The 223,011-nt window shown below is 39.3% G+C and overlaps 4 protein-coding genes across 12 annotated transcripts; all 4 read right to left on the reverse strand.

The window, feature by feature from the left end:
* Positions 1-3,761: 3,761 nt before the first annotated feature.
* Positions 3,762-56,320, reverse strand: LOC121891835 (aryl hydrocarbon receptor-like). Of its 8 annotated transcripts, XR_006094183.1 has the most exons (15): positions 55,953-56,320; positions 55,396-55,583; positions 54,299-54,504; positions 46,711-46,826; positions 43,608-43,697; positions 41,947-42,073; positions 40,698-40,834; positions 37,779-37,993; positions 37,569-37,678; positions 35,043-35,184; positions 33,440-34,958; positions 28,286-28,489; positions 23,968-24,107; positions 8,974-9,064; positions 3,762-3,872 (listed from the first exon to the last, which is right to left on the reverse strand). XR_006094183.1 is itself a non-coding variant. In XM_042404454.1 (11 exons), exons 1-11 carry the CDS (start codon positions 55,434-55,436, stop codon positions 28,331-28,333), a joined length of 2,862 nt encoding a protein of 953 aa, XP_042260388.1. In that variant the 5' UTR covers positions 55,437-56,320; the 3' UTR covers positions 24,193-28,330. The 8 variants fall into 8 exon arrangements, 1 of the variants encoding a protein (XP_042260388.1); XR_006094184.1 differs by having other exon boundaries at positions 54,299-54,486; positions 55,396-56,320; XR_006094178.1 differs by having other exon boundaries at positions 55,396-56,320.
* Positions 56,321-64,223: 7,903 nt separating this feature from the next.
* Positions 64,224-145,148, reverse strand: ahr2 (aryl hydrocarbon receptor 2). 2 transcript variants are annotated; one of them, XM_042404444.1, is made up of 12 exons: positions 145,029-145,148; positions 144,667-144,918; positions 130,861-131,048; positions 78,629-78,798; positions 78,443-78,532; positions 71,928-72,054; positions 71,642-71,781; positions 70,377-70,579; positions 69,771-69,880; positions 69,535-69,676; positions 66,745-68,563; positions 64,224-64,727 (listed from the first exon to the last, which is right to left on the reverse strand). In XM_042404444.1, exons 2-12 carry the CDS (start codon positions 144,723-144,725, stop codon positions 64,641-64,643), a joined length of 3,135 nt encoding a protein of 1,044 aa, XP_042260378.1. In that variant the 5' UTR covers positions 144,726-144,918; positions 145,029-145,148; the 3' UTR covers positions 64,224-64,640. The 2 variants fall into 2 exon arrangements, with proteins under 2 accessions (XP_042260378.1, XP_042260379.1); XM_042404445.1 differs by having other exon boundaries at positions 144,667-145,148.
* Positions 145,149-181,376: 36,228 nt separating this feature from the next.
* On the reverse strand, positions 181,377-195,402 carry LOC121891872 (glycophorin-C-like). The gene is made up of 5 exons (XM_042404525.1): positions 195,260-195,402; positions 192,034-192,297; positions 189,516-189,633; positions 183,382-183,423; positions 181,377-182,571 (listed from the first exon to the last, which is right to left on the reverse strand). Exons 3-5 carry the CDS (start codon positions 189,619-189,621, stop codon positions 182,372-182,374), a joined length of 348 nt encoding a protein of 115 aa, XP_042260459.1. The 5' UTR covers positions 189,622-189,633; positions 192,034-192,297; positions 195,260-195,402; the 3' UTR covers positions 181,377-182,371.
* A 586-nt stretch (positions 195,403-195,988) lies between these two features.
* Positions 195,989-199,201, reverse strand: s100b (S100 calcium binding protein, beta (neural)). Its single transcript, XM_042404527.1, has 3 exons — positions 199,175-199,201; positions 198,457-198,615; positions 195,989-197,509 (listed from the first exon to the last, which is right to left on the reverse strand). Exons 2-3 carry the CDS (start codon positions 198,598-198,600, stop codon positions 197,363-197,365), a joined length of 291 nt encoding a protein of 96 aa, XP_042260461.1. The 5' UTR covers positions 198,601-198,615; positions 199,175-199,201; the 3' UTR covers positions 195,989-197,362.
* Between the last annotated feature and the right edge of the window lie 23,810 nt (positions 199,202-223,011).

Consider the following 223,011-nt stretch of genomic DNA (forward strand, 5'->3'; position numbering starts at 1 on the left):
TAATTTTGTTTAAAAGTGTCTTTTCTTTTCTTTTTTCCACAGTATTTATGTCATTTTGCGCCAGAAACAGATCAAACAACTTAAAGAATGTAACAAAAAAGAGATGTAAAGTAGTTTTTATGTCTTCTTATATAACAGAGTTAAAGAGAAAATGTAGCAACAGCTGCAGACAATAAAAACACATAAAAATATGAAAAACTTTGTTGTTAAATCTTGTTTTTTTGGCTGTGTTGCATCTGCATCTCACAGTTTGAGTATATTTCCCTCTATTTAGTCCAAACAGACACCTGCAGCTGATTTAATTTAATTTCTGTGGAGCCAGATGGGCGAGGATTTAAAAAAAAAAAAAGGACAATGACAGCTACTGGAGAGCGTCATAAAGCTAAATTACCAGGACATAACAAACCCCACCCGTCTGCTGCTTTGAGAAAATTAAATCAAACGCCATAAATGCTTTCCACTGTAATAAACGTTTCCACCTGCAGAGGGCGCCGCAGGCTTCAGTTCTCTACTCGACTACCGGCTGATTGTTTTTGTGTTGTTTTAAAACATAAAAATGTGGGCAAAAGTTTGTCTTAAATGAGAAAATTATGAGACATTTTAATGTCACAACATCCCATTTAATGTTTTCCAGAAGTTGGATTCACATCAGGAACATTAAACAACACACGGCTTTAATTTCATCACATCCATTCACATAAAAAAGTGATTCATCATTCAAACGTTTTTGGTTGAGAAAATAAACCTTTCTCTTAAATGTAGCGGCTGCATGTGAGACACAAAACTCTGTAAATATACTTCATTACAAGTGTTTCTGTTGTGAAGCAGATGTTTTTAGAGTAATTCCATGTACGGTTTGTGATTAAGCGACTGCTTTTCAAGGCTTTTTGGTATGAAGCAGATGGGAAAATCCGACAAAATGAACCGCAGGATCCAAAATCTCTTTCCAGACGTGCAGATGTTCGTGTGGGATTTAAGCAACGAAGAAGAGGCCTGAAAGTCAATATGCTGTGTTTAAGTAAAGGATATTAAAAAGATAAAAGAACTGTGATAAATTTCACACAGAAACAGAAGAAGAAAACAGATGTTTCAGTAGTCCGACTCGTCCGAAAGCTCTCCCTGCTGCGTCCAGTGCTTCCCCTTCTCCTGCTTCTTCCTCTTCCTCTCCCCCATCAGCATGGCGGCCAGCACGGTGATCACCACGGTGACGGTGATGATGAGCACGGTGACCGTCTCGGCGATGCACAGCTCCGTGTCCACCTCCATCAGCCGGTAGCCCTGCAGGACGGGCGGCTCCTTGCAGGTCAGGTTGTAGTAGTCGTCCAGGAAGAGACGCTGGATGCTGCGCAGCTTCCGGAAAACTCTCTGCAGGTCGCAGTCGCAGTTCCAGGGGTTCTCCTCCAGCAGGATGTGCGTGCTGTAGGTGTGGATGCCGAGGAACGTCTTGAAGTAGATGGTGGACATCTGGTTGTTGGCCAGGTTCAGTAGCGTCATGCTGGTGAGCGGCTTGAAGACGCCCATCTCCGTCTCGCTGATGTGGTTGTCGGCCAGGTTGAGGACCTCCAGCGAGCGCAGCATGGAGAAGATGCCGCTCCTCAGAGACGTCAGCTGATTGTCCTCCAGGTGCAGCTGCCTCAGGGAGCTCATGGAGGCGAACGACCTCACCTGGATGGTGTGGATGGCGTTGCTGCTTAGGTTTAACCTCTGCAGGCCGTCCAGGTGCAGGAAGCTCCTGCTGTCCAGGCTGGTCAGGCGGTTGTGTGCGAGCTGCAGCTCCCGCAGGAACGCCAGACCCGCGGAGAAACCCTCGCTCAGGGTGGAGATCCGGTTCCAGCTCAGGTCCAGCTTCTGCAGGAACTCCAGCTGCGAGAAGCCGCCGTCCTCCACCGAGCTGATGTTGTTGTTCTGCAGCAGCAGAACGCGCAGCTTGCGGTTTTTGCCGAAGGAGCGTTCGGGGATGACGGCGATGTGGTTGTCGGACAGGTCGAGGAGCTCGGTGGTGGCGGGGACTCTGCCGGGCAGCTGGGTGAAGAGGGCCTGAGAGCAGATGGTGAACTTCAGATCCCCCCGACAGTCACAGCCCGGCTCACAGCTGCTGTGAGACCTGGAGGACGCCTCCGTCACCACCAACAGGACGAACAGGAACTCCTTCATGGCGGCGGAGCTCTCTGAAACAACCAGAGAGGATTCTGACTCAGAACATCTGCAGTGATTTGTACTATTTAATAAAAACCTTTTCACCAGTGCTAGACTCACAATTTCACTATTTTATCACTTGTTAAATCACTATAAATAACTCAGAATACCTGGAAACACTCACTTAAAAGTAACTTGCTGTTTTCATCAATCATCTAAGAAGTTTTAGGTGATGAAACAGTTACTGAAAACTTGTAAAAACCTCCAAAACTCTGCAAACGACGACCTGAAAGGAGCTTTTTGACTTCTCAGGATGATTAAAGTCGCTTCACCTGTGATGCATAAATAATCTTTACAGTGATTGATTTCTGTTGCCAGACATGTGACTACATCTCCTCGAGCTGGTTGACATCATAACAGGCGTTTTTTTATTTTTTTTAACCATTTTCTGACCGTTCACAGACTAAACATTTACTCAATTAATCTAGAAAATAATCTGCAGATTAAGTGACGCTAAAAATAATCGTTATTGTTCCGGCGCTCCTGCGTCATTACATCATTTCCCTCAAAATTCAGCCTCTTTGTAAACTTTGAACTACAAAAAAGGTTAAATTAAATTAATTAAGTGTCTTTTCTTTTATTTTTTTTTCACGGCATTGATGTCATTTTGTAGCAGAAACAGATTGAACTAAAAAAAAAATGCAACAAAAAAGAGATGTGAAGTTTTATCTCTTCTTATACAACAGAGAATGTAACAACAGCTGCAGACAATAAGAACAGATATAAATATGAAAAACCTTGTTGTGAAATCTTAGTTTTTGGGGATTTCTGTGTGTGAAAATCTTGAATAACGAGGCTTGATATCACTATAAATCAGTCAATATAACTAACTCACTACACCTGGAAATAATCACTTAAAAGTAACTAAAAATTAAACGTCTTTACGACCAAACAGTCGACTGAAAACTCTGAAATACTTCCTGACATAAAACCTCCAAAACTCAACAACAAAGACTCAAAGTTTCCACATCTCAGTCTGATGGTTAAAGTCGCTCCGTGGGTTCGATTCCAACTGCGTTTCATAAATAGTCTTTGCAAAACGTTACAAAATCCAAAAACTGATTGATCTGAATTGTTTTCGCAGTCCCGAGGAAGTAAAAAAAAAAAAATGAGAGAAAAGCCAGAAAAAATAAACATAACTCGGTTTCACAGAAATATTTTCTTTCTTATTTTCCTCTGATGTCTCTAAAGACGAGTCGCGGAGGTCGAGGAACACGAGGAAGCTTTTAAAAAACGCTTCTGATGAGAATACAAGAATAATATCCTGACCTGAAAAGAATGTAAAAGCTGCAAAAGTTCAAGTTTAAGGAACAATTAAGTTCATCTGGAGGAAGAAAAGAAAAGAAATGTTCCTCTTTAGACAGAACAAAGAAAAGAAAAGTAATTTAAAAGTCTTTTTTTTACTCTGGAATATTGATGGTTTTTAATATAAACGTAAGATCTTCATGAAACGTCATAAAAATGTCTGTTTAAGGCTTTTGAACAAAATCTGCTGTATAGAAAATGATAAAAAGCTGCTATTTCTCTGCATTATTTCCTGGAAACAGTTGTTATAACGTCTTACCGGCTGCTGCTCCTCTCGTTTCCGTGCGTTTACCTGCTGACGGTCGTCAACATCCAGCAGCAGGCAGCAGCAGGTGGAAACTGGACATGATGGAGGTCGAGTTTGTCACGGCCTGGAAAACACCACAAAGACAACGAGATGGAAAGAGACACACACACACACAGAGAGGAGAGGAAGGGGAGGAAGGGGAGGAAGGGGAGGGAGAGCTCGTCAATTATTCACCACGCAGCTCTGTGGTCGTGTTATGTCGTGTTGTGGGAGGGGGGTTACGAGAGCCGAGGGGAGGTTTAAGAGATTGAAGCCAAACTGGGCCACAGAGCCGAGAATTAGAAGGTCTGGATGGATTTGATTGATTGCAGACGGGGTGTTTATCTCCAGGTTGTTCCTGATTATTTATAGATTTATTTATTTATAACAAAAAAAAAAGAGTGTTAATAAGTTGTTTTTACAGTTCGTTCTACTTTTCATTTAGATTTGTGTCAATTGCAAGAAGAAATATTCAAATTTTAAGATGTGAAAAATGAAAAAAAGCTTTTTAAGACTGTTAATAATTGTTTTGAAGTCAAAGATTATGATGTAAATAACTGAAAAATACCATGTCAGTATCATTTTCTGCACTTCCTGTATTTAACGTAATAAAACCATTAAATATTAAGGTGCTTGAAATGAATTTTAATGTTTAATTAGCAACATGTTTGATAAACAGAAGCGTCATTAAAACCATCAAATACAAACATTTAGCACCATTTAGCTCATCAGTTATATTTGTGTTTATAATCTTAATTTTTCATAATTTAATCAACTTCCAGGAAAAAAATTATGGACATACTGTATAAAAAAAGAGATTTATTTACTTTATTTTCTATTTTATTTACACATTTCTCCAAGAAAGAGATCCACAGCCTCTCTAGTCAGTTTGTTTATTATGAAAAGAGGTCGTACGGTGGCCCAGAGGGCTCAATGCACTACAACTCCAAGGATAATTTAAGTGTTGTCATCAAATCCCATGAAAAGACCAGAAATACTCACTCAAGCACTAATATATATTGTTAAATTATTCATTTATTATTTATCTGTTATATAAACTGATGAGCTCAAACATGATTTTTCCATTAATTGTGTTTTCTTGAGTTGGGATTATTTTAAAAGAAAAGAAACTTAAGCAAAACTTCCCACTAAAAGTGAAACACATTTAAACTGTATTTGTACATTTTTAGCCTTAAATCGACGCCTACAGGACGAAAAACTTAGTAACAGCGAGATGGTTTAAGCTCCAGTTCCTCGACATTCAAACATGACAAGCGACCAAAATGAAAGAGGTCAAAGGTCAGGGTGTGCTCTTTCCTTTGCCTTGTGATGTTGGATTAAGTTGAGGAAACACAGCAGGGACTTTAAAAGGTATCAATAAATAAGACAGTGTCAGGAGAGTAAACTCTTTGTGACTCTTCTTCACCGACAGATACGAGTCGAGCTGCAGCCCCCAGATGTGACATTTATCATCTGTAGGATGACGCCGGACGTATCGGATAGATGATGAGCGGACCTGTTGGTCGCAGAGAGACAAGATTACACTAATACCGTCCAAATCCAGGGCTCAGATAAACCTCTCTCTGCCGTCCGTCCCTTTATTCCACCTCCATTCATTCAGGAATCAGAGCGTGAAGTCCTGTTTTCTTTCTTTTTTTTTTTTTTTTAACCCAATTTCAGTTCAGCTTTCAGCTTTCACAACATTTCAGGCAAGAGAGGTTTGTGTTTTCATGTCTCGCTGACATTTAACCCCCAAAACTTGGAGAATATTCAAGATATTAAATCATTTTTTGTTGTTTATTTACTTGTTGATGTGAAACATGGCTTGAAATGTCACGTCTAAATAATAAAGACCAGATTTCTGAGAAATTATTTAAAATTTTTTAGATAAATTTGAACTTAAAGAGCATTAATCTAACTTTAAACAGCGACATTAATGATTTTCCTTCATCTATTTGTTAAAAGCTGAAACTGAACATGACATAATGTTCACCTGTTGGTCCGACACAAAGACCTCCGCTGACATCATCAAATATTAACAAACCTTCAGGAGAAAAGACTCAACAACAACAACAAACAACACATATTTAATGGATAATGTTTTACGAAATACTTAAGAAACGATGCGTCAAAATCTGGAAGCTGAAATGATTATTTAAAGGTTCCTTCAAGCAGAAATTAAAAACACAATAGAAAAGTGAGTATTTTGGTTATTTCTTTGCAAAAAAAGGGTTTTATTAAGCTTCTGTTGGATATAATTTACTCAACAATATAAAGAGGAAGAAGCTACTTATAAAGTTTATTTCTTCACTGTTTTTTCTGATGTTTTGTTTTTCTGTTCATTTTCTTCACTTTACAATCGCTGAGCTTGTTTTTTGTGCTCTGGATTGTTTCTCTGGAGGTTTTTTCAGACGTTGGCGGTGCAGACTGTCCAGACGGTGTCGGTGATGGTACACTAGTGTTTCCTCTCACAGATATCTGGTGTCTGCAGGTGATCCAGTTTCACTGCAGCCTTTGACTTGACCTGAATAATTGTGCTGCATAATAACACGCAGCTAAAAACGACTTCAGTTACCTTCCTGCTGTTCACTTCACTTGATTATTGGAGGAGGTTTGACTGACAACCAGGACGCTTTTACCTCGAAATCTTCCAACTGCACAGTTTATGTTTTTTTAGAGGAAAGAAACAGACTTGACTTTGAGTTGAGAAGGTTAAAGGCCGAACTCACTACAAAACGGTTCTTATAAAATACCTCAAAGTATCTACAACTCAAATGAAATAAGCTACACATACATGTTGACCATGTTGACGCAGTACAACAGACGACTGGTGTCAGTGGAGATTAAACTGTAACGTCTTCAACTGAGGATGAACAGAAAACATCTTAAACCAAGTTTTACTGGACAGAATGAAATTAAATCTGATTATGTACAATTTATAATATACATATTTTATATATTTAGTATTAAACCACCAGTCTGATCTTCTGCAGCTTCAGTTTACTGTGTTTGGATCCAGATTTAAATTTTTAACAAAATACAAACTGTAAAATCAGAAATATGAGCAAAATGTGAATATGAATCTATATCTATATATATAACTATCTACTACTAGTACTACAACTTCTCCACCTCTAGTACTACTCAAACTTTTACTACTCTGCAGCTACTACTACTCTATACATCCACTATATCATATACTACCACCTGTAGTAGAGGTACTACTACTAATACTACTACAACTACTACTGTACTGTTACTCTTACACCAATCACTGGTACTTCTTATCTATCTCCTCTTGTACTTGTACTACTACCTTTTCTACCACTACTACTACTGGTACTTTTTTATCTATATCCTCTTGTACTTGTACTACTACCACCTGTAGGAGAGGTACTAATAGTACTACAACTACTACTGTACTGTTACTCTTACACCTAACACTGGTACTTCTTGTCTATCTACTCTTGTACTTGTACTACTACCTTTTCTACTACTACCACTACTGGTACTTTTTATCTATATCCTCTTGTACTTGTACTACTACCTTTTCTACCACTACTACTACTGGTACTTTTTATCTATATCCTCTTGTACTTGTACTTACTACCACCTGTGGGAGTGTGTAGGAGTGGTACTAATAGTACTTCAACTGCTGCTGTACTGTTACTCTTACACCAACTACTGGTACTCCCTATCTGTCTCCTATTGTACTTATACTACTACCACCTGTAGGAGCGGTACTAGTAGTACTACAACTGCTGCTACTGTACTGCTACTTTTACACTTACCACTGTTACTACATTTCTCTGTCTTGTTATATTTATACTACTCCATTTACTACTACTACTGCTACTACAACTGTTACCTCTGGTGCAACAATTACTACTATTACTGCCTGTTTTGCTTCTTCTACTCTAACACTGATACTACTTTTACTTCTCATACTGCTAGTTTTTCAACTGCTATCACTACTTCTGCTGTTTATTTCTAGTACTTCTACTTCTAATACTTGTATTGTCTTGATAAATTTGATAATATATGTGATAAATCAAGAAAATAACAGACTTAACAGTTAATGATTACTGATCATCTACCAACACATAGTATTTATTTGTGTATCTGTCAAATACCAACATACACAGTATCCGTACGCAGTATTTACAGTACACAGATACTGTGTGTGTGTGTTTGTGTGTGTGACGCTCTCGTCTCTGTGTTTTATGTTATTACCCTGCAGACTGTCATAGAGCTGCAGGATTACAGTAAGACAGAAGCGCTGAGAGAAGCTCATGAAAGCTGCTCGAGTCTCGATGAAGACGCTAATCGTTAATCCCTGCGGACGAGGATTACCTCCATGTTCTACCGCCGCTGAGAAGGGACATTAAGGTCTGACTTCATCTTTATTTACATCACTTTCATTGGGTGGTTTACATTCATAATGTCTTATTGCTTATTTTTCGTACTTTTTACACTTGGAATTTTTATTTCTACAGTATTTAATATATTTAGAGCATAAAATCATCATTATATTACATTAATTTAGCAGACATGTTTGTTCAAAGCAATATGAGAGCAATAAGAGAAATATCGCAAAAAACAAAAAAAAAGTAGAACATGTTAATACAAAATGTATTTTTGCTAAAAAGTTTCACCTTGAAACCTAAAACTTAAGAAACTTGGAGAAAAAGAAAAACAGAAAATAATTTTATTTACATGTTTCTTTCAGTTTTTTCTTCTATATTTTCTTCATCATTTCTTTATTTCTTTCTCTGAGAGAGATGGGTGTGAAATTGCATCAGGTTTTTAATAATTCATATGTTGTTTGAATTTTAAGTTACAATAAATGATGATAAAAAATTGTGAAAAATGTCAAAAACAGATTTTAGCAATGACTAAAAAGCTGCAGGGTGAAGTTTATGAAGTTTCACATTACAGAAACTTAATTTATGAACAAACTACACAGTTACAAGAATGATATTAATATTTTTGGCTTCAATCTGTTGATATTTTCATATTCAATGTCTTTAAATTATACTTTTTCACGCTGTAGTAACACAAACATCTAAAACACCGGTTTTTTGTACTCTCATATTAAATCTCTCACTGATCTAAATGTCTTCTATCAATCACTCAATTCAATCAATAAAACGTCGTCACTGACCTCATATTTCAGTGTGTCTCACCCGTCTGAGAGCAGGTGAGGTTGCCGTGATGTCATCAGTGTTGTATTGAAACTGCAGGTTGTACTGGTGACCAGCAGAGGGAGAAACAGACCTGTTAGAAATAAAAAGAGGCTTCATTCCTCCACTGAGTAAATAGTAGAGCTTATAGTAATAGTACTAGTAGTAATAACAACAGTAGTAGCATCAGTTGTAGCAGTGGTGGAAGGTGATTTACTGAACTTACATTGTCTTATATTCTGCTACTTTATGCTTCTACTCCACTTAATATCTGAATCAATTCTTACACTTTAACTACATCTATCAGACAGTTCATTCTTACTTCTGCAAATTAGCATTAATGAATAAAATATGATGCTGTGTTAAAGATACAGATGTAGAAACTACCAACAGTGTATAAAGTAGTTAAAATTATTCACCATATCCAACTACAATATCAATATACATCAATATAATCCAACAATCCAACAGTCATATGAGTATTTACTACAATAGAATGGAATTATTGGCCCAGATACTGTTATGCACATTTTATTGGTCAAATTTGATCAGGCTGTTTGTGATCAAAATGTAAATTTTGAGGTCCAAGAGGAATCCGTCCTGCTTTTACCAGACTCCAACTTTTTTTGCTGTTGTTGCTCGTTGATTCTTGAACAGATTCTGAGAAACTTTATCGGTGCACATCTTTAAAAAAAAAAACATCTTTGTTGTCTTTGGCTTTTACACTTTGGGCCTTCTCTGTCTCTTCTATCTTCCTCGTTCCCTTTTTCTTCTTCATCTGTTTTAAAAAGGTGCTGTATAAATAAAGTTTCCTTGCTTGCTAGTTTTACTATTTTAACTTAAAGATCTAAATATTTCTCCCACCACTGAGTAACTGTAGAAATACCAGTTGTAGTAACATTACTATCTTGTACCAGTATTGGAAGTACTGGTCGTAGTAGTGGTAGCAGTGTAGTACTGAAACTCACACACTGACACACCTTGTTACACTGAGCTGTCAATCACCCCAAAACTGTCACTCACACCTCTTTCCAATAAAGTCAATTCAAATTTATTTACAAAAGCACTTTGAACAAAACCAGGGTTGACGTCCAGCTGCTTCACAGAGCAGTACAGTCAGTAGGTGTGTGTATAAACTTGTACTGTACGTGTGAATGTGTGTGTGTGTGTGTGTGTGACAGGTGGAGGTGTTAATGAATACGACAGTGGTGGTGCAGCATGGCGGCTCGTTCGCGCCCTGCATCAGATCCAACATGGCAGCTCTGACTTGGTGACAGGAAGAGCCAGGAAGAGAGGTCAAGAGGTCGGAAAAACAAGGAGCGAGACAGCTGGAACAGATTGTCCCTGCCGCTGTCAGGTCTTCAATCAGGTCCTCAGATCTGACTGACAGGGTGTTGTTAGCGCTAACGAGTTTTACATGTGACATTTAATTACTGCTGCTATTAACAGCCAGACTGTGTGAGGGAGTGACGAGGATTAATTACTAAAAAATTTATTTTTAAATGCATTTATGTCAACTTTTTACATCCGTCTCTCACATATTAATTGAATCTAATGTAATTTAATAGTCATGATGCACAATTTCATAGTTCAGTTCAAGTACAGTTTACAAATATACTTGTATAATTATGTCTTTAATCTGTAGTTGACTGTATCAGCAGCTACAAGATTTAAATCTTTACACCTGTTGCTGCACCTGCTGTGCTTATATTTCATTTAAGAATATGTTTAACATTTTATAATTTGTCTTAAAATGAAATAATCTAAGACGTGTTCAGCTCTCATACATGTGTTCTTAAGTGCATTTAAATATGTTTAGCATTTTACATTTTTTAAATGAACTAAAAGATTCTTTAAAACATTAATAAATATGCAGCATTTTTATGAATTTGTCTTCAAATATATCTGTAAATGTGTTTAACTTATAAATTTGTAAATATACAACACTTTTACAAATGTGACTTAAAATCCATACAATTACATTTTTATTAGCATATAAACATAAATATACTTATTGTTACAAATCTGTAGCATTTTTTAAATAATTTATCTTAAAATACATTTGTAACTATGAACTTTTATTACATTTCTCTTAAAATTTACGTTAAAAAAATGTATGAGTTTGTCATAAAACGCATTCATAAGTATTCAGAAAATTACAAAAAATTTTCCCTTAAAAAGTGTAAATATAGTAGACTTCTCTAGTTAAATTACTTTTTATTATAAATATATTAAAATACAAATAATAACTAAATATATATAAAAACTCTAGCACTTAAATAGATTTGGTGGAAAATACCTATGAAATTTTTTTTTAAAATTTGTTTTAAAATGCATTTTAAACATGTTGAACTTTTTTTCTAAAATACACATAAAATTTAAGTATGTAACAAATGTGTCATCTAAACATCTAATTTATATTAAATAAGACCAATCAAGACATCTGAAAATAAACAACCCTTTGTGATTGGTTGTTGGCTGTGATGTAAGATTTACCCAGGTGTGTGATACAGTATTTATATTTGAAGGTTTATTTTATTTTAGATAAGTTTAGTTTTAGTTCTTTCTAATGTTTTTTTCTTCAGATCCACTTTGTCAGTCCTTCACTTTGCAGCAGTTTAATGGTTTCAGCGCTACAGTTGAGAATATTTATCTGAGCCTGTTACAGCAGGTGTGTGCTGCTGGGTAAACAGAGGAGGGCCTGCGAGCTGTTTGTGCAAACATGATCGAATGTGTCCAGGTTAAGTGGATTATCACAACACAATAGACGCCTTTCAGAGCGAGCAGGCAGGAATTTCCTCCGGCTCGCATCTTCAATCCGACGTCTTTGCACGGAGCTGCTGTGTTTTTTTAAAGACGTTTAAGACGTTTCCGTTTCATGACAGACTGTGATCCTACAATAACAGTCTACATGAACGCTGGCAAAGATTTATGTTTTTAAAAAAGTATTTTTGGTAGGAACGACTAAACGCTTCCACCAGTCGACAACATACCGTCATGTCTAAAGGCTGAGTTTTGTTCTGGTGAAAACAAAATCTCACATAAATACAACAGACACCCTACAAAACAGCAGGTTACCTCTACAAACTTTGCACATTTTCCCCAATTTGAGGTTAACACATTCTTCCTGTTAGCCTCATTACCTCCCAATCAGCCGCTCAAAAACGAGTCTGTTAAAATGGTAAATTAATAATAAAATCTTAATTCGTGTAGAGACACAAACTGATGACGTTACAGGAGAATGAAAATGGAAAAACTAACTTTAAATCTAAACTGTCACAGCTTTGTGTCTAAAAGGTAAGAAAAATACTCAGATTCCTCTTAATAAAACTCCTATTTGGAGTATTTTGAACATTATTTTCTTTCTTTATTGACAGTGAATGTGGTAGAAGAAAGAAAAATATGCGAGAGTTTCCAAACATCTCATGTAGTTTTAACATAAGACGTAAAGCTTTGACTCCCAATCTGCTCCAGTCCAAACTGTCTCCAGTGAATGAGATCACACACGTCCATCATGTAATTACATTAAACACTCTGATATCGACTCCTCGCTGAGTGTGATCCCATTCCTCTGAATAAACGTCATCGCTGCTGTCATTATCATCATCGTCGTCGTCACCGTGACTGTCAGCGCTGTCAGCCTGAGTGTCATCATCTCCATCATCACCATCGTCAACGTTTTATCTTATTTTTAATCGATGTTGAGCTCAAGTTTACAGAATGAAGCATAAAAACAGAGAGACTCAAATTAATGGCTGTTGATCAATAGCCAGTTAAGGCTGCTGTGCTGCTGTAGCAACATTTACTGTGCATTCAGGAGTTTCAGGAGTTTATGTCAAATAGGCCACGACTAAAAAAATGTGGCAACAGGAAGGAAATATGAAAAACAAAACATTTTTAAGGCTGCGCCAAAGTGTGTTTTCCCGTATGTGTGTGTGTGTGTGTGTGTGTGTGTGTGTGTGTGTGTGTGTGTGTGTGTGTGTGTATGTGTGTGTGTGTGTGTGTCTGTGTGTGTGTGTGTGTGTGTGTGTGTGTAGAGAAGTCTCTGGGGGTAGAGAAGGGTGAAAAGGTCAGTGAGTTTCTGATTCATATACAAATATTTACATTAGTTCAGCTGGAGGTGAAGAAATGACTCAGAGGAGGGAGGCGGGGATGTAACACTCACGGTAGAAAGACCAGTACTACAACTACTACTACTATTAGTAGTACACCTTTTACTACATGTACTACTACTACTGAAAATATATTTGGATGTACTGTTGCTACTACTAAAACTACTAATACTACTACTATGACTACTGGTACTAATATTACTACTACAAAATCTGCATGCACACTACAATTACTGCCCCTACTGATATTAGTACTAGTAGTAGTACACCTTTTACTACATGTACTACTACTACTACAACAATTACATAACTACTACTAAAACTCCTCTTTCCACTACCACACCCAGCCCTTACTGACACCACTACTACTACATGTACTACTACAAATACCATAACTATTACTGAAACTCCTGCTACTGCTATTACTACAACTACTACCAACCCCAGTACAGCCCCTACTGATATTAATACTACTATCACGTGTACTACCACAAATACATAACTACTACTGAAACTCCTTCTACTATAACACTCAGTACAGCCCTTACTGACACAACTACACGTACTACTACAAATACAAAACTATTACTGAAACTCGTGCTACTGCTATTACTACAACCACTACCACACCTAGTACAGCCCCTACTGATATTAATACTACCATGTGTACTACCACAAATACCATAACTACTACTGAAACTGCTGCTGCACTGTGACCTTTCACACTCTGATGGATCTGAAACCTGCCATCTGTACCAGAGAAATATTTCTAGTGTGACCTCTGACCTCTGGTGTGTGTGTGTGTGTGTGTGTGTGTGTGTTTCCAGACAAACCCACAGTCGATAAAGAAAACACCTCCAGGGAAACACACACACACACACACACACACACACACACACACACAGAGTCTCCAGCGGTCTCTGGTTGTCAGTGTGGATCCATCAGATCAACAGGAGGGAGGCCGTGACCTCCAACCAACACTCCTCCACTCTTTTCAAATTTATCCCTCCGTTTCCTCTCTTCCTTCTTCTCTTTTTGACTTGTCTGTTCTCCTTCTTCCTCTCTTCTATCCTGTCATCTCCTCTTGTCGTCTTTCTCTCCTGTACTTTTCTCTTCCGGGATTTCTCTCTTACAACCTTTTTTCCCTCCTTGTTTCCATCTTTGCTTCCCTTTTATTTCCCTCATTTATTCTCCCTCCTTCTATTTTTCCTCTCCATCTCTTCCTCTTTTCATTATATCTCCTCCATTCCTCATGTTCTCCTCTGTCATCCCCTCCTCTCCTGTTGTCATTTTTCCTCTTTCTACTTGTCTTTTTCTGCCATCTTTGTCCTCCCCCTCATTTCTTTAATTTTTAATCTTTTCTTTTGTTCCCCTCTGTCCTGCATTTTTGTCTTTCTCCTCCTCTTCCATGTCTCTCTCTCTTTCCTCCTCTTTTGCTACAACCTCTCCTAACTTTTTCTCCTCTCTCATTTCTTCTTTTCTCCCTCTTGTTTCACATTTCTCTCCTCCTCTCTTCCTCACATCTCCCTCGTTTTCTGCCATCTTTGTTTTCCTTCCCTCCTCTTCCTTCACTTCTCCCCCTCTCTTCCTCGTGTCTCCTCCTCTTCTCCTTGAACCCTCCTCTGCTTGTTTTTTCAGTATCTAGGTCAAGGTTGTGTTTCTGCTGTCTAGTCTGGACGAGTGATGCACTGACACACACACACACACACACACACACACACACACACACACACAAACACACACACTCGTAGTATTTTTGGCAGCTCAGTGTGTGATCGCCCCTTGAGATGTCAGAGCTTTTAGGTCAGGCTGATCTGTGAGCTTCGGCAGCTTCCTGGAAAAAAAAAAAAAAAAAAAAAAAAAGCAGCAGGAGGCCGAAAATACTCTGAATTATTCAACATCATCATATCAAAGTCAGCACAACATACAACGAGACGTTTAAAAAGCTGTCAAATGAGCATAAAAAGGATGAAAGGATTACGGGTCATCAGCACGTTCACCTGTTGGTCCGATGCTGCAGGTGTTCGGTTAAAGATGCAACTTTGTTTTATACCATAACGACAAATGCTGCTTTCTGATTGGCTGACAGGTGTCTGTCTGGATGACTCGTCTCTTGTTGTCAATTATGAATTTGAGTCGTGAAGCTTCAGGATTAACATGTCAATGACAGCTTTTTATTCACTGGATATTGTATATTTTTTAATTTTGGATTCTTTAAAGTTTAAATATCTTGATTTTTATGCAAATTACACTAAAATTTGATATTGGATAATTACAAATGTTTCACTGAACTCGTCTTCAGTTTGCATCGCTCACAGCAAATAAAATAGGCGTTTAGTTTGAGTTGTATGTTAAAAATACAGAATGCAGTTTTTACATTTATTTACAGTAAAATGTACACATCAGGATAAACCTGGAAATGGTAATTATTCAGTGTTTATATGGACAATACACTATAAATGCCTGGTTTCCACTTAAATGGAAATGCTTTTATTTTGAAGGTTTCCAGGAAATCATCTGGCCTGTTGTTGTCGCTAGCTTGAAAGAAGGAAAAGGTGTACGTTCGAGATGTCGGGCGCGAGCTTCGTTGTTTTCCGCGTTTTATAAGCTGCAGCATGTTAGAGGATAATAAATATGCTCGTTTTGAAAGATACTACACAACAGCCTGTTAGTGTCCACTCACGCCTTTTTTTAAAAAAATGCAATCACGCCGCTTCTACAATTTGCTTTGTATTCTTTGTCTAATGACACATGAACATGTCGTCTCAAGTCCTGAAGTTTAAGACTTTTATTTCCTGAGACTAGTTTCAACGGTTGATTTAGTTTTTATTAATTCTGCAGGGAAACACATTTTATAACAAGGAGAAAATTATTTGTATTTCATGACCTTGTGATTATTACCTGACAGGGAAGTTAACTTGATATAATAAAAGATTCTACATTGTTAATTTCAACCAAAAAATAAATTGAATATGAATTAAATATGAATTAAACGTGACTGAAATCTTTATAATTATTTTTTGGCAGGTTTTTGAGGACAGTTACTGATTATTGATGGTTTTGACCTCCAAGGACGGTTGAATCAAGGGCATGTGGTCTTGGTTGAAGATAATTGACTATGACTGGTGGGGAGTCCCGTGTTTTTAACCTCTGTGGGGTCATTATCAAGGTCATTGATACCACTCGGTTCATTAGTGCTCCTAGTTGTTGTAACGACAGTCGATAGAGTCGTTGGAGTCACGTGAGGCCAAGTGTGAATGGTGGTTAAGTCTCCTGGGAGTGGGGGGTAAGTGGTGCGGTAGACCTCTTCCTCTGGTGAGAGATGGTTTCTCTACTTTAATGTAGATGGCCGCCTTCACTCCATCTGTCCTCCCAATCAAAATATGTACGTTGTTGTCCTGGAAAGGGTGTCGCTTATCTTTCAGGTGAAGGTAACCCTCCTTCCCCAAAATACAAGTCTGTTGTTACAACAGCCAGGGGCACTAACAGACCAAGTAATGAACTATGACCTTGATAACAACCCCATAGAGGTTAGACACCTGGGAATTGAAGAAGCCCATTGGATGAGAGGTGTAACGTCTTCAGTCCAGTTGCCTGTGTTTCAACTCTCCTTGGATAACCATGACCTGGATGACTGAGAATCTTCAGACCTGGTTTTGACCTACTTTCACCAACTAATTCCCAGATTTTTTAAAGGGAGCAGATAGATTTTAACAGATCTTAACCCGGGTTTCATTGTTATTGTGTTTCCTGCTGCAAGTATACAGAGTTCACCATAGTTTAAAGTAAACAACAGACTTTTGTGACAATGACAAGCTCCTAAAATCTTAGAGAAAGTGTTTGAGTTGCAGAAAGCGACAACAAAAATGCAAATGAGATGCTTAATATGCACCAGAAAGTCGCTAATAAAGAAATAGTAAAATTACAAAGTGGTGACTGACAGATACAGTTATAGTTAAAGTGAATTAAACAGATAAAGTTGTTTTGAATATTGAATTTTCTGTTTTCCTCTGAGGGGAGCAGTTGTGTGTTTTTCAGCTTCTGGCATCAATATTTGACAATCTCTCCACCTGCCTCGTCTGCTGGGGTTGACAAAACAAACGCGCTGATCCAACCCGTTTTGGCATATTGACACAGAGGACGAGGTAATAGTAGCCGCATCGCCCATGACAACACACACGACCGGTGGGGAGTGTGATGTGTGTGTGTGTGTGGGGGGGTTAAAGGTCAAACCGTGTGGGAGAAGGTGCTCAGTGGAGCGTCACACGGAGGGAAAACAGAGAAACATTTTCATGTCAAACAAAATCAAAACAGAAAGTAAACAGAGTCCCTTCAGTCTCCATGGTGACATATTTACAGCCAACATAAACAAATAACATATTGTCTTTTTCATATCATATCCATTGACAGGAAGGTTTTGATTTCTTTTCACATCACATTTTATTCAATTTTTGGGTTAAGATTAGCTTAACTAGTTTCAGTTATAATTAACGGATTGTTTTTGTCCACTTGGGGGCAGCAGAAACAAGCTGCAGCACCGACATATCGTCAGCTTTTAAGTTAATACATCCAGAGACAAATCAAGTTACTGCATCAACAACAATTCGTATTGAGACCCAAACATCCTACTGAGACTACAAACTGCCAGCTAACTGAAACATGAGAAGGTTTTTTGGTCGCAGGTCGTGCTGTGGGAGCAGTCGTTTTAGACTTAAAAAACATCTTCGACATGGGGATACCACAGGGGTCTGTTCTAGGTCCATTGCTATTTATTACAACCTACCTGCGAGATGTCCTGGCTGTTAAATGTATGCCGATGATATGGTGATTTATTAATATGTAGTTTAGTATATAGAATATTTAATTATCATGTAAATATTTGTCCAAAACTTTATGAAACTGGATCAAAAATAAAATATTTTCTGAGTCTTTATAGCAGCTTACATGTGTCAGGAGTCCTTAAGTGACGGATAAAATGTTAATGAAGTGTGATATTGCAGCTTTAGTGAAGATCACAGTTTGGTGTGTGTGTGTGTCAGTGAGCTGTCAGTCAAACGTCTGGTCGACACAGTAACTCTGTGGTGGTTTGACCCGAGCGTCACGCTGAGGTCGAAGCCTGCAGGCCGAACACTGACACTCAGTAAAGGTCAGGACATTCAACTGCAGCGTCCTGCAGTTACACACACAAACACACACACACACACACCAAGTCCTCTGGAGGTTTTGTGACCTTTTAGCTTTGACCACCTACAACTACCCACCAAAATTTCTAGGAAATCTGGGCTGATATTATTCTGTTATTGAATTTGACTCAGTCTGATCTGATTGATGTGATGCAGTTTGATTATCGATAGAAGAACTCATGAGTCCTGTTCTGTTTGGTCTTTAGAAAGCACAAAAACAGTCTTGTTCTCATGGTGCAGCTGAAAACGTTATCAAAAGTCGTATTTATTTACCAAAATCTAAACATACCGTGACAAGTGAAATTCATCCTTTATAATTCTACATATATAAAGTCTGAAATATCAAAGCTACAACTAAATGAGTTGTGCTGATTTGTTTTGCTCATTGTGAATCTTTACTTGCACAATACTGGAAAAAATCCCATGCACTTTTACAAATATTTTACAGACTTTCATATGTGTGACTTAATTTATAAATACTGTATTTTTCTCTTTTTGTCACTGGTGAAACTTAGTAAATTAATCGCCAGTTATTTTGATAATCAATTAGTTGTTTTGAGTCTTTTTTTTAAGAGAAAATGCAAAAGTTCTCTGGTTCCAGCTTCTCAAATGTGAATATTTTCTGGTTTCTTTAGTCTCTATGACAGTAAACTGAATATCTTTGAGACATTTGAGGACGTCATCTTGGACTTTGGGAAACACTGATCGACATTTTTCACCATTTTCTGACATTTTATAGACCAACTAATATATTAATCGAGAAAATAATCTACAGATGAATCGATAACGATAAGGTTGCAGCCGTATTGGTTGATTCTTTGGCTGCAAAATACATTTTCATAGCCAATAACATCCATCAGCCTAATGCTGACCTCTAAACTTCCCTGCTGGTAAAAGACCTTTTCTATATAAACAACATGACTCACCTCATAGTGACCTGCAAAGAAAAATCAACTGAAACCATCTCACATGATTTGTCTAAAAAATAGTCTCAAATTTCTAATATTTGGTCTTAAAATGAAGGAAATTTACTTCTCTGATACCTGAAATCTCTGTAGGAAGAACACAGAAATAAAATCATAACTACTTTTTTAGTTTTGGGGGGATTAAGTTCAAGTTCAGGCTAAATTGTTTTGGTTTAAATAGGGACGGTTAGGGTTAGATAATGAGATGTTTGTTACTGTGATTGTAGCTCTGATGTTATTTGTTCTTTTTACTGGCTGAATTAGAAACTTCTGGTGGTTTTGTGAGAAGACGACAGCTTTAATGCAACAAATAAAAAGCAGAATTTCTTCTTCAAAGGTAAATATGAGCTGAATCTGTCTTTAATTAAAGCTGTCTGAGTGTTTGAGGAGCTTGCAGGGAGTCAGAGCTCAGATCTGGGTTACAGCGATGGGAGGTGGAGGTGGATGTGGATGTGTGTGTGTGGGGGGGGGTGTTTCTTCCCTAAAAGCCTCCCTGCCTGTTAACACCGGCCATTAGCTCTATGTTTAAACCTTTATGACAGCTTACACTGCGCTCTGCTCGGCCGTCTGGACGTTTCTGTGTCACTCAGCTGCAAAGACATTCAGATTTCAGAGCGGCAGAGATGAAACGATAAATTAAAGGAAATCAGGCGGGTTTTTTTTCCTTGGGCACAGTCACGCTGAGGTCACCTCTAAAGACCTTTCAGATCAAAAACCTTTTTGTCTTTAATTCTTATTCTGATCCTCTAAACCTCAGTTTATTTATTCATGTTTTATTGTGTGTAAAACACTTTGTGTTTGTTATTGTAAAGTGCTACCACAAATAAAGTCTGTGTTCATTATTTATTGTTGCCTCTCACGGAGCTTTTTCCTGTTTTTTTGTGTTTTTTTAGATCAGTGAGGAGTGTGTTTTACCTCCGTACAGGAAGCAGAGCAGAGGAAGTGCAGGAGTATCTGTTTGTTGGGCTGGAGGTAATGTACATTGACAGCCCGATGGGTGCAGTGAGAGAGAGAGAGAGATCGGTGTTTCCTGCTGCAGCTCTGCATATGGACGAATAAAAAGAAAAAAAAAGAAAAAAATAACAGAAACAGACTTGGATGGAAAAATCAATCTGCCAACGATCGATCGGCGCTCCAGTGGCTCCGGGAGAAAAGTGGAAAATCACATTTACAGAACAGAACTAGAGTACCTGTGAATTCGGCTCGATTTTAGCAGCTTTTAGCATGAAAAAAAAAATCATTTTGAAAATCAGATTTTGGGCTGCGAGTTTGACCGTGTTTGGAGTGTCGTCCTGTAAGCGGGTCAGCGGCTCTGCACTCGCTCGCAGAAACAGCACAGTGTCCATATTTTCCATCAGGCAAAAGGCCTGAGTGGTTATAGATGGTCATTAAATATTTTATATCTTTTCTATGCAGCAGAGAGAACCAGAGAGACTCCTGATCAAGGTGTTAAATATCTGACAGAGTAAATATACGGTACGCTGCTGTGCTCAGAATGGCTTTAAATATGATATGTTGTCAGTATGAGTTTAAACATTTTGGCAAAGCAGTCAAACATTTGACCTCAACAATGAAACCAGGGGAACAAAGAAGAGATGTTTTTGTGGCGAGGAAATTCAATGGTCGGGAAAATAATGACTAATGTTGCTGAGGAGGTTTTTGATGTTTTAGCACTGCAAAAAGCTGCAAAAAGCTTCAAAAAGCTTCAAAAGGTCTGGGAGGACTTGGACACCCGAAACTGTGGTCTGAACCGTCTCCTACAACAGTCAGCGTTGGTTTCTCTGAACTATGACCACAATCTTTCTCTAACAACTAGTTTTAGTTTCCTAAAACAGAAAACAGTCACACTGTACGACTCGTTTTCTTTGTAACAAAGTTGTAAGTCTCTGAAAAACAATGTTGTTCTGCTGATATTCAAATAGTAAATCAAACAAACTTATAATTAAGTCTGACTATCGTACTGAAAATATCAGCTTTGGTCTATTCGTGCGTACCACTGATTTGTGGTTTGTGTTCCTTCCTTCGTTTTGGCGTTTTAAAAACAGGCACTGACACGAAGCGCATTGCGTTTACTTAAAAATAAAATTGTTTTGCCTTTTCTTTAAGGAGGAACCACAAGTTTTACTTAATCTGGGAACGTCTAACTTCGCTTACCTGACCAATGTCAACCTTTATTTTAACCAGGCGAGTCCCAATGAGGCCGAAAACCTCTTTTGAAAGGAAGATCTGATGAAAAACGTTCAGTATCGATTAATAATTAAACCAGAGAAAACACACCAGTGCGGTAGGTGTCAGTGCAGACCAGGAAGTGTTTCCCCGTCAGCTGTTCTAGAGGTTGGGGAGGCGTCTTCGGGGAGAAAAGTACAAAAAAAATACTCGCAAACGCAACAGGAAAAGAGCAGAAACTGATAAAAATGTCTGCGAGTCCTTCCAGGAGCGGTTACAATGCAGTGAATTATCTCAATGACCAACATAACAATAACATCTTTGCTCTCAGCTGCCGCTCCGTCGGCCTCCGTGAGTTCTGAGCTCTCCCAGCGGGCCACGCCGGCAGGCTGTGGCGGGCGGGCCGTGTGACGCAGCGGGCCCAGGGAAGCTAAAGTGGGACACACAACATCTTGCTTGGATGATTGATCACGTCACAAGCAGGCAAAGTTAATCGGCTGAAGACTGCGGGAGAAGAAAAACTCTCATAAATGATTCTGGGAGAGTCATTAAAGATGTAAAGTCAGCAGCAGACAGCGTTCTGCACTCGGGGAGAGGAGGCTTTATGTGCAGCTTCAGAGCTGCTGCTTCTGTTTTTTAAAAAGTATTATTATACTCTTTTATTCTATTATTATTTCTCTTATGTAATGACTGAATGGCTGATTTAAGGGCGTCTGGGTCATCTCAGGATAAAACCTTTCCTTTAAACAGTCAGATTTTTAGTTTTTAAATCATTTTCTGGATCGTCATGATGCATAAATCTGACTTGAAAGGTGAAATTTTGTTATATTTGAAGCAGAAATCAGTTCAGATTTGGGAGAAAAAGGAGCTGAATGGGTTCAATGCTCCAGGAAAACACAATTGATCCAGTTTGACCTCTTTTCCTCTCAGCCCTGGAGTGATGAGGGAGGTTTGATTTTTAACTCTGTGACAACTGTTCCTGTTATGCTGTGAAATTTCTGTATTCTGAACTAAAATCTGGAGATGAAAACGTGGTTTTAAGGCTTTGGTCCAGTTTTTTTTCATGACTGCGTCTCTGCTGTCTGTCAGTAATAGTTGTTTTAGTCTCCGGCAGATCGCCTCTGGTATCAGTGTGTGTTTGTTTGCTTTTGGCCGGGTGCAATTTCACACATTTTCTGGTGCAAAAAGCGTAAGAGTGAGCGGAGGGGTGGAAATGGACCGTGGTGGTGGTGGTGATGTGTGTGTGTGTGTGTGTGTGTGTTGGGGGAAGGTTCAGTGACAGCAGCTAAAAGCATCTTCAGGTTGTCGGTGGCGTGCGTCACTTCAGTGTTTAAACTCTCTGAGGTCTCGTACGCTGCTCGGCTCGCTGCTTATTTTTCTGGACACACCTGAAGTCAGCTGAGACTTCAAGACGAGTGCGTTTAAATTTCTCATATTTTTTTTCACTCTTGTTGCTTTTGATTGAATTTTAATTGATTAATTGCGGTATTCTATCAACCTTGTTCCCCCATTTTATTCTTTACTGACAATAAATTTCACTGTTTGCTTGTTTCTCTTGTTATTTACAAACATAAATAAACTATAAATGCTTTAATTACTATTATTATTAGAGCCTGACAGCGACATTGAGTCGATTTTATCTTATCAAACATATATTATATCACTATTTACTGTATGTTAGCTGCTATATCTAAATGAAATGTTAAAAAAATCACACATCATATACTGAGATGTTTCTCTCTCTGTCTACCCATCATTTCCTGTCTGCCTCCACTGTGTCAACGACTGAAAAAGAAAAGAAAGACAGATAAAAGAATTGATCTATATATTGTTATCTGATTTGTTTTTGGTATATGCTAAAGAATTAAGCATTTAATTTTTATTATCATTATTAAAAATAAGGATTTATTTATCAAGACCAGAGTTAAATTTGTCATTTAGTTTGTTTTTTGAGGAATATTTGTGAACTTACTCATGAAACCGATTTGTGAAACGCAACACACATCAGAATATAACATCCTTTATCCTTAGAGCCTGGATTAGGATAAGGAAGAAAATCCCCCCAAAAAAATATAAAGGAAGGAAAAAAAACCTCCAGAAAACCTCCAGAAGAGCAACAAAGGAGGGATCCATCTTCCAGGAAATAGATCGAGCCAAATAAACAAGTGAAATGTTAGTATTTTGTCCTCCTTGACCAGGAAATTTGATATGTGCTATCTTTATTTATATTTTGGGAACATGTCTACTTGATTTTGGGTTTAGCACTCTGCTGAGAATCCTATTGTTGAGGTGCAACCTCCTTCTCCACTTCAGGAAATAGACCACCAGAACAGACCAGATAGTAAACATTACAGATTGGAAAAACAGGATGATCAAATTATAAATTGATAACATTTATGAAGAATGTGATCAAGCGTGACTAATCCTGCAGGTCAATGTGCTAAAAATTGCTGCTTTTTTTTTGAGAGTTGATGATGTTGATCTTTGGTTTACACAGAAATCAACAGGTGCAGGTGTGTTGCTGTTCATTTCACTAACTTTGACATGTTTTTAATCTTGTCTGTTTCTTACCTAACTTTCCTGTAGTGTCAGACTGAGGAGGAGGGTTTGGCTGGCTGGCTACTCTGTACACCTGCCTGAGGGGCTGATGAGGGGACGGGGAACAGCTGGGGGAACAGCTGGGGGAACAGGTGACGACTGGTGGGCAGGTTCTGGAAAGACAGGAGACGTTAGCGCAAACAAACACAGGTTAATCACATAAAGTAGAGGAAAAAAACCCAGAAAGAGACGATTGCGTGTGATTGCACAAAATCCTTTATTTCCAGGATCCAAGAGCACATTTCAACACACGGCTCAAAGACAAACTGCATTTTAAAAAATTTAGTTTACATACAACTACAACCTTTTAGTGATAAAAGTAGCAAAATAAAGTCTGTGTGCCTTTAAAAAAAAAAAAAAAAAAAAAAGAACCACAACAAGACAGCTTATGGAGAGTTTGGTTCAGATTGTCAACGGCTGATAACACAAATATAAAACAATTAACAGTCACTTTTAAAGGTTATCTGGTGGACAGAGTGGGTTTTAAAGATACTAAAAGATGGAAAAAAAAATGTTCTTTTATGTAAAGTGTTTTGAAATATACTGTATCTCTTTACTGAATGATGGTAAGACCTGGCTTACCTGTATGGCACCATATTGTTTTGAGCTAAAGTGACAAACTGTCTTCAAATATGACATAAAGATAAAACACACGACTCTCGAGAACAATATTCATACAACATGGAGTCATAAAATGCTTCTTTTTTTTGTTTTTTTTGTTCTACAAGACTACTTTCAGTGCTGGAGAAAGAGTTTATAGGGCAGTGATTTTAAAGTAGTGCTTGCAACAACGCTGTTAAAAAAAACACAGTTATATACACACACAACCATTATTTTTTCTTTTTTTTTTCTTCTTTTTTTTAAAGCGTCTTGGAAAATGATTGTCATTTTATACTTTTTATCTTTCATACAGCATTTGATCTCACAACTGGTTTAAATAATCTGTTTTATACGAAAAGTCAGTTTACAAAAAAAAAAAAAAAAAAAATTGCAAAAAACAAACAAAGAGGCAAACCTGTAAATGCATTTCGTCGTTTGTTATCTACCGTTATCGACTTTTAAGCACCTTTTTTTTTTTTTTTTTTTTAGTAGTAGTGAAATAAAAGCTTCATGTTTCAAACGCCTTTACAGTTTACACAAGACATTCAACGATGGAGCAACTGCAGACACACGTGTGTTCACATGTTTCTCATTTGGTTTTTTTTTGAGTCGGTGCTAAATGCTAAATGCTGTCTGGTCCGCCGTCGTCCAGCTTCGGGCTTCTGTGAGTGAAGCCGCTTTTTTTTTTTACGCACTTTTTCCTTTTTGAAGTATTTCAAAATGTGATTTATGCTGCCGTCACGTTAAATCAGAACAACAGAAACTGGACGTTTTCTAATCTCGCGCTGCCAATTCGGACGTTGGCGATTAACAGCTGGATTTTCTGTGATGCATTAAAAACATGTTGTGAATTTGAAGCTCTATTTTTGGGCAGATGGTGGTGTTATATACTGTAGGTTTATATATGAAAAGATGTTATTCTCTGCTATGTTTTGACCTGTATGACCCTGTAAAACTTCCTCTTTACTGTTTGCTACCTTTAAAAAAGACTCCAAACATCTCTATTTCCCCGTAATAATAACTTCCAGCAAGAAACTGCAGCTCTTATTTACAGTTAATCTGACATGACATGAACGCAGCATGAGTATTCATAGAGTGAAAACCAGGTTTTGCTATTTCTGAGCTTTCACAAGATAAGATTAAGCATCTGATGAGTAGTTTGTTTGACTGTGTAACATTCAAACAAAAGCAACAAAGACACCAAACTGTCTGCAGGTCGGCTGTGTTTAAGTCTCAGGAGTGTGTTGTCTGTCACAGTGTCTTTATCGATACTACGACCAAAGTAGGACGTTTTCAAACCTTATTTACAGTACTGTATAGCGGCTTTAATAAAAGTTTAAATGTCTCCTTTCAGAGCATTTCTCCCTTGAAGTTAAGACAAAAAAGAAGCCGACGCTTTAAAGCGAGACTCCTATTTGTTTGGACGACGAGGACAGCTGCTATCCGTTAGCTCAGATTAGTTTGATTTGAGTCGTCTAATACTGTTGATCAAAGGAACGAACCCGTCAGTACTTTAAAAAACCTAACATTTAGCAACAGTTCTGAAGTGTTCACATGTTCACGTTGCTTTAGATTTTTTTTCCTTTTCTGACAGTTTGGTTTTCACACATGCACGTCGTGGGTTTTTATAGCAAATCAAACACAAAACTTGGGTCTGTGTTTGCACCACTTGAAATCCTACAGGAACACAAAACTTGAGAAGTACTTACATGCACTTCCTCTTCCGCCTTCAGTTGTCATCTATTATTTACAATTGGTCCTTAATGGATTACTGTGTGCATGTAAGTGCACTCAGTGTTTCCTACATGACACGACTGCAGGATAAAGTCAGTGGGAGTCGGGCCGGCCGAGCCAGCTGAGACAAGGCATTAACGGGAGATTTTCACAATGTCTCCAGTCAGGAGACTAAAAATGCTTTTTAATGTTTGATTTCAGTGCCACTGATTGACATATCAGATCTGCTCTGATTATGCCTGTAATATACATGTAAGTGCACAACATTGTTGTAAACCTCAAATAGGCTAAAATGCAGCATTATGATAAATGTCGGGAGGCCACCGGCCACAGGAAAGCAACGTGGTTTTTCTGTGGCAGCGACGAATCAATCAAAATCTTTCAACTACTCTTCCTCTCCGATTTTATCCTTCATTTTATCCCATTTAGAAATCTCAGTTTAAATCTCATCTAAACAACATCAACAATAAGAATGAAATGCTGTTTTGTTGACATGTAAAGTACCAAGACAAACGACATCGACTAACCCTAAAGGTCAACTACATCTAAAGTGACACATGACGAACGAACATTTAAATAATCTGTTGGTGTGTTTAGTCCAAATCTCACAGCTGTTTGTATAAATGTCTTCTAACAAATGTTCCCTCTTCTGAGCGATTAGTACACCAGTGAAAGCAGCTTGTTCTTCAACTCCTGTAACTTTTATCTTGGTATAAAGTTGTTGTTATTAGTGTTATTTCCACAAATATTCTCATTTAAACTACTGTAGATTGTAGAGACATCTAAAAGCTCCACTGCTGTTTTTGCACGTTTCGGCCCATTAACTGCAAATCACTTCTCTCATATAACTGCGGACCACTTTGCATTTAGAAAACTACACATTTTTCAGGCAGCTATTGGTTTAAGTTCACTAGTGTTTGAATGAAATGAGCAATAAAAGCTCAATTAATGGAAATGCGACATTTGAGACTATGAGACGTATGAAAATTCTCACTATTGGTATGTTGGAGGCCAACTCCAAGAAATCATCATCATCATCATCATCAAGGAGGCATTTCGGGAATGGTATGTTTACAGCTATATTGCTAAAATCTGACAAAAAAATTAAACTAATAGTTTACTTTGATGGATTAAGTCTCTGAATTTCATATCAGACTGATATGAACTTAAACCAACAGCTGGCGGCAAAGTAGGACAAGAACCCTAAAACTTACAGTATGCTTTAGGAAATGGTATTAATGTGATGTATGGGTGTAAATAATAACATTAAAAAACTGAACACCAGTAAGATTCATTATGAAAGTGGAATAGTCCAGCACTGAAACTCATTAATGGCACTAAAACCTTTTACAGGAAGGTGATATAATGAGTAAAAATTGATTATCTGAGCTAAGATTGATCTCTGAGTTGGTTTTAAGTTTAACATTTTGTAGTGATCAACTTTCTGTTTGAGTATCAACATCCAGATGAAGTGTTACCACTTGTGATAGTAACCGTTCTTTCTGTTTGAGTGTCACAGTGTCTTCTTCTTCTCTCCTCTTCGGTACTTTCACAGTGTATTTACAGATCAGAGGGTGATGCGTTTTGGTACATGAACATGTTCCAGTAAGTCAGTCTAACTGGAAACGTTTGACTGACGGTAAAGGACACAAATATGAAAACAAAACTTTTAGTGAGCGCACGACTAGTAATATTACAACACGCAGTGTGACAGATAAAAACTTTCTCTTTCCTTATCGTACCTTTCTGTAGGTTTATAACTCAGGTTCTCGGAGTAGCATGAGTGAGACGTCTCTAAGGGACATCAAAACAAATGCTATGAAGGAAAACCTGATATAAAGTCTTTCTGGTTTAAAATCTGTTTCCTTTCTTTCTTCCTAATAATTTCATGAAATTATAATGGGTCATATCTGGTAGAGAACATTTACTTTTTCCTCTTTCTTTGCTCCTTCTGTACCTTCTCTTCTTTTCTAGCTTCCTCTGATACTCTGCCATCGTCCCCTCAGAGGAAAAATCCAGATTTCTGGGGGTCCTGAAGGGCGGGGAGTCCGTCGGAGCACGAGACAGGGATGTCGCCCGTCGCCACTCCGTCTCCGTTGGACATTAGACAAGTCCTGATGTACGCGGCGTTGGTGGCACTGAGGAGGCAGCCGTTCTCCAACTGAAAGCACACATAGAAGAGGTCACATTTAAAGGAAAACACTAGCATGATTTTATCTTTTAAGCTTATGTTTTATCACCATTTCTGTTTGTTTCAGCAGTGAAACTCAGACAAGCAGTGCTGCCTTAAAAAACCACAGAACAATTTTAAGGTAAAAGAGGATCAATTTTTCCAACCAGCAAATATTTTTCCAACCATGGCCTTGGTGGTGGTGAGAAGACTTTTGATTGATGACAAGGTTGCTACAGTAGTTTTTAGATAGGACAATAACCAAATTATTAATTTTATTAATCAATAAGACCAGTGCTAGCCAGTAAATATTGTCTGGTTAAGAGTGTGATTTCCTGTTTGTCATTTGAGTTTATTTATATAGTAAAAAACAGATTACAAAGTGCTTTGCAAGGACAAAATGAAAAAGAAATGGAAAAATACATAAATACACACATGCAGACAAATTTAAAAACTGATTAAGGAAATAAAGTAAAAATACATTTTCAGAAGTGATTTAAAAGAAGATACAGAAGTCATTTATTCTTACACCTCGACATGGGAACCGCCAACAAGTTCCTGTTTGTCTACAACAACAGACACTATTCTCTGTTATTTGCTCTGTGCAGTAGTCACTGTTGACCTTAATCACATGAAGCAGGTCAGGTCAGGCAGTGAGCAGCAGCAGATGTTTAGTGGGGCAGACCTGGACAGAAGGGAGGGAGAGGAGGAACGATGGAGGGAAGAAGAAGTGTAGAAAGAAGAAAGAAGGGAGGAGTTTCCTATAGTAGGAGGCATCACAGAGACTGTAATCCCCTTCAGTGAGACTAAACAGATCCTCTTACTGAAGTAGAACCGCTTCACAACAACCTGGATTTCTTCTTTAAGCCATTTAGTTGATGCTCTCGTATGAAGTGACCGATGATGCAAACCTCAATTTATTAACACTTAAACCTTTATAAAGCTAATTTTTTTCATATTAAGACTTTGTTCACCATGCTACACCATCTACAACAGGGCACTTTTTTAATTTTTCAAAAAAATATCAGCACTACATTTAAATTTGTCTCAGAAGCTGCGACAAGCAATCAAAAAAAAAAGTGAAATCACAAACACAAGACACAATTATCCGGTCAATAACTGATGAAATATATCAATTACATGAAATGAGCATTTAAAACACAACAGAAACATTTACATAAACAAGGTTTCTGTTGTATTCAGGGGAAGACATGAGCTCAACTTGTACACACTTTTCCATCATTCAGGAGACCGCAGAATGTGTCCGCTATATCTGCTGACGTAACTGATGAAGCAAATGATTTTCAGTACAAGCAGTTTCTTTGTTCGGCTGATGTAAGACAACAAAACACTGAGCCACTGTGCATTTGTGGCTTTGTTACTATCCTATGATTAGTAAAGCATGCTGTTAATCTACTCCGAGTGGCATTAGTCATATAAAGTGTCTGAGTAATTAGTCATGTTTCCAGTGTCAGTGTGTTTCTCTTCTTAGTCAGTCGCACAGACGTCACCTCCCTGTTCTCTGGCTTCATTCACTTCTGCTGTTGTCTGCCTCAGTCTTGTATCTTACTGGTGAAACTGGCTGCTGATACAAGTACTGTATGGATTACCATTTGCCAAATATTATAGTTTAAACTGCAGGCTTTCCTTGCATATTTTAATATATTTTCAGCTTTTTGTTTTGGTATGTACATATATCTTTTTACTGCACTGTATTCATTTTATATGAGCAAACAAAGGTTATTGATTGTTTTTATACCCTCTATCACACAGAAACATTTCATTTCAGCTCTATTTTTTTGCTGGAGCGACTCATTAACTTGATCTGTTGCTAGCAAATTGTTGAATATTGCAAAACCTTACATATTTTAGTATATTTTCAATACAAATTCCAGTGTCCTCTGTGTTATACTAGTACAAAAAGCCTTGCAAGGATAGTTGCTGCTTTTGTATGTGTCAGTGTGAAATAAAAACATCATTATGTTATGCTTTCCTTTAGTCTTTGCTGAAGTTTTTCAGGAGACTATTTTTACTTAAAGACACATTGAATAAAATGAAAGTCAATCAAACTACAGTAGAGCCCGTCTTCTATCCGAGCTGAGAATAGTCTCTCGGTGCATCGCCCGCCTCCCCCTCCGTCCTGCGTTCACAGCATTAGGTAATGATGACAGTCAAATTGTAGGTCAGCGCTGCTCATGCTTGACTGGCCAGCCTGCCAGTATTTTTCTTTCAGCGACAGTCACTGACCCTGAAGAATAACAGTGGAGGCTGAATGGGGCGGGGATGAATGGATGCCTGCCGGGGTCGGCCATCTCTGGGCCCGTCCCGACCTTATTCTATTCATTATTGTACTCTTTCTCACTACTGCCTATTTGCTTTTCTTTCTCTCATTTTTCATTATATGTCCATTGTTATCTCCCGAGTTTGTTTTTCACCCTGAACACCGGCGATGGTCTTCATGCTTGAAAACACACAACGCAACGCAGCAATAACACTGAAACATACTGTAGATGGTGGAGAGTCCAGAGATGAAGTCCAATAATTTGTTATAAATATGTGACAATGTGTGAAACAAATATTAACAAAGCAAAGGTGAGACTTAAACTTTCATGTTGTGGAGGTTTTACTTTGCTTGTTTAACCAACAGGTCTTTGTTTTAAAGTGTGTTTTATGTTCACTGCTAAGTTAACAATGCAGCCTTGTTCTAGAAAAATAAACCAAAAGTGTCATTTGTGGGGAGACATTCCTGGTTTAAATCCTGCCTCAAACTTTATATTTGGCAACACTAATTAGCGAGGTCTCATTACCTTGTTATGTTTTACGATGGGAATTTCTGTAGACCTCCTGCTACGTGTTTTTATGTTCTCTAACTGATCACAGTTTTTAAGGATGATGTTCCCCAGCCTTTACTGGAATAAGGTTTTTGTTGGACTTAAAAGACGAATTCCTGCTTCTTCTGAGCGTTAAACGGTCTCATTAAACAACCCAAATAATGTGATGGCTCAGCTGCTGTGAGTCCGACAGTTAACACAGATCTCTACAATTAGTTGTGCACATTAGCATAAACTGTTAAAGTCCTTTTCAAAATGTTTTCTAATGTAAGTATCCTTGTCTGGAGCTCTCAGCTACCAGCCAACTGAAGATATAAATCCTGAAAAACAGCTCAGAACTTTATAGTTTCAGTTTCAACAGCAAATGTTACTCAAACAGGAGGAGATAGAGTGTTTTGTTGGGGACTATTTTCAATGGCGGATGAATCCACTTTCGGTGCGCTAGTGGGTATTTCTGGCAGTGGGACGGTGTGTGTGTTGGACTGAGTCAAATTGAACATGATGTGTGTGTTCATGGTGGTGAAGGGAGGAGGTTTACAGCACAGAGGAATAAGATGTATCAGACTGTTTGATAGTAGATCAATTCATTGTTGCTTTTGGTCTTGACTATAAGATAATCCTCATAACTTGATGTGTGATATTAAACAGAAACAAAATCAAGGGACACTAGATGTTTCTTTGGAGTCAGACGGCACTTATTAATAGCTCAATTAATAGTTAATTTTGGTCTTTTCATAAGATTTGTTGAATAATGTAAAATATCACCAGACTTATCCATTAATCATTCAGTAATCTCCAATTAAATCTTAATCTGTTCTGTTCTGTTTATTTCGCTCGGTGTTACAGTTAAACTGATCATAATAAAAATCAAACAATCCATTTGTAAAAGTTACTTAGTGAACGTTTGGCTCACACTCTGCTGCCTGGTGTAGAAGCTGTAATCCGCCTAAACACTGAACACTGCAGAAGCACTTGATATAAAACATAAAAACCCCCACCGGACGTCTCCTGAGCATCTAAGAAAACCCTCGTTACTTACGCTGACTCTACTGCTATAGATTCTACTCAACTCTATTTTCAGACTGTGTTGCTCTCCCCCCTTTGTCTTATTTACATGGCATGTCTGGTCGCATCATCACAGTTTACGCTGAGCTCCAAACCAGCCCGAGGCTTCTGTGTGCTGACTCGGAAAAAAAAAAAAAAAAAAAAAATCCATTTTCATGACGGTGAAAGAGAACAGCGCAGGGTTGAAGGGTTGGGGTTGTAGATTCTCAGTTTGTTGATATTCGAAGGCAGCGCCGACTTCAGGTCTCGTCAATGGGCTCGAATCAAGAATCTGGCTCCGAGACCAAACAGTTTTGAGGAGAGTTGGCAGCTTAAGTCGTTTTGAGACGGTAAGAGTGGAGAGAGAGAAAGACAGAAAAGGACTGACACGAGACAGAAGGTCTTAGCGGGATTCATTTTCGGGACGACTGTTAAGGGAGGAGGAAACATTACTCATCTACATTCGTGCATAAACCCTTTTTTCATGGGACTAGCATTAGTGGAGACGTCACCGCTAACATGTTTCATTAAAACTGGTGTCACTGGATATTTAGATAATCTCTAGAAATCACTGTTGGCTGCAGGTTTAACACTTAACAATTCAGTTTATTTTAATATAACTAATCAAAAATTGATGTTTGCGTCTGAGTCGATTCTTCATGACAGAAAGATGTGTAGAAGAAAGGAATCGTGCTGCCAACATAGATTGAGTAAAGTTGCAGTTGGATTCACATTAAAACTAAAATTATAACCACAAACATTACATACAGGGAGGATTAAGATCACTTTAACAATTTGTACAAGTCACTGATGATATTAATCCTCTGTAGCCAGTTACTGTCCAAACAGCAAAGCCCTCTCTGTATGAGATCACTATTACTGACAGAAATCATCATCGTCATTTAGCGCTGCTGTGTTAATAAGCCAAACGATTCTTTATTTTTACAGAAAAGTATATGTTCCATGTGTTTAAGACTCTCAGACTAGACCTGTTTGACCATGTTTATTATCTACTATTACTGTACACAATAATTAACAATCTGCATCCTATTTCCTGGTGTCTTACCTTGCTGTGAGCCGTATCCTGTGTGGCGGTGTTGAACATGCTGTAGGCCTCTAATGACGGCAGGCTGTGCTGCGGCTGGGACAGAGCCAGTAACTGCTCCAGGTCCAGTGTAGAGCTCTGGGTGGGACACTGGGGCAAACAAGACGGTGCGACCTGAGTCTGCTGCTGCAACATCTGCTGCTGCTGGTGTTTCTGGTGACCCTGCAGCTGGTAGGGCCGGGTGGTGGCCACCAAACTCTGGTAGTGACAAACGTCCGGGATGGTCACACCGTTTAGTGCGGAGCCACCTGCATGTGGCGTGTTGGAGATATTGTAATTTGCGTGGCTGACCTCCATGTTTTGTGGAAAGGCGGCGTTTCCGTTTGGGATGTAGGCTCCGTTTGTCTGGTTCTGGAAACTCGGCAACAAAGCGGTCTGGCTGCTTACCTGCTGACGGGACTGGAGCTGATGCTGCTGATGCTGCTGCTGGAGCTGCCACTGCTGACTCGACTCCAGAAGTGAGTTCAGGTGTTTATGTTCCCCGTTCACCTGAGATGCCTTGGCTACAGTCTGTGGGTGGTGATGGGTGTGGTTGTTGGGGTGACGGATGTTCTCCGTGGTGACCACCCAGTGACCGTTAGGAAACCCAGACAGGATGTTGGTGTCCACAGTTCCAGGCTGGGAGACAGACGGTTGAGCTTTCACCCGCTCACCTGCGCTGATGTGTTGCTGCATCTGTTGCGACAGCTGCACGATGGGCTGCCTGCTGCTGGGAGGAGCTGCGGGGACGGCAGGCGTCGGGCACGCCTGGGACTGCTGGCTGGCACTTTGGGCTGAGACTGGGTTTGGCGCATGGGTCGAAGGTCCGAACCCATTTGTGTCCCCTTGCTCCTCTCCCTTGGTCCCACCTTCCAGTGAGTCGTGGATGTAGGAGAGGATTTCGTTGTTGGTGAGAAGGTCGCTAAGCGTTGGGATGTGGTTGCTGTCAAGCTCCACCTGGATCATCCTCTCGTCCAGCAGCAAAAGCTCCAGATCTTCAGCGTTCAGACCCAGGTTCTCCAGGGCGCTGAAGAGCTCGCTGTTAGAGCACGTCTCGTCTCCATCCAACGACAGAGAGTCCAAGGTGGCCAACAGCGGATCATAGCTGGACGTTTTGCTGTTGCATCTCCCCGTCTCCCCGTTAGATATGATATGCCAGCTGTCGCCACTTAACAAGCCACCGAAACCACCGCTCTCACCTTGCTGCTCACTGAAAAGGCTGCTGTGGTAGGACATCTTAGGCTCCGTGTCCGGCTGGCAGACGTACACCGACTCATCTTGGCTCATCAGCGCTCCCAGCAGGGACTTTGGATCCAGGTCATCAGAGGAGCTCTTGTCTAGTTTGCCCTTCTTGGATTTGCTGCCTTTGGCTTTCCCCTGGAAGGAATCAGGGAAGCCATGAAGAGGATAACCTGTCTGGTAGAGAAGCGCCTCTCCAGTGGTGAAGGTAAAGGGAAGGTGCATAGATCTCTTCCTCAGGTGTTCCCCTCCTTCCTCGTCCCTGTGGAAACAGATGTTGGAGAGAGAAAATTAACAGATAATTAAGGTAAAACTTTAAATCAAGCTGGACTCGTCGTCCACTTACACCAGCGGCCTCTGTGTGGCGATGATGTAGTCCGGTTTGCCGTTCTTGTAGACGAGCCGGGCGTTGGCTTGGACCCATTTCCACCGGTTGTCCTTGGTGAGCAGCCTGAAGACGGTGAGGCCGCTCTCGCCCGTCTTTATCACTAAAATAACATCAGACGAGACATAGGAGGCTCCGTGTCACTGCTGTTTACGTTCTGTACGCCCTGCAGTGTGCTCACTCTCACACTGCATTTGCTCGGTCAGGCGTGCCGCTGCGACGGAGGCTACACGCTGATGTTCACTTTGGCTACATGCACATGTTACAAGTACTGTTTGCACACACGTCTGCATCCCAACACACATGCATAGACCCATCCAAACCTCTCTTTCCCCTTAATCCCTCATCTCCAGGGCTCAGTGTTGTGTCTGCCGGTGAGAGTGAAATGTGGTGCGAGCTCATGTTTCTGTGTTTTCTAGTTCCTGAAGAATTTTTAAAGTGAATCACGGTCTCAGGTGCTTTAATAGAAAGACTGTAGGTCTGACTAATACACCAGATGGCAAAGTTACAATCAGCTGGTAAATATTGTCTAATTTTATGAAAGAATTTCATTATTCTTGCAGTCAAAGAAGAGTTTTAGTGTCCCAACATAGTTCAGATGTTTTTTTCAGAGGCTTTAAAATATGGTATCAAACATGTTGTTGTTATATTATTATTTTGGGTTTAAACTTAAAAAATTTCCAACGATGTTCCAATTTAGAGGCTTTCACACCCTGTCAAGGAAAAAAAACTCTGAGTAAAAGATGATGAAATTGTCTGTTTTAGACTCATAAATAACATCTACTATGACATAACTATCCGTGCACATCATTGCTAGTCCAACCTCCAACAGGAACATCATGTTGTTCATGTTTTGTATCTTCAGAATCATCACTGCATATTTTTGGAAGAACTTTAGCAGGAACTGTAATATCTACGTGGGCTACAGCTGAGTTCAAAGCTTCTGTGACCTGTAAAGTTGCTGTTTCTGTTCGTTTTTATCCTGCAGCTCCAACTCAGACAGACGAATGATGAGCATTTAGTTTTGCCTACAGTCGCCTTTCCACAAGTTTTTGCTTGTGATCTGAAGCATAACAGGAGAAAATGTTTGTATTCTCCACATGGGCCGATCATCTCTACTGAGCCCACATATGAATTATTATCATTTTTACTGAATATATGATTGAATATGTGTTGTACAAATCATCAAGTCAATCTACTCCTTTGTCTTAGTGCATTACTGTAAGTCATATATACAGTTATCGAATTAGTCTGTGTATGATTTACTCAAATTTCTTTCTTTCTCCTTTTTCTAGATTCTCTTTGTTTAAATAAATCATTTCCTCCAAATTAACAAAGAGGAAATCATCCGAGCGTCTACAGAAGACATAATTATTAGTAGTTTTATTAATGTAATTATTAATATTACACCTCTGCTCATAATGTTTAAGAGAGAAAACGACATCATATGATATTATTGTCTGGATTTATTGTGAGTGTTTGTGTATTTATGTGTAATATGGAACCTGTCGTCCCATCTGTGTGAGTGCATTAGAGCTGAACATGTATGTATCTCTGTGTTACATGTTTCCAAATGCATATTCATGTATTTCCCTTTCTGTATGCATGACTACAAGCATACTGCGTCTGTGTGTGTGTGTGTGTGTGTGTGTGTTTGTGTGTGTGTGTGTTTGTGTTTGTGTTTGAGCGTGTCTGATCGCAGTGATGCGGGCGTTCAGGGCGCCATGGTTACGACTAACCGGGTCATCCGGTACACAAGCTAAGTAGGACACTCTCGCTCGGAGATTTCCTCCATCAACACACACACACACACACAGAGTGTTTGTTTGTTTGTTTGTTTGTTGCATGTGTCACAGATGTAACGTTGTGCAAACATGAGACAGGGGTCAGTACACTTTTACTCTAAATATATACTAATCCTAGATGGGTTTAAAGCTGCAAAAGTGACATTTTGTTAAGATGAAAAGACCAATAAATCAGCCTGATGTGATAAACATCACTCTGTGTCCAGGCCTAAAATAGACGTTGGGTCATGTTTGCCTAAAATAGACTCGCTATTGATCTTTTAGATGTTTGCTGTGTCAACATTTTCCCCTAAACATGCTGTTTGACAGGCCAGCAGTGATAAAACAGTGCATCAATGAACAAAGAAATATATATGTTAAAAACTAAGAGAGGAAGAGTTTTAATCAAGTGCTCGTTGTCCTTTTTTAATATATATTTACTGAACTTGCTACAAACATTTGTGTCTTTTTGTCTTCGTCACATTCTCATCTGTACTTGTTTCCACTAAATAAAGTTGTTCTAGTCTTTAAGCAGCTGATTATCGATGGACAGACCTTTTCAGCTTCCCTCACACGTACGTTTTAATTCCAGTTGCTCCAGTGATTTGCACCAGTAACCTTCCAGTCTCAGTCGTGCTTCGTTAACGATGATGTGAACTGTGAACTACAACATGTATGTAGACTGCTGACAGCTGCGACTTACTTCGGACGTGGTTTTCAGCGCAGTACAGCATGTCGGCGGCGTGGATGAACTGGTATCCAGAACCTCGGACTCTCAGCTCCGCCTCGGTGTATCCCAGCACGATCTTCCCCCTGAAAACCCGAAAAACACACAACAGACACGCGCAAAAAATTACCGCCACAAGTACAAGTTTTAACAAAATATATAAACAATATTTCTGACGCGGCGTACTTTGCGTCGCAGGACATCGGAGTGAAGTCAAGCTTGTGTTTGGTCCTGAAGATCATGTTCCTCGTCCTGATCTCCAGGATGGCCGGAGGCTGGAGCGGCGTTGCGATGGCGAACAGGGCGAGCTGAGGAGGGGTACTACGCTGCTCGCCGTCACACTGCTGCTGCTGGCGGCTCTGACCGTGGAGGAACTTCAGCCGACCCTGGATGTTCAACGTCTGAGAGGAGAGGACAGCGGGACAGATTTAAAAACCGTTAACAAATACGACGAAAAAGCTCTGAATCGTTTTTTTAAATTCTATTTCTCTGCATCTGATTCTGAAGCTTCCAGCGGACGAGAGAGAGAGAGAGAGAGAGAGAGAGAGAGAGAGAGAGAGAGAGAGAGAGAGAGAGAGAGAGAGAGAGAGAGAGAGAGAGAGAGAGAGCTGTTTCTTTTCTCCCTGTCGAGCACCATTAATCTTATTTATCCTGCTGGGTAATGTAGAGAGCGCTACCACTTCACTATACGCTGTAAACATCGGTGTCTCTTACTGGAAAGCCAGCAACACTCCCTCTGGTCACATGGCTCACTGTACACCATTTAAATACACTATTATACTATATAACACTTGACACGATTGTTGTTGGGAATCTGTGTTTACTCAAGTTTGTTTAGGAGAAAATATGATCCATTATCATCCAAAATGAGGCTGACGGGACTATTTTTAGAGGAATCAATGGCGTCATTTACAACAGTTTCTAGTTTCTAATAATTATCTCCTTCATGCAGCTTATTGAGGAAACATTATCCAAAGAAACAAAGGCAGTAATTTGATTGGATGTGATTTGAATACGGCCAATAAAAGTGAGCACATCCATAAACATTTGCAGGTGCTGAGAAATAAAAAAAAATGCGTTGAATTGTTCTTAAATCTTGTTTAATTCCACATGGACGTGACGATGTTTCAACCACTACGGTTCTTCAGGTTAATATGTTTAAGTATAAATAAGAATCTTTTATTATAGAGACTTTTTCTAAGCAGATCTTATGCTGTGACCAACATGTATAAAACATTTATTAGATTCAGTTTGTAAAATCATTAATATTTCATGTACATTAATAGTCTCAGGGTAAGATTTTAGTGACCTTAAAGCATCATCAAGCTAAACTTCCTCTCACTGATCATGTCTGGATTTACATGAAACGTATTTGCAGACTCATTGGTGGTAAAAATACAATGTTTTGTGCTGCAAGAAACCTACAAATTTAGGTGAAAATTCCCACTGATGATGAAGAAAAACTAGTTTATTATTTCCAACGTATTCCAGAAACCAGTACGGCAAGAAGATAAACCTCGAGCATCACAAACATGTCGCTCTACAGGTCTTAAAATCAACAAAACACATTTTAAATATCATCATCAAGACATTAGAGGAGGTGGAAATAACAACTCCGTCAGCTTCAACATTCAACTGATTTGTTTCCACTTGGATTTATTGCTCCATGTTTCTCCTTCAAAATGTGTCCGACGGTGAAAAATCCTTTCGTGAAAGCGACAGAAACCTTAAAGTCGAGCTAGTTTTCATGTTTCGGATCAACGACGGGGGAGGTTTTAACAGCTGGAGGGGAAAAAAAAACAACCTGAAAACACTTTATCCTGTCTGCCGTCCTCCTCTCACCCCGTGGCATCTCGTGTGAAGACCCTACCTCTTCCTCCTCCTCCTCCTCCTCCTCCTCCTCGTCCTCAGTTAGCTCCGGTTAATTGACCTTGGTGGGTTTAAGGGCCTGCAGCCGTGATGTCAGGAATCTAACCCTGAATAGCAGGAGGGATTACGAAAAACAAAGCCATAGCGACCGGTAGACACAAGCAGAAACCTGGCTTACCGCTCACGCAAACGCACTGGGAGGGAGACGCGGGTTCGAACCCCCCCCCCCCCCCCCCCCCCCCACTCTCCCTCCCCCTCCCACGAGACCTGCCCATCATTCACATACAGCTGCGGGGCTTGACCTTTGACCTCTCTGTACAAGCTCTGCTTAAAAAACAAAGACCGAAAGCTAATCATTATTTTTCTTTCCAACTTTCTTTCTTTCTTTCAAACTACATTGATCATTTAACTTAATAAGATATAAAACATGAAATGTTCTCTGATCTAAAGTGAGTTTCTTTGGGAAATGATTGGCATTAATAAGATTTGTGTGTAATAAGATTTGTAGTTAATGAGCTACGACATGTAAGGCTGCAACTAACAATTACTCAGGATTATCTTTCATTCTGTAAAAGGTCAGAAAAAGCAGCTAAACAGTTAAAAACAAAGATATTATTACGTTCACAGCGACAGAAAACAGAGAAGCTTCATATTTGAGAAACATTTTTGCTTCGTTAATGATAGTTGCTGCTTCTGTTCTGGTGATTGACTAATCGTTTCTACGCTACGGCTATTAAGTGCTTTGCTCGTGGGCAGCCCCTCCCTGCCCCAGTTTTCCCAGCAGGTTTAAAGGATCTGATCCCTGCGCCGCCATTGAACCACAGCTTGTTTTTCTCAATCTGCAGCTAATTGTCTTAGTGGGAGCAGCAGCAGCAGCAGCAGCAGCAGCAGCAGCAGCAGCAGCAGCAGCAGCAGCGGGGCCGGTGTAGAGCTACCAACCCTGACTAAGCAAGTTCCCCCCCTCTGCTCTCGTCCCCTCTGGGTGGTGGGAGGATTAAGGCCCTTTTCCCCACGACCCTGAGGCTCTCTTAAGGCGGATTACAGGAGTAAATGGTGGCTTCTGATCCCTGAGGGACTCTGAGGTGGCACGCCATACTGCCTGCACCGCTCACGGCCTGGAAACACTGCAAGCCTCTGATATAGTTTCATTTTATCACGTAATAATGTCTCTAAACAACTTCCAAACTGTCATTATACGCTTAAAAACACTTGTAATGAAGCAGATCCAGGTCTCACCAAGAAGCCGGAGGAGTTGTCCAACAAACAGCGGAAGCGGCAGATGAAGCCTCGCTCCAGGAAGGACGAGTTCTCAGGAGGAAGCTGGTCGGGGTTGTAGCTCACCAGGCAGGAAGAGGTCGACACAGACTCGCCGTCTGAGGACGTTAAAAAAGTCTTTTTATTACTATTTTATTATGATGTATGTAAATATTATTAAGACAACTTGTGATCGCTGTGTGTTTGTGTGACTGCTCACCTCATTGAAAATGACAGGTGTGTATTTGGATGTACAGTAAGAGTGTGTGTGTGTGTGTGTGTGTGTGTGTACTGTAACATTTAGACATCTCAGGAGGTTTTATTTAAAGGTCGCCTCTTCTCGCCTTTTTACGACCTCGGCTCAGATTCAGAGAGACAAAAAAAATGTCCACAAGGTTTTTTTGTCTGAAACATCTAAGAATCTGTTTACAGTGTTACAGTTTCTGTCTGTCGGACGTGAGCTGGGAAATTTTACAGAAATAAGACATTCATGGGACACTAAAAACTAAAAACTACTGGATGATAATAACATATTTACCTGCCAGCTGCAGTTCAACAGTTCTCATAACGTTTACACACAATATGCTTTGTCTTAATGTCTTATCATATGTTCCAAATTTTACACTGATCAGAGAAACAGTCAGACAGTTTTGTGTCTAATGATTATTTTTGTTGTGGATTAATCTGCCAGTTATTTTCTTAATGAATCGCTTAGTCTATGATATGTCAAATCCATCCACCCAAGTTTCTCCAAGTCCCAGTAACTTCTTCACATGTCTAGTTTTGTCTGACAAACAGTAAAATCCAAACATATTCAATTTGCAATGATATAAAACAGAGAAAAGCTGAAAATCTTCACATTTGAGAAGCTCTCCAACACATTTTTGCTTGAAAAATGACTTAAACGATTAACTGTTTATTAAAATACTATTAATCAATCGTTGCAGCTCTACATTCATCCTTCTTCTGATCATGTTTTCATTCCAAGCAGCTGCTGATTAGCATGCTAGCAAACCTGCGCTAATGACGGCCAATTGGAGAGGTGAATTGTGACTCAGGCGGTGACATTTCCCCCCGTCTTGGCTTGATATTAATAAGAGCAGCTGTGAGATTAACACACTTCTGTTTTGTGTAACGAAATTCAAACAACCCAGATTGTTTTAGTCTCAGAGTAACAGTGAAAACATCACATCACCAGACACAGCACGGGTCGTGTCCTCAGGCAACAGACCTGCGGTGGGGTCCGCTGGGGCTCCGAGGCTGGCGGGGGGGTTGAGGGCCCAGTGCAGGTTCCTCCTGAACTCCTGCTGGTCTTCAGTGTGGATCAGCTCGAACACACTCTGGTGCATCACGTCAGTCTGGCAGGAAAGGACAGTTCTAGTTTAGTGAGTCCTCATTTATGAATATGTGTGTTTAGGTGGGTGTTTTGCTGCAGCGTGGACCGTCAGCAGGTACCCCGAGGGGCGCGTTTGATTCCGTTTGCCTTGAAGTGGAGCCAAAAGAAATCAAGTGTCGTCGAATGTTTAATTCAAATAGCTGAAACCGAGCCAGAGACTCACTGTGACCCTGATATCTGTGATCCAAACCCAGCATGACCTGGCTGAGCACCAGAGTGGAACCACCCGCCCGGCGTGGGAGGGGTCAAACTCAGGTCACCCAAGAGGAATTTTGACAGGTAGAAGTGGTGCTTGAAATGACAAAGAAGGGGGAGAGGAGGGAGGGGAGGGGGGTGTTTTTCCTCAACAACCGTATTTGTGCTCGACTAGCTGGTGGCTAAGCTGACAAACCTCCTGGAAAGGATGGTGTGGTGCTTAGCTTAGCTTAGCCTAGCTTAGCACAAGACAATTATACAATTAATTAACCACTGTTGTAGAGCCGTACAGTATCGGACTGTGTCTGTGACCAACAATACTTTTTCTTCTTCTCCTGTCCTGACTGTATCTTCTCTACCTGTGTGTTTCTGTCTCATTTCACAGGTGTCACAACAGTGTTTTGTTATTTTTTTAGTTTATAGGGTTGCTATAGGCGTTACCACCTCTACCGCCCCTCAGGTTCCTGTTGTGTCATATTGTTTCCAAACACTTCACGCGGGCGGCGATAACAGCTTCAGCACCGATTTACGTTTGTTCTGTAGAGCAGCGGTGACGCGCCTCAGGCGGAGGAGGAACGAGAGGCGAGAGGTGATGTTCGCAGCTCGTCCAGAGGGGGGGGGGAGTGTTTGTATGGAGCGCGTTAAATAAGTCTGCATTTAGATTTAGACTTCACCTATGTACGGTACATGACAGACAAGACAAGACAAGACAGACTCTGGATAATTTGATAATCACATTCTCCAAAATGAGATTAGACTGGAGGCGACGGCGCTTCGTTGTGACGGCCAATTGGATTAAAGCTCTGGCTCCATATGTGCGTTTCTTTCAATCCAATCCCAGGCTCTGAGGACAAAGCCTTCGCTCGCTCGCTCCTTAGCTCCACCTCTCTGAAGCCTGAAAGCTACTTCCTCCTCTTTATATTTATATTACAGGTGTTAAGATACATAAAACACTGTAAACAATTAACAAACAATCAAAGCATCAAGGTGTCCGAAGCATATGAGTTAACAGAGTGGAGAAAACTGGATTATTGGAGGTTTTTTTTATCTGCACCAAAGCGCATTTTTGTAGTTTAATCTTCTTTGCTTCACATTAACCAATTACAATCTAACTAAGCATCATCACATGAATCAGAAGAAGCTCAATCACTGGACGGTGTTTTAGTCATTTTGAAGTGTCTCGGTGATGTTTAGGAGGAACGTCGTGTAGTAAATCTCACCTCCATCAAAACAAACCAAAGCAGCGTCCAAAGAGTCACATTGTTCTTAAGCGACAGGTGAGATGCAGACGCAGCGTTTACCTGATGGAAGCCCAGGTAATCCTGGATGGTACGAGAGCAGAAGAAGATGATTCCCTCGGCTGTCACCACCAGGACGAAGCCGTTCAGAGCCTGCAGAGAGAACACACGCTATTCACTTCCTGTTTCGTGTTTTTACGGTACGGAGTTTATGATGATATAGTGTTGAATGTGGAGCCTGACGTACCAACTATCTACTACAGATGCATTTAAGGTGGATTTTCCTGTTGAATCCCAAAATATTTCACAAGACAAACAAGCTCCTGCTGCTGTGACATTAATTAAACATCATTCAGCGTCCTCAGCAGGAAGTCTGTGTTTTAATGTATTTAATGTTTGAATGAGAACAAAAGCTGTGACTCAAGGAGGGAAACAGGAATATAAGAGATGATAGGATACAAAAACATGGATGAGACTTCTCCCCCCTCAGGCACAGAGAGAGAGGAGGTGGACGAGGATGAGGAGGAGACGTCAGTTCAAAGAGAAGTCATGGAGAGGAGGAGCGAGGAGTAAGGAGGTCACTACTGGATGACTAACACCTCCATCATCGCTCCTCCTCTCCCCCTGCTCGTCTTCCTGCCTCGGGGCTCGACGAGGAGGTGATGACACCATGTCCCTCTCTCTCTCTCTCTCTCTCCAGCATCCTCCTTACACCTCCTCACTGATGAAGACGACGATACGCTCCTCCTCGTCTCCGCGTCTGTAGCTCAGATTCACGTCGGCTGCTGTCGGGTTAAAACTTTCCTTTCAAAAGCCATTAAATGATGTCAAAAATGCATTACAGTCAGGCCTGAAACAAGACAGTCTTTCTTCGCTGATGAATAATTGACATTTTGGAGACAAGACGGTCTCGCTCGAAAAAAGCGAAACTCTGATTTCTTTTCATAAAACCACTGTTGTCTAGTGTACTGCTGTAACATCTGTGCTTTAATCAGGGGTTGAATATTAACCGATAACCATGAGATAACCGCACAAGCACCGCACCTACAGATACAAAAACTCACCTCAGCTCCTCCTACAGAACTATTTAAAGAATCTATCGCTCATAATCAATAACAATAACTTCAATAACAGCGGTTCTAAAAGGAAAACGGCAAACGCAGGTGAATTTTCTGTCAATCAGCTCTATAAAACGAATTATTTATTAAAGATTTGAGCTTTAAAGTCCGTGCGGCCACACCCAGCGCCGCCCGTAACAACATACATACATACATGACCACACGGAGCGGAGAGAGAGGAGCACAGACGCTGTGTATAAATATTTACTGTAGATTCATCCGTCTCTCTCGCTCGCATGTTTAGTCAACCTCTCTCTCTCTCTCTCTCTCTAGAGACGGCGAGAAAGAGACAGAGACAGAGAGAGAAGGAAGACTCTCTCTCTCTCTCCGTCTCTGTGTTTTACTAGAAAAGAAAAATATTCCCCCCCGAAACGTTTCCCGTTCCACGCTTTCGTAAAGGTCACCACGTTTCAGTTTGACCTTGTGATCGAGTGCTTAAAATAAATCTGACTCGACCGTCCTTCCTCTCTCTCTCTCTCTCTCTCTCTCTACACACACACACACACTCAGCATCAACTCACTAGTCTATAAGTGGATGATATGAAAACATGAGGGGCTTGTTTAAGATTTGGTGATGTACACAAAAGCATCCAAGAATACTTGAAATGCTTTTAGTTGAGTCCACACACACACACACACACACACACACACACACACACACACACACACACACACACACACACACACCCACCCCTTTCACTTCAATAATAGATGTGTTCACCGGCTCTGTATAATTCATGGGCCGGTGTCTGTAATGGCACAGAGCAGCTGAAGGCAGGAAGCTGCTGCTGCGTCCACGCCGACACATCCTCCGTTTCTTCACGGCTGCGGTGACCCACTTACTCCTCCGGGATCAATAAGTCGATTTAGTTTGGAGGGATCTGTGTTTACCTCTCGTCTGTGTGTCTGTAGAAACCTTACAACAATAAAACAAGCCGCTGCTTTTAATTATGACACCGTCCAGCTGTGTTTATGTTTCTCCAGACTGCATCACACAAAGCTGCCAGATTGTTTGGAGCATCTTTAGCGTCTCTACTGTGACGCACAAAAGACGTGATTAGAGAAATGATTCAATTAGACCTCAACGACACTCTAAAGACGCTGCGCCGAGTGAGGTTTACACGACGACGGCTGTGATTAACCGGTCGGCCGAAGTCGCCGAGTTGAAGATGAATCATCAAACACATGAGACGCTGGATTAGAACTGGGTCACTGTGTGTTTCTTTAAAGTTCCCTTTAGATGGATTTTTTCCACTTCCTGACGTATCTGGAACACATTATGTGGCATCAAAGGGTCGAATTCAATAAACAGTATGAAACGCACGGCGCTAATGTTGACTACTACTGTTTATAGTCAGTCCGTTACGTAGTCGTATCTATGACATGCATATTGACACATTCCTGATTTGGGATAAATATGATGACGCAGGCCTGAGCTGTTGCCAGGTTACAGCTGCCGTTAGCAACAGATGAGAGTTTTAACCATGTAGTGAATTAAACCCAGTCAGAGACACTTGAGCATCTATAACAAATAGTTAAAAGGAAGTTAATTAACACATACATGAACTTTAAATCTTGGTAATAATAGCGTGAGATGTTCTTATCTCTCTCTCAGCTAGAAGCAAAGAGAGAGAGAGAGAGAGAGACGTCTCTGCTGTAAAGTCCAAGAAAACGAGCCGTTCGTCCTCCTGTCCAGCTGTGCGGAGCGGCCTCTCCTCCATCAGCTGACTTTAAACAGCTCAGGTCGTGTTGTTGTGTTCAGACTCTCCGCACGATGCAGGAAAAAAAAAAAAAACCCCACAGAGTGAGTCAGAGCCTCAGAGCCTCAGAGTCGGGCTAATTGGTGGTTGGATGATAACTATGTGTTGATAGCTTTATAAACACATCCAGGATGTATTGAAAGACACTGACAAGACACACTGGATCCAGATGTTTCCACATACCTTCAAATACACATCAGCTGTTTTTAATCATAATAATACAAACTAATTCCCTGATTAATCGAGGCGTTGAGCATGAAGGATGACTCGCCGTTAACCTTTATTTACCTGCAGCAGCAGTTCCCCCTCGGATACGCGGCTCTCCGCCGATCCTGACGTCTTGCCGTCGTCATGGTGATCGCTAGTCTTGGTCACGCCGTTGGACAGCTGGTTTTTCAAAGCCACTTCGGAGAAAGAGGAAGAGAAGATCGATATTTAGTAAAAAAAAAAAAATCACTCTAAAAAAAAAAAATTCCCTCAATAAACTAAATAAAGTAAACGATGCAAATAATCATCAGTTTCAACTCTGACTGAGAAATATTTGAATCCTCTTTGATTACAGATAATTATACAGAATATTAAAGTAGCTGTTGATCTCATATTTATAGCTTACATGTGTGTTTTGGCCTCTGGATTGTATTTTAATATTAACTTTAACTGCAAAAGTAAAAACTGTATTGGTTTGAATAATAATAATATTTTATGTGGTTGATTGTTACGTGCTCACAAGATCAGATATTCTTTCTGAATACTACAGAGAGTGATGCATTATGGGTTGTTTGTAGCATTAATGCTGCTAGCCTGTTAGCATTAAAGCTCAGTTTAAGTTTCTAAAGGCTCGTTTAACCTGTTTTTCAGCCACGGAGGAAATAAATTGAATAAAACGTCTCCAAATGTCTTTACTGAAGACGGAGAAAATAATTCTGAGACACAAACGTGATGTTTACATTCTGCTTTCATGGAAATATTTCACTGTATCTGTGTGGAAACGAACAGCTGATTGAAATCTGATACAGACATCCAGTCAGTCGTTTTCACCGAGTAATAAACTGCAATATTATTTTGACTTGATCCTCTGTAGTTGCATCATGTGGCAGCTTCTAACAGTTCCAGGCAAAGAAGCACATTTGAACCGGACTGAACCGCAGATTGAGACAGGAGGAGGGAGGAGGGGGGAGGAGGGGGGGGGGGATTTTAAGGTCAGCTGTTATGTAAAAGGAAAAAACCTGAGGGAGTAACACGTTTACAGAGCGAGAGGGGATTTAAGGCAACAAGATGGAGGGAGTAACACCTAAAAAAAAAAAAAAAAGGAGGGCGAGAAGAGGTTTTCCGGTCGTCTTTTCATCGCGTTTATTGACAGATATTGTGACTAAAACATTTCCTGTACAGTCAGGCAGACAAAACCAACCAAAGGGCTTCTCCGTGACCTTCGACCCTCTCAGACAAAAACATTGAGGCCAGCTCCGTGCCTTTGACCCCGCGGGGATAAAATCAGTTTGAGTGGGTCGAGTCTGAAGGAAACAAAGAGCCTTTCTGAAGCAGCGGTGGAGACGTTAATAGAAGAGGAAGTCTTTCAGGGGCTGCAGACAATACAGAGGCCGAAGGTTCGACTAGCTTAAAAACGCTTCTTCTGACCCCACATCTATTTATTATCATGAATCAAGTCTTTGTTTCCACCAGCCTGGGATGTAATCGCATGGGACACAAACAAACCACAGAGCCTGATATGGTGTCAAGACTTACCAGAGTTAAGATTTGTGATAAAAAAACAACACAAATCTTATTAAAAGCTGCTCGTACATCATTTTGGTTTAATTATGAGGAGGATGAAGCTACAAATCTCAATGTTATGACCCAGCTGACTAGTTTTTTCAGTATATATGTATGTTTTTATGTATTTCTGAGATGTACTTTATGACTCACTACTGATCCTGGGCACTTCTGTTGGCATGGAAACCATTTTTTGTTTAAATTTGGACCAGATGAAGGTTAGAAATGTAAATAAATGTGGTTTGGAGTCAGTACAGGTGTTACTTTCCCCATTAATGACCTGAATGACAACTAATTAACGAGTTTTTAAAGCAGTTTCTGCTCACAGCTGGAAGACTTTAAAACATTAAATGAAGCGTTCACTGATAGATTACTCATCTCAAGCAAGTTTCAACTCTACGCAAGTTGATTTTTGGAGAGCAGAGGAGTAAAAAAGGAAGAAAAAATGCAAAAATCTCTCTCTAGAACTAGTGTTTGTCCATTCTGGGCTACCGTAGAAACATGGCGGGCTTCGTGGAAGAAACAAGGGCTCGTACTAAGGTAACGAAAACACAACGAGTCTTATTTTCAGGTGATTATACGCTAATTAACACTGAGTATTATATTCCGTTTCCGCCATGTTTGGACGCCACTAAATTCTTCACACTGCACCTTTAAAATACGTCTCCTGTAGCCCGACTTCAACCGAAATGACCTTTTCTCAAGAACCAACTCCTCGTACAAAAATAAATCCTCAACCTTTGTCTGAGTCAGATGGCGGCAGAGCTCAGCGTAGTGGAAGCTCACGAGGCCCCAAAAAAGAGAGAGAGAGAGAGAGAGAGAGAGAGAGAGAGAGCCGAAAAAGCATGTCGACTATCAATAATTAAGAGCTGGAAAAGGGGTTGAGGGGTATTTTGTGCCCTGACGTCATGAACGGGAGCCGTCGGCATGAAAAAACACCCCGAGGCGACCGGGAGGAGGAGGAGGAGGAGGAGGAGGAGGAGGAGGAGGAGGATGTGGAGGAGGGGATTTCTGTTGGCACAACGGAGGGCGACGAGGACAACAACAGTCGATAAAAACATCACAACAGACGATCTTCAGTCTGACTCAGTGCACACAGGAAACATAGAAGAAAAGATGGAAGGTTTTATTGATTAATAGCCTCATATACTGAAAAACACACACATACAACTGCATTAAAAAGTGTGTCATACATATAGATCTACAGCCTGATTAACTCATTTACTTTATGAAGATATTTCAACATCAGATCAACCTGCAGCAACACCAGCGACGGACAGTCTGGAGGGAAGGTGACACAAACAATGACCCGTCTAATCTCAACCTCTCACCCCCCCCTCCCCCCCCTCCTTCACCGTCCCGCGTTCACGAGGTCTCTCTGGCCGAAATTAATTTTTCAAAGGTTCAACCGAGTGCAGGCGGCAGAGTCGACGGGACGAGAGGAACCTCCCAAACAACGACGGCGGCGGCGATGGCGACGTGTCCGTGGGTGTTGGACACAAAGAGGTTTGTGTTAAATATTCATGAATAACCTCAAACCTAATCTATATCTATCTAGATATATATCTATATCTAATCTATATGTCTATTTATACTCTCAAATTGTGTTTTAATAGCTGAATTTAATGTAACACCGCTCTTATTTTGAAGGAAAGAAACAGATTGAGCTCAAAATATCAGATTAATGGCATGATATGGATCTATAGTGATTCATATTTCACACACACACACTTTGTTTCTCTACGGATGAGAACAACAAGGAATCAGCATGTGACAGAGGTAGAAAATTATAGAAAATACAATGCTGTTGTATTACATAAGTAAGCGTTAATCTGCTCTAAGCGCTCGGCAGATGGCTTCACATGGAGACAGATGTGGGCTAACACACACACACACACACACACACACACACACACACACACACACACACACACACACACACACACACACACACACACACACACACACACACTTAGAGACTGGACTCTCCAGATATATGAATAAAGGTCGTCCGGTGCAGGTGAGTCATGCAGCATATATAAATATATATTAATATATGTTTGATTTCTGCTTCGTGAGGTGGAAGAAAGTCAATCTGAGATCTGAAGTTTCAAAAAAAAAGCCTGTTGACATCCGACCGACTGATCCCTGACACATATCAAAGGCTTCAAAAAGGAAGCATGATTCATTCTTTTTAATTACAAGACTTCAAATCAAATTAAACTACAATTACAAAGACAGTTTCTCCTTTTTTCTGCTTCATTAAAATAACTCACAACCACAGATTGTGGAAAATATTCCCAGAAACTCTTTCAAAACACAGAATCAAACGAGCTCGGCTCAGTTTATCGTTGTGAAATTAATCTCAGCAAAGTTTCTGGGTGGTTAATGTTAGTTTCAGTCTCCAGGAAATGAATGTAAGTCTATGTAACGTCCCCAAAAGTGACCTAGGACAACGTGTGTGTGTGTGCGTGCGTGCGTGATTAAATCCGAATTCGGAGTAAAACGACCGTGTTTTTGAGTCCTGTGACCTTCGACCTGAGGAACCAGCCGGCTTCTCTCGTCCGACAGCTGAGACCTTCCATCCAAACATTAAAAACCCTGCAGCACTAAACTGTGGTTTTTACTAAATTTAGTAAATGCGACAACTGACTGAACATGTCGTTACTTTTCTAGCAGATGAAACATAAATGATATTATATATAAATATATATAACTGAGTACGTATACATCAGATAATTGGACTTGTCAGGGCAGGAAGCTGTGATTAATAACGTGTCTCCAGTCACAGCAGCTTTACTGTTCATGTTATGACAAGTCAAAAAGGTCAATATCATTGTGTTTATACATGGAACCAACCACACTGTAAAAGATATTATAAATGTGTTTAGAGTCATGTGACGTCATCATCTGACCAGTTAAAGACCCGACGCTCCTCCACAGCTGTTGATTAGACCTCAATCTGAAGGTTATGAAGAGTTATGATGGGAACTGTTTGACGTCATCAGAGTCTACGTACCAATAAGAGTGATGAAGGTGTAACAAAGCTACCGACAGAGAGATGAAGATGTGACACGGCAGCACATAAAGAAGCTGTTTAAACTCAGTTTTAAAACGCGTTGCGGTGATCCGAACTCAAGCGGACAGTCGAGACACGTCGCCGTTCACACCTGTGTCTATCAGGTGTCTCCGAGGTGTCCAGCTGACCACTTGTGTTCAGGTTTTGTTGCTGCCTACGTCACTTCCGCTGGAAGGTTGAAGGTTATTACATCAGTCTGTCGTTTACAGGCTGTTCCAGCTGTTGACACCGGCAGGAGAATAATTTGGCGTTGGTGCGCCGTCACCAAAACAGCAACTGAGTCCTGCATTGATGACGTATTTACCTGTTACGTCTTTGTCGGGGAGACATCAGGACGCATTAGCGTTTACACTATAAAAGATATGTGGTCAAATACGTCCCAGACCACCATCACAACGCGTCTTGGTGGCCGTTTACACTTGTATTTAGTGTTGTCCACTTGTGAAACGCATTTTACAAGGACGTGTAAACAGATTCAAAGTCAAAAGTGAACAAAAACAAGACACCTGTTCACTCTGGGCGGCAAGAATGACGTCAAAGATGAATTTGCACGAGTTGAAAATGTTTAAACTTGAGCAGAACGTGTTTTCTTATCTCAGACTTCATGAAGCTGAGTGGTGAAAAATTCAATTTCATGATATAAACTGATTATACTTTGACAGAAGAGTTAATTAACGTCAACTACAGTAATAACTGGAAACTCTGTTCTCTGATTTTATTAACGAGCAACACAATAATAAAGCAGAAATGAAGACAACTAGAAGATACACAGCTACACACATTCATTTTCACACATTTCATAGTAAAATCTTCACTTTTCCAGCTTCAGTCCACATTTCAACATCTTCTGTCTTTGCTACGTGTTTTCTGCCTGTTCTGAATATATAACATCCATCCACCATGACAGAGACCAGACCAGTGTCTCTGATAAAACATCAGGGTTCCCCCAACAAACAGCCAGCAGCTTACTGGAAGCTTAACAAATCCAAACCCTACACCTATCATAGCATCACCTAACCTAATCCTATTCCTCCCTGTCGCTGCAGAGGAGATCAGCATGTTAGTTAAACACATGAAGAGCTCAAAACAGGCGCCTCTCTGAGGTTGCGGGAGTCAAAAGTTGAAAAGTGGGCCCCCGTCTCCCCCCTTCTCTCTTCAAAAGGTCTGTAAACCGGCCGTGAGTGGATTATCCCGCCGTGTTTTTATTCTCCAAGGCTTTCATCTCCTCCTCCTCCTCCTCCTCCTCCTCCTCGCTCGCTGCAGCGCTGCCGTCTCTTCAGACCGACATTACTGCGAGGCTGAGACTTCGGGACAAGGGTCGTCTCATGGCCACGGGCGAGAGGAGCTGACCTACAAGACGTTACGATGAGACGAGGTTCGTCCGGAGTTCATGCACTTAGACGTGTGTTATTGAAGAAGATGAAGAAGCCGGTCCGCTGGCCTGTTTCTGCAGGGTCGGCATGTGACACTGATGGTCTGATGTGGTTTTTAATCACAGAGTCGCGGGTTGAAGCTTGTGCTGTGCAGTGAATGTAACGGTGATGAAGGTGTGGGAAGAGTCACAACGCTGATCAGAGATGCAAACGTCAGATATTCCAAACGTCCGCAGTGATTTGAGGATTTTTCAGGCTGAGCAGATTTCTGAAGGTTGTTGTTTGTTGTTTTTTGGACAGATTTACAATCTGCCAAATCTGTGAACACATTCAAGACAGCCAAACACACACACACACACACACACACACACACACACACACACACACACACACACACACACCTACATCTGTTATGCCTGTAAGCCTGCTAACTCCTGGACGAAGCCAACCTTCTGCACTTTAAGACTTCAGAATCACAGACAGCACAGACACAGAGGTCACGACCTCTAACATCATGTTGTTACAGTCAACCATTTAAAAAATATATCAAAAAAGATGATTTCCAATCTAAAAACAAACACCTGGCTGGGTCATTTTGTCAGATTTATGAATGATCCTGTGTTTAACTGTCCGCTGTTATGAGAAGCTGTGTTGAATTAACAGCATATAAATATATTTCATCAGCAATATGGAGATAAACATCAACAGAGAGAAACATCCAACAGGGATAAAAACAGCAAAGATTAAATATTTGTTGTGTGATATCGATCAGTAAAACAAGTAAAATATGATCCACTAACAGTCGCTGTCTGTGTACAGACATTACAGAGAGCTGACATGTGTAACTATGCTAATAACTAAAAATCCAACCACAGAGTTTTCAGAAAAACCATCTAATATCGTTGTTTAGTTGATATTTATGATATTTGCAGCCTTTAACGAACTTCATTTCCCATAAGCCCTAGATGTTTGCAGGCTAAACGTCATGAGAGCAGCACAGATTACAGCTAGAGAGTTGAGAAATAACTTTAGAGGAAAGCGTTGAGGAGTTTTAGAAACGTGGATGAAACCAAAACACGCTGCTGCACTTGTAGTTTTCTCATGGGAGCTGTAGTTTTTAGAGTTGACTTAGAATATGGAGAGTAAACTCCAGGGAAACGCTTCATTGTTTCAGAGAGATCAATAAAAGAAAGGCTGGATGAGAGATTTAGAGCGACTACCTGCAACACATGAGTTAGATCCATGTTACAAACATCTTTACAGATCTGGGTTTTCAACTTCATTTCCCCAACTCAACCTTTTCTTGCACCTGACTCTCCACATCCACCTGAAACCTTCCTGTCCAACTCGGCCTCCAGAAAACTCTCTCTGACCTTATTTCTCTCTTCTTGAAACCAGTTCCACCTCTTTCTGTTTCTGCATGTTTTCTACCTCTGTGTCCGCAGGTCCTGCCAGGTGTGAAAAGCCATTTCACTATTTCAGTAGGCGAGGAAGGAGCAGCGCCAGCAGCTGTTTCAAGACTACAGACTGACATTCACCAGCTCACTGTCACCACTTTTAAACTGTTGCTGATGCTGCTGCAGTACTTTACAATCTGCAATATTAACTGGAATGGTGACTTAAGCATCTGTAGTAAAAAAGCAGCGTTTCCTACCTGAGAAGAAGCTCTTGGTGCGGAGGTAGCTGACGCTGAGCCTCAGGATGGACAGTTTGTCCAGGCTGGAGATGACGTCTTCGGGGAAGGGCAGCAGGCTGGCGAGCCGATCCAGCTCCGAGTTGAGACGGTCGCGGTGGCGTTTGGACGGGTTGGACTTGGCGCCTTCAGCCGGGGTCGGTTTGACTCTGGATGTGAGAGGAACGCTGTGATATAAAACCTTTAGTGTTACATCAGGAGTGTCAGAAAGTGAGTCATAACAAGGGTTAGATGTGGGCCAATATCGAGTCATGTTGAATTAAGATCAGATATATCTTGTTACAGTAGCTATAGGCTGATAAATAATACGATATTGATACCATACTGATCTATTGTCATGCTGAAATGATTAGTAGAGCAACAAGAAATCAATTATTTTGATAAGTGAGTCATTGTTTAAGTCATTTTTCAAGCTTAACAGGCAAAAATAGCAAATCCAAGCCTTTCAAATGTGACTATTTGCTTTTTTATATCATAGTAATTTGAATATCTTTGAGTTTTGGGCTGTTGTTTGAACAGAAGAAGCTGTGATTGGCATTTTTCATTATTTATTTATAACAGAGTGAATAAATAATCAATAAAGTGGAAAAAAATGTATTGCACAGATTGACAGACAATGAAAACAATCTTATCTGCACAAGTAATCTAGAATGGCACAATTATTTCCATCAGCTTGGTTGTCTAATGTGGTTTTGCATAAAAATATACACAAATACAACAACTGAAGCTGCATTTAATCTCAATTTTTCCACAAAACATGACTGAGTGACATGTTTTCCTGCACTAAAATTGAATAATTCACATATTTATGACCTTAGCATGCTACTTGTGTGCTTGTGTGGTGTTAAGAATGGGTTGTTTTCTCTGTTAATGTCATTTTGGGGGGATAAATATGTAAAAATACAGATATACATGCCAAACCTGCAAGATGCTCATAACACATAGCTGTTTATCAGGCCGTAATGATTCAACAGACAGTAAAATGTGTCTTAAATGACTAGAATCAGTGTCAGTAGTTGATAAAATAAATAAATAAGCATCAATCTTCCATCTCTTACCCCTTTTGAGCCGGTTTTCTTCTTTTCCGTCCAGCATACATGTTGGGACCAGTTTACTCACAGTGAAGCAGGAGGAAATCCATTAACACACTTAACTTTAAATATAAAAAATGCCCCAAAAAGACCAGTAGAATCCAGTAGAAAGCGTCCAATAGAAAGCAGTAGCTGTCCGATAGAAAGCAGTAGAGCTGGCAGGGATCAGAGACATGACAAACAGCTTTAAGATCGCGTTAAATGTCAAATATCCCGTTACCGTTAGCCGAATAACGCCTGGAAAAACCGTTTAAACAAGCTCCTGGTGTGATTTTAAACTACAAGAGTATGACAGGAGATAAAATAGATGTAATAACTAAAGATGTATTATGTCACTATGTGGTTTCACTACAGAACAGACGCACTAAAGCTCCCAGTTGAAGTATTACGGGGATGTAACAGGAGGACTATCCGGTTATCCCGTCCACGGTGCGTCAAATCCCGCCGACGCTCCGGACTAAAAAGCCCCGTTTAAACTTCACATCCTGGGGGTGAAGCTCAGACAAAAAAAACACAAAAATTACCCGGTTAAAGTTCAGTTTTCTGCATCCTTCTCCGGTCCCGCTCCGCTCTCCTCCCGGAGCTCTCTGCTGCTCTGCTCTCATCAGTCTCCCCGTCAGTCCACAGCAGCGCGGCGCGCGCTTCCCTGGCAACGGCTCGGGAGCGCGCAGCGATTCAAAGGTGACGTCAGGAAAAAATAACGGTCGAAATTACGGAGGTACTGCTCAATAAAACGTGTTTTTTGAGCTGTAACTTGAATTATATGAGTGTACTTTAATGAAACATATCAATGTTGGTGTTAATATTTACACTCACATCAATTTTATTTAAAAATAAAGATTTCATGAGTTGAAATATTGACTGAATATAAATATGGACGACGCGCCTCCACCAAGCCCCCAGGAACAGCGCCGGGCTGTGAAGCCAATTTGACATAGCCGCCAACCCGTGTAATTACAACGTCACGTGACGCTATTAGGCCCAAAAAGACTATCCCTAGGGAAAGAGACGTCTGTAAATCAGTGGATAATTTTTTTGAGCATCACAACCCCCCGCGAAATGACTCGTCTCACTATCAGAATTTGATCCGTTCAGTCCGATCACATTTCGAAAGTCGAGAAGAGCCGCACCACTTAATTGTTTTATCCCCATTCAAGTTAGCCGGAGGGCTAAACCGAAAGTAGCTGGCTCGTCGGTGAAAGTCACTAGTGCGCACGCACTGTGGGCCCAAAAGATGCGGAAGAAGTTGAACTTTTTTGGCTTCATGCGCCACTGAGCAACTTTCATAGGAATGAACGGGGCCCCCTCCAATTATGGATGTATAATACAGCCATGCCTCCAATGCTGTTTACATCCATGTCTCCACCACGGATGTATAATAAGAGCTGGATAGGGCGCCGTCGCTCAGCCTTGCAGCCAATTTTTCCCAGTGGTCACTCGCGGTATTGCAGCGAAAAATCCCCCTGCGGCCCAAAAAGCATTTTCCCCATAGACCACCACTGTAAAACAACTGTTGACAGGACACCTCGAACTGCAAACAAAGTCAATTATGACTTTTTCTATTATGAACGTTTTATATATTCAGTGGGCCGCACAACGCGGAAGCAAACCCGGAAGCTCGAAACTTTTTTTTGGCATATGCGCCAGCCGAGCAACTCTTACTGAACTGAATGGGCGCCATTTTTAGTCCGGTATCCAGCTCTTATAATATATCCAAGGTCTCCACTTCCTGCTTCCTGCCGCTATGCAAAAGTGAAGCCAAAATATCTCCTTTCTGGGAGCTGCCATCTTGCTTGTGTTATGTCATTTGGCGCTAGAGTCTGCGCAGTAGAGTTGGGCAGTGGGATGACGGCCCACGGAACACGCCCCCTCAGCCTATCCGCGGCCTGACGGAGGTTTGAGAGAGGCTGTCACAGCTGTCAATCATGACATCACCCCTTTCTATATTGTCAAATAACCAATTAAAACAAACTTATCCGAAAAATTAGTACTTGTATAAACATCAGCATGATAAGAACTACCTAAAATGACAGAAACCATCTTTGAGAAAAAATTATTTGACGTGTAGTTTGATTTTTTAGTTTGGCTATGGCCCATCCACAAACATGAAGGGGGCGGGATTTATGACATATACTGCAGCCAGCCACCAGGGGGCGCTGTCATGACGTCCATATTTATATATTTATATATATTGTTTCAGCAACCAGGCTCCTGTGTATTATTTTGTTTCTATTGAACTTAAAAAGCTTCTTGCGCAATCCCCTTACTCAATGATTTAAAAAAAAAAAAAAAAGATTATATATCATAATTGAATTCCCTGGCACTTTGTTTCCTCTTTTTGTTGTTGTTTATGTGTTAGTTTCTTGAATTTGACTGTTTTCAATACAGTTGAGAGAAAAAAAATATTCTCCGTAGACATATTTAACTATATATAACATAGTCACTGCTGTTTAATTATTTTTAAATATATTTTTTAAAGACTTCTAGATTTTGTTTAATGTTTTAATAATATCCCTCCATAATGTATTATACAGTGAAGGTAGGTATACAGTATTAGCTTCATTGTGGCTAATGATAGCTAGCTTATCAAACACGGTGAAGTGAAAAATACATTTTCCCAGTTCTAATCCTCCTGTGTCCCAGTGTGTTCATTTTTTTATCTCTTATATGCCAAATATGTGTAAATATAAATTCTTTTGAGTATTTTTACATCAAAACCCCCATCTTTTCTCCTCCTATAGATGACAGATGTTGCAGCTGTCACTAATTAATAAATATGTATCATTTCATTTAAAAACCACTTAATTTCAGAGTGAAATATTGTATTTTTTTCCTCCACATTAACAGCTACAGTGACTTAAAAACATATAGTCAACTTTTAAGTTAAGATCCATTGCTATATACTACTGACAGTAAAAAAATAACTTAATTTAGGGAATATGTGAGCACAATATAAACTACAAAAAGTCTTAAAACTAAAAAACAACCTCTGTCAAAACCAATAAATAAGCCCTATTAATGATCCAGCCATGAATAATATAACATATAATTATAACACTATTAAAGTAGTCATTCTGCATAATTTTGATATTTTAAGTACATTTTGCTCCAATATTTAAGTTTTGATTGCAGTATTTTTCTGTGGTTGTGCTGCTTTAACCCAAGTAAAGGACCTGAAAACTTCTTCCACTGCTGATTTTAAAGGCTTTTTATGACTTTATAGGAGTTAAAAAATCTTTTCTTTCCATCAAAGTTTGAGCACATTTAAGTTAACTTCTCAATAACCATCCAAGACTGTGTTTGAAAACCATTATAGGCTTAACTGGGAGCAGATTGTGACATGGGAACAGATGAATAACAGCCAAAAAAAAGAAGCTCTACAGTGTCATCTAGTGGACACTGGAGACCATTACATCCATTAAAACTACAGCATAAACTACAATAATAATTCTAAATAAATTAATATATGTATCATAAATGTTTGCCAATTTTCATAGTTCATAAACTCATATTTTATGACAATTTTCCTCATATTTTTACCAACTTTTAAACGAGATTTCTTGACTTATGGCTCAAATACAACAAAAAATTGACTATAAAATGTAAAATATGTTCAGTTTTCTTATTATCTCCTGTTAAAGCCAAGCTTATTAAATCACACCATTTGTTTTACTTAAATTTTAACCATCAAACTTCTTGCAATAAAATAAACCTTTATTCGCAGCGCAGGCAACAGAGCAAACAGACGTTGAAACGCTGCAGTCAGTGTGTGATCACATCACCTTTAATACGGTGAACATGAAAAGATTGACTCAAACTCTCATACACTGTTAGAGGCAAATATTGAATGCAAATCCACAAGATATAATAAGTTGAAACGTTACAAAAAAAAAAAACAACAACATCATAACAGGAGGTTACATATGTATATGCTGTGCAGAAAATGTACAAAAAAAAACAATAAGCGTGTGTCAGGTTAAGGCAATACGACATTAAAATGCACAATATATGACAATACGTATTTTGAAAAAACAAAAAAAAAAGACAAATATATATATTTATATACAGGTACACAAAGATACTGCATTTTGGAGCCTTGGCCTCCAGGGGTTTGAAAAATAAATGTATAAGTACAAAGCCTTTTTTTTATTTGTTTGTTTTATCTAAGCAAGCAACAATATATATTTATATTTCTGTATCTACGAAGAATACTTTGTGAGGAAAAGGCTCTGATTGAAAGCACTCTGGATTCAAAAGAGGAGAAAAGACGTTAAAAAAAAAAAAAAAAAAAAATCACACACCTCCGAGCAAAGTGCTTCATTTTGTACTGAGTCTTAAGAATTCAACCATCTGTGATGTTGGTTTTTTTGGGTGTTTTTGGTCTATTTTTGGTAAAAATCTGCTTTTATCTCACTGATGATGTTTCAAAACTTAAGCTGAAGTTCACAAAAACATCCACAAGAAGAAATGTGAGAATTTAATTTTTACAGTATTTTACAATTTCTTTGGCTGAATTTTCCCAGTTTCTTACCTTTAAATGCAAAATGCTGGTTGTTAAAATCAAATAATCATTTCTAAAGCAAATATTTTGACAAATTTGACTTTTAGCTTTTCAAATTTCTTTGTCATATATGACAATTAACTGAATATCTTTGTGTTTTTGGACTGTTGTTGTTGTGATGAATTGAGTTTCTGTTGCTGTAGTATAAACTGTGTTTTACTGTTTTCCAAAATATTTAATATTATGAGTCAAACATACAGTGAAAATCATCATTTTGTCTTGTATGATTGTGATTTACAGCAGTGAAAAGTCAGATTTAGACTATATCATCTACAGTTATATATATTTACACAGTTATCTATAGTAATACAGTATATTCAGTATTTAGGAATTCTTTCTGCACGTCATTTCAAACACTGACTTCTGGGAATTTTTTGGGATAATTGCTATTTGCAGTAAATAATCAAACAATTTTGCGAGAATTAGTTTTTGTTTGACAAAATTTATTAAGAGTAGAGAGTTTTGTGTTGAGTTGTTCACATTAAACTCCTAAAAACTGAGCCAAAGTCATCGTAAAATACTGTAACTGAACTTGTCTCCTCTACTACTGCAGTTAGTGGTTTACTACATATCCCAGAATGCCTTTAGCAGCCCTCAGAAGGGGCAGGCACCTGATGCTAATGTAGCGTTCGTGAAATATGGGAATTAAAGACTTGTAATTACAATTCAGACTCACATTTTCATGAAATCTGATGTTTTTTACTACTTGCTGTTAATAATAATAATAATAATAATAATACGGAAGTGCCTCAAAAATTGATGATGGTGTAATGTTGCGTTTATGTCGTGAGACTCTCATGTTTAAAACTTGTGAGAGGTCATCAGACAACTTAAGACAATTGTTTGATCACAGAGTTGATGTGAATTGAAAATACAGCATTAAATCCATTAAATGTGAGTTACACAGTGGACTTTGTCCCGTGTATTAAGCGCAAATTAAAAGCTTTCAGAAAACCAGTTTCCCGGTTAAACTACGACACGGATGTTGATCTGTTTACAAGTCTGAAACTGGTAATTACAACTCTCCCATAAGACCTGAATGCAACATGATTCTAGTTAATCGATATTGAAGAAAAACTACAATCAGTCCGGTCAGTTTCTTGCTGTTTTATGTGTAGAAATCTGTGTGTTTCCATTTTTTGGTGGAAAATCTGTCCACAGAAACTGGATTTTCCAACAGTCTGTCTTGTATTCTGTCTCGTCCCTTTGGTATCCTCGGACATAAAGCATCACAGATGGCTTTACTGACTTTTTTTTTTTTTGGTATTTAAGTCAAGTTTTCATGATCCTTGTCGCTGCTTTTGTCTTGTGCAGGTTTTAAAATACCCTGCAAATTAAACAAAAAGTTCACAAGTGCTGAAAACAACATTTTTTTTGTCGTCTTGTGGACAAAAAGCAGATTTCACGGCTCAGTACGGGATGAAGCGACTTTCTGAGGCTTCCTCAATCCACCGTGAGGCTTTCAGCGTTTCTTTTAAGTGCTGAACTGTGTTTTTTTTTTTAAGATCAACAGACAATCAAAAGGGTTCAATTAAAAAGGCACTTAAGGTTTCCACCCCCCTTTTTTATTTAACGTGTGAAGTGTTCCTTTTTTTTCCCATTTATTTCCTCATGTATAATATACAATAGCTGCCTTTACTGTTTTACTTCTGTGTTTCGCTGCCGGACGGGTCGCGCCGCGCCGTCTTTACTCCCGGTCCGAGCAAGAGCGTCGATAAATTAACCACAAGATAGAAACAGGAAAGAGGAAGAGGACGGAAAATTTGTTTGCGAAAATATAAATCAGCATCTTACAAAGAGAGAATTTTCAGGTTTAGTTTTATGATTGAATTAAAAAAAATTAGATGCAGAGAATAAATCTGCTCTTTTTTTTTAATTAAAATATGCGATAAATCCATTTTGAGGAGTTTATAATCCAACATCTATAAAATCTAGAGGATCTAGTCCGTTAAAAGCGTAATTTCTTTATGAAACAAGTACTAAAATCATCTTAATTTGTGCTTATTTTGTTATAAAACACTTCTTATTCTATAATAAAACTATCTTTTTGGGGCTGGGAATTGTTTTTTCTCTTCTCTATGCTTTGGCAAGTCAAACACTTTTGAAGAAATAGTGCAATAAATCTTATAAATTGGCTTGTTGAAGTTAAGGCGAGGGTAAGTTTTTAACTTTGGTTTCAATTTTCCCACTACATCTTTTTTTGCTAATATTCCTGATGGAAATGTTTTTAAAAATCAACAGACTGTCCCTTTAAAGTTTCAAACAGTTCTGTCAGTTTATAAGGCACCATCTGTATCCCCCCCCCTCCCCCCCAATACAACAGGAAAAACAACACAGAAATATTAAAGAAAAGAAAAGAAAAAAGACAAATAAAACTGGCTCAGTGACAAAAAAAAAAAAAAGCTCTGACCGAATGCTTTTAAAATATATAAAAGATGCACTAACGAGCAGCTGTTTCCACTGAATCATCTCGTGTTAAAATCTGTTTGTGTGTTTGTCGGATGATGTTTCTGTTGTGCGTTTCTTTATTTTCTTTTTTTTTTTTTTTGTTTTATACCCTGTCTGCAACGCAAATCTCCCTCAATGGGACAATAAAGATTTGAAATGAACATTTTCAAAAGGACAAAAAAAAAAAAAAAAAGAAACAACAACAACAACAACAACAACAACAACAACAACAAAAAAAAAGTAGATATATTTTATCCTTCTGAGCGCTTTCAGGGAGTAGGTCGGCGTGTTTGTTCGTCAGAGAGACGGCAGAGGATCGACAGGCGTTCTTTCGTTTCACTTTCTTTCAGGTCGGTCAGTGTTGTAGCGACGTTTGAGACTCTGTGTGCTGCTTTTTATCGGAGGCGGGGGACGTTAACCAGACGCACATTTGCCCAAAACAACTAGTTACTCCTCAACCTTGAAGTATTTTCTCTTGTAAAACTGAAATATACGGATTAAAAACGCTTACTACGAAGCATAAATGTCACTTTTCTGCAGGAAGAGACTCGCTGATGCAGCTTGTGGCTGATGTTCAACCGTTCGTTAGTGAGAATTAGTTGATTAATTGATTAAAATTATCGGTTTCTGCCTTTAAATGTGATGATTTCATGTTTTTCTTTGTCACACGTGACAGTTAACTGAATATCTTTTGGGTTTAGACTGTTGGTCGGACAAAACTACACATTTAAAGACGCAATCTTTGACTCGGGGGAATTATAAGTAATTTTTCACTATTTTCTGACATTTTACAGACAAAACGATTCATCAATAATGGAAATAATTGTAAGTTGCAGCCCTACATGTTGTACATTTTAACCTTCATTAATGTACATTTTATTTTCATACACTACAATGACGATGAAATTTACATCCTGTTTTATCGACAGTTTGGTTTTTGCTGAATCAATTATAAAAGCTTTAATACTGGATTTAATTTAACGACTTTGCAGCCGTCAGAAAGTCTCGGACTTACAACTAAGATGCTGACTAACAATTATTATCATTACTGACTAATCTGCTGAGTGTTTTCTGGATTAATCAATGAATTGTTTAGTCAAAAAAAAGTCAGAAAAGAGTAAAAAAGTCCATCAAAGTAGAGCAGAAGCCAGCAAATTTCTTGATTAGTCAAAAACTTGCTCAAAAATATTCAAATATTTATAGTATCAGACCAAAGAAAGGAGAAATTTCTCACATTTGAGAATCTAAAACTGTCAAATGTTTGGTAAATTTGCTTGAAAATAACGACTTAAATGATTAGTTAGTAAATTAGCTGCAGATTAATTGTCTTTTAAACAACAAATCAGCTAATTATCGCAGCTCTGCTAACATGCAGCGTATAATTAGGGTCATTACTCATAAATATAACAGAACAAGCCACACAAATGAGAGATTTATGGTTCATCTGAGGTGTTTTTAAACAATACGTTTTGGTTTTACAAGAGAAAAACTTCACAGATGACGACTGACTGGTTGGTTTGGTAAATCTGGTGAACTTTCCCGCCTCTAACAGTCTCGCTCGAGTGTTTTTGTTTCCTCAAACATCTAAATATTCTTATAAACAGACGACAGGAGACATTCAGCGTTACTGAGGCGATGGAACGAGTGGAAGAATGCAGCTCATCCATCAACGTGGTAGAAAAAAAAAAACAAAAAACCGTCAGACGTCCTGAAACTTGCTTCAAATTTCTCAAACTTGATCATGATTGCACAACAGAAATCGTTGATACAGGACGTCCGTTATCTCTTTTGTTGGGGTTTTTTTTTTTTTTTGGTATAATCCAACCAGCTCCGAGGAGGAATTCATACTTTTTTTCTTTGAATGACGTCCAGGTTTGAGAAAACAAACAAACAAAAAAAAAAAAAACAGACCAGCTTTCTCTTTCCTCCTGTTGTGATTTCTCTTCCAGCCATCCTGAACCGAAGACTTGAACTCATAAAGCTTTCATCACTGTTTCCTAATAAGAAAAAGAAGAAGAAGAAGAAGAAGAAGAGAGTAACAAGGCGTCCTGGTTTGTCTCCTCGTCCTTCTCGGGCACTTTTCTGTTCTTCAGTCTACTCCGCTTTCATGTTTAGAGACAGGAGTCTTTTAAGTTTCCTTTTAACTGCCCTTTCAGTCCAAGCGTGGGATCCTCTGCCGTCCAGGAGTCACAGCGGCTGATTCCTATTTGTTCTCTGAGTAGTATGCGTTTCCGTTGGACAGCGAGGAGAAGTGGAAACCTCCGTTCCCTACGACTGGACGGCTGTTGATCTGTGAAATGAGAGAAGGGCGGTTAGATTTTATGAGGCATCACTTACATTATGTTTTTGAAATTTGGGGTTAAAAAGCCAAAAAAATATGAGCTTCTACCTTTATATCATTGTAAATTGAATATTTTGGGCTGTTGGTTGGATTAAACAAGACGTTTGAAAAAGAAATAATCAATCAATCAATGGGAAGACTCTTGAAACGTCCTTAAATTGTTTAATCCAAAACAGTCTGTAATCAAGTCTGTTTTATTATTATTATCTGGAGTTTCATTGCAAAGCCTGATATATCTTATTGTTGTCCAAAAACTATTAAAAACACATCAATGAGCCAGAAATACTCACTAGAGCACCAAACGTGTATCAATCCGCTGCAGAAAATAGTCCCCAAACAAATACACCATTTCTTCCTGTTTGTTTGTTTGTTTTAAAGAATACAGAGATCAGCTGTTTTAGGAAGTAACTCAGCCTCTTTTTTGAAAAATGAAACTATATATTTGAGAGCTATTTGAGAGTACGTATGTAGGGAAGTATTTGGTCTTTTCATGCGATCTGTTAATGAGAAAAATAAAGAGTAACACCAGCTTCATCTGTTAAAGTAAAGATATTTAAGTTTGGGTTTCCTGGACCACCCCATTAGAATCCCACAGGATCCAAAGTATCTGCCAAATCCCTGATCCAGCAGTGATGGAAAATAACAAAACACATTTACTCAAGTACTGCACTTAAGTACAGTTTTGAGGTACTTGAGTATTTCCATGTGATGCTACTTTCTACATTTCAGAGGGAAATATTGTACTTTCTACTCCACTACATTTATTTGACAGCTTTAGTTACTTTTCAGATGAAGATTTGACACAATGGATAATATAACAAGCTTTTAAAATACAACACATTGTTAAAGATGAAACCAGTGGTTTCCAACCTTTTTGTCTTTTGACGTCTTACAAAAAGCAGTGTGTAGTCGGGGTCACATTTCACATGTCTATGAGTTGTTAACAGCTCCACCAAATAGTGATTTTTCCCTCTAAACTTCTCACATGCTTTCATTTCAATAAATGTTCAAATGATCCAATATTTCAGCTAAATCAAAGATTAGAGAAAAAGTCCAAAAACTGAAAACAGATTTGTGTATCAGAACTTTGTTTTTTCTTCTTTCCTCTCCCATTAATCATCTCACGACCCCTCAGATTTATCTGCTGACCCTTTGGAGGGGCCCGACCCCTAGGTTGGGAACCACTGGACTAAACTAGCTAACTGTATATAAAGTAGTGTAAACTAGCTCCACCTCCAGCAGCTACAACAGTAACATGCTGCTCTAACACTGATGCTTCACTATTAATAATCTAATGATGTCATATATAATAATATATCAGTCAGAGGGACCAAACCACTACTTTTACTGCAATACTTTAACTACATCAAGCTCATAATACTTATGTACTTTTACTGCAATACTTTAACTACATCAAGCTAATAATACTTATGTACTTTTACTGCAATACTTTAACTACATCAAGCTCATAATACTTATGTACTTTTACTGCAATACTTTAACTACATCAAGCTCATAATACTTATGTACTTTTACTGCAATACTTTAACTACATCAAGCTAATAATACTTATGTACTTTTACTGCAATACTTTAACTACATCAAGCTCATAATACTTATGTACTTTTACTGCAATACTTTAACTACATCAAGCTCATAATACTTATGTACTTTTACTGCAATACTTTAACTACATCAAGCTCATAATACTTATGTACTTTTACTGCAATACTTTAACTACATCAAGCTCATAATACTTATGTACTTTTACTGCAATACTTTAACTACATCAACCTCATAATACTTATGTACTTTTACTGTAGTAGGATTTGTAACTGACTATTTTTACACTGCTGTATTAGTACTTTCTGAATACTTCTTCCGCTACTGTCCAACACAAACCCAACACAGAACGGACTCAAACTCTAAAGTTGTCTAATCTCAGTACTTTACCACCAGTTTTTACCTGTGTCTGTTCACTGAAATTAAGATACTGCTGCGGTTGCACCAGCAGGCTGTCTGGGTCAAGACCAGGGGTCATTTGGCAGGACAACTGTGCCGTATCAGGATTTGGGATAGCGGTCATCCCTGGCACTGCCCCACCTCCGGGAAGACCCTGATAGAAACAGGAGGATTTGGAGGAGATCTGGTTGCTGGCGGGGTTCAGTCTCTGGCAGGAGGGCGCCTGACTGAGGTGCACTCCATTTACGGGCACAGGAGGGGCGGCATTTCTGAACATACAACTGCTAGGAGGTGCCATAGGAGGCGGTTCAATGCCCTGCTGGACAGGAAACTGAACATTTGAAGTCTCTGCAGTCCTGAACATGGGTGTGCAGTTGACAGCGTTCTGCGTTGCGGCAACCCCAGGAAGAGGATTCCTTTGAAATCCTGACATTTGGTTGATGCAGGCGCCCATTTGTTGGTGTCCATTTGAGATCAGCTGCTGTTGCTGCTGCTGCTGCTGCTGCTGCTCCAGCGGCCAAGACTGTCTCTGATTCTCACTGTTTTGTTTCTGAAGTGCAAAGTGGTTCTGTAAGCAGCTAGACGGGGAAGGATCTGCCGTGAAACCGGGCGCGTTTGAAATATTTTGGGTGTACGTTTCAAAGGTGTCGGCTTGGTTTGAGTTGGGGACAGAGGCGTTCCACTGGTTGCCCTGGAAGTTGAACACAGGGTTTAACTGTATTGAAGCGCTTTGGTCCTGGAGGCCGATGGGTAGGTTGGGCGTCCTCAGCTGGTGGTTCTGCATTTGGTTGGAGTGAAGCTGATTGGTTTGGATTGGAGTCTGCCTGAGCGAGAAAACTCCGTGGTTGTTGTCCTTGGCGGTGACTTGTAAGGTCCTCAGTTGATTCTGTGTCTGAGCGCAAGAGTCCGAAAACGAAGGGTTGAAGGTCATTGGAGCGCCGAGGTTGCCTGTGGTACCCAGATCAGCGTGAAGACCGACAGAAGGGGTGAGGGTTTGCTGTGAGGCGATCTGTTGAAGCGTTGGACCGTTCAAACCGGTAGAGTTCAGCTGAGGAAGATCGGCGTGGGTCAGTTTCATCGTCCCCGGAACTGGAATCTGTTGTCCAGCCATCATCGGCCCTCCGTTGGGTATCAGCTGGTTTGGAGGCTCCAGAGGCCAGCCAAAGTTCTGCTCCACACCTTGGTCAGGACCCTGGTTCTGGAGGTCCAATGTGGAGAGGCAGGCTGGTACGTCATCCAGGTTATCCAGCAATTTGAGCCCGCCCTCCTTCTGGAGCTGCTCTTCTACGTATGACAGGATGTCTTGGCTGAGAATGTCGTTCAGGTCTTCGCTCACCTCGCAGTTGTTGGAGCTCATCTTCAGCAGAGTGGTCTCCCAGCTCTTCAGCTCCTCGGGTTCCACGTCCAGGGCATTGGCGAGGTCGTTTTCCTCCAGGATCTGCTGCAGGGTCTCCATCATGTCCTGCACCGTGGCCTCGGACTTCACCAGGCTTCCGACAACAGGTTTGGGTGAGGAGTTTTGCCAGATGTCTCCGGGAACATTGACCGTAGCGTGGGTGTCCTTGAAGGCGGCGTCGTTGAGGGAGTTCAGGGCGTTGGCGTTGTTGTGTTCACAGTAGATGGACTGGTCCTGACTCAGCATGCAGCCCAGGATGGAGTCACGGCTGACGGAGAAACTGTCGATCTTCCTCTGCTTCGGGGCGGAGCACGAGTCGGGGACGTCGACGGTCGGAGCCAGATCGTACAGCAACGCCTCTCCGGTGGCGAAGTTGAACGGCAGCTGTAGCCGACGGAGACGCAGTTGTTCTTCCCCTTCTTCATTTCTGTGGCAAACAAGACAAGAGTCAGTCGCTGGTTTGGATGAAAATAAAGCAAAAATACTAAATATTGTCTGGTTCTAGCTTCTCAAATATCATAATGTGTCCTTTCTCTGTTTTATATCATTGTTAACTGTATATATTTTGATTTTAGACTGTTGGTCAGACAAAACAAGACATTCAGGAATCTGAAATTTTACAAACTAAATGGTTAATCGTGTAATCAAAAATGTAATCAACTGTTGCTCTAATGATAATTTACCTTAGTGACTAAACTACTAATCATTTTAAATAAATAAACTAATCATTTATGCTCTAAAATGTCAAAATAAATGACAAATGCCTGATCTGAAGTCTTCAAATTCCTGATTTGTTTTGACCAACAGTCAATCCCTGAGGTCCAATTTTTCATTTTAAGTGAAGAAAAGCAGCAAATCCTCATATTCATAGAACACAAACGAACAAAAGTTTGACTGTTTACTGAATAAATGACTTACATTGACAAACAATCATTTATTCATTTATAGCACTATTTTTAGTACTAGTACAAGCATTACAAGTACTATACTAATAGTACTAATAGTAGCAGAATTGCTAGTAGTAAGAGCCAAAGTTTGTAGTATTAGTTTAATTTCATTCAAACACTGTAAGGAAACTAGAGCTCAGCGATTAGTCAATTAATTGATAGTTAAATGCTGAACATTTGTGAGGCTTTGCTGCTTCTTCTTCTTCTTCTCTTTTGTGATTGTAAATCCAAATATTTTGGACTGTTGTTGAGGCAACTTAATGACATCAACTTAGCATTTAGGAACATTTTTCTTACATTTTATACACAATATATATTTATTTATAAAACAATAAATCAGCGGAATAATCGAAAGCAAACCTCTCATGTTTTCCTGATGTGAACCATCACAAAGAAACACTAAACTAAACCCTTCAGCTCTTGTCTTGTTGTCAACTTTAGGGAGACTTACGTCAAAGCTCTCTGCCGGGCCACGATGAAGTCTGGTTTTCCTCCTTTAAACACCAGTCTGGCGCTGGCCTGGACCCAGATCCATGACCCAGTTTTGGCCAGTAGCCTGAAGACGGTGAAACCGCTGTCTCCTGTTTTCATCACTGGATACGACACAGAAAAGAGTCAGCCATATCTATCTATAAACCTGTCCATCCACTTATCCATCAGCCTATAATTTCAGACTATCAGACTTACTTCTCAGGTGGTTGTCGGCGCAGTACATCATGTCTGCGGCGTGGATGAAGTGGTAGCCGGTGCCTCTCGTGCAGAGCTCTGCTTCACTGTAACCCAGAACCACCTTCCCTCTGGAGAAATAATCACATTAAGTGTCTGAATCAAACGGTCTATATATCAATTGATGTGATTATAAAGATAAGGAGGGTTTGTCTAACTGTATGGACACTTGTGTTGGAGATTTAAAAGCATGTTTCTATGACTTGTAATTGTTTTTATGTGTTGTTCTTGTGTGTATGAAGATGAATGTTTCTTGTTCTCGTGTCTCTTCTAAAACATACATTTAAATATCAATGAAACTACATAATTAAATCAAGTTAAATGAATAAAGTCTTGGTGTTTTTTTATGGTTTTCTTGCTCTATGGAAGCAGGATAGTTGCCGATCTGTTGTGTTTGACTGTCGTGACTTTTTAAAGACCAATTTCACAATTTTACTTGTAAGATTTTGGAATAAACGTCAGATTTTTGCTCATGTTTATGTTGAAATGTCTCTACATTAAGACCAGCAGTTTGCTTATGCAGATCTCTTTACTGGTTTCACTCCCGCCCTGGGTTTGTGTGTCTACCTGGCGTCGATGCCCATGGGCGTGAAGTCCAGCTTGTGTTTTGTCTGGAAGATGAGCGTCTTGGTGCGGATCTCCAGGATGGACGGCGGCTGCAGCGGCATGGCGATGGCGAACAGAGCGAGCTGCGGCGGAACCAACGTCCCGTCCTCCGACAGCCGGTTCTGACCGTGGAGGAACTTCAGGCGGCCGCGGAAGTTCAGGGCCTGGAGACGAAACACACGAGGACACACAGAGACTGAAGCAGGAATGGAGATTTGAATGTATCTACGTCAATCTCTGGCCTCACTTTTTAAAAAACATGTAGGTCACTAAATTCTCATGACCCCGGCACTTCGTTTGGTTTACTTTTAGAGTCTATTTATACGAGCATGGAGGACGGAGGAGGCTTCAAGTGCACTAAATGACACAGATATCGAGTCTAAAATCATTTTCTTGAACTGAAACTATCAATTATTGGTTGTAAAACAAAAACAAACCAACAACAAGCAGTTTAAAAATACTTTATGTTTTTTGTCATAAATATAAAATTGATTGTTTAAGTAAGGAATAATTAGTTAGATGTGAAATTACATCGTTTGAAGAGGAGGTCTGACTCGCTCTAAATATTTAAGATCCATAGTTGGACAAAGATCTGCTGTGTTTAGGTTGAGGAGAGTGATAACAAACCAGACAATTGAATTTTAAGCAATTAGATGTTTTTAGGAAGTAATTAAGATAAATGGTAAAATAGAGCCACATAACATCACATCAGAAAGACGGTGATTGTGTGACACTAGTTCATAATGCTGAGAATAAAAGATAACATCTTTCTGTTCAGGAACTTTTTCATGTTGCAGCTTTTTCTTAATAATTAACGCTCACAAAACAGTGAAAACAGCCTCTGAAATCATCAGTATTGTAAATTAAAGGACCATTTCACCAATTTTCCACCTTATCTCTTGCTATACGAATTACATCTGCAGTCATTGTGTCTCTGGGGCGCAGCTGCAAAATCTGTTGTTCTTGTGGCATCAGCGCCGTCATGTGACGTGACGTAGTCGGTGGGCTATTTCAGCTTGGATTTCAAAATACATTTTTAACACCAACAGTTTATCTTCTTTACTCGCTTACAGTCTCTCTCTCATATTTATCTGGGGTATAATTTTAAATGCTCACTTTCCCAGCCCAGATAACAGATCATGTGGTTATTATTGAGAACCTATAATCTATAACACAATCTTTACTGGTGTGTATTCTGGTGATGTGTGTGTGTGTGTGTGTGTTACCAGGAAGCCGGAGGAGTTGTCGAGCAAGCAGCGGAAACGACAGCAGAAGTTTCTCTCCAGGAAGGACGAGTTTTCTGGGGGGATGACCTGCGGGTCGTACGTCATCAAGTTGCTGTTGACCTCGCTGCTGCTCTGCTCACCTGCGGCGATAAAGAAACCGCCGCTGTCACACTTTACTAACGCAAACACACTCAAAATCCTAGCGTTTAGCTGAATTCGTCTACATCATCAATAAGTCTTATTTATCCCAACATACAGTACAGGATGTGCAGCGTTGTGGACTTACTGGGACTCTCTGTGCCGCCGTCGTGCTGGTTCTTATGTGTGTTGAGGGCGAAGTGAAGCTGCCGTCTGAACAGAGCTCGGTCGTCCGTGTGGATCAACTCGAACACGCTCTGATGGACGACGTCCGACTGAAACAGAGAAACACGAGATCACAATTTACTGCAAACTGACAGTTATTAATACAATGTTCATTAAATGAGAGATTGAAACTAGAGCTGCAACAATAAGATGAGTCGATTCTGGGCTTTCAAATGTGAGAATTTGCTGCTTTTCTTGGTCTTACATTATAATAAATTAAATATTTTTGGGGTTTTGGACTGTTGGTTGGACAAAAAGACATCTGTTGACGTCACCTTGTGCTCTAGCATATTGTGATATGATGATTTAAAGACCAGAAAACAATGTGCAAATTAATCAATAATGAAAACAGGAGGAGAGTAGAGGTGAACGGGAGGTGTTGGAGCTGCTTTGTGTGTATTTTATGTTGTATTTTAGTGAAACTAATAAGCTGCAGCTATTTTAATTTCGGTTATGATCACACATGATTAGTCTTTTAGTGAAAAAGTGCATCAAATTTCTGTAAATAAAGTGACCACTGACTCATTTCATTCATTATATCTGAATAATAAGAGTAAAAACTACACACAGGACTTTGCTTTTGTCTCCTACAACAAAATGAAAATGATATTTTCTCTGTTGAAAACGCAGAAATAAAGAATTATAGAAAGACACAAAATATCACGGAAACTAGACACTAATAAAAAAGTGTCAGAGATCTAAATATATATATATATATATATACACTGTACATAATAAAATAACAACAGTAGTAATAAATGCTGCCCACTGTAAGTCTGGAAAGATTAATATTTATTAACAAACCTCCCTATTTAAAGAGAGTAAAAGTGAATAATGAGGACGAGCTGCTTTCCAAACCGTTGACTCATTCGGTCCCATAAGCTTTTTGGCTGATCTCCAGTCAGCATGGGTATATTAGCCTGGAAGACTTGGCTGCAGCGCACGACTTGGCAGCAGAAACATAAATGTTGATGCTTAGGGTCATGTAGGACTTCCCACAGCGGAGCAGAGAGAGATTTACTCTCCACCTCCAAGACACACACACACACACACACACACACACACACACACACACACACAAAAAAAGATATTTTAAAGCTGCATCTGCTGTAAGTGACAAGATATCCACAGGAAGTTTTTAGGAAAGACGATACTTTAAATCATCAGGGTTTTTTTTTTACTGTATTATGTTTTTGTGATCCAGATGTCAAAATTATACGACAGCAGCAGATTTTGTCTCCATCACTACTTCAATTATTCATTTTTTTTGTTGTTTAGTATAAAAATGGAAGGATTTAATATTCATACTCTGAGAAATATCACTGCTTGGAATCCAGATGTGTTAATGTTAATGAGTTTCACATCATTATAAACCCTATTAAAGGTAAATAAAGATGTTTAGTGCTGGTTCCAGCTTGTCAAATGTAAAGATTTTATGGTTTTCTTCGTCTTCTTTGATGCTAAACTGAATATTTTTTGGGTTTTGGACGATTGGTCGAACAAAACAAGACGTTTGGAGACGTCACCAGGGGTATTTTTCACTATTTTATGACATTTTATAGACCAAACAACAATCGATGAATCAAAAACAGCAAATTAATCAACAGAAAACAGAAAAACATGCCTTATTAATCTTATAAAACCCAACAGCAACTAGAATTGACTTTTTGATTTAGCTAACTGTGACTTCTACAGGAAAATTGTGCACGTCGTCAGCTACACAGGCAGTAAAGGACATCCCCGTCTCTCACCGCAAGTTTTTTTTTTCTCGAACATTATAAATATTAAATAACGACTGCAGAGACTGTGTGTGTGTTGGCACAAATGTTCAAGACAGCAAGAGCCCTGGCCCTCCTCCAGCTGAGCCCTCAGTCCTCGTTTGGGTTTTAGCGTTTTGTTGGCGAGCTCCGGCTCCTCCAATGTTTGTGCTGGCGAGCTGCGTTCAAGACCAATGATGCAAGTGTAAACACACACAGCGTGAACAATGCTCTCAGCCCTGACAGACCGTCGGGTGGATGAATGCCACTGACTTAAGGCTGGAAAACACAGAGACGCCGTTGTTGCCGAGGACCGAGGTGCCGAGCGAACCACACCTCTCAGCCTCTTTCTGTTACTCAACCGTCGACAAACAAACCCGACAAAACCCTCCTTTGTCAGCGGCGCTGAAAAATGGCTTCGAACTGCTCACCGGGCTTTGTTGAGCTTAAAGCAACCCTGAAGTCAGGATTTGTGGGGGGTTTTCAAGCCAAAATGGAGCTTAAGTAGCTTAAAGCTATAGTTTTACCACTATAGAAGAAGAAAGAAGTCTAATCTAAGGGTGCAACTAGCAACTATTTTCATTATCTATTGACTCGTTGATTATTTTCTCATTAATTGATTCGTCTTTGTTCTGTAAGATGTCAGGAAATGGTGAAAAAAAGCCAAAGATGACGTCCTGACATGTTTTCTTTTGTCCACAACCCAAAGATGTTTAGTTTACGATCATAAAGAAAACTAATGAACCCAGAAAATCAAGAGAATTTGAGCATTTTCTTCTTAAAAAGTGACTGAAAACCATTTGATTATGATAATAGTTGACTAATTGTTGCAGCTCCTGACTAATCTAATGCCAAGTGACTGGAAACTATACTGGTATGTCTTCCAAACTCTTTTAATATCCTGGTTTATCCCTGAGTGCTCTTCATCTTCCTTTTTTTTTACTCCGTCTGTTTTCTCTTTTATCGACTTTATAACTGTATTTAGAACATCTCTATAAATAAGGTTTATAATAGTCATAAATAGCGGAAGCAGCTGGATGAATTTTGGGCTTTACCAGCCTCTGTGGCTTGGAGAACAAAACATTTCCTGCCCTGATTAGCGTCCTGACTTCAGATCGTGTGGTGAAAAAAAAAAAAAAGGCTGTGGTGTGTATGTAAGTGTGTGAGCTGTTTACCACGTGCATTCTCCCCAGGCTACGTCCCCCCCCCACCACCACCACCCACCCCCTCCCGTCGACTGCAGACATCTTTAACCTCGGTTCAAGCGGATGTGTTTACAAGTCAAGAGTTCACAGCCAACAAAGCAGTTCAGTTCTCATGGACACAAACACACAGACGGACGGACAGACAGACAGGCACATGACTCACATGTGTTTCTCCCTCTGACCTGTCTGCATGTCCATCATGTTTTCCGCCTGAAATACTTAAGATGTGTATAAACGATGCACAACATGTCCATTTTCTTTCCATATAAAGTAACGAAGCAGCTAAATATTTGAGCTTAAAGTGCTGAGAGGACTATACTGGTGTTTTATCTCCTTCAACTACACATTTTGTTTACTTTACTGGTTTTATTTGGATTTTCTGCAGCACATATCTTAGCAATGTTTGTCAAATTATTCCGCTAATGACATATGAGTAGTTGGAGGGTTTGATAGCATTTTAACTCACTCAAATCTCTTAATGAGTCTTATTAGGTTTATCTTTCAACAAGCAGCTAAAGGCTAGCAGGTAACACTCCAGAAAAACTCGTGAGCAGGTGCGTCAGACTGTGAAAGAAACCAAAATATCACAAACATTGCACATTTCCTGATTAAAGTCTGAGAACTGAAAGAGGCTGACAGTTTGACAGATTGTTTTTTTTGGTCCTTTCAGAGTAACTAAAGGCTAAAATAACTACGTGTTTTATCACCTTTTGCTGTCTGACGAGGCAGAGAGAGTTCAGGCTAAAAGCAGCTGCGGAGAGAGAGAGAACTCTAGAAAATCTTGCGAGCAGGTGCGTCGGATCATAAACTTTAACCGTGAAAGAAACCAAAATATCCCAAACATTGAACATCCTGATGAAGGTCTGAGAACCGAAACGTTGTTTATAAATTGAGTGCAAGAGTGTGACAGCGCGCTTTGTGTAGTTATTTTGGCTAAAATAACTACACAAAGCAAGAAACAGTTTGGCTAAAAGCAGCTGCAGAGAGCACATTTCATTTCAGCTGTTAGTAATTTAACTTTACTTATGATATTTCTCTTTTTCACCAACGTCAATGAGAGATATGAAGCCTGCTACCTTCTGTATATGTTTTCATCTCCACGCCTTTATATCCTCACTCAGCTGTCAGTTTGAGTTGCTATCTGGCAGCCGGATCAGCACTTTATTGTTGCCTCCATCTTCAGATTCTGATATTTTGGAGCAAGAACTAAAACCACAGTGACTACATGCAGAAATATGGCAGAAAGGAAACATCCCAGAGTTTATTGTGAAAGTGTCAGAAACACTTGAAGTGATACAGAAACAGAGCAACAGGTCTTTGAAGTCAGTAAAGAAATTGAAACATTTTGTCCTGGTTCATAGCAGTCAAAACAATCTTTTTTGACATGTTTGACATGTTTAGGTGCCTCTGGTGCAAAACACGTTATAAAAACATCTGAATTGATGATATTTTTTTGTAAACACGACGTCCTCCTGATGACAGAAACACCACAAGTGTCCATGTTTACAGAAGAGGTTTGGCGCAGCGAGGCGAGAGAGAGGAGGAGGAGAGAGAGGGCCAAGTAGAGAAAACAAAAAAACAAACAAAGAAGAAAAAAAAACAACTAATATTCACATCTTTTCATGATGTTTATTATTGTTTTTTTCTTGTGACACCATAGCTCATGAATGCAGCAGACGATTAATTATCAGAGGATGTCAGAGTGTCCTCGGTTTCTCACCACAAGGGACAGTTTTCAACAACAGTCTCTCTTTAGCTTTTGTAACTGCATGTGACAGAAAGGAACAACATGTTCGCTGCGACAGCTTCACATCTCCTCCACGACAAAAAAAAAACACGAAGTGAAACCGACCGCTTCATAGAAGGTAGGAAATGTGTAGAAAACACGTAACGGTGCGCTCCTTAAAAAAAAGGAAGAGGAACAACAAGAGTTCAGGAGGTCAGAGAAGAAGAAGAAAAGGTCGCGGTGAGGTAAAGAGTCGTTTCCGGATGACTTTAATTTTCCTTTACTTAAACTCAAAGTGGACACTAGTGAGTTTCACAATTCCTTTATAAACTTTTTAAAAAGGCCAGTTATTTCCCAGTGTGTGTCACAACGCAGGACGCCAACACACACACACACACACACACACACACAAACACACACAAAACAATACAGAAGGGAAAATATGATGAGTTCAGTTAATCCGACACAAACACAGACAGCGTCGGGCCAACCGTTGGGTAACATCACCGCCAGTGGAAGCAACATTTAATAGTTGCTCAATGAGCCTTTCATTATGTTTTTACTGAGGAACCACAGAAAAACATCTCCGACATTAGCTGTCATGTTGCACTGCAAGGACGGATATTTTGATTATATCAGAAAATATGTTGTATTGGGTTTAATTATTAACAGTTAAAGTTGTTATTCTGCAAGACGTCACTGAGTTTCGTGAGTTGCTAACACGATCAATTAACAGGAAACAGCTTTTCATATTCTTTTTGTTGCATAAGTGTCACTTTTCATTCTTTTCATAAGAGATTCTCTGCAACATTGATGATCTTCCTGCAGCCTGCAGTGAAAGTATATTGATTAGGAGTGAAATGGAGAGGTATTGTTCCAGTCTCACTGTATCACAGCTGATAAATTCGTCATCACATCTCCTATAATAAAAAAAGAAGGTGGGACGGCCCTCCTTAACAAACTGCATTTTATGTGATTTATCTATAAGCCTCATTACCTCTGCTGTCTCAGCTGAACCACATGCTCACACCGAGCTTGTAAGAACTGGTTTCTGCTGATGTGAGTGAACCGCAGAAAAACTTTGAAATCGAAATCTCTCATCTCACTCGAAGACAGAGAGAAGATAAGATTGATCTCTTTTTCTGTGTGTCTGTCCGGGCTCAACGTGAATATGTTTATTCTTGTACCTCTTGAAGAACAGGAGATAAAGATCTCAACGAGACTCTTTTAAAGTGTTTGAATAAAGGATTAAATAGATAAATAAACAACCAACGGGAGCTTGTGAGTGTCAGGAAACACGACTAATCGATACCAGCAAACCAACACAAATCCACACCAGGATTACTGGTGTTCAGGCTCGCTTATTAAAACACATTTTTCATGATTTAACAGTCAATTATTTTACATTTTTTACACCAGATATCTCATTTTACATCTCATGTGTAAACTACATGCCCTCTTTTAGCTCTGTTATCTATATATCTGGCTCTTTAGGTGCTAAATGCTCCACTATGTTCACCAGCTAGTCTACAGCTAACTGTGTCTGTTTGCCGTTTAAAGCCTTTTATCTGAAAACAGCTGCCTGCTGCGTCCCAAAACGACGTTACCAGAGCAGCCAAACAGCTAAACAATGAGCTGAAACTCGCTATAAAGCTCCGTAAAGTCTGTAACTGTGGTTTTGAGGCGTAATATATAAATAAACTTTATTGTTTTTACATTTTAATTGGTCATCAGTTGGTCGTGTTCTCACCTGGTGGAAGCCGAGGAAGTCCTGGATCGTGGGGGATGTGTAGAAGACGTAACCTTCAGCCGTCACCACCAACACAAACCCGTTCAGAGCCTGAAGACCAAACAGAAACAAAAAACACAGATTTGATCTCATCTGTTTCATTAACAATACTAACGTTCACATTAATATATATATCCGGCGCCTCACCTGGAGCAGCAGGTCTCCCTCGGAGAAGCTGACGCCGTCGATGGAGGTCACCTGGTTGGAGGAGGGCGAGGTGACGGAGGAGTTGGAGGACGGAGTCAGCGGATTTCCACCGAACATCAGGTTCCGCTCGCTGGTCCAACTGGTGCCATTCTTGCCTTTCTTGATGGTGGCTGGAGGTCAAGAAGAACAAAATTTGTCAGTTTTTGGTCAGTTTTTTATATTATTTTATAAACATAGAAGAAGAATTAAAGCTTCCATATGCATTAAAATACTTTTTGAAGAGCCTGATTTGCATTGTTCGTTTTCACTACAAATAAGGAAACCACAGAAGAAGGAACCGAAAATGAGAAACAACTTTCCTCCATCCAGTGTGACAAAAAGTATTGAGAGCAAAGGTCGTGAAAGAAGTTGCCAACGTTTCAAGAATCACGGCGTCTGACGGCCATATTGGACGTTTTACAATCAGCAGATTGTTTTGTTTACGAAACTCTTAAAACATCTTCTGAATGAAAAGTGTGAAGTGAGACAAACAGAAATCTCCTCTGTCTCTTTCTATCAGGGTGGAGCCGCCTGATGCTTCCTGTCGTCTTACAACACTGTCACTCGACTCTTCCTCCTCTTCCTCTTCCTCCTCCTCTGGCAGTTATCGAGCGAGTCTCTTAATCATAGCCGAAAAACAAAAGAAAAACAACTCCCCCACCGCCCCGAGCACCTTAAAATATCCTCTCAGAGAGGAAGCAGGTGGGTTTTTTGAGGAAAACAGTTGAAAATGATGATGGATGGATGAGGATGCATTTAAAATGAGTAAATTAGTGACATATATCTAATATTTGTGTGAATTTATACACATTTATACATAAGTATTACATCTGTAGATTTTATTTTTGGTGTACATTTCTTGCTTTTCTGTATTATTGACCAAACGTAGACAATCTGACATCTTTCAGTACTTTCAAGCAGCTGATCTGGACCAGCAAACATTAATGATATTACTTAAAAAAAAGCTGTTGTACTATTATTATTACTACCTGATACAAGGTGGATAGCAGCAATCAAGCTTACAGTACAAGTCGAGGTGTGAAGCGGTTAGAGCAGTTAAAATTCTGCAATATTTTAATACTCTAATAATCATTTAAGTCATTAATTAAGCAAAAATGCCAAATACTTGCTGTCTAAAATGAATATCTTTGGATTCTCAACTGCTGATCAGACAAAACAACACATTTAAAGACGTCACCATGACCTCTACGAAATAATAAAGAGCATTTTTCACTATTTACTAACATTAACAACTCGCTGTCTGAAGGCATTTTTACTGTAAGAAGCGATTTTTACAGACACAGCAGCAGAAAACAAGCCTGAATGCAATAAAGCTACAAGATAAACTGGCGTTTAGGTGGAAGAGACTCAAAGTCAGCGGAAAATCAATGATAGAGATGATGTGCTGAAAGGTTTTCTAGGAAATGTAGGAATTCACTGAAGAAGTGAACAGACTGAACGACTGAAAATAGAGATTTTTCTCAGTAATTACTGAACCGAACACCACAAATTGATTATAGAGAGTGTAACTAAGCAGGAAGATCTGATGGGATTTTTTACACTTTCATTGCTTAGGGTTAGGGTTAGTTGTTATTTAAGGGTTAGGGCGTCAGGGCGTTAGGGTTAGGGCGTCAGGGTTAGGGCGTCAGGGCGTTAGGGTTAGGGCGTCAGGGGTTAGGGTTAGGGCGTCGGGGGTTAGGGTTAGGGCGTCAGGGCGTTAGGGTTAGGGCGTCAGGGCATTAGGGTTAGGGCGTCGGGGGTTAGGGTTAGGGTTAGGGCGTCAGGGTTAGGGCGTCAGGGCGTTAGGGTTAGGGCATCAGGGTTAGGGTTAGGGCGTCAGGGGTTAGGGTTAGGGCGTCGGGGGTTAGGGTTAGGGCGTCAGGGTTAGGGCGTCAGGGCATTAGGGTTAGGGCGTCGGGGGTTAGGGTTAGGGCGTCGGGGGTTAGGGTTAGGGCGTCAGGGTTAGGGCGTTAGGGCGTCAGGGTTAGGGCGTCAGGGCGTTAGGGTTAGGGCATCAGGGTTAGGGTTAGGGCGTCAGGGCGTTAGGGTTAGGGCATCAGGGTTAGGGTTAGGGCGTCAGGGCGTTAGGGTTAGGGCGTCAGGGCGTTAGGGTTAGGGCATCAGGGTTAGGGTTAGGGCGTCAGGGCGTTAGGGTTAGGGCATCAGGGTTAGGGTTAGGGCGTCAGGGGTTAGGGTTAGGGCGTCAGGGGTTAGGGTTAGGGCGTCGGGGGTTAGGGTTAGGGCGTCAGGGTTAGGGCGTCAGGGCATTAGGGTTAGGGCGTCGGGGGTTAGGGTTAGGGTTAGGGCGTCAGGGTTAGGGCGTCAGGGCGTTAGGGTTAGGGCATCAGGGTTAGGGTTAGGGTGTCAGGGCGTTAGGGTTAGGGCGTCAGGGCGTTAGGGTTAGGGCATCAGGGTTAGGGTTAGGGCGTCAGGGCGTTAGGGTTAGGGCATCAGGGTTAGGGTTAGGGCGTCAGGGCGTTAGGGTTAGGGCGTCAGGGCGTTAGGGTTAGGGCATCAGGGTTAGGGTTAGGGCGTCAGGGCGTTAGGGTTAGGGCATCAGGGTTAGGGTTAGGGCGTCAGGGCGTTAGGGTTAGGGCATCAGGGTTAGGGTGTCAGGGCGTTAGGGTTGTTTAAGGGTTAGGCTTAGGGTTGTTTAAGGGTTAGAGGTTAGGGTTAGAGGTTAGGGTTAGGGTTGTTTAAGGGTTAGAGGTTAGGGTTGTTTAAGGGTTAGGGCGTCAGGGTTATGGTTGTTTAAGGGTTAGGATTAGGGTTAGAGGTTAGAGGTTAGGGTTGTTTAAGGGTTAGGGTTGTTTAAGGGTTAGGCTTAGGGTTGTTTAAGGGTTAGGGCGTCAGGGTTATGGTTGTTTAAGGGTTAGGATTAGGGTTAGAGGTTAGGGTTAGGGTTGTTTAATCCAAAGTAAAACAATCCTACACATCATCTTCCATCCTGAAGACTTTTATGGTCTAACCAGTGCTTGAATTGGACCAGTACTCACTTGATTTCTGTCCAGTTGAATATTTAATACTCAGTGCAGCCACTTTCTGTAGGTTTCTGGAGTACTTATTGCAAGAATCAGGCAATATAAGACCTCAAACAAGCTGCGAGAAGAGTCAGAAACGTAAATAATTTTTCGTGCAGGCTATTCAGGCTGCAGGTTTGTTGTACTGGCACCATTTTTTTACACCAATTCAAGCACTGGGTTTGAAATTCAGAGCTTCAGAATATCTGCAGACTGACACCAGCACAACACAGTGCATGGAGGCTGGCTCAGCCCTGTCCTTGTTAAAAAACTCCAGGTCAAACGAGGATAACAGGCAGAGCCACAAAATTACCCGTTGGCCTCGGCGTTTTTCGCCTGTGGAGCGGACACAGCAGGGAGGCAGCCATTTTGGAAGACGAGACTCATGTGAAGTGGTCGACGAAAAAGGCCTCAAGACGCTGACGGGAGGGGGGAGGGGAAGACTCGATCGATCTGAATCGAGCCGGTTTGGTAACAGCAGTCGTGGATGCGGAGGAGGTTTGTTCCTAAATGGGATCGCCACCGATGGAAACACGCAACAAAACGACCATAAAGCATTTCATGTTAAATTTAAAGATACTGGATAATGATAATACTGGATATTTTAGATTATAAGTTCCCCCTTTAGAAAACAAACATCCCCTTTTCTCTGCTGTGATTATATATGATGATATATATGAAAAAACAGACAAATAAAACTGGATTTTTGGAGTTTTGTTCAGGTTTTACCCTGAAAAAAGAGTCTGTTTTTGCACTATAACCTGTATATGACATTGATTTTGCACATATTGTAAATACTTTGTGCATATGGGTGTATATGTACTATTTGTATGTATATATGTAACTGTAACCACTGCTTCTTTTCAAACTTTAATGTTCAAGAAAATTTTTACAGTAGGTTTTTGGGTGACTAAATGGTCATTTTTACCCGTTGTACCCTTTTCATTTTACTTTAAATGAACTTAAAGTGAAGTTTTTTCATATAATCAATGTTTAACTCTTTGAAATTTAAGTCTTCACTTGCTCGAAAGAACCTAAAATTGGCCACAGGGCAGCTGGTAACTGGTGAGATGTAAAATACAGAAAATTGAGGGTTTCTAAATGCGGTCATCTGTTTAAGTTATAATCCTGCTTTGACTAAACGATCGCTGACATGAAGAAGTAGAGAAGAAGTATTTGAGTTATTAGTTATTTTAGGGCTGGTTTCCACCGAATCAGCCGTGTGACAGAGGTGAAACGTTGACTTTTGAGTGTGAGTTTCTGGATGTTTAAGAATGAAACCCGTGATTTTAAAACCATAATGAATCTGAAAGCTTTGAGGAACTTGTCATTTCTAATCATACGTGATCACTGACACATTTGTTCCACTATTTCTGCTTATTAATGTAGTGAACTATGATTTTACAGTATATTTTGTCCACTATTTGATAAAATAGAGAGGCTAGTATATTGTGGTTCTGGTTGACTTTCAAAGATCTGGTCATAGACTGATCCTATTAAAACCAAACAGTCCTCGTCTTGTTCGAGCGTTTCAACACGTTTCTCAACGCAAAACAAGCGTACCCTTCTCAGCCTGATATGAACTCAGAGCTCGTGCCGACGAGAAAACGACTTTGAAAATTCCCAAATCGACGGAGGAGCAGCAGCAGCACTGCCGGGGATGTTGGCAAAGCAACGATATCCTGAGTTTTTTTTCAGCAATGTAGGGAATAGTCTGTGATTAAACTGCAGCTGTTCTCACAGAGTGAATGACATTAAAATGTGAAGTTGATGCTACTGGTGAACGTTTTGTTGGTTGCTTTGGCTTTAAAATCTCTAGGATGTTCATATTAGTTTAGTTTCTGCAACTAACGGTTAATTTTATTGTCGATTCATCTGCGTTTTGTCAATAAAATGTTGGAAAAAGTTAAATTTCTCAGCTCAGCATCTATAAATATGTATATATTTTTAATTCATCCATCAGTCTAACCCAAAGATGTTCACTTTAACGTCATAAATCACAAGGAAAAGTGGCAAATCCTGAAAAATTACTGAAATTATTAATCAATTGTCAAAATTTTAGCTCCATACTGGTGACACAAGTGCCAAATTTCATATCATATTTAGTTTTAAAGTAAATTAAAGGAATAATTCCACATTTTGGGAAATACCTTGCTTGTTCATTGTGCTTTTTTTTTTCAAAACCATTACTTATATCTTGGTATTACATGGTATATCCGTACCTTGACGGTGCAGTATCCGGTTTTGTTTTGTTTTTCTTAATGTGCAATATCTGAAGGACTGCACCCTAAAAGTTGAGCTGAGTCGACTCGCATTTTGTCTCTAAATGACCTGAATACATCACTGAGATGGAAACAAGAGCAATGATGGAAAGACTGTCAAATGCAGTGAAGTTGGCTGTTTAAACATAACAGCGTCTCTGCCGTCTAGTATCGACTCTTCAGCTGACAGCAGCCAATCAGGAGAGACGCTCCATGCTGCAATTGGATTTTATAACTGAACTAAAACCAGGACGCACTTTTTATTCCTCTGATTGTGTGGAAATCTGAAGTCTTGCAGGTAAAACAGTTTCTGCACTGATTTAACAAAGCTAGCTGCTTGTTTCTAGTCTCTAGGCTTTATATTTACTGTGCAGATATGAGAGCTTTATTGATCTTTTCATCTAATTCTAAGCAACAAAACTACTAAGCAAATTACTCCATTAACTTGTGTGAAGGACACTTTGCAGCTACATGTTGTTGTGACACGGTTGGGTCGGATGAATGAAACAAGCACAAAGACGGGTTAATGCCATGAAAACACTTTGTACATAGAAACAGACGTGCCAGGGGGGAGAGATTACAGTTTGGTTAAAGCCACAAAAGTACCCACAGAAACAGATAATTTGAGATGTGCCACAACAGCCTGGTACAAAGACGAGAACACGCCGAGGGAACAACCAAACCAGATGGGTTGGTTAAACACACCAAAGCACAAAAGGAAGAAAATGTACCAGTGGCTAAAGCTGGGCACACACTCTTTAAATATGAGTTTCCAGGTGGCGATACATTTCAGAAGTTTAAGTTTTATATCAAAGAACACACCCTCGAGCTGCGGCAGGAAATTCAAATCATGTGGGTATTCGGAAAAGCCAACATTACCGTTTCTAACCAAACTATGAAACCACGAGTGGCTAGTTTGATCAGAGACGTATGAAGGGAAGAGTTATGGAACAGTTGGTGCAAAAACCAAAATGCACCGAATAGCCAAAAGAACTAGTTTGGATAGAGACAACATAAAAAAAAAGACAGAGAAAAAAGATTGTTCTTGTTGGTAAGAGGCATAAATCAGCTTGTTAAACCAACAGAGATCAAAGAATGTGTCAATTCCCAAGACAGAGATGTTTGAGGATGGCCACCCTGCAAGCTAAGAGGAAGAAAATTATATTACTGATGCAATAACGGCAATTAAACGAACATAAAACAGAATGAAAAAGAGTCGAAATGACACAATAAAGGAAATATTGTTTATAAAAAAATACACGAGCGAGATAAAAGAGCTGACAGTGGATGTTTTAGATGAAGTCTGACTGGAATATTATGAACGTAAATGAAGCCAAATGCTGACTGTAAATGTGTAAACAAAAGTGGTTTCCTACAGAGTTTGTTTCTATCTTGACAATTTAGATTTTATAGGGTTGTATTGTCTACTTTTCCTTCATTTTATGAGTATATTAGTGTATATATATGGCTTGTTTTGTGTTTTTTTTTTTCTTGTTTTATTGATCAATATGATTTTATAGTGTTTGTTTTATTGCAGGAAGACTAGCAACCAGTTTGTGGAAGCTAATTGGGATCCAAATAAAGACAAAATGAGTGCTAAATTACAGTGAAATGAGCATAAAAAGCTCATATACTGCATAATAATTTCTCTTAATGCTTTTTTAATATTGTATTTATTCCTTGCACAGCCTGTTGCACGTTTATATCGTACTGCAGTAACTGTATTTTTTATTTTTTCTGTCCAGGGAATACAGATGAAATAAAAAACTGCCTTTTTGCAAATTCTGGGTAATATATCTTCAACTTTATTGTCATTAAACAGTAAATAATTAAGTACAGATTCACTTTTCTGTCAGTAATTGTTGCAGCTCTGACAGATGCATAAAAAAAAAGCTGCACACGGTTTAAACAAGCCGTCTACAAATGATGATTGGTTACCTTCTTACCTGCTCTGACACTATAAATCTGGTAATTTCTCATCTTGTGTTGTGTAATGTGTCAACGTGTGAGCTTAAGTAACAGCTTCATCTTTAAAAAACAGACTTCTCCTCATGTATAATCCCATGATCCTTTGCTCTCACCGCCTCTCCTTTTTTTTTTTTTTTTTTTTTTTGCGGGGGGGAGTTTTCCCCTCCTGTGTCATGCCAAAATGTTTTACAGCTCCCTCGGCATGCTCTGCACGGCGTTTAACATGATTTATGGCAAAACACAACAGCGCCAATTGATTTCATGCACTCTCACATTTCATGAATTTGAATAGCGAATCCTCCTCTCTCTCTCTCTTCTGCCGGCCTACAGCTGTGTTTCACGCTTCCATCCAACCTGAGTAGGTGCTTTTTTTTTTTTTTCAAGTTTATTTATCCAGAAAAAGATTTTGCTGAGCACACTCTTTCTCAGCAACGCCCTGCTTCACTGCAGCAGCATTATGAAGACTCCTAACTAAGCCTGGGTGATAAAACGATAGCGATAAGTACCAACGACGGACATTTCATTGATAGAAATAAGAATAAGTGTTTGCTTAAATGCATTCAATTGCAAACAGCCGAGAAAAAACATAACGAATATGCAAAGTTCCCCAAGCGTGCATAAACAGCCTATCATATCCCTTGATAATGGCGCGAGCTACGAGCGACGTGCAGACAGCCAATCATTGAACAGATGTGTTGTTCGACATGTGACACAACAACAGAAACATCGTGGAGGGTTAGGGAGTGAGAAGACCTTTTTTTCTCCTGGTCTTTATTAAAAATAAGTCATTAAAAGTTATTGATATCAACTGAAATGAAACACACGGCAGCTAGCAGCTAGTTAGCATAGCTAGCGTCATTTAGCATAGCCGCGCTGTGCTTTGTGTGGCCACGTTGTCTCAGCTTTAACAGCACCGCGCTAAGCAGGTGACAGGTGTGTTAACGTCGTCTGTGTGCTCTGTAAAACGTCACACAGCTGACGGACCGTTAGCCTAGCATGCTAATCCTACATAAACAAATGGATATCCTTATGTTTACATATGTTTTCTCTGTAATAACAAAGTACGTATTACTTTGTTATTACAGCGAGACCATATGTAAACATATAGATGAGGCCATATGTAAACATATGGATATCCATATGGCACCCAACCCTACTCAAATGTCTGGTTTTGCTCCAACAACCCAGAGAGATTCAGTTTACTGTCACGGAGGATTTAAGAAACCAGAAAATATTCACGTTTGAGAAGCTGGAATCAGAGATTTCCTTCTTTAAAAAAATGACTCCCATTGATTAATCATTGCAGCTCTATTTCAAACAAACAACTCTGTGGTCAGAGGACTTTTCCACATATCTAAATGTTTTCCAAGCGAGGTTTCTTTTTACCAAAACTCCATCAAAGGGTTTCAGTCGTTTCTCCTTCCTCTCTGACTGAAGGTGCAGTGAAATCGACCTGCGTGTTGCAGCGATGGAAATAAAAAACCTGCAGACTCTCGATGTCATCGTGACATCTGGTTTGACATCCTCTCTGTAACCTGACTGCGCTCAAACATTCCTTCATAATAATAAGGAATGATAATCGGCGCTTAAGAGGGATCATCTTACAGACAAATATAATTTCTCGACACATGACACATGAGGACTCTAAATTTAGACTTCGCCCACCTGGAAAAAGTGACATTTAAGGCGATAAAACTGGACAGGCTGGTCCTTTTGTCGCCTAAATGAGAAACTTTTACACATTTTGTAGGACTGACAAGTGCAAATATGAAACAGATACATAACAAAAGCAATATGTGGTGTGTGTGTGTGTGTGTGTGTGTGGGGGGGGGGGTGTTGTTAACAGATATTCAGTAAAGATGTATGTTACCCAAAACTAGACACAAGAATTCTCAAGAGTGTACGTCTTTGTCTTCGGTTTCACTGTTGCCTTAGTGTGGTTTTGGTGTAAGTGTGTGTGTGTGTGTGTGTGTGTGTGTGTGTGTGTGGAGGGGGGGGGCGGGGGGCGGGGGGCGGGGGGGTCTGCCCGGGCATGCTCAGAGTTAAGGCCTCTAACACACTCATAGCCGGAGGCGATCTGATTTAGTGGTTCAGCGTCTCAGTGCAGCAACAATGAGCTATTTTAGTTGTAAGAAGAAGAAGAAGAGGGTGAGACAGAAGTTTGAATAAGATGAGGAAGAAGAAGTGAAATAGAGAGAAAAAGGTACAAACATAGAACGTGTGAAACACAGGAAGTTAGACGTTAGATTAAAAAGGAAATGCACGAAAGGAAGTGTGATTTTTAAGAAAGATCGGACAAACAGATTGACAAACTAAATGGATAAATAGCTTACACGATAAATAAATTAATAAATAATGTCTGCGCAGAAAAAATACAACCACAGAGGACCGCCGTAGGTGTCCTGGGGAACTCCCGCCCCCCCCCACCAGCCAACGTCGGAGTTTAATAAGGAACAGCTGACTCCTACCAACTGGCAGAGCCCTCGTAAAACAAGAGAAACCCTCAAAACTACCACCACCCCCTCAACCTCTTCTTCTTCTTCTTCTTCTATGGTTTCATAATGAAAGGGGGCTCCCTGGGGCGCTCAACCCGCCTAATCCCTCATCTTCATTTAGGATACTGTAAACTTTTTCTACACACAACCAGCAATCAGTTCTTTAAACATACATAGTGCTCAGATTTTCACCTTTACAGGGCTGTAAAGAACGATTAATGTCTTGTTTTGCTGTATTAACGATACAAAACCCAAATAAATGAAGTTTAATAGCATGTATGACACATAAAAGCTTCAAATCGTCACATTTGAGAAGCTGCAACCAGTAAATAATTAGCATTTTTCCTTGAAAAGTCATCAAAATAGTACGTTTCTAACTGATTAATCGTTGCTTTTCCTCCTTTGTTTTCTTCATTGGTGTTTAATTCTGGTATAAACTAGACCTGCAACAATTAGTTGAATAATAAATTAGTTGCCAACTATTCTGATTATAGTTTTTAGTCATTCTTTAAGAAATAAAAGCATATATTCTCTGATTCCAGCTTCTAAAATGTGAATATTTTCTGGTTTCTTTAGTCCTCTGTGACAGAAATATCTTTGTGTTTTACTGTAGACAAAACAAGACATTAGAGGACGTCAGTCTTGGACTTTTAGAAACATTTTTCACCATTTTCTGACATTTTCTGGACCGAACAACTAATCTACTCGTTAAGAAAACAGTTTTTAGTTGCATCCTTCCCTTTTTAAAAGGGTAAATCAACCGAAACAGTAAATCCGCAGCTCGTCGATGAGCTGAAACTGGCTGTAAAGCTTCGTAAAGCTGATGATCCTCAGTCGTTTACACAGTGTCATTTCATACATTGTTATTATAAAAATATCCATTATAGTAAATTTGAGTCATTACAGCTTCCTGTAGATGCTGACAAAAGAACCTTTGAAGAAGCTCCTTTTCTTTTTTTTTTTTTTTTCTGGGTGCACTCACTGACCCCGTCATCCAAACCGTGGTACATGAAATCATTTTAGGCTGGTGCAACCCTCAAACCACCACCTCCCCGACTCTCCTCCTCTCTCTCTCTCTCTCTCTCTCTTTTTCTATCATATTTGCGAACACGCCCCTCCACGTCCCTCCATCTCCCAACACCCCTCTCTTAAGCACTTTGCGGTTTCTCTCGACTTTGAAACCCAAGAGCTGAATGGAGTCATTGTTCTCCATCTCCCCCCTTTGGACTGCAGGATGGCGGGGCGGCGGCAGCAGCAGCAGCAGCAGCAGCAGCAGCAGCGGCGGTGGTGGTGGTGGTGGTGGTGGTGGCGGGGCGGCAGCGGCGGTGGGGTGACAGGAGATCGGCATCACTGACACTCATGCTCTCTCTCTCTCTTTCTTTCTTTCTTTCTTTCTTTCACTCAGTCTTGCTCTCTCTCTCTCTCTCTCTCTCTGATCCTCTCGCTGCAGGTTTGGACATGAAGGAACGGCGAGGACTTTGCGAAAGTACAGAAAAAGCCTTGTCTGGTTTGGAAATTGAGACGGGTTTCAGATTCAAAGTGCTTCTTCTCCTTTTGGCCCCCCTCCCTCCTTTTTTTTTTTTTCAGCTTTAAATCACCCCCCTGTGTTCTTTAACATGTATCATCTGTTGTTGGATGTGTGGAGTTTCCTGTTATGTTACTGTCCCTTTGATCAACAGCTATTTTTTTTTTCAATTTGGCAAACACAAAGGACAGACCACATGTAACATACACTAGAGAATGACAGCGTCTGACCATTAGGGGGTGCTGGAATAAACAACACCCCCCTGAATAAGCCATATTTCACCTCGACATATAACTTTTAAAGCATTTATTAGCCTCATTTATTCATGAATAAACAGTTTACTTTTATAAAAGGCTGTTTTAGTTCAGGTTAGTGGTTTTTATTTATTTTATTTTGAAATTTTTTTTAAAGATAAGAAATACTAGTAATGATAAGAATCCTCAGGAATTTGTTTCATTCGTGGAACAAGCTGTCAGAAATTCCTGTTAGTTAATTTGGGCAAACAGCTGCATCATAAACAGACACAGCAGAGCAGCATTAAGGCTAAAAACAACCCATAATACAACACTCCACAGGACAGCTGCTAACATCCAGAAAACATCATGTAATACATCATATTCAAGCCAAAACTGTGTGTATTAAGTGTCTTTTATGCAGCAAACTCCTTTATTCCAAGATAATTTCCTCCTTCACTCTTAAATCTTACAAAGTCTGGATGGTGAACTCTAAAAAAAAGCAGCTTTCACACTAATCTTGACATGTTCTCATCCATCACGAGGCGTCTCTGTGGCTTAAAGCCTCGACGCTGAGCTGGTCTGACACTAATGTTTCATCTTGTTTACTCAAAGTTTAACTTCTTTTCTTCCTGTTCTGTTGTCGTTAGCGCCACTTCCTGCTCTGCGGTTAAAAGTCTCACTTTGATAACCACAACTATCTCACTGGTAAACACGCCCAAGTGGCCAGGCCCAGAGAGACGGAGCGGTAAACAACCGCCAACGATCCCCGCTAACCACCATTATCATCATCATCATGGTGTATATGAACCTGTGTTATTCTAACATGAGAGGGACGCTCGGTGTCGTGTTGCAGAGTTGTTGTTGTTTTAATAGACGTGTGTCTTCAGGATGAGTAGTAACTTTTTAGTGCAGTCATTCAGCTGCAGGCCTGAAGCTGAATGATGATTCCTGCTGTCAGTCGTTTCCTGGAATAATCCGTCAAAATGTGGAACGTCTACACACACACACACACACACACACACGCACACACACTACAGAGACATCTCAGACACTGAAATGACACACTCACTCACTGCTCCAGCCCTGAACCTGCTTCTTTTCCTAAGACAACGCTAACCTTTGACCCCCCTGGCATGCTACGATAAGGGCTGAGTCTGGAGGAGACATCTCAGCGTTTACATTCCTTCCGTCTGAGCGGCAGGTCACCCTCGGGTGCCTCCGCTGATACTGCGCACGACCCAACCACACCCTCACGCCCACGCTCGGATCGTACCCGGTCGGCTTAACCGAGGGCAGCAGCGGCGTGAGGAGTTTATCTCGTCCTGTTTTTGTGGGAAGAAAACACAGTTAGCAGAAGGTTCGTCGCTCAGTGTCTGTTAAAAACTGAAGGATTTAGTTTAAGTGTCTCGTTTAGTCGACGCTGCTCCTCAGAAGAAGTTCAAGTTCAAGTTGCTTTATAGGACAATAAAACACACCAACAGATATATTTATACAGTAAGAACAACAGGACACTTTACTATGACTCTCCCCTTTGTTAGCATTTATAATCAGTGTATAAACAACTATAATGTAAGCAGATATAAGTGTTTATTAAAGTATAACCACACATACATGGAGGCTGGTGTATAAACAGGAGACTATATGACTTTTGACAGATACTGCACATCAATAAACATTTAAAATGTCCTTATATCTGCTTTTAACTGTACAGATGTTTATATGCTGCTTTTAAATGTTAAATAGGAGGTTCAGCAAAAATGCTACAGCTGGATAATCTGGCTTTACTGAGTTATTGTTTCACACAAAAGTCTGTCTAGATTTGTAACAGACTAGTAAAAAGCTTTTGTCACTGAACATTATGAAGCATTTTTAAACCAATGAGGACGAATAAAACGTAGTTTCAGGTCTGTGTGAAACCGAAAAAAGTAGCTGCAGTTACGAGCAAAAAACGTTAATCATCAAGCCAGTAATGAAAACATGGAACATGATTGATGCTTTCCTGCTTCCTCTTCAATGTTTATAGAGTTTTTCTGCACATTTGGTGAGTAAGAAATCAAAAATCTACCGTCGTACTGACATGTTCTGTGTTATGAACCCTGTTAAAAGGCACATTTAATCTGAATTTTAACACTTAAGACAGATAAAAAAAGAATAGATAGTGTTCTTCTATCTGGCGAGGTGTCATTATTCATTCAGCTTTCATTTTTAGAAAAGAAAAAATACTACAAATATATTCTGAAATAACATCTCGGTGCCCTCGAGCGGTGGAGTCAGCTGCTGACAGCGAACGTGACAAATGGCTTTTTTATCCCTGCGAACTGATCGCTGGTAGAGAAACAAAAACACACTACTAAAACAAGAAAAGTGAAACCACAGAAACTAAACTGACAACTTCTTTTAATCCTTTGTTTTCCATCCAAAAAGTGACAGATCGAATAATTAGGTCATTTTCAGCAGAGAGAAGCAGCTCACACACAGCGGAGTTTGGCAACACATCCCCCCCCCCCCCCCCCCCCCCCCCCCCCTCCACCACCCTCCCAAAAAAAAAAAGCAGAAGGTCACGACGTTGATCTCCACCCACGATGGCGAATAAACACAGGAAGGAAATAAAGAAAAGAAAGAGCTAAAAGAAAAAAGTAAAAGAAAAAAAAAAAAAAAACGTCTTGATGTTCAGGAAGGTGCTTTATTCGCTTCAACACAACTGATGGAAATGCGGCTAATTTGCAGTAGTTGCTGTTTACTTTCAAATGAACTCTCTTCCACACACACACACACACACACACACACGCATTAACCCCTGCACACACACACACACACACACACACACACACACACACACACTCAGCCTCGCGTGCGAACTTTCAACCCCCGGCATCCTGAGCTGAGAAAGGAGAGGAAGGAGGCCGGCGGAGGAAAAGACGAGGAGAGAGAGAGAGAGAGAGAGAGAGAGAGAGGGGGAAACATTTAGTATGATTATTGTGTGAGTTTGTGCACACACACACACACACACACACACACACACACACACACACACACACACACACACACACACGGTGGCGACAGCTGCCAAAGCGTCTGATATGCCTTCGCTGGCTTTTGAATGGTTTGCATGATTACATGTTCTCCAATTTTGAGCTGCTAAATGTTATTATACAGTAGATACTGATGAGGGGGGAGGAGAGGAAGGAGGGGAGGAAGGGGAGGAGGGGAGGAGGAGGAGGGGCTGATGGGAAATAAAAGGAGGAGGAGGAGGAGATACTGGAAAGGGAGGTAGGAGGTAGAGGGTGGTGGGATGAGGAGGAGGGAGGGAAAAGGACGTGAAGAGAGGAGAGAGGAGGTGATTTTGTAAAAGATGGAGGAAAGAAATCGGAGGAGGAGGGAGAGGAGGTGGGAGGAAGATGGAAACAGGAGGCAGGTAAAGTGAGGAGGAGGAGAAGGATATTTTGTAGGGAGGAGGTGTAAGGTGGGGACAGAGATGGACACAAGACGGATGTAAAGTGAGGTCGAACAAGGAGGAGGAGGAGAGTGTGGGAGGAAGAGGAGGTGAAGGACATTTTTTAAAAGGAGGAGGAAAGGAGGAGGTGGAGGAGGTATAAAGTGGAGGGCAGAGAGAGGAAACGGCAGGAGGAGCAGGACTGGAAACAGAAGGGAGGTAGCAGGAGGAGGTGGAGATTATAAAAAGGGGGAGGAAATAAATGGTAGTATAGGCAAGGAGGAGACGGTGGGAGGAAGAGGAGGTGGGGAAGGAGGAGGTATAAAGTGGAGGGCAGAGAGGGGAGGTAGGTGGGAGGAAGTGGAGGACGGAGATGGGAACAGAAGGGAGGCAAAGTGAAGAGGAATGAGGAGGAAAGATAAGGTGGAAGAGACATGAAAGGAGGAGGTGGAGATTGCAAAAGAGGGAGGAGGAAAGAAGCAGAAGTAGGACAAGGAGAAGAGGGAGGGAGGAAGAGGAGGTCAAAGAGGAGGACAGAGACGGAAACAGGATGGAGGTAAAGTGAGGTGGAACGGGGAGGAGGTGAAGGATATTTAGTAAAAGGAGGAAAAGAACTGCGAGTAGGAAGAGGTGGTGGAGGAAGAGAGACAGTAGGAGGAGGCATAAGGTGAAGAAGGTGGAGGAAGAGGAGGACAGAAGTGGAAACAGAAGGGAGGTAAAGGGAGGGGGAAATATGTGGAGTGGAGGAGGAGGAGGCATAAGGTGAATGACAGAGAGAGGAGGTGGGGGGAAGAGGAGGATAGAGATGAAAACAAAAGAGGTAAGGTGAGGATATTTTGTAAAAGGAGGAAAGAAATGGGAGGAGGAGGAGGGGAGGGGGAGGTGTAAAGTTGAGGGCTGGAGGAGGATGAAAAGGAGGACAGAGATGGAAACACGGGAGGAGTGATGAGGAGTTTTGAAAGGATTTTGTAAAAGGGGGAGGAAAGGAGGTGGAGGACAGAGAGAGGAGGTGGGAGAAAGAGGAGGTGGAGGAGGACAGAGATGGGAGGTGAAGTGAGGTGAAACGATGAGGAGGTGAAGTATATTCTATAAAAGGAGGAAAGAAATGGGAGGAGGAGGAGGAGGAGGTGGAGGCGTAAGGTGGAGAATAGAGAGACGAGGTCGGAGAGGACAGAGACAGGAGGTGAAGTGAGGTGAAACGATGAGGAGGTGAAGGATATTTTGTAAAAGGAGGAAAGAAATGGGAAGAGGAGGCGTACTGCGGAGGACAGAGAGAGGAGGTGGGAGGAAGTGGGTGTAGGAGGACAGAGATGGGGGGTAAAGTATATTTTATAAAAGGATGACGGAAATGGGAGGAGAAGGATGTGGAGGTGCACAGTGGAGGAGGACAGAGACGGGAGATAAAGTGAGGTGAAACGATGAGGAGGTGAAGTATATTTTGTAAAAAGTGGAAAGAAATGGGAGGAGATGGAGGTGGTTTAAAGTGGAGGATAGGACAGAAAGGTGGAGGGAGGAGGTAGAGGGGTGTACGGAGGCGGAGGCGGAGGAGGAGGAGGAGGAGGTGAAGAAGAAGGGGGGGGGGGGGGGGGGGGGGGGGCAATACAGCAACAACCAGTAATCTGCATGGAGTTTGAAGCATTATGTAGCTCCGGTGCTCTTATCGCTGTCGTGCCATGAAGCCATTGAGGACAGGAAACCACCCCCCGACACACACACACACACACACACACACACACACACACACACACACACACACACACACACACACACACACACAGCTCAGTAATCAAGATTGGAAGTGGGAGTAAAGGTTTTTTTTTTGTTGTTTTTGTTTTTTTTGTAAGCAAACATCCGTCTTCAACAAACCTGATTGTTAAAAAAAAATTTAAAAAAACGTATAAATTTAAACAACAGAATCATCATTATCACACTTTCTGTTTCTCTTCTCGCTCCGTAAAAAAACATTAAAACGTTTTTCTACCAAACGCTGAAACTCCGGAGATGAATAAAACCTCCAGAAAAAAAAAAAAAAAAAAAGTCAAGAATTTGCCAGAAATAATAACCTCGCTCCCATTTCAAACTCTCTCTTCACCTCCGTTTCATTCGCTCCTCGCTGTAACACTTTGTCTCGGTCGTGATTATGCAGAAACATGGCGGCAGGTTCCAGGAGGAGGTGGTGCAGTTGTTATTATTGCTGGTGGCAGCTGTAATTTTAATCCAGTAAATCCTTATTAGCAGCAGAGATCCAGCAGAGATCTGAACATGTAGAACTCTGATGTGTTTCAAGCTTATTTTACATTATTTGGCGCTTCTGAAAAGATCTTTATCGGAGGAGTTTGGTCCCAGTGAGTTGTTGTTTTGATGCGTCAGTAATCAGTAGTTTTTGTGGTTTGAGGTGCCTGATTTTTATCTAACCATCTTTCTTGCACATCTGTTGCTTCTCCCACATCTGAGCGGTTTTTATGTAAACATCTGAAACTCAACAGAAGATCGGTTTCAATCTGTTTTCCCTCCAAAATAAAATGTATTCAGAGTGGAAGAAAAAAAATGTATTAAAACAAGTGAAGAAATGATTGTAAATCAGGTGTTTTACTGGTCAGTGAACTGGTGAGTTAATAAACCAGTGAATCAGTCAACAAACCAGTCTGTCATAAACAAGTCGGTTCATTGGAGAACCAGTGTAGTGTAGTAAACCAGTTAGTCAGTAATCCAGTCGGTAAACCAGACATTCATTCACACAGAAAACCAGTCACTTAGTACACTGGTAATCAGCAAACTAGTTGGTGAAATAACCAGTCAGTCAGTAAACCAGTTAGTCAGTTGCTCAGTAAGCCAGTCACTCCGTCAGTCAGTCAGTCAGTCAGTAAACCAGTCAGTCAGTCAGTGATCCAGTCAGTCAGTCAGTCAGTCATTAAACCAGTCAGTCAGTCAGTGATCCAGTCAGTCAGTCAGTCAGTCATTAAACCAGTCAGTCAGTCAGTGATCCAGTCAGTCAGTCAGTCAGTCATTAAACCAGTCAGTCAGTCAGTCAGTGATCCAGTCAGTCAGTCAGTCAGTCATTAAACCAGTCAGTCAGTCAGTGATCCAGTCATTAAACCAGTCAGTCAGTCAGTGATCCAGTCAGTCAGTCTGTCAGTCATTAAACCAGTCAGTCAGTCAGTGATCCAGTCATTAAACCAGTCATTCAGTCAGTCATTAAAACAGTCGGTCAGTCAGTGATTCAGTCATTAAACCAGTCAGTCAGTGATCCAATCAGTCAGTCAGTCAGTCAGTCAGTAAACCAGTCAGTCAGTCAGTGATCCAGTCATTAAACCAGTCAGTTGGTCAGTCAGTAAACCAGTCAGTCAGTCAGTGATCCAATCAGTCAATCTGTCAGTAAACCAGTCAGTCAGTCATCGATTCAGTCAGTAAACCAGTCAGTCCATCAGTGATCCAGTCAGTGATTCAGTCATTAAACTAGCCAGTCAGTCAGCGATCCAGTCAGTAAACCAGTCAGACAGTACCTGGCAGGCGTTGGGCCCAGCCTGGCGGTCTGTTTGTAACCCTGCACGCTGACTGACAGGCGCACTCAGCAGCAGACAGGCTCGGCCGGCAGCCAGCAGAGTTGCGTGTAAAGAGTTTATTTAGACAAGAGAGCGAGAGGGAAAGAGGAGTAGGAGGGCTGGATGTTCAAAGATGTTTTGTTCAGGCCTGAGGGATCATTTCTACTGCAGAGAGAGAAGACAGGAGGGCTCACTCCTGTCAGAACTCAAGAACCAAACCAAAGAAAGAAAAGTTACAACAAAACCAGAGGAGATGACCAGATCGAATCTTATATAAACTACGCGTGTGTGTGTGTGTGTGTGTGTGTGTGTGCAGCCAACTACAGTTTACACAGCACTAATACACACATACAGTACATTAATTTAAACACATATAAATGTAAACAAGCATGCAGCTGCACACACATGCATACGCACACTCGAGATGTACAAACATGCAGAAAAAAAACAACATACATCCATGCAAAAAACACGCTTAAATGCAGACGTGCATGTATGTGCGAACATACCGCACATACATGACGTTATTAGATTACGTAAAATGTGTGTTTAGTGGGAAATACATGCACAGAAACACACATACAAGTGAAAAGAATGTAAGTACACACACCCAAAAAACTGGCTGATGACTGACTGATGTGCTCTGTTCCTGGCAGAGAGGTGTGTGTGTGTGTGTGTGTGTGTGTGTGTGTGTGTGTGTGTGTGTGTGTGTGTGTGTGTGTGTGTGTGTGTACTTTACATGGAAACACATCAGAGGAGTTGGCTGGATTTAATCTGTTTTCTGCTGTGTGTGTGTGTGTGTGTGTGTGTAAGTGTGTGTGTGTCTGATCATGTCTGAGTGATAAGTTTCCTCTCTCACTTTTTATCTCCCTTCACCTTATTCTCTCTCTCTCTCTCTCTCTCTCTTTCTTTCTTTCTTTCACTGCTTTCAAGGCAACGCGGCCACTTGATAAAAGTTGTTTGTGCGTCAAAATTGTTGCCAGTTCACTTTCCGTCATTTCGACCGATCAGTTAATCGACTTAACGAAACGAGCAAATTAAGAGACGGTTTGTCAAAACAAACAGAAACACGCTGCGGTGGAACAGAAAAAACAAAACTTTTCCACCCTGACAGGAAGATAGATGTGAAATTCTGCTCCGTAAACAAAGAAAGTTTTAGTTTCACAAACATAAAAAATAAAACTCAGGAGTAGAGCTGCAACAATAAGTCGATCGGCAACTATTTTGATCATTTTTAGTCTTTTTTTGAAGTAAAAAAATGCCAAAAAATTTGCTGGTTTCAGCTTCTCAAATGTGACGATTTGATATAAAGTTGTTATAAAGATAAACTTCTGATATCCAGTCAGATAATACTGATATTCTGCGTTAAATATGCCTTAATCAATCCTAAAAACCTCAATCTGACGTGTTTATTCAGGTCGGAAAACGATTTGTTTATGTGTCACGTTAAAGTCATATTTAAAAAAGAAAAAAAAAAATCCACTCGTTTGACGCTTTTTACCGGTTTTCCAGGTGCGTCTGCTGTTCTTCTGAGCTGTTGCGTCACTTTGTTAACGGGTGAATCAGAGGAAAACCCAGCCGACCTCAGCAGCTTCCTGCCATGGGCTCGGCGGTGGGCGGTGAAACCCCGAGGAGCTTCCGTAAAATGACATCACCGACGCCGTGATTCAACCCCCCCCCCCCCCCCCCCCCCCAACAGCTTTCACCTTTATAGTGAGATTCAGGAATATCAAAAGGTGGACTGATAGTTTAATTAGCCCCACCTGTAGCTTCGATTACGCGCTGATTCATCGAAACGGAGAAAGTGTTTTGATACCAGAGCTGATAAATGAAGCACTTGTGGTTTTGCAGTTAGCTGCATGTTGCCAAAACTTAAAATCAGACATTTCCAGATGACATTATGGTTAAAAACAGGCTAAATTTAACATTTTCTCCACTTTCTTCTTCATTTTATTTGTGTTTTGATGTTATTATTTGCTTTATTTTGCTTTTTTTTAATGATAAAAGACTAAATTTTGGCTTTTCTATCAGTTTTATCGCTGCTTTCTTCATCAGATCCTCTTTGAAGAAAAAGAATCCACTAAATCAGCGTGTAAATAAAACCAGGTTCGGGGTTGACACTGCGAGCCTGCGCCTTTAAAACCCTCAAACGAGCCAGTTTCTTTTCATAGGTGATGCCACGTGTTGCGGGTGCCACGAGGCGGAAGTGGTAGGACTTGGCTGCCACTGTGGTGAAACACACACACACACACACACACACACACACTCTCTCTCACACTCACTATGTGATGGTGATATTTCATTATTTCCATAGACGCGGGGAGGTTCGATTGAGAGTTGCAGGTTGAATGTACTACAGCTGGGAAACACCAACAGTCGTTAGGCGGTTTAGGCGGCTGACGGTTTTCACTTTTGTAGAGAAGTGAAGCGTATCGAGCAAATAAACGTCTGTCCTCCTCCTCCTCCTCCTGACTCCGGCTCTACTCTGCTGTGTTATTATCCAGGAAAAAAAATACACAAATCAGCTTTTTACGCATCAAAAAGTCTCCAAGTTGCTGCTTTTTTTTGTACAAACAGGTGATTTAAGGCCACAAATGTGGTGAATTGAGTCAAGAACATTGAGGGGAAACACAAAAACCTGATGAAACTTCATCACTTCCTCTTTTCAAGTTCATTTGAGGTAAAAAAAAAAAAAAAAAAAACTGCAAACATTTTCAAAAGGTTTGATCCTAAAAATGATATTCTGGATTAAAATTTTGCAACCAAACAAATTCCTTTATCACCAATTAATTGCGTAAATGTGGTATTTCTAAGGCGGGAAGGTGGATGTATGCACACGACAGAGAGTCGAGAACATGATAAGACGTTTGCAGAACAGACCACAGAGACGTTTCCAGAGTGTGAGTGAGAAAGTTCAGCTGGATGTTCAGAGCGGAGGAGTCAACGTCCGCAACACTGATTAAAGATCGCTCGCTCTCCTGCAGTCTCCCCTCGCAATTAAATCCAGACCGCACATCTGCACAGCTGTGAATAACATGGAAACCTGATCTATAGAGAAAATATTGCTCTTTTATTAAATATTAGATATCATCCACCTCCTGTCACAGCTGCCTGAGAAAAGCTGAAACACATTCATCTAATCATCTAATAACGTCGCATATAAAATAATTAAATCTTAAGATTTGCTCGTGTTTTCTTGCCTTTACACGTCAACAGCTGCTAAACTCAACGACAGATCGAAATAGAAAGTTTTGGCTTAAAAGTCAAAGAGGAAACACTGAATTCTGAGCATTTTTGGCACCAAACAGATCACATTTAAAGATATCAAGTATCTCTTCTGTGCAGCTGCAGCTGCTGCTGCTGCTGCTGCTGCTGGTTACAGCTTTTAATAATCCCACTTAAAACACAAACTTGTTCTTTATTTTTTCTAAACAGTTCCACTTCTGCACACAGAGGGATGTGGGACGTTTTTCACGAGCATCTCTTTCTGACGCATCTAAACATTTGCATCTTTTCTTCTGATTGTAGAAACAAACTACCAAAACTGGCCTGCAAGACATTTTAAAAGGGGACAAGTGATGCTTTTATGGTGATTTTCTGTTGTTTATATGCTGTTTTGACGTCTAGTTTTAAAAAAGGTCAAAGTAAATCATGCAAATATATTCCAGTAGACCTGTAAATGTAAATGTGCACTATTCTTGGACTTTTCACTTGAGTAACAAGGTTAAAATAACTTTAAAGTAACATTTTAAACAACTTCTCATTCTTATAAGTGCGTTCCTGGCAGACGACATGTTTTAAGACACGAACGCCGTTGTTTCCAGTCATCCGTATTCGTGCTTTATGCAGCTCGTTTCCTTTTTAGCTGTGTGTGTGTGTGTGTGTGTGTGTGTGTGTGTGTGTGTGTGTGTTTTTAAGTACATGTGAGGACACTGTCTCACTCTGTCAGTGTAACAGAGGTGAATGCAGTCAGACAGGCTGGGTGGGTTTGTTCCTGCACGTCCACAGGAATGTCACTCAAAGTTAAAGTAATAGTACTCAGCCGCTTCGCTGCTAATGATACCGTTGATATTATGACACTTTTCCTCACAGTGTGACAAACAGCAGCACAGATTACCGCAGGAGGCGGCGGTCATTCACCGTTAAAATACTCTGAGAAGTCTTACCTGTAGCAGGGAGAGAAGAAGAAGAGTCGTCATACATGAAAGAGAAGAAGAAGAAGAAAAAAAACACCATTAGTGGGAACTTAAAATGATCACACATGAGGGTTTGTTTGTTTTGTTGTTTTTTTTTTTCAGCTTTTAACCGAAGCTCAAATTTCACATCCAGTAAAAGTGCAAACAAGAAACTTGGAGTTTATTCAGAGAAATCAGGTTACGCAGGAAATCTGATATGGTTGTTAAATGAACTGTAATAACCTGGTTACTGTATATTTGTGTAAACATGCAGCAGGTCTGCAGATGTCTCCCCTTCAATGACATTCATGTGTTTTAAGTTTTAGTAGAGGAACGACTTTTCCTGACAGCTCAAATGTGTCTAAATTTAACAATAAAAGCTGCAACTGATGGTTATTTTCATTATGGAGTCTATGAAATGTGAAAAAATACTGATAAAAACAGCATTTACGGTTCCTCAGAGGCCACAGTGATGTTTTCATTTCACTGGTTTGTCAGAACAGCACATTTGAGAAGCTTGAAACAAAAACATTTTTTGCTTAAAAAATCACTTAAACACTTGAACATTTATCAAAACAGTTGCTAATTTACGATTTAATTGACTAGAGCTGCAATTACAGTTGATTAATCAATTAGTTGAAATTAATCTGCAACTGTTTAGATCACTAATTAATCATTTTTGAGTCTTTTTTTAAGAAAAAATGTCAAAATTATCTGATTCCAGCTTCTTAAATATTGACGATAAACTGAATATATTTGAGTTGTTGATAAAACAAAACATTTATCAACATTTTCTGACATTTTATAGACTAAACAACTAATCAATCAATGGAGAAAATGATCAACAGATTCATTGATAATAAAAATAATCACAGTTGCAGCCCTACCACTGACTAATCAACTAATCACTGCAGCTCTAGTTACTATTATTGATCCGTTCAGTGCTGTAAACTGACTTATTTTGACTCCAGGAGGAGTATTGATCGTTAGCTCTGCTGTCACAACAACACTTCCTCTTTCTCAACACTTTATCCTGCACATGTTGAGACCTGATAAGAAACCCGGTTACAAAACATCTTAACTGATACACAGACTAAAGTGAAATTATTAGAGCTCGCTCCCCAACCCCAACCCTTTAAAATGATTCATTAGTGCAGCGTTCCTCCTCCTCCGTGATTAAAGACAAAAAACATGCGGCCTCGATGTGAGAAAAAACATCCTTATCATCACATCTCGTTTAAGTATTTCCTGTTCAACTGACAATCAGATATAACCAGATATCACTATTTGGTGGAGCTGTAAACAACTAATAGACATGTGACATGTACACACTGCTTTTTGTAAGACGTCAATGTGTTGTAGTTTAAAAGCATTGTGTCAAATCTTCATCTGAAAAGTAACTAAAGCTGTTAAATAAATGTAGTGGAGTAGAAAGTACAATACAGGAAGTAGAAAGTAGCATCACATGGAAATACTCAGCTGCAGTAGTTGAGTAAATGTACTTAAGTTACTTTGCACCACTGCTAATTACAAGCTAATTAACAGCTTGTCCTTTTTTGGTATTTCCGGGTGAAAAGGGAATTTTCCACTGAGCAGACAAAAATGAATCTCCAGTTAAACTCTGTGACTATAAAGTGGAAACAACCCTGAACTCTTTGAGCGCCGTTTTGAAGAGCGCGGCACCTTTTTAAAGCTCTCTACAACAACAGCATCCACTCAGATCTGATCAATGTTTTCTTAATAATTATTGAGAAACAGACGTCGGGCATCCGTTTTCTTTTCCTAAATAGATTTATAGTGTTTGGGAATGAAACTCTTCCAATGTAAACTCCGGGTCGGCCTCGCCACAGAGCTCTCCCAACCTAAACAGTCCAAAGTGGGACCGGAGGCGAGCAGGCTCTCGTCCCCCAGACGGAGTGACAGAAGCCTCTGGATGGCATCAACGCAGATTTAGGCTCCTTTAGGAAATCATAAGCCGAGCGTGACTTCATGCCTGTACTGTCAGTAAACACTGGTGGTTGAAAAGAAAAGAGAGCCTTCGTTTTGGCCCGGAGAATCCATGGGAACGCTGCAGGAAAGCTTGTTTTCCATCAGCAACGTCAACAGTCTTTGGAGAGATCCGCGAGGCACGTCCCGTCCAAACCGTTGTCACCGTCCGTCCTCCTCGCATCACACACGGAGAGACCGGACCGCAATGGAAAGATGCCTCTGAGACATGTTTGTGCTTTTTGTTTTATTGAAGCTGTCATATCTTCTCCGACGCAAACCGAGCGCCGGGCCAGTTTGTGGCTTTTGACGCAGCTCCGTCCAAGATAAATGGATCTCGTTACGTCACGTCGCGAGAAATTAGTTTGAAGCAATTAAGGGATTATGATCTTTTTGAGTATTTCATGCATTTTCTTAGTCTTATAACTCGCATTAATAGACTTTCTGGCTGGAAACATGTTGATGAGAGTGATGAGAGTGAAACAAAGCACTGAAATTCTGGCTATAAAACCAAAACAATTAGTTAAAAGACACTAAAATGTTCCATAAACACACTTTGAGCTCTGAAATACAATAGAAGAAGAAGAGCTTGTATGTCATAGTTGTTTGAAAGACACCTAAAGAGGACACTCGAGGGCTGGAGTTGCACAAAAAACAGGGTCGGATGTCCTGAAGATCTTCAGGATTTTAACTTTAACCGTTCGATGTCGTCACTCTTCGCTCCCTGACTGACAGCTCGTCTCTGTTTGCGGCCGCAGAAGACGAAGCTGCATGAAAAAAAAAAGGGCTGATTTCACCACTTCAGCTCCGTCCTCCTCCTCCTCCTCCTCCTCCGTCCTCCTCCTCCTCCTCGTGGTGGTGGTGGTGGTGGTGGTGGTGGTGGTGTCCCCTCCCTTGCAGTTTGTCTCTCAGCTGTTTCTGCTGCTCTCACTCCGCTCTGCATTCATTCATGTGAATTCACCCTCTGGCCTTGTTTTCCTTCAGCTTCACAGGCACTTTTTTTCCCTCCTCCTCCTCCTCCTCCTCCTCCTCCTCCTCCTCCTCGTCTTCTACTCTCTCTCTTGCTTTTATCTTTTTCTCCTGAGTCTTGTGGTGATGCAAAAGACTGTCAGCGTGGTTTTAATTCAATAACTCACATGAAAAAAAAAAGAATGTATCTGCAACTATTTGATATTTTAATCTTTTTTTTTTTTTAGATAAAATGCCCCAAAAACATGATATTAAACTAAATATTTTTGATGCTGGTTGGACAAAACAAGCTATTTAAATACGTCTGATATGTTTCCAGCCGTGTCAAAGAGGAATTTATGTTACAGACGATAAAGTTTCTTGAATCTCTCGACGAAAGCGGCTCAAATTCAGCCCAAAGTCTCACAAAAACATAAAAACTCAAAGTATCTGGGAAGGTTGTTGAAGACCTGACACTTTTTTTAGATGAATGTTTCCTTTATGTGACTTTATTGCTCCTCGATTTCATAATAAACTCAAAGAATAATCCATCATTTCAGTGAATTAGCTCCTGCTGGTGGATTTAATTTGAATAATCTGTCTGAAACTTAACTCATGTTTCTCTTTAGACTTTCGTCTGGGGAAGAATTTGAACAAATCCAGCTCTTCCCGCAGGAGATTTCTCACGTTAATGACAGTTTTAAGCTTCACTCGCGAGGTTTAATCATCACAACACCTGCCTCTACGGCCGTACGGTTCAGATACTGGGTGTCATCTTTAAGCTCGTGAGCCAGACAATCTAAAAACGAGACACTGGATCTGTTCGTCTGCGCTGGGAATCTATCGCCTTCCCCTTCCAGCGTCGCGGGGAAGGGGGCGACAGGTTTTATTTGTCGATCCCAACAGGCTCCTAAAAATACACACCACATGGCTAAAAGTATTTCGGCGGAGGACTGCCGCACACATGGACGAGCTGATCGCTTCAAGAGCCCCGTCAGCTGCTGCTGCTGCTGCATGAAGCCCAATAGGAAACACATGATAAGCTACCTTTAACAGTCAGAGGGGGGGGGTGGGGGGTGACTGGTTTATGTGTTACACTAGTAAGGATTGACACCAGTAGGTTGAAGGCACTTTGACTGAATTGTGAATGAATCCAAGCTTTTCCTTCTACGTTGTGAGTGTAAAAACGTTGCTTTTTTCCTTCTAACTGGTGCCTGTTGGGAATTGTTCAGTTCAGATTCGAGCGGGGGTGCGTTTCGCTCTGTCTCGTTGTAGCGGCGCTTCACAATCTTCACGGTCTCGCAGCGTAATGAGACATGCTGGTTTTCGAGCCGCCCGTGGGAAGAGCGAACATGTAAGAGTCTGTCCATTCTTGATTAAAAGCTCTTGTTTTTACTGTCTACTGTTCTCTTTTTAGAGCACGCCGTGTGATTCCTCCGACTGTGTCCTTCCCCTGTGTGTGTGTGTGTGTGTGTGTACCGTAAAGCCTGTAAAAGCTGCGCCAGTTAAAATAGGTACGCTCCGTCATATAATTTATCGGTTATTTTGCTCATCCACACCAACTGTCTGTGGGAAGAGTGAACATGTAAGAGTCTGTCCATTCTTGATTTAAAGCTCTGTTTTTACTGTCTACTGTTCTGTTTTTAGAGCACGCCGTGTGATTCCTATGACTGTGTTTCTCTCGTCTCGTCAGCCCTGAAGCCCCCCCCCCCAGCTGCTGCACAGAGCGCTTGTTTATTCAAAGTTTATTAATATTGAACGTGTCACATGTCCAAACTGCACCAAATTCGACACTGCACATCCGTGGGTTCCCAGCAATACACCTGCCAAGCCTGAAGTAGATCGGATGAACGGTTCTTCAGATATGTGAAGGACATACAAACAGAGAGTTCTTGCTTTGTAGTTGAGATTTAAGCCTGTTTTAGCGTCCTCGAGCAAACTCCAGACTCTGACCTCCATGTGAAAGAGCAAGTCTCTTATTTTAATTCAAGACTTCTCTTCCCAAATATCTTAAAATCTTTTGCAGTAAGACAACAGAATGAATGAATGAAAACAAACTGGTTTTGTGTTGAGCTGCAAACATTAGTCAATGAATTGACTATCTTTGAAGACGTCATTATGGACATTTTTCACTATTTGCTGATATTTTATGCATTCTATCGTTAGTTGCAGCCCTTGTTTTGTGCATGAAGGTAATATAAAAATAAACAAGGAAGGATATCCTCCAACAAAAACACAATTAGCTACAAATCTTTTTTATTTATACAACACATCAGTCGTCAGATTGACTAATGAAGATGTTTATAACTGAAATTCTGCATCGGTGGGAACTTTCTGTGTGAAAATATCCTGAATTTCTACTTTCTATTTTTTTTTTTTTTGGGCTGTTTGGCATGCACTAAATCTTAATTCAACACATTTTTCTGCACAGTTCCCACAGAGCAGCGTATTCCATTCATCTCCATCCCAGCATGGATGTTTTTCCGCACTGTCATACCTCCAAAATTAATGACACCTGTTTTGCACAGTCAGTGGTATTTTGTCTCTTGTTTTGTGAACCTTTTGTGCAGCCGTTTAAGGGTTAAAAGCAACCTTCTCCAGTGTGTAGAGCGATTGCACAACCGGAGCCATTGTTTTGGTGTTTGGGCCCGGCGGCGAGGACAGCCAGTTTGCCGACATGTCTGAACCAGCTGGAAGGAGGCGCCGGCTGCTCTTTCATCTGCAGGAGCTAAAAAAGTATGTAAACAAGAAGAGCAGCGCTGCGAAGAGTCGCCAGAGGAGCTCGGGCGTTTGAAGCGGCGGGACGGAGGCCGAACATGTCGCTCAGGGAGCTCCAGACATGAGGTTTTTTTTTTTTTTTCCTGACGTCACGTCCAGCTCAACTGCTTTTAATAATCGAACCGTGGTGCAACTATAAGATCACTGTCTGGTTTTAAGTTAGCTGGTGAGAAGTTTAGAAAATTAAAGCTTAAAGTGAATTAAATTTGTCATTTAAAGTGAGATTTTTTCTGCACAAAACAGCTTGTTTGCTTGTTTTAAAGACTTTTCTGCACTGAAATAAAAAAAAGATATTAATCATGTCATGCAGCTGCTTGTGTGTTAGCTTTAGCAAAATTATCATTTTAAGTCTCAGATGTGTAAGATGTTTGAAGTGTAATTATCTTAATAACGATACAGCGCTCTAGAAAACGTCAGCAGCTTTGAAAGTGACTTTTCAGGTTTATTGGAGGCTATTTTTAGATTACACTGTTTTCATTCTTAGAAAGCCGACTGTTTTCTACATAATGAACTTTCTAGACATCTTTAAAAAACTTATAGCGCGAGATTTTATTGATCACTCAAAAAAAAAAAATCAGATGAAAGACTCGCACGGACGAAATGTGACTTGTGGATTCAGGATGAGGTGTCGTCATATTTTACCGTTAAAATAAAACTGATAATCCGCTGATGTTGATTTTAATGTGTCACGATGAATCCTGCCACAACACGCCAACACCTACAGCTGGGATTATCTACTATAAACCATCACACACACACACACACACACACACACACCTCGACACCTGCTTCATTAATACCTGCGGCGTGTGTGTGTGTGTGTGTGTGTGTGTGTGTGTTAGCGAGCCTTTAATTTCCTGACTTAAGTATTTGGATTGAAACACTGACACTGCTCGAGCGTAACGGAGCTGCAGCACAGCAGCAAACTCCATAAAGACTGTCGAGGTTAGAAGTCAAGACCAGCCGGCTGACCCATAATGCAACTGGTGATAGAATGATGTCATCACAGGACGAGGAAGCGAGTTACGGATATAATCTCCTCGTGTGTATCCTCGCTAACGTCCTTCAGGTTTGAAAATGTTATTTTTTTTAATGTAATGAATTTAAGAGAGAAGACTTCTTCTTTTGAGATTAATCTAATTTCTCTTCTTGCCAAAAACGACACACATAAATCAAAGTTCAGTAGAAGCAAACTATTATCCTGTTTTCATGAATCATGTCTGACTTCTTCTTTGAACAAAAAAAAAGGGCTGTTAAAACAACAACAGATACTATTTATCTGTATAATTCAGTCATTTATTATATTTTTTTATACATGTCTCATTTGTTTAAGCTGTTTTAAGTGTATTTAAGAGTCCAACAGTGTTCGTTTTAACAGAATCCAAGGTGCGAAGTAGAAACTCAATAACTGCAGCTTTTGCATCACTTGACCAACAAAATCCTGACTTAACCTCCAGACACTGAGAGTCTTCTATTCACAGATTTTTTTTTTTTTTTTGTGGCTTTCCATTGAGATTTCCCCCCTACAGCCAGACTAATAGAAAGCAATGACGCTACAGCTGAAAAATGTCAAACCGACATCAGGATAAATTCAAGCACCGAATGTCGCAGTTTAACTTAATGAGAAACTGTGAAAACATTTAGTCATGGATGTGAGCGAGAATGTTTTAAAACACGAGAAGTGAAAACAGATTAAGTTCAAAGTAAAACTACTGAGCAATGAGTACTGCAAGCTGCGTGTTGTGAACCGCTGCATGATGTCAAAATGTCTGTGTGGCGATTTCACAAGACAAGTTTCCCTTTTGTGTTTATTAAGATGAAAGCGACGCCTTCACACCTTTCTGCTCTGGGGGACAGTTATTTTTCTTTTTCTGTCTTTTTTTTTTGGTTTTTCTGGCGTCTGATCACAGCCGAAGGAGTTTTCTAAAACATGACAAAAAAGAAAGAAAGAAGCTCAGATGGTGACGCAGACTTTTACTTTAAAACCATCCTGCCCTCCCCTTGTGGCACATATCCCTATCAATTACACAACTTTGATTTCAGAGATTAAAAATATTCCCAGAAAACGACCGCAGAGACAGCTGGGAAGGATGAAAGCGGTAAGGTGGTGGGGCGATCTGCTCCGACAGGCTTTTTTTTTTTTTTTTTCATGCTTTGGCTAGAAAAAAAAAAAAACAGAAGATAGTAGATGAGAAACAATATAAACTGCTGATTACATTAGTTTAGCTCATCACCAGTATAATCTACACTGTCTGGCTCGCGGCGGATCAAATTCCCAAAGTCACAAAAAAACATTAAATAAATCCGCTGCGAGCGCCGTGTTGAAACCTAATCGGACCACCGTGGAGGAGACGGTGAGTTTAGGTTAGTTTAAACCTCGTTAGACGTCTCGTTTCTCATCGGGGGGGGGGGAATCACTTCTGCTTTACACCCGTTCCCAGTCTTTCTTTTTCAGCCTGTATGTAGGTGGGACAGGAAGGAAAGCTATTTGGAGCTATTTTTGTGTTTGTATTAACTATTGTTAGATTTTTTAAAAAAGCCTTGTCGAGCATGAAAGCATCAAATGTGTCACCTGGAAACTTTCCCACATGATATTTTATCATAAGTAAATACAGCCTGAAGCCACCGCGCCGAAATGACTCATAAACTAAACCCTGAGGCCAAAGAAAATCCTGCAAAAAAAAAAAAAAGGAAGCAGAAAAGTTGCAGCTCTGACATTTTTATGTATTTTTTTTAATTTATTCTGATTTATATCATATTGGGAAATGTTTACATGTTAAAACTGTTGCTGCAGTTAGTTTGTGTCTTTTCTTAAGGAGGGGTTGAGTTAGATTTATGGATTTGAATATGAGTCAAAGCGTCGTAACCGACCGGCATCCTGAAGGTTTAGATTTCACTCCCATACAAGAAATGTTGAGAGAAGGAGGAAGATGAGTGGAAGTAAGTGAATATTTTTCTTCTTTCTTGAATCTTTTATGACAGTAAACTGGATGTGTTTGTGTTGTGGACAAAACAAGACGTTTGAGGATGTTAACTTGAGCTTTAGGAAACAGTTTTCTGACCTTTTATTGGCCAAATAACTGATTGATGAATCAAGAACAGATTAATCGCTAATGAAAATAATCATCAGTTAGTTGCAGCCTTACTAGACTTAAATGTATCATCAGAAACAGCCTGCCGTGTTGAGAATTACTCATAAACATTGAAAAGTAATAAAAAAGTCTTGTAAAAGACGAGTGAAAAATATCTGATTACATTCATTTTGTTTTTCTCAGATATATTTGTGTTTCACATTAGAATAAACTTGAAAAAATAAGCTAATAAATAAGTTATTGAAGATATTATATCAGCTTCCTGTGAGGTTTGTGTTGTGTTTAACTCAAAGAAATCATCATAAAACACCTTAAAAGAGGGAAAGACGAGGATATAATGAGCGAGAGATAAATATTGTCTATAAATAACATGTTTTTCTCTCCTCCGACAAGCTGTTTAATATCTGAGGATATTAAATATATCACATCACATTGTGTTGAAGAGCAGCTCAAGTTCCAGCTGCACCAAACTGTCTTTTTTACAGTTTGGCAGCATCTCGTTTCCTTAATGACCCACACATACTTGCCTCGCTGCCTATGTAAACTCTCATTCATAAGGAGAGAGGCGGGGCCAAGAGGCTGCCAGTAATTTTCCACCATAAAGATCTAACCAAACTCACTTCCCTGTCATTAAAACGACGAGAGCCGCTGCAGCTCCAGACGTGCAAGCGTGTGCAGGGGAGTCCCGAAAACCTCAACAGCGGCCCAGCACGCTCCCAACGTCAATATCACACGTTTATTACTCCTGTTTGCTCCGCAACTCGAGGATAAATCTCTCCACATACCCCCCCCCCCTCCTCCAGGTTGTCAGAGGGGTTAAACGCGACTGTTGATCACTACACGTCAGAGGCCGTTCACGGTGAGATTTACAACCGTGGAGAGACTTGAGTGCAAAAAAAAACAAAAAAAAACAAACAGGTGGCGACTGGAGGATGATTTAGGAAGCTGATGAACATATATATATCACCCAGTGTTTACTTACCACAAGGAACTTTTAACTGGTTATGAAACTCGTGTCTCATGAAGCCTCTACGTGACCTACATGAGCAGACCATCAGCCAGAGGATCGTCTATTTCTATCCCTGCCAGACGACATTATTTACAGCACGCAGAGACCGGAAGAGCCTGTGTTTACATTACATGTAGCATCATAGCATGAAGGAGGTCAAAGACGTTACTAAGACGAGGAGGAGGAGGAGGAGGAGGCGGGAGGGAGGTTTCTCTTTGTTTGATGACGTTAAAAGTAAAGAGAGAGAGCTTAAGCAAGAATAAAGGAGTGAGTCTGTTTGCTGAGGAAGGTGCTGCGCTGCTGGATTCAGTGTGAATTAATCTTACGGAGCTACAAATAGATGCATCATGTGTTTAAAATAGAGAGATAGTATTAAAAACATATGCCAGGATTTTACAACACGAGGCGGTGGTGCTCATGGGAAATGCAGTCTTCATTCACTTTTATCCACAGTTCCTTGTAGTACCTTTAATAAGGCTATTAGCATAAATGATCAGCTGTGTGTTTGCAGAAGTTGGAGCGTACCAGCCGATAACGTGTAGACACCGCAGACACCACACGCAGACAGACACCACAACAGTAGAGCCGTTAATCATTAGAGGAAGCCGTAGAGGAGTATCCATTATCGTCTTTCAGAGCGGTATAAACAAGTTTGCATAAGTTTAACTTCCTTTAACTGAAGGATACAGTACGATCATCCCTCAGGGTTTTTCCCTGGAAAGTTTAGCTAAGGCGGTGAGCCACAGTGGTATTATGCATCTCATCTTGTAATAAATTCAGTTTGTAGATGACAGCCTTGAACAATGATCACACTCATGGAGTATATGCTGATACAAATAGAGCCTCTTTTTTTTTTTCTTAGATTTTACTTAGAGTGGACGTTTCCAGATCTATATTTATATTCTGGGGCTCTACTGGAGTATCTTTGCATGATTTCCAGTTTAAAACGCCTTATTTATCTTGTGCTGACCCTTTATGCAGCCCCTCAGTTCAGCCTCCGTCTCAAACAGGCCGTTTCAGCTCCTGTCTCTTTAAGAGGAGCCCGCTCGGTTCTGATTGGTCAGTAACAAACTGTACTATATCCTCTTTTTTTGACTTGCAGGAAGCATTTCTACCTCAACTTTTGGAACATCTGAACCATATTTAACATGCAACATCATTATATTTGTATTCAACTCAATGAAGTTAGTGAGATGGCTCGTTTCTGCTATAAAACACTGCGGGGGAAACGCTGTCACTGTAACTTCAAAGAAACTTTTTATGACGTCTGAGGGAATCAAAACTGCAAGAAATAAGACTGTAGAGGAACCGTTAGTGGTGCGTTTTGCCGTTTATGCTCCGTTCTTGCAGAGCAATCACTGCAGAAGTACTTGAGTCTGACCTATTTAGCTCTTGTTGCCATAAAATGAAGCAATGTCTACTTGTCAGCCTTCATCACTGTCAGGTAGAGGATGATTCTTCCTTTGCAAATTGTTCAATTTGAATGATTTTAAAGGGTATTTGAGGGTAAAATGATCCAATATTTGGGAGTATTTGTTAGCACATACAGACACATATTTTTACAGCGTTAATTTCACATAATTAGTGAACAAAAATTAAAGTCTAAATGGCAGTCAGATTGATTTGTTGATGTTACTGTGGTTACAGGAGTGCAGCTGCAGCTTTACCTTCTTATTTCCATCACGATAATTTTCATGCATTTAACCGCGACTCCTTTGTTCTCAGAGAGGCGAACAGCATCAAATTATTTAGTGTGAAATGTTCTTGTAATATATTTTGACTTGATAAGTCATGTTTTAGTCTCATAACAGGCAGAAATGTGCTGAGAAATGTGCCTGTTAAACAGATTCTGGTTCTGATCTATAAACTCTCACATCATCACACGATTACACGATGCGAAACACAACAAACATGTAAATAGATTCAAGATGGAGCGCTGAAATAAAATTGAAAAAATGCACGAATAATCCTTGAAATTGCTTTTTTTTTTTTTTTACTGCAATTATGTCTGAGACATTGATTTGTGGTCCAGCTAAATCCAGTTAGATCAAAGACCCTGTAATTTTAATTAGAAACATCCTCAGAGGTATTCTGACATCAACTAAAAAAAGTTTCCCCTCATGGCAGCGAAGAGAACGAGCAACTAATCATGATTGATAACGATAACTCCTCGGTTACTGCGAGAGCTGTCATTACGTGAATCATCGTCATTGTTGGAAGGCACCTCCCAATCACGCCGCTTGGCTCGAGCACCTCGTTATATAAAAAAAGGGGGACATCCATCAACAGCGCGGCGATTATCTAATGTAATGAAACGCTAACTTTGACCGACACATTTGGGTCGATAAAGGGGAAGTGAAGTCAGGAAGCAGCTTGTTCCTCTGAGGAAAATGAGATCATGACAGCTCAGTAACTGTATCCTGACTCTGGGACTGTCTGCACCAGATCACTCTTTTTTTTTTTTTTTTTAAAAAAAAGGGGTCCTGGATACACAAAGAAGACGGTTGTTAAGGTTTGAACGTCAGAAAATCCCCTCAAAACCTCAGAGTCTGCATTCATGAAGCTTCTCGCGATGATGACTCACCAAATGTGTGGCCGAGGGCGTGAGACCTTCTAACGTGACCTTTAACGGCCTTTTTTTAAAAAAAAAAAAGGTACCTGAAATAACCTTTCTGGGTTTTTTTGCACTCAAAAAATGTAGATAAACTTTTTTAACATCATGCTTCAGTGCAGGAACAAACGAGTCGAGTTGTTTCTGCTGCTGCTGCTGCTGCCTTTCAATAAATCTTCAGGGTTTCCCCCCCGGAAACTGGTTAGAGATGCAGAGATGACAAACGTTACCACGACCCAGAACAGACACATTCATGAGAATAAATTAAAAAACTATTTTAATTCTTTTTAAAATAGCTTTTTTAATTAACTGTAAATAGATGCAGACTTTTAATTTTGGTGTCCAGCTGGTGATTGTTTAGCTTGTAAAATCTTAAAAAACGTGTTAAAAGGTGTCAGAAACAACAACAAACAGATACCACTTTTTTTTTTTTTCCCCCGATTTAGCAACATGCTCGTCTGGTTAATCACCACAAAAAAGCTTTTGTGATGCGTCTCGTCTTATGATCACATTTTTCACCCTTTCACTCACCAGATGACTACGTAAACAGTTGCCTCACCGCTTAAATATGCAGCGTTTGCTGCGTGATGTAGAATAATCAACTAATTTATTCAAACATTAGCAGAGTTGACTCTCTTTTAGTCCACATTTTACTGAAAGTTTTTCAAGCTTTCATACTATTTAAGTGACTCATTTATGGCCAACTCGACAAATTTATGGGTGAATAAGGACAAAATATCATCAGAGGCTATTGTTTTATAATGTGCAACACATGAAATATTGTACTGACTTTGCCGAGGGTGTATGAATGAAAAAAAAAAAAAGCATAAAATGTAAGACTGACGTATGGAAATCCTCTCCTACTTCTAGCGGAGACGGGTGCTTGTGTGCAACAGCTGCAGGTTTCAGCTCCAACAAATCACCAACAGCAGCTCGGGGTATATAAATCCGCTGGTGAACTGTCGCTGAAGCTGCGGTGAGGATTGAAATCAGCTGCTGTCACGTTTGATTGCTGAGAAACGCTGCAGACTCTTGGCTTTTATATGGCGAGTTGATCGTAAATGTTCAGCTTTGTTTTTGTTGTTTTTTTTTGCGTTTGGTTTCCTAATAGCATTCTGGCAAATTTGCTCTTCATTCTGATCGAAGCTGGACTTGTTTTTAAGTAGGATGCATGAAGTAGGAAGTGTAACAGAGCCACATAAAAAAAACTGCAGACCCAGAGCACATCACGTCCTGTCCCTTTTTTCAAATAACAAAGCCTGTCTTTTTTGGTTAATGCTAGCGCTGTTTGGCCCCGATTAGGCCCGTTTGTGGCTAGATCAGAGGTTAGCAGACACCTTTCTCTCCACCACGACTTCGCCCCAGGCGCTTCCTCCCACCCTGACTTCCTCTGACAAACATTACTTCCTGTAAGACACAGAGGAGAGATTAGTCAACGTGTTTTACAGGTTTCCCCCCCTTCGACTAACTGACAAGCACGTGGAGCTCCCAGGCTGAGCTGCACGCCAGGCCCCCGAAAGCACGGATCGATCCAAAACTTATCAGCTTGCCACTGCTTTTCATTAAAAACTTGGGCTGTTTTTAAAAAACCGTGCCATAAATGATATCCTCTCACTCCTCATGCTGTTTTATTTTCTAGACTCGGGGTTTTTTTCTTTGTAATTCTGCCATTTTTAGTCATTTCATGTCATTTATTTTGCTGCTTTGCTCTCACTGTTTTTTTTTTACATAAAAGCACTTCCAAGTACAAAATGTGCAACAAAAATAAAGTTTATCTCAGGTTACAGGGAGGACAGAAAGCGACGTAATGTGTTTGCATGTGTGGAGGCTTTAGGTAAAGAGGTGCTTAATGTGGTTAAACTGGGAAAAAAAAAAAGCTTCTTGCAGGGGTAAACAATTAAAAAACAATGATCCAAAGCTTTATAGCCGTGTTGTCATGCAGGTCAGTGTGGGTTCAAGCTCTCCGAAGCTGCAGGAAAAAAGCTAATCTGACCTTTTAAAAGTTCATATTTTCACCCAACTTGAAGCACATTTCACAGCAAATACCTTATTCATGATTCAAGACTTAAACTCCGCTGTTCCATAACAAAGCGTGAGCCATAGAAAGCAGAGTGTAAACTTGTTTTCATTGACTAATTAGTGGAGTTGTGATCGCTGACTGACAGCTGCTGTGTTATGACAGTGTTTGCTTGTGTTTGTTCCTATCGCGTAGTAACAAAAAGTCAGTCTCCTTTCTCTCGTTTTTCATCACTCCGCTGTTTGTTGGTCCGTCTGTTTGTGTGAGGTTTGTGAGGACAGCTGAGCGAGAGACAGCGAGATGCAAATCCACTCAATTTGCATAGTGGAGATAGAAATCTGGACGAGGCTCAGCAGAAGTATCTCACCTCAAACGGACAACAGAAACAAATACTGGAATAAAAAACTAGAACAGCAAAGTAAAACACAACCAGATTTACTACTACTACTCCCAATTAACCACTACAAAGTGGACCTGTCAGGTGTTTGGACGCTAACAGTGCAGCAGAGTGGTTTTGGAGCTGTGAGCAACACAAAAAAAAGTGAGCAAGTGTTTAGTCACTGGCGGTGAGCGGGACAGATGAAAGAGAAGGCGTCGTTTCATTGTTTGCCAGTTTTATGATTGTTCTCTGCATGTGGAATAGAGCTCAGCGCAGAAACAACGTCGTGGCACGAAAAAACAAAAGTACGCCTACCCAGTAAGAGATGATGTCACTGGTAGGTTAGTAGGATACTGTGATGAAAAGACTGGTACATGTGTGGTTGATTAGGGATGGCTCGGTGGACCGTGTGTAGAACGTGAGGGGCGTCTCTTAAACCTTCCTCTCGGCTCTGAGGAAACATACAGTAGTAACCGCTGCCGACGTTTATTTACTCTGCGTACAGTATATCCTGCTGCAGTCGCATTTGTCTTGAATCTCACTCCCAACACTTAAATCAACTTGTTATAAAACAAAACGTATCCAGCCTGACATCAGATAATTGCTCTAAGCTTGCTATGATTGGAAGCAGAGCGAGAAGTTAAAGCTGCATGAGGAAATGGTTTTGACTCTAGAGGACTACGTTACCCAGAATTCCCTGCAGCTGAGGTCAGCAGAAACCAGAAAACATTTACATTTTAAGGAGATGGAACCAGAGAATTTTACTTTTCTGTTTTTCTTTAAAAAAAAATACTCAAAACAATTAAACAATCATCAGAAAAGTTAATGATTTATTTCCTGTCAATCAACTAATTGACTTTTCGTTGCAGCTTTAATACTGAGAGGAACTTCTGGGCTTTTAGATCAGAAGTTTAACACTTTTAACACATAATTATGGGCTCTGTTCACTTATTGATTGACTGCCATGTCATGACTTCTCATCACTTATGTCACATTTTTAGATTTTGGGAAGATGCATGCAGTTCCTGTTCATGACAACTGTGCAAACTCTTCAATTGACTGATGAAGATCATACGATACGATCGGAAACGCTTCAGAACAGCTACTAGATTGTTCTCTGATTTCTTTGTCTTGACGGAGGTGAAACTAATCTAATAATTCACACATAAAAAAGCAAAGATTTGATTGAATTTGTCACCAAAAAACAAAAATATTTCTTCTTCTTTTGACCCTGGATGTAAATCTCAGAAGCAGAAAAGCAGCTCAGATCAAAAATAAAAGACAGAACAGTGTAAGAAGCAGCAGATTTAAGTGCCAGCATGTTTCCGCAGAAGCACGCACACACACACACACACACACACACACACACACACACACACACACACTCCGGTCTTCCCCAGATGCCTGGGCAGGTTTCTACACGACCGCCTGTCTGCTCTGTTTTGACTGCGATCCTCCATGCAGAGGGTCTGCAGGTCCGATGCTATCACACTGGACACACTGGAGACATCCCAGGACTTATTCCAGGACCTTTCCAGGACTTACTGCGCAACAACAGTCCCAAACAAAATATTAAGCGTCTTTTTCTTTCTTTCAGTTTTATTCTGTCCTCGTCTGCTTTATTCTATGTTGACAGAACCGGCTTGTTTCAGTGTTTTAAATGTCTTCTCTGTTGGACTTTGTTTCTCCTGCCAATACAAATATTGATGCTCAGGCTCCGCTGACACAAACCAGTTCTCTCTCTCTCTCCTTCTCTCTTTTCTTAATCCTCTTCCTCTTCCTGGCGTTGAACAATGGATACGCTGGATACGGTTTTTCAGCAGCAAACAATGACTCCGAGACAAAAAAAAAAAAGCCGGACGATGAAAACAAATCTCGGTAGAAAGACTCGAACTACAAAGAGGATAAGCAACAAATCTACAGAAATCTGGCAAGATTATTCATCTTTAAAGCGTGCGTCGTGCCTGGAAGTGTCTCGAAAGTACACTTGTTGAATCTCAAGAGTGTCCCACTTGAGAAAAGTTCAACAATGAGGAGGAGAGAGGAGACGTTTCACCTGGTCTAAATCCAGTCAAAATCTGTTTCAAACACTTTCAAACTCAACAAAAGCAGAAATTTACCTTAATTAATATAAAATACAGGAAAAACTGAATACATACAGAGCTGCAATGATTAATCAATCAACAGAATAACTACTGGCAACAATTCTGATTATCAATTAAACATCTTGTGAGCAAAAATAGCCAAAAATTCTCTGGTTCAAGCTTCCCAAATGTGACTATTTTCTGGTTTTCATACTCCTCTGTGATAATAAACTAATTATCTTTGGGTTTTGGACTGTTGGTTGGACAAAACAAGACATTTTTAGGAGTAACCATGAGCTCCGGGAACTCGGGATGGACCCTTTGTTCGTTGCCAGCTGTTAAATAAATCGCCAAGTATTTTGATAATCAATTGTTCTGAGTCTTTTTTTTTAAGTTCCAGCTTCTCAAATGTGCAATTTTCTGATTTCTTAAGCTCTTAATGACAGTAAACTGAATATCTTTGGGGTTGTGGACTGTTGGTTGTTGGACAAAACAAAGGTTTAGGTTGATTTGAGAGACATTTTTCACTATTTTCAGACATTTTATGAACCAAAACAACCGATATATATTAACCGATTCATCGTTTAGCTTGAAATTCTGAAGAAATAAGCTCCAAAAAAGCGAAAAGGAAGCGAAGAGGCAGGAAAAGACCTGAGTGGATGAACTTAAAGATATAAGTATGGAGATCATATGTGATGTTAATCCTGTACTAATCTGCCGTGTCTGTGCTTTGAAAGGTAAAACTCCTCCAGTGTGATACGATCAGATCCTCTGATATTCCAGGGATTCACTAACCAGCGTGAATCCTACAATTTGGGACCCAAAAAAAAATAAATAAATAAATAAATAAATAAAATGACATTTTTCTTTCCCTGACCTAAATCTAAGCTTTGATTTAGTTCCACGGCAGCAGTTCAGTAAGTCTCATTCTGCCTCAGGACACAGGCAGGTCCCACCAAACGCCGTTAAACCAGGCATCTGTTTCCTGACAGCGGTTACCCGGCTCAGGAGTCCTGCCAAACAGTGAATCTGCAGCAGGACTTGTGTTTTAAAGCCAAACCACTGTTATTTTTTTTTTTTTCTTTTCTTTTCATTTTACATGCCATTGTACATTGTCACAGTGTGCAAAAAAAAGCCTCTGCAACAACCACAACGGCGAACGCCAACACCGGTTTGTGTCTGTCGACGCCTCCTATCAGCCCGTCACTCAAACAGCAGGAAAAAGCAGAAGAGGGAAGAAGTCGAGGCGCAGCGGGGACAGCATGTTCACAACCAAAAGGTGACACTCCCAGGATTCCTGCACGTTGCACTACACTTAAAAAAAAAAAAGAAACTGTTTCACTTGCAGAGTTTGGCTGCAGGGATAATTATACGTGTTTAATTTCATTATGCCTCCTGCAAATGTACTGCACACCTAGAGCTGGTTTTTATGTGGGAGGTGATTGAAACTGGATGAAAATCAGATTTGAAAGATTGAATTAAAGGGATTAAAGGACCAGTGTGAAGGATTTAGAGGCATCTAGTAGTGAGGTTGTGTTTGGTTTGTCTGTTCTTGGTTACTATAGAAACATAGAAGAGAACCTGCTCCCTATGCAGATATAAAGGCTGATTATACACTAATTAAAACATACTAATGAATATTATATTACATTTCTAACAGTAGATCCCCCTAAATCTTACACACTGGTCCTTTAAGAGGGAAAAACAGTCTGTTTCTCATCATTCATATTGTGCATTTACACTCTTTTTAACCTCACGTGCTCAATGATTAGTGATGTTTGAGTCATTTATCAAGCAAAAATACCAAAAACTCAAATGTGAGGATTTTTGTCTTTGTTATAAATCATATAGAATATTAATTTAGAGTTTTCTGTAGAGTCTGCTTTAAACAAAGTGTGATCTGATGCACACCTGGTAGACACCTGGTAGCAGAGGACAGGTGCAGAGGAAGATGACAACAAAGTGAAAGGACAGGTTGGGTTCCCACACAGTCAGTGTTTCTTTCAGAGGTGCAACGACTGAAATAAAATTAATCAGCAGCTATTGTAACAACTGAACAATCATTTTAGTCTTTTTTTATATAAAAATGATAAAAATTTGCTGCTTCAAGCTTCTCAAATGTGAGAATTTTATGTTTTTCTTTGCCGTACGTGACAGTAAACTGAATATCTTTGGGACACTTTATAGACCAAACGATTAATCAAGAAAATAATAATCATAATTACAGCTCTAGTTTTCTATCAGTTTTCAATTTTAATTCGTATTCTACAGAATTTGACATATTGGCTCCTGATTTGGCTCCAGTTTTGATTGATTATTGCAGATTTATAGAACATTATGATACCTGACGAAGGTCTTAAAGGTCCATGACTGAAATGTTTTAACTTTTAAACAAAACAAACTCCGCTCGAGGTCCCTTTACTGGCTTGTTGTGAGCTCTGCATCATATCACATGGTCTAACTTATAAGACAACGAGGAAGGAAAGTCGTAAAAGTGCTCAGAGTAATAAAAAAAAACGTGATGCGGCCGGTAAGCGGACCTCCTCGAGGAGAGATTGTTTCATCAGCTGCTGTTTCAACCTCCACATTAAACCTGCCGTCTACAGCATGGTGCTCCCTGACCTTTGCACCCGCATCCCCACTTCCCCTCAGCCATGAGACTGGTCAGAGGTAAGGCTGGGGGGTCCAGTAGTTAGGAAGGGGGGTCACAGGGTTCAGATAGAGGAAGCTCAACGACCTCCAGCAGTTTTAATCTGCAGGGAATACAGACCGACCGTGGCCTGAATCTGCCCACTGGAAGCACATCTGGAAAACGCATGGAGGAGGAGGAGGAGGAGGAGGAGGGGGGGGGGGAAGGGTGTGTGTGTGTGTGTGTGTGTTGAGAGCATGAAAATACTGCATGTGTAACAAAAGAAAAAAGCAAGTGTGTGTACAGTATGTGTGTGTGTGTGTGTGTGTGTGTGTTTCCTGAGGCCCAGCAGAGGAGGGAAGTTCAGCCGAGCTATTATAAGACCGCAAATTACGGCTCTCCACAGCCAGAAATCTCCTCTGCTGGGGCCTCATCAACAGCAGAATGAAGACTTCACTCCAAAAAAACCCTAAACGCATCCACTCTGGAAAAAACGCTGCAACCTCAAACTCCCATCGCCAACCTTATATTTTCAAGAAAACACTTGAGAAGCTTCATCAGTACGACTATCCTGCGGGCGGATTGCCAAACACACACACACACACACAAAAAAAAAAAGAAGAAATCCATAAAAAAAAAAAAAAAAATGGAGAAAATATGGATTCCTGATAGACTTCTCCGTCTGTGAAGTCGCATCTCGATATGCAAGTGCAGGCAGCGCGCAGCTTGTTTCTCATCTCTTGTAAAAACGCATCATCCTTCACTTTCACACCTGTCATTAACACCTTCTTTTATCTCGCTGTCAGAGAGGTAAAGAAGCTTGTCCTCCCACGCTAATTACAGGATGAAACCCGCAGGTTTATTTTCAGACTATTTTAGATAAATTACGCTTTTTTTCTTCTTCTTTTTTTTTTTTACTATAGTCGAGCGAGTTAACGATACGTTTTATAGTGGAGACGAGGCAAAGAAAGACATTGAAGATAAAAACATGAAAATGAGGGAGGTCTGGTTCAGATAATGTTGAACAATGCTGGTGTTGTTGAGCGGCGGCCATGGGATCGAACCCTCGGGCGTTCCCCATCGGGTTCTCCGTCCCGCGGCTCGGCCCTGGGGTGTGTGAGGGGGGGGGGGGGGGGGGGGGACAGGAGGACGAACACAGAGCGTTTCTTTCTCAGCCACATCCTGCTGGACCCGACGCGCCGGCCTGGCCTTCCCATGAGCCTTTACACTCTCGGGTCGTCTTTGTTCACTGACAGAGAGAGACAGAGAGGCATGCTGGGAAGTCCACCATCAGACTGGACTGTGTGTGTGTGTGTGTGTGTGTGTGTGTGTGTGTGTGTTGCCGTCACAATGAGGGATTCACCACGGCCGCAGACACACAGAGTCTGTATTTTTGAAACTGTGGATGTCGTTATGTCTGTGTTTTCCCCTCAATGCGACGACACAAGAGGAAAACTGTCAAATGATGCTCAGAAAACAAAAATATACACATTCAAACTCTGAAAACACATATTTCACTCGCTTTTTTTAGACTTTTTACATTTGAAATAATTGATTCTGACGTCAATACTTGTGTTAAATCCATTGGTGTGAAGCACTTTGAGTCTTTTGTTACATAAAAAAATGAAGAAAATACAAAAACATTAATATTTTCAGTCAGGTATCATTGAAGAAATTTAAATTAAAGCACTAAATAAAGTATAGTGTGCTATCAGTATTAATATATAGTGTTTACATTAAGGTATTGGTAATGTTTTTCCAGTTTTCCTCCATCAGTGTTGTTTCAAACATTTTATTTAGTCCAGGATTTGTGGGTAAAAAAGTTGCTAAATAGCTTAATGCTACCGTTTTGGGGTTTGTAATTAGAGTGAAGTGGCTGTTTCACTTCATTATTCAGTCTGACGTTGTGTTAACGAGTCACATATCCGTCCGATATTTTCAGTTGACACGAAACCCGAGAAGATTTTTAACTTCTATTGAAGAAATACGTCCGTTATCCACTCACACGTCTCGCTCACGCTTGTTGCTGAGTTTCGTTGCCGTTTTTTTAATCACACTTTTCTAGCTCTGGTACAGGAAGATGACGTTTGGATGCATGCATTAATCTTCTACAACCACGCTTTCCACTCAGTGGGCGATTTGTAAAAGATAGTACAAGCATCTTAAATGCAGCGATGCCTTGATGATGTACAATAAACCACCATGTCTGCATTATTGTATCTAAATAAGGTTTTTCTTTATGTTTTAAAACAGTTTTTTTGGTAAATTAGGAGTTTAAATAACAGAGTAAAGAGTAAATGCGAAATTCAGACATCCCTGTTTAAGTTTGGCAGCTTTTGCAGGTTTGAATCCATCCATTTTAAACTCCTATTGTACTCTAAAACTCTTCTTGTTTGCTGTTTTTTTTGTTTTTTTTCCTTACAAATCTGCATCTTGGTGGATAAAAAGTCACCCTGTGTTTAAACGACAGTGAGGAGGAGGAGGAGGAGGAGGGGGGAGGAGAAGATCGTCTCCGTTGGCCGAGACCGAGCTTTCTCAGCCTTGGAGGTCTTGTGGTTCATTAGAATTCCCCATGAAGAATAATCTAATTGACAAACTCCTGCTGCCATCAGCGTCTTGTCTGGACGGCACAAGAGGCCACACACACACACACACACACACACACACACACACACACACACACATCAGCAGCAGCAGCAGCACAGAGAGGCATTACTACCCTGTGGAAAGCTTAACAAAGGATTTCTTTATCTGTGCTCCGGGATCTTCGTCTGTGCTTTGGGAAATGACAAAGGTGGTGAAGATACAGAGCTTTCATTCTCCGCCACAATCAGCCACTGAAGCACATATATACATATATACATATATATATATATACATATATATAATATTTAGACTATTGTTGGACATTTTTAGGACTTGAAGCTATGAATCAACATCTATATTTTGGGTTTGTCCACATGTTGTACTTCTGTATGGAAAATATGTTTGTTTTTTTCCGCCGCCGCCTCCTCGAGATGCCAACGTTGGAAAAGCTCAGTCTAAGCTCAAGGGCTAAGAATATCAAAGCCACTTCCTGCCCCCCCCCCGCCCCCTCCGCCCCCCCTCGTCACTGTCCAGGCTTGTTCTCCAAACATGATTATACATAATGCCGACCACTTTCTGTCGAAGCAGTGAAACATCAACAAAATATAAACAAAAAGTCAACATTCGAGAGATAAAAATCCTTCGTTTCGTGTCAACAATGGCGGCGGTTTGGCCTTATGCAACAGGTTTGTCTGGATACGGAGGAGAATTGATGACAAATTAATGTTTTTACCATTTATATGTTGCTTTGATGCATAAATTGTACAATGAAAAGCAAATATTCTCTGGTCACGGCTTCTTAAATGTGATGATTTGGGTGTTTTTCTCTGTTAATTATTATGAAATATTTAGGTTTAAAGACAATTTAAAGCTCTGGGAACATTTTTAATACTTTCTGACGTGTTATAGATAACAACTGGTAGGTTATCAGGATACTAAATGGTTCAAAATTCTGATCAAAGGTTTCAACTTTACAGAAACATCAATTTCTACTAAAAATAAAAACAGTTTCTACCAGCAAAACTGGAAACAAAAAATCATCCTCCCGCTAATCACACTTCAGTCTCAAGTGTGATGTTTCCTTTGATTAGTTAAATGTGTCAAAATGATCACGATGGTTCCTTATATCCCCGTTATCTGTCACCAGATACTCTTCCTGGAGTCCTTACAGAAAAATTTATAATAATACTGCAATAATTTTATGTGATAATGTGAATCAAAAGTAATCAAATATGCATAAATATGAATATTATTTAAGGTCATACAGCAGAGATTGTTGCTGCTTGTGTGTCTTCAACAGGAAGTGAAAGAAAACGGTTTGTCTTTGACGGTTTAGATGGACAGATTTGATATAAAAGCTACTGATCTTATTTAATAGGTCGAGGAGAATATAGAAATCCCCGGTACGTAATATTTCATCTTTATATTCCAGGTATAAGATCATTATCAGCGGATGTTTAGGTACTGGAACAATTAGTCATTAATCTATTGGTGGAACAACTATTTTGATAATTGATTATATGTTTGGAGCCATTTTTAAGAGAAACAATGACTGTAAACTGAACATCTTTGGGTTGTGGACTGTATAAACCCGTCAACTTATCGGTTAATTGAGAACATAATTTCTGTTTAGATTAGTCGATAATGAAAAATAACCGTCAGTTGAACCCGTAATCAGTAGATCTGTGGTCGCGGATGTGACACAGAGCAGTCTGGATTAGTCACATCCTGCATGGAGAAAACCAGCAAACATACTGATAAACTTGATTTTTTTTTTTTAAGCAAACAGTAATAAAGCGAAGCATGTTAAGTTGCTGACTAGACTCGGACGCCCTGTTTTTCTGCACTTTAGGCTGAAAATACGACATCGGTTTAACATAAAAATGTTTGACTTGAGCAGCTGTATGGTATCAGTATCAGTATTATCTTTTACAATCAGCTTGTAAAAGAGGATTTTATGGACATGCTTTTACATGATGCTTTTTATTTGATTGTTTTTACCATTTTATTTCACCCTCTGTCCCTGTCCTTTTTATCTGGCGGTGCCATCTGCACTTTTAATAATTTCCTGACTTTGATGTTTTGCTTTTATTTGACCATTAAAGTGTTTTATAAACTTGTATGTTTAATCTTTTTAAAAGCTGGCTATGCAAATATGTTCTATCGTTGCAATTTAGAAAGAAGTGAAGACAGAAAGGAGACGTATAATCAGTATTATCTTAAATCGGTGAGAGAGAGGGGGGGGGGGGGGGCTCATCGCTCTATAAAAAAACAAACACATTCACACTTAAATTCACACCTACATGTTGTTTATCTTGCACCGTCTGGGCAACACATCCTGTGTCAACGGAAAATACGTCAGGACGGTTTCTGCTAGCAAAGATTATGAAAACTATAAATGATTATCAAGACTGAAATGAGGCGGCGGGATATTAACCGACGACTGTTTTCACTAAAAACAGATTTCTGTTCTGGATTCATCTTAAAAAAAAAAAAAAAAAAAGGTGGACAAACAAAACCTGTCATTACATAATGAGAAAGCAAAACCTCAAGAAACAGTAATGAGGACTTTTTAATACTTAAATGTGGATAATCACATGCACCACAATGCATTCACGTACTTTAAAAGAAACCTTTGAAGGAGGAAGAAGAAGTAAAATTGAGGGGTGTGTGTGTGTGTGTGTTGGAGAGTTTCATGAATGCATAAAGCCCAGAGTTGTCCTGGTGCAGGGCCTGCCGTGCGAACAGGCCTCCCTGCTGTAACAACAAACTGGAGTCCTGCAGCGTTTGTTTGAGGTGGAGGTGGGAGCGGAGGAGGGGGGGAGGAGGTGGAGGGAGGTGGAGGGAGGTTCGGACGAGCTGTGAACTTCAGACGTAGGAGCCGAGGAGGAAAAGGCTGAACAGTTGAAGGAAGAGGGGCCCCGGGGTGCTGCAGGGGCCGCTACAGGAAATGGGTGGGGCACGGTGGAAGGGGAGAGTGACGGATCAGCGGCCAAGAAACGGGTGGTGGAGGGTGGAGGGCGGGAGGGGAGGAGTGTATGTATGTGTGTGCTCTCAATAGCTGTTATCTCTTGTCCACTACATGAGGTTTTTTTTCCTCATATGTTGCTCACAAGCAAGAAACTAAACCTCCTTTCTGGTTCTTTGTTATCAAAACTCAGCTGTTAGAAGGTAAAGAAGCTAAAGTAGGTCACATAATGACTGAATAGTTCATTAATTTGTACGTTTCTGGGGTTTAAAGCGTTTGTCACCACCTGGGTTTGACTTCACGAGCGATATTGCGAAGTCCAAGAGGTGAATTTTAACGTCCAATTTAAACAGGAGTTTCAATTGGAAAAGAAAATATTGCAAGAAAGGAGAGATTACAGACCGGTGATTTGTAAAATTGTAACGTCAACACTGTTTGAGAAAGAACTGGAAGAGACTTTAAAGGCTGAGAAAGAAAAAAAACAAGCCTCAGGTTTTGTGAAAAAGAAGAAAACACAACGAAACCACGTCCGTTTAAGTTGTTATTAGATTTGTATAAGTTATACCTACGTTACGTGCCTCTCTGAAGAATATCTTACTTTTTTTTCTACGTTGGGCTGTAACTTCTGTTTTCATTCTCGTTATTGATTCATCTGTTGCTAATTTGAAACTTTTTAAAATCACCCATCAGGAGTTCTGAGAGCTTCCCGACTGGACATCTTCAAAAGATCTTCAATTTAAAACCATATAAACACAGAAAGAAAAAGCAGTAAAATGTTGAAATCTTTTAAGATTCCACTTTCGCGTGATCAAACGTCTGGAACGATAGATTGATTATCAGAACTGTTTGCTGGTGAAAGTCTCTTGACGTGTTCCTGGTGTTTTTATCTAATAAACATGAATCGAAAGAAGAAAAAAAAAACACACAATGAAAGCGCTGAGTGAAGCCGCTCACTGACAGTTACAGTTTGAGAGTAACCAGACTCCCGACGCTGCCTTCAAACACATTTGTTCAGCCGACACTAAGTGACCGGCGCTGCCAAATAATTGATGAGTCCAAAGCAACAGAGCTCTGCTGTCTGTTTCCTTTGGCGAGAGAGAGATGGAGGCCGCTGGAAAAAGAAGAGTGAAGCTTTCTCCTTCTGTTTTGATGAGAACACACCGACACATTAAAAAGACGCACATTAAGAATAAGTTTTTTTACCACGTAGGAGCACAAATGGACCAGAACATGTCTGCGAGGGGGTTGATGGGGTTGTTAGTCAATGCCAGTGACTCATTGATTACTCGCCAGCGGCTGAGATTTCTGGCTCACGTCGTGGCCTTGAACTCTTGTTTCAGAACAAAAACTCCCATTGATTCCAAACAACGGAGGCCTCGCTCCTCCAGCCAATTAAGTGAACGCCGAAGCGGTTTTATTATTCCAGAATCGAAGCGTTTGGTGATATATCACCTCCTTACTAGACGTCTCTGTCGAAACTATGCTCTGATTACATGTTTAACTACTCTGCCCTGGGAGAATGAGAGGTTATTATTTGTGTCGTTTACAGCCGAAGCCGACTTTGTTGAAATAACACGGTGCTCAGATTTTATCAGCCAATAAAGTCATAGATACCTATTTATAATCGTATACTAATAAACAACCCTAGCTTTTTGTTGGAGCGTGTCAGAATTAAAACAAAAGGAAGCGTAAAAGTGGCAAAACTGGACGATATTTGTCTCTCTGAGGCTTATTTGTGGGATTTAAGTGAATATATTTACACCTCAGACAGATGAAAGTTGTCTGTGTGGATATGATTCAGTTTCTTAGTCTCAAAGCAAAAAAATAAATAAAAAATTGGGGGGAAAAATGACACTAATGCACCACTTTCTTGTATTGTAAACAAAAGAAAGATAAGGCCCATGTAGACCAGATCTCTCTCTCAGAATACAACACATTAGATTTATTATTAGATTTATTTATTTATTAAAGTGTGGCTTTTACTTTCTGTTCTTCTTAAAATTGAAGTTTCTTTTTGAAGCAGCTGGAAAAACCCTGAAAATATGTCTGTTTACGTTTGTCTACAACCCTCGATACAGTCCTCTGTAGAGCTTATCAACACTTACATAAAGTCCTGTTGTTTCATTCAGAAATTCCCCCTTTTTTTAAACTTTCATCCAGTTGAACTCGCTGCTCTGACGCACGTCTTGTTTTGTTGTTTTTGTGCCATTTGGTGCATTTCGGTTGTTTTCTCTGAGAGTTTTGTAATAATCATCGTGTTAGCAGCTAAATAAGAGCTGCTGTTCTCCACAGTTCACTGACTGTCCACTGATGACTGGTACTGGAGGTACTTTCTGACACTTTTTCTTTGTGTCAGTCAAACATTGATGGGTTAAGTTCTCTCTCGTCACCTCTGTATTGATTTTTTTTACACTGTGTGCATAAGAGCAAAGTGGAAAACTAAGGTTTAAGGCTGCAATTCTTTTTCTACTTATCAATGAATCATTTAGTCTGTAAAATATAAGATGATATAATAGAGAAACAGTCCAAAGTGTCGTCTTTCATTTGCTCCTTTTAACCAAGCAGCCGACCTCAAAGATAATCAATTTACAAAGACATAAAACTGAAAAAGCTGCATATTTAAGAAGCTGAAACTGGACGATATTCAAGTTTTTCTTCAATAAATGACTTAAAAAAGATTAATAAACATCCCGACAAGCCACTAATCAATTAAATAACTAATTATTTAGACGTTAAACCATCTTAAACATGTCTCTTCAGGCTTCTGTAGAAACATACTGTACGTACGACACACTCAGAACATACGTGTGTGTGTGTGTGTGTGTATAAACCTATTAACCTACAGCACACAACAGGTGCACACACACACACACACACAGCTCGCCTCTTTCCGCTTCACACCTCCTCCTGTTGCTGAGGAGCTCCAAATATACGGTAAGCCAGAAGGGCCACATTTCACAGCCCCCCCCCCTCCCCACCCACCCACCCTTGCACTGATATAGCCTCCCAGCTGGTGACTCCCAGTACGCCCTCCCACCTCCCCTTTCTGTAAATAGGAACCTCGTCTTTCAGGCCGTCTGGATCTAATCGCTGCTATTTTCAAAAGAGGCAGCAGAACAATGTGAGGAAGCTCGGTGGGAACTGGAATAACCTTGCTGAGCTTCAAGCTTTCCCTGCACCATGTTGACAGAAACATTGCAAAATTCACTTTTTTTTTTTTTTTTTTAAATAATCTACTGATCCCCCAGCGGAGAGATTTGTTGTTTTTTCATGCAGGTTAAAGAGCATCATTCCTCCACCGTTTGTTCCAAATCTGCGCTTACAGAAAGTAACCAACCTTTCTCCTGCCGTCCTGAGCGCTCAGTTTATTTCTTCTCTTTCTAGTGTTTCTCTGTAATTGTTTTAGAGATTTACAGTAACATTTGGAAAACAAACCGGAGGCTGGAACGCTTCTTAACCGTGGAAGCTTTGTCTAGTGAGTCAAATCAGAACCAAATGTTACTAAAAAGCATTTATTCTACTTCTTACCACATTATTTAACATAAGTCAAAGTTCCTGAAAACATTGTGTTCATGCATTGACTTCAGTGCTGTGATTTCTTGGTGAATCTTCTATTAAAACATTAGTATGTAAATACACGCGTGAACTTGGCTGGCTGAGAGAATCTGAGCGCAGTCTAGACATTTGACCTTTAACCGTTTTAATAAATGATCTACTTCCAGCTTCAGCCAACAAACAGACAAAAGTGTATTTGAACTGATATGTGCTTCGGGAGGAGGGCGGCTGCCATCTAGCCTGTAGCTACGTTTACAAGAATGTGACTAGTTTTCATTTTCAGCTTGTTTTATAACAGTTTACTATGAATTTAACCAGCACGCTGTGGTTGTGTAAAACAGGCTGCGGTGGTAAAGTGTCACCAGTGAGTTTAAGTGTTTAGTGATGGTCTAAACAAAGTGACTGTGTCTTTCTGTTTTACTTGAAATATACCATCGTTTTGCTTTTTTTTTATAGAGATAAAACCCATCTAGTTCGTTATCATGCATCAGTGCCCACATTCATCAAATAAGAAACTCTAACATGTAAAATATTAAGCGTGTTATCAATACTTAGTCGGACGCTACAATTATAAACTGACAGTGAGCAGCAGCAGCAGCAGCAGCAGAGTGAGACGTCTGTCCTCTCTTCTGCTCTCTGCCGTAAACACACGTAGCTGTTAGCGAGCAGCTGCTCTCATGTCTCGGTGCGCAGCAGAAACTCTCCCGCTCTCTGCCTGCTCAGTCTGCTCTCGGTGTGCGTCTCTCTCCGGATGGTAGGCAGGCGGCGATCGTCGTCTAGCTCGTCCCCGCGTACATGGAGGACGACCCGCTGACAGCAGCCTGGAGCTCGCCGTTACTAACTCTTAAAAGCTTAACGTTAAAGTCTGGCCTAAAGTCCACAGTTTCGACACTCACCATTGAAGAAGTTCTTGACCTTCAGGTACCCGACGCTGAGACGAAGGACGGACAGCTTGTCCAGCCGAGCCCTGACCTCTTCTGTGAAGGGCAGCAGGCCGGTGAGCTTGTCCAGCTCGCCGTTCAGCCGGTCTCGGTGGCGTTTGGATGGGTTGGACTTGACGCCATCGGGAGGTGATGGTTTAGGGCTGCGGACACACAGAGAGATGAGACATGATTTTAATGCACGAGGATAGAAAACTTTCCCAAAATTTCCCGACTCGTGCGCGGTTTTCTCTGTGAGCCGCTACTTGGGATTCTGGTTTGGGATTCAGAAAGGTCATGACGGGTACGGCGAACAAAGCTGGAGGCTAAATGTGTTCTGTATATTGACATGTGCGAGTGTGTGTGCGTCAGTGCTGCTCTTGCAGCTGGGATAAACTGAGATGGCACACAGATAACGCACACTAGAGATGTGACACTGAAGAACGGAGTGACACAAGGTGCTGACAAAGAGGAAAATATCAAAAAAAGTGTGTAACTGTGTGTCATTTAGTTTCCTTTTCGGCTCCTGCAAACAACAATCCAAGACACTGATACTACTTTAAAAGCCAAAGTCATATACATAACCAATGAATACAGTTATTAATCATCCGTGACAGTAAGTAGCTCTGGCAGGCGATCAAAGTTTCGTGATAAAGCACTGGCAGCAATGTTTTTGTACTTGCATGTCTGAAAAAGAGCTGAGTCAGTGCTACTATGCTTCAATATAAAAGCATTTGGAGCATGAGAAGTGAGTTTACATGCTGCATTTCAAGACAGAAATTACACAAAACCTTTTCATTTTTCACCTTAAGTGGTAAATTATCATCAGCCTCCTTTTTTTTTTTTTTTTTTTTTTTAAAGTAACCACACTAATCAATTCAATATAATTCTCTAAGTCGAGACAGGCCGCTGTTTTTCCTCCCGGCTGCTGGATGTTGGGGATTAAATGTTTGCAGAGTGGAAAATAACAAAGCCCGGACCTCCTCGACTCTCCAGAGGCAGAGGAACAAGCTGTCGGCTCCATCCATTGTTGCCGTGGGAACCAGGTTAAGCAGCCTGATGTTCCAGGATTTGTTTATCACATCACCTTGTGTGTGTGTGTGTGTGTGTGTGTGTGTGTGTGTGTGTTTTAACGCTGTTCTGGCAGCGCGGTTGCGGCATTACAGACGAGCCTTATGAGAGCAACAATCAGATGGATGAATCAGATGATTTATGGAGTGTTGAAGTGCTCTGTGCACCATTTACACCTTTCCAAAGGTCACGTTTATTTACACAAAACATGAAACTGAAAGGCGAAAGATCCAACTGACTTTAGAGAATAAACTATAGAAAAGGTAAGGATCTTTTTTTTTTTTTCCCATAATGCACATACTGTACACTACAGTAGGGTTGGACTGTTATATGGGGATCAAATAAACCTCCGCAGGGAAAACAGGCTGGAAAACCTGACAGTTATTCATTTATATGTAAGTTAATTCTGGACAACTGTTCCAGTACTTGAAGTGTTTAGTGATGGTCTAATGCTGTTTCAGACTCTTTTTCCATCCTGACAGGAGGAAAAACTAATGAAACCTCTTTTTTTTTCTCTCTGTTTAAATAAATGATGGTCTACTTAACAGATCACCCATACAGTTATTTTCATTATTGATTGGTCTATAAATCAGAAAACAATGACAAATGCTGCTGACAATATCCTTGAGCACATGGTGATGTATCCAAAACATATCTCAGACCAAGAAAAGCAGCTATTAGTTATTAGAAAATGCACAAAAATGGTTCTTTTCAAGCTTTAAAAGTGACGTAGGTTGACGTCAACGGTTTCGCCGCGTGCGCACCACGTCTACGCGCGTCTACGAGAGCGGGAATCCGCCAGGAGAGACGACTGACAAGTGTGCAGATTCTACTTTGTTCGGGTCTGTCTCTGCCAAGTAGCTAATGCAGTCTGCAGACATCACATTTAGGTCAAGAAACACAAACAGAGCAGATTAATTACTGTGCAGACTTTAAATTTCTGCTCTGTCTGTGCTGAAACTGATTATTTAACGGCATGTCTGTCTGCTTAGTTGAGAGCATCTGGTGCTGACAGTCCATAGCTGTATGAGATGACCTTTTTTTAATAAGCATACAAATAACAGTGACAGATTTTTACACATGTACTACTGTGTTTCACTCAAGAGGCCACATCGCCGAGCCTTAATCCAATCCTGAGCATATAGTCTTTTCATTTAAGAAGCAGTAAAACATATTCAACAATGTTTCAGTTCAGTATTTTAATTTATAGCTGCAATATTCAGCGGCGTAAGTACGATTTCAGGGCTGACATTGTGCAGCAGCTTCAGTCTAATAATATCTGCCTCAGTACATCAGCGTGTGTTGTTAAAATAAACAGTCCGGGATGGTTAAAAGGTTAAATTCATCACTACAGCTCTTCACTCCGAGCTTGATAAGACAGCGTGTTTTGTTGTTTTAACTTGTGTGACAGTAAATAAACCTGGTCGGCTCAGGCCGTTTGGCTGCAGGTCAACGCCGGCGGCCAGATGAAGCGCCGCAGCAGAAAGCGGGTCTGTATCTGTAACTGAACTCCGGTGACCGACGGTAAACCCCGGCGGCTTCACGTCTCTTAACTCAAACCAGACCTTCGCTGCACAGCACAGAGGGGCTTTTCTGTTTTTTTGTTGTTTTTTTCCCAGAGAAGGTGTGAAGCAGTGGGAGCACCTCGAAACCGGCCCTGGAGATATCTCTAGTTTACACCGCTGATTTTCGGGGGGTCATTTTGGGTATTTATCCCGGACAGGATGGCGGAGCTGCACGCTGTTTATGAGATAAAACCACAGCGCAACCACAGCCTGCTATCTGATCAGCACTGGAGAAGCCGTTGAGTGTTTTTTTTTTTTTTTTTTGAAAGTTTGTTGCATAGTTTTGCTTTTTTCCATCCCTTCAAGATTTTATTGCTTGTTTTTTTTTAAAAGGTTTTAAACGGGCTGGCGCCACCTTATCTAGCAGGACTCTTGCATCATCATACCTCAGTTAGAGCACCGAGGTCGACCAGCCAGATGCTCTCGGATGTTCAAAAAAAAAAAAAAAAAAAAAAAAAGAGGTTCCTAATCTGTGGAAGAGCTCACCTCATATCAGAAAACGCTCCTCAAATCCAGCTGAGCCTGACTTTTATATTTGTGTATTTTGGTGTTTAACTGTTGGTCAACTGTGGTTGTTTTAAATGTGTGATACAAAAAAAAAATGTTTTGACTTGACTTGACTTGACTTTGAGGAGAGTTTTCCCACAGCTATCTGGCTCATCATTTGCGAAACAGAACAGAAACTAGTTCTTATCAATGAGTCACGATATTTAGAAATGCAAGTTGTCTTTTACTTCTGCTTTCCGCTCAAAAGAACAACGAGCTAAAGCGTCCCGATTACTGTGTGTCTTAAAACGTTTGAACCAACCAGCTGACGGTGTCAAGACTCTTCCACATGTAACTGTTTGTAAAAATGAAATTAAAGCAGCCATAACTTCCCTCTGCCCTTGAGGAAGTCAGTCAGTGTGAGAATTTTACAGCTTTTTTTGATTCAGCAGATGTTTTTTTACTCATTCATAGTTGTCTGTAAGAGTAAACGTCCTGCAACAAACACTCTAAACAGTATAAATATATGCATAAAAGTTCATTCTCAACCTTGAGAACAGTAAATCCCAAAATCAGAGTCCTTTGTCCTGGAGCTTTCAGCCGTATCACACAGTCTTCATCAATGAATTACACTTTAAGCCAACAGGATTATGATGCTACTGAGCTCCATCTTCACGATGAAAACCACAGCTGAAAGCTCCAGAAAAAAAGCTAGTAAATTGGGATTGTTTTCCGAGGTCACAAAATGTACTTTCCTGCTTGTATATATGTTTTTGTTACGGATCGTTTACTCTGACAGGCAACTAAAGTGAAGAAAAGTATCTGCTTCAATGATAAAAGCCTGAAATCCCTCATACTGGCTGACTCGCTCAAGGGCAAAATGAGTAAAAATTCCAGTTTAGAAATTTGATCTGGCAACATGTTGACACTTCACACAATAGCTGAGCTGAAAATATAATTATAAATATTAAAACTTTAGCTGGGCAGCGATTCTGATAAATGATGACTGGTTTAAGTTATTTTATTGAGCTAAAACACCAAAAAAACTCACTTTAATTTGTCTTATATGATAATATTTATATATTTTAACTGTTTCTCAGACAAAACTTGACAGGCACTATTTTCTCACACTTTTAGACGGAAAGATATATCGATTAAACAAGTTTTCTGACAGATAACAGAAGTTATCTTTAGCTGCGGCCCTGATAAACAACATTTCCGTGTCTTGCTCAAGGACACTCGAGCGGAGCATCTGGTAAGTTGCGGGATTGGAACCTGTGATCTTCAGGTTCCAGGTCAGTCTCACACAGAGCAGCTGCACGTCTGCTGCTTCTCAAGTTAAATCAGGTTCAGATGTTGCTGCTGATGACTCCGCTGGGGATTTCAGGTCAGGTGAGGCCAATCGTGAAGCTGACTGTGTGTGTGTGTGTGTGTGTGTGTGTGTGTGTGTGTGTGTGAGTGTGCATGCGTGCATGTGCGTGTGTGTACGTGCGCACCTGCATAACTGCATACTTTCTAGACTCTTTCTAGTGGCTTTGACCCTTTGACCTACTGTTGCCTTCGTGGGTCAAAAGTGTGCAATCTGAAGTTGCAGAAAAACATTGAACAACACAAACCACTTAAGCAACAAAAATATACCAACAAGGAACCTCAAAAACCATGTGAAGCTAGAAAACTTCTCTTTCCAGCCACAAGAACATAATAATATCTCATATTATTATGTATTGTTATATAGTTAAGTAAAACTGCTCTGAATATGGACCAAAATGTCTTAAAATACAGGATGAAGTGACCCAAAACAACACAGTTTCTTTCCATCTGTCACAACAAAAACAGTCACACTGAACTGTAGCAGCAGCTTCCTTCTATATATGTTAAATTTATATTAAATATAGAAGACAGGGTACTCAGAAAGTATGTGAAGGGGTAAAAAGGACCAAAATAGAGGCAGAACAACTCATGCTTGAACTGTAAGATTGCCCTACTGTGAAATATTTTAAATTTAGATGAATATATGCTACATTTATGTCAAATATAACAACTAATGTGCCTTAAAACAACCCAGAAGGAATGTGAAAATGGACCAGCAGGACAGAGTGTGATGTTTTTATCTGCAAATGTTCCAAAAACGAATCCCAAAAATAACATTAAAAGGCAGAACAACTCCCCCCCACCCACCATGTCTGGACTGTAAGTGTAGCCTGTTGTAAAATATATATTAAATATAGATGACATTTAACAACCAGCGTGGTTTAGGACATTAAAATTTTTATCTGCTAACTGCTCTCAAGAGAGACTGAAATGACTGATTGAAAGGAAGAGCATCTCATGCCTCCCCTGTAAGTGAAATCTGTTAAATTTAGATGAAATTTAATAACCATAGAGGTGATAAATACTCAAAAGGAATGTGAGGGAGTTCAAACTAATGTATATGCATGAGTTTTGTCTGCAAATGTATGATTTAACAGGTTACACTGCTCACACACACACACAAAAAAAAAACAGCAAAACTCTTTCAAAACACCATCAAGTGTGCAGGAGAAAAAAAAAACAAACGATGAAAAGCAGACGAACTCTGAGGGAAAAGGTTGTGATCCGAGTATCTGAACTGTGAGTGTAACATAAATGTGTAAAATGTGGCCCTGACAAAGCCCTCCCTGCCTCCCTCCCTCCCTCCCCTCCTGTAAATAAGACATCTGCTTCCAATAATACTCCAGAACACGACATATCTGAAATCGAGGCGAGATGGCTATCGCTGCATTCCTGACGGCGCAACTCCCCTGCAAGAACAATGAGCGGCCAGTGTTGTTGCTTCTCGCTTTATCTACCAAATCTGTCCTGGAAGGGGCGTGTATACATGTATATATATGAGTGTGTGTGTGTGTGTGAGGGGTTGCGCTGGGCTTGAAGAAACACTCCCCTGCCTTCACACAAAGGCACTTTGTCTCCGACGAGGCAACGACACCTTTCCTAACAAAAGAAACTAAATACGATTCTGGCGTCTGTTCCCTGCTGGAGTTATGATACAGGAAAAAAGAGCACAAGCATGAGAGCATGAGAACTCCGCTGATAATATCCATATATTTTCTGCACCGAAGCTGCTGAAACTCTACATGATTAAACTTCATCACTTTTTAAATCAACTTTTCTTGCCTAAACATCAAACTTTTCACATTTTACTTCACGTTTAGCTTCACAAACAATAGAATTGTATGAATAATTGCCCCTTAAAGCTTATAATTAACATGTTCATGGTTTAATTATTATCTAACATGTCATATTAGATAAATTACAGTGTTTCCCTTAGAGTGGGGCGGCGGTGGCGGCGGCCTCAGGCGGGGGCAAAACTCAGGGGAGACAACAATGGGTTAGCCGATGTTATGCTAACCCTCTGTTGCTAACTTTGGAGCTAACCCCCCTCACTTTTCCAGCAGTCGGGGAAACAACAGACGTGACTTTTCTCTGTTTTGAGAAGCCGCAGCGCTTATTAACTGACACACAGTAGCCTGTAATGTACATTTACTGCCAGACTGACAACTTGCCGCTAAACTTCTCCTCTGCTCCGCTCATATAGGGAGATATAACGTCACATTCATGACAATAAAGAGCATTTAGCACATTAATATTGTAATGTTTCCTATGTGTGTTTACTCTCTGGTTGAAATCACAGCAGCAGCTCAGTTCTGCTGTTGAGGGTTTTTTGACATTTGTCAGTGTCCCTAACGTCCAGGAAGTGAAAGACGGAGGAATTGACGCGCGTCACATGTCAGTCATAAGAGAAACAGCGTGTGTGCTCGATGGTGAAAGCCGGCCGGTCACCGACATGTCAAACTCACATCCACACAAAAACAAAACATCGGACTGATTTATTCCTGATGAGGTTTGGGTCCCGCTCCGCTGGACTTTTTTCGCTGTCAAACAGAAATCATCTGGCGCTTGGATTCATCTGCCCGACCGACACTGAACATAAACAATCACAAGTGCCTGCATGTTCCACATTTTACTGTCATAACACAAGACCACTGTGGAGAGATGACTCGTCACAAAAGAGTCGGTTCATCAAGTTCATCAACTCTGCCCCACTTCTGGAGTCCTCTCACACACACAGAGGCCTTTCCAACCATCATGACCAGGAGGAGCCCAATAAAAAACCTTTTATACAACAACTTTTACTGAGAGATGATCATCGTATTACAGCTGAAACAAGCAGTCGGCTGATCTATTAGACGATAGACTGAGAGATAATTAGCAACTATTCTGTAATTTCCCAAGAAAAAGTGGCAAACACTTTCTAGTTTCATGCTCTAAATTGTGAGAGAGTCAGTATCTTTGAGTTTTGGACTCTTGCTCAGACAAAACAAGACATTTGTTTACATCACAGTGAGATTTAAGAAACTGTGATGTGACATTTTATAGACCAAATGATTCATCTTAATTTATTAGGACACTACGAAATGTTGACAGATTATTTTCATCATCATTTAATCTGTTGATTATTTTCTCAGTTAAATCGATTAGTTGTTTGGTCCATAAAATGTCAGAAAATGGTGAAAAAAGTTGATCAGTGTTTCCCAGAACCCAAGATGACGTCCTCAAATGTCTTGTTTTCACCACAACCCAAAGATATTCAGTTTGCTGTCATAGAGGACTAAAGAAACCAGAAAATATTCACATTTGAGAAGCTGAAATCAGAGAGTTTGGACTTATTTTTTTCTTTAAAAATGACTCAAAACGATTGGTGATTAATTTACTAATCGATTAATTGACTAATCTTTGCAGCTCTGATTGAAATGTTCTGCATTTTTTCTTGCAAACTGACTTAAATGTTGCAGAAAATAGATAATTTTCTGTCAACAGACTAACTGACTAATCGTTGCAGCTCTAATAAAGTTACAGTCTGCAAATCACATGTTGCAGAGTTCAGGTGTCCACATACTTTTGGCCACTTTTCTATGCATGTATATCATCTCTTTGTTTTATGACTTTTATAAAGTTGTGTGTTAAAATCATTCTGTCTTTCTGTTTTGGTTTTTTTTTTGCTCACAAACGCAGATACAACCATAAATGTTAATGTTTCACCTTTACAATGCAGAGTAAACATAAAGGTAAACCGCCTCAGGGCAGCTCGCTGCTAACGACGCCTCTAGACCAGTCTGTGTGTTAAACACACTCTCACACACTCATAACTCACTCACTCCACTAATACCGCCGCTCCCCCCCCAACACACACACACACACACACACACACACACACACACACACAAAGAAAAGAAAAGAAAGATAAACTCCCTGAGAAGAACTTTTCCTAAAAACCAAGGCGAGCGAACATGGCAGACTTACGTAACTGTTTGCGTGACACTGAACTATGTTAATTTGAGTCAAGGGAGGGAGGAAAAAAACAACCCCCCCACCCCCCTTCCCCCCTTTAACCCCCCCTAAAAAACACACAGAGAGACAGAAGGAAAGACAGGAAAAAAGTATGTTGTGGCAGTCAGAGGAGGAGGAGAAAAAAAACAGAGCGAGTCTCAGATTACGCCATCCTCCCTCCCTCCTCCCTCGTGGAAACATTGCGTGAGTGCGCTCTCGCTCCACGTCCTGATTATGATTAATGCAGGTAGTACCACACACACACTGAAACCGCAGTTCTGGCAGGGTTCTGCCGTGGTTCTCTACTCGGGCCTGTGGTTCTGTATGGAGCAGTTAACACTCCGTCTGGCTTGTTAAAGTTAAAAATCACAAACTGGTAAAATCACTGTGAGAAAGACAGTGTGGCTTAGAGCAGCTCTTATGTTCTAAAAGGGTTCTTTACAGCACCACGAAGGGTCAATGATATACTAACTCATCATAATGCTGTCAAGAACCTTTTCTGAAGGTTCTTTACAGCACCACGAAGGGCCAATGATATTCTGATTGATCATAATGCTGTCAAGGTTTTCAAGAACCTTTTCTAAAGGTTCTTTACAGCACCATGAAGGGCCAATGATATTCTGATTGATCATAATGCTTTCAAGAACCTTTTCTGAAGGTTCTTTACAGCACCAAGAATAATCTAAGAGGAAACATTTGAACATGAAACTCTAAAAAAGTATTTTACAGCACCATTAAGGGTCTATGATATATTGAGCATAATGCCTTATAGAACCTTTTCTAAAGGTTCTTTACAGCACCATGAAGAGTCTAAAAGGAACTAGTTGAACATGAAACTCTCTAAATTGTACTTTACAGAACCATGAAGAGTTAAAGAGGAACCATTTGAACATGGTGCTTTTGAGAACCTCTCTAGAGAGTATTTCAAACTAAATTTTATAAAAGGTTTTTCTACACTGCAAAGAGTCTAAGAAGAACCATTTGAGCATGGTCTTTTAGAGAACGTCTTTAAAATGGTTCTTTACAGCACCAAGAGGGGCCTAAGATGAACTAGTTGAACATGAAACTCTCTAAAAAAAAATACTGTGCAGCACCATTAAGGGTCAATAATAAACCTTTTGAGCATAATGCCTTAGAGAACCTTTTCTAAAGGTTCTTTACAGCACCAAGAAGGAACTAGTCCAACATGAAACTCCCTAAAATGTATTTTACAGAACCATTAAGGGTCTATGACATATATTAGAGCATAATGCCTTAGAGATCCTTTTCTAAAGGTTCTTTACAGCACCATTAAGGGTCTATGATATATTTTAGAGCATAATGCCTTAGAGAACCTTTTCTAAAGGTTATTTACAGCACCAAGAAGAGTCTAAAAAGGAACTAGTTGAACATGAAACTCCCTAAAATGTACTTTACAGCACTATTAAGGGTCTATAATATACTAGTTGAGCATTATGCCTTAGAGAACCTTTTCTAATGGTTCTTTACAGCACCATGAAGAGTCAAAGAGGAACCATTTGAACATGGTGCTTTTCACCTCTCTAGCAAGTATGTCAAACAGATTTCTCTAAAAAGTTTTTCTACACACGTCTACAAAGAGTCTAAGAAGAACCATTTGAGCATGGTCTTTTAGACAATGTCTTTAAAAGGGTTCTTTACAGTACTATTAAAGGTCTAGGGTAATCTATTTAATAGGGCTGTAGTCAAACAAAGAAAATCTTGGTCAATTGAAATTCTACCTACTCTTCAACCAATCCATTGGAACGAAAAAAAATATCTGCATGTATGATTGAGAAGTGACATAAAGGTTTGTAACTGAATTTTGTGCAATGAAAACAAAAAGAGGCAAACATGCGGCCTGTAGGTGGTGCTGTCCATCACACATTTGACAGGAAGTGACGCCGAATCACAACGAGCAAAGATCCACTGATGAAGCTAACCAGCTGACGGCGAATATGAACATAAGCACCGGGAGGTTCAGTTACTCTGGGAACAACCTGCTTCTCACCAGGCAGAAGAACATCGACTCTCTGCTGAGATGCCTGAAAGTAAGCTGCAGCTCCAGAAGTCTGTTAGCGGGAGATTTATTAGCATGCTAACACACTGTTAGCCTGCTAGCCTGAGCTAGCTGTTAGCTAAACTCAGCACAGATACAGATCTGTCTCATCCTGACATAATATAAAAAAATATACAAGGCTGACACCTAACACCAGCGACTGTCCAACCAATGAGAATTTGGTGCTATAAAGATGTTATGAAGGTTCTAAGAGGAACCTTTTTACCATGGTGCTATACCACAGTAAAGGTTCTAAGAGGAACCTTTTTACCATGGTGCTATACCACAGTAAAGGTTCTAAAAGGAACCTTTTTACCATGGTGCTATACCACAGTAAAGGTTCTAAGAGGAACCTTTTTACCATGGTGCTATACCACAGTAAAGGTTCTAAGAGGAACCTTATCGAGTGCTTTAGAACACTTTCCCAGAAGGTTCTTTACAGCACCACTTGTGGTTTAATTAAAACCACAATAACAGTGCTATGGAGAACCTTTGTGAATAGTTCTTTACAGCGGTATCAAATGTCACTGGAAGAACATTTGTGCATGGTGCTTTAAAGAAGATCTCTAAAAAGGGTCTTTGCAGCACCATTAAAGGTTCCTGGAGAGTAATTTGGACATTTTCCAATAAAATTTTTAACATGCATTAGAGAACCTCTACAAATGCTTCTTTATAGAACATTAAGAACATATAAAAAACAGTGGAACATAGTGCTTTCGAGAGTGCGCTTGAACGTTCTTTATAACACAATTATGTATTTATTAAGAAATATTTGATAAACATTAGTTAGAGAACCTTCCCAAACGTTTCTTTACAGCACTATTACGGGTCTACGGAGAACTATTTGACATTTATTAGCAGTTCCTTGGATACAAAGGTCCATTTTGAAACCATTAAGGATCAATTTGAGCATGATTAGCTTTTTGCTGAGTCATCTCTACCCTTCCAAAGGGTTCTTTTAAGCACAATAACATGTCAACAGAGTGTGTAGTTTGTAATCATTCTAAAATGTTCTTTAAAAGTACCTTAAAGGTCTAGTATACAAGGATTTAGTCACTGAAGAATCAATGCTTCCTTATGGACAGAGTCCAAAATGAACACCTGCCAAGGGACAGCTATCCGCCACTATGGCACCAACATAGACATGTCATAAAATATCTGGCATGATGGCTCAGAGGAAATGACTCATGTTTGTCCCTATACAGTGTAGACGCACAACATGTGTTGTTTTTTTACATGCGTCTAATTCGTTTTCACTGATTGAACATTCAACAACAATAATACGAATGTTATCGTTGTTATTCCGTCATGTGGAATTCTGATGTCTGTCATTCGCTCGCTAAGGTTTAGCGATGGTCCATGTTTAGATATTCAACGCTGGTCTGTCTCACATGCAAGAACGCTGTAACACACCTTCGAAGTCCACGAACGAGATAGAGAATAAAAGAATGAATGAGAAGTTATCTCTCTCTCTACCCAAATGACAGAAAACCGTCGTAGCAACAGAAACTTCCCTGATTCACCTGTAAGATATATAAAACTGTCTTGCATATTGAGTTTTTTGGTGACTTTACAGAATGGAAAAATGAAAGTCTGGATCAGCAGACGGTGCTCATTTTGGTGTTATGAAATCTTATCTTTATACCAAACACAAAATTCCTTCGTACAACATTGTGTCCCACACTGATAAATATAAAACACTGGACTGTACTAACACGCTCTGATAACGCTTGTTTAATGGGTTATACTATGGAAATTTTGCTCTAGCCTCAACATAATACCTTATTATCTCAAAGAAATGCACTGAAACAAATGCAAATGTGACACAAAGAGGCAATTTATTATCTTGGCCAGTGAAAAATGTGCTTGGCCGGTGTATTTTTCATCTACTAGTCCCCTTGGCAGGTGAGTCAAAAAGTTAATTTCAGACACTGCTTGTGGAGCCAAAAGGGTTCTGTTATGTTGCAGCCACTTTCCTCATTTGATCCATTTCCTCCAGTATAAATAATTCACAAAATGGGATCCAGAGGTCCTTGAAGGGGTTCTAAAAGGTCCTGAGAAACACTGACATCATGGTTAACATTATTTCTGACATAAAACACAACAACAAAGACTCTAAAAGTCCTGTGAGCATTGTTATAAAAGAAGTAAATAAAACACAGGCCTCCGCTGCTGTACATACAACCCTGAAGAGGGATTTTCTGGCGCTACGCTGGTTCTCAAATTGTGCCTCAAAGGTGAAAACAAGATGCAGTTTAAACACGCGTTTGCGTAAATCATAAGTAGCATCGGAAGACAGTAGTATGATGCTTTTACTGATGTGGGGTTTCACTCTCTCCACTGTTAACCTCCCCGCCTACAGAGCGCATTCACAAAAAAAACTCTGCAAAGATAATAACTTCCAACTCAATACATCAACTCAGATGGGATTTCTTGAGTGGAGACCTGAGTTAAATGAGTTTGTACGGTGTTAAAGCTCAGAGACCATCAGTCTGGGAGGCCCAGCTGTCTCAGATGGTATAATTAGATTAAAATAATACTGAAGCAACAGTTTTCTTTTATTTTCCATGCTGGATAGGCCTGCAGTGTAGTTGGACTTTGGTACTTCACATTACCTCGGTCTGGCCAACATTGCATAACCACAGCAGGGAAAATAGACTTTATGGCCTTATGGATCCAACTAAGGACAATGTAGCTACTATTGCAAACACAGAGTGCAACTTATAACCCTACTACACCCTTATTACCATGTAACATAGGCTGTAATCCATAATGAGAGGCTATTCTGGAGATGTTTGCACAGCTGTAATCACCTAGAATAAAAGATATTGAATATGTAAGCTGTAAAGCTATAAATGTTGTCTGCCTTAGTAACGTGGGAATAATATATCACTAAATGCATATTATAGTGCAGTAAATGCATAATGCAGTCATTTCTGCATTATATTTCAAAGGGTTAAGTGTCGCAATTGGACACCATAAGTTTTTATAATAGTAGTAGTGTGATGGTTTCGTAGTAGTAATAATAGTAGTATCATTGAAGTATTACAGTAAGTTACAATGGGGTCGCACTCAAAGTGCCTTCAGGAGTATCATAGTAGTATCATAGACGTATCGTAGCGATCATGAGGCGATAAAAGTAGAATAAAGCCACTGTTTTAGTCGCTGAAAAGTAGAAATAGTGGGATACTGTAGGGATATTGCAGTGTTTTCGGTGTGTTTCTGTTGCTGACTTACATTTTCTGGACCGGCTTCTTCCGTTTCTTCACCGCGTAGAGCGCCGTGTTCCCCAGCATGGTGAAGTCAGAGCTAACAAAGTAGGAGAAAAAGTGGCTTTATCCCGGGTTTTAATGCACACGTTAACGGGTCCAGACGACTCACATCCCTCGATATAAGAACTACAACAATATAATGTTGAAAACACCAAACAAGCGGCGGTAAAATCCCCTGAACGTCTCCCGTCCTCGGCTGGTCTCGTGCGCCTCCGAGCTGTGGAAAAAAAAAACAAAAAACGACTTTTTGTTTTCTTTAACTACTCAAAACGTCCGTTAGATATTAACAAACTATCATAACTTTTCATATTTCCAACGTTCACGTACTTCCACGCCGGTTTACCGCGATTAAAGTGACTTTTAGACGTTAAAAAGGTGCCTCGGAGGATTTTTATGTAAGTCCACTGCTTGCGCGTCACCCCCGTTGTGATTTGACAGAGCTGCTGCTGCGGCTGCGCGCTCCCGCCGCGGTTTGTGTGTGTGTGTGTGTGTATGTGTGTGTATGTACTTGAGAATGTGTGTGTGTGTGTGTGTCACTGTAATGAGAGAGCAGAAATATTTAAGGTCGTCCGAATGTGGGCCAACAGAGAACGACACCGCAGACTAGGAATGGCAGGAAAAACGCATTCCAACCGGGAAGACCTTAAAAGACGGATTTTTTTTTTCTCTTCATTCTCATGTTACTGTATTACAGTAAATAATTTTAGGAGGTTATTTACATACAAATTAAATAAATAAACAAACATACAAACAAATAAATAGATAAATAAATAAAGATACAACAAGATTAATAAATATATTTACGTTTTAAAATATTTTAATAAAACTAAAATAAATAGATGTACTATAGTGTTAATAAATTGTTAAAATTTATGATTGCAAATATTTAAAAAATACTACACTGTATTTTTTCTCATTTCCTTGTGCGAAAATAATGACATTAAAAAACAAAACAAATAAACAAAATGTTTACATGTTTCTGCAGTTAAAGGTGCAAAGCGTAAGATTTAGCAGCATCTAGTGGTGAGGTTGCAGATTGCAACAAACTGTATACCGGACCCCCCCAACCCCTCCAATTCCAAGCGTGTATGTGAACCTACGGTGGCCTTGAAACTCGCAAAAAAATACGAAAGGCCCTCTCTAGAGTGAATGTATAGTCCACTGACTCTAAATTCTATCTCATGGTCTTCTCATGAATGCAAATAATCTTGCTTTTAATTTGGCAAGCTTACATTATTAATTTCTAGTTGACGTGTGATGTGCTATTGTGTGTAGCTTTGTATTTTGTATTATATGTCCTGTGTGTAATTGCTTTGTACTGTTTGTTATTGTTATATGTTTTAATTGTGACCTGCCGAAGGGACTGCAGATGAAAATTAGCTATAAGCTAACTCTGGTACAGTACATTAAATGGTAACATTTATGTTTAACACTGTACATGATCCCAATAAATAATGATAGATAAATAATAAATAAGAGCCGGTGTTTGGTTTGTCCATTCTGGGCTACTGTAGGAACTTGGCGGTGCAGTATGGCGGGCTCTGTAGAAGAGGACTCGCTCTCTATGTAGATATGCAGTGTGGAACTTTTACATATAAATGAAAGTCCATTACATTTAAGTTTACACAATGCTGATTAAACTTATCACCACCAGACTAGACTTTCCAAATGTTATCAGACTGATAGTGAAACAAGTCATTTCACTGGGGGTTTTGTGATGCTCAAAACAATTTATCCACCATTTTACAGCAGCAACAGTAGCGACGGAGTAGGCTACGGCAGACCCTACGACGTAAGCTCGTGTCAACAGTGTTTTTGTGATTACTCTCACTGCCAGAGGGAGGAGACAGAAGTTCTGCACTCCAGTTTTAATTTAGTTTGAAAAATAACATAAATAATCAAAATAGATACTTTTTTTGTCCATCGACACTAATTGACTAATTCTAGTTTCAGGTGTGATGAAACTTGCCTCATTTGTGTTTTACTTTATCAGTGATTTGAGGCAAACTTCCAGAGGGTAAACCTGGAAATGTTTTGACATTACAAATTTACGAGGGCCACCTGAAAGCACCGTGAGTTTCAAAGGCTCGTGATTTAGGGGGGGAGATGCAGGTTCAGCCTGGACTTTGAATCCTCCGAAGGACACATTCTCATGTGTTGCGTCCTTCGGGAGGATCCGGACTTTAAATTGGGACACAGCTTATGAAACTCTATCATGTCTGTTTACTCAGAAGTAAAAATAACTGGTGTGGTTGTCAGGCTGAAAACAAAAGCTCTCACTGAAAAGCTGACATTTGGGAGATTTTCCCAGGATTATACAGACATGTCTGGCAAAAACAACGTCTAACATCAGTCACATTTTGTGTAAAAAGTCATGATTTGGCTGCACAAAGTTGAACTTGGTGGTTACAGGTGAAGGTTCAGTTTCTTTCCCGTGTTGCTTAACTCTGCTTGTACTGGCAAAAAAGGTTGAAGTTACAACATGAAATGGACAAGGTGCATGTACATATGTTTCGGTCATTTGGCAGTCATTCGCTTTGTCCTCCTACGTTCTGTCAGGGTGAGGTAAACCGGGTTTACAGGGCCGTGAATTTGAGGGATATCTGTATTGTTCATTGTATTCACTCCAACAAACGTCAGTGTGATATATCATGGTGTTTTTGTGCTCAGCGAAGGACTTGCTCCAGCATGCCAGGGACCAAATTTACAAAACTGAAAGGCACACAAATTCACTTCTTGTGACCCAATCCAACTTCAGAATAAATATGAAACGCTCAGAAGTCGGCGGCAGTGACAACATTTGTTATCCAACATCTGTCGGATATAAAGTAAACTGGAATTTTTTTTGGGTTGTTTCTCATTTGTGACTTCTCTTCATGACGCTTTAGATTGTGTAATGTGCTGCTGACTTCCAAGATCACAGTTGTTAATATGAACTGTCACGCATCAGAATTCTTCTGGACGGAAATTATGAAGAAAAAGGATGAAAAGGTTTGGATCTTAGTTGGTGTTCGAAGTTCAGAACGAGAAGTTCAAAGCTGTTTTCCGCTGCAGTGGCAGAAGAGAAGAGGAGAGGAGAAAACATAACCAGTAATTTAAAACAAAAAGGTTACTTAACATAAAATCCTGACTGAAGGTAACCCTACAAATGCTGATGACAACCTTTAAACCAGCAGCAGCAAGTCAAACCAAACACTGCAGCGCCCTCTTTGACCAGTCGTTCAAAAATATCATTGAAGAGAGTCATCCAAGATTCTGTACAGGATGCAAAGACAGTTAACATCTTCTATCAGTGCAACTTTGGGTATGATGACATTCATCTTTCCCCAAAGTTTCATCAAAGTCTGATTAGTGGTGCATGAGATTATGTGCATGACAGACATGTGGACTGAAATCCTTCAACCTCATCCAGTTTCGTCATGTAGGAAAAACAATGACACTGAGACAAGCTCTCAGCTGGCTTTAACTGTTTAGTCACAAAATCTCTGTGCTTTATACCCATAAATTCATTTACGAGACACTTTTACGCGTTCATTGTAATACATTTTAAGCTAGTTCAATTTAAAGTTCCCCTGCTGCCTTAAAGGACCAGTGTGTAGAATTTAGTGGCATCTAGTGGGACAGACTCGGCAGAAATGGAATATAATATTCATAAATACGTTTTAATTAGTGTATAATCACCTGAAAATAAGAATCGTTGTGTTGTCGTTACCTTAGAATGAGCCCTTGATAACTACAGAGGGAGCGGGTCCTCTTCCATGGAGCCCGCCATGTTGCACCGCCATGTTGCTACAGTAGCCTGGAGCGGACAAACCAAACACTGGCTCTAGAGAGGGCCTTTCGCATTTTTCATGAGTTTCATGGCCACCGTAGATTCTCCTACACTCTTGGAGGGGGAGGGGTATTCATTTGGTTGCAATCTGCAACTTCACCACTAGATTACGGTGACCAGATGTTCCGGTTTGTCCAGGATTGTCCTGGTTTCAAGCTGGGTGTCCCGAGTCCTGACAAATATCTGTAAAACACAAAAATGTCCCGGTTTTCACCACAATTAAAATAATAATCACAAAAAATATATTTGTTTTTAGCACTTACATAGACATTTAACATGTTCTGCCCCACTCATAATTACTTAACCCAATATAAAAACATAAACAATACACCACATGTATGATTTCAACACTGATTTGTCTGCATGTGTGTCAATCAATCAGTGTGTCGTGGTTGAGGCTGTTGCTAGCTGATGTCAGTATGCTAACAGTTAGCTATCATGCCGAAGAGAGAGTCGGTGTTTTCTAAAGAGCCCCAGGAGGCTTACTCCTTCCTTTGTAAAATACCCAACAATGAAAATGCCGCCGTCTGCACAAACAGAGGATGTGTCACAGTCGGACATTTAGCCGGCAGCCTGCGCTTGTGCACACTGACAAATACCTTGATGGATTTTAGGAGACAAAACCTAGTTTTTTGTCTGCTGAGGTGCTGTCCGTGATGTTGAAAGGTGCGCTCCGTAGGTGTGAACATTCAGTACATTTAAAGGTCCTGGTTTGGAGGTTTGAAAATATGGTCACCCTACACTAGATGTCGCTAAATCTTGCATACTGGTCCTTTAAGTGAACTACAATCAATATTTTCAGTTATAATAATGTATGAGCTGTCAGTGTGTAATGTGTTTGGCTCGTAGTGATGTACCTACAGAGAATTATCAGAGACTCTGCAGCTCCCCTCGGCTTTATGGAGCTTTATAGTGAGTTTTAGCTCATTGTTTATCTGTCCGGCTGCAACTTTACTGTTTTGGTTCACTCTCTGCACTCTCATAGCGTATTTTTGGGCCACAGCAGGCAGCTGTTTTCGGAGAAAAAGCTCTAAAAAGCCACTGTACACTACCTGCTCAGCACCAAACAGCAAACAGACAGTTAGCTGTAGACTAGCTGGTGAACATAGCAGAGCATTTAGCAGCTAAAGAGCCAGATATTTCCCTCAGGAGTTGATAGAGAGTAAAAACAGAGCTAAAAGAGAGTGAATACTGGACTCACATTCACCAGGTGGACAGAAACACGACTCCACATGAATGATAATGTTGCTTCGTAACTGCTGGATGTGGAAATAAGCAACTGTTTGCTAACATGTTCAACATATCAACTCTAAAGGTGATGATATGTCAGAGTTGTATTCACTACTTGATTCTGCTGAAAACAAATGGACAAAACATCAGATAGTGCAGGTTTAAGTTGAATAATTAGTTCAAGGTCATCTCGTGAGTTGTGAAAATGTAAAACGAACTTCCCTCTGAGTCTGCTGATCATGTTTCTTGCAACAGTACATTCATCATTCATCCACCTCATCATTTCAAGTTCAAAGAATTCATAAGCTCAGAAGTTGTCTGAAAACCAGACATTTTAAGTTAATTTGAAATGAATAAAACTTACATATTTAAGTTAAGTTAACAAAAGATTAGTTGTTTCTACTGAATTCCTGTTTTATATATGAAATTGTTAAATTTAAAGGATATTTTCAAATGACTAAAGATGCATGAATGTTGTGTGATATTACAGTAAATCAGACACCATTTTGATGAGGCTGGATTAACCAGATATGAGCCCCTAAGAACTCCGTCTTCCTCCGACACAGAAATGTGTACAGTTTTATATTTTTTATTTTTTTACACCTGGCCGCAGATATGCTGTGTTCTGATTTAACAGAACACAAATCAGTTTAGGAGTATGCACCATAAAAGCACCAAAATGATCAAAGTCTTGGAGGTTAGATTAAAAGATTAGCCAAAAAACTTCAAACAGCTATTTCATCGTATTAAATAAGGCCATCAGTTTCATATTTTAAGCTTCTCTTTTTGTTATTTGAAGCTGCAACCTTCACAAATCTGTCTATTCTTACTTAACAGTGACGACGATGATGATGATGATACCTGTGCAGACTCTTCTGATGCACTTATAAACTAGCTGTTTATTTTTCTTCCCTATAATTAAAATTTACTTCTCATTTCTGACTGTTTTGCATATAAAAACAGTTCCAGGTTGGCTGGCACTGCTCAGGGGGAACTCTTGGCATCCATGTTGCCATGGCAGGACGGTGTGTTTAACGCTAAACACACAGCAGTAACAATTTAACAACTATCTACGAAATGCTACCCTCTGGCCCTATTAAAATGCAACCTTTGTTTAAAATACACCCTGTTTTAATACAGCTTGGCTTGGACCTGCAGCGCCTGGCAGCCGCACTCGCTCACTTGAGGCGCTTTTTTAAAAAAAAGAGCTTTTTCTGTTTCTGCAGCTCGGCTCTGTTTTCATATCTTTAAATTGTGTGATTTTGTGGTGAACGACAGGTTGATTTGTTTCTGCGACGCTTGAATTTAATGGCTTTGTGGTCTGGAGACGCTAATGGAGCCGAGCGGTTGTTGCTCTTAATTGAGACATCCGCAAAATGATTTATAGCAGGCAATTAAAACAAATTATGCTTTTTTTTTAAAGGATGATAGAATGACTGTTTTTTCTCTGATCAGAACTTGTAAGCTGAGTTAAATAAACAGCCTGTTTTTGTGTTTTTGAGATTAAGTGTACAGGGAAAAGGAAGGGGTTAGGAAGCCTGCAAGATCCATTGTTATTCGTCATTAGCATACTCTATGACTAAACTCAACCACTTTATATATTTGGCAGCACCAAAACGAGCTGAAGAGCTGCGGTAATTTTCCACTGTGCCACCGCAGGCTGCTGCAGCGTTTTATTGCGACATGCAGGGGTGGCGTTTACACAGCAGTAAACGCGCTCCCAAACTCTGACTACAACTTCTGAAATTTCTGTTTCATCATGTTTTTATGCCTGATTTAAAGCGGGGGAGGGGTCGGCCTAGTGCAGACGCGGCAGGAAGTCGGTGCCTTGCTCAACAGCACCTAAGCAATCACCACTGAAGAAGAGGAGAGCTGCTGTACTCGTTTTACAAATACAGTAGCTTCATTTTTGTGCTTTTATTATTGATCACATCCATCCTGACTTTGAATTATGTTTTCACGCCTATGTCATGAGCAGCTCTATTACTTTTGTTCCTTTCGTGTCTTTTTTTGGAATATTTACATGCTGTTGCAACAAACATACGACTTTCAGTTCTTGTTCCTGTTCACCCAAGATTACGAGCAACCAAAAGGAAAGAGGCCAAAGGTTAATACATCTTTTCGAAAAAAGAGAAACAGCCTTGATTTCATCCTCAACACTATGCTTCCATAGATTAAAGGAAGCATGGGATGCAAGGATACTCATATACCCACATCTTATCCTTATCCTAAAACCAGATCATCCTTTAAGACTGGTGAAGAAAGCGTGGTTCATTTTGTCACCTCGAACTGTAAAGGCTTGAAAGGAACTGTGAAGTGAGGTAATATACTAGCTCATCTAAAAGAAGTTGGGGGCAGATGTTTCCTTTTTGCAGGAAACACATCTTAAAAACCAAACTCATAAGCAACTACATAAGAACTGGGTTGGACGCATGTTTCGTTCCAATTTTAATCACATGGAACTGCTTTTATAATTGATAGAAATATTCCTTTTACTCCATCTGATGTAATTCAGACTAACATAGTAGATGTATTATGTTAAGTGGGAAACTCTATAATTCTCCAGTAATGCTGGCAAACACCTATGTTGATGCGTTCAGCGCTAGCTTCCTTGCCCAACCTTCACACCCATAACCTAATTCTAGCTGGGGACTTTAACTTTGTGATGGATCCAGTATTGGACAGATCATCACACAAACAGCAATCTTTGTCTAAAACAGCCAAACTGATCCAGAACACAGCTAATATAATAGACCTCTGGAGACACCCAATACAACGAAAATATTCTTTTTACTGTCAGCCATACAATTCCTTTTCCAGAACTGATTGTTTTTTCATAGATTCTAAATTAGTTTCACCAGTAAAATACATTGATTATGAGGCTGTTGTTTTATCTGATCATGCCCTAAAACGGCAACTAACTTTCCCCAATAGACATACATCCAGAACCTGGCGAATGGACAACAGTTTACTATCCAATGAAACACATATTGAATTTATAAGATCCCAAATTGCTTTTTATATGCAAACTAATGAAACCCCAGATGTTTCTAAAAGTATGTTATGGGAAGCACTGAAGGCCAAATCATCTCCCACTGCGCGCAACTGACCAGAACACAAAAAGAAGAAAAATTAACTGAACAAATTTCAGAACTAGATCAGCAGCATGCAATGTCCCCTACTTCTGAACTACTCGCAAAGAGGATATCTGTGCAAACTGAGTTTAATCTTCTCTCCACATCAGAGACTACTACATTAACAATCATTCCAGACATAAATATTATGAATATGGGGAGAAAATATTTAATATTTGGCTCAACAGATAAGAGTATCTGAGGCATCAAGATTAATAACTGAAATATGCACGGGTTTTGGCTGTATAACAAAAGAGCAATTAGAAATGAATCAATAATCTTATCTTAAGTTATATCTTGGAAGATTTTTTTGTTAATCTGAACATCCCTTCCATTAGCGAGGGAGATTAAAAACTCTTTAGAGGAACCTATTACTTTGGAGGATGTTATTCTAGCAATACGTAGCTTACAATGCTCAAAAGCACCTGGTCCAGACGAGTATACACTTGAATTTTATAAGACGTTTATCGCAGTAATCATCAGAAAGGAGCCTTCTATTAATGACATTTAATCAGGCATCAATATCTTTACTACATAAAAAAGGTAACTCACTTGAACCTTTGTCATATAGACCAGTGAGTCTATTAAACGTCAACATTAAACATTTTGCTAAAATAATGGCCTTTAGATTAGAAATATGCTCCCAACAATAATTCATGAGGATCAGATAGGATTTATTAAAAATAGACAAATGGTTCATAATATTCACAGATTATTTGATATTATATACTCATCTAACCCGAGATCCCACTCTGAAATACTTGTATCCTTAGATTCAGAAAAGGCCAAACTTCTTTACACCTCTCCAATAGCTGCAGTACAGACAAATAAGCTTAGGTCTAAGTACTTTAACTTAACGCGATCTACTAGACAGGGCTGTTTGCTATCGCCACTGCTGTTTGCATTAGCGATCAAACCTCTTGCAATCTCTTTACAGCAGGATTTTTCAAGGAGGTGGGGAGCATAAAGTCTCATTGTATGCCGATGATTTGTTAGTTTATATTTCCAATTTTTCTAAGTCAGTCCCCGTGATAATTTCTCTTTTAACTACATTTGGATGAATATCAGGATATAAACTCAATATAAGTAAAAGTATATTGTTCCCAATTAATGTTTTAGCTGATCAACAGTCTTTTCAAACTTGACCTTTTATAGTCTCAATCCAGTTTAAATGCTTCGTAGTCAATGTTACTAAAACATTTACAGATCTTTACAAAAAAAAAACCCCATATAGTCCCATATCCCTATATCATTAGGGATATGGGAAATGGATTATATAAGTAAAATGACCATCCTCCCAACATTTCCGTTTTTATATCAATGTATATTTTTTTCATAGCATAGATACAATTATCTCAGAGTTTATTTGGAGTAAAAAAAATACTCAGAATACAGGAGGCACACATACAGAGACCCATATGAGCAGGAGGAGAGGGGTTGCCAAATATTCAGCTTTATCATTGGGTGAGTAATACAAGGATGATGGCCTCCTGGCTACAAAAATGACTATGGCTAAACAAAGAAAGGGCATGTTGCTCCCCCTCTTCTCCTTCAACTTTGGTACTCTCAGCTCTACATTCTGTATACCCTGAATCATTAGACAATCCAGTAGCCTCTCATACACTCAAAATTTAGTCTCAGGTCCAAAAAATGTTATGGATGGCAGGCTGATTCTCTTTCAAATCTCTTGATAATTGGTATGGAAAAGGAATTTGTAGCTTTAAAGATATATCTATTGATAAGGTGTTTCCATCATTGGAGCAGGTACAAAATATTACAGCATACCACTGTCACATTTTTTTAAAGTATCTGCAGGTGTGGAACTTTATAAAGCAAAATAATCCATCATATCCTAATTCCCCAAACCAGTCTTCAATAGAATTGATACTTTTGCGAGATCCTCACATCAAATATATACGAGAAACTGTCTCAGTTCACATGTACAACAACTAAGCAACCATTTGAAATGAGCTTGGCAGGACGACCGTGGTAAAGAGATTTCAGAGCAGCAGCAGTGGCAGACAGCCCTAAAACAGAGTCATGGCTCAGTGTGTGCAAGACATGGCCTCCTACAATTCAGGATAATATATCAATTACATCACAAAAGCTCGGTAAGATATTTCCAGAAATAGATCCTTCATGTGAACACTGTGAGCTTGCACCAGTTATCATTAGCTCATCTGTTCTGGAGTTGCCTGAGGATATCAAATTATTGGAGAAATATTTTTAAGACCTTATCAAGAATTTTGCATAGACCTATTGATCCCTTGATGGCAGTTCTAGGAATTATAGACTCTAACAAAGTAAAAAAAAACAAAACAGCGTGGAACATAATATGGTATCATTTGTCAGCTTACTGGCACAAAGATGGATCTTACTCAATTGGAAACAGAGAACTGCACCAACACATTCAAATCTAATGAATGATGTAATGAAACACTTTGAACTAGAGAAAATTAAATTGTCTCTGAAAAAAAACAAGAAGAGAAATTTGACAAAATTTGGCAGTCTTTTACAGACCACTTCAATTATATCAAATTTTCCGACACGAGTTAAGATGATCTCTTAGACCTAGCAATTTAAAAAAAAAAAAGAAATATATTAGGGAATTAAGGATCAGAGCTCTAAGGCATCCATCACCGTCCCTATTTTCCTTTTTTTAAAAATCTTTTTTTTCTCCATCTTTTATGGCGGGAGGGATGTCATAATTTGTACTGACTGATCAGAAATATGACTAATTAGAGATGAAGGTTGTCACACACAATTATAAAACCAGTAATGTAATATGCCTTTTGTAAGGGTGGATAGATTTTAGAATTCACATTCCCCACATGTAAAATCTGTATTGAATATACTACTGGCAGAATATATTGCATTTTAAAAATAATAGACAACTATGAACAACATAACAGAGTTGAAGAGGGGACACTGGAAATCGACAACTGTCGCATTTCGTTTTTTCTCCCTTTCTTCTCTTACTTTTTCTTAATTTATTTAATACTATTTTACATTATTATTGTTATTATACTACATAGGTTTGTATGTACTGTACAGCATTACTATATTTGTACAAAAAGACAATAAATACAGTTTAAATGAAAGTATGCAATCTTTACATTTAAACCTGCAGTAACTGATATTATATTATCAGCTTTTAGGTTCATATGTTGAAAAGTTGTTTATTTACTGTTTATGGAGCAACATTATCATTCATTTGGAGTCATGTTTCTGTCCACCTGGTGAATGTAAGTCCAATATTCACTCTCTTTTAGCTCTGTTTTTGCTCTCTACCAACTCCTGAGGGAAATATCTGGCTCTTTAGCTGCTAAATGCTCCACTATGTTCACCAGCTAGTCTACAGTTAACTGTGTCTGTTTGCCGTTTTGGTGCTGAGCAAGTAGTGTACAGTGGCTTTTTACAGCTTTTTCTCTGAAAACAGCTGCCTGCTGCGGCCCAAAACGACGCTATGAGAGCGCTGAGAGTGAACCAGAACAGTAAAGTTGCAGCCAGACAGCTAAACAATGAGCTGAAACTCACTATAAAGCTGCATGTAAGTCCAATAGTGTATGAGTTATCAACTGCTACCTAAACCTTTGATGCAGAACATCTCAGATCTGCACTCCACCGGCATTAAACTTAATTTTCCTATCCTGTTGATATGTAAAAATGGCATTTTAAAAACTCATGTTTGGATGTTTTCAGCTTTCACAGATGGCTGACAGAACTATTTAAGCGTCTGTTTCCGTCTCGGCACTGTCTGCACTTTGAAACGTCGCCAAAATGAGAAAAGGCACCAAACACGGGACAGCGATCAGGTCGAAGCATTCAGACAGACGAGGTCTCAAATTAGCACCGGGCCACCGACAGACGCAAGAATAAAGGATGTAGATCATGATCGTGATTAAAGGTCACAGCCTCTGGAAATTACAGGCCTGCTGCAGTCATGTTATTTTCCATGTCAGGCCGGTCTGGAAGGGTTCGGACCTGCGGCTCATCCTTCAGCCCTGGTTAGGGGTGAAAGCCGTTCAGCCGGAGGAGACACAGCAGGCTACAGCTCTGGTTAATAGTTGTGTCCGGGACAGGCGTGTTCTGGTAAATTGGTGGCAGATGTTGGTGAGTTTGGATGCAAACTGGGGCTTTCGGGAGGGAGAGCGGTCGGTTTGTATCAAACTGTGGAAGTGAGGCATTAAAATAGCTTCTCATTACTGGAACTCAGACGCTTTTCTGTTTGTACTTGTACTTATCCGAATATTTCTCCCGACTCTGTGCAAGTTTTAAAGCGCAATACTTTTATTTTTTTGTACTTTAGCCATAAACACATGAAAAAGTGATTTTTAATTCTCAACTTCTGCAGCTGTTCATCAAATTACACAGTAAACTCAGTTTTACAGGTGCAGCAGAGACACGGACAGATGTTTTGACGTCTTTTGTTGGCTTGAATATTTAGTATTTCTTTCAAATTATTAGAACATTTTCAAATTTAGAAATTACAACAAACACATAACTTTAAAGCCACAATAGAAGAGAGGTTGTGCTCAGAAAATAAAGACTTGAACATACCAACTAAAAAGCTGATGATATGTTAGTGTTGAAGCTTGTTTCTACTGAAAACAAGTAGACAAAAAAATCAGTTAATGCAGGTTTAAGTAAAGCCAATGGATACTGCAGTTGTGCCCTTGAACAAGGCATCTAAATTCTATTACTTCAGTAAAGCTGATGAGTTTTTTCAATGCTGCGAGCACCATAAAGTGATGATTGGTTCATGGTGATTTAATAAGCCATTAGACCTCACTTTAGCTACACGTATTGTCAACAGTTTGTTAAAATGTTGGTCTGTTAAACATCATTGCTGAAAAGTCTCTCATCTTCAGGCTATCTTGGGTTTTGGTTTGACAACCATGTTTGTTTTTCCAACAGCACCTAAAGAAAGAGCTCCATTAGCACAAATGTGGTAAAACTTTCTAAATCTAAAGAGAAGCATGTAATCTTTGACCTTTATGACGAATTTAAAGAAAGAAAGAAAATCACTGAAATTGGAGTCATGAGGTTTGTACCCATCAATGACTGTATTTTTCTTTAATGAAAACAGCTCTGTGCAATCTAGGAACAAGAGTTTCTCTTGTTTTATTCTAGTTATCTATACTTTTCAAATGTTAAACACTTACCCGAATGAGGAATTCAGCTATTTCCTGCCAAAGTTTGACCTTAAGCGAGTCTAAATTCAGGAATTAAGGAAATAGACTCTCATTTACTGCAATTAGACAGTTTAATTTGCAATTGAAGTGATGCAATGTCTCACACCTTTTGGAGTGCCAGAAAGCAATTTAGAGTTCTTATCAGCTGATGTTTCGGTTTTCTCTGTATCTTCTGGCAGTTTGTGGCTCATTTTATTGTGCTTTTACAGTGTATTTACTGTGGTTTTATTGTTTTTTATAAGAAACTTTCACCAAGTGTTTACCACTGGAAACTCCAGTCTGCAAACCAAGTTTTACTGACGGGAAACAGTTTGAAGTCAGAGGAATCAAACTGCATTTCAAACAGATTACAGAGTGCATTTCCATCGCTGGTGAAGTAAAAGCAAGCTGACCTTTGGTCTGCAGTTAAAGTGAGTTTTTATACAAATAAGACTGAAACTTTCCGTCTTAATCACTTGAAAAAAATTCAAACTGGAAACTTTAAATCTTATGTTTCTTTAAACAAATTCTTCATGATGGAAAACCACATGATTCAACATCTTTCCTTTATTATCTTCTTGATATAAAACGCGGTGATTCACCTTATTCCACCTTCTTTTGAACAGAAAAAGTCTCTCGTTTCTCATAGAAACACAAAAAAACATTTCAGCACCATAATAATGGAATCTGATTTGTCTTTTTGCAGTACGATGTCAAACATCTGCTAACCGGTGAGTCACTCGGAGCTGTTAGAGATCTTGTTTTCATGACCTTCAGATTAGTCATTGATTATGCTACAGACGCTGACAGAAAACAAGCACAAGGCCTCTTGCAGAAAGACTGATGGTTTTAAATAATTCCAATTGGATCTCATATTAAAATGGACTGTTTAGTATTAAAGTGGCCGGATGACTACTGAAAAGTTTTTCCTTCTGTCTGTACACTCAGCTTTATCGAAAAAATCTGAGTGGTCAGAAACCAGTGCACGAATTGATTGATTGACTGATAATTTTATGTTAAAAACACCAGCACTGCCGTGACAGTGAGTGCCCAGAGGCTTGTTTCCATTGCGGTCCCTTTGGGGATTGGGGGGTGTGCAGGGGAGGGGTCAAGGTGGTGGATCTTACAAGGCAAGAATGACACAGCACATCAGTCAAAACAATAATACAATACACTCAGCAAGTTTTTCACTGTATCATTCACTACCTCAGTGTTTCGTTGGACCATCTGGGGTCCTACTCGCCACTCATTGCTTCACAGCCGCTCTAGCTGCTGATTATATACAAGTCTGTTCATAATAATTAAAATAAATAAGCTACATCAAAAAACAAACCCAGAAATTAAAGTATAGAAAAACACCCTGTTATCAGACATAATATCCTACAATGAATAACCTTGGAGCCGATTCTCAAGTGCCAGCTTGAAACCTCGCAAGCAGCTTATGATTTTAAGATTTCTTGGCAATCTATTGCACAGATTTACTATTTCCTTCCACAAGTTGCTCTTAAACTTGGGAGGAACAAAGTCAGGAACTGCCCCTAGTGGAACAGCCGTGAATATCCCTCACCTGGTTGATATATTTTTTTTAGGTATTGAGGGACAGCACCATGCACAATCTTATCTACCATTATGAGACTTTTTCCTGTACTTTCAACCACCGAAGGCCCTCAGAATGAGAAGGGTCAAGGTGAGTTCTCATGGGGAGTTTCAGAATAACCCTAACTACCCTGTTTTGAGGAGTCTGGAGCCTGTTTTTAAAGTATGAAGTTAGGCCATTGTACCATGAACAGCTCCTGCCAGGGTCACCATTGCTTTCCTGTCCAGAAAGTTTGAAATTCTGTCTAAGAAGCGTGTTCTTTGACTTTGTGAACACCTTTTCAGCCTTTTGAAACCCGACTGTGACTGATCCCTTAGCTGCAAGCATAGTATCACCGACAACAACACCATTAAAACCTTTTCAGTTTTATCTTTGACCCAAACAATACGGATTCTGTTTTTCCTAAGTGGAGTGACACACTGTTATCAGTCATTCAGCGGCTGACATTAAGAACCTCTGCACTCAGCGTACTATCAGCTATGCTTTTATCTTTATGTGAAACCGGTAAGGCCGAGTTATCTGCATATAAAAAGAGTTCACATGAAGTGACAGACCTTAGGTAATGTATTGCTGAACTGAGGGGCTGCATAGAGCCAGTATAAGATAAATAAGAAGTTTTTAACTGTAAATCATGCAAAGATATTCCAGTAGAGCCCCAGAATATAAATATAGACCTGGAAATGTGCAGAATATGTCCCCTTTAAAATTTTAAAAGCCAGATTCTCTCACACATTTCTCGATTTACCAATAAACTTATTGTAAACACAGTGACACTTCATTCAAGGGAAGTCATGAAGTGAATTCTGCCACTTTACTAAACAGATGTGTTTGCTCGTTTCACGGAGAGTGATTCAGACTAAATAAAGATAATTTTTATGTTTGCCCTCCCACGAAGACGACTGTAGTCCTGCCAGTGGGTTTCCCTCTCATGAAAGCGTCTGGACCTCTGACCTAACAGCCTCCTACCCTGTACTTTAACCCGACAGCCTCTGAAAACCTCTGCTCCTATTTATACCGCCCACTCTCACAGCTGAACATTACCGCTCGTTAAACCAGCTCTTGTGGTGCGCAGGGAGCTTGTTAGCAATTTGTTTGGGGGGGGGGGGTTATCAGGCGGTAAAGCAGCAGATGAATTTGGATGTTCCTTTGATCTTCGTTGCATGCAAATCCCAATCGCAAGACATTCAAATGATCATGTAACATTTTTATAGTATAGAGAGTCCAGTGTTGAAGGTGTAGCAGTCAGACTCAGTAGGTATTTCCAGTGTATGCCACTTTATACATCTATATTTCTACACTCCACATCATTTATCTGACAGAAGGAGTTTCTGGTTACTTTTCAGATAAAGGTTTGACATCCAAGACCATATGATAAGTTTATAAAATAAAGATTAAACCAGTGTTTGCCATTTTACATACATACTTTTGAAGTTTGTGACCCCTTATAATAAAAGCAGTGTCTAATTGTGTTTCCTTGTCATGTCTCCACCAAAGAGACATTTCCTCTCTAAACTTCTCACAACCGTTCATGGTCCGAAGACGCAAAATCATTATTAAAAACAAATATTTCAACAAAAAAATATCAAAGATTAGAGAAAAAGATTTGTGTATCAGAACTTTGTTTTTTCTTCTTTCCTCTCCCATTAATCATCTCACGACCCCTCAGATTTATCTGCTGACCCTTTGGAGGGGCCCGACCCCTAGGTTGGGAACCACTGGACTAAACTAGCTAACTGTATATAAAGTAGTTGAAACTAGCTCCACCTCCAGCAGCTACAACAGTAACATGCTGCTCTAACACTGATGCTTCACTATTGATAATCTAATGATGTCATATATAATAATATATCAGTCAGAGGGACCAAACCACTACTTTTACTGCAATACTTTAACTACATCAAGCTCATAATACTTATGTACTTTTACTGCAATACTTTAACTACATCAAGCTCATGATACTTATGTACTTTTAGTGCAATACTTTAACTACATCAAGCTCATAATACTTATGTACTTTTACTGCAATATTATGTAGTGGAGAACTTGTAATGGAGTACTTTTACATTTTTGTATTGGCACTTTTACTTAAGTAAATGATCTGAGTACTTCTTCCACTACTGTATCCTGTAAAGGTTCTTGGTGCGGTTGTTTTGCACCCGAGTACGGTTGCCGAGCTCAGATTTGCCAAAGTTAGACAATCCCAATGTTTTAAGGGATTATCAGTTAAAAGTTTGGTTAAAATCTGGCAGTTAAAATCCTGAGAAAAAGCTTTAGTCATGGTTTATATCAGTAGAAAATCTTGAAATTGAAGGCACCAATAATGTCCAACAAAATAATGCATCTAAAGAGAATGAAGAGTCATGTTCCCCCCTTTAAAATATATCATCATTTTTCTGTCTTTGCTAAAAGCAGGTCTTGAATTTTTCAACCAGGTTGGAATGAAACTCGTCATCTGTCCGCAGTCGAGACTCGAACCTCAACGTCCACATGTTGAGGTCAAAGCACTTCAGAAGAGAAATGATTCGCCAGCAGCCCACGCAGCCTCGGAGTTTATTTGAAGTGGGAGCATTTTTCTGCCGTCCTGTCAGCAGCAACGTGCAGAGAGATCACAAATCAGGAGGAAAAATGAATAAAGCTTCCTCCTCCTACGGCTTTCAGCTGCTCCGGAGACGATAAAGGTTCATTTGTTTGAGAGGAAGAATCTGAAGATGAGTGTGTATGTGTGTGTGTGATACTTTGACGAATATGTGCTTTAAAGTGTGAGTATTTATGGGTGGTTGCGCATGTATGAAGGAGCCCTTTTGTTGAACTGTAACAGCTCAAAAAAAGACAAAGTGAGAGAAATCTAGAAGTAGAGAACGAGATGATGGAAATAAAGGACGAGAGTAATCATTGTTTGCAGTTTGAGGTGTCCTCTGCCAACAGTTTTACAGAAGTCTTTTGTAGTGGTGGTCTATGTGGAAAAAGAAAAACAACAGCGTCATTTCAACAAATATCCAAAAACAACCAAATCGACTCACAATGACCTCTAGAGGCTGCAGGAATTATGACTTTTTTTGTCAGGAATAAGAAACCCTAACCTTATAGGACGGGTTCACGTTGACACACGTCCATACTGGCCATTTAAAGGAGCAGTGTGTAGAATTTCAATCAGGAGAATTATTCATTATACAGCTGATATTGATGATTAATTCTTGTCAAAAGTCTTTGACGCTTCGACCCTACAGGGAGATTTTGTAATCGAGGGACATCAGTCCTGAGCAGCAGTGAGATAAATCCCTCATGGAGTCCAGACACCGGTGACGGTGGCGGCTGATGACTTCCGCTGAGACTGATAAGGCTGATGAGGTGGATGAAGGGATGCACTGATGAATCTGTGAAGACTGGGCGGTGACGTGGAGGTGGTGACAACATGAAGGCAGAGAGGGAGAAAACATATTCAAACAAATGAAGGTGTGTCACCGTGCTGTTGGTTAGATGTGACCAGCTGATGTGAACAGCCGGCATCTCGATTGAAAGCCCCGGGGCGATGACAGCAAGGAAAGTATGGATGAGCACGCTGAAGCCTCAAATTAGCAACATTTTGTCTACAGGAAGTACATTAAGAAGGGATTTCTAATGATTAAAACCAGCAAAAACTGGTTTAATTGTATATGTGCACGCGACTATGGTTTTAAGACAGGCTTAGAAATTGATTTTGTGCATAAACCTAATTAAAACTTTATCCATAGAGGTGTCAGAATAAGAAGTCATCTGTTGAAAATGTAAAATACAACTGACAAGATGGACTGGCATAAAGAGGCAGAAATTATAAACCACTTTGCTGATTTAAATTGCTAGTTTCACTTCAGTTCAAAGATTCATTGAATCAATCATTGAGTATGTTGTTTTTTCTTTGAAGTGAAACAGTCGCATCTCCGTTAAATTAATACCCAAAACGGGATGCTTCAAATTGTAACTTCAATATGTGTGCCAATTATTAAGCGACCGAATGGGGAAAAAACTAAAAACGTTACCGCAGACCTTTTTATTTTCCACAACATCAGCAGGAAGAAAAGCAAACGGCCACGAACACTCGCTGAACTCATCCACAAAACACAATGAAGTAAAAACACTGAGGTTTTCAATAACAGCAACACAAGTTATCATTAAAAATATTCAGAAACCGCTGATCTTTAGAGGAGAGAATTGAAGACAGACTGCTGGAAATCCTACTCTGGGCTCATGTAACCCATGTGTTTCCTGCTGTAGGACGTCTCTATTGTTTGTTAAAGACGCATTTAAGCAGAATTTGCTGTATGCTTATAAAAAAAAAACAATGATTGTGGTTCTGATGCTGCCTCATGCTTGATGACTGTCATCGTTTCAGTATGGAACAACAAGGAAATCAATACGGGACTTTTTTAACATGCAAGCTTTTGTGTATTTTTCACTTTTGTGAAATAATAAGAAGTGCAACTATAAATTGAAACAAGTAGAAGACATATCGTCATCTTTTAAGTTGATATGTTGAACTTCATTCGTTTGGAGTCGTGTTTCTGTCCACCTGGTGAATATAAGTCCAGTATTCACTCTTTTAGCTCTGTTTTTGCTCTCTACCAACTCCTGAGGGAAATATCTGGCTCTTTAGCTGCTAAATGCTCCACTATGTTCACCAGCTAGTCTACAGCTAACTGTGTCTGTTTGCCTTTTGGTGCTGAGCAGGTAGTGTACAGCGGCTTTTTAGTGCTTTTTCTCTGAAAACGACGCTATGAGAGCGCTGAGAGTGAACCACAACAGTAAAGTTGCAGCCAGACAGATAAACAATGAGCTGAAACTCACTATAAAGCTCCGTAAAGCCGAGAGGAGCTGCAGAGTCACTAATAATTCTCTGTAGGTTCATCACTACGAGCCAAACACATTACACACTGACAGCTCAGACATGAAACATAATACATGTCATCACCCTGTCATTGTTTCTTATTAATGTGTTGACGTTAATATAGTTCTAAGAAAAACAAAAACTTGTCTTCTTCTGCATCTTATTCTTCATATTCACACTGTTCTCATTATTTATTTACTTATTAGACTATTATTATTGTTCTGGTTATAAAACCCATAGAGAGCCCAATAGAGGGTTAAAGGATAATGGTTCCATTAACATTTTCTTATTGTAAATAAATCCTGTTAAAGGGGATATATGATACACATTTCCAGCTCTATATTTATATTCTGGGGCTCTACTGGAATTTATTTGCATGATTTACAGTTTAAAACTCCTTATTTATCTTATACTGGCTCTTTATGCAGCCCCTCAGTTCAGCCTCTGTCTGAAACAGGCTGTTTTAGCTCCTGTCTCTTTGACTTCACTCCTTTTTTTCTCATTCTTTACTCAAAATGGAAACTTCTCATATACATTCACACATATTTGAGCCGAAATCCGATCCGAAATATGCGAGTGGACAACAGGAGCAACAACCTTAGCAACAAAGGATCTGATGACATCACAAGCAGGAAGTAGAGGTAAGTTTGCAAACGAAGCGTTCAGAGCAGGTTGACTTGCAGGGAAGCATTTCTACATACAAGTTTTGGAACTGTGACCATGTTTAACATCCGAAATCAAAACTATCAAAATAACAAAAATCACAAAAGCATCTTATGTCCCTTTTCAAAGACCCAAACCATCAATGTCTGTAGCTCTCAGCTCCAAGCTCACTGGTTTCTACTGAAGACGTAAATCTTTAAAAACAGCTCAGAAATATATGGTTTCAGTTTAAAAAGGATAAGTAACTTCCCAGAACAAACAGGAGGAAATAGTCTATCCAACCTGTGATGAGTACAAGAAGCTCAGTTTTAATGAATAGAAAGTCATTGTCTTGCTGCTAGAAGTGTAAAAACAGGACGAGGTGCTTTTGGAGCTCGGTAGTTTCCACAGGTTTAGGATTCAAAGTGAATCATGAATGAACTACTGACTGCTTTTCACAAGAAGTGTAAGAAAATCACAGCTAACCTCGACTTGTTTGCCGATTGTGGACGTTGATGCACTTGTGGAATTTGTGATTCCATGTTTGAGATACTGCGGCTCACAAAAGAAAAACTCGGGGAGATGATGATGATGAACAAAAACATGCAAAGAAATACTTTTAATATGCTGAACATCAAATGTCCAGAGGTTATCTCAGCTCTGTTTTGGGGTCAAGACAAGCTTTTACGCACTGACGCCTGAGAGATTAACTCTGCCTGCGAGCTTCTGTTCTCCAGCCAGCTCTGGAAAAAAAATTAAGCAAAACAAGTAAATTCATGAAGAACATGATGGAGAGCTGCATATTTTCTTCTCCCCCATCATTCCCCGGATATCAAAACACCCACGCACGTCACTGCCCATCAATATCAGAGAATTTCACAGGACTGACTTGAGAGGTTTGTCTCCTGCGTCTGACTCAAATATGTAGAAACACAAAGCTAGAAAAGGTCAGAGTGATGAGTCAGATGCTGGTTAGAAACAGAATCAACAACACCAAAAAGAGCTGGCCATAGATATAAATACAAAGCCCACATTACTCAGGTGGTTGTTATCTGCTTATTGAAACAATCAGAAGAGATCAGAAAAACATCTGGAGGCCAAAACTGTGCTTCAGCAAGAAGATTACAGATTGTTTTTACAGGTCCTTTGATTCTACAACAAATTCCTGGAAATTTTCTGATTAATTAGCAGGTATTTAACAGTTAATCTGAAGGATGTTTTAAAGAGAGGGTGGTGCAGTTTGATTCAAATTAAAAGAAAAGAATTCATGTGTTTAGCATTCATCATTTAAATTGGGCAAGAACATTATAATTATAATCTTGTGACGTGTTTTCCAGGATATTGTTGTGAAATCAAAGTCTCACCTTGAAAACAGCAGTAAGTGTTATTTAATGACTTTCTGCTATTTTTAAAAAGTCTCTGGAAATTTCCTCTCAGAGTCATCAATGATTAGGTAATGCAATACCGTTATACAAGAGGCACAAATCGGACTATGTGGTAGCAGGAGCTTCGAGGATACATCTTAAAACCTCTCCACATAAAACTATCCGGATGACTGGAAACCACTAATGTGAAGTGAGAAAATCTGTTTTGTTGGGTGAACTGACCCTTTAAGTGAGGAGTAACGCTCTCCAGCCTCAGCAGATACCACAGTCGTGCCCTTGAACAAGACACTTAACATCCAATTAGCTCGGTGGCAGCAGCAGGCTGCGGTCGCGATGAATCACGGCATTGTTGAGAAAGAGCGAACATGCCCGGCAAACCTCCCCTGGATAAATAGGGGTTGAATAAAAACCTCATCACAGACCTGGGAAGTGGAGATTTGTTTTCATGTATTTATTTGGAAGAGCCTTCAATCCATCATGCTGCTATGTAAGTAAGCGAGCATGCTGGGAAACGTTTGTCTCACTTCGTAGGGGATTCAGACAGCGGCGATACTGTCCAAACCCTGAAGTTTTGATGACTTATTCCTGGGAAGCGTAAAGCTGCCCGGAAAATGAAACTGGCATTTTTGGTAAACAATGAAATGAAAGTGTTTCATGACTGCGGAGCGAGGAAAACAACATACTGAGGTAGGGAAGAAAAACTTTAATCCAATCCAAATCCAACCAAAACTAAAAAAAAAAAAAAAAAAAAAAAATCAGTCTCAACTAACCTCTGCTGTTTTTTTCTCTGTCAGATTTGGATTTAAGTGAACAAACACAACAAACTGACACCAGTTTTTACATGTTTGGCTGTTGTTTCCTGTCAGCACACAATAAAAACGTCACTTTCCTGATGAACAAAGTATGAAACTACTTTTTATTTAGTGATAGGAAAAGGGAAACGCTGACACATCCAACATGGAATACTATGGTACTTTTAGTCATCCGTCCTGTTGGTTATGATAACTAATGACTCACTGACTTCATGCTGAGATCTGATAACGTGGATACCCACGTAATCACAACCTGATTCACCACATTTAAAGCCTAATTTGGAGACTTTCAGGTAAAAAAATGACCTAAATGTCTTGGTGAAATCTGGTGTTTTAGATAAACCTCACAAGCATTTTAATGACTATAACTTGCACTAACAACACACTGACATCAACATGTAAACCGGACGTGTTTCGGGTTTGAATTATAGTCATTTAACTGCTGTTGTAACAACGTTTATAATGTTTGCAACCAAGACATCAAAGTGTTTTTTGACCTGCCAAACCGCCAAAGCAATGGCCTCATTTCAGACCTCTGAATCTCCAATTTGGTGTTTTATTGACGGTTGTTTCCCCGGTTGGAAAAGCAACCGAGCCAATCAGAGCTTTGTTTTTCACCAGAAAAATGGTGACAAATGTGGATGAGACTGATGAAGTTATACAGGCTGTTGTAAGTCAACTTACACAAAAAAACTCTTCATATTTCTTCAATCAATTCAATAAAAAAATCAGTTTTTATACAAGAGACACAAGACAAAAAGGTTGTTTTTTATGAGCTTATGTATTTTTAATGTAATATTTAAACTAAAATGTAACTAAAGCTGTAGTCAAGTAGAAGTATAACCAAAAATGGAATATTCAAAGTACAAGTACCTCAAAATTGAGTGAATATACTGACCCACCATCACTGAGTAACTCATAGGATTTCCCATTTCGGCAGAAAACTACAAACATGGAGTCTTAACGTCATCAAGTTGTTACTTTTTACTAGCAGCTCATTTCAGCGGTTTGTCCTGTTTGACCTCGAACGCAGCGTGAGTCAGTGATTGTTTTGGTTTAATAATTCAGTGTAAACTGAGAAATGTGTGAGAACGCACAAGGCGAGGCGTCGGGAAACAAGGGCTGTCAGTGAAGGACACACTCCCTCCTCTGAAACACACATACACACACACACACACACACACACACACACACACACGGCGAGCTTCATTCGCACGCAAAGGTGCTGCTTCGGCCCTCGTGTCCCAGCATTCTCAGGTGGTGACTTCAGAGTGTGTGTGTGTGTGTGTGTGTGTGTGTGTGTGTGTGTGTGTGTAACAGCAGTAATAACAGTCTGGGCTGGCGAGGTTCGTCCCGAGGGCCGGCCCCCCAAAAACTTCGGGTCCGGGGCCGAGACACACACACACACACATACACATACACATACACATACACATACACATACACACACACACACACACACACACACACACACACACTGACTCGGCTCGTCTGGCCTCTTCGCTCATCTGGGGTTGATTAACATCACCACTTCCCTACACACACACAAGCTGTGGTGTATGACTGTGTAAATTGTGTGTGTGTGTGTGTGTGTGTGTGTGTTTTGGAGGATTGGGGGGGGTTCTGCAGTTCTGCAGGACTACACACACACACACACACACACACACACACACACACTAGCGATGTGACGACGGCTTCCCATGAACTCAGTCACCCCTTCCAAAGAAAATCTGAGGTTTGGGATTCCATCGCTCTTCTTTCGCTTCCTTCAGATAATTTCCTCGTTGACAGCAGTGGAAGAAGTACTCACATCATTTACTCAAGTAAAAGTAGCAATACCACGATGTAAAAATACTCCATTACAAGTAAAATTCCTGCATTTAAGGTCCTATTTTACTTCAGCTAAGTGTTTGTTTTGCAGAAAAATCAACCTCTGTGACATATATATTAAATCATCCAGGTGTAGGAAAGAAGAAATAAAGTTTGATTGATTTTTAAGACTTTGTTTACCTCTTTTGACCTCAAACAGTTATTTATTTGGTGGAACTGCTAACATAACATCTGTAACATGACAAAGAGCCAGGAGCCTTTTAATGTGGGAACAAAGTTTTGTATTTTACAAGCTTATCATATATTATTTAATGTGAAATCTTAATCTGAAAAGCAACTACAGCTGTCAAATAAATGCAGTGGAGTACCTAAAAATTGTACCACTGCTTGTTGACACTTCTCCGGGACTTTCCAGGACTGGTCTTAAAACTCAAGGGTGCCCCAAATATATCCTGATTTAACTCTGTTTACTCCCTGATGTACTGCATATGGTTCGTTAGTTTTATATCTTCCAAAATTGGAACAATATTGACCATTTTTATTTTCCTCTATTACTCAGAAATGCAGTTTTCTTTACTGGGAGTGTTTGCAGACCTACCTGCATGTTAGTTTAGTCCTCCGAAGACCTTCGTGCATCAGACTTTTTGCATAAATAAGTAAAAATTTAGGATCCACGTACTAATTACGATGATAACAGAACACTTACTGTAAGTTGTCCCATTTTAACAGGTGCAACAAAACTAACCTGGAGAGTGAAGAAGATGCCCGTCAAGCTCCATCATCTCTGCAGAGTCTGTAATCAGGCTCATTAAGTGAAAACACCTGTGAGTGAATCATGGCTGTTGCATTAAAAAAAAAAATCACTTGTCACCAATACAAGTAAAAAGCTGAAGTTTACAGATTTGTGGTTGTGATTAATCAATAAAATAATGGATGTAATTAATGTTGAAGGGAAAACAAACACATTTTTTTTATGCTTACAGGCTTTATTTTCTCCAAAACTGGAAAAACTTTTCATTTAAAAAGCAGTGGAAATGTGGTACATGCTCCATTTCATGACAATGAAGAAGAGTTTATTTCACAATAAGCTGTTTGCCATTAAAACATCTTCAAAACTGCCACACCATTATGTCCGATTTCAGTATTTCCACAAGCTTATCAACCCTTGGAAATATATTTTTTAAGCCAGTTTTTCCTCTCAGGCTCATTTAATCTATTTCACTTTAACAAAGCTAACGCTAACATGGAAGCTAAAGATTCTGGTTTTTGACTTCAGTGTTTTTTAAATGCTAAAATGTTTCAGCTAAAAGCTAATGTCACCAGTGGCAGCTTAACAATAGCAGTCAGACTGAATTTCAGCTGGTGAAATTTACTCACTAGCAGTCTACTAACAGCAGTCCACAAAGTTGTAAATTCTTATCAAACACTTACAGTAATATTAACTTCTATTAATGTCCTTTCATTCAGTTCAGTTCAGCCAAGCAGCACACCTCCTTCTCTACTGTTCAGTGTTATTTTTACACACACTTGTATAAACAAGGATATAAAAACCGTATTTCCTGAATTAGAGGTCAGCATCTCTCAAACTGGCTGGAAAACTCTATTCCTGATTGAACGAGGTCTTGATTTCACAGAAATTTATGAGGAAGTTAATCCAAACTGCGACTCCAAAAGCAAGACTTCCAACAGCTAAACAAACATACATTAAAGCTGTATTATACACAGCATTAATCGCTGCTCTTGTCTTTCCTGGAAGGACTATAGCCACATTTGGACAGAATTATCATCACAGGGGGAGATGAGGAATGAAATATTCACTGTGCTCCTCAGTAATTTAACATTTTAGCCATGGGGAAATGACAGGATGCGGTCTGTAATAGAGATGGACATTCAGCGGGACCAAGCCAAAAGCACACACACATGAAACACATATTGATATCATTCAGTGTGACTTACACTTCCCGAGGACATCATTGTTTCCGATGTCCAGTGCCAATAATACTCCATAAATCCATAAAATCCATAAAAAGAGAATAGCAGTACCTGTTGCTGACATGACAACAGCCCATTTGATGGGGTTTTATGAGGTCTTGCTTTCCTGATTGTTTTATTTTTTTCTGTTTTTCTGTCATATTGGTTCCCAAATTGGCCTGTATGTTGGTGTTTCAACTATCAGATTCACTAGAAAATACAAGGATGTCACTTGTAAAGTTTGCTGTATAACAGGAGGTCATTTTGGCTGTAATTATTACTGAAATGGGGGTGAAAATGACCCAATAGGTTGTTTGACCATGTACCCCAGAATGACCCATTGGAGCGTTTTCTATCGGCAGTAATCAGCAGGACAACATAATATTGTCTGTGCTTTCCAAAACTTAACCACTAACCAGCAACCCAGCCCGCCACCTCCAAATATGGAAATTTGTCACCTTATATAGACGTCATATGAACTGCATCACATCTATGTGTCCTGACTACTACCATGCCATGCAAACATAACTATAGGTTGACTTTGACGATGGACATTACAACCTATAGTGTTGTTTTTCATAGGAGGACAGGCTCAAAATTACCCATAAACCCATTCTAGATGGGATTCAAATCACTGACCATGGCAGGTAATGTTACAGTCACTCCACCTCCCCTAGAGAAATAAATCCAGTCTGAATGGGGCTTCTTTAATATTTATTTTAGAGAATAAAAGAAACTGCTAATTTCTCCAAGAATGATAAAAGTTGATGGAAAACCAGATGAAACTCCAGGAAATCAGTCGAATCGCACTGGAGTCATCTTTATAGACTCAATACCAAGTTAAATAAATCACTTGACCCCGCCAAACCTCTGGAAAAAGACAATAAATTATCCAGCTCTTCAGGGAAATTTTATCTCTTTGATTTCTTCCCTCAAAACAATTTCAGCTCATTCTTTCCTTGGCTGTCGCTGCGCTATTGTTATTGCGAACACCAGCTCAGCGCCCCAAATTGTTTTGACAAACAGCGAGCATGTGACTCACAGATGAAATTTCCCACCTTGGCCGAGCTCCGAGCTTGTTTGTTCCTCGACAGTTGGAGCTTTACTGGACGCAGTTAAGAGCCGTGATGAAGAGGAAAATAAGCTGACTGTCCAAACTTTCCCTCTGAACTTTTTTATTTTTTAATGTCCCCACCTGCTCAGTTCCCAGCCGACTCCCAATAACAGGGATGTTGTCACACACAGAGCCTCGTAAAACTAAATCAACCATCACATTGCTGAGTTCAAAGGTGCAGTCTGAACTCTCTGTTTGTGTCAGTGTGAGTCAGCTCTGTGAGTTTTAGGTAAAACAAAACATCAGCACTTCAGCAGCTGCTTGGTGTCAAGTCAAGTCCAAATACTGAAGGTGGAAAATGCCGAAAAAATAATTAAAGAAGCTTGAAAGGAAAAATATAACATGCTTCAAGTCTGAAAAATCAGTTTCTGTTGATGCACTTTGAGTTTCTGGCTCATCCAAATATGTTTTATTTTACCTGTGGTGAATCAGGTGTTTTCACTTAATCTGGCTGATAAGACCACGGCTCAGGCTGAAATTAGGGCTTAACTATCCTGGGAAGTAAAGTCAACAAAACCTCAAGCCAAGAATAGTTACATATGGGTTTATTATTATTGCACTCTCAAGTTATCATCATTTTAATGTTGCAGCTGGTCCAGGTGGTCCACTTTTAGGCGGACAAAAACGAGTTTATCATTAGCATATAAAACATTAATTTACCATGTGTCAAATAAATAGTAAACATTAAATATTGGTAACACTTTAAGTGCCCCTAATGAAGATGTAACACACTATAATGTAGTTATAAGCAGATATAATCATTGGGAAAGGAATGTTTACACCGGCATTGACCGGTGACCTCGTCCAGGAGCAGCTGGTCCTTTGTTACAGTGCTGTTGTGGCTACAAGAAATCAAGAAAAAACACATTCACTGTCTGAGGAGGTAAGATCTGGCATCAAGCCACTGGAGAGAAGAAAGAAGGGCAATAAGTCAGATCCTTCAAGAGCGAAACAAAAGCCTGGCCAGCACCTCTCCAGAAAGGAAGATCTGTGGAGGAAGATATTTGCGGAAAAGGCCATATGGTGAAGAGAGACTGAGAGATCTCATCGCCAGAAAGGAAGAGGTTGACCGTGGGCACAGAGGAGAGAGGCACAGAGCTACCGAGCACCTCTGAAAAGACTCCTTTCTCTCAGACCCAGTTCATATCCCTGGAAAGGAAAGAGAGTGACACCCACAATGAAGACATCACGTCTACCAAAAAGAAAAAGTGTCATCAGGGGACAGAGAAAGTGGCAACAGTCTGGATCATCGGGGACAGTTATGTTCAACGAGGGGAGGAGGCAGCGCACAAGAAGTCTGGCAAGAACTTCGGACTCAATGCCAAAGCTCTTTGGTTTGGCAAAGCAGGAATGCGCTGGCGTGGTGTCCCTTCCTGTTTTTATGCTGAATTGAGCACACAGAGTCCCCCCAGACATTTTGGTGATCCACGCCAGTGACAACGATCTCGGGCTGACACCCAGCCAGGAACTTGCATCTGTAATGCAGAGGGAGTTGACGCAGCTGCATGCAGAATTTCCTTCCATGAGGATCGCATTTTCCTGCATTAATGAGCGGCAAGTGTGGAGAGCTGGACGGCCAGGCAAGGTCAACCATCGCAGGAAGACTGTCAACACGTTCATCAGGAAGAGCACTGGTAACCTTGGTGGTTAAGTGGTTGAACATCCACTCTTTCAATTCTATGGGAAGAGAATACTTCTGCCAGATGGAGCGCACTTCACCAGAGAGGGAAACCAAGTCTTCCTGTCCAGCATCCACTGCACCTTTTTCCAGAGGTCTTCTTCAATGAAGAGTGCTTGACTTTGCTGACTGCCCCTCTGGCTCGGAATAATGAGCCACCCTGAACTGACCAAAGGTGTGAATGTGAGTGTGATTGTTGTTTGTGTGTGTAAGCCTGATAAAAAAACATAAATAAAAAGTTGAAAAGTGACTCTGTATGGTGGTGCAATATCTGTACAGACAAAACTGAGTAATAAATCTTAACCACCAACAACTGTGCTGTATATTCACACATCGTATATTCATTAAGATTAACTGAACTGTCAGAGTCGCTGAAAGAAGACTCCCATAAATCTAAGGAACTGTGGGAAGACGATCTTGGCTCTTCAATAGATGATTGTGACTGGGATATCATGTGGTCAGAACTAGGTGGTTACTTGGGAACCAATAAAGCCTCTGAAATACAATTTAAAATACTACATCAGCTTCATATTACCCCAGTAAAAATGTAATAAAACAAATCCCTAATTGTCAAAGACCTGCTCTAAATTAACTCTTAGTCTTGCCATTCGCAACTCATCAATTCTTCCAAAGTTCAGTTGCTTCAGTAACTGGTTTGGTTGGTTTGAGTAGTCTGCTGTGGACGGATAACCTGTTAATTAATTTCTGTTAGTTATTAACTCTGTAAGACTTAAGGACCTTTCTGACTAGCAGTAGTCTTTGTTTTATGTAACCCACTGTTTCTTCTCTTGATTATGGATCAATAAAATAAACATTAACAACTGCCATTTCGGGTCCATATGGGGGTGACATGAAAAGTCAAACTTTGATGGCAAATATCATATTGATCCAAAAGCAGGAAATTATTGGATGAGTTTTCGGCCCTCAGGCCTTCAAGATTTTCATGATTGTTGATCTTGAAGGGTCGAAACGTCATCCAAATGAAAGAAAAATACATATGGAGCCAGAGTGTGCTACACTTTTTTCCTCTGAGTCTGCTTCCAGTGATCAGCACCTCACTACAACCCTTGGTGTGCGTTACTTTTCCACTAAATATTATGCTGATATCAGCAAAATATTGCTGCTTTGATGTGCATCAAGGTTTTACAATGTTGTTTGCTTATTTTAAATTTGGGAAAACTTCATTTGTGAGAAGAGGCCACAAATATGAAAGCTCCACCGAAGTTCACATAAGTAAATTCAAGTCTCTAAGTCAGACATTTGGGTAGTGTCAATGATAAGGGTTGTGGTTTATAAAGTATCTATGGGTTTTTTTTCGGTTTTATGTTTTTGTCACTTACTTTCTGTGACAGAGTGGGTGAGAACACACCATTTGTTCTGGTAACACTTTCACTTTCTTTCATACTTGCCATTTGTTTGTTTCAGCCAGTTTAACATCTATTTGTAGCATTGCTTTAGCGTACTATCCCGGCTTTTGTTTGTGTTTAGCATTGTTTTGTTACATTCACATCTGCATTTCTAGTTTAATCAAGACAGAGTAGTTTTTTAAATTCAGTTATTATATTGATTTAAGAGTTTCTTGAGTTATATAATGGTATGTTTTGTTACTTACCAAACAACCATGCTGCCTAGGAGATAAAAGGGGAGTCACCCAACCTCTTCCTACTTTAAAACTCTCGCTGACATCAGCATGATGTCAAGGGTTGGACCAAGTATGGTGGGAGGATTTATTGTATTTACTTGAATGTTTGGTTTAATATTTGTGTGATTTGAACTCAGTTTTTTGTCTCATGGTGAGGAGTATTGTGTGGATAAAGCGTGTAAACAATGTTAACTGATACAAGCAACATTGTCAGGTACCAGTTGTTGGTATAAGGGAAGGGACACCCCTGAGAGACAGATGGTCCTGTCTGGACAGAGAGACATTATTTAAGGTGTTTTCTTGATTTAAGCCAGTTAAGATTACTTTGATTTGCTTGTTTTCATTTTGTTCTTTGGTCACACTGGTCAGAAAAAAATCACCTTTCTTAGTCATTGAACAAGTCTCTGAGTCTAAAGTGCATTATATAGAAATTATGACACATTTCAAACCTATTTGATGTATTTTAACTGAATCAACCAAATTAACCTTTATTATTACTTTAAATTCAGTTTTTAATAGCAGATCTCAGTTTTGATAACCACTGCTGCAAATAGTAAGGTTTCATGTGTTCAGATCAGGTGTTTTTGGTTATTTACAGTTAAATACATAGATTTTTGCTCTACTAAATGTCCAAACTGCCTTTTCATATTGAGCAGACTCATATTTGACAAACAGCAGACAATGACTGTTCTGTTTGGCTGAACAGATGTGAAGAAAACAGCCAAATTGTGATTAGAAAAACACTTTAATACTTTAATGTTTTGTCTCCAAAATGACCAGCACTCAGCAGTCATTTTCTGCCTGCTAAGCTGTTATATGTCTGCTCTGGTGTGTGTTTGTTTGGGTCTGTGTGTGTGTGTGTTGTTTTTTTGTTTTTTTTTGTTTAAAGGCAGTTCATTAAAAGGCGTCACACGGCTTTAATTTGCAGGTTTTTATTAGCCGATAAACACACAGACACATTATGTTTTCTCTGCCACTCAGGCTTTGTTTAGTGTGTTTAAATATTTAATGAGGTAACATGATCGGACTGCTGTTCTTAAAACAAACAGAATTAGATGATAAGATCACATTAATTCACCCTTTTATATATTTACTTTACTATCTTCTATTGCTTTTCTTTCTATCCTCTAGTATATGTGTCCAGATTTTTCCCTTTTCTTCCTCCCCACCTTATTCTGTTCTGTTTTCTCTCCTCTTCATTGGTTATTGATGACAGATTGAACTGATAATTGATTGTTGTCAGTGACAGTTTTCTTCTGTTTGCTGTGAAGCTCCGTTTTGGTCCAACAGTACCACTTGCAGGCCAGCGATGGTACTGCAGCCAAATTTTCTTCACATTCTGGGCTGAAATGAATTAATCATTAAATTTTAAAATATATCATCACACTATTTTATATAATCTCACACTGGAATCAAAATTATTCATTTTTTACCCAGAAAAGGTATATTTTTTAAAGAAAATCAGAAAGGATATTGATATAAGTTGTACATTTTGTTGTATTTCCACTGGTTTATTTTGGTACTTTTTGGCTCTTTTTGTAAGATTTTTATCAACAGCCATACTGACGAAAATATAAAATTATTTACGAGACATAAATGTTTTGGTGTACTTCAAAATAACACTAATTTGAATTTTTGAACTTTTATCTGTATATTACTAATCTTTTCATTTTACTGGCTAAATTTCATATTCATAAAAGCAAATTTACAGGCAAAGGAGGTCAAACAGTATCTTGACTTGATTTGTTTTTCTTCCAACCCAAATTCGTATTAATTATTCATTATTATTATGTATTGTTAAACTATGAATACTTGTTTTTTTGTTTAAAATCTTCGTATGAAATGTAACTGCTCCCATAGCTTTTGATAGTTTTAGTATTTGATTGTGAACAGTATGATGTATATTTTATGAATTTGTAATTGTTGTTTATGTCACTAAAAAGGTTGAAAATTAAGTCTGGCTTCAACTTCTTTAAATTTATGAGCTATAGAAACAACAAATATGATAAAAACATTAGAAATATGAGGAATATACTGTAATGTTTAACTGCACATCATAAAAACTGATTTCCCAAATTATCATTCTGACTATTTAAATGAACTGCAAAGGTACAACACAATGAAATCACCTATATTAGAAAAAAAAATGATATTTTACACATGTAAAATAAACTTTCAAACTAATTTTTAAGCAAACATTGACAAGAAAGTGCTCAGAAAAAGTGAGAGTTTGAACTTGACATGTTTAAAATGTCTAGATTAGCTCCTAAATGAACCTTGTGGTGGGATTGTTCTGCCACATTTTCACAAATATTTTAATATTTTTGACAATTAACTGCAAATAAACTCAGTATACAGTAAATCTGTTCCACAAAAATGATGAAAAACTAACACATCATGCAACAATTATATAAAAATGACAGAATTTTTTGTCCTTATACCATTAGTGAGTATTTAGAAGTGTTTATTATGCACTTTGTCAGTTGGTAACTGTGGACATGAGGATGTGTTTATGGCTAAATCTGTCAGTTAACATGGTGAGAGCTCTTTAGTTTTTCCTTTCCCTCCTCTCTGTTGTTGCTTTGCCTCACTTTCAGCTCATCATGATTTCCCTGTGATTACCAGAAGTCCAGAATGAATCCCAGACACCTTGGCAAGATGTTTGCATCCAAACCAGCTCAGATCGATGTCTGAGAGAAGACTCAGAGGAATATTTTGGCGTCAGGGTCGAGAGGCTCGGCGGTAGCTTTCCAGCTGAAAGTGAAACCGGCAGGACCACACACATTTTGAGATCATCCATCCTTTAATGAGCGTCTGGCTGCACCAACAGGACCAAAAATTGAAGCTTTGGATGGAGATGATCTCTGTTACCCGAAATATTACTCATCAGGACTGTGACTCCTCAAACATTAATGACTGGATCAAGAAGACAGATAGAGGAAAAACAAAACATTTTGTACTTTTTCCACTATGACGCATCTCATCGCTGGTCAGATAGGAACAAAGGAATAGATTCATTATTAAATGGCAAGTACAAGTGATTACAGTTTTTCTCGATTGCGTACTCATTATAACTGAGCCTATTAACTAAACATCCCAAACCATGACGCCATCTACTAAAAGACAGATTTCCCAAAACTATAAACACTACTCCCCTGTTTTTACTCAGGTGCTCATTTATAAAGCATTCAATATCATTAACTCAAGTCATCACAGCTGGAACCCAATTAACACATAATTCCCCAGGTGGAAACACCAATCAGAACATCAGGATAAATATATAAAAAGGTCATGGGTCAGTTCACTTGCTTGAATGTGATTTCTTCCTTTATGTACAAACTGTTTTTTTTTCAATGGTTTATATTGTTAAATACATGGAAATTATTTTACTGTGTTCTACGCTCTTTATCAGTTGCATATTTTTACAGTACCTTTACTTTTTCACTCAATTTCAGTTTATTTTACTACAATGAGGAATTAAAAATGTTTGAAAATGTATACATGTGTTGTGTCTTTATATTGTGTTTATCATGTGAACCATGAGCACCATTGTTAATTGCAGTATCAGGTTTTTATAGTAGTGTTTTGAATTGATCTCGCCAGTGTAATGGCTGTTTTATAGAGTGTGTGTGTAACAGGGTCAACTGTGCAGCATATGTATTATAATTACACAAAATTTGTAAATAGTTAAACCCCAACGTGCTACTCCTCCAGGGTCAACAGGTGGAACATTTAAGGCTCAGTTCATTGTACCCCTACGTTCACTTTTGTGGGTGCCCTCCCTATAAATGATGTCCCCTGCCTTTACCTCTCCCCTTTTGTTGTTGTCATACTTCATGGGAGAGGTAAGCGACGTTGTGCACTCCTCTTTGAAGTTTGTTTATCAGTTTGGACTTATTGTACAGTATGGTAACACAATTCTGTTATTTAATTTGTGTAGGATCCTGAGTTAGAGTCACAATTGACCGGAGGATATTTTCTTTTCATTTACTTCTGCCAGTTGTCAGTTGCCGGAATAAATGGTGGCCTCCAACGAAACACTCGTCTGAGCCTCTTCCTTATGACACAACGCAGAGTCAACCAGTTACATGTGTGTGTATTTGATGACTTTTGTGTGACGTCTGAAGTTTGGTTTAGATGTAAGATTACATGGTTCTGAGTGGAGACTTTGGTTTCGACATGGAAGATTTTGTAGATGAGTGTATGGTTATGCATTTGAGTTTTGGGAAATGGAGCATAATTTCAAGAAATGTTTGTGGTATAGACCAGTCTTCTCATACTTATAGGTATGAATGAAATTCACAAGTGGTGCAGAGCTGTCCTCCAAGTCATAAGCAACTTTCTCAGCTGGGGTAAAACATTCATTTGACTTGAAATCATAGTGTCGTAATCTGACTGAATTTGGAGTTTATGATGCCAGAATGAATTCCTGAATTCCTCTGTGCCGTAGACATCTGTTATTGCCCAAAAACGATAACAAAAAAAAAACACATCAGTGAGCCACACTGCTACACTGGGTGACATATTCCTTCATCATGAAGAGTTTGGTCACGTTAGTTTGTTTAGAAACGGCTCCAAAGACTAAAGACTAATAACAGCAATCACATTTTCAGTCTCTGGAGAGTAGTTCTGTGTTATGCAGACGCTACTGAGCATGTGCAGGAACGCGGTTCTGTTTACAGCTTCACTAGCTTGTTGTGCTACGAATCACAACCTCTTGACTTTGTACTGAAGATCTTTGATAAATTTACAATGTAGAACAAAGTCAAGAGGTTGTGATATGTAAGCTGGTGTTCTATGAAATTGTATTGGGACTATCATTGAGAGATTTTGAGAAATATTTTGAGAGGAAAGTCATAACCTTTGAAAAAAAAACCCTCCTCTTCTCTACTCATGACATTTTATCAAAACAGTCTCATAATCTTGTAGATTCTTATTTAGAGATAACTTTTTATTTCTCTTGCTGACAAGAGAGGAAAAGTTTGTTTTGACTGAAAGTTAGAGGGTTTATTCTTCCTGTGAAGTTGATTATTTACAGCACTTTTTTAGATTAGTTGATTAATTGATTGGTTGCCAACTGTGAAAATCAATCTCTATCACTATTTTGATAATCCATTAGTTGTTTTGAGTCATTTTTAAGAAAAAAATGTCCAAATACTCTGGTTCCAGCTTCTTAAATGCGAATATTTTCTGGTTTCTTTAGTCCTCTATGACAGTAAACGGAATATCTTTGAGATGTGGACAAAACAAGATATTTGAGGACGTCACCTTGGGCTTTGGGAAACACTGAATGACATTTTTCATTATTTTCTGACATTTTATAGAACACACAATTAATCAATTAATCAAAAAATAATCGACAGATTAATCGATAATAAAAAATAATCATTGGTTGCAGCACTAATTGTCTTTTTACTATTTTATCTAGTTATTATTTAAAATTTATCTTAGTTCTATTTCTTGATTTTATGATTACATTTATTATTACTTCTGTCTTATTTTCAGCTTGTCAGTCACCTGTAAAGCACTTTTTTGCACTAACCTGAAGTTTGATTAATTTACACACATCTATTTTTTTTAAACTGCATATTTGGATGTTGTATATATTGTTGAGAAACAACACAGGTGTCTGTCACACACACAAGCATCGAAAATCACTTTTTTGTAAAGTGTGCAGTACATCTTTTCAGCCACTAGATGGAGCATTTCAATTCACTTTGATGAGGCACCTTCATCAAACTGAGTCACTGAAATCACAAAAATCAAGACCATGATGTGTCAAAAAGTGTCAAATTTATTCTTATAAAAGTGTAAGTATGCAGAATTTAAACAAATTACTTTGTAAAAAAAGATAAGCTACTAAAATTCTTCTTCTTCTACACTATTTTTAACTGTAGAAAACGGATCTTTCTTTCTTTCTTTGACCTCTAAAAGCCTTTTCAGCTTTTTTTTAACTATTCTATCATCATGTCTTTCTATTTAGCAAAAAAATGTAAGAAAAATAGACAGAAATGCAGAAAAGCATCACTGAAGTCTGCATTCAAGTTGGAAAATCACCACATAAACTCTCCTGGCTTAGTGTTTACATGACGCACACACACACACACATTTCACTTAGCTGATTCAGAGCTATGTGGTGTGTTAGTCAGAGTCCAGCCTTCAACCAGTTGGTCATTGGAACAAGCTTCAATTATTACAACAACCAGGGTGGGAATTCACCGGTTAAAATGCCGGTAAATGTTTATCCGCATGTGGTAGCTTCTCCTCCTCCTTTGGCTGGAGGTTTGCTCTGCTGTGAAAGTCAGATTTGTCTGGTGGAGGAGTCACAGGAGCTGTTTGGAAAAGGTTCAGAAATCTAGAAACCAGCAGCATCGTCAGGTGGAGTTTTTCTTTTTTAAGATATGATGTCCAAGAAATTGTGAAAATACATGAAAAACTCAAGATTTGAAGCAGATTTCTTTGCAAATTGGGAGATATGTGAGAAATGACAATGTTTTAAAAGGGAAGTGCAATAAAAATCTTATTCTATTATTGCTATTCTGCAAAACTAGACTTTTTCCTTTAATAGTTTGGAGTTATTTAAAGCTGCACTGGGTGTATTTTCATGAAAAATTCTGCTGTTTTATGGAAGTTCGACAAAGCCGACAAGATTTCAGGGTTCTCTGATTGCACATTTGGCGGTTACTTTTGGAAAATAACAACCCTGAAAAACATTTCCACGTCACGTTTCAAAGCTACAATGGTCCATATTTTACATGTTTTCCTCCTCTACTCCTCCTCTTTAATCTGCAGAGGTTCTTTGCTTTGAAGAGCCGTATCAGAGCGGACAGATTCATCATCGTCCTCGTCCTCGTCATCGCCATAGCCGTCTGTCTCGTTGGTGACATATGAGCCTTTATGTCTGGACAGACACCACAGCAGCACAGCTAAAGCGACGATCAGCAACAGCAGCACTACACAGACGATTCCTAAAGAAGATGGAGGACAAATAAATATAATATCAATATAAATATTTTAAAAAAAGAATGTATAGTAAGATCTGAAAATCCTAAAAACCATCACATTTATCACATTTAATCACTGAAAGAAACTTTGTGGTGGTTCAAACTACAAGATGACATACTGATATCTCCACATATAAAAATGGTTGTTTTGACCTCAAATACGGAGGCTGGAGTGTGCCACCTCATCACAATTTAATTATAATCAGATAATGAACTGATATATTTAAATTAATTATTCAATTTCCATTAAGTGCTGCGTTAAAAAAGTTGGTTCAAAATGTATTAATTCTATTTCCTTTAGTTTGTCTTTAAATTAACTAAAAAGGAAATTATATTTGATAATTTAATAATTTAATTCTAAAATAACTGTAAATTAATCTAATTTTTAAAAAAAATTCTGTTCATTCATATGTTTCCATATAATATCTTTTCCATCTCACTTATTGTAATTAAACACTGAAAAGGTCTATTGTTTTTTAATCATTTTTACAGCGCCACCCTCGAGCCTCCATACATGACTGGTCTCAATCCAGAAGCAACATATTTGAAAATTTGAACTCTATAAGATAAACCATAATTTAGAAGACATTTATGCAGCGATCATGTGTTGAAGAGTTGGAAGCGGTCCAAAATCTCTGACATCTTCAAAATAAGTTGCCATGGCAACAGTCACGGCTGCAGACAACCTTCATCTTTGACTTCATGATGGAAACTATTTAAAAACTGAGAATTCAGCTACTACTGTAATACTGAAGGAGAAAAAAGTAAACTTACCTCCAATTAAGGCTGCAAAATCTCCATTATCAGTGTGATTGCCTGTAAATAAAACAAAATCAGATTAATTCATTCTTTTAAAACATCAAGTTGTTATCAAATTGTTAATTGTTAATTGTCTTGGCTCCATTTATACAAACACCTGATGACGCCAAGAAAAAGCTTTCGTTTCCAACGACATCAAATATGTCAGACTGAATTTTTAGAGAAATATGAACAGATTGGCATCATTTTAAGTATTATACAGTGTTGGAACAAGCAGAAAATGCATATTTGTTAAGTATCATCCAACAATGTGGGAAAAACACGGTTCGTTTCAGTTGAAAGAAACTTTATTTAAAGCATTTAAGATGTTAGAAAACAAAATCCTCGACTACATCCTGTATTTGCAGGAAACAGATTGATGCACTCCTCGAAAGCAGAAGTCAAATTATACATGTTCCTGCAGAAATAATAATGTATATCTAATCAACATTTAAAAAAAAAAAAAAACAAAAAAAAAAAACACTTTTCTTAACAAAGTTACAAAGTGATTTACAGAAAAAGCACAGAATTAACATATAAGGAGACACCACAGCCATGCAGTGTTAAGCTCACACAGTAAAGTCAGAGGACACATGGCAGCTCATGATCCAACCATGCATGGTATTCAAACACCCCTCCGCCTATTTTAGAGCTGCAGTGTGTGCAGAGAGGAGGTGACAACGGCTGCAAGGCTCCACTCACAAAAACTCTGCTCATTTACACACCACAGTCTCCCAAAACGTCACAAAACATCCTACAAAACTCTTCTTCTTATGTCTAAAAACGAGAAAACTAAAACCACAGCTCTTCCATCTGATGAAATGAGAAGGTTATAAGATAATAAAAGCAAGATTATTGATAGATATTTCAAGAAAACAACATAATAAAACAGTTGTTTTGGCATAAAGGGCTTAAAAAATGACATAAGAACATGATTTATCTTGAAATAAGAAGATAACAGCCCTAAAAAAATAATAAGCAGCAACCACAGCTGGTCTTGATTATTAAAGAAGTGTGTGAGTTTGTAAAAATGATAATAAAAAACATCCAGCTGCCTTCATGTCACTCTGAGATGTTTTAATAGTGATTTTGGAAGTTAAAAAGAAAACAAAACGGTGCTTTTAGGTGCTTTTGTTCAGAAAACCCTTAAAGTGGTCTTTTTGTACATTTTTACTGCTGTTGTTAATATTTAAATTTTTATTTTTTTTTGGCCATGTTTTATATCTTTATTGGACAGTGACAGTTTTTAGAGGTGACAGGAAATGAGCAGAGAAAGAGACTCACATGCAAGAAGTGTCCACTGCTGGGATTGAACTGCAGATGTTGTAGTTATGTGTCAAACTTTTTCATGTAAAAGACCCCCAAACTGACACAGATTAGACCAGGGACCCCCGTCTGATAAGATTTTTGCTCTTAGATGTCCCCGGGATCAGTGAAGCAGCGAGGGCAACAGATATTTTGTACTTCAGTGATAAAATAAAGAAGATTGTACAGTTGTTGGCCATAAATCTGACCTGATTTAATCCTAATCTGTAATATCTTTGTACCCTTTATTAATATATTGTAATATAGTCTGGGTGAGTACATTTAACCTGAACTCTTCACGAAATCTTTGTCAGATTTTCAACAAATCTTTGCTTCCCAACGGCTTCTCTGTTTCAGGAAACTCAACATCTGACAATATATGATATGAATGTTTTCCAGATGTGAACTTTTATATAAAGATACAATTCAAGGAGGGAAATCATCCAGATTAAGGTGCGGTCACATGACGTTTCCTTTCACCAGAATTTCCCAGCAACTGGCTTCAAAAGCGATGTGATGTCATGTTTCTGATGCGGGTAATAAATAAATATTAAAAACAGACAAACTTACTGTAAACATTGTATAAAAGTAACGCTACAGTTTGCAGTCTGGTAATGTGATAATGGACTAAAAATGGTGATGAAACACATGAGAATGAGAGTCATCTAATCTTAATTTTCAAGCAGAGATTTCAGTCTGATACAGATGTTCTAACTTGTTGCTCTTTCTTAAAATCAATGAGAGCGTGTTTAAAAAAACACTTTAATCTAAATGTTAGAGTGCTATTATTAGGAGTGTGAATTGTTTTGCTTATATGTGGTAGAGGTAATAAACTCATCTGGACTTTTTTCACATATTTGCATATTTAGTTTTTATTGTTAGTTGTGTCTTTGTTTAATCTGTGCATTGTTTTTCTCATATATATATTTATATAATCTAGGTAGGGTTAATCAATGAGCAAGTTGGGACTTTTTTCATACATTTCCACATTAACCTGCAAATAAACTAAAACTCAAACAAATTCAATCTTTAATCTGGTGTTTTATTAAAGCTATAATATGTAACTTTTCCTCATTAAAATGTCAAAAAACGACTAAACTTATGTTATATATTTTGTTGAGTTGTGTACTTAAACGCACAATATGTAATTTCAGCCGCTAGGGGTCTCAATCAAAACAATAACAAAAGACGGAGTGTGATGACGGTGTGAAGTAGCAAGGGATCATGGGAGTTGTTGTCTTCATTATTAAATGACCAGCTTCACCGGGATAGGATTACTCCAGTGTTCATCGTTTGGGATGTTTTTACCTGCAGAGGTCTCCTCCTCTCCAGAACAAACAGACCCGGAGATTACAGGTAAAAACACTGAATAAAGCTGTTTCACCTAAAAAATCAGTGTTTCTCCGACGATGTGCGGCGACCACCGGACGTCCGGTACGGGCTGTTAGCCGAGCTGCTGCTAACACTTGTTCAGTTTATTTCTCCTATAACTTTAGATCCAGACGTTCGGCTGGTTTCTCCTGGGAGCCGAATTATCCGCAGAGGTCTCCTCCTCTCCAAAAACTAACGTACACGCAGATTAAAATCGTTAAAATACTAATTAAAGCTGTCAATATTTCTCCAACGATGTTTGGTGACCACCGGACTTCCTGGAGGGGCTGTTAGCCGAGCTGCTGCTAACGTTTGTCCAGTTTATTTATCTGATAACTTAAGATCCAGACGTCCAATGACTAAAATCCTTCTTCCGGCTAAAAGATATAGTTAAAAACAACCTAAATTTATCATGAAAATGTGGCTTAAAACCGAATAAAAGTCAATTTATAACAGTTTGTGTGGAACAACCACAACGCCGATGTATAATCTTGTATGTGTGTAAGTTACTCTTTGGTAGACGCCATTGTAGCGGACAAACACAGCGCCGCCGTATGCATCTTGTGCGTGTTTACTCTTTGGTAGAGGAGGTATGACGCCATCGACAGGCGACCAAATGAAACGGTCCGTTACTTTGATTCAATTACAGATTTTCTCTGAGTTTGAAAATTGTTGGAAACATTTGGGATAATGTAAGTACACAACTCAACAACATATGTTGTTTTTAGACATTTTAATGTGGAATAATTACATATTATACCTTTAAAGCTATAATATGTAACTTTTCCGCATTAAAATATCTAAAAACGACTAAACCTATAATATATATTTTGTTGAGTTGTGTACTTAAGTCACATTTTTATGATACATTTTTTTGATCTTGGTAATTTTTAACTATCTAACACCTGGATCTTACATTGTCAGAGAAACAAGCTCGGCTCGTGGCCCTTCCGGACGTCCTCTGTCCACCGAACAGTGTCGGAAAAACACTAATTTTTGACGTGAAACTGTTTTATTCAGTGTTTTTCTCGGGTCTCCTGAACGATAAACACTGAAGGAATCCTAACTGGGAGAAGCTGGTTGTTTAACAGTGAAGACAACAATTCCCATAATCCCACGCTACTTTATGACATTATTAGACGCTGTTATTTGTTGTTGTGTTGATTGAGAGACCCTTAGTGGCAGAAATTACGTATTGTGCATCTAAGTTATTAAGGCAGAAACAGCAGAATAACTGCTAAAAGCTTAAAATTCAATAATCACTGACAGCATCTGATACTTTGCAATCAGACTGCAGTACAACCTATTCAAAATTAAATTATTTATGTATCAGAAAGTGTCAGAAATCAGGACACTTTCTCTTAATTCTGACTTTTTGGGTCACTCTTGTTCTCAAATCCATATTTTTTGACCCAAGCAGAGAGCTCATAGTTAAGTTTAATGTGCAAAAAAAAAAGTGCCTTATAAACGGGAAATAAAAATGAAATTCAGTCACAGCTCTGGCCCTGTTTGGCCCCGTTTGGCCCTGCTGTGGAAACCAGGGCCAGCGGGTATCAGTGTGTCGGCTCTTATCTCCACGGCGACAGACCCTGGAGGCGTCACACTCGCTCCTTCCCATGCTCCTCTCTGACATCAGGCTGATAAGACACTCCCTGCTAAACACACACACACACCTCGGCTGTGTGTTAACATCCTGCTAAGATTAGCCCAGACTGTTTTTGATCACGTGTCAATTACAGAATTGATCAATACTACACTGAACAGCTGCAACGATTAGTCTATTAGTCAGTCGACTAAATTAATCACCAAATATTTTGATAATTGATTAATTGTTCTGAGTATTTTTTTAAGAAACAAATGTAGAAATTCTTTGGTTACAACTTCTTAATTTGGATTTTTTTTTGTTTTTTTTAGTCCTCTATGACAAAACAAGACATTTCAAGTCTATTTAATAGAACAAACAACTTGATTAATTGAGAAAGTAGTTGACAGATTAATCGGAAATTGTTAGTTGCAGCCCCAAAACAGTTTCTTCCACATAATCTAAAAATATTATCAAAAGATTTCATCTTTCTGCTACGCAAATCCAAAAATATTAGTATCTGTACTGAACTCTGGTTATACGCTTCAATTCTTTTGTACGCTTCTTTATACGCTTCAATTCTTTTGACTTAACTTAACTAAAGTTAAGTTAAGTAAAGTAAAGACAATTAGGCAAATATATATATATATATATATATATATATATATATATATATATATATATATATATATATATATATAGATAAACTATAAATGGATAAATATTCAAATATCAAAGTTGAAAACAAAATAATTACACAACATGAAGATTTCTGCAGACAGAGAAAGGTGCAGACTGGAGCTACAACTTATTGTACTGAAGCTTTTTACAATATAAATCATATTTGACACCACAAGGTATCATCAGGCAGCAAATTCACAATATTTTGCACCATCATACTCATGCCAATGTTCAATTCTGATCTCACAATTTTATATTTGTTCAGTAAATTATTCTAAAATGTTATTTTTCCTCACTACAGCTCTTCCATAAATCCACCCATTTAACTGAAATACAATGATTTTTCACATTAATCCTCACAATTTGTTTTTTAAACATGTAATTTTCTTTTGGGTACTTTCAGGTAATTGAGGTCATTGATTTTTATCTCCATACATGATTTGAACCGTTTTAACTTGTGGAAAACAGTAGTTTTCTTTTTTTTTTTTGTAATTGTTGTGTAGTTCTAGTTTGCATTTGTGCTTAATCAAGTTGACAGATTTGACTAACCCTGTCTCCAAGAAACTACAGTTAATTTACAGCTAACTTGTTTTGTCCAGTACATTTTTTTCGGGAAATGAGTCAAGTAAAGGAAGTGTATGTGTTTTTTATACTGCATGCATGTCGTGTCATACAAAGTGAAGAGACTGAAACCAGGGTTGTTGTTAAGTTTAGGCAACAAATGCACATTTCAGGTAAATGTAAACTCGTCCAGTCTCGTGCTTCAAATCATTGTTGAGTTTTTCAGTATTTCATCGAGAGCGCAGTGTTTCCTGAAACTTAACCAAGTACTGTGAATGTCTTAATATAACCATAAAAAAGTTTTTATCATGCTTTGGTAGCTATGATGCCAACATTTTGCAACATTGAAATGTTATTTCATTAAGTTAACAAAAAACATAAAGCAGGCGGCATCATGTTTTTGCAAAAACATATATATATGCTGTATTATACAAATATAATTTCTAGAAGAAAATGTTTATTTCACGGTTTTTACATCCACAAATCAAAATTCAAACCGCTTTTCTCCAGAATAATCCCAAACTGGAAGTGGAAAGTAGTAGACAATAGTTCTCGTTAATTTTTTTTCAACTCTCTTACAGGACTCACATGACCACATTCCTGCACGTACCAATTACAAACATCTCCGTCGTGACCTCTGGAAGATGAGTCTCGGTTTGTGAGGGATGTTCAGTTGCCGTGGTAGTTGTGAGGGGAGGAATCGTGTTAGCTTCCATGTTTACGTCAACCTGAGCAGATAAAAAAAACAAGACATGCTGCTGATCAGATATGTATAAAAACTAGGGGACATGCAGGAATGAATAAAAAAATCTTAGTTTGTCTTTCGCAATGGATTTAGCGGATATTCCAGAAATAAATTAATGGATACATGAATAATTGTGTCAAAACAACAATAAAACCGTTCACTGTGATGGATTAAGTCTCTCCAAAATGTTCTTATAGAAGTGATCTACAGTAAAACCAATACTTTGAACTGGCTGCATGTTGAAGGAAAGGATCTGCAGTGATGTAAAGTTTGTAGAATTGGTAGTAAGTGGAGATTAAATATACATAATCCTTTAAATGTTAAAGTGGATAAGCAGCTCCAAACATGTCCAACAAGATTAATTCTTTCTTGCAAAAATTTAAGGAATAATGGACTTTTAAAGGACAGCAGGAAACTTAAAGACACCCTGTGGAGGTTTTTTTTTAACCTCTAGTAGCTCTATTGAGCAGTTTTTCTTTTTTAAATGAGTGGATCACCAGTTTGTTTGTTGTGTTTGTATTCTGTGTGGTGACTTGATACACATTCCTACCGACGCTATACACAGAAACGCAACAACAAAGGCAGAGAAGAAGAAGACTGCAAGCTAGTAAACACGGATGTAAACACTGTAAACTTTTCTCGGCTTTACAAATATTTTATGAGAAAGACTTTTGTTGTGGTGTGTTCAGACAGAATATGAAGTAATTTTTCTTTCTTTCTGTTAATTTCTTGATGAAGCACATTCATTGCGTCTAACTGTGTTTTTCAATTGACTTTGTAATGTAATCACACTACGTCTAAAATTCAGTTTGCATTCTGTCTGAACACACAGTTAGACCAACATACCATGTGGTTTGGTGATTAACTCTATCCACAGGTTGCCTTTAAGTCTACAGACTCTCTATAAAGCATTGAAGTAAAAATTCAGCAAATTTTCTCCAAAATTATGAGAAAAATTTGATGGAAGTTTAGAGGGAAAAAACATTTTCAAAGCTGATTTGCTTTTCCCACAAAAAAAAAAAGCATGCTTGTAGACCCGCCCCTTAAAATCAGATTGTTAATGAGCACAGAGAAACTTTCCACTTTCAGCAGATGAATGTGAAAACAAACTCTGCACATACATCATCCTGCACAGTGAAGCTCAAACATTCGACTGTAGGAACGAGAGGAAAAACGTATTTTTGAGCGGAGCGGGATTTAACTTTACTAGCTTGCTTCTTCTTCTTCTTCCCTGCCTTTGCTGGCACATTTCTATGTTTCTTGGTGCATTGCCGCCACCTGTAAGTCAGTGGTAGAGCTCGTCCTCCCAAGAAAAATGACACTATAGGTTGTAATATCAGTCGCCAAAAACGACCGATAGTTAGGTTTGAGGCCATCTAGCGGCTGTAGTAATTAAGTTCAGATGACGTCTATATAAGGTGAAGAATTTCCATATTTGGAGGTGGTTGGTTGGGTGGAAGGTTAGATCCTAACTGAGACCGTTGTTCACTTCCTGTTTCCAACTGCAAGTCAGGACAGTTTTTTAAAAACTGTAACTACGATTGTTGTGGTGTTTACTGTAAGGAAGTAGTAACTTTAAACCACATCACGTTTCCAGTGATCACTTTAATACCAAACCATGATCTTTCCCTAAACCTAACCAAGTTGTTTTTGTGCCTAAACCTAACCAGACCTGAACCACAGTGTTGTCACACCATAAAACATAATTATTTTTTAACAGCGATGAGTAACAATTTTGGAAAGCACAGACAATGATGTCCTGCCGATTTCTGCCGACAGAGGCGCCAGATTAGACAACGCTCCTATGTGTCACTCTGGGGTGTGATCAAACAAACTTGAGGACTTGTTGTAGAAGAATAGTGTGAAATAATTGGCAACAGCAACTGTGTATTGCATCCAGTGTCATCGTGTGCATGCTCGAAACAAACAAAACGGGGACCCACTCATAAAAAAAACATCTTTATAGCACTACTAGAAGTCAGAAACTGCACAGGGAACCTTCAGTTTTTCACACTCTGAATCATGAACTCGAGGGAATGGATTTAAAGTGTCAGTGTTTGTCTGTATAACAAGAGTCATGTTTCACAAAACTATCTGTGAGCTGCAGAGCATTAAGGTAAAACAGAGAAATGTTGTTGTTATTTATTATTATATAGGAATGTAGCAGAAGTGTATTTGTACATACAAAGTTTATGAAACAAATATATGCAGAACACACATGTAAAGTTAAGTTTAACCAGGATATGTGACGTTATCAGCATCATTCCAGACAGTCTTGGTTGATTACTAAAGATAACATGGTGCAACAACTTAGTTTGGATGCTACATTATAAAAAATTAAAAAAATATATAAAAAATATATGAAAAGCAAAACAAAACTCACCAGTTCTGAGAGTCTGCAGGCAGATCTTCATTCGCAAAGAACAAGAAGAAGAAGAAATACAACAGAGCGTATGCTGGACAACACACACACACACTCACACACACACACACACACACACACACATACACAGATGGGTGTGGTGTCAGTCCCCAGGGTCGGGATCTGTTCCCCCTCCGGCCAATAGCGAAGCAGACTCCACCTCTCTGGTGCTAAACAGCCTGCAGATGTCTGAAACTGTGCAGCTGACAACGCCTCTTACATCATCTGTTAACACACACACACACACACCCACACACACACACACACACACACACACACACACACACACACACACACTGGATTTCTAAAGTGGTGGAATAAGTACTCCTTTAGTTAAGTAAAAGTACCAATACTGCAATGTAAAAATACTCTGTTGCAAGTAAAAGTCCTGCATGAAAAACCTACTACAGTAAAAGTACAACTTATTATAGTTTCAGTATTGCAGTAAAAGTAGTGGTTTGGTCCCTCTGACTGATATATTATTATATTTGACTGAAGCATCAGTGTGTCATTCGAGGTATATTTATTAAAACTAAGTGTGGGGAAGTACAAATAGATACCTTGCACAAGTTACATTTTTCCTATTAACCCAACCCCAGGAACCCTGCTGACATACGGCACAACACAAGCGTACAACTTAAACCTACACAAGCAGATCCACAAATTACAATGATCAAAAAGGTTGTATATGAAAGTTGCCAAAAGAAATGTAATCAAAAGAAAGACCCAGAGCAAAAGGAACTTGCAGTCAAGCAATAATAGTAATCTCAGGTTTCTCTAAAAAGGATAGGAAAGGGCCCCATACTCTATATAGAACTTATTCACTGACCTTTCAGTGGAATAACTCATTTTTTCAAGTTTCTAACATAGCATAATGTCCCTAATCCAGTGAGAGTGAGAGGGAGGGACAGTGTCTCTCCATTTGAGTAGTACGGTGCATTTTAATCACCAGTAAGGAAGTGAAGGATTGTAAGATTTTAGAGAGAGTTTGGAACACTAATTTCCAAAATTCAGCCAGGCAATGGCATGACCAGAACATATGAGGAAGTGAGGCAGGGGCACATTTACATCTGTCACAAATACCATCTACCTTGGAGTTAATTTTAGCTAGTTTTGTTTTGGAAATATGAATATGATGTACCACTTTAAACTGTATAAGTGCATGACGCACACAAATAGAAAAGGAATGTGTGTATATATATATATATATATATATATATATATATATATACACACATATATATATATATACACACATATATATATATATATATATATATATATATATACACATATATAAGAACAAGCTCTCAAATGTCATCTTCCCATGCAGTTCTAATTTGAAATGGAAGAATATAGAGTTGACCGGCGACCCAGACAGTTGTAAGCGGCTTTAGCATCATCAAAAATGTATCTATAGGGTTGTACAGGGGTTTTTCTGGGAACTGGGGTATAAGATGTTGCACAAAATGACTGACTTGTAAGTATTTAAAATACTAGTAGTTTGTTGTGAGAAAGATGCGAAACAATTATTAATACAAACTAAACATTTCAAGCCCTTATTATGGAAAAACCAGTATGAGCTGTCAAGAGTGGATGGAACAAACAAGTGGTTTCCTGCAATTGGACTATGAAGAGAGGGAGCCTGAGAACCAAAGTTCTTCTGACATTGGATGAAATTGGCAGGGCCTGACTAATTACTGGAAGGCCTTTTGTGTGTCTGAGGTGGAGGTAAGTGCTGCAATCAGAAGTTCTGATACACAAATCTGTTTTCAGTTTCTGGACTTTTTCTCTAAATATTGGATCATTTGAACATTTATTGAAATGAAAGCATGTGAGAATCATTACTTGGTGGAGCTGTTAACAACTCATAGACATCTGAAATGTGACCCCGACTACACACTGCTTTTTGTAAGACGTCAAACGCCAAAAAGGTTGGAAACCACTGGTTTCATCTTTAATAATGCTCCCAATGGGAAAATCATCCAATGATTTCATCTTTTTTCACTGCTACACAGATGATACTCAGATCTACCTCCCCCTCAATTCCCAAAATCAGGCCAATGTAACCAAATTACAAAACTGTCTCCAAGACGTCAAAGACTGGTAAACTCATAACTTCCTTCAGTTAAATGAGAACAAGACAGAGATCATACTCTTTTGCCCCCCACATCATAGCACTGTTACTGCTCAGAACCTCAATCACCTTCCCGCCTACATCAGACCTCACGCTAAGAAGCTGGATGTTATATTTGATAGCAATCTAAATTTCAACAGGCAGGTAAATTCTGTTCTTCCAACTCAGAACCATCTCCAGAATTAGGCATTTCCTCTCACCCTCTGACCTAGATCCAACACCCTCTACCTAGGCATCTCTAAGGCTATCATTTCCTGTTTACAACTAATCCAAAACGCTGCTGCCCGGTCATTAACAAGGTCCAAGAAACGAGACCACATCAACCCTATCCTTTCATCCTTACACTGGCTTCATTTCAGGATAAATTTCAAAAATTCCTCTAATTGTTAATAAATCTCTTCATGATCTCGCCCCTACATATATCTCAGAGCTTCTCACCCCTTACAGCACCAGCAGACCCTTCAGATCCTCCCACCATGGCATGTTGGCTGTGCCCCGTTCATGGAAAACAAAGGTCTGGAACAGGGCTTTATCTGTAGTGGCTCTAGAACAGCCTGCTGGAGGCCATTTGACAGGCTGAGTCTGTTGATGCTTTTAAGATGCACTTTAAGACCCACTTTTATTCTCTGGCTTTTAATTGTATTTAATCTGTTTTTATTTCTACTTGATTTCTTGGGTTTTAAAGTGGATTTAAACTTGTTTCTACATCTGTTAAACACATATATGTCCATGGTACAAAACCTGTTTGCGTTTTAAAGTGCTGTACAAATAAAATAAACTTTAAACTAAGTAAATGTTTCTTTCCACCACTGCTCGCAGGCCTAGTCGGTGAACTACTGACTAACTAACTACTGCACCAGCTAACGGATGATGATCATAGTGATCATGAACTGTGCATAAAAGTGATGCTACAACTTGTAGTCTGGTAGTATAATAATGTACTAAAAAACGGTGAGTAATAACCTCTCCATTTCCAAACACAGAGAAGCAGTATTTCCATTGGCCGACTGAGCAAATCCAGCTCAAAGTTGAACAAAAGTGAACTCTGACCTTCAAATCCACCGGAGTCGACAGGACATTGCAACGAAACAAATGCTTGAATTTTTCCTTCGGACTGGTTTCAGTTGAAGTGAATGGGAAATGGAGCGAATGTATGACGGAAATATGATGTGACCACACCTTTAGGCTCAGTCTTCCTACAGGTGAGTCTAATCATCCTGTTAATTAGGTCTAGTTCAGTACTTTTACTTACCTCACACCTGATTGATTGAGCTGCAAATCAGTCAAAAGATTAGAAAATGATCCACTGTTTCCTTTTAGTTTTTAGTCATTTTAAGTTTCAAACTTATAATATTAAAGCTGTAATATGGAGTTACAGCTACAGTTTTGTTTCACGTTACAGATCAATGAGGGAAAATCACATCACCTTGCATATAACCTGAAGGGTTCCATGTCTATATGTGTATCTTTGTAGGAAAGATGATAAAAAATGAGATTAGTGCAAGAAAATACCGTCTCTCTTGTCTTTTTGGGAGTTCAGAGTTTCACATAAATCCTAATTTCTTCAATTTTGTGAGTTCTGTAATCGCCAACCACGAAAAACCTGAAGCCCAGTGTAGAAATGAGACATTTTAAGCAACAGAAAAAGAAGCATTTTAATCACAAAATATGTTATCTCTAATCTATAACTGCTTCCATCATTAAAATCTCAGATGCAGAGTCACATATTGATAATTTATTTCATTTCATATAACCAACAAAAACCAGTGCCCCCAACATTTCATAATACACATTGTCACAACATTGCAGACAAACTGTCCCACATATTTTTTACCGTTTTGTCTCATTTATATTTTTCTTTGCATGAAGAGAAGAGTTACAAACTAAATGTTTTATTCTAACAGCTTCGTTCAGATTGTTTGACAGTTTCTACTGCGCTGAATATAAACTCTAACAGGATCAAACCTGCAGCAGAAGCAGGGAAGGAAACTATATACCAACATTTCATCATTATTTTAGCAGCCAATTAGCAATTTTGAATATATTATAACTCATAATAATGATTTACTAGCCACTTAAATGTTAGCAACTAGCAAACAAGAGTTAAGCCCAGTGGTTTTTTGTTTTTTTTACAGCATCAAAAAATGTGTCACATCCAAATTTTACCAGTAAGATGTTTTTGTTATGAACAGATAGATAATGACTCCAAACGATGGTTGGCTTTCTAGCAAACTGGCTGCTAAAGCATTTTACAAGCCAATTAAACGATTGTAACTTCAAGACACAACACATCATTTTTCAAATTTAATAGTCAACTAGATTTTTAAAAATGTTGTCAATTGTCCACCTGAATCTAACGAAGTGTCTTCTAGAGTAGAAAATACTCACAGGCCATTTTGAAACTTTTACAAGCCAAATGTCAAAATGTTTTAAAAGGTTACTAGTCATTTTCAACGTTTGAACACAGTTCTTCCAACGCGGCTATATGAGTTAACTTGTCAGCCACATTCATAATTTTTCATATATAAAATCTCAAAAAGAATGATTGGTGGCTGCTTGACTGATTAATGGCCACATTTGAAATCTACCAGCCACAATCTAACAGTTTTTAGAAAATGTTCCCGTTCCTTTTAAGAGAAGAACCTCAAATTAATGACTAAAAACTTGGCATAAATCTAGTCAACATTTTCGAAAATTTACCCGGCAGTTTGATTTTTAGGATTTAGTCAGAAAGCGGCCGTACAGAAACAAAAACTTACTCGCCAATTTCTGCAGCAAGCCTCTAAAAATCTGTTTGACTTGCCAAAATGTTGTTAAAGCTGTTCAACTATTTACTTTACTTTTATTTTAAAAATCAGTGGCTAGTTTTGTTAAAACTTTATGGCCACAACCAAAATCTCAGAGCTGTTTTTTAGACTTTACAAGCCACCTAGAAAAGGACAGAATCTCTAAAACATGTTAGATTTCAGTCAAAATGACAAACTAACTGGACTAGTTGGCAGCCAGCAGCCAAACTTTACCAGCAATGTTTTGGCTGCTGGCTGCAGTTTCCCACCCTGCGCTGCTCTCACGGCATCGACAGGTTGTGTGTTGCTAGGCTTCTGCTTCTTTATAATTTACTGTAGCTCCCTCCTTCTTTGTCCTCCCTCCTCCTTACTCGTCCTCGTGCTCAAAGAACTCATGGCAACAGACGGTAACCATAGAGATGAATGTCATGAACTCCTGGAAGTCACACTCGGCGTCGCCGTCCGTGTCCAGGCTTTCCATCAGGCCGTCCAGCGTGGCCTGGTCTTTCACATGCTGCAGGGAGGACAGAAAGTTCACATCAGGACATCAACAAAGATGACTTTCTACTTTTCCTACACTTCATTTTTAGACTTCCTCTCTTATCTTTCGCCCTTGCTTCTTTCATTCTTTCTCAACTTCATTTATTTCCTTTCCTTCCTTCTTCAACTGTTTAGAAAAGACAGACCTGAAATGGGGATTTAAAGTTTTACCTTTCAGCAAAACATAACTCAGTATTTCCACTGATTTAGTTGTTTTTACTAAAGTCAGGATTTGAACACTGGTCTTTTCAACTACAGTACTTTTGCAGTAGATCTATGTTCCTTCTGCTCCAATTTAATACCAGTGCACCAGTGGGGAAGAGGAAATATTGTGGAGTAGCTCAGTTAATTTGATAACATACAATTTACAATTTCATTTAGAAAATATATCCACATATTGAATCAGCTATAACAGCTGAACGATGCTGCAATTAAGAGTAAATGATAAATAGTTGGCAAAAGTTATGTAAAAATAATGAATACATGGTGGAAATAGTGAGCTAAAAGTATTAACAGTTGAAAAAGATAGCTAAAAGTAACCAATAAACAGATTAAATAGTTTTAACTGATGCACAAAAGGTTGAAATAGTTAAAAGTTAATAAACTATGAAAATAATTCTCAAAATAAACAGTTGAAACAGTTAGCTAAATGTTATGTATAAATGGTTTAATATCCAGTTTCTGCCACTTGAACGTAACAAATGTAAACTGACATAAAAACTGACAGTTAAACTCTATGAAAACATCTATTATATAATGAACACATTTGGAAAATGATGAGTCTGTGTTGATAAATGGGGTACTTAAGTTCATCTGACAGGACTGTGGGTGCGAGTCTGACAAATAAAGGTCGGCACTGTTCTACTCTGTCAGTATTTTCTCCTGAGGTCGACATCTCTTTGTGCTGAGTTTGTGTCTCACCGCCATCAGATCTGGCAGCTCGTCATGAAGCAGATCCTTCAGCTCGCTCTTCTTCAGTTTGTGCTTGTCGCCTTCTCTCTCTGAATACTTCTGAAACACTGCAATGATGGTCGCCATTGAAGTCTCCAGGTCAGTCATCGTCATCTGCAGGCTTTTCACCTATTCAGTAAAAAATACATGAATACTTAAAGTATTGATAGTACAGTATCTGATACATTTTAACACAGCAGAAAGAACTTTTCTTTGGACTTTTATCATGTGCTGATGAGAACATGATAAAAAGTCCTTTCTTTAAACAAAGACAGATGATGAAACAATCAGTATGTCAATCTTTTATTATTTAAAATTAATCACTAATATTCAATTTCTTATTAGATGCATTAGAAATAACAGTACTGCCTATTTGAATAAAATCAGATTAATAAAAAGACAAAACAAGATATTTCTATTTTTGCATCTTTACCATTCAGTAAAAGTATATGAAACCACTGCAACAGTGCATGCTTGAAAATACAAAATACTTGATATATAGTATTAAAAATGAGAAATAAAGCACAGATTTTAGTTGAAACTGATGTTTATTTACATTGTTGTTCCCTGAAATTGCATTTTTAAAAAGCTTTTCTTCTTGTAGCTCATATTTTAGGAAGTAACTAAACTTGTGCATGAATATTTATCCAGGCAAAAAAAAAAACCAGACTGTTGACGGTAAACTTACCTCAGCGTGAGTCTGGACAGAAGATGTTTGTTGTGAATCCAGAGAGTGGAGGCTGAGGATGGACAGCAGACTTTATACTGGGGCAGTTTGGTGGGAGGTTGCAGAGCTGAGGTCAGCCGGCCTGTCAGTCAAACCGCTGACCAATCCCGTCTGTCCACCTCCCCTCACTCCACTGCAGCCCTGCACTAACCAGCAATGATGGGGCATATCTGGCCCTCACACTTTTATTTTAACACAAACTACTCTCCCTTCAGCAATGCAGAATCTGCTTCACATCTTTATGCTCACACTGTACGGATCAATCGATCAGCCACAAAACCTTTGGTCGCTGTTGTGCAGTGACTTTTCCAGTAAAGTTTATTCAAACAAGGCGACCACATCCTCAAGAATGCTGACAAAAAGAGAGAAAGGCAGCATTACTTTGTGCAATTCTACTATGAACGTAAAGTAAGAAAGTTGCAGACAATGAACCGTTCAGTTTTCAGTCCAGACTACAGTTTTACCCACAACATGTATTAGCAGTTTCTCCATAAATATGAAAACAAACTCTCTACAGTTTTAAATGCATCTTTTGTCAGCAGCCATGTAGGAGATCAGACTGTGGAACTGTGAAGTGCAGGACAGCCGTCCAAACTTTCTGACCTGCCAGAAATCCAACTGATCATGTGACAGTCAGGGGCCTGTTTCAATGAAGCGGTTCACGAGCACCGCTTACACACAGATAGTAAATGGTGCCACTGTCCCGTTTCACAAATGATCGTCAACTCTCAAATTGCAGATAAACTTGCGAGTCCTACAGTCCTCTTGCATGTCTCTGCACAGGTTGCGAGTATTGTGATTCTTTTGTTTAGTTAAATGTGTTAAAATTAACACGAGAAGAAATAAGAACGAAAAGTCGTAGCTTTGCATGTTGTAAATTTGGTGAAACGGGCCCCTTGATCGCTGATCTTTCACGTAGTTAATCAGGTGTCACCTCAAGCTGCTCATCCAACAACAATCGATCTGGCAGAAATTCGGCCTGATTGTAAAATTAGTTGATGGCGACCAATTCGTGGTTAAAATCGGTAAAGTGTCTGCCCAGTTTAACATGCTGGAGATAACGGCTCTCCTGATTAACGTCCTATGTCCTCTTATATGTTGTGTTTGTATTTTTACCCTCTACTGCAAATCAAATTTCCCCTCAAGGGACAATAAAGATCATAACCGCTGCGTGATGCTACGAACATGACAAAAAATACTGAAGCTAAGCTACTATGTATGGGCTTCACTGGGATGTCACTGTTGCAGTTTGATTAATAGTTGATAAACATACATTTCTGTATATTTCAGAGTTGTTTTGTCAACATTACATTTTTGTATTTTACAGGTATAAATAGATGTTTTCAGCTTGTTTAGATGTGGTAATAGAGTGGCACAGGTGCTTTGGAATAACTGATAGTCAACACAGTATTTATGTTCCAATATTTGACAACAGAAACAGAAAAATGTATAAATAGAACAACTATATCTTGAATTCGGTCATTTCAAACCTCAATCTATCGAGGTTTAATGGCCATCCACCTTCCTCGCCACACTCTCACCAACTACATACATGGAAAACTAGTCAGAAACAATTAAATTGCATCATTAAAAATAATTGTAAGTAATTGCCAGTAAATACAGTAATTTATATACATTTATAAGTGAATTTCTTTGTTAATTTATCATTTAATACTGTTCAGTTGAATCCACGTGCACAGACAGCCAATGACCATGCATGGTTTACCAATCCATTCCCTCTGTCTTTTAATGTGTTTGTACAGATTTCCACAGCAGTATTTTTTTGTTGTTGTTGTTTTTACCACATGACCCTTGGGGGCCTCTGTACGCATCTCTAGCAGGTTGATATTTTTGGTTCAAAGTGAAATATCTCGGTAACTATTGGATGGATTATCATGAAATTTGGTGCCAGCATTCATATCCCCTGCAGGATGAAGTGTAATAACTTTGGTGATCCTGGGAGTTTCCGTGTTGCACCATCATAAGGTCAAAATTTACATCTGTCCCATATTTTTATTGTTGTTTACGACCAGATACCTGCAAAACTTTTGCAGTTGTACTTTGCCTTTAGTGCTAATTAGAAAATGTGAGGATGCTAAAATAAGACGAGGAACATTGTAAACATAATACCTGCAAACCGTCAGCATGTAAGCATCGTCATTGTGAGCATGTTAGCATGCTGACCTTAACATTTAGCTCATAGTGCTACGCCGCCAAAGTACAGCCTCAATGAGCTTGAAAAATATATTTATCTTTGTGTTTAACCAGCAAATGAACAAGCATAATAGCATCAGAAAACATTAGGAAATCTGTGAATGGTTCTATAATATAACACAACAACAAAACATAACATGCAACAGCACAAAACTCAACATAAATCAGTGGGTAAGAAAGTCACTTTAATATGGAGATTTAAACCAACAATCCTGTCAGTTTTAACTTGCTCTGTTTGTTTAAACATGCAGGAACCTGTTTATTAATGTAACTTCATTTATCTCTACAAAATGATAAATGGATAAATTACAGGGGGTGCAGCAGGTCTTTTCCACTTGAAGTACATTCACAGAATCTTGCCAAGCACCTCTGAACTAATTAAGATGAAGTGAGATGAACAAACAAAGTGTAACAATGCCAAACCCCTCCCTCTGCGTATCTCTCTCTGGTCATCGTGGATCGTATAACATCTATCTGCGTTCTTCCTTTGATCTGGATCTGCTTCTCCTCGTTTGTGCTCGGGCATCTGCTAGGCGACAAAGGCCCGTTTCAGAGGAAGCGGATGGCCGTGCATGTTAATGAAGACGTTCTTTTCACTGTTGAAGTTGGCCAGACGTGTGCCCTCCGCAGCCCAGAGAGAGAGCTTAAACACTGCATCTGCTGCAGCCAAATAGGCAGAAGTTGAGACGTCCGGATGCCAAGTTTTTACTCTAAATTGCTGTAAACAAACTTGAGACTTTTGGGGGAAAATATACACACGTTTAAACCAGAGTGATCAGTTTGTATTCCCAAAATATGTAGCATTCTATAAAGCTTTCTACTATATCTTTTATACTTTTGATATGTTTTAGTAAATTTCCTGTGTAGTACTGTGTAATTTGGTACAAGGAAATAATATGTAACCATATTTTTTTTTTTAAAAATGTTCTAAAAGAAAGAAAGAAAGTTCTCACTTGCTATATTATTATGGTGTATAAATGTGTTAGACCTGACAAACCAAACCATGGCCTTCATAGAATGGAAGTATTAAAAACCCGGGTTTTCAGATTTTGATAAAATCTTGAGTTTTGGGTCGTAGTTTGGTATGTTTTCGGTGCAGTGTGAGTGGGTCAAACTCACACTTGAAACACTTTTTTTACGTTCTTCAAGTGCTCAGACGTATTCGACTAATTAGATGGTAATTATTGGGTTCTCAAGGCGTACCAAAGTTGATAAAGTCGTGTACTGAATTGTATTTTAACACCATAATACAACAGATGAAAACAATCCGGCATGAGATAAAATCCACCCAAAAACACTGGATTTTATGCATGTATGAATAAAGGCAAAACAGGAAATGTAAATCAAAATGAACGTTTTAATACTAATGTTTTGTGCACTTTGTTGTTCTCAACATTTTCAGCTTCTGATAAATTCATCAAAAATGTGAGATATTATGAAGAATGGTGAGTATACTTGCAAAGCCTTACAGTACATAATGAGGGTCAAAACATAAGATATGTAAGATTTTATTTTTCCTCTAATCAATCTTGCATTTCTTAAAAATCTACTTGAGTGTCTTGAGTGTTTAGACTTTCAGCTGCAATAAAAAGCCTTCACATACTGTTTTTTACTGTATTATTATGACACAGCAGGTATATCTCGTCACCAATAATCTCTACAATGTGCTGAATTCCCCAGCGCCCCCTCTGACCTCTGACCTCCCTCCACTCTTTGTATTTTCGGTCAGGCAGCATGCTGGAGAACAGAGGCATTTATTACATGATAAACTGTGTCTTTGTTTGATGATAAATACACTCCTCACGCGGACCACGACAGACTGGTTCATTGTTCGCCTCAAACACTGAAACTCTGTGCAGCCGAACGGGCCGAAACACAACGAGAGAAACTGCAAAAAAAAAAAAAAAAAAGCCTTATCATCGGTCACATCTCTCAGTATTTATCTGTCAGTCTGACTGCTGGTGTGTCAGATGTGAGATTCACTGTCAGCTGGCATCAAACTGAGAAATCTCAACTATTGGACGGATTACCATAAAAATTTCTACAAACTTTCATGTTTCCTGGAGGATGAAACCTTATAACTTTGGTGATCCTCTAAATTTTAAATGTTATACTTTACTCTGTAGACTCTTGTTTTAGTATAAACATATTTAATGAATAAATTCAAAATGATAAGTCCATTGACCAGGTAAGTAATCATTTTGGTCAAAAATGTTATCAGTTATTGTATTTGTATAGCACAGTGCAACGTGCTTTACATAATAATAAATAAAAAATAACGTACATAATTATAAAATTATCCAATCAAAATTACATTATACATGTTATAAGCTTATCATTATAATATTAATAATTATACAATGATTCAATAAAAATACATTTACATTATAATAAATAAAATATATATTATTATAAAATCTATATGAGATATAATTATAAAAGTATTCAGTAAAAATACATTTACATGATACTACATAAAAATATGGTATTACAAAATATTTATTAAGTACTAAACAAAAAAATATTTACATTATAATGAATAAAAATTATGACTTTTTGAGTTTTAAGATACAGATGGAAATTAGATTTTTGTTGTATCTGGTGCAATATTGTGTAACTATTATGAATAATAAATAAATAAATATTCATAGTAAAATATTTTACATAAAAATTCAAAATGTTGACGTTACTTCATAGTAATTGTTTTTTTTAGTATTTTTAAAGGATTTCTGAATTCCTATTTTTCTTTTTGCTGAGACGAACTTCCATAAAGAAGACGTAGGGGGGAATCTTTGTCATTATGCAATTTTTTTTGCTATTTTGAAGTTTATGTAATTTTTCATTTCTTGTTATTCTTTTGTTATTGTTTTGTTTATTTTGGGTGTCAGGTGATGATTTTGTTAGATGAGGTAATGTTATAGTCCACTTTACAATTAAATTTTGATAATAAAATATTAGAAAACACCTTAAACTCTGGTTTTCTGCTCACATCTTTTTCTTTCTTTTTAATATAACTCTTTACATCTGCAGCAAAACTCCTGACAGATTTCACATCTCAGTCGTCTATTTCATGATCAACCCGTCTCTCTCCTCCTCCTCCTCTGTTGTGTCTCCTCCAGCATTTTTTCTCCCGGGAGACGAGCATCCAAACGGCCTGAGGAGCCAGCGGGGGTCCCAGAGCTGTGCCGTCACCGTGGCAACAGGTCAGCGCCTCCTCCTGCTGAGCTGGAAAAGGTTTGCCAGGCCGCTGAGTCATCACCTGGCAGCCAATGTACACACACACACACACATTAGTAAACTGGTTTTTGTTTCTTCACCTTTTTCCTCCTTCATTTTTGCTTTTTTCCCCCATTTTTTCATTTAGTTTTAAGCGTTTCTAAGCTCAAATAAGTTGCTGTATTTACTGTCAGCATGCTGTGACCTCTGACCTTTGACCTCCTCATTATCAGGCCTGTGTTTTCAGCTGGTTAGGAATTTCTGGCGCCCTCAGTTCAACTCTTTCTGGGAGGAAAAAAACAGGTCTAAAGAGTAAAAAAAAAAAAAAAAACTAAATCATGCTTTATTCTGTTTTTACTTGTCATTCTGGTAATTCACCATTAGAGAGCAGCAGCACTTCATGTACAAGCATGAAGCTCCCAGCAACCTCATTCTTTCATTAACAATCACATCAAGTTTACTGATAATCAGACTAAATTACCAACTATATTGGTGATTGGTTAATCGTTTTGAGTTCTTTTTTAAAGAACAAATAACAAATTTCTCTGGCTTCAGATTCTCAGATGTGAGTTTTTCTGGTTTCTTTGTCTTCTGTGACAGTAGAACAAGTATCATTGTGTTGTGAACTGTTGATTGGGATGTCATCTTGATCTTTTGGAAGAATTGATCAAGTATTTTCTAAGATTATATTGACCAAATGACCAAATAATTGATCAATTAATAATGAATATAATCATCAGCTGCAGCCCTAATCAAGATCTCACTATATGAACAAAACCACATTATTTTATCCCATATAATTGCCATAATTTTTCTAATAAATCATTATTATCTGATTTCATCCAAGAAAAGCCACAGCCTTAAAAACTTAGGGTCAGTTTTATGGGTTTTTTTTTTTTTTAATGGATTCATTTATTCATGGATTGAATCATGGAGGCAAAAGTAATTAAGGGGTTTTATTGTACCTCTTGTGGATGATTAGTAGGTTTAATAACAGGTTATTAAAGTGGAAAAAAATGTATGACTAGTGTAAAGTCTATATTATCTTATAATGAGAATTTGAAAGTAATTTTACTTAATTAAAGACGTGACAAAGGGTCGGTTATAAAAGTTTAATTGGCTTTTAATTTTACAAGGCATTTGGCATTCATTTGGAGAAAATATAACATGTAAAGTGAGTTTGTAGTTTTGCTGGTGAACCCTTCCTCTTAGAGATGAAATTTGGCAAAGCAATTTTTTACAGAAGGACCACCAATCACAGAGCTCCCCAACATATTTTCTGCCTAGTAACTAGCCAATGTAAAATCCTGATTGGGTGGGAAACAGGAGGATTTATTTATATATGTTTTCTGTTCTTGCCAATAAAGACAAATTATAGAGATGTTTGGGAGGGTTAAATATACTGATTGTATAGTTAATGACTTTGAAAATACAGTATATATACAGTAAATATAAAATGGGCAGAAATGCTTTTAAATATTAGATTTTGCCTCATTTTTCCCAACCAGTTTGAAGTATATTCTAGAAACAAGTGTCTTGTTGTATCTTAAAGAGAAAATTCTTAAAGTTCTTCTTAAACAAAGAAAATTCTTTGTTTTCTCTTCTTAAAGAGAAAACAAAGAAAAATACAACGTGTCAACTTGTTTAGAAGGTAGACAGGTAGAAACTGTGACATCACGGCGGGGCTAAAGGTGAGTCAGAGCATCTTCAAACTGATGAGGATTCATGTCTGCTCCACATGTCTGGCAGGTTTTTATCTCTTTCGTTTCGCTGAGTTGTAACAAGCTGCTGATGGAAACATGAAGTCCTGGTTGCATCTTGGCCCTAGCACTGTTGACATCATGCCCGGCCGTATCATGGCGCCCACCCTGGCTGGTGTTTCCCTCTGCTGGATTATTTCCTGGCAGTGCGCGCCTGGCTGCTGATCACAGCGTAATCTGGACAGATCCTCAATCTGTCAGCCAAACCCAAATCCAATCTGGCTCATTTTGTTATTCACCTTGCAGCGGCTGGCAAACGGTCATAAACCTGGATAACCCGGAGGAGGAAAAGTGTTTTCTGAAGGGTCATGGCCGCTGTGAGTGTGACTGTGACGGGCATTAGACTGAGTTATGGCTGCAATTGAGCCACTCAGGTGATTCGTGAAGGACGGCGGTTGTCGCCTGGAGCTTGGAGGAGATGATTTTCTGTCTTTCTGTCGCCTTGTGCATCTCCAACACGCTCTCACTACAAAACAACATTCATCTTGACAAGTCACTGAGTCTCAGATTTACCCTTCAAATCTGATTTTTGTTAAAGCAAGAGAAACATGAAGGGGCATAATTTAATATTTTACCAGTGAGGTTCTTCTTATTTCAAATATTTTCAAGAAAGACATATCAGTATCTTGAAAGAAAGACCTTTATCTCTTTATTTAAGTCTCAAAAACAGATAAAGATGGACTGTTTTTATAAGATGAGTTATTTCAACACGTATATTGCACTCTGATCTGATTTAAACAACCTTTTTTCACATGTTTAATTTCATAAATCTGAAGGTTTTGGTGTTGTGGTGGTGATGTTTTCACTTCATAATGAGCATCGTACATGGACACTTGGCTGATTTCATGAATTTAACTGATAATTACTAACCAGTTAATGCCCGGAAACACGGCTGAGGAGCTACAGACGCCAACATTTTACAGTTGCAGACCAGTTTAATAACACACACAGAGCTTATTCACTTATCAAATAGTACAAGGCAAAAAAAAAGCTTCCAACACTTTAGACTCTTGTTGTTAATGTGCCTTTTTAAAATCCAAAACAGCCTGAAAGGAACAGAGGAGCATATTTCTGACAAAATGAATATAAGTTATTCATATTTGTAAATTATTTGCTGTTCTTAAGTTAAACAAAGCCTTTATCTTAACCCAAAGGTGTAAAGCCAAACAGCTTGTAGTTATTACCAAAATTCACAAAGATAAGAAAACTTGTGTTTGACCATACAATAATCCATACTGTACATGGCGTCGATTATGTCACCATTTATTTATTGAGAGAAAAACCAAGTTTGGACAAAGGCAAACCATCATGGCTGTCTAAAACAGGTTGTAAACACATGTCAATCAAGCAGACATGCATAAAAACAAGACATAACATTGTGTTAAAGGAAATTTCTTAATAATTTTCCTGAAAAGAGCTACTAGGTATGGTGGAAATAGACTGTTCAAAGACAGTACAGTATTTTTTTTCTAACATTTTTTTTTTTAAAATAAATAGCCAGACAATTGTACAGTAGTTGTATAGCAGATGTTGATTTGGAGTTTTACAGTTTGAGAGTTTCTCTAAAAGAACTGCTCAAATGTAAATAACTGGAAAACCTGACAGAAATCTAGTAGTAAATATTATCTCCATATTTGTTGATTTGTGTGCTTAACTGTAATTTACAATTACACAGAAAAGAAAGAAAGATAGATTTTACATTTTCACATGTTCAGCTGATCTGCTGTGCACCAAATTGAATTAAAAACATTTTGAACTAAATTTGGTTACACTTCCAGTTAACTGGAATTAGCTGAAAACATACTAACTCTCTCCATTTTTTCTTATATACTATGAAACTATGGGACAAAGACTGTATTGTTTGTATTGATTGTATTGGATGGAAATTAACAACAAGAAAAGCTGCAATAAATGTTCATATCTTAATATCTAAGAACACTTCAGTATGCAGACGACATTAAATTATATTTTAATTACAGAAAGTGACAGATTTAAGCTTCGGCAGACACTTTTAAACTGTCTGAAGGTCTTTTTTTAGCATCATATCGAGCTACTGCATGCGGCAGATTTGAACCGGCGCCCTCTCTCCGTCGCCATGGCGACCTCGAACGTGCCAGCGCGCGGGGCTACAGCTGCAGCAGCCAGAGTGGCCATCTCATGTCACATCTTTCCCTCCCTAATCCCATAATCCTCTCCTGCCTCCACTCTCACCCCCCCCGATCCGATTAGAGGCTCCTGGATCAGAGCGCCCTGTCCTGCACACACACACACACACCTGATGGCCTACATATCCACTTCCTCCTTCCAGTTTGGGCTAATTGGACAGACGGGTAAACGAACTAGGAGACAACATATAGGTTTACAGGATGAGCACAACAGACTGCAGGCTGAATAAAGGTCTGTGATGACTCACAACGAACAACAACAACATCCATCCTAAGCTGTTTAGTCTCGTACTGATCCTTTAAATCTTATTTTTCCCACAAAATCTGTCTGTTGGGTGAAAGAGAGACTCACCTGTTTCAAATACAAATCAACCTGGTTCAAGATTTTTCTTGAAACAGTGACATTTTCTTCATACACTGCGATTAATCCATGAACTGCCTCTATTTCACAGCTAGAACTTGAAACGATATTTATACAAAAAGTGAATCTCCATCCACCTGTTTTTATTTGCATTTTCAATTTATGCATCTCCTAATATTCACATAACGTTAGCAGTTTTCTTTTGTCGATTTTCTGGAAATCAGGTGAAGACTTCAACTTAGATGTTCCCCTGTTGCCATGAAAATGTGAGGTTGAATGAAACGATGGCTGCAAGCTAGTTCAGGCTCCATATGAGTTGGCTGACTGAACTGAACTTAAGTTGGATAATTAGTTCAAAGTTGTCCCGTGAGTTGTGAAGATATAAAACTAAGTGAGATAAGTCAACTCAACTAGAGATAACGAGTTCAATCAACTGGAGGTATTAAGTTGATTCAACAACTGTTCAGTCACACTGACAAAAGTTCACAGTCAAATTTGCTATAGGCCCCTTATCATGTCAGCTGAAATTGTGCTTTAGTGGAGGATACACTTAAAATGATTCCAATTAAATAAGCAAAAACCTCTTCTTCATTCTTGAAATGATGCAAATAATTGACTGTTTAAGCACTTTAAAAACAACAGAACAAGGAAAAATTCATGATTTATGATTGCCTCGAACCAGTCATTATTATTCCATCCCAGTAAATCCTGTTTTAGACATATTTTTATTGTTTTTTCAGCAATTACACCCAAGAAGAAAGAATCTTTTTGCAGCACATGAATCAAGCAAGCATTTTGACATTTAATAGATGCTGATTCAGGTCTACTCCGTTGCAGAAAATCTCTTAAAAATCCTTTCAAAAGTAGAGAAAGAATAGAGTCCCATGATTGCTGGCCATGTCAGACATACTTTAGCACAGTTTTTAGGTTCTCCACCTCCTGCACATCACTGTCTGTCCAGCACTGGCTGGGTCATCAGAGCCAATTGTAGCTTGTTAGTCAGTTAATTAATTGAATTAGATCACAGACAAATCACACAGCTGGTGGAAGTCCTGCCGCCTAGGAAGGAAGCATCATGTGTGGAGAAAAGCTCCCTCTTCCTTTTAGCCTCGATAAAAAGACACCGCATCTTCAGACAGACCTGATTTATTTGTCCCAGACAGTGTTTTCAGGTTCGAGGTGAACGTGTCTGAGCTCAGCCGCCGCTTGTTACGTCTCAGTGAGTCAGAAAGTTTGACTTAGTCTGCAAGACTAAATGTAGGTCAAGATATTCAAAGAAAAAGTTTGAGAAGCTCATGAGAAAATTATAAAGTTTGAATTCAGGATTTAATTTATCATCAGTAGCTAAGTACATTTACTCAGATGCTGTACTTCAGTATAATTTTGAGGTACTTGTACTTTACTTGAGTATTTCCATGTGATGCTACTTTCTACATTTCAGAGGGAAATATTGTACTTTCTACTCCACTACATTTATTTGACAGCTTTAGTTACTTTTCGGATGAAGATTTGACACAATGGATAATATAACAAGCTTTTAAAATACAACACATTGTTAAAGATGAAACCAGTGGTTTCCAACCTTTTTGGCTTTTGACGTCTTACAAAAAGCAGTGTGTAGTCGGGGTCACATTTCACATGTCTATGAGTTGTTAACAGCTCCACCAAATAGTGATTTTTCCCTCTAAACTTCTCACATGCTTTCATTTCAATAAATGTTCAAATGATCCAATATTTCAGCAAAAATCAAAGATTAGAGAAAAAGTCCAAAAGCTGAAAACAGATTTGTGTATCAGAACTTTGTTTTTTCTTCTTTCCTCTCCCATTAATCATCTCACCACCCCTCAGATTTATCTGCTGACCCTTTGGAGGGGCCCGACCCCTAGGTTGGGAACCACTGGACTAAACTAGCTAACTGTATATAAAGTAGTGTAAACTAGCTCCACCTCCAGCAGCTACAACAGTAACATGCTGCTCTAACACTGATGCTTCACTATTAATAATCTAATGATGTCATATATAATAATATATCAGTCAGAGGGACCAAACCACTACTTTAAAGATCTGAATACTTCTTCCACCCTGTCTATCACCATCTATCTCTAATTTTCTCTCATTCTTTGCTCTGCCATGTCTGCACCATTAAACTACAGGATAGAAAGTCAATCTATGAAGCGGTGTAGACATCTTGTATGTTTTGACAGCCTTGTAGTGAGTACCCAGCATGACAGCGACCACACAGAGCTAATCTTCCAGCGAAACCTCCCCCGCACACACAAAAACAGCTCCTGACAACCACAACACCATATGTTGAAGTACTAAGCTCCCGTCAGGTCATAACAGCAAAGCTTCAAACTCTCAGCGAGGCCGGCACGTCGCTGCTGTCAGAGAGGATTACTGTTGTCGAAGAAACGATGAACTACTGTACACCTCAACGAGCCACGACTTCTCACTGAATAAAATAACTGACACACTTTAAAGAAGCAATCCTGTTTTGACAGGATCAGAGATGCTTAAAATTTGGACACTTTTACAGACTTTTATATTTTGTAGATTAAAGATCGGATGAAGTCATAATTTTACATTTCAGCTATTAAGTTGATGGTGATTAATGTTGCAGTCAGAACAGAAAGGATTTATCTGATGCTCTTGGTCTGACAGGAAAGACTTTTAAGCAGCTAAAAGGTCATATCCAAAGATCTGTAGTGACTGATGTTGTTGAAGACTCAAGTTATGTAATGAAGCTAATGTCAATATATCCTTTCCCATGCTCCGACAACATCACATATTTCAACAAATAAGTCATAAACAGGTTTATTTGAGCTGGAAAAGAGTCAGACTTTCTCAAAGAGGAACTAATAACACTCATTAAAGATCCAACAACGCTTCAAAGCTGCTGCTTCTCAACAGTTTATGGCTTTTATTATAATAATGAGCTTAATTATCCAACAGAAAATGTAAAATCAACTCTGTTTGAAAGCAAGGGGTGTTAGATTTTCTTGTCTGCACAATAATACATCCTAATAATTACAGCTAAAAGCTAAAAATAATCTTGCTGCACTCATTCCAACTTAAAGCATGATGTATCTCATCTCTTTTCAAATATAAAACTATTCATCAGAGCAAATCCCAGGACTGGACGACTGTTGATATAAGTAAATACTAAAATTTTGGAAGATTTCCTTCTAGCACTTTGCACATACAACATACAATAAATGGAATTACAAAAGGAGATCAAAACATGAAAATCTCATCCCACTTGACAAATTTAAATGTTTGATTTCTAACATTTTTAGAGATGTCTGTGATTGTGAGCATTTTTCCTTCCTTTTAATAATAAAAAGCTATTGAAGATTCCCCCAGATGTGTTTTAAGATAAAAAAAAAAATACTTTATTAAAATTTAATTTTTAGCCAGAAGCTGCATATTCTGGCTGAAACTTTTCAGGACTTACTCAAGGACGTCAATGTCTGTTTTGCTCGGGTTGAAAATTCAACCTCTTAGCAACAGGAAGTGACCTCCATCGCAGCGCAGCTCTGATGTGAATGCTCAAACAGCTGGTGCGGCGAGGACTTGAAACAGAAACGAGAGAGCTCATTATGATAATATGAATCGGCCGGGGTGCTTTTCAACTAGAGATTAAAAACAACTTGATTAACCCGTCTGTCAGTCACGTAGCCCTGCTGTAAGTTATCCTACTTTGAAATCCTGTGAGTGAAATGAGAATCGCAGCGTTCATAGATGAAAACTTGATCAAGAAAATCTGCTCCTGAAACATGACAGGAAGTGTTAACAAGTCGCTTTGAACAAGTCGCCATGAAGTAACCGTTTGTAACTCTGCAAACATTAAACTGAGAAGATGTTATGGTGCAAATCATTTAAAAAGATATTCAAATGTAAGTGTCAAGTTAGATAAGTTTGTCATCTGATACAGACAGACTGCAGACAGACAGACCTTTATTCATACCCAAAGAAAAATCAGTATGTAGAGAAGATTAAGGAGCCACAGCAAAATTTTTCTTTAGTATCATAGTTTCAGATTTTATGAATACTAGAAAAGAAGAGTACAATGTTTCCCTCCCAAATGTGAAAGTGGAGCATTCGTCCCACAGTTATCAGTGCCGGAAATCTACTTGCTGAGTGAGCAAGGTCTTATCACCAAACATCAGTGGCCGACTTCACTAATGCTCGGATCAGAGGCGTCTTATTTCTTTGTGGTACAGGAGGGTCATACGGGACTCTAACCTCTTGCTCTACTTGTTGAGTAACACGTCAGCTCATTAAATATCATTCGTGTCAAAACATCTCCATATATCAGCTTCCCTGCTCTGTCTGTCTGTGTACACGGTGTTTAGTCCAGAGGTCAAGTGACCGTTGAACCTTTTTATTGAGCTTTAATTGTCTCTCGGCCTTCTGACGGGTTCCATGCATCACTAGCTCGCCCAGGATGCTATACTCCTTGTTAGCAAAATGACCAGAATGCATCCCCCTTGTTAAGCAGCCATCCCCACCCCTCTTTATCCCCTAGTAGCAGAGAGAGAGCAGGGGCAGAGGGTTTGTTTAGTTCAGTATGTTAGTCTAGCCTGCATGACTCATTGATCCTTTATCTGACAGAGGTGTGTGCAAGCTAGAAACTATGGCCCTGACCGTGGCTCTGAAATATCAGTAGCCTAACTGTGCTGTGTATTGATAAATCCATGGCGCTGTCCATGGTGCTGAAGTAGCAGATGGATTTGTAATTGCACCTTTTTCTCTCAGTATCTCCCTGCTCTCAGTTTCATCTTGGATCTATAATATTCTCTAAACTATACACTATAAATATTTGATTCTGTACTATACTGTAGCCTATATACTCAATATAGTAGTGTCACCTTCATGATCAAAGTGACAAGTAGCAATGTGTAAGTGCGGAAGAGCGAGAGGATCATAGAGACACACTGCTGCCTGTAGCATTCCTATAATATTCCTACAATATTTCTATAATCATTCATGGTGACTGCACCACACTCAGCTGCTAAGCTTAGATAATTCCAGGTAAAGGCTACATCCAGTAATAGGAATAGGCCTACACAAAATATGTATTTAGCCTAATAGCAGTTCTATTAATTACAATCACAATTATAATATCAAGAATTAAGCTAGGCCTATATGATAACCCTGCAGTCTTAACCCTAACCTTAACCCTCCCACTGGGCAATCCTCGACTACTACTACTACTACACACACACTCCTGATGAAACGAAAGCAGAGTTCGATGACTTCCCGTACCTACACTGAAAGTGACCGGCCTCGTAAAGCGGAAGTCCTGTTTCCTCGGCAGCTTCATCAATCATGGATGATAATTATGATGGATGGGGGAGGAGCTCGGGCAAATGAAGGCTGAAAAACATTTAGACGAGGCGTGGCAGGGAGGAGTGAGATTAATGGCGATAAAACTGACTAAGCACGGGTGAAGGTGACCGTATAGCTTTTTAACATCAGTAAAACATTACGGTGTTAATTCTGAGACATCACTGTAAGTACCATAAACAAACGAGGCAGTCACTGAGCAGAGAGATTTGTTTATGGCACAAAACTGAAGTGATCCTCTAGAGCATTCACACTCAGTAGGTGGACTCTGGTGTGGATCCAGACTAAATAATAATTGAATCTCCATTCAGCCGCCCGCTAGTTGCCACAATTAGTAAGAGTAAAATGTCTTGTTCAAAACTAGCCAATACATAAAAAGAGAAAGGTTGACAGTGAAAAACATTTAAGGATGACTAGACTGAGAAATACATGCATTTTGCCCTAGTGAAGTATGAGACCATTGTGCTTGATTGCAAAGCCATTACAACTCCAAACATGCCCGTTTTAAACAAAACTATCCCCAAAAACACAAAGGTAAGAACCACAAAACTGAACTAGTTGAAGTCGTGCTATGAAGACTCCAACTGAATCATTGTAAAATCATTTTCAACAATGAATGCAGTGAAGAACTCACTAATGAACACTTAAACCAGCGTGTCCGCTGAGACGTCATGGCTTTTTATGCTCAAGGACTTGGTTACACAATGCAGGAGTCACATTGATACAGAATTGCAGTTCGTGTGCAGAGCTCTGGAGTTTTTGTGCTAAAATATCATCATGTAATGCAGCTTTATTGGGCCTCTGATGCAGTGGAAATGTATAATGTGGCCCTCTAGGACTTGTGTTTGAATGTCCCTGCTCTAGAGCAAAGTTTCTGCTGTGAAAACTACTTCAGACATGTATGTTTTCCTCAGGAGGGCTGATGGGAAATGTGGTGTTCCCGAAGTTACTCCTCATTGTAAATGTGGGCCACCAACTTTCTTGTGCAACTTCAAATTCATGAGTCAGACTTCAGCTCCAAAACATCTGTGAAGAAGAGCTTGAAGCTCTCAAACAGCTCATTTTAAAGGCTAAATCTGTCTTTACAGTCTTCTGGATATTGAAACAGCTTTCCAGCAGTCACTTCTTGCTTACCAACAGCCGCCAAAAGCAGCTTTAAATTCATTTATGTACATAATGTTTTTTTATGAATAATTTAGCTTTAAAATGATTTTGGGGGGAAAGTGGCTTCAGCTTTAAAATGTTGATCAAATTCATTTTCAAAGATGAAATTTGTCTTTTACTGTGTACTACACTCCAGTCTGAGGTGATTACATACAGATACTTTACAGCTTGGACCTAAATCTGGTCTGGGGCTCCACTAACGACACCAGACGATCAATCAATAGAGAGATAGATACAGAGAAGCGATGCGATTCTACACTGCAGAGCTGAATCTGTAGGGTCTCCTTTGTAAAGTCATTATCTCTGAACCCTCGCCGTCGCCCACTTCAGCTCATCTCCAATTACCCACAAGCCCCTCTGTCCGCGGGTCTCCCATGGCAACCTGCAGCTGTCCGCCTGCATCACATGTGAGAGTTTGAAAAGGTTGAGAGCGCCGAGTTTCTGCAGGAGGGACCAGTTTCTCATTCTAATGTATAATTTATGTTCATTATCACACAATTATACAGTCTGATTGTAATGTGTGAATGTGGGGTGCTCTGTTACTTCAGTTCAATTTAGTTCAGATTGGTTTGGTGCAGCAAACAAAATGTCTTCCACTCAGTAGAAATAATGTCTTAGACCCATGAAACGAGCAAAATATAACAGAAAAATGAATGCAACTCTTTTGTCATGGCTGTATCTAATTATCTTTTATTTGTTCTTTGTTTTTATATCAATTTCCTTTTTTCAGTTGCTTTTTTCTACATCCAGCGGTTACGGAGCAACATTATCATTCATTTGGAGTCGTGTTTCTGTCCACCTGGTGAATGTAAGTCCAATATTCACTCTGTTTTAGCTCTGTTTCTGCTCTCTACCAACTCCTGAGGGAAATATCTGTCTCTTTAGCTGCTAAATGCTCCATTATGTTCACCAGCTAGTCTACAGCTAACTGTGTCTGTTTGTTGTTTGGTGCTGAGCAGGTAGTGTACAGTGGCTTTTTACAGCTTTTTCTCTGAAAATGATGCTATGAGCGTGCTGAGAGTGAACCAAAATGTAAATGTAATGTTTTTGTAATGTAATATTTGTTTTACAGGGGATAAAGTGTTTGAAAGCATGAACTTCCACAGACAACATATAGCATTAATGCTTTTAAAATTTATGTATATTACTTTGTTTTTTGTAATGCTTTATTTCATTAATTTTGGTAAGCTGCTGCTTTTTGCAGGAAGTGTTGTATAGGGATGTTTATTGATTGACTCAGTGCTGAAACAATGACAACTTTAATCAACAAGTTTGATAATTGAATCATCTTTTTGGGTCATTTGAAGCTTTTCTTTGTCATACATGATAGTAAACTGGATATCTTTGGATTTTAAAAGTTTATCAGACAAAACGAGACATCTGAAGACATTACTTTGAACTTTAAGAAAGTGCAGCTGGCATTTTTCTCTATTTTCTGACATAATTATCAGATTAATCAATAATGAAAATAATTGTTGGTTGCAGCCCCAGGTCAGACAAAACAAGACACCGTGGGCATTTTTCACTATTTTTTTACATTCAATATGACAACGATCATTTTATTAATCAAGAAATGGAAAACAACCAATAACTGGAGCATAGATTGTTTAATAATGAGAGTTTAATTAAGATGAACAGAGAATCTGAGGCGTCATTCTGCTGCAGAAACACCAAAGAATGAAGGATTTGCTTTTTTACATGCATAGCTGCATAAATCTATCGAACACATCAAACCTGCTCCATCTTAAATGGCCATTTACAAGGTTGTTCTCAGGATGAATAGTGAGTTTTTACTTTGAACTGAGTGAGCTGTAAAACATTCGACCCTATCAATAACAAGACATCCCTCATTTCGTTCTCACAAGATGAATCTGTATCATTGAAGGTGCTGCCAAAACACTCATCATCCATTTCTGAAGGGAAGACATCATTACCCTCTGTTGATTGTCCTGTATCTGGTCTGAGTGTCCTTGAGCGAAAACACTAAATCCCTTCCTGTTAGCTCTCTTTGTAAGTTGAGATGAGAGCGGCAAAAGATGAATGCTGTGAAAAACATGGTTGGCGCCGGCGGATGCAGGCAGTTAAACGGTAATCATCTAGTAACCAGGGATTTGGGGATTTACGGATTTAAAGGCTTCAGAAAATAGCAACATTTGGTTTCATCATTACAAATGGCAGAGTTTGGAATAAACAAGATCAGGAGCACAAACAAAATGACAACAAACTACAAGAAAACAACCTTTAAAGACAAAGAATTATAGCTAAAAAAAAAGCTGTGGAAGTGCAGCTTTTTTCCTGGAACTGACCAAGCCTCTGAAGGATTACTGCAGTGATTTATGGTTTGCTTAAATGCAAAAATTTTTCGAATTTATCATCAGCAATTAACACTAAATCCTAAAAATGCTGCCTCAGGACTGAAGAGGCTGCAGATTTCCAGGTGTGTGGGTGTTTTCCTGAAGATACAGTACAGCCAGCTAATCCGTGGCCTTTTTCCCGCCGCCGCTGCAACTGGGGAAATGATGAATAAGTAATTAGCCGTGAACAGGTTGTGCAGCCTCAGGGGTGGAGTAAACGGACAGATGGAGGCGAGAAAAAGGAGAAATAGGGGGGGAAAAGGAGCAGAAGGAACATAATAGAAAGAGGAAGAAGAAGAGTGCTTTAAGATGAAAACTCCAGATTTCCGATTTGATTGTTTTTTCTGACAACTTTTTCTGTAAAGTTATGATGTGTTAGCTTTAATAATGACATTATTGTGGTTTTATTGTACTTTAAAGTTTTAAAGGAGCAGAGGGAACTGGTGACTGACAGTCCGAGTCATGCAGTAAATTGAAATAACTTAGCGTTATTAGTCCCGACTGGACAGACGTTCTCACATTGTCACATATTGAAGCTTGGTCAGGACCTCGTGGCGTCACTTTTTAACACACTGAGTACCCCTTTAGCATCATTTTTAAACATGCAGGGTAGTCCGAGACGCTATGAGACCGATGACGTCTAAATAAGGTGACAAATTTCAGCCTGGTCGCCAGAATAAAACGTTGTACGTTTCTGCAAACCACAGATACGTTGAATATGTACATTTCAACACCTGTAAGATGGCACATTTTAACATTTCAACAATACGTATCATATCAACATTTCTGAAGTGATGTACCTCACATGACATCTATATAACCTGACTTTCTTTTTAGGAGGTTGGTAGAAACTTGGAAATCAGCAAAGAGCACGGTTCGAGACCACCTCGCCGTTTTAATTTCATTTTTTATTTGAACCCAAACCATGATCTTTCCCTAACCAAGTGGTTTTTGTGCTTTAACCTAACTAGACCTTAACCACCATGTTGTCACAACATAAAATATAATTATTTTTAACAGTGACTGCTGTGATACCGCACGTTGGAAAATGACGTTAAAGGGGTACCCAGTGTGTTAAAAAGTGACGCCACGGGGTCCTGACCAAGCTCGACAGGTGGAAACGAGTTGAAAATGAGGCATCATGTGATCAGCCTATAGATCTTGAATTCATATTAAAATATAGAATGCAACTTTATTGCATCTAAACATAAAAGCAGCATAAGAACAAGTAACATATGGTCACAAGATACAACTGAGACAAAAAAACCTTTAAGAATATATATAAAAAGGCAGATAAAATACCCAAAACAAACCATAAAACATGAAAACATAAGTCATGTATCTGCTGTCGTAAAATCCCGTGGTTAGTTTATTTAAAGTGCATAATAACGAGTGTCTGAATGTACTTCTCACACAGATGACTGAGTGTGGTAATTTATTCCACAGAGAGGAAACGCTCTCTCTTTATCTGTGGTATAATGAGATCTGAGCACACATGAAGGACTGTTTAAGAACCTGTATGAAGCAGGAACCCAGTGAAGTGAGCGCAGAGGTTGTTTTGGCACTGGCAAAAACTCTAGCAGCTGTACTTTAGTGTAGTTACAGTGTTTAAATGCTGCATTGTGGACGGCCTGCCAACCAAGACTAATTTAAATAAATGCATGAGTTAAAAATTCTGCATTGTACAATGTGATAGAAGTGGATGAAAGCCAGTTTAGCAATGTGATCAGCTTTCTTAATCCTCCCAGGAAGTATTTTCAGAAGTTGGAAGTGATTTTGGGGCATTAAAAGGCAGGAATTTAGAAATGTACATTCAGGTAAGTAACTAGATCACTTTCAGGGTGTTTGTGATACTCAGTTTAGTATTTTTATCTCCAACAACATGCACTCCAGCATCACCACAGCTCTGGTTGTTTGGAAACAGGATAAACCCTCAGCTTCTTCTTGCCTTTGTTGGTATTTTAAGTATTTAGAACAAACTCTTGGTCATCACATTTTTTAGGAATTCCTGTATTTGCATTCAGGCAGCATCCGAAATCAACTAAATTCCTGCTGTTTCTTCCCATAACCAACCTGGCTGACAAGAGTTATTCTGATGCAAAGCGAGCTTCGCTGATACCGAAGCTCCTCGATACAGCAGTGAATAGAAGGTCCCACAGCTCCCATTCAGCCCAGCTGAATAGACGCGTCAAACCCAGTCTGAGCCTCTAATAAGAGCTGAACTACGGGGCAGCAACGGCCGCGCTGAGCGAGACGTGTCTTTGTACAGCTCTCAGCTTTTTGTGCCAAATTTCTCAGGAGGCGTCTGACAAAGACTTTTAGGTTTATGTGTCCTGAATTGTTAATATTCTTTGAGAAAGTGTTAAAATTCAAACTGCTCTCACAATGTAATGATCAAACTCTTTGCAGGAAAAGTAGGAGAATTATGTTGCCAGGTCGAGGTTGATTTTATTGCCTTCTGAGAGGGAAAACTGTCTGTAATTGGAACTTGAACATCATGAAATGTGCACAAATTAACATCTTACAACTTTGCAGATGTTTAATTAAAAATGTAATCAAGAGCTTTCTTTCAATGTATCTGCTGTTACAAATTATTAGTATATAAATGTAATTTTTAGGAAGCAGAGTTGGTTGCACTGGGATGTTGTGGTAAAGGCGGAGCTGCTGGGTCTAAAGACTTGATTTACCAGGTTTACTACATCAGAATCACAGATATAATCAATCAAAATTAGTTTAGATATCTGCTCAGACCTCAAAGAGGACATATTTAGCTTTTTATGATGTTAAATAAGGTCAAAGGTCCAAAACTTGAGGTGAACGTATGTAAAAATGCTGCCTGCAAGTCAAAAGTCAGGGCTTCAACCTGTAAGTTACCTCTACTTCCTCCTCGTGATGACGTCAGATTGTTTGCACATGCCCACAAACAGTCAGTTGCCTCTATGGCTTGTTTACGTTGTCCACTCGCATATTTCAGATTTGATTCAGGCTCAAATAGAAGTTTCCATTTTGAGTAAAGAACGAGAAAAAGAAGTAAAAGAGACAGGAGCTAAAACGACCTGTTTCAGACGGAGGCTGAACTGAGGGGCTGCATAAAGGACCAGTAGAAGATAAATAAGGAGTTTTAAACTGTAAATCATGCAAAGATATTCAAGTAGAGACCCAGAATATAAATACAGAGCTGGAATATGCAGAATATGTCCCCTTTAAGATACTGAATTTACAGTGATATAAAACAGCATCTTTGGCTGTCGATTACTTTTCTGTGAATCTACTAATCGATCAACAGTAATAGATGTTATCTGAGTTGCTGGAAACACATGAAAATATAAAACAGATAGGGGAGGTGTTATATTTGTCTTAACAGCAGCAAATTAACACAGAACACAGGAAAGTGAGGCAGATGAGAAAAAAAGAAGATGTAGTCTGGAATGTCCTTCACTAAATTTGTGCCAACATGTTTTGGAGTAGTTGAACGTGTTTTTGGGTCTGTGAAGAACTGTAGTTGTCTTACTGAACTTTTGTTTGAAGTTTCTGCTAAAAAAGTGCTTTTAAAATGTGAAATTATAAAAGAAAGACATCTAGTATTTAAATAACTAATATTTAATCCCTCACAGAGAGCCTTTACGAAACAGTTGGATTAAAAATAACTGTCTTCAAATGAAGACAGAGGTGAATAATGCATGATGCAGAAAATAACGATGGTGCGTCAGTGCATCAGACTTTCCGTCGTGTGGAACAAATGAAAACTTCAGCCTGTTTGATTTAACGTCCGGTCGCCTCAGCCTGAGAAGATGAAAAAGTTTTGAGGAATCGTTCTTTTTTTTTTTTTTTTAGAAAAGTGCAGGTCCAAGGTGACATCAGGCTGCAGAACGAATATGCAGACCTCCAGCCACTTCATAACTCGCCTTGCAGATATCCATCACGTCCCCTATGCCCCCCCTCCCCCCCCACCCACCCCCCCGACAGCTCCGAATGAGAAAGCACGTGGAGGGCAGTCAGATAAATCACAGCGGCACTTTCTCTTTTTCTGAAGCTGCTGTAGCATTCATCATGTGTACCAAATGAAAGGTGGAGAGTTTTCCAAAATCCTTGACTCCTGGGATTCGATTGAACACAAAAAGCATGAGCGGAATAAGATAAGAATTAATGACAAAAAAGCCTAAAATTGAGAGTTTTTTCAACTTTGACACAAGGCCTTTTTAAGACTTTCAAAGCTACAATTACTAATTGCAAACTATTTTGTTGATTCATTAATCATTTAGTCATTTTTTTTAAAGAAAAAACATCCAAACTCTCTGATCCCAGCCTCTCAAATGTGAATATTTTGTAGTTTCTTTAGTCTTTTATGACAGTAAACTGAATATCTTTGAGTTGCAGATTGTTGAAAGACATTTAAAGACGTCACCTTGGACTTTGGGAAACAGTGATTGACATTTTCTAACATTTTACACACTTTGCACAATGATAATGGTGTAAAAAAAAAGGAAAAGTGAACACATATCGCCTAAAAAAGAAAGGATTACAGGAGGAGACGCATTCATTTCAATTTCTTGTGAAAAAATGCAACAAAAATCTGATTTTTATGGGATGAAGTGAGAGCTCCTCTCTTGTCATTCTCCAGCTGTTGCCAGTTGCTCTAATTAGCGGCCTCGTTGGAAACTTTGGATGCTGCCTTTTAACAGCATCCCTCAGGCGTGACAGAGGGGGGTAGCAGAGAGGCAGCAGCAGCAGCAGCATGCGGTCTCTTTATATTTTGTGCTGTGTTTTTTTATTTTTTTTTACTCATGTTCCACATTTTACAACTTTCTCTGGACGAGTTGATCAAAGTCATTAAAGTTTTCTTTGAGCTTTGGTTTGCGTATTTGATGTTTTTTGAAGTCAGACAGCTTAAAGAGTTCGATTTGATCTACTGCATGTGACGGTGGATTTAGGGGGTCAAAGTCCAAAGTGTCAATTAGAGGGGAAAACTTTCACAGTTTCAGTTAGATTTACTCAGTAAAATCTCTTTAAGCAGTGTCCTCTTACACCTCGAAACACTCTGATTAACTCCCTGAAATGTTGATACAACCATCTGTGCAAAAGTGTTTGTATTTCCATCCTTTTTGTTGTCGATATTTCTGTCTGAACCAAAGAACTCTTACCTGAAACTGAACATGAAGGAAGGACAGTGTAATGTTTTAATGCATGCATATTATCAGATTCACGAAAACTTCCT

Source organism: Thunnus maccoyii, chromosome 24 (genome assembly GCF_910596095.1).
Source record: "Thunnus maccoyii chromosome 24, fThuMac1.1, whole genome shotgun sequence".
NCBI lineage: Eukaryota > Metazoa > Chordata > Actinopteri > Scombriformes > Scombridae > Thunnus > Thunnus maccoyii.

Bases quoted from the DNA above. Each gene is read 5' to 3' on its own strand.
- LOC121891835 (XM_042404454.1), bottom strand. From the start codon at position 55,436: ATGTATGCTGGACGGAAAAGAAGAAAACCGGCTCAAAAGGG. The intron at 42,074-43,607 runs GTAAACGCTGCG...CTTTCCTGCCAG, and splicing joins ATTACCTGGGCTTCCATCAG to ACTGACGTGATGCACCAGAG. The intron at 37,679-37,778 runs GTACGCCGCGTC...TCGGGTTTTCAG, and splicing joins CCGATGTCCTGCGACGCAAA to GGGGAAGATCGTGCTGGGAT.
- ahr2 (XM_042404444.1), bottom strand. From the start codon at position 144,725: ATGCTGGGGAACACGGCGCTCTACGCGGTGAAGAAACGGAAGAAGCCG. The intron at 71,782-71,927 runs GTAAGTCCACAA...TTATCGCCGCAG, and splicing joins CGGCGGCACAGAGAGTCCCA to GTGAGCAGAGCAGCAGCGAG. The intron at 69,677-69,770 runs GTAAGTCTGATA...TGTCGTATCCAG, and splicing joins CGCCGACAACCACCTGAGAA to TGATGAAAACAGGAGACAGC.
- LOC121891872 (XM_042404525.1), bottom strand. From the start codon at position 189,621: ATGGAAGCTAACACGATTCCTCCCCTCACAACTACCACGGCAACTGAA. The intron at 183,424-189,515 runs GTACGTGCAGGA...TTTTATTTACAG, and splicing joins GACGGAGATGTTTGTAATTG to GCAATCACACTGATAATGGA. The intron at 182,572-183,381 runs GTAAGTTTACTT...CATCTTCTTTAG, and splicing joins TTTTGCAGCCTTAATTGGAG to GAATCGTCTGTGTAGTGCTG.
- s100b (XM_042404527.1), bottom strand. From the start codon at position 198,600: ATGACGATGACTGACCTGGAGACTTCAATGGCGACCATCATTGCAGTG. The intron at 197,510-198,456 runs GTGAGACACAAA...TCCTCCCTGCAG, and splicing joins AGCTGCCAGATCTGATGGCG to CATGTGAAAGACCAGGCCAC.